The sequence below is a fragment of the Schistocerca americana genome, chromosome 1 (assembly GCF_021461395.2).
Source record: "Schistocerca americana isolate TAMUIC-IGC-003095 chromosome 1, iqSchAmer2.1, whole genome shotgun sequence".
Taxonomy (NCBI): Eukaryota; Metazoa; Arthropoda; class Insecta; order Orthoptera; family Acrididae; genus Schistocerca; species Schistocerca americana.
The window spans coordinates 568,499,649-568,753,124 of record NC_060119.1 but is presented as its reverse complement, the minus strand read 5'-3'; the positions used below and the strand labels follow the sequence as shown (position 1 = coordinate 568,753,124).

The 253,476-nt window shown below is 40.6% G+C and overlaps 1 protein-coding gene across 2 annotated transcripts; it reads right to left on the bottom strand.

The window, feature by feature from the left end:
* Positions 1-34,805: 34,805 nt before the first annotated feature.
* On the bottom strand, positions 34,806-231,331 carry LOC124606560 (tRNA (guanine(10)-N2)-methyltransferase homolog). Of its 2 annotated transcripts, XM_047138554.1 has the most exons (11): positions 231,052-231,331; positions 225,653-225,876; positions 198,752-198,817; positions 187,852-188,097; positions 178,232-178,366; positions 158,282-158,438; positions 122,828-122,934; positions 98,065-98,206; positions 89,475-89,670; positions 57,564-57,690; positions 34,806-35,388 (listed from the first exon to the last, which is right to left on the bottom strand). In XM_047138554.1, the coding sequence occupies exons 2-11, from the start codon at positions 225,674-225,676 to the stop codon at positions 35,227-35,229; spliced, it is 1,362 nt and encodes a 453-aa protein (XP_046994510.1). In that variant the 5' UTR covers positions 225,677-225,876; positions 231,052-231,331; the 3' UTR covers positions 34,806-35,226. The 2 variants fall into 2 exon arrangements, with proteins under 2 accessions (XP_046994510.1, XP_046994503.1); XM_047138547.1 differs by lacking the exon at positions 225,653-225,876 and having other exon boundaries at positions 231,052-231,329.
* Between the last annotated feature and the right edge of the window lie 22,145 nt (positions 231,332-253,476).

Sequence of the window (253,476 nt, the reverse complement as noted above, 5' to 3'; positions counted from 1 at the left end):
CAGCGTTAATGATGCAGGTGATAGGGATCTGATTTGGCTGCACAAGAATAAATTGTTGGTCAGCACAAACAAAGTAGCTCATATGCTCCAGAAATCACCATGTCTACATGGAACCCATAAGTATTGATGGCAAAGAAGTTGACCAAATAATTTCTCGAAAGTTGGATGTACAGCACAATTTAATGGCACTACCACAAGAAAAATTGCTTAAAAAGCCAAGCAGTCACACAATAAAACCTTTCAATTGTATATTATGGACTTGCATATTCAATAATAAATAGCATATGACATCCCTTTCATGGGGGCTACAAACAAAAATTTTTCTACTGCATAACATGCTAAGAAAAAATAATGTAGAGTGTACCAGCCCATCAAGCACCAAACATAGTCTATACACCATGAGATGCATGGGCCTAGCAAGAACCAATGAGACTTGGCCATATTTTATCAGTTGTTCATGATGTGGCAGTCATGAGCCACTTCAGAATAACAAAAGGTCATAGATTAGGAAGAGCAGAATAAAAATAGATGCAGAGTTAAAAAGAAGCATGACAATTATGATTATTATTTAAGAACAGGAAGGTGTACTATATAAAGAAACAAACGCTATCTTTGAAAGTGATTACAAAGACAGTCAAAAAGGGCAATTATTTAAGAAAGAACAGAAAAGATGATTTTAGAGCAAACAATAATAGGAACATGATAGATTTATGCTAATTATTCACAAACTGAAGTTTGCTCAATGGGTATTGGCTAGATGCAGGATGGACAGTGAAATTAACAAATGGATCTGGGAACAAACAGGAGTGGAATATGCAGTTTTCACAAGGAAATGGAGGTAGATGGGACATGTAGTCTATGAATGGATGGTAATAACTTGATGATATTAGAAAATATGCAGAAACAACATTAATGTATGTAGTCCAAGATCATAATCCAAGGAATGGTGTAGAAGAGGCCTTTATAGTGAAATGGATGTTGAGTTGTTGCTTTAATGGGGTTGCCATAGTTATATGGGTTCTGAGAAGTGTTAGTGATGGTTTGTGAACAGATGCCCTTCGTGATGCCACCAGTTCCCTCAGGACTGAATTTGTGTTCATCAATAGGAAACAACATGTGCAAATGGTAGATCAGTTTGTGAATATTTGTGAGGGGTGTGTATGGGTGGGGATGTGGGTGTCACTGGTATTTAACTAGTTGGATGTGAGAAAATCCTAAAAACCACCTCCAATCTGGCTGGCTCACCAGCGCTCATTGTTGTCCTTGAGGCAGATTTGATCTTCGATAGGCTTGCTTGCCTCCTGGGAGCAACGAATTAACGCACTTGGCTATATGGCGGCTCTGTTTGATGCTTTTATAAAAACAGAGTGCAACATTAGTAACCTGTGATCATATTCTCTTTTTCCACAACTGAAAGAGGTGGAAATGACAAAAAATCTGATGACATTTTATGGCAAGGTCGAAGGAGAGTAAATTAAATAAATGTCCAGTAACTATGCGAAGAGTACATTACATGGTATCAATAAGTTATATAAATGAGCCCTATATCTTGAAATCATTGTCACAGAATCAGCTGATTTTTTTTACACTTTTGTATGTGGACCTTTTAATCAGAACTATTATTATTGAAATAGTGTAGTAACAAAGCTTACTGTTTTGTGAGAGTACTGTGAAAAATCCGTAACAAGAACCTGGAAAATGAAACTGTGTGCTGCTGTAATGATAAAATAACGTTCAGATATAGTTAAAAGATTATTTACAATAGTGTATTATGATGTAAATTTGTAACTTAAAGTACTTCACAAATGGAGAGAGGATAAAAAGAAAAAAGTAGGAGGGAAACCGTATTACGATGAATGACACAAAACAGGAAAATGACCGCAATATAATTCAGACATGTGATGCTGTTGTGATCAACCGTTGCATGAAATACAAGAAATGCATTCACAATTGTGAATATGATAAGACCAGCAGCACAATGTATTGGTGACAGTGATGTGTTTCTCACTTTACGCGAGCGATAATCTTAACTGCTTCGACCATAAGAGCACACCTTTATGGCCAACCCAAACTTCCCTAGGTCCCCCGGTGTCTATGTTCTCCACTTTGCAAAATTGCTGTGATTCCTGCACAGGAAGACACGTTTATTGTCGTGGCATGAAATACTATATTGCAGTGCCTGTGTTTTTATAATGTACTCTGCACTGTCCTCTCTCCCTGTACGAATAGCAATTGTGTGAGTACGAGACACAAAACACGGTGACACATAGGAGTTTGTCCTGGAGACATGCTCAGATGGCTGAGGCAGCTAAGATGACCGCTTGTGTAAAGCAGGAAATCCAGGTTTGAGTCTTGGCGTGGCACTAATTTTTGTCACCAATACATTGCGCAGCTGGAGTCTGATCGTATTCACCGTTGCGAATACATTTCTTGTATTAAGTTATAGTTGCAAAATAAGTGTATTATCTAAGGAAGATCAGTTTTTGTTCCAGAGATGAATGAAAGCATGAGGCAGCACTTGACTACAAGATTATCTTAGAAGATATGTTGAAGAAAGATGTATCCATAATTGTAGATTCATAAAAAACTCACCAGTATAATAACAATATTATCAAAAGGAAAGTTGCCACTCACCATATAATGGAGATACTGAGTTGCAGGTAGACACAACAAAAAACTGTATTAGTGACTCTTTTTGTTGGCCTGTCTGCAACTTAGCATCTCCGCTATATGGCGAGTGGCAACTTTCCTTTCCATAATGTTACATTCCATCCTGGATTTTCCATTGTTTGATTTCACCAGTATAATAATGTTGACTAAAGATTCAACCTATATATAACATGCTCTCACATATATCTCACAAAAGGACCATGCAGGTAAAATTATTGGGATTCAGGCTCTCAAGGAGGATAACTAGTACTGGTATTTCCTGCAGACCATTAACAAGTGAACAGGAAAGAGTGATGGGCTCAGTACAGCTGATGACAACAAACATAAAGGAGAGAGAAAATGTAAAATGCAGACTGAGAATAGTGGTAGAAGCCTTTCATATAAAGAGAAACATGTTAATGTCAAATATAAATCTAAGTATTAGGAATACATTTCTGAAAATATTTGAAGTTGAGTCTTATATGGAAGTGAAATGTAACGATAAACAGTAGTATCCACGTGGACTGGACCTGAGAGAACATTCAGTACCGACTGGCTGCCATTTCATCCTCTGCCAGTGGCATCATTCGGATGTGATAGGGAGGGTTGTGGGGTTATTGCAAGCACTCTTGGAGTTGTCAGCTTCCCACACCTTGGAGCAACTACTTCTGACCAACATGCTTACAAGAATAGAATCCGAGCTTTTGATATGTGGTGTTGTTGAAGGTTAAGACACGTAAGTAGGGGGATGGATTGGGATAAAACTTCTAGAGAGAGGTGATGGCTTCAAAAGAGTAGTCAGGTAGGTTGCTGTTACTGTGTAGAGATTGCACAAAATTACTTTTGTAGAATGTTACCTCAAACCAGTATCTGTATTGAAAACTGTGACAATGTTGTAAATGCAAAGTAATACATTGTGTTGAAGTGTTCACATTTCTGTTGAACGAGTGCTCACGATTAATTACTGACCCTCAAATTTCAGCTGTACTGTGGTTATTGAAACATTGGTACTGTAATTGCATGTAAAAATGCCAAACATAAGGGCAGACACATGGCAAATGGCAACTGGATGCTGTAAGAACTCTAAGTAAATAAAAGTAGTACCAAGATCCAAAAGAAATGACAGATCATCATGACTCAACTACTGCCACTAAGTTGATATTCAGTAAACCTGTTACACTGTGAGGATACATTTGAAGGTTGTAAAAATTTGTTTTGCATGGTAGGTGTTGTGCTTCATACTTTGGCTTCCATTTCATACCTTTTCAAAAGGTTTTTTCATTATGCTGTAACTATCAAATGAAAATGAGATCTGAACGTAATGTGAACACAAAATACGGCCACTGAGAATTGCAGCCTTTTCACAATATGTTTTCTATGGCAGACATGTTTGAATGTGCATCAGTGAGCAATTAAATACTACAGTTATTGGCACTGATACGGACATGATGGGGGGGGGGGGGGAAGTCGGGAAAAACATTAACCTGAGAAAACATGCTAGCATATTGTAGCACAAGGTGGAATGACTCGAATGTTAGTTTGCGAGGTTTCTATTTGGTAGTGATGGGGTGTCATGTATGACAAATTACACTACTTAGCATTTATTTAGTTTGGCTTCAATATTAACAAATTAGTATTTGATCTGTATGCGTTTTAATAAATGAGATGGTGATGCGTTAAGGACAGAGTATAAGTGTAGCAGAGGTCAATGGAGAATCATTCTAGTGGTGATATGGTCTGCAGATGGGAAGTCCACTAACATAAGTGACAGACAAAGAACAGCTTGTGATGGCCTGGCAACTGTGAACGAGCATCTTGGAACCAACAATGCTGGTTGATGGTTTGCACATTATTGCTGTAAGCAGCTATGCAAATGTGATTTCGTAGACTTTTCCTGGCGTAGTAACTGCTGATATTCTTCACGGGTTTGCAGCCGGATCATGGCATCGTCCAGACACAATATTTCAGCAGACCAGCTGGCCACCATCTTCAGGTGAGTTAATGCTCGTGCTGGTCTGCCAAAATATTGTGTCTGGACGACAACATGATCCGACTGCAAACCTGTGAAGAATATCAGCAGCTATGCAAATGGTTGGATACTGAAATCTTGAGTAGGCAACAAGGTGTAGGGATGGCCATACACAGCACAGAAAAAGTGCTCGGAGAAGCTTGCCCACATTTGTAAAGTAGGGTAGGCAGCAATCTGTGGTAGTCCAATGTTGGTCAGGCATAAGCATTTTGGACCACAACATTCAGTGCAAATTTTTGAACCCTGGGCTGCATAACAGACGACCCCTATGTGCTCAGATGTTGACCTAACAACACTGTCAGTTATGAGCAAGGGATCATTGAGATTGGACCATGGAAAGCTGTCATCTGGTGACATGAGTCACATTTCTTGTTACACCAGGTCCAGTGATCGTATATAGGTACTAAATCATCCAGGAAAATGGCCACTTGAAACAAGCACTGTACCACAGACATAGGCTGCGGGGGCAGTATTATGTTATGGGACATTCGTATGGGCTTCCATTGGAACTTTGGTAGTAATTGAAGACACCATGGCAGTTGTGGACTAAGTGAACTGTATTGTGGACCACCTGAATTCCTTCATACTTGAGGTGTGCCCTGATGTCATCTTCCAGCAGGATAACTGCCCATCCGAAGGATTGATTTATCTGTGCTACAGTGGTTTGTTGAGCATGATATTGGACTTGAGTTTACGACTTGAGCACCAAATTCGCCTGACCTGAACCAATGGAATAAATCTCGGATGCTATCAGGCACCTTATTCGTGTCCGGCTATAATTTTTGGAAATTTTGTGAGCTGTGCATACACATTTGGTGCAGAGATGGGATGGTGAAGCGCGGCGACTCGAGCGCACAGAGAATTCCTCGTGCCTCTAGTTCTCAAGCAATTCTCGAGAAGCTCACAAGAAACGGCTCGGCGGCGTGTGCGACAACATACGCAGCGCCGCTGTTTTATGAATTGAATGCCGCCGCTAGACAAACACGCTCGCTGCTCGATGTGCTTGTAACTATGTTTCAGGTTTCATTCGAGTAATGTTGTTATTCAAATCAATAGGGACACTCGAAAACAAACATCATGGTGCTGGCAATACTTTACGAGGATGGAGTAACGTTACTACTCGCAACATTTGTCGTAAACATCTCCGTAATGTATCAAAAAATACAACGGGCATGATTAGACATCTTAAACTGCACAATTTATCGAGCAATAAAACAGCGACATCCATGGATACAGAGGCTCATTCTTCCAATAGTGCGAGGCAGACAAAATATCCAGGTACGTATGGTACAAAAGGTGAATTCCGTGCAAAAGTTTGGATAGTGTCCGAAGCGGTCCGCCACGCTAAAAAAACATTGAGTTTTTAATCGAGTTCCGATAACATACAACCTAGCTTTTGCACGATACGATATGTAATTTTATTGGACTAGTTGTCGAGCATAACGTATCCCCTTGCAGGAGCACTGACCTAAATCTTACGTTTCTCTTCATAGAGGGAAGTAAACGGCAACAACATCTAGATGAAGCAGTGGCCATAACAGACGATTTCAATCGTCGAGGACACTGGTTTTCGACATTTTGTTTCACTGTTGGACCCACAGTACTCGATACCAAATAGAAAAAAGTTGTGCCTCATGATTGAGGACGATTACCATAAACAGAAAGAGGCTGTAAACTTGGCCGTGGAAGACTACTTGTGTTTCTTTAACGACCGATATTGTAACTGGTCATTTCTTTTGCACCAATTGGTGCCTGAAAGCTTTAGCTCTCGGGGACATCCCTTTCCCGGAAAAGCATACAGCGCTAAATGTTAGTGAGGTGTTAGATAACGTGATTTCAAAATGTAACTTTGAAAACAAATTTGTAAGCATCACAACTGACAACACCAGTAACATGACGGCAGCCGTGCAACTTATTCACAGTGGCAACATAGATATGCAACATGTGCCTTGGTTAGCACATACACCATCAATTTAGTTGTGATAAGTTCTTTAACAGCAACAGTGACGTCTGCATAATGCGGGAAAAGGCCAGAAAAATTGTTAGCTATTTTAAAACAAGTTGCAATGCTAATGGAAAACTCCATGAGACCCAGGATCTAATGAAAAATTGATTCAGGAAACCGAAACCCGATGGAACAGTAAGTTTTATATGCTACAACGTCTAGTGGAGCAAAAGTGATGCATTGCAGCCTTTTTATCATTTTTGTATTCAGGTGTAGAGAACCTCACAGCTGACGAGTGGCGAATTTTGAGCGAATGTTTGTGTGTACTGGAGCCATTTGAAGTGGCAACAAGTGAAATCTCAACTGAAAATTATATCTCTCTTTCGAAAGCTATTCCAATAATCAGACAGCTAATCCTAACCATATGCAATGGGAAGTGGGCTACCACGACAGCGCAAGAGCTCTACAGCAACATCTGCACAACTCACTAATAGCCGGGCTAGGACTAATAGAAACAAATTACATGCCGTTGCCACAGTTCCCGACCCAAGATTCAAAACGTTACTATTTACGAATTCTATTCATTCAAAACATGCCGTTGCAAGCCTAACTGCAGAGTGCACAAACGTGGTAGAGACCGTACGATCGCCTCATTCGGCTGGTAACGACACTAGCAACGAGTACCATTTCGTACAAAACGCCAGTAGTTCCTTGTGGGCTTCTTTCGATGAAGAGGTTTCCAATAAAAATCTAATGAAAAGCGGTTGTGATAGCATAGACCTGGAGGTACAACGATATTTGGAAGAACCGTATCTACAACGCACGGATAATCCATTACACTACTGGGGAAAAAAATGAAAACAGCTACCCCGGTCTAGCTGTCATGGCAAAAAAGTATCTTGCAATACCTGAGACGTCTCTTCCCAGTGAAAGAATATTTTCGAAAACAGGACTACAAACAAAGAAGCAGGCTAATAGGCCAATTGGTTAATAAAATCATATTTCTAAACAAAAATCGACGGCAGTGCAGCAATGGGATGTAAAAAATGCCTTCTGCCGAACAACTTTTGTTTCCTTTCTTTATTCAGTCAGTAAACGCATGTATGCAGTTTCTGTATATAAAAGGCTATAGCACTTCTTTTTTACGTTTAAGCATGCATGCAAGCATACATGCAGAATGTACAAGGTAATTTATTTAGTTAGAATTAAGCTTCTGTTTCATGCGAACTCTGTGCTTTGTTTTAAACAACAATTCTATGATTTTTGTCTTATGAGACATATACTTCAGTGTGCATTAATAACGGTAGTACAGTTGATATCAATCATAGAATTTCACAGTTTTCCGTGCACGTACGTACGACGAGTGCGACCGCTGCGGCTCAGTGCTTCGTGTACTGAAGGTTTGCGCAATTTCTCAGAGAGCGCAGCACTGTCAACTTCTCGATCGTACCCGAGACATTCTCGAGAAATTGCCTTCGCGTCGCGTGTTTCTCGAGCGATCATAGCCCATCCCTAATTTGGTGCCACATATGTATGGAAATCCATACCATGCCGATCACTGTTGCACTGTAGTAGGTGGACTAACACACTCTTAAGCAGGCAGTCAGAACGTTTTGGCTCATCAAAGTGCATTAACAGTCCCCTGTAGCATGAGGGTCAGCAGGACACCTTTATCACAAGGCTCAGTAACCAGCAGGTACTTAACTTCACTGATGTACTCTAAGCTCAGCCAATCAGCACTGTGTGTAACCTACATTGTTGGTGTCCTTGGAACAGCTATGTTCAGACCTACACATTCTTGTGTTAAATAAATAACATTTGTAACAGTAACTGTATTCTTTCATAAACATAACTACTATAGCCATGAGTGGCCGGATACAAGTGCACATCGAAAGGCAGGAGGGAAATGGTGATGACGCAAGGTGGAAGAACTGCCTGCAGATGGGACTAAAACCCACACTGGAGTCAAGCAATTGGGCTGACCAAACAGCGGACCTGCAACAACAAGAGCATGACAATAGCAACCTACACAACAACAAAGAGCAATGAACCTTCAACACAACATTGTCAACAGGTCAAGTACAAACCACAATCCGAATTGAGACCAAAGAGGAAAACCAATACGTAAATGAAGTCATTAATAAATAGACATTAGTATAGTGGAGATAGTAATGAACACTATCAGACGAAGTACACAACCGAGTGAGTGGTCGAGGTGCAGTGATATTTATGCCGGCTGTGAGGAACACTATTGGCCTACGGACTCATGTGGTGAGACAGTGGTGTACTTATTAGCAGAGTGCAGTGCTGCGGTGAAACTGCTATCTATCAACCATCAAGATCAATTTGCTCTGGCAGTCATTCAACTTCTGCGCTGCCTGATTGGTGGAAACACCCCAGACAGTGCCACGTAAGGTGAAACCCAGGTTCAGCCTCAGTGACTCTAGGCTACGGGGAGGAAGTGTGGTTGGCAGTTTCCATCGGAACATCAGCAGAGATGAGCATGCCAGGGGAGAGGGAGAACCATTGAGTGACAGTGAGCCAGAGGGGAGGGCAGGGCAGGGGTGCCAATTGGATGTCCGCAGTACACGGCTGTGGTTCTGACTATTGTATCACATTGGCACCAGAAGGCAGTGGAAGAGTGGGTTGCGGAGGCTATGCTTGTATCCTAGGCCGAAGCTGGTTGTGGTGACGACACCCGAGCCCCCTTTTGTGTTTGGACTGACAACTTGTCGCCCATGGGTGGACAGTACCATTGCTTGTGTCCAAGCCTCAGCACTCCTGTAGGACTGTGCCCACACCACCATGCTAGGAGTGTAACGTGAGGAGGTTCTGACAGTGACTTGTCAGTAGATGAAGCAAGGTCTGAGGCTCTCGACCATGGAGGAGCTCTGGGAGGCTACGATTGTTAGCCGGTGTGGTGTGATAAGTGCTCAAAAACAGAGTAAGGGCTGCTGTAGTGGTGGAGGATTCAGTAGGCTTTTTAATCTGCTGCTTAAAAATTCAGACTAGACATTCAGCTTCACCATGGAGGACAGGTGGAACAGAGGGCTACAGATGTTGCCATTGATGGCACTGAAGTCTGCGAAGGCAGTGGTGTGAGCCTTTGTGAGAGACCAATGTGTGAGGCAGTCCTTAGATGGCCAAAACTTGGGTTAAGGCAGTAAGAGTGGCCTCAGTTGTGATGGATGCTATGCCTGTGACATAGGGGTACTTACAATAAGCATGCACATAAAACTCAAGAATGTTGCAGTCTCAAGGGAGGTGAGGAATAGGCCAGGGGGCAAAGGACTGAGGAGGTGCCACCTGGTGCTGGGCGCATGCTGCGTAACTATGGCTGATCTTTTCAATGTCAAGATCCCGGGCCAGTACACATGGTGCTGTGCCAGCGTCTTCATATAGGACATGCCCCAATCACCCCAGTCGAACAAGCTCAATACCCAACAATGCAGTTCCACCGGAATAACAACTCGATGTGCATCCATCTCAGAATCCAAAAGGATGACACCATCCACAACAGAGAGGTAGTAAGAAAGCTGTTTCCAAGGGCAGAGCTCTGTCGTCTGCCAACCCTGTCACAGGGTGAAGTCACGGCTCATTGCACCGATGACATGTGTGAGCGTAATGGGAAAATCGTCCAATGTATGTTGACATTCAGCATCAATGTGGAAGCAGAGAACCTCCTGTTGATTAAAATCAGGGTCCAGACCAGTCGGTAGACGGAACAATGCACCAGCGTTAGATTGCTGGGCTGTCAGCTTTTACCAGACAGTGTAATTGTAGGCACTGAGGAACAACACCCAGCATTGGAAGCGTTGCCCTGTTCATTCTGGGAGATTGGAATGCGGCTCGAATAATGTCACTTAAGGCTTGTGATGTGTAATTAGGGAGAACTGTAACCCAAAAAGGTGGACATGAAATCTTGTGACTGCGCATATTATTTCCAAGGCCTCCTTTTCGATCTGGTAATAGTTGCGGTGTGCCAGGGTCAGGGTCTGGGAAGCATATGCTACAGTGTGTTCAGAACCATCCCTATTCCTATTTACCAAGACTGCTCTGATACCAAAGGTGGAAGCATTGGCTGCCACAACCAAAGGGCGGTCAGGAAAGAGTGTGAGGCTGGGTGTGGATGCCAGCACGGTTTTCAATTTGACAAAAGCCTGGTCGCAGGCAGGGGTCCGAGTATAAAGGACCCTTTTTAACCAACTGATTGAGAGGTCATGCAATGTGGGATGCCTGGAGTAAGAATTGAGCGTGTAGTTGAGCGTGCCCAAAAACGCTTGTAATTCAGGTAAGTTAGGTCGGGCAAAGTAAAGAAGTGATGGCAACGTTCCAATTGGTAGGCCAGATTACCCCTTTACAGTACTCCACTCCTGGCTGCAAAAATCTGCATTTCTCCCAATGACAATGCAGGCCCGTCACGCAGTGTCATGAACAAGGTGAGGAGGTTTTTGGAATGCTCCTGGCAGGAGGATCCTGTGACACTAAGTTCATCCAAGTAATTGATGCAAGCCAGAATTTGCTGTATCAACTGTTTCAGAAATCACTGGAATATTGCAGGGCTGAGGAAATGCCAAAAGGGAGTTGCTTGTACTTTTGCAACCCAAACGGCAGGAATATTTCCCCCAGTCAGTTTGATGAGGAGATCTCCTTGCCAGGGAACAGGGTAAGTTTCTACCTGTGACTGGGCACTGATGGTCGCCTTGAGATCCCCACTCAAGTGAAGAGACCCATTTGGCTTCGGATGATAACTAGGGGCATGGCCCATTCACTAGATTTGACAACCCCAACTGCCTGTAGGTGATAGAGTTCCTGCTTCGCAGCAGCCCAGAAGGCCACTGGAATCAGTCTGGTGGGGTAAAAATGAGGCTTGGCATCTGGCCGAAGGGTGATGTGTGCCTGAAAGTCTGAAGCATGCACCAAATCCGGTTGAAAGAGAGAGAAAAACTCTGTGCAGCAGTCATCCAGTTCCTGGAAAAGGACCACAGTGGAAACCATTTTGACTTGATCTGAGATAGAAAATCCAAATGCTGTGAAGGTTCGGAGGACAAAAATGTTGGTAGCCAAAGGATGGTTGACAAAAAGAACATCTAAAGTTGAGTAAAGTATACGTAAGTTGCTGCAAGCGACAACTGCCCACAAAGAGGAATCACCAAATTGCGTGAGGGTGGTGCCAAGTCAGGTGAATCCAGTTGCACACAAGTCACCTGATTGATCAGAGACAGTATCCACCAGAAAACAGTTGTCCTGGTGAAGCGTGAGAAACAGTTCCTAAGTGAAGGGGTCACCCTGGGGGGGGGGGGGGGGGGGGGACGACGACTCTGTCTGCAGTGCGTGTACGATGTCCTGATGGTTGTGGCACTGGATGGGGTCAGGTCATGCACCTGTGACATACTGAAATGAGGTCCCTTTCCTTGCCTCAGTATGTACAGGAACCCCAGTAATCTGGACAGTCTGCTCAGGAGTGAGAGGAATAGCATGATTAGAACGGCCCCCATAGCTGTCATGAATGCCCACTGGAGGCTTCAGAAGCCACTGAGACCACGGACAAAGACGAATCATGATGTTGCTGCAGTATGGCGGTCATCCTACATTTATGATGCTGAGTTGGTGCATGTGAACTGTCACGACTTGTGGGCTTGCTGTGAATTGTTTGTTAGCTGCCTGTGCAATTTCGAACAAATGAGCAATGCCCGAGGTGTCCTCTAATTTAACTGGGTTACACAGCTTCAACACCACCGTGCGAACCTCTGCGTCAGGCAGCAGTTGAAGCACATTATCAACAATCAAGGAGTTGGCATAGGAAGCCTTACAGCCTTGACTGACACAAGTAAAAACACATTTTTGGCTGAGTACTTGTAAGTCAGTGAACCACGATTGGAATGACAGTCCAGGCTGTTTATACTATTGGTGTAGTTCTAGCGTGGAGGCAACCACATGGTACTGCTGGGATCAATAATTAGTCGGCAGAACGATTACGTCCTGAAAGGAGAGAGTGACAGGGTTGGACACAGGTGCCAATTTCCGGAGGAGAAAAAAAAATACTCGGGACAGAAATGCAATGAATGCCCATGACTTGAAATGCCATGAAATGTTGCTTTAGTCAAATGTGTGTTCCAGTCCTCTGTAGTGTCACTGAAAGCAAGAAATGACAGAGGACGGAATGTCGTGTAGAGTACAGAGGGTGCCGGTCCCTGGGGCGCAGTGGCCTCTGCACACTTAGTTTGTCCGCCAAGAGCCGAAGTGCTGTTTGTTACAAGTCCGTTTGTATCTGCTGCTGGTGCATCAGCTGCTGCTGTTACTCAAGAGACTAACCAGTTTTGCATCCATGGTATGAAACAACTTCCTTTTTTCCACATCACCAGTTGCTATGTCCAAAAGTGGCTGGATACTGGTGCACGTCACGAAACAGAAGAGAAATGGTGGTGACACAAAGTGAGAAGACCGCCTGCAGAGAGGACTCAAACCCATGCCGGAGTTGGGCTGATCGAATGGTGGACCTGACACAGCAAGAGCAAGTCAATAGCAACCTATGCAACAACAAAGTACAATGAACCTTCAACCTAATGCTGTCAGCAGGTCAAGTACAAGCCACAATCCAAATAGAAACCAAAGAGGAAAACCAGTATCAAAGTGAAGTCGTCAAAGAGTAGACAGAAGTACAGTGGAGATAGTAATGAATGCTATCAGATGAAGTACACGAATGACTGAGCAGTCAAGGTGCGGCGGTATTTATGCCAGTGTATTCATGTGGCGATATGGTGCTGCACTCACTAGGTGAGTGGAGTGCTGCAGCGACGCTGCCCTAAGGCATATTGTCTGACTTAAAACATGTCTAACAAGTACCAGATATTTGTTAGTTTACTTTAGTCCTAGAAAAACCAACTGCAGAGTGTTCTTACCTTAGCTGCAATATGGTACATTCAACTGTATGTGATGCTATTAATGAAGTTATTTACGGGCTGTGTGGGAAGTGAATACCATTCTTTCACAAATGTTTTGGTAAGAATCTGTGTAGGACTATGAGCAGCAACACATCTCCTAACATCACCTTAAACATATGTAAAGCAGACTGTTTCACCTTTGTTCTGTGTGGCACATGGGTAACTTCTAGGCTGCCCATCAAGCAATTTGTCCTTCGCACCTAGATCATGGAGCATTTTGGGCCCTTATCGATTTGCTGCAGAAATGTGTTCTTTGCAGATCAGAAGCAAACCCCAATGTTAATAGATATGAAAGAAGAGCTACATTGAGTGATTACACTTGGGCAATGGACTCTGCCTTTCTCTTATAAAGAAGGACTTACATAAATATTGCAAGGAAAATTAAATTAATTAGCAGCAAAAATAATCAACTTTTGGAAATAACCTTTCAACCCTCCTGCCAGGAGGAGGAACCATTGGCTCTGAAAGCTAGCAAACTGTAGTACCTTTTATGTGTGTGTTCTCCTGCCACCGCTTGGTGAGTAGATTCTTTATCTACTCAAATTAATTAGCAGGCTATTTTCATTTGCAACAAGTGCTGTGGCTTGAGGTACTTGATGTACAAAATTCTACTCTACTAAAAGATTGGTATTCTAGCATTATGCTTTTTTTGTTGTCATACACGTAGAATAATTTTTAATTAGCACAGAAATGTAACTTGAGTCATCTTTATGTTTGGATGAACTTATTGTTGTGGGAAACTTTGTTGTAAAGAGAATAAAACTCAGAAAGTTCTCAGCTTTACAACCCAACAATGAAAAGTGTTCTTGTTCTGCAACAGATCTAACATCAGATACGTGTTATCTGTTAATAAATGGAAATGACATACTTGATGTTTATATTTTTGTACTTTGGTCTAAATTTTTCTGGTAAACTCTACCTGTTACAATCACATTTCTCCTCACTAGCCAGTAGTGTGGTTGAATAATTTTGATCACCTGTGTAAAAGCTCTTTTTTACTCTGGAACTTGGTGGTCTAAAAATCAGCTTGCCATTCACTGAATTATTTGCAGTTAAAGATCTGGATGTGTTAGATGAGCCTTCTTAGATAAACTTAATCTCTTACACATATTGAGATACGTAAGCATGGAGGATGTTAACTTGTACATTTGCACATAGACTACAAAGAAATAGATAGGTTCTATACTTGCCTACAAATATACTCCACATACAAAATTTAGCCTGACTGATGTGGCAGTAGATTCGGTTTATCACTAAATCAAACCATGTCTCCTGTCAGCATTGATCGATTCTGAGATTAGCAGTACACAACTGAGCACAAAAATACTTAAGATACATAATGAAAACTTACTAGATCAGTACGAACTAAATCAGTTGACTGGGGACAACAGCAACATCTAATGTATCAAAGGAAGAGCAAAGTAATGCTCGTTAATAGTAACTTAAGATAATGCAGTGAAAATGAGGATGTTAGCAAGGAGGAGGAAGAGTGGGGAGGGGAGGGAGAATAATGCAGATGACGGATTCAAGACTTAACGCGTATGATGATGTGGATAGAAGCTATTGCTGTTAGAAAAATGATGTAATTGTAAAACTGACACTTATGTCCCTTGTCTTATGACTGAAGGGCAAATAGTCACTGCCACAGCATGTGAGCAGTGTGACTTAGGTCCTGTTTGGAAGCTCATGGTGATAATGGTGTTTAAAACTTTGTGCAGAGATAGGCTGTACAAATATTTTGAACCTAGACTTTACAAAATGTTTTATTACTACAATGGGATAAGTGTTGTGTTAGCAACACTTGGATTGCAATGAAAAGTGCTAGTGACTATACCTATCATCAGCTCAGAGGTTGTTTGTAACACAAGCATTCTCTAGCAGGCATGATCCAAATGCAGACCAGTTTAACAAAACTCAACGAACGCCATTCTTGTAAAATTTTTTTTCGGTTTTTTGTACTTTAATATGAGCCTCACACAGTGGCTACCAGAATTTATTAAAAAAACTAAATATTTGCCTTTTTAAAAAGCTACATTTTGGAATGTAGCAAATTTTCATAAAAGTCGACATCTTTTCTCAAGATTCCACAACTCAATTTATCATTGTTTAATAGGACATGATTGACACTCAGAAGGTAAAATTTAAAAGCTTTTACACTCGAATGTGTTTATCGGGCAATCAAACGACATCCTATGAAATAAACCAACTGTTTAAGTGACTGTTAGACTATGCACATTGTCCCGCATAATTCTCTTTTATGTTAAGCCACTGTTTCACTGTAAGATTAGTATCTATTTTAGAATGTTCTTGTTGGAACATCATTATTAATGTGTTAAAGATTCAGAATATTCTGAAACAGCCCAGGAAGTGAAAATTGGAAGACAAATCAAGAGTCATCGACATCAAAAGAGTAAGATGTGCATGACTGCACACTCAAATGAAGACCTGAATATAGGTTGTAACCATACAGAAACAACAAAGCAAATAACATGCAAAGCAGGATGTTTATGTTTCAGGAATCTTATTCATTTTAGAGACAGCCTGTATATGAATGTGACAGAAGTTGAGCACTGCAATTTCTTACTTGCCTAAAAGACTACAGGCACGGAAATTGATAAAAGTAAAATCATCTGTGTCAGTCTCATACTATTTGAGAGGAAGAGGCTGAGAGATTCGTGTAGGTGCCTCAACATTCAGAAAAGTGACAGGTAAGTTTGATTTAATTTGTAGCCAAAACAAAACATGTATACAATGAAATTATTTGACTTGACAGATTGCGTTTATTTCATACATATTCTTCCGGAAGTGACTGGAGTGTGTACTGCCTTAGGAGAATTGAGGTGGACAAACTTGCGAGCTGCAGGAAAGGGACAAAGAGAAGATTCAGTTCATTAAGAAAGATATACTTATGTATAAATACAGATCTTCTCATTACAGTAGGAATAAAATTAACTGGTCATATCTTTCACCACAGTTAAATCTTTAAAAAATGCATGATAGGTACAATGCTTCTAGAGTTTAACAAGATTTGTTGGGCTGCTCTCTTCCAAAGTAAAAAAAGTATTCTGCAAATGTTTCAATCTTGGCTTTGGAAGTCCCCATACTGATAGTTGCTTAACGTATGCACACTTTGTTGTAGAGTTAAAGTTGGTTAAAATTTGGAATTAATGAATAATATAAGAACAGATTATAGGTTGCGTAAAATATGGGCAAAAAGGTTTTTTCAATAATTTAAATGAAAATAGAAACATAATGTGACAGTTTGTTTTGCCAGCCAGCAGACACAAGCCTTGCCCAAACTGTCTATTGGAGAAGTAATTTACTCCAGACAAGTCTGGCTGTATAATTATAAGATGTTAAAATATTCACAGAAGAAACCACAAAAAGTATTTAACTACACATGGCTTTTGAATAACTCAGGATGGGGGAAAATGAAATCACGTCTGCTGAGAGATATCATCTGAATTCTTTAGCGCAAGATTTAATGAGAGAAAGTGCAAAAAATCTTACAAGGAACCCCCGAGTGCAGGGTCACAAGTTTAGTCTTTAGTAACATTTGAAAGTGTTGTGTTAACAATTATGGCATGAAAAACATTAGCTGCTAATGACTAACCATGCCCAAAAGGAGGGTGACAGAAAACGTATGTGAGAGGTGCAGAGATCAACCTTCTATGGGATGTGTGTATTATGCTTCACAAAATGGACAATGTCGACATTCAAGAAATGTTCAAAACAAAGCATTAACTAGCGCCATGAACACTGACTGCAGAATGGTGCGCCACAGTGATCACAAAGGTTTGCAACAATCAAGATCGAAGTCGAACCCCTTGGGCGTTACAAACCATGCAGGAAATTCAGCTATGTATCCACTCTTATAGAATGCGTATGGAGTCTTACTAGTGTAACAGGGTAGCAAGAACTAATGAAATGTGATGGCAAGCAACAGTCTGTCATGGAGCTTATCGTCAAAGCAGCTATCCTTTAAAGCATAGCTCCAGATTGTGTGATATGTTTTATAGGAACAAAAATAAAAAGCAAACATCCAAAGGCTACATATGTCCTGTGGTTCCAGGTGGCATGAATTATAATGTCACACATTTTCAGGAGGGATAGTTTGCTCTAAAGAAGTAGGACTTTTATACGCAGACAGAATCAAGCAAAAGCAAGTTATTTTGACCAGCCATTGGCCAAAAGCAGTGCTCATGGTAGTTCTTTCAAGCCCATTTTCTCACTATTGCATGCTGCAACTTAAACGTTCCCTTCTGTCCTTGCAAGATCACGTGCACAAGCAAGAATTTCAGGGACAGAGCACGTCCAACTAATCGCAGTACAATAAATAACTTTCCAGCAAATTTACCATCCACATTAACAGTTGGCATAATTGTATGCAAATGTGTTAAGGCATTGATATTAATTGATCTTGAGACAACTATCTTGGTACCTCCAATTCCCAGGGTTCCTTTCATATGCATTTCCTCTTCAAATCCCAACTGATTGGACTTGATAACAAATTTCTTAGTGAATGATGGGGTAAGTTTGTTTCTCATCTACAAATTTTTGGTCCTACATCAAGCTGACACTTCGTTTGAAATTTCATTATATTAAGTCTTCCAGTTCTCTAGCATTTGAAGTTATGCAACCATCCACTGCTTCCCTTGAAATCCCTGTAATCTATGTTGAGCAAAATTTGATGTGATGATGAGGTCCCATACTTCAAGGAGCGTAGGGGGACGATGCGGGAGACCCGCACCATCAACTAGGCAAGGTCCTAGCGGACGTGGTTTGCCATTGCTTTCCTCCGACTGTAATGGGGATGGATGACGATGAAGACGACACAACACCCAGTCATCTCGAGGCAGGGAAAATCCCAGATCCCGCCGGGAATCGAACCCAGGACCCTGTGCTCAGGAAGCGAGAACACTATCACAATACCATGAGCTGATTGTGCATAACTTAATAAGCCACTATCATGCACAGGCTGTAAATTGTATTGAGCATCTCTGAAATGCACGAACGCCAGTTTTTGCAACAAGTGTGCCTAGTCCTCCCTTGAGTACACGCAGTTTTTGTTATGCACTACATGGTCAAATTGCTGCAACCTACATGGTCATATTGCTGCACACATCATCATCATACCTCCGATGCTTCTGTGGAACCCATGGAGCAGGATCTTCCTGGGTCATTCCACCTCAAATCAACTAACGGTCTGAACCTTGATATTTCAGCTTTGGATGAATTTTTTTTTAGGTAATGTACCCACTAACACAAGTTTAAATTTGAAATTTCCAATTTTTAATTTTTCTGACCTTTGGTTTTTGAGTTTCAAGGGCTTAAAAATAAAAAAACCTCTGTTTTTGATCAATCAATGATTGCTTTAAAATGCTGTAGCTCAAAAACTACACAACCTAGAGAGCTCAAACTTGCACCATTATTTTCCTCTAAAAATTCTGTTGAATTTGATATGTAACTATGCTACCTAAATCTGAAAATTTTAAACTATTCAAAAAAAACATTTTTTGAAATTTCCAAATTACGTACCCTTGGATTTTTTTTTATAAAAATTGTATGTGTTGTCCAGTCTAACTGACTACATGCTTGCAAAATTTCAAGATGGGATCTCAATGGGTTCTTGTATAAAATAATATTTTAAGATAGGCCTATGTAATTCGAACAAGCTTAAATTATTACATTAGCCTTTTTATGCAACATTACTCTCTTATTGTTTGTTAATTCATTAAATATTTTAATGCAAGAATAAAATACACTACTGGCCATTAAAATTGCTACACCACGAAGATGGCGCACTACTGACGCAAAATTTAACCGACAGGAAGAGGATGCTGTGATATGCAAATGATCAGCTTTTCAGAGCATTCACACAAGGTTGGCACTGGTGGCGACACCTACAACGTGCTGACATGAGGAAAGTTTCCAACCGATTTCTCATACACAAACAGCAGTTGACCGGCGTTGCCTCGTGAAACGTTGTTGTGATGCCTCGTGTAAGGAGGAGAAATGCGTACCACCACATTTCCGACTTTGATAGAGGTCAGATTGTAGCTTATAGCAATTGCGGTTCATCGTATCATGACATTGCTGCTTGCATTGGTCGAGATCCAATGACTGTTATCAGAATATGGAATCGGTGGGTTCAGGAGGGTAAGACAGAACGCCGTGCTGGATCCCAATGGCCTCGTATCACTAGCAGTCGAGACGACAGGCATCTTATTCGCATGACTGTAACGGATCATGCAGCCATGTCTCGATCTCTGAGTCAACAGATGGGGACGTTTGCAAGACAACAACCATCTGCACGAACAGTTCGACGACATTTGCAGCAGCATGAGCTATCAGCTCGGAGACCATGACTGCGGTTCCCCTCGATGCTGCATCACAGACAGGAGCACCTGCGATGGGTACTCAACGATGAACCTGGGTGCACAAATGGCAAAACGTCATTTTTACGGATGAATCAGGTTCTGTTTACAGCATCATGATGGTCGCATCCATGTTTGGTGACACCGCAGTGAATGCACATTGGAAGCGTGTATTCGTCATCGCCACACTGGAGAATAACCCGGCGTGATTGTATGGGGTGCCATTGGTTACACGTCTCGGTCACCTCTTGTTCGCATTGACGGCACTTTGAACAGTGGACGTTACATTTCAGATGTGTTACGACCCGTGGCTCTACCCTTCATTCAATCCCTGCGAAACCCTACATTTCAGCAGGATAATGCACGACCACATGTTGCAGGTCCTGTATGGGCCTTTCTGCACACAGAAAATGTTCGACAGCTGCCCTGGCCAGCACATTCTCCAGATGTCTCACCAATTGAAAACGTCTGGTGAATGGTGGCCGAGCAACTGGCTCCTCACAATACGCCAGTCACTACTCTTGATGAACTGTGGTATCGTGTTGAAGCTGCATGGGCAGCTGTACCTGTACATGCCATCCAAGCTCTGTTTGACTCAATGCCCAGGCATATCAAGGCCGTTATTACGACCAGAGGTGGTGGTTCTGGGTACCGATTTCTCAGGATCTGTGCACCCAAATTGCGTGAAAATGTAATCACATGTCAAATCTAGTATAATATATTTGTCCATTTATCATCTGCATTTCTTCTTGGTGTAGCAATTTTAATGTCCAGTAGTGTGTATAAAAAAATAATAACTTAAGAATCTTATGATTTTATATGACATTCACTTTTTATTATAAAAAAACGTGAGATTTTCATATAGGGTCAAGGCTCTAGTTTTGGCCGCTACCCCACTTATGGCCACCTTAATGTAACGGGTGCAATTTTAAGCTCCTTTGGAATACGAGCCAGTCCTATCACAGATTATAATAAGCAATATGAAATGGGCTATCAATTGTCTATAGAAACATTTCTTTTTTTGGTCTTGTTTGAAGTCACCATTTAATGAAAAGATCTGTGTTGCAGAAGTTGAGTTATGTAGTGTTTTTCTTTAAGCAACACACAATCTGTTTTTTGTATTCTACATGTTGTACAAAGCATCAGAAGAAATTTAATTTACTGAGAGGTAAGATTAAGTATTATATTTTCATTTCCTACAAGTTAAACATGATAAAACCTAAAAACATGCCATTAATGTGGCCATAAGTGGGACCTTCACCCTACATTAAAATGTGTATGAAATAATCATAGCAAAAAAACTTATGAGTGCTCTATATTGTACTGTGTTTTAGTGTTAAGTTGTCCAAGTGATCTAGTGTAGAGCAGTGTAGTCTTAGTGTACGCTGTGCCATGTATGTGGTAATGATGTAATCCTTTTAAAGTAGAACAACATAAGAAAGTCCATGTACAATCACTAAGAAATGTAACAGACTGGATGTGCTCTCTAGACTTAGGAATCATTAGTGGCATGAGACTATGTGATGTATGTAGGAAAAAGGTTAGTGACAAACACAAAACAGAAGTAGTTTTACCTTGCAGTAGTGATAATGTAAACGATTCTTTTATTGATCCTCAATCTTCTGTAGACTATTTGAACAAGTCACTGGAACTCATTGGTGAGTCACCACTAAAGAAGAAAAAGTTTGCTGTGCCTACCTATACAAAGAAAAAACTTGATAAAATAAAGTCTAGCTTAGAAAAGAACTTACTACCAGAATCAAGCATTGAATAAGTTATTACTGAACATTCCGAAGATGAATCAGAGATTATTCAACAGTCAAAAGAAAAGTTTGCTCAAACAACAAAAAGAAGTGAAAACATGATGATTTTGTCTATCTTACCTATGAGCTGTCAGAAAATAGAAGAATAATTTGGAGTGACAAACTGCATGGCTCATGCAGTAAAACTGTTAGTAAAAGAAAAAGGAATTTTGTCAAATCCTAATCCTAAACCTGGAATAACTCTACATGAGAATATTGTTGACCGTGTAAAAGACTTCTACAATTCTGACGAAATTAGTAGAATGATGCTGGGGAAAAAAGATTGTGTGACCATAAGAAATAGAGATGGAAAGATCCAGGTTCAAAAGAGGCTAGTGTTGGCAAATTTGCAAGAAATATAACAATTATTTAAGGAAAATATCCCTGCAAAGAAAATTGGGTTTTCCAAGTTTTGCGAATTAAGACCAAGGAACTGTATCCTGGCTGGAAGAAGTGGCACAAATACTGTTTGTGTGTGTGTACCTTACACCAAAACATTAAGCTGATGATGAATGGTGCTAAGATGCAAAATTTTGTTTTGGATGGAGATAAAACTGCTTTGAAAACTTATCATTCTTGCCTAGTCAAGAAGATGTGCAATCCACCATTGCAACAATGTTTTATGGATATTTGTAAAGAATGTCCTGGTGTCTCTAGACTTAAAGATCTATTGAATGCAAAGTTCACTGATGATGTGATTGATGAAGTTACCAACAAAAAGTGGGTAACTGTAGATAGGTGTTTGATGGAAACTGTAGTAAAAAGTACTGATGACTTTATGGACGAGTATTTGGACACTCTAATGAAGGTAAAAACTCATTCATTTATAGCTAGTCAGCAGAAAGAATACTACAGCAAAATCAAGGACAATTTAACTGAAGGCCATGTAGTAGTCAACTGTGATTTTGCAGAAAACTACTCTTTCGTATTACAAGATGAAATACAATCATTCCACTGGACTACCACCCAAGCTACACTGCATCCTTTCATCATATATTATAAATGGGAGGGAAAACTAAAACATCTGCAGTATGTCTTCATATCAGATTGCCTAAAAACATAATAGTCGCTTTCTATGTATTCCAGAAAGAACTGCTAGAAATCATAAAGCAAACTTTGCCTTTTGCCCTTTTTTAATTACTTTTCTGATGGCAGTGCTACACAATATAAAAATAAGAAAAACGTCCTTAATTTGTGTTTGCATAAAACTGATTTTGAAGTTGAGGCAGAGTGGGAGTTCTTTGCAACATCCCATGGCAGTAGTGCATGCGATGGCCTTGGCAGAACTGTTAAGCGGCTAGCTGCTAAAGTCAGCTTACAAAGGCCGTATGACCAACAAATCTTGACACCCAAATCACTTTATGTATTTGCCATGGAAAACATAAAAAACACTGACTTTGAATATTGCAAAACAGAGGACTATTAACTAACCAAAGAATACTTACTTCCTCGGTTTAGTGAATCAAAAGCGATTGTGGGAACACAAAAGTTTGACTCATATAAACCCTGCACAGAGAGTCAAATTACTGTCAAGCCTTATCATTTTAGTATGGATGAGTCTCTTGAATATGTGACAACATTAAACCAAATAACACTGTCACATATGGAAAATATTGCTGTTGGTTTTGTGACAGTAGCATATGTGACTCTTGGTGGCTAGGATGCATTGAAGAAAAATACAATGACATGCACTGAATAAATTTTTTACACCCAAAGGGTCCAGACCAGTCTTTTTACTATCCACAACCAAGAGATATATTAGATGTCCCAGGAAATACTCTTTTACAAACAGCGAATCCAACAACAGCTACAGGAAGAACCTACACTTTAAGTGCTAAAGAAATGAAGTTGTCTTGTCTTGCTTTGGAAAAATATCTTAAAAGATCATAAAAGAAGCACATTTAAATTATGTTACACCTACCCTCACTAAACACTAAGTTGTATAAATACCACGTGTATTAACTTTGTAAATACCAATTAGTATTAGAAATACAGTTCTACCCATGCAAATATCAACAAGTTAATCTTTTTCCCAAGTGAAATTACTTATATGCCAATTTCTAATATAAGGAACTTGTTGTAAATGATTGCAAATAACACTGGAAAACCAAGAAAAAGATCATCTCTGCCATTTACAACTAAGGATGAAGGTGAGTGGCTTTATTCAAAATTTTAACTTGTAGCAATTAAAATGTGTTCACTTCCTTCTGATGCATAGTTAAAAGAATCATGAACATTAAATTAAAACAACACTATATCATTTAATGAATTAACAAACAATAAGAGGGTAATGTTGCATAAAAAGGCTAACATAATAATTTAAGTTTGTTAGAATTACATAGACCTACCTTAGTATTCATAGCCTAGAAATAGTCTGCTTTTCACCTCACTAGTGTGTATTGCGGTAGAAAAACATTATTTTATATGAGAACCCATTGAGATCCCATCTTGAAATTTGGCATGCATGTAGTCAGTTAGACTGGACAACCCATATGTTTATCAAAAAAATCCAAGGGTACGTATTTTGGAAATTTCAAAAAATGTTTTTTTGGAATAGTTTAAAATTTTCAGATTTAGGTAGCATAGTCATGTTACATATCAAATTGAAAGGAATTTTTAGAGAAAACAATGGTGCAAGTTTGAGCTCTCTAGGTTGTATAGTTTCTGAGCTACAGCATTTTAAAGCAATCATCGATTGATCAAAAACAGAGGGTTTTTTGATTTTTAAACCCTTGAAACTCAAAAACCAAAGGCCAGAAAATTTTGAAATTTCAAATTTAAACTAGTGTTAGTGGGTGAAGAAAAAATTCATCCATATCTGAGGGGTCATGGTACTAATCATGTAGTACAATTGGTTGAATTGACATGGAATGACCCTCCTGCTTCTGTGCCTGTAGTAGCAACTCTACAACGGCTGTAACTCGGCAGCTGCCGATTTGACTCCCCTACATCTCTTACTCCTCATGACTGTCCTCCAATGGAGCGTTTGCAGCCTTCAGTCCCACAAAGAGGATTTACAGCTGGTTTTAGCATTGCAGCATCCCCTTGTACTCGCAGCATCCCCTTGTACTCTGCCTTCAGGAAACGGAATTACGCCCTCACAACCACTTTGAGCTTTCACATTACTTACTGATTCGTTTTGACCTTCCTCCTCAGGTTGGCATTCCATCTCATGCTACTCATACAGGATGACATTCTTAGTCAACCCATCTCGCTGACTACCAACCTTCAAGCTGTTACAATTCGCCTTTTTCTTCCCCACCTGAATTTTTCCCTCTGTACCATTTATGTGCCTCTGTCATTCGCTGTCACCAGGGCAGACGTCCTTCACCTTTGCACGCTCAAATGGCAGCTTACTAAGGCTGACTTGCAGCTTTACTCCTTCGAAGAGCAAGATTTCCCCAGTTGTGACAACCAGGTGGACTATCTCACCAACTTTACCCTTACTGCTACAGAACGTTCCATTCCTCACACTTCCTCTTTACCATGTTGTGTCCCAGTTCCTTGGTGGACTGAGGTATGCCACGATGCAATTTGCGCACAGAGATGTGCTCTCAGCATTTTTAACCGCCACCCTATGATGGCAAACTGCGTTCATTATAAACAGATGCTTGCAAAGTGTCGTTGTGTTCTTCAGGATAGCAAATGAGCTAGCTGGATTTCACTCACTAGTTCTTTTAACAGTTCCACCCCTTCCTCTGTCGTGAGGGCCAACCTCCGATGGCTCTCTGGGACCAAGACCCATTCCCCCATTTCCGGCCTCACAGTAGCAGATGATGTTATCATGCACCCTATTACTATTTCGAACACATTGGCCACCATTTTGTGGAAGTTTCGAGCTCTTCCCACTATCACCCTGCCTTCCTCCATTGGAAACGAGTAGAGGAGGCTTGGGCGATACCCTTCTCTTATCCGAATCGTGAGTGCTACAATGCCACCTTTACTATGAGGGAGCTCAATCATGCTCTTAGTTCATCCCTATCCTCCACCCCAGGGCCAGACGGCATCCACATTCAGAGGTTGCAGCACCTTTCTCTTGTGGGTAAGCACTTTCTGCTTAACACATATAACTGCATCTGGGCAGAGGGCACATTTCCCGGATGCTGGCGTGAAGCCACTGTCGTACCCATACCTAAGCCCGGTAAGGACAAAAATCGTCCTTCTAGCTACTGCCCCATCTCTCTTACTGGCTGCGTTTGCAAGGTGATGGAATGTATCATTCATGCCCAGCTGGTATGGTGGCTCGAGTCTCGCAATTTACTGACGAATACACAGTGTGGATTTGGAGCACGTTGTTCTGCGGTTGACCATCTCGTTACTTTGTCCACTCATGTCATGAATGGTTTTTGGGCGGAAGGCCCCAGACTGTGACCGTGTTTTTTGATTTGGAGAAGGCCTACAACACCTGCTGGAGAACTGGAATCCTCCGTACTCTTTACATGTGGTGCTTCTGTGGTCGCCTGCCCTGTTTCATTCAGGCATTTTTACAAGATTGAGTTTTCAAGTTGTGTGTGGGTATTGCCTTGTCGGGCACCTTTATCCAGGAAAACGGTGTGCCTCAGGGTTCTGTCTTGAGTGTCGTCCTCTTTGCTATCACCATTAACCCTGCCATGGTCTGTCTCCCACCGGGCACCTCCAACTCCCTTTTTGTTGACGATTTTGCCATCTATCGCATTTCTCCATGGACCTATCTCACTGAGCGGCGTCTTCAGCAGTGTCTTGATCGTCTTTATTCCTGGAGCATCAACAATGGCTTTCACTTTTCCACTGACAAAACCGTCTGTATGAATTTCTGGCAATGCAAGTGGTTTCTCCCACCATCTTTACATCTTGGGCCTATTGCCCTTCCATTCGCTGAAACTACGAAATTCCTGGGGCTCATGCTCGATAGGAAACTCTCTTGGTCCTCCCATGTATCTTACCTGGCAGCCCACTGTGTTAGAGATGGGTCGAACTCGTTCATTCCCGTGAACTACTTCATTCATTTCACTCTTTGCCATGAAGCGTTCAAATGAAGTAGTTCATTCATGAAGTACGGAATCCTGGCGAAGTTGCCCAGTTCGCCGCTCAGCCACAGCTACACTCACTTCGCCTCGCTCGTACAATAAAGCTTCGTAATACTTCATAATTTTACCAACAGATGACCAGTAGCTCATTCATGAAGTACGGAAGCCTGGCGAAGTTGCCCAGTTCGCCGCTCAGCCGCGGCTACCCTCGCTGCGCCTCGCTCGTACAATAAAGCTTTGTGATACTTCATAATTTTACCAACAGATGGCCAAACTATGCAGTAACGTGCACGTAACGTTTTGCGTCTTACAGCGTCTGACGTGAGTTAACTTAAATAGAGCATGGTCGAAGGGGACAAAGGAAAGATAAACAGAGAAGCATGTCACATATAAAGAAGGAATTATGTTTAATCTTGCTCGACATTTTCTCATGAAGCGCCAAAAAAAGTCTTTATCTGCCAATTGAAACCTTATTTGTTTTATTCAAGGACTGAAAACTAGGGCTACCAACGAAATGCAGTCCAATTTTATGTTCCTTTTAAAATTTAATCCAAAATGGAATGCGTATGTTTACCACTGTCACAAAGTCTATATACCTACGTTTCGTAATTATTCAGAAGTTTTCCTGTATATTTTATTTTTGTTGAGAATAATAACCCTCTAAATTCAAAACGTAAACTGTCACCTATAGTCATTGGTACGATTTCAGGTAAAATCCCTCATTATTTTATTCGGAAAGCAATTTTTGTTTCTGTTCACGCTTATACAATGGCTAGCAACTCACGATCGCCTAAAAGTAGTGAAATTTGGGGTTTCTTCGCCGGTTTAGGTGATGGGAAAGCAAAGTGCAACTGTTGCTCTAAGTGTATTTCACCGCGCGATTCGTCGACAGGCAGTAGAGGGAGGACTGAAGTGAAGGGAGAATGAGTGACGTAGCGCCGATGTAGTGGGAAAGGGAGAGTGGAAGAGACTGAGTGAACTAGACAAAAGTGTGGAGTGTGCTATCTGTGAAGAGTTTGAAGTGCCAGTTCATTGAAATTGAGTGGTTAGTTCACACTTCACTGGAGTGAAGCGTTCATTTGAATGACTCATTCACGAGCTCCCCATCACTACACTGTATGCCATTCCTCAATGTCCTGCGTGTCCTCAATGGTACTTCCTGGAGTGCCGATGGAACCACCCTCCTCCGATTGTACCTGTCGCTTGTCCTTTCGAAACTCGACTATGGGTGCTTTCTTTATGCATCTGCACACCCATCCCTCTCACACCATCTCAACAGTATTCACCATTGTGGCATCCGTTTGGCCACGGGTGCCTTTTACACCAGCCCGGTTGAGTGTCTGTATGCTGAGGCTGCTGAACTACCCCTGTCCTACCGTCGTTACTTTCTCCTCAGCAGGTATGCATGCCCACCCATCCTACGCCCCCTTTTTTGATTATTCCTTTGATCGTCAGTATGGGGCTCGTCCTTCTTCTTTGTTACCTCCTGAAGTCCGCTTTCGGCACTTGCTAAGGCGGCTTAACTTCACACCTTTCCCGATGGGTGTGAACCCTTCGCCACCTTGGCTTTGTGAAGTGGCCCATGTTAATCTTGGCCTTCATTCGCTTCCTAAGGACACTACTCTAGACTCAGTTTGTCGCCTTCAGATTCACGACCTTTGCATGGAGCTTCGCGGTTATACCTTTGTATACACTAATGGCTCGGACTGAATGTGGGGTCGGGTGTGCCTTTGTCATTGGCTCCCGTGTCTCGATATCAGCTTGCGGCATACTTCTCAGTATTTACAGCTGAGCTCTTCGCCCTGTATCAGGCCATAGAGTACATCTAGCGACACAGCTTTTTCAATTGTATCCTCTGCTCAGAGTCGCTCAGTGCTCTTCATAGTCTATGTGCACTCTACACCGCCCATCCCTTAGTGCTGTGCGGGTCCAAGAAAACTGTCAACTGCTCACTCTTGGTGGAGCCAGTGTGATGTTTCTGTGGGTTCCTGGTCATGTCGGTCTGCCAGGAAATGAGGCTGCTGCCAAAGCTGTAGTCCTCATACCTCAGCCCACGAATATCTATATTCCCTCCGGTGATCTCTGTGTTGCTGTCTGTCAGTGGATGGTGTCCCTTTGGCATTGCCATTGGTCCTCTCTTTATGGCAATAAGCTCCGGTTTATGAAGCCTCTCCCAGCGGCTTGGACAACCCCCTGTTGGCCCTCCCGCTGGGAGGAGGTTATTCTAACTCAGCTGCGTATTGGGCACTGCCTTTTTGCCATTGTCATTTGCTAAGTGGCGCTATCCCCACCACTTTGTACACATTGCACACAAATTTTAACTGTCTGCCACTTCCTGATGGAATGTCCATTTTTAACCTTTTACTTTCCCATTTGGGTTTACCATATGAGTTATCGGCTGTTTTAGCAAATGACGCGTGGGCTGTTGACCATGTCTTACTTTTTATCTGCCAACGCAATAAGGCGAAGTCCATTTAATTTTTAGTTTTGGATCTCCGTTTCTGTATGGTGTTTTTTTAGTACTTTTTCCATATGCCTGTTTTTAGTTGTCTACTATTATGTCAATTGGGACTGGTGTGTAGTCGTTTTTTAACTGCTCCCTGTCTTCGTGTTCTATAGCTTTGACCCCCAGTTGTTTCTGCACTCTAAAGCAAAAAAAATCATACCCCTCCTTTACATCGTTCACACAGTCGAGCATATACAACACCACACATTACACTAATATTTCATCTGCCACTTCTTTCTCACTCTGCAAAATTTCTTGGGTACCTTTCTGACAAAACGTCAACTTCAGCAACTGCTGCAGATACAAAGCAATGTTTCCTTTGTTTATCATCGCCATTGCTCTGCTTTATATCAACACCACAAGCCCTTTAACACCATTGTGAGTTACTTGTCAAGGAATCAGTTCAATTTCACTCCGTCTCATGCCGTGTCTACCATTCTGCCCCCTGTTGCCATTAGCAACCAATATACATGGTGTCAAATGCCATAAATACCATTGGCTTTTAGCTACCTTGCACTGAAGGGGTTCCTTGTGAGTCTCTGATTATTTTCTGACTCTTGTGGATCCCAAAACAAAAACTCCACAGCGATGGCAATGCCTATGAGTTACGTTGCCTAGGACTGCAAGTCGTGTATGTGAGTTGCATTTGCATGGGTGTGTATTTGCGTGTTTGTCCTCTAATTTTGACGAAGACCTTATTGGTAAAGCTATATTTGTGACAGTCTTTTCTGTGCCTATCTGCGACTAAGCATCTCCACTATACGGTGAGTGGCAACTTTACTTTTCAAGATATTGTTACAAGAAAAATATAGATGTTCTAACACACAGTTAAATTCTTATTCTGATATTATCTACAAAATCTAATATACTCATGAGCCACTGACTTTAAATGCTTAGGATGTATATTTATAACACATACCTTAATACAATAACGAAGAAACTTGCATGGAAAAAACTAGATATGTTGAGTTTTGTACATAAAAAAACCACTGTAATTTGTCACTTTTTCTTCAATAAAGGAATGAAAGGAAAGGAAAGAAATGAACTTCAGTTATTTCTTCATAAAGCCTTATTTACATCAATCATCAATATTTATTTATTTATTTACTTTGAATCAATGCAATTGAGTACATCTAAAGCATACCCCTCCTGTAAAACTTTGTAAATCGTGTTGAGTTTTGTTAAAATGGTCCACAATTGGAAATGGAATACCCTTCCCTTCCTTTGACTCTGGAACCAGCTCACACAGCTGTTTATTATAATGGGACCCGAAGTTTAATGTGGAATCTGAAAAATGAGGCAGCTTTTTTAACACTACCAACAAAACATTTTACCGTTACGTTGCCATCATTGATTATGGGTGTGGCACTTACTTATCCTGCTCCTTCTCAATGTAGCCAGTTTGTGAGGTGGAGCCAATTTCCTCCACACACACCCAGTGAAAAGACAGAGCAGTTAAGGCCCTTCAGTACAGATTTTCTATGTTTCCCTTATATTTCTTCAGGTGAATGTTTGAAAAGTTTCTTTAATAAGGCCATGACCAGTTTCAATACCAACTAATGCTTGACAAGCCTTACTTCAACTAAACTACCTGTGGCCCATAGGTCGTTTCAAACTCTGAGCAACTTGGTAGAATGCAGCCAGGCTTTTTTTTTTTTTTTTTACTTGGGCTGGACAATGCCACCAGTCACTTATCACTCTAAACTCGTTGCATGCTTTAGCAAAATTGTTTAGTGGGATGGTGAAATGTCGTGTTATGAATATATGATGAAACTTTGTGCCAGACCTGGACTCAAACCTAGTTTCCTGTGAGCTGTTACTTTAACCATTGAGATATCTGACAATGCTTTCCAGCCTGACTCAAACTTTTGTTGTCAGTGATACATCCTCCTATGACTTTTTAAAATACTCCCACTGGGTATGTGAGAATAGCACCACTGAGTAGTAGTTGGGAGGATCATGGCTTACCCTACTAGAAGGAGATATTTATGCACTGATATGTCTGGATCAATGGAGATGAAATTGATAATTCAGCAACATTATATGATATCAGTACAATTATGTATCACAGGGAATTTGGCTTAGATTCTCCACTCAGAAGATGGTACAAACCCCTAACAAAATAACCGTATCACCAACTTCTTATACATGCTGATGTGTAGTACCTGCTGCACGTCAGTTGTAATTAATGTTGCTGAAGGATGCTTTAAGTCCTCAACCATGCTCTTAAGAGCTGGCCTTGGAGTCCATTGTAAAGCTGCTGCCGTGCTCTACAAAACTAGACTTGGGCAGGCCTCAACATGTGTGCTTTCCAAACTGATTTCAGTATGTTTGGTGATGCTGTGATGCATATTCTACAAACAGTGTTCAAGCATGCAGTTGGCAACATTTCGGAATCAGCACAGAATGTATTTAGAGCAAATGTTGCACTACTTATTGTAAGGCCAGTAATACAGTGCCAAAGTATTTTGGCAAATCATTTGTAGAAGCTAGGATCATGCACTAACATTTACAAAAGGTATGATCAAAGTACTCCATCCAAAAAAATTTGCCAAATATCTTTTAAAGTTTAATATTGGTCTAAGCTTCACCTAACAGATATCACTGGTATTTCTGTTGTGTGAAACAACTATTTCGTAAGATGATAGACAATATGTTCACACACAGAAGTAAACATGTCAAAGTGCGCATCATCCTAATCTTTGCATGAAGACACTGAAAGATTATTAACGAAAGTTGTGACGAATTGTCTAGTGATAGATTTTAAAGCTATCATTTTTTGTTTCTAGCATTTGTAGACTTAGAGAAAGCTTTTGACAATGTTGACTGGAATACTCTCTTTCAAATTCTAAAGGTGGCAGGGATAAAATACAGGGAGCGAAAGGCTATTTACAATTTGTACAGAAACCAGATGGCAGTTATAAGAGTCGAGGGACATGAAAGGGAAGCAGTGGTTGGGAAGGGAGTAAGACAGGGTTGTAGCCTCTCCCCGATGTTGTTCAATCTGTATATTGAGCAAGCAGTAAAGGAAACAAAAGAAAAATTCGGAGTAGGTATTAAAATCCATGGAGAAGAAATAAAAACTTTGAGGTTCGCCGATGACATTGTAATTCTGTCAGAGACAGCAAAGGACTTGGAAGAGCAGTTGCATGGAATGGACAGTGTCTTGAAAGGAGGATATAAGATGAACATCAACAAAAGCAAAACGAGGATAATGGAATGTAGTCGAATTAAGTCGGGTGATGCTGAGGGAATTAGATTAGGAAATGAGACACTTAAAGTAGTAAAGGAGTTTTGCTATTTGGGGAGCAAAATAACTGATCATGGTCGAAGTAGAGAGGATATAAAATGTGGACTGGCAATGGCAAGGAAAGCTTTTCTGAAGAAGAGAAATTTGTTAACATCGAGTATAGATTTAAGTGTCAGGAAGACATTTCTGAAAGTAATTGTATGGAGTGTAGCCATGTATGGAAGTGAAACATGGACGATAAATAGTTTGGACAAGAAGAGAATAGAAGCATTCGAAATGTGGTGCTACAGAAGAATGCTGAAGATTAGATGGGTAGATCACATAACTAATGAGGAAGTATTGAACAGGATTGGGGAGAAGAGAAGTTTGTGGCACAACTTGACCAGAAGACGGGATTGGTTGGTAGGACATGTTCTGAGGCATCAAGGGATCACCAATTTAGTATTGGAGGGCAGCATGGAGAGTAAAAATCGTAGAGGGAGACCAAGAGATGAATACACTAAGCAGATTCAGAAGGATGTAGATTGCAGTAGGTACTGGGAGATGAAGAAGCTTGCACAGGATAGAGTAGCATGGAGAGCTGCATCAAACCAGTCTCAGGACTGAAGACCACAACAACAACAACAGCTTTTAAAGCATTGGAGGAGACAGTAATGAGGAGGACTTTAATGACAATGAAACAGAAATTTAAAGTGATTAAGGCAGCTTCAAAGAATTGCTGACTGCTGTCAGTGGTTGTACAAGAATGTGGTATGTTCTTTGTATTGCACATAGAGACACATTTTCACTTACTGGGGCATCAGGTGTAAAAATTCATTTTGCAGATATGCAGAATCAGATTTGATTTGTTTTTTTTTTTAATATAACAATTTCATTGACAACTAATGTGACAAACAAATATGCTAAACAGTTTCTTAAGTTCACATGTGGAGAATTGTATTAACTGTTTGCAATGTTATTCCCACACTGAATAATTTAGAGACCCATTATTGAAACACTGATTATCTGAAAGGTGATGTCAAAAAATAGATTCAATCTTCCGTTTTATTTTTCTCATTTTACTGAAAATAGTTTTTACTTGAAATGCTATAGTATTCCTGCTAAATTGCAAAAATTAAAACCTGTGACGGACACTAACAAGTGAGAATTATCTACCGATCAGTCTCTCTTACTGTAGATGTGCAGCTCTCTATTGAACAGTATACACCAATGGAACAGGCTCATTTTTTGATCAAATCATTCTGTTTTAAGGAGGAAATGGTGGCTAATTATGTTATTTGATAATACACAGGGCAGATATTGCATTTGAGCCAAACTATAGTGGAATATCCGCTTGCATTTAAAGTTGTTTTATTCACTGCTTAAAGAATATTGTGACAAAAGATGTACCAGGTATACTGGTTACTTGATTTTCTTGTCTCTATAATCACTGGTTGAATTGGCACACTTGTGAGTAACAGGAAGAAACTCAGCTGCTTTGAGGGATACATAACTGCAGAAGGGCAAAATTAAAATGTTTTATAGAGCGAAATTGATGGTGATGCAATGGCGAGAACAAAATACATTTACACACTTCACAGCATTTAAAGCGATGAACTACAATAAATTGAGAGGAAGAAAACACTGAAAATGGAACCAGACGTTATCCTCAAATACAATGACAGAACGAGCGGAGCTTAGCTAACTACACATGACAAATTATACACCAACAAGGAAATGTCTCTGAAAATCTTACATAAAGCAATTTTGCCATCTGACAGATATTGCTGCTCCAAATTCATACTTGTTCAGTAAACTCAGTGGAAAATTTGGGAGAACTGATTTTCAAATTTGTGAATTCTTTCTCTCAGCAAAGGAAAGTGGGCCGTCCTTGTCCAGTGTCAGGCACAACATGATTGGTGACATGACACTTTCCTAAACATCAGCATTTAAAATTTAGTAAAAAATCACACCCACTACACACTTTTTAAATTTAGTTACAGTTCGAATAAGCCAGGTATGTAACTAGTAAATACAGTATTTTGTAATGTTCAATTCAATAAATGTTAAGTTGCAAATTCTGAAATATGCAGAATTATCAACTGAGTTACCTCTGTAATTATTTGAATTCGTTTCATAGAGTTTTTTTGACAGTGAACAAACTATTTCATCAGTTCACTGTGGCGAAATTGTAGAAAGTTGCTTTTGTTCTTGTAATCTAATACAAATATTAGGAAATATAATATTTAAATACATGTGATGCGTAAATTGTATCAGCGTAATGTCCAATAAATTGTTTCACTCATTTGTTTCTCTTTCTAAAACAGGAAATGTATTTGGTCCCAATAAAATTTTAAGAGTTGTACATTGTTGGATTGATAAAAGGAGTAGGAACTGTACACAAGATGGAATGTAAATGCTTAAAATTGTGTTTTGGGCAGAAATAAATTCAGGAGCAATTATAATAAATATAGACAACACAAGTAAAGTCTTGACACGCTACAAAACAAACACACACACACACACACACACACACACACACACACACACACACACACACACACACACACCTTTTCTTATCACTACAAGCAAAGATTCAACAGGTACAATGCTGCACATCATTCGCATCAACTTAATAGGAACACCAGTATATTTTTGTGTTCCACATTCAGAGCACTTATCACTTCCATTTGCAGTTCTTGTTTCCTTCCACATACTTCAACATTCCTCTGACACTACTCAGTGGTCTTCTTTCTCGCTTGTTGGTTCATTCCTGCTGACAACTGTTTTCAACTCATTTTTATGTAGCTTGCGATATTTCCTAACTTCTTCACCAAAACGAAAGAATTTTTCACGAAATTCGGCTGTCAGAGCTTCGCAGTCAGGCTGCCCAACTTGGTCCTGCAATATGCAACATAACTGTGATATTTCAGAAGTTTATGAAATTTGTTAAATCATATTAATAGTGCATTGTAAAGTATCATGTGTGCACACTAAAGAGGAGTGTGAAAAATAGAAATGTAATCCTTAATTTCAGATTCTAAGTGTCTACCATAAATTATGAGATATTATAAAGTTTTTTTTTTGTTCTAAAGCTTTTGGACAGTTTTAGGACCATTTCTGTATCTGTACGGTGCTTGGAAAGCTTTGCAGCACATAGCATGCTACAGCTTGTTTCCATACATCCTTAGACTTGTCCACAAATGCACTGTAGCCACGATCCTATGTTCATCTTATACCATAGCAGTTGGACCACTGCTCTTAAGACATATTGCGGTGGAAGATGGAAGAGTGGTGAGCTGTTAAATGCTGCAATTTTTCTTAAATCAGAGAGTTCATCAGTGGTTCACGGAAATGTTTTTAACGTGAAGAGACTGCTGTTTTCATCACTCTGTCATGCCAGCTTTCACAAAGGAGTGGCTTTGAGCTCAAGGAGTCAGGTTGAATTTCTTTTTTGCTCACTGCATACCTGAACAGCAAAACTCATTGTAATAATGTTAATATAGATTAGTAATATTGGATATTTGTGGTCAGGTATTTCCATTATTGGCTGAATAAGGCAGTAAACTAACAGCATTTGCCACTCAATAGTGCAAGTAAAGCTGTTCAGTGACTGTTTCTTGCATTTTCCATACATCTCTTCTATCCCCTCTGTCCCACACCCCTGCCTTATGCCCTTCACATCATTAATTCCACACTCACATCTTCCTCTCGGCTGCCTCTCAATTCCTCTTCCAGTCCACAACTCCCCCTGCTTGCGACAAACAGAGCTCACTGGTGCCACATTCCAATCCTGCATGCTAGCTGCCTCTCCGTACCAGCCATTACCATATGTATGTGAATTTTGTTAGTTCTGAAGGAGTTGTCCAAGAGCTTAACAACATTTTCACTCTCGTAAGTGTGCCTGTTGATCGCTCAGTGCCTTGCTTATATACTGTGTTGTTACCATTAGTCTTTATATTACTTACATTACACAAAACTTTCCTTGTTTGTGTTTCCTTAATATTCACTCATAAACTAATTTTGACAGCAGAAAAATAATAATGTAACTGCCTAGAATTTGAAGTTTCTTCAAATACCAAATTTTCCTATTTACACTCAGCTTTTCAGGGAATGTCTCATTTAAGAAACATCACTGGTATTATTAGACAGTCAGCTGTCTCCTCATGTGGATACATACACTATGTGATCAAAAGTATCCGGACACCCCCAAAAACATACATTTTTCATATAAGGTGTATTTTGCTGCCACCTACTGCCAGACTCCATATCATCGACCTCAGTAGTCATTAGACATTGTGAGAGAGCAGAACGGGGCGCTCCGCGGAACTCATGGACTTCGAATGGGGTCAGGTGATTTGGTGTCACTTGTGTCATATGTCTGTATGCCAGGTTTCCACACTCCAAAACATCCTGTTTCTGATGTAATAGTGAAGTGGAAACGTGAAGGGATACATACAGCACAAAAGCGTACAAGCCGACCTCATATGTTGACTGACACAGACCGCCCACAGTTGAAGAGGGTCGTAATGCAAATAGGCAGACATCTATCCAGACCATCAGACAGAAATTCCAAACTGCATCAGGATCCACTGCAAGTATTATGACAGTTAGGCAGGAGGTGAAAAAACTTGGATTTCGTGGTTAAGCAGCTGCTCATAAGCCACGCACCACGCTGGTAAATGTGAAACGATGACTTGCTTAGTGTAAGGAGCATAAACATTGGACAATTGAACTGTGGAAAAACGTTTTGTGGAATGACGCCCATCATGGTACACAATGTGGCAATCCGATGGCAGGGAGCGGGTACGGCGATGGCCTGGTGAACTTCATCTGCCAACGCGTGTAGTGCCAACAGTAAAATGTGGAGACGGTGGTGTTATGGTGTGGTCGTGTTTTTCATGGAGGGGGCTTGCACACCTTGTTGTTTTGCATGACACTATCACAGCACAGGCCTACACTGATATTTTACGCATCTTCTTGCTTCCCACAATTCAGGGACAGCGACTGGATCTTTCAACACAATCAAGCACCTGTTCATAATGCACGACCTGTGGCGGAGTGGTTACACGACAATAATATCCCTGTAATGGACTGGCCTGTATGAAGTCCTGACCTGAATCCTATAGAACACCTTTGGGATGTTTTGTAATGCCGACTTTGTGCCAGGCCTTACCGACCGACATCAATACCTCTCCTCACTGCAGCACTCCGTGAAGAATGTGCTGCCATTCTCCAACAAACCTTCCAGCAACTGATTGAACATATGCCTGCGAGAGTGGGCCAACACCATATTGAATTCCAGCATTACTGATGGAGGTGTAATGTAATCAACTGTTGAAGATAAACTTTATTTCATGCGAAAATTATGATGCCCACTGTAAAGAGGTAAGGTAACTTCACTATGTTGCCAGAAAATGTGTTTAGTTTATTTAATTATGAATATTTTATTTTATGTTAAATAATGGATTCGTTTGAGATGTTAAATGTTGTATATTTATATGTATTTATTTATATGTATCTTTGGATTTTATTAAGGTCAGTAGACCAAAGAATCTAGAATGCAGGAATGTCTGCAACTTCCGGGCACATGTTGGCTTGCCCGCCACTTCTTTGTCGGTTTTGGAGACAGATGGACGTGTTTATGTGACTAGTACAGTATAATGCATTTATGCATATCAATGTTCATAGTGAAAATGTTGTAGTTACTAAACAAAAAGTACGAATAAATATAATTTTTAGCTGAAAGTATTTCGGATCCGGTAGTGTTTATTTCAAACAAGAAGAAAACCCAGGCCATGCTTGTTGGAGTAATTATTTTGCAGACAAAACTTCGAAAACCCCTAGACATACGAGATCTGCAGTGTGTAATCTTTCAGCAGCTACTAATAAATAAGTCTTGCTGAAATTGTGCTGGAACTACTTGTATTATTCTCATTCAAAGACAAATGGTGAGAGTGTGGTCCTACCACAATATATTGCATAAGATTCCACAATTGCTCAGTTGTGAAGAAACGAGATAGGTAACAACCAGTACAATATGGTGGCATCGTCCAGGATTATTGAAAACGTTGTTGTTGTTGTTGTTGTTGTCTTCAGTCCTGAAACTGGTTTGATGCAGCTCTCCATGCTACTCTATCCTGTGCAAGCTTCTACATCTGCCAGTACTTACTGCAACCTACATCCTTCTGCATCTACTTAGTGTATTCATCTCTTTGTCTGCCTCTACAATTTTTACCCTCCACACTGCCCTCCAATGCTAAATTTGTGATCCCTCGATGCCTCAGAACATGTCCCACCAACCAATCCCTTCTTCTAGTCAAATTGTGCCACAAACTCCTCTTCTCCCCAATTCTGTTCAATACCTCCTCATTAGTTATGTGATCTACCCATCTAATCATTAGCATTCTTCTGTAGCACCACATTTCGAAAGCTTCTATTCTCTTCTTGTCCAAACTATTTATCGTCCACGTTTCACTTCCATACATGGCTACACTCCATACAATTACTTTCAGAAAACGACTTCCTGACACTTAAATCTATACTCGATGTTAACAAATTTCTCTTCTTCAGAAACGCTTTCCTTGCCATTGCCAGCCTACATTTTATATCCTCTCTACTTCGACCATCGTCAGTTATTTTGCTTCCCAAATAGCAAAACTCCTTTACTACTTTAAGTGTCTCATTTCCTAATCTAATTCCCTCAGCATCACCCGACTTAATTTGACCACATTCCATTAACCTCGTTTTGCTTTTGTTGATGTTCATCTTATATCCTCCTCTCAAGATACTGTCCATTCCATTCAACTGCTCTTCCAAGTCCTTTGCTGTCTCTGACAGAATTACAATGTCATTGGCGAACCTCAAAGTTTTTATTTCTTCTCCATGGACTTTAATACCCACTCCACATTTTTCTTTTGTTTCCTTTACTGCTTGCTCAATATACAGATTGAATAACATTGGGGAGAGGCTACAACACTGTCTCACTCCCTTCCCAACCACCGCTTCCCTTCGATGTCCCTCAACTCTTATAACTGCCATCTGGTTCTGTACAAACTGTAAATAGCCTTTCGCTCCCTGTATTTTACCCCTGCCACCTTTAGAATTTGAAAGAGAGTATTCCAGTCAACATTGTCAAAAGCTTTCTCTAAGTCTACAAATGCTAGGAAAGTAGGTTTGCCTTTCCTTAATCTATTTTCTAAGATAAGTCGTAGGGTCAGTATTGCCTCACGTGTTCCAACACTTCTGCAGAATCCAAAGTGATCTTTGCTGAGGTTGGCTTCTACCAGTTTTTCCATTCATCTGTAAAGAATTGGGGTTAGTATTTTGCAGCTGTGACTTATTAAACAGATAGTTCGGTAATTTTCACATCTGTCAACATCTGCTTTCTTTGGGATTGGAATTATTATATTCTTCTTGAAGTCTGAGGGTATTTCACCTGTCTCATACATCTTGCTCACCAGATGGTAGAGTTTTGTCAGGACTGGCTCTCCCAAGGTTGTCAGTAGTTCCAAAGGAATGTTGTCTACTCCCGGGGCCTTGTTTCGACTCAGGTCTCTGTCGAATTCTACACGCAGTATTGTATCTCCCATTTCATCTTCATCTACATCCTCTTCCATTTCCATAATATTGTCCTCAAGTACATCGCCCTTGTATAGACCCTCTATATACTCCTTCCACCTTTCTGCTTTCCCTTCTTTGCTTATAACTGGGTTTCCATCTGAGCTCTTGATATTCATACAAGTGGCTCTCTTTTCTCCAAAGGTCTCTTTAATTTTCCTGTAGGCAGTATCTATCTTACCCCTAGTGAGATAAGCCTCTACATCCTTACATTTGTCCTCTAGCCATCCCTGCTTAGCCATTTTGCACTTCCTGTCGATCTCATTTTTGAGACGTTTGTATTCCCTTTTGCCTGCTTCATTTACTGCATTTTTATATTTTCTCCTTTCATCAATTAAATTCAATATTTCTTCTGTTACCCAAGGATTTCTACTAGCCCTCGTCTTTTTACCTACTTGATCCTCTGCTGCCTTCACTACTTCATCCCTCAAAGCTACCCATTCTTCTTCTACTGTATTTCTTTCCCCCATTGCTGTCAATTGTTCCCTTATGCTCTCCCTGAAACTCTGTACAACCTCTGGTTCTTTCAGTTTATCTAGGTACCATCTCCTTAAATTCCCACCTTTTTGCAGTTTCTTCAGTTTTAATCTACAGTTCATAACCAATAGATTGTGGTCAGAGTCCACATCTGCCCCTGGAAATGTCTTACGATTTAAAACCTGGTTCCTAAATCTCTGTCTTACCATTATATAATCTATCTGATACCTTCTAGTACCGCCAGGATTCTTCCATGTATACAACCTTCTTTTATGATTCTTGAACCAAGTGTTAGCTATGATTAAGTTATGCTCTGTGCAAAATTCTACCAGACGGCTTCCTCTTTCATTTCTCTCCCCCAATCCATATTCACCCTCAATGTTTCCTTCTCTCCCTTTTCCTACTCTCGAATTCCAGTCACCCATGACTATTAAATTTTCATCTCCCTTCACTACCTGAATAATTTCTTTTATCTCATCATACATTTCATCAATTTCTTCGTCATCTGCAGAGCTAGTTGGCATATAAACTTGTACTACTGTAGTAGGCATGGGTTTCGTGTCTATCTTGGCCACAATAACGCGTTCACTATGCTGTTGGTAGTAGCTTACCCGCACTCCTATTTTTTTATTCATTATTAAACCTACTCCTGCATTACCCCTGTTTGATTTTGTATTTATAACCCTGTATTCACCTGACCAAAAGTCTTGTTCCTCCTGCCACCGAACTTCACTAATTCCCACTATATCTAACTTCAACCTATCCATTTCCCCTTTTAAATGTTCTAACCTACCTGCCCGATTAAGGGATCTGACATTCCACACTCCAATCCATAGAACACCAGTTTTCTTTCTCCTGATAACGATGTCCTCCTGAGTAGTCCCCACCCGGAGATCCGAATGGGGGACTATTTTACCTCCGGAATATTTTACCCAAGAGGACACCATCATCATTTAACCATACAGTAAAGCTGCATGCCCTCGGGAGAAATTATGGCTGCAGTTTCCCCTTGCTTTCAGCTGTTCGCAGTACCAGCACAGCAAGGCCGTTTTGGTTAGTGTTGCAAGGCCAGATCAGTCAATCATCCAGACTGTTGCCCCTGCAACTACTGAAAAGGCTGCTGCCCCTCTTCAGGAACCACACGTTTGTCTGGCCTCTCAACAGATACCCCTCCGCTGTAGTTGCACCTACGGTACGACCATCTGTATCGCTGAGGCACGCAAGCCTCCCCACCAACGGCAAGGTCCATGGTTCATGGGGGTACGTTGAAAACGTTACTGAAATACTTTTTCATCCAGGATGTACGAATTCTGTTGTTTTCTTCGCAATCTCGGTGGTGATTTTTTTTTTTTTGAAAACGTTACAGAAATAAATTACCACCGAGATTGCGAAGAAAACAACAGAATTCGTACATCCTGGATGAAAATGTTCAAGGAAGTCGTATGCTGATACCTTCGAGACAAAGGAAGTTGTATGCTGATACAGTAGCTTCAAGACAATGGAATGCAGTAACTGGAGCAAGAATAATGGCACAATAACTCAAGAAAGAAGAAAAAAGTGTAAAGTGTTGTGAAAAAAAAAAAGCAATATTCATATAAGTGTAGTGTTTCAGTGTTGTGAATTCCATCATGAACCAATCAACAAAGAAGACGTTATAAGATAAGAAAATCAGTAAACTGTGAGTAAGATAATTTAGTATCCTTTAGAAAAGATAAATGTATTGTGTTTTGTTTATTCCTGTGTAAAAAGATGACTATTGCAAAAGAGGAAAGTATTGACGGCGGTGTCGCCAACGCTAGTACAGATGTAAATTTATCATACGAAAGTGAATGCAACAGTAATAGTCTGGATCCTGTAGACAAAGTTGAAACTCGTACGGAAAGACAGGATGAAGTTACAGACATGTTATCAACAATAATGAATTATATGGAGCGAAAATTTAAGGCAATTGATGACACTAACAGACAAAATGGGCAGTCGTTAGGAAATATTAAAGACAGACTCGATGTTAATGAGATTAGTTTGGATCAAATGGAGCAAAACAATGCTGCTCAGTTAGACCAGAATCTTAAGCTCATGAGTGATAGATTTGAAAAACAGTTCAAAGAATATGAAAAGAAAAATGATGATCACTTTCAAAAAGTAGAAGCAAAAATTTCCAGTTTGAGTCATAATATGGTTAAGATCATGGGTAAGGTCAATTGTGCCGGGAGAAAAGTTAAAAATGTAGATGCAAAAGTAAAAAATCTGAAAACTGAAGTTAGTACAGGTAGAGAGAAAATCCGTAATGCGTTTAAATTTGTGCATTCAGATATCAAACACGTAGAAGAAACTATCTGATCATATTTCTATTGTAGACAATAAAATTGTTCGAGTAGAAAGCAAACTTGAACAAAAGATAGGAATTACTACTGAAAAAATAGATGTAAATAACCAGATAAGCAAAAATGAAGTCAAGAGTTTAGAAAGTAGTATTAATGACATCACTAAGAAACTTGAAAGTGTTAGTAGCAATATGGTCACCAATAGTTTGCCAAACAATATTGGCACTTTGTGGTGCAACATTCCAGTAAAAAACTTTTCAGATGAGAGCAGTATGCATCCGGTAGATTTCCTGCAGCATTGCAAAGATAACTTTGTCCCAAATATGAATGATAATTTGAAAATTAAATTTGTGAAAAGATTTCTAGAAGGTAAAGCATTGTCATGGACTAATCATTATTGTATGGAGGGAATGGCTTTTGCAGAGTTTGAGGAGAGGTTCTTAAGAAAATTCTGGTCAGAGACAGAACAAGCAAGAATAAAAAGCAAATTCTTGAATGGACCTGTTTATAAACATGAGTTTGGTAGCATGAAGCAATTTTGCAGAAGTCAGTTAAGGAAACTCACTCACCTAAGCAAACCCTTTGATGAACTCACGCTAATTGATGCACTTAAAAGGAGGCTACCGTATGACCTACAGTGGGAGTTAGCTTATGGTCCAGACGACACAATAGATCAGTTTTTGAAATATGTTGACAAACTAGACAGAATTATTGAGGAAACGGGTAAACCACCACACCATAGTCAAAACCATTTTCAAAAGACAGGACATACAAATTGGGGAAACACACAACACGATAAAAAGGAACCATACAATTTTGGAAGCAGTGATTCTCATCAGAGAAATCACCAGTACAGCTTCAAGAGATCACAAGGACACAATTTCCATTACAAAGGTCTGTATGGAAATAGTCATAATCAATTTGGTAACAGACACTTTGGAAATAAACAAAAGGAGTGGAACAGTCGTAATGGTATGGGGAGAACTGAGCAGGAGTTAAAAAACTGAATAAGGGCTCCATTGGCAGTCCGCAAAGTAGGAGCTACTTATACACAAATGGAAAGGGCCAACCCAAACTGTCAAACTAAACAGAAAGATACCAGTGACATAATGAGTAATTATTTTAAAGAGAAGTGTTATCCCATTAATGTAGTATCTGTTACAAATAATATATGTCATACAAATAAACCAGAAACAAAAGGTAAGTTACTTACAGACACTGATTGCTTAGAAAACTGTAAAGAATTAAACTTAGATTCATTCTTAGAGTGGGCTGAGAGGGGCACCTTGCTGGAAAATAGTTGTTCAAATGATCAAAGTGTGTTAGGAATTAGAGAAATTATGGAAGAGTCTTGTGGGCTAGGAATGAAAAGAGCACCTAGTAAAGATGATTTAAATGTGTATCTGCATACTGAAGGTAAGGGTGCAGAGGATCAAGAGGATAATTTTTGTAATGTTGATTGGGAAGAAAAGGAGACTGAGGATAGTAGTGAAGAAAGATGTTTTATTGGTGTAAGTGAGGAGTTGGAAGCTTTAGGGATTCCTAATATAAAAGAGGATAGTAATGAAATTAGTGAGGTACACATGAACACAGTTGACAATTTGAATGATAAGGACGCCAGAATTTTAGTCAATGAGTTATTTGATCTTGATACATGTAAGAAAAACGAGAAGGAATTGACAGCAGGTAATCTTAACAGCATTAGGGGAGTAGAGGATGAAATGTCAGATAGTGAGCAATTTTTGTTTAACTTATGGGTTAACAGTTGTGCCATTAAGGATGATGAAAATTTCAGAAAGGTAACACTTGATATATTTGAAACTTTGTATCCAGACTGGTGGCATAGAATTAAGTATCACATTGCACAAATGTTAAGAGATAAATATAAAGGAGAGACACACAATAGCACAAATGAATGTAGTTGGATTAATGAAATATTCAGGAATAGTAATCAGGCCAAAGAAAATGCAATTAGGGTAATAACAGCATATAACTCTGGTAGTAATGATACAGGTAAGGACACTGGAAAGGGATATGGATTTAGTGAAATTGAAGATGACTTATTACCTGAGAATATTAACAAAAAATTTGACTTTGATGTAAGCAGTCCATTTATTGATGTACAGGTAGGATCATGGAAAGGAAAGTGTTTAGTGGACACAGGAAGTGAAGTATCTGGGATATCAGAATCATTAAGTAAAAAACTGAAAACTAATAAGGATTATGTTGAGTTACCTGTAGTAGGAATTAAAATAAGAGGTGCTACCGGGAAGCACAGTAAATCAATAAGGAGTCAGGCTTTTATTACTTTTGAAATTGAAGGAGTATCATGGTCACATGGGTGTCTCGTCATTCCTGATCTCACAGAGGATTTTATCCTAGGCATGTCTTGGATAACAAAAGTAAGTGCAGCATTTGATAGGGCAGGACAGAAATTAATGATGACTCTACCAAGTGGTGAAGTCATCATTACGAAACTTCTTACATCAAATGTGTTGTGTATGAATAAGACTGTGAAAAGTATTGAATTTACAAAAGAAGGCAAGTACATTGAAAGCCATGTCACAGATTTTGATACAGACAAGATAGAGTTTGAAAAGTTGGTAAATGAAAAAGTAGCCGAAGCTAGAGAACTAACTGAGAACCAAAAACAAGATTTGAAATTATTTTTGTGGGAATATAGTGATGTATTTAGCAATATACCAGGTACAGTAATTGGATACCAATGTACTTTACAGTTGAAGCCACATGAACCTTTCTTTACAAAACCATACAGTATTCCAATCTCTAAAAGGGTAGCAGTGAGAAAGAATTACAAAAGATGGAAGTGTGTGAAATCATTGAGAGGAGTATAAGCCCTTATAACAATCCCTTAGTCATTGTAAATAAACCTAATGGCCAAGTCAGATTAGTACTAGATTCCAGACAGTTGAATAAATGTTTATACAGAGAGACTGACCACCCAGAGAACATTGATGAGTTGTTATACAAATTTAAAAATATCCAAATTATGTCAAGCCTAGACCTAACTTCAGGTTTTCATCAAGTACCTCTTGCAATTAGTTCTAGAAAGTACACTGCTTTCTTATAGAATGGGAGATGTTACCAGTATTGTGTAGTGCCTTTCGGATTAAACTCATCAGTCGCCGAATTTATAAAGGTACTAGACTATGTACTTGGCCAAGAAGTTGTGTCAGAATTAACAATTTATGTAGACGATATATTAGTGTCAAATCAAAGTTGGGAGGATCATTTGAAGTTATTGAAAAAGGTGTGTGAGAAACTCAGAAGAGGTGGTATGACATTAAAACTGGAAAAATGTAAATTTGGTGTGTCAGAACTCAAATTTTTAAGTAATGTCATTACTAAGGAAGGGATAAGTGCAGATCCTGAGAAAATAAAATCTATCGTAAACTTTCCATCTCCTAGAAACCGAAAACAATTAAAATCTTTCTATGGACTCTGTGGATTCTATCGAAAACATATAAATGGACAATGCCTTAATGTGACCTGTTTAAGCAACTTACTTAGAAAAAATGCTACATGGAATTGGTCTGAAGAGTGTCAGAAAGCATTCAAAAAATTAAGAATGAACTTTGTAAGAACAGTCTTTTACACAGACCAGATTTTAGTTTGCCATTTTGTCTTCACACTGACAGTAGTGATTATGGACTAGGAGCAGAACTATTTCAGGAGAAAGTTGTGAATGGAAAAAATCTTCATTGTACCATTGCATTTGCCAGCAGAATGTTACTTAAACATGAGAGAATTTACACAGTCATAGAAAAAGAATTACTCGCAGTACGCTGGGCGTTTACAAAATTTAAAACATACCTGTTAGGACACAAGATAAAAGTGTATTCAGACCACAAAGCTTTAAGTTACTTGCAGGAGTGTAGACTATATCACAGTAGATTAACCAAGTGTGCAATGTTCATGCAACAGTTTGACTATGAAATTGTGTATATTAAGGGTTCAGAAAATGTAGTAGCTGATGCTTTATCCAGATTACCAGTAGGAGGAGATCAGGAAATGTTTGATCAAGAGGAAGAAAAGGAATTTAAAATAAGATACATGAAGGGATTCCAAGATGAAAAGCTCATAAGGACACTTTGCAATAGCATCAGGAGGAGACAAAATAACGATCCGAATTGGAAATTGGTTAAGGACTGTTTAGGCAAAAGAGGGTATGATAAACTTGACAAATACTATATGGTCTTTAAGGGAATACTCTTTAGAAGAACAGATTTGGACTCTGACAATTGGAAGCTGTGTTGGCCAGAGTGTGAGGCGGACAAGTTAATAAAGTACACCCATGAGAGTTATGGTCACTGTGGAATACAGAAATGTGTAAAAAAGTTACAAGAAAATATCTACTTTTACAACATGGTACAGAAGCTGAGGAACAAAATATCAACATGCGACAAATGTCAAAGAGTAAAAGTAAGCAACAGAACATGTCAGGGAGAAATGCAGAACATTATTCCAGATAAGCCATTAGATTTAGTAGCTGTAGACTTTTATGGTCCTTTACCTAAAAGAAAAGGTGGCCATTGTTCTATATTCGTCATGGTTGGTGTATTTTCCAAACTAATTAAACTTTATCCTATTCGAAAAGCTACAAGTAAAAAGATCATTACAAGGATTGAGAGCGATTACTTCAAGAGTGTAGGTAAACCTAAAGCTATACTATCTGACAATGGTTCACAATTTGTTTCAAAAAACTGGAAAGCATTCATGGAAAAAACTAACACAAAACACATCTTGATATCCGTGTACAACCCATCTTCAAACCCAGCAGATGGGTACATGAGAGAAATAGGGAGACTTTGTAGGATGTATTGTAGTCATAAACACCCTAGTTGGTCCGACCATGTAAACAACTTCGAGGATATCACGAACAGCTTGCAGCATAGCTCTACTGGGTTTTCACCATATGAAATTTTGTTTCATCTCAGACCAGCGAATCTTATTTCTGAATTAATAGACTTTCCACAATGTAGCTTAATATCAATGAAAGAACGTGAAAAGATTATCAAGAAAACCATGAAGAAACTAGGTGAAGCTGGGAAAAAAAAAACATGATACGAAAATAAAGGCTACCACATTCAGAGTAAGCGACCATGTCTTAGTGAAATCCCACGAACGATCGAAGTTACTAACAGCAGAACTCAAGAAGTTCTTTGATATTTTCATTGGGCCATTTGAGATTATTGAGAACCCCCACCCAAATGTGTACCGATTAGTATATCCCAAGTCGAGAAAGCTGTTTGGCCTTAGGAATGTTGTTTCTTTGAAGCCGTATATTGAGAAAAGAACAAATTGAGCCTACAAACATGCCTTTATCTGGAAAGAATTTTTTTTACTGGAAGAAAGAAAAAAAAATCAAAATGCTGTGAGATAAAGTCACAGGAACAAATTGCAGTCACCATACTACGCCATGTAATGTATCTCATGCAAAATGATGTTGTATCTGGACTTATTGTCACTTAATTCTATTATAAGATTAGATTTCATGATTCCTATGTGCTTGTTTAAGTAATTGTACAGTATTTAATGAATTGCAAAATATGTAAACTTGATAAATGAGGGATTTTATGTTACTGATGATGCTAGAAGACAAGACATGTCACCTGCCCCCACAGTTTGAGAATAGCAAATCTCATAATTTTTGAAATCTTGTTCATTCACTTAAATAGACTATAATGCTTATAAAAAATTGTTCTATAGTTAATAGACAATATTTTCTTGTATATGCAAGTGTGCTTTTGTTTTACATCATGCTCACCATGATAACTGTTTTTATTCAGCTGTGTTGATAACACAACACAGATACTTTATGTTGGCTTATTTTGCCTCTTAATTTTGATGTCACATAATCTATAAGGCTCATGAGAGAATAGTGTTGTTGAATTGAAATACTTTTGCAACCTCACTGATGATATAGGAGTTAGTGCTATTTTTATTCTAATATGAGGAAATGTTTTAACGTTAGTATTATTTTATAGTAAATTTCTGGGCAACAAATCTATATATGTATTTATGTAATTTATGTTGTGAGACAAAGGAGCAAGTCAATGGTCGATGAAGGAATAAACAGTTTACTACAGTTGTGAAAAAGAAAAGTTGTATACAAGCCAAGACAATGATGCAGTTTCTATATCGGACTGACAAGTGGACCACGGTACACTTGTAAGTCCTGGTGGGCTATTGTAATGTAATTAACTGTTGGAGATAAAGTTTATGTCATGCGAAAAGTGCGATGCCCACAGTAAAGAGTTAAGGTAACTTCATTATGTTGCCAGAAAATGTGTTTAATTTATTTAATTATGAATATTTTCTTTTATGATAAATAATGGATTCGTTTGAGATGTTAAATGTTGTATATTTATATGTATTTATTTATATGTATCTTTGGATTTTATTAAGATCAGTAGACCAAAGAATCTAGAATGCAGGAATGTCTGCAACTTCCGGGCACATGTTGGCTTGCCCGTCACTTCTTTGTCGGTTTTGGAGGGAGATGGACGTGTTTATGTGACTAGTACAGTATAATGCATTTAGCATATCAATGTTCATAGTGAAAATGTTGTAGTTACTAAATAAAAAGTACGAATAAATATAATTTTTAGCTGAAAGTATTTCGGATCCGGTAGTGTTTATTTCAAACAAGAAGAAAACCCAGGCCATGCTTGTTGGAGTAATTATTTTGCAGACAAAACTTTGAAAACCCCTAGACAAACGAGATCTGCAGTGTGTAATCTTTCAGCAGCTACTAATAAATAAGTCTTGCTGAAATTGTGCTGGAACTACTTGTATTATTCTCATTCAAAGACACATGGTGAGAGTGTGGTCCTACCACAATATACCGCAAAAGATTCCACAATTGTTCAGTTGTGAAGAAATGAGATAGGTAACAACCAGTACAGAGGGCACCATGAACTTGTAAGTCATTTGCAGCCTGGTGTCCGGATACTTTTGATCACATAGTGTATCTTTTAATATGGCTGTCAACCTACCTTAGAAACAAATGATTCAAGAAAATACTAGCAACAGTTATGCTAATGAGAAGAGACACACCTGTCTGTATGTGAGTCAACGTTAGTATAACAGTTGCTAGTGTGTTATCGAATCATCTGCTTCTGAAGTTGAACCAACAACCATATGGACGTCTGAGGACAGAGTTATACAAGGTGTTAGCTGAAGGACTGTGCGTGTGTGATTTTGTGTGGGTATTTTTTAAATTAATCCAAAATATTATGGATTTGCTTGTAAGGTACAACCAATGCATCAGACACTGTGGAGCAAGAAATATTGTTGTTGTGTAAGTGCAAGTGTTGTAATATTTGTGAGCATATTTTAATTTAAATCAGCTGATAACAGATTTTAATGGGAGCAGAAGAAAAAATTGTTGATCAAAGTAAAGACAATGTTTTCACTAACATATATTCTTATTTCCATCCATCTAGAAAATGTAATGCTATGTAATATGTATGACTTTGAACATACAAATTTTGAACTTCATGCCTCTCGCCAAGTTCTGGTTTTGCATACTGACTGAGCTGTGGCATTAATTTTGATTAGTTTACAACTTTTTTTTTACTAGTTTTATATAATAATAAGTATTTAAAGCTCATTCACCAGTAAAAGAATTAAGTGCCTTAAAACAATTTTTGCATTGGATGGCTTTTAATTTACCCTGCACATAAAAGTGTGAAACCATAAAAAGTTTAATTAATTGTAATCAACAATTCTACATTTTATACTTTCTTCTTTTCATCATTTCCAAATGATTTCCCCTTATAGAGAATTAGGATGACACTGTAGACAAAAAATGTCTGTTTTGGTCACTTTAATATAGTTTATACCTTCATTTTTGTTTAATTGAGAAGGTGACTGGTCAGCTGAGCTACAATCAGTCAGCCTCTACTATAAGCTGCTGTACAGGTCCAGCGATTGAAACCAAGTTTCGGCAAGCTGAGATACAGCAATGAATCTGCCAAATTCTTGAGTGTGTGGACATGCAAAAGTTTGTTTCGTTGTATTTTATTTTGTATTATGGCTTGTCATTGCTCATAAGTAGTGCTCAGAAGTAAGTCAAGCTGAATAGCCTGCTGCATGCTCCGTTATTTTGAGATTTGTAAGAAATTATTTTTTTGTCAGTGCATCACACAGTTTTAGGAGTTTTGTTAAATAGAAATGAATGACTAAATTGGAAAAAAGTTTTACAAGGCTTCATCAGGTTATGGAAAATAAAAGTGTAAGGCTGAAAAAGACAATGCTGTAAAGACGGGACAGATCTTGCCCTTTGTGCCCCTCACTAAAAAAGCAGTGTCGGGGGAATCAGAATGATGGGGAGAAGACATCGAGGCTTCCTTAATTGATAGTGAACAGGATTATGATCCTCTGAGTCAAAGTACATCATTAGTTACACAGTTCTACTTATAACTGATTAAGGTTGCTGTGGTGTAGATACTTAAGTACAATGCTTTGTGCAAAAATTAGTGCCATTTTTCAAAATTTTGAGTATGTTGATATGCAAGGAAAACATTGTTTGGAAGCAACTGCAGCATCGGCAGCGCAGAGATGGGACCACATTGATCAAAAGAGAGATGTCAGTATGGGTGACATTTGAGTCAAGGAGGAGTGCATGGAAAAAAAAAGTGAAAGTAATAGTATTACAGCAACTGACAGTGACTGACAAAATCATTCAAGGAACTGAACATGTTTTAATGGCTAGACTGACTGGAAATGAAAAGCTTTAAGATTTAGGTAACGGTCTGTGGAGAGAGAAAAAAGCATTTCAGCAGTTTATAGGTGGAAACGTTGTTAGGTGAGGTGAGGGCCTGAGCAAACACCAAAAAGACTGCCACAGGACCGAAATGTAATCAAATATCCCTTCAAATCTGTTTCTTTAGTCTCTGTCTCCCTTCATCCACAGACTCTACTGGACACATTTGTGCTAACCAACCACTGAGTCATCCTCCACCAGTGACATCATTGTTTGTGGTATGGAGGAGTGGTGTGGGGTGAGCACACTGCTCTCCTGGCCACTGTCAATTTTCATGACCTGGTGCTGCCACTACTCACTGACATAGCTCCTCAACTGACATTATTTGGCTGATTGCTCCCCATTCCAGTCCTCACTCCAAGGAACAATTCCTGGAAATACTGGAAACTGAACCCATGTCCTTTGCACGGGAATCAACCATGTTAACCATTCAGATGTTCAGGTGACTCAAATGTGTTTAGCGCATCTTAAAGAATGGGAAAATTTCAAAAAGGGACTGGCTTGTTTGGAGTAAAGAAAAGCAAGTATTGTACTATTTTGTTTGCCGATAGTTTTTGGGATGCACGGACACCTCTAAGTCTGATTTGACTCTAGGCTGCAGCTGGTGATTATCAAGAGGCTGGAAAAAGTTAAAGAAAAAATGAGTATATTAACGCAGTGCTGATTACAAAACTTCATACTTAGAATGGCACAAGTTAGAAAATGGGCTAAATGGTAGTTCTGTTATAGAAAATCTTTTAGACCAAAACATTTTACGAGGAGAGCAGTATTAGACTGAAGTATAGCATTGCATAATCAAACCGATTCTTTTTCTCATGGAGGAGACTAAGCTTTCATGATGATACACTGGTTTTTAGGTTGTACCACTGATAATCCTATGCCATGTGGTACATGAACAATAAGTAGACACAAGTTTTTTAATGTGAATAAAGAGAAAAAATCTCGTGCATATTGTATGACTATATGATATAGTAAAAATGTGCATCATTTCTTATATTTCATGTTATGAGTGTGGGGTGTGGCAGTGGTGAAAGGCACAATGTTTCAGTCAAGATACTGCCATCATCACTGGGCTACAGTGGCATCGAATTGATGGTCATTTTCCAAAGAAGACATCCTGAAGCAACTCTCCAGACCCAGCATTAATAATGATAACAAATGAAAAAAATGTACTTTCAACGGTAAAAAATTAAAGCAGGTCTTCAGTTCACATTCTGCTTTGGCTGTGATTTGTTGGAAGCTATCAATGAATTTTGTTGGTGTTTGAGATGAAGCTATATTATCAGAGTGTAAAGCTCATAAACATTCAAAAAGTGATTTTGAAGACTTTAAATTCTATCTGAATTTAAAGAAAAAGTCCTTTGAGATCGAGTGAAGTTTTTCTAAGATGAAGTGTCATTTAGTGTATGTATCTCAAGAACTGGTACGAGATAATAATACCTCTGAATTACTGAAATTATGCTACTGAGTAAAAGTGTTATTAAAGATAATTTTCCAAGGCTAGACTAACAATACTTCAGCTTTTAAATGAAGAAATGAGAATTTAAATGTGAGAAAGAATTCAAGTGACAGTTGAGAAATAATAAGACACAGATTACCTTTGTGACTAAGTGAAGCTTAAGGAAGCAACAGTACTAATAGATTATGACAGTTTCAATATAAATGGTGAATGTCTTGTAGTGTTTCGAGAATTTCGACGTAAATTCTAGAACCACTTGGCCTTCTACCGTCTCGAACACATGATATTTTAGATGTGAGAGTTGGATGACAGAATCCTACCTACTGCGCGTCGCATGTTTGTGTGTGCAGGTTTGAAGTTTGACGTGAGAAGACTATAGACACGGCGGTCAAACGGCACCAACAATTACTTGTCAGTCGATCCATGGAAGTCGTGGTGAAAGAGCAAGGAAGAACTATGGAACTTCTGGGTTATTCCGTGTCAGTTGTATCAATGACCATTGTTATAAATAACACAAACATTTGAGATCCGGAATTCAGAAAAAAACTCGTATCTTGGACTTGCTGGAGGCAAGACGTATTTTACGATTTGTTTGTAATAGAGGTGTGGTTGTTAAGCTAACTCTTTTCTACAATGTATTTAAATCTGTTTCTAATGTGAGGCGATATGAGTGACTTACAAGAAGTCAAATGTTTATATGCAAAGTGTGAATTTTGTTCTTTATGAAGCTCAAATATACCGATAGTTGTTGAAAAGTATTCACACACTCTTAGCCGTCCAAATCGTTAGAGTGCGGTGACCAGTGTGAAAGGACAGAAGAAAACAGGAATTTTGAGACGAAAACAAGATAAGAAGATATCACATGTTGCCATAGCAGATATCACATGTGACCATAGCAACCGAGCATAGTGAGACAAAAGAATCATTCCAAGAAATTGAATTAAGCTCAAAGTATCAGATGGACAAAATTTGTATATGTAAAAAAGGAGAAGACGTAAGAAAGTCACAACATTGAAAACCAGAGAGAAGATTTCGATGTATTAGACTAAGAAGAGATACACCTAGAAAGATTTGACCAAGAAGATCCAGTGCGGGGAGGATACAGCTCACACACACATCGCGGGGACGCAGATGCGGTAACCAACCTACACCGACCGCCGCCTGCACCAGCTTCTGTTCACTGGTGCTGACCTGCCGCCACATCTGCCTACCTACACAGTGAGAATTCTACACCGGGTGAGCGTGAAATAAAAACTTTATTACTCTAATAAGAAGTGTTACAAAATACTGTGGGCTGAACTTTTACTGTGTAATTGGTATAATTGAAATTAGTATTAAACACTCACAAGAGCTAAAGCCAATAGAAGCATGGATAGTATACAAGAAGAAGGAGAAACTTCAGAACCAGCCATGGCTATGAAAAGTACCAAAGGAGGGCCTGACTGGTCTGAGTTAGTAAGTCTAATTAAAGTGCAGAGTATACAATCAGGCTTGATGAATTCTCAATCAGAAGATCAAAGTCTTAAATTAGACTCAGTAAATACCCAATGATTAATGGAAAATCTCATATAAAGATGTGAAACAAATACTAACAAAGAGATAGAGGGGCTGGCCAGTACTTACCTCAGCTCAGTACAGCCGATAGATACACAAAACAGAACAGAAAATTTACGTTCCTAGCTTTCGGAACTTTGTTCCTTCGTCAGGGAGGAGAGAAGGGAAAGAAAGGGAAGAAGGGAAAGTGGATTCAGTTACTCACAACCCAGGTTATGAAGCAACAGGGAAAGGTAAACAGGGAGGGTAGCAAGGATGCAAGGATGGAGGCATGGTTGTCAGAGGGAAGCCAAAGAGAAGCCAAAGATATTCTACTGTAGGTACTGTGCCAGCTTCAAACCAAAGACGATGCATATAGAAGTAAAGAGGTATATAGTATAAAGATAAACACAACTATGTAGGATGAAAAGATGCGTGAATGGCTAAAGAGGAAAGGGAAAGAGGAGAAGACTGAAGAGTAAGTGGGAGTGAGGTTGGTTAACGTAGGTTCAGTCCAGGGAGATGGCGGGATGAAAGGATGTGTTGGAGTGCAAGTTCCCATCTCCGCAGTTCCGAGGGACTGGTGTTGGGTGGGAGAAGCCAAATGGCACGTACGGTGTAGCAGGTTCCTAGGTCCGTAGAATTATGCTGGAGGGCAAGCTCTGCTAGTGGATATTGGACATCTCCTAGGCGGACAGTTCGTCTGTGTCCGTTCATGCGCTCAGCCAGTTTAGTTGTTGTCATACCGATGTAAAACGCTGTGCAGTGCAGGCATGTCAGCTGATAAATGACATGTGTTGTTTCACATGTGACCCTGCCTTGAATTGTGTATGTTTTACCAGTAGCGGGGCTGGAGCAGGTGATTGTGGGGGGATGCATGGGGCAGGTTTTGCAGTGGGGTCGGTTACAGGGGTAGGAACCTCTGGGTAGAGAAGGTAGTCTGGGAATATTGTAGGGTTTGACAAGGATGTAACAGAGGTTAGGGGGGCGACGAAAGGCAACTCTGGGTGGTGTAGGGAGAATTTTGTCAAGGGATGATCTCATTTCAGGGCTTGACTTGAGAAATTCATATCCCTGGCGGAGTAATTTGTTGATGTATTCGAGGCCAGGATAATATTGGGTGACAAGGTGGATGCTTCTTTGTGGTCTGGGGGTAGGAACATTGTTGTTGGATGGGGAGGAATGTATTGCTCGGGAGATCTGTTTGTGGACAAGGTCTGTAGGATAGTTGCGGGAGAGGAAAGCACTGCGGCACCGGGGACTTGGTTAACACAGCTGGCATGCTGCTCAGACTGGCCCGATTGGCCGATGCCAACTTCCGTTAGCTTCGCGAACTACGTTACGCCAAACTCTACGCTCCGGCTCACCCTCGCCTTCCTAGGCATGGCTATGTGACCCCTTTTGAACATTATTTTGCCAATAAATAGCCTTTGTCTGAAAATTATCCTATTCATTCCATAACGCCCACCGCCTTCCCATACGCATATCCTGTACACACGTCAGCAAACAAATAACATTCTTGTGCAATGCATTGATGGGGTGTTGTAATTCTGTGTGAAGCAGTTGTGGTTTGCAGATTTTCCTTGCTCTATCGGCCAACATTTTCATGATGCCTCTCTTTTGTTGTGAATGGTGGTTCGAATCCCAGTGTAGGTAAAGGTCTATGTGCGTGGGTTTTCGGTAAACCATGTGGCTCAAGCCACCATCTTTGTTCCTGAAAACTAGCACATCAAGAAAATTCATTCTTCTGCCTGCCTCCTCTTCCATGGTGAACTAAATCTTCCGATTGATCCCATTGAGATGTTTGTGAAAACAATCCAGTTCCTGCCTGCCATGCTACCACACAACAAAGCGTATCATCCACATACCAAAACCAAATATTTGGTTTCTTGTTTGCAGTTTCCAGTGCCTGTTCCCAAATTTTTTCCATAAAAAAGTTCGCTATAATCGGGCTTAAGGGGCTCCCATAGCGACACTGTCTGTCTGTTCATAGAACTCATCATTCCATTTATAAATATACTTGTGAGGCAATATTTAAACAGTTCTGCAACATTTGGAGGAAAAATCCGATTCAACACTTCATTGAGTGGAACCATAGCGAATAGCAATACCACATCAAAACTAACTAATATGTCCTCCGGCTGAATCACTATGCCATTTAATTTACTGATAAAGTGTGCTAAATTCTTGATATATGAATCTCATTGGCCCACATATGGTCATAATAATGTTGTCCATAACTTGGCGATCAAATTGAAGAGCGAACCAATAGCACTCACTATAAGCCTTAGAGGAACATGTTCTGAATTGAACAGACTTTTCTGAACGCTCTTTTTGATAGAGGACTTCTTTATCATGAGAAGTTACTGCCATTATTAATACATTTAAAATTACAAAGAAATTAATTTCGGGGGCAAAATTCTCAGTGCTCCTAATAGTTGCATATGCATAACTTTTTAAGCTTTAGTTCCTTCCTGGGGGATGAAGGGAGATAGGTTGAGGGAGATTGGAAAGCAGGGGAAGGTAACTCAGATTCCAGGTTTAGAGAAACCAAACTGTTATGAGGACAATATGAGATAAAGGAGAAAGGATCAAAGAGATTGACTGTTATGGTCAAAGACACTGGAAAGAACTGTGCCAACTTCAGTCCAGGGAAGATTAGGGCAAAGTGAACAATAAAGATGCAGTAAAAGGAAGAGACAAAAAAAGAAGTGTTTCACAACACACATAGCAATTATGTCACAGATGGGTTTCAGATTTGCACAGCTCAGAGTACAATATAAATGTGACACAATTAAACTTTACATGAGTATCAATACTTATCTTTCGAAATATTAATCTATACTTAGAATAAATGTGTAACTGTACTTACTACTTTCTCTGCTACTTTCTTAAATGTTAATAGCCTTCTGCTTGTATACACACTCAGTATTTGTTCAGAATTAGCAATTAACTCAAGTTGAGGATGTGTTGGTAATTTTTCTTCAGAGTATTCACTTCTGAAAAATAAGAACATAGTGTGCTATTGAAACTTCTCACAGAAACAAAGATAAGTTTAGATTATAGAACCAAATTCAAAAGTCTTCACTGACATATATGAACAGAACTCAGATGAAAATAAGCCCTGCTTCCTGAACACAAAAAAATCTCTCTATCTCGTAATATTTTGTAAAAAAGAAATCTAAGGTAGTGAACTGTGAACAAGCAAAGTTCAAAGCTATTCTATCTCCTCTAGATTGGAAATTGTTCTATCTGCCATATTTTGTAACGAACTGCTTGGAAAATTTCCTTTGATTCCTTTCTGGTTGCCACAAAATAGTATGCTGGAGTCGGACATGACAAAGTGCCACCTCAGGTAGTGCTGAATCCAGTTTCCTGATGTTGGCAAACAGTTACAGATTTAATTGGTGTTCCACAGTTTTCTGCAAAATATTTCCATAATTTGGTGACACCCCTGTTTCAGTACAGTTAGTCTACTACATATGTTTACCATAAATTCTCCAGATGGTTTCCCATAATGGTGTTGACCTAGTGGAATGTACGATTAAATTCAGAAACACACACCAAAAGCTCTTCTTACTCTCTTCAAATGTTTATATGGCCTCGCTTTGTAGTAGAATATGATCATGCAGCAGTGCTAAGTGAATATTTCTACCAGTGTTGAGCAGGCACTAAAACATAGTAAGTCTTTTCTATGATTTTCTTGTCTTTTGTTAACATACACTTTGACTTGTTCCATATCCCTGAATGTTCACTTTCTTGATGGGATTGATAGAACATGATGACCAAATGAACTACTTTATGCCTGGAGACATCAAATGATTAAACACTGTAACCAGAAGGGTTTGCAAATAGAGCCACCCTGCATTTGATCCTATCTCCAGTAAAGTCATCCTGGCAGTGGATATAACTTCTTAACATAAGGTAAGCAGGAAGTGCAAAGTATGTTAGTTGCAGTGCAGTAAAAGGGCCATCCTGGCAGTGAGGCTTTTACCTTTCCCAGACCTTTTTCCTGTGTTTCACTCAAGAACCTGTAATGACTAGATAAGAGGTAAAGAAACTTGGTTTTCTCTGGCAGATTTCAACTTCTGTAAGTTGTTACCTCATTTGTCAAACAGAATCATGGTGGTGTCATTATATGACTTTGGGATAGTCTTTTGTTTTCTTAAAGTATGCTCATTTTGAGATCAACTATTTTTACACACTGTTTGGTTTTCTTGTCTGATTTCTTGGATGAATCATCATCTTGCACATCTGCCACCACTGCTAACTGATCACAGGTGACTGAAGATTTTAAAACTGGTTTGTCTTACAGTTGCAGCTATGATGCACACATCACTTGCCCCTGTAAATTTACGTGTGAGATCTTCACATCACAGCAAAACAATTACAGACAATTTGCATTTATAACGAGATATACTTTTCAACAACTTCATTTCATTGATTTATTTCTCCACCTGTTACGAGATGGCACTCCAGTAGTTACAGGCAACTGGAGAACATGGCATTCTTATGTGAAACATCTTGTAGAAGTGTACTTTGAGGCACACGAAGCATACTGCAATGAATTATAGGTACGTAGTGTGATGGATAACACAAATTCCGTTGCCTTCTGAAGCTGCAGCTCAGCATTTGGTGTGTTCCTGTCATGATTTGATAGTCCCCAGTGCCATTCAAATTTTAGAAGCAATGTGGGGAAGCAGTTTCTATAAGAAGTGCCTCATTTCCAGTATTTTTTCCATGCAGATCAGTATTTATGCACACCAAATAATATTTTTAATATTAACACAGACCGATATTTTTTAAACAGGCTTTCTTCACATTCCATAATAGAACATTCTGTCAAACAATTTGTGTTCCATTACTTCTGTTTTGTCATTTTAGACTACTAATTTTCTGATAGACTAATCACATGAGCACATTTGCAGGATTGGCATTTGTAGTACCTAGTGGCCATACAGACCAATGGGGGAGGGGGTGGGGGGGAATATTGGGTGCCATTTCATTCCAAATGTATTTCAGCTCATGTACAACTGAGCAAGCCTGAGAGTACCTGTGCTACTCACAAATCACTGGTACGTTGTAGTGTGGGATGGTAGAATCCTACCTACTGCGTGTCACATGTTTGTGTGTGCAGGTTTAAAATCAGTTGTGGGAAGAAAGTAGATGCGGCGGTCCATAGATGTGTTAGTGAGTGTGTAAGGAAGAACCCTGGAGTTTATATGCAGCTCTGTGCTTATTGTGTCATTGACTATTGTTATTAAAACAAGATCAGTTGAAAAAGTACTCTTGTAGACTCTTGACGCAACCTTGTTAGAGGCAAGAATACTTTGAAAGAGAGTATAGGTAAGCAGAATGAATTAATGCCAGTCATTCAGTCGCAGATTACAGGTGTCTTATGATGGGTAGATAATGTAGCAAACTCTGACATTATAAATGTAATTAGTTTGGAGGAACAATTTGGAGAAATTAGAGATCGAAAGATTACTGAGAGAATAACATCCGAATGTGTATCGCCTATTCCTTCTTCCGAACTCAATGATACCAGGAAGGGTGTAGATGACCTGTTGAGAGAAATTAAGCTTATCCAAGATAAAGTAGAAAAAAGGGTAGCGTCACCTAATGTTGTATTAACTAGTGAAGTGGTGACTGATTTGCAATGGGGAGCTAATTCAGGGTTATCTAGACAATTCCCTAAATTTAAACCAGACAGAGAGGTATATCTGACCCATTTCTTAAAAAGATTTAGCCAAGCTTTACCAAAAAATTTGGAAGATACCAAGAAAATCGAATTTGCTGTGGGGTACCTTCTACGGGAAGCCTCAGAATGAGGAACAGTAAATACTGAAAATTTTTCCTCTTGGGGAGACTTTCAAAAGAAATTTAAAAAGAAGTTAACATCAGATCTATGGGACCCAAAATATTGTAATATTACTTGGGGTACCATGAGGAAATATTTCGATTGGCTATTAACACAAGAGAGGAGAGAAAAAAAAAGTAGGATGAAATACAATGTAAAGGATGAAAAATTGTATATCCCCCACAGACGTTAACATTCTGAGCTAATGGGCGGAGTAATGACTGTCGGATCCCGAGTTGTCTTTGGTGTTTCTTCCAAAATAGTTTTCTGCACCGAATTCTTTTAAAATCTTAAACTATTCTGTCATCTACCCCCGGGGACGTTAACATTCTAAGTTAACGGGCTGAGTAACGACCGTCGGATCCCAAATTGTTTTTGGTGTTTTTTTTTTTTTTCAAATAGTTTCCTGCACTGAATTCCTTTAAGATATAGAACAAGTCTGCAATCTTATTGCTTAGAAAACCAGATATGACTGTAAAATAGAGAACAACTTAAGAGAATCACAGAAGAAAAGTGATATCTAGACGAAATAAACTAAATAGAGTATTATATTTCTGGAAAATATAATAAGATGTGACTAGATGAACAACTGTTATACCGTAGTGAGATATTCTATTTTTTACAGAGTATTTTGAACCTTTTATGAGATGTGATATAGATGGGAGGGTTTTGTATAAAGTTTGAAAGGGGTAGGTATTGTAGCTAAAAGTATGATTTGCAAGAATAGATAAATCATGATTAACACAGAACACACATCATACCTTTCAAACAACCCTCACAAACAAGTGTGCCTGATTTTTCATCATTTGCCATTTCCATAGGGTTGCTAGGATTTCCTTCTGGGACCTCAAAAGGTGAAGGTAGGACAAGTCCATTCTGTAGGAGACGATTTAACACCAAACCACCTTCGGCGTCTCACTCAAGTACCTGAGGGGGTAGGGATCCTATGGAAGCGGGGTGGGAAGGGTTTCCTGTCTTTGGTGCTATCTTCTTTCTCTTCTTCGATCCTAGCATCCATATCTATTTTTTCTTTTATTACTTGTCATTTGAGGACCTGTCTATTTTTTCCCTCTTTTCATATTCACAAACTTCTATCGTTGAAGTCCTTCCTTATTTCCGTGTTTACTAGAAATCTAAATCTTATCTTTAGATAAGAAGGCCGAAAAGACAGACTACACGAATGCACATCAACATATACACAGATATACACTTCTACACAAGCATTAAATTATGTAAGACAAAGCCTGTCACGATGTGAGAGCTGCCAGGTGAGGGGGAAAATGTGTGTACATATAGAAATATGCACCTATATATAGGAAGCTATGATGGTTCTACATCGAATGTACATAAGAAGAGGTGCACATAGACAAAGAACAATGAACTCATGGGCAAGGAGAGACAAAAACATATAAGTTTATGGAACAAAAATACTACATAACGAACAACTATAAAGTAGTAATGAGTAATGGATAAATAAGAAAGAGGCAGGAGCAAAGAGAGAAAACAGTATGAAAGGAATTAGTCATGTTGATCATTAAGAAATGACAGTGTAATAAGTACTCTGATGAACTGAAGGATAGTGGGACGTAAATAGTATATGTAGACATAGTATCTATTGAAAACATAGAAGTCGATAAGTAGAGGAGGACTCTAGGGAGTAAATGATATATTAAAGAATGAATGAAAAGTTTAAGTAGATTTCTATCTTTACTAGAAGATACTTAATTATGATATACATAGAAATGTATACTAGGGTAATGAACCATGAGGCCTACTCAGAAAGGATAAGGGGGCGTACCTAGCATTCACTAAGTACAAAGGGCAGGCATACCTAGGTGGAGATAAAACGATCTGTGGGCTAAAAAATAGGGCTGTTTTGTAAGGGGCGTACCTACCAGAAGGAAAGAGGAAGTGCTCTCACAAGGTCAACCCACAAGCAAGGAATAGGTGCTGATCCTAGGAGAAGGGGACAGTATTGTGACAAAAGTTCAAAAATTTTATAGGGATTATTCTGGGAAGTGTGAATTCTATGAACGACTAGCATTATTATGTTTCGTGGAAGTAAATGAGTGTCAAAAGAACACTTTTATTTCATCCAGAGTTCTTCCAAGCTACAAATAATGAAAATAGTACATGCTAGCATAAAGGCAGTACAAAAGATAAGAATAGAAAATAGATTACCCATATGTCACAAACACCTGAAGTTTACGATTGGAAAAAAAGGGAATAAAGAAGAGAAAAAGAGTCCTCACAATTCCTAAATACTAATAAAGCTGACTAAAACCATGAGTAAATGCTCATGTCTCAACAACAAAGTAAAATAAGAAAAGAGTGGAGAAACAATAAGCGAAAGATTGTTCAAGAGAGGACAGAGAATTGTTATGGAAAGTAAAGATATGTATATAAACATATGTAAGAAATGTATACTGTTAAGATAAGAAATGTTATTATGAGTGATATTATTTGCATAATGATTATGTATAAAATATTGCGTGTTCGATCTGGAGGGGGCGGGATTGTCTCAAACACATGATATTCTGGATATGAGTGTGGGATGGTAGAATCATACCTACTGCGTGTCACATGTTTGTGTGTGCAGGTTTAAAATCAGCTGTGGGAAGAAAGTAGATGCGGCGGTCAGACAGTACTGACAAGTTCTCGTCGGGCAATCCATAAATGTTTTAGTGAGTGTGTAAGGAAGAACCATGGAGTTTATAAGCAGCTCTGTGCTTATTGTGTCATTGACTATTTTTATTAAAACAAGATCAGTTGAAAAAGTACTCTTGTAGACTCTTGACGCAACCTTGTTAGAGGCAAGACTCATTCTATGATTCATGTTAAGAAAGGTCATGGAATCCAAGCCAACTTTCTTTCAACTGTAATTCAATTTGTTTCTAACATCCGACTGTACAAGAGACTTACAGGAAGTTACATATTTATGTGGAAAGTGAGGTTTTTATTGTGTATGGAGGTCAAATACATTGTCAGTTGATGCAAAGTAAAGTTTGTATGGCTATTTATTTCATAAGTAGAAAGAGTCTAAAAATTCCTGTACCTAGTGTTATTCGACGGAGAAGAAGTCAAGAGGGTTTCCAGCAGCTGGCTATTCACTAAAGAAGAGTGGCTGCAAATTCCAAGTAAGTCACCTCGTAAAGAAGTGGAAGGTGATTTGGGGGAATAAGCCAATATAACTCAGATCCACACTCATACTTTAAGTCATCGGAACGTTAGAACATCCCAGTAATAATGAAACAATCCAACTAAGTTTTACTGGCACATTTTACATGCAGCATGAAATATTTATATTATTTTGTGTAGAGAGAAAGGAACTGCTTTCCTAATGGGAAAGATTCATTTTTTATAATTATCTTTAAAGTTGGATTTAACACACCTTGCTGTATTTTCACATGTTGTGTGGCTGGGATAACGGGACCCAATAAAGATTACCTTTTCGAAGTTTTCATTTTCCGTGGCATATTATGATGTAGTTATAATAATGAGTTTATGGCATGTGCTGTTCTAATGAACAACAATTGGACTTTTTAGTTATGCTTTCTTCTATTCTACTGCTGATTAATATTTGCACACAGGTTTTTAAATAACTCATTGTTGAGGTCTTCATTCAAGAGATTGGTTTGATGCAGCTCTTCATGCTATCCTATCCTGTGCAAGCTTCTTCATCTCTGAAGTAACTACTCCAACATACATCCTTTTGAATCTACTTACTGTATTCATCTCTTGGTCTCTCTCAATGATTCTTACCCCCACCACACTTCCCTCCAATTGGTGATGTCTTAGACTATGTTCAATCAATCAATCCCTTCTTCTAGTCAGTTTTTTGTGCAACAAATTTCTTTTCTTCTCAATTCTATTCAGTACCTCCTCATTGGTTATATGATATATGTATCTAATCTTCAGCATTCTTCTGTACAAACACATTTCAAAAGCTTCTATTCTCTTTTTGTCTAAACTTTGTATCATCCCCATTTCACTTTCACACATTGCTACACTCCATACTAATACTTCCAGAAAAGAACATACATCTATATTCAATGTTAACAGATTTCTCTCGTTCAGAAATGATTTCTTGTCGCTGCCAGTCTAAATTTTATATCCTCTCTGCTTTGGCCATCATCAGTCATTTTACAACTCAAATAGCAAAACTCACCTACTACTTAAAGTGTCTTATTTTCTAATCTAATTTCCTCAGCATCACCTGATTTAATGTGACTACATTCTATTTTCCTTGTTTCTCTTTTGTTGATGTTCATCCTATATCCTCCTTTCAAGACTGTCCATTCGATTGAACTACCCTTCCAAGTGCTTTGCTGTCTCTGACTCAAACAGACAATATTTCAAATTTTCTTGAAGTATATTTCAATAAAATGTACAAATTTTGTCATCAATTATTCAGACAGTGCAGCTCATACGAGAATACAAAACAAGTAAAAGAAGATTGAAAATGTTCATTTTAATTAAGATTCCTTTGACCTGTTCAGGGATATTATATCTTAACATTATTGCCGATTGTCAATAAAAATTTGTTTTTATCATCACTCCTTGTACCATAAGTAATTTAAAAATTATTATCTCATTTGTTCCGTACATACTTTACATCACATATGCCTCCGCTGTCTGCTGGAAGTGAAAACCTCAGTACTTGTCGATGACAGCAGACAGTAGTTGGATATATCATTGAACACATGATATTACAAATTTCTGCATATACGATCACGAAGCCATAAAACACTGACACAGGTTTCAAGTTAGTTCTTACATTTGCAAGGTACGATTTGATGTCCTTGAACACCACTGGATTAGGATCATGGTCCGGGAATAAAATTTAGATATAATTCCTTTATTACTTTACTAAAGGTAGGTATGGGAGCGTCAGGAATTTTTTTATACCTTTCACTGGATTAGGATCATGGTCCGGGAATAAAATTTAGATATAATTCCTTTATTACTTGACTAAAGGTAGGTATGGGAGCGTCAGGAATTTTTTTATACCTTTCTTCATTAGCGTCACATGTTTGCCCATAGTGAAACCTAAAACTTAAAATCTAATGAAATACAAAATTTACAAAAACAATCAACAATTACAAAATACTTAAAACTACGCAAAGGTTATTGCTTCTGGTTTTTTTTCCCATACTGGAGGGTATTTCCTATATAAAAATGTCTTTTAGTACTTCTTGCAGTGTATTCTAGCATTTGTAGACTTGGAGAAAGCTTATGGCAATGTTGACTGGAATAAGCTCTTTCAAATTCTAAAGGTGGCAGGGGTAAAAATACAGGGAGCGAAAGGCTATTTACAATTTGTACAGAAACCAGATGGCAGTCATAAGAGTTGAGGGACATGAAAGGGAAGCAGTGGTTGGGAAGGGAGTAAGACAGGGTTGTAGCCTGTCCCCCATTTTATTCAATCCGTATACTGAGCAAGCAGTAAAGGAGTAGGTATTAAAATCCATGGAGAAGAAATAAAAACTTTGAGGTTCGCCGATGACATTATAATTTTGTCAGAGACAGCAAAGGACTTGGAAGAGCAGCTGAACGGAATGGACAGTGTCTTCAAGGGAGGATATAAGATGAACATCAACAAAAGCAAAATGAGGATAATGGAATGTAGTCAAATTAAGTCGGGTGATGCTGAGGGAAGTAGATTAGGAAATGAGACACTTAAAATAGTAAAGGAGTCTTGCTATTTTGGGAGCAAAGTAACTGATGATGGTCGAAGTAGAGAGGATATAAAATGTAGACTGGCAATGGCAAGGAAAGCGTTTCTGAAGAAGAGAAATTTGTTAACATCGAGTATAAATTTAAATGTCAGGATGTCGTTTCTGAAAGTATTTGTATGGAAGTGAGACATGGACGATAAATAGTTTGGACAAGAAGAGAATAGAAGCCTTTGAAATGTGGTGCTACAGAAGAATGCTGAAGATTAGATGGGTAGATCACGTAACTAATGAGGAAGTATTGAATAAGATTGGGGAGAAGAGGAGTTTGTGGCACAACTTGACAAGAAGTAGGGATCGATTGGTAGGACATGTTCTGAGGCATCAAGGGATCACCAATTTTGTATTGGAGGGTAGCGTGGAGGGTAAAAATCATAGAGGGAGACCAAGAAATGAGTACACTAAACAGATTCTGAAGGATGTAGGCTGCAGTATGTATTGGGAGATGAAGAAGTTTGCACAGGATAGAGTAGCATGGAGAGCTGCATCAAACCAGTCTCAGGACTGAAGACCACAACAACAACAACAGTGTTACTTCATAAATTTTCATTAGTTCATGTCAATCAACACTGCACACTCGGTGTTACATTTTTCCACTGTCACTAACAACATTTTCCTATCAGGTTGCATTGTTTTGGACTGACCATAGGAACACACAGTATTGTTGGTATTTCAGTTTGCATGAATAAGTAGACAGCACAAGCACATTAGGCCACACACCTGTGTTTGCCTCAGGCCTTCAAGATGTATCTCCAGGATATTACAATGGTTCACCCATGGCCTTGTGGAGGGACATAGTATAAACAGCCACGATATTAGACCGCTAAGTTTGCCACATAACTGTAATTTACTCTGATGCAGTCCACCTTGCACCAGTTGCTGTTCCTTTGGCACACAGCACATGCTTAACTCACTCATACTTGAAATTCTACTTCAAAGCCTACACTTCGCTGTACAAGTCACCTATCACTTTAATGGAAAAAGATTTACAGATATTCATCGTAGACTTATATCACTTTTTCCTTTCTGCAAATTTCACTTTATTTATTTATTTATTTATTTCTTGTTCCGTAGATCCATTTAGTGAGTCAATCACAAGGATATGGAACGTGTCAAATTGTACAGGTTTCAATTTAAACTTACAATAAATACAAGGGCATTTCAATGGCAAATTGTACATAGTTTAAGTAAGACATACTATAAATACAGTAACAGATACAATGTCAGCTAGATAACATAACTACCATGTGACAGAAAAAGGAGTTTCAAATAAAGGTTAAAGATAAGAGCACAAAGTTAAATCAGATATTAGGCCTACAAGAGTAAATACATGTACAGCCAATCTGTTGTTACAAAAAGTGTGCTAATGCCCAAATGCACAATAAAATCAATTGAACTACTTCTAGACATAATACGTTTAGTGATGGTATACATTTTCTTTCAGGTATTCATCCACAGTATAATAAGATTTCTCTGTCAGGTAATCTTTGAGAACTTGTTTAAATTTTGGCAGTTCTGTATGAACACATTTGATATGTAGTGGTAGAGCATTGAACAGCTTAATGCTGGAGTAGTAAACTCCTTTTTGTACCAGGGTGAGACGTTTCATTTCTAAATGTAGATCGTTTTTGTTTCTGGTGTTATAACCATGGAATTTACTGTTGTCTTGGTAGATGGAATAATTTTTGCACACAAAGGTGAGCAAGGAAAAAATATACTGTGAGGCAGTTGTTAGGATACCTATCTTCCGAAACAAGTGCCTGCAAGAGTGTCTTTGATGGACCCCACACATTATTCTGATTGCTTTTTTTTGGATGGTGAAAACTTTTTTTGCAAGTGGTTGGTTCCCCCAGAATATGATAGCATATGAGATCAATGAGTGGAAGTAGCCAAAGTAGGCAACCTTAATAGTGTCAACTTCAGCCACTGAAGAAATTACCCGTAATGCAAATGTTGCCGAGCTAAGTTTTTTACATAGATGAAGAATGTGAACTGACCAATTACATTTACTGTCTATGTAAGCACCCAGGAATTTTGTGTCTTCAACTTTCTGTATTGGTTGATCTCTACATTTTATGTTAATTTCATCGGGATTACTTTGTGATGTATGGAACCTCATATAATGAGTTTTATCTGCATTGAGCGAGAGACCATTTGAGGAGAACCAATTTAAGATGTCATTAAAAACAGTATTTGTAGTTTTTTCAAGATCATGATCAATCAAATCGTCAATTAGAATTGTGGTATCATCGGCAAACAGGGTAAATTTGCTGTTTGTCTCAGAACAAAGAGGAAGATCATTAATAAAGATGAGGAAAAGCAGTGGGCCCAAAACGGAGCCTTGAGGCACACCACACGTTATCGTGCCCCATTCAGACGAGGCAGGTTCTCCAGAAGAGCCATTTAGCATTACAGTCTGCTTCCGATCCTGTAGCTATGATTGCAGCCACAAGCCAGCAGTACCACCTAAACCATAGTATTCTGCCTTTTTCCAAAGAATTTGGTGGTTTACACAGTCAAAGGCTTTCGTAAGATCACAAAAAATACCCACTGGAGACATTTTTTTGTTAATGGCTTCCAAAACTTGGTTGCTGAAAGAGAATATTGCCTGTTCAGTACAAAGACCGGCACGAAAACCAAACTGATTTTTGCTTAAGATACTGTGGAAGTTGAGATGGTCTACAATCCTCCTGTGCATGAGTTTTTCTAGAATTTTCGAGAAGGTAGTTAATAGGGATATTGGGCGATAGTTTGTAACAATGCTTTTATCCCCTTTTTTAAAGAGAGGAATCACTACAGCCAACTTAAGTCTGTCAGGGACAATCCCATCTTGTAGGGATGCATTGTATATGTTGCATAAGACGGGACTAACAAATTTATAAAAGTGTTTCAGTATTTTACTAGAAATATTGTCCACTCCAGCAGAATTTTTATTTTTTAAGGATCTAATTACTCTTATGACTTCGCTTACAGTAACTGGAGGTAAGGATATCTGTGGGATTCTGTTACTAATAGCTTTCTGTAGGAGGGACAATGATTCTTCCATAGAACCATTACAGCCTGTCTTCTCTGCTGCTCTCAAAAAGTGGTTATTAAATATTTCTGCAACCAACTCAGGTTTCTTTATGATACTGTCCCCTGTATTAATCTCTACCTGAGACATGTTCCCTGTTGTCCTGCCAGTTTCCCTCTTTATTACATTCCATATGGTTTTAATTTTATTTTCTGAGCTTTCAATTTCTGATTTTATGCACATACTTTTAGATTTATTTATAACCTTCTTGAGAATGCTACAGTAAAGTTTGTAGTGTTGTCATTTCTTTGGATCATTACAAGTCCTGAGAGAACTGTATAACATCCTCTTTGTTCTACAAGATGTTATTATCCCTGTAGTGATCCAAGACTTCTTGGCATTGCCTATATGACTATTTCTAACTACTTTTTTGGGAAAGATGGACTCAAATACAGACATGAATTCATTTAAAAATGAATTGTACTTTTTGTTTACATCTGTTTCCCTATAAACTCGGCTCCAGTCTATCTCTTTTAGGCTATCATTGAATTTTTTAAGGCCCTGTTCATTTATTATCCTAAAAGATTTCCAAGAATGCTTGGAACTGTTGCACACACTGATGTAATTGAGCCTAAGCAATTGACCACCATGATCAGAAAGGCCAAGGATTGGATGTACAGTGATCTCATTGCATTTAGACTTATCTATAAATATATTATTTATCAGACTTTTACTGTTAACAGTAATCCTAGTTGGGAAATCTACTATTGCCATCAGATTATAAGACTCCATTAAATGTACTAAATCAGCTTTACTATTGCTCTCATTTAGGGAGCCAACATTAAAGTCACCAGTAATTATCAAGTTCTTGGACTTTGAGTACAGTATGGATAATAAAGAATCTAAGTGCTTAAGAAATACATTCAAATTCCCTGAGGGAGATCTATACAGTGCTAACACTACAGCCGTGAAGTCATTTACAGTAATCTCAACACCACATACTTCAATTTGTTGCTCTATACAATGGCTCTTTAAATCTAATGCATTGTAAGATATATTGTTTTTTACATAAATTACCACTCCACCTTTTTCCATTATGATTCTAGAGTAATGCGCTGCCTGACAGCAACCACTTAGCTGTAACCTTTCAATATCTTTCACATGATGTTCACTAAAACATAATACATCAGCATCTTTTAATCCTTGTGGTTCCTCTAACAGAACAGTAATGTCATTTACTTTATTACCAAGTCCTCCCACATTTTGGTGAAAAATCGTCATTTCTTTGGAATTAGAGACAGATCTAAACTTTTGCCTAAAAAATTATCGGAAGCTACAGACACAGTACGTTCATTACTAACAATTTCCTGAAACATTTGAGTTTGAAACCGAGTCTGACTTGATGGTTGGAGCCATTCAAGTGCGATTGGTTCCAACTTTGGGGTACATTTGTGGACTTCTTCCAATATTTTTGTTTTTAAGAGGGTACCTAATGCTTTTTTTCCTGATCTGTTCAGGTGCATACCGTGTCTTGTAAATAATTCTCGTCCAAAACTGCTTACATCTACAACAAAAGTATTTTTAAAATGCTTACACAACTTTGCTAACTTAGAGTTCGTTTGTGAGATAGCCTCATTTACACAGGACTGTGGAATTAAGTCATGTCTCTTTGGAATGTTCACAACAAATACCTTAGACTGATGAAGCGCCGATATTTTCTTCCTGAGCGACTGTATGGCATCATTCCCTTCGTTGCAGGCAACGTTGTTTGAGCCACCTATTAAGATCACACACTCGTTTTTTACTTTTTCAGGATCACACCCCGCTACAACTTCTTGAAGTTTAGCACCTGGCTTCACAATTCCACAAACATCGGCAGCATTAAAACTGCTTTTCACTATATCAGCCATGCCTCTACCATGACTATCAGCGAAAATGTGAAAACAATTTGTTGATGTTTCACTCACAGCAGACTGGATCACACCACTGCCACTTTCATTGCTGTGGCTTTGGAAGATCAAACCTAACCTTTCTCCGATAGTTTATCGGCACACTCTTCTTACGATTGTTTTCACTTTTAGTGAGACTATTACTAGAACAAAGTACACCAAAATTGTGTACATTCTCGAACCTCGAAACATTTGCTGTACACGAATTTTTAGTGCCGATTGTTTGACGCTTGTTGTGTACTACCTTCCATTCTGATGATTTATCAGCGTCATTTTGCACCAATGTAGCCACGTTCTCACGAAAGTTTTTGTCCTTCTGTCTGTCTTTAAGCAATGGATCCATGTTTCGCTTCGACTTCAGTTCCATATTTTCGGACTTCAGGCTGTCGATTTCTATTCTTAGACTGCTGATTACACATTGGTCTCATTTATCTCTCCCTCAATATTATGATAACAGTCACAAGTTCACCTTCCATATACAATTTTACACAACTCTTTGCAAATAAAGGTACATTAAAGTTCAATTTATTATACTTTCATCACATAGTTCTCTTTGTTATCTATTCCACGCTTTTCATGTGATGTAGTAGTTCACAGTATACCGTATCAAGCAATTTTCTCAAGGGACAGTAAGCTAATTCATGGTTTCTCATTTTGTAGGCAAATGAACATATTGCATGTTATTAATACCACATTGGCTATGAGAAAATCTTAACCAAATATCTATAGTACACACACCTCCAGCAAGATTCAACAGCTTCTAAGGAAGAGTTTACAACTATAAGGGTGGTTTGAAAAGTTCTCGGAATCACCAAGAGACGTCAGCACTAACGCAATGAGTTGTTCACGTGATATTCATTGGACTGTTGCCTGTAGACACATGCCATATCAGTGCTCTTGGAAGAGAGCTGTGGTGGTGATGTGGCTCTGTTGTTGTTCCCATGTAGTGATTTGTGAAGATGGAAAAAAAATCTAGATTTGAGCAATGATTAAGTTGCCAATTTCCAGAATACACTGGGGGACTCTGTTCCTTCATATTCAACTGTTGCCAAGTGGATAAATGAATTTAAATTTGGCCAGGAGAGCTTAGATGATGATCCGCACAGTGGTCAGTCAAGATGTGTCACTAACTGAAAGTGCGTGAAATTGCTCATGCTTGCCAGATGTCATCTGAAAGGGTATATCACATTTTAATGGAAGGATTAGAAATGAAAAAATTATCTGCAAGATTGGTGCCACGACTCTTGATGCTGGATCAAAAACGCATGAGAATGGACATTTCTGAAAAATGTTTGGCCTGTTTTAAGAGAAACGATCAAGATTTTTTGTGACAGTTTGTGACCACAGATGAAACTTGGGTGCACTACTATATGCCAGAGACAAAACAACAGTCAAAGCAGTGGAAACGTGCTGATTCTCTGCCACTAAAGCAAGCAAAGATAATTCCTTGGGTGTGAAAGTTCATGGCATCAGTGTGCTGGGATGTGAAGGGGATTCTGTTTGTAGATTCTCTCTCCACTGGACAAACAATACTATGCTAACCTCCTGAACAAATTGCAACAAAAGATACAAAAGTAAAGGCCAGGTTTAGTGAGGAAGAAAGTCATCTTTGGGCATCAAGACAATGTGCGTCCACACACATGTGCCATCGCCATGGCAAAATTACATGAACTTAGGTATGAATTGTTCACACACCCGCCTTATTCACCTGACATGGCTCCGTCAGACTTCCATCTCTTCCCAAAACTGAAAATTTTTATTGGTGGACGAAGATTCACTTCAAGCGAAGAATTGATAGCCAGAGTTGACAACTGTTTTGCAGGGCTGGAGGAAAGTCATTTTCGAGATGGGATCAAGGCACTGGAACATTGTTGGAGCAAATGCATTAATCTACAAGGAGACTACATTGAAAAATAGAAAAAGTTTCAGTGATGTAGAACCTTTTTTTTATTCTGTTCCGAGAACTTTTCAAACCACCCTCGTATATCTACTTAGAAGATGTCTTTCAGTAGCAGAAATTGAGATAAGAGTCAAAATAATATATGTTCTACAAATAGAAAGAGGCGACCAAACTACAATCAAAACATGTGTCACTGAAACAGACATTAAAATGGATAGTTTAGTGTAACGTAACATTTACCTTCTTAGTACTTGCAATATATACATGTCTACACTGATGACTCCAAATTGGTGACATGTATTCACACTACATTGTTTCAAAACATTATTTCAAATTTGCATAGGTGGTACTGTTTTCATGCATTGTAGTTTAGAATGCATTATTTCCCACTCGTTTGAAACATTTTTCTTATGTCTTACACAGTCCACAAGTACTAACATTAAAGTTATACTGATGAAGTTCACCCTAGTGAGTTCACATATTAACTCTTGTATTGGCAGGATAGCTTGCAGAAGTCATTGATTTTGTCACCAGTAAAAATTACCTTTTGAGAATATTGCTCATTTAATTATATCATGGGTGCATCATAATAGTGCAATGTAGTGTTATGTCTCAAATTTATTACTGATTCCCCCCAATGTTAATCTTTGCATTTGGCTATAGTGTTTTTAGTTATTGGGTTCAAATGGTTCTGAGCACTATGGGACTCAACTGCTGAGGTCATTAGTCCCCTAGAACTTAGAACTAGTTAAACCTAACTAACCTAAGGACATCACAAACATCCATGCCCGAGGCAGGATTCGAACCTGCGACCGTAGCGGTCTTGCGGTTCCAGACTGCAGCGCCTTTAACCACACGGCCACTTCGGCCGGCTTAGTTATTGGGGTTGCTATTTATAGATATTAGGGTACATATCTGTAAGTAGTATGGGTTTAATTATTTCATAAAATAGTGCCGCTTGGATTTTTGTGTATAATAGTTCATATTTCCATTCTTAGTCCATTTTCTTAAAACTTAACTTAAAATTAATATTTACATATGTATAAAGTGTACATGTTCACTTTGCATGCCCCACTACTTCCCTCAGTTTTAGTGTGACTTATCAGTGTTTTCTGTTGGTGGCAGCAGCAGCAGATTAACATCACTATTGTCCACCAATTCAACTACACACACAGCATGTTCTCTATTGCACCAATTAATATCCCAATTACTGTGGAAACCTTGATCCTCTTCTCTGACCTCTGTGTTTTGTATCGGACCAGAATTCATTGCCCTATACTCATTATATGTCTCATTGTTTACTCACCTATTGTCTGGAGCACCTTGCCAGTTGTACCCCACCCTGTTGTCATAACTGGGTAGGTTCTGGTATCCGGTTTTATATCTATGATTCCCTTTATTTTGATAACTGTTATTTCTTCGAAAGCCAGAGTTTCTAGGTCTACTGTCCTGTGGTGACTTGTGATGGTGCCAGCCATGGATGTTGTTGTTGTTATTACTGGGTTGTATGTCCTCATTGCCCTGGAAATTTGACTGCATGCTCATGTTGTCTCCTTGACCTTATCATCCTTCATACATTAAGTCAATGGAGCTCAACACAAATCAAGATTTGTTTCTGGTGTTGTGAGTAATTTTTAGCAGATGTTCAATGGCAACCTAGCTTTCAAACTTTTAGCACATCTACATGACAGACAGGTTTGCTCCAGGATTTCATTTTATTTATATATTCCTCAAAATATTTTTGCTATCACCCTTGTTTACTCTCAATTGGCTGCAGGTCAAACATTTGTCGTCGTAATCTTTCCTGAACTCAGGCAGACCAAAATTTGTCTAGAAAGGCTTGTTCAAAATGATCATATGTTTGACAACTTTCTTCCACACACACTACATACGTTTTGTGAATTGGTCCAGCTATGTCACAGTACATTACGGAATGCTCTTATAAGAAATTACTGGGTGAACCTAGTTTTACTCTGTAGAAAACACCTGAAAATGGCAATACTTTAAGATGATTTCAACTACCAATACTGATGAAAGACAGGGTCCTTTTCCCAGTGTGTGTGGTACTCATATGTTTGGTAATGGGAGGTAATTCACTTGGCTTGTTATTGGCATTGCCAGTTGACTGATTATATGTGCTAAAATCTCTTTCAGTGGCATCGTGAACCTGCAAAGGTGAAAATGTATTTTCTCTTTCTTCTGCTAAGTTCTCCTACATGCTCCCTGCATCAACAGTAGTCATTTCATTCGAACTAACTCTGCCAGTGACCAGTTCAGAATAAATTTGTTGTACGGTAGCTTTAATGTCTGCCTCTACTTCAGTAACAATTTTACTTTCCTTTTTGGAGATAAATTTTTCATCTTTGTCTCTATAAGTTTGATAACACAGCACAAACTTTCTCATGAGTGTGGTGTCACTGTCTAAGGCCCCCACTTCCACGTGGTCATTCAACTTCTTTACATCAGTGCCAACATGTTTTTGGTCCATTTTCGTAAACCCATACTCTTCCAACAGATTATTCACTTCATCGGCGTGTTCACTGCAAACTGACTGTAGTTCTGAAACACCTGTCTGAGTTGCGGATATAGTCTTCGTTAACTTGACACGGGTAATATGCAAATACTTTTCAGTCACCTCTTTTAACCTATCAGTAGCTTTTTCTTGTTCTTTGAGTAGTTGTGAAAATTTCTGATCAAAATCTTTTGACGCATTTGTAAATTTTTCATCAAAATTGTTCAACATATTCGTAAATTTTTTATAAGTTCCTGATCGAAATTATTCACCATACTTATAACAAACTTTTCTAAAATTGTGTCATCTCATTCATGCCACTTGGGTCAGATGAAATAGTATTTCTTCACATTTGTGATGTCCTTCTGCCCATAAGCATATTTTGTTCTCGCAATGTTGGACTGCAAAAAATTCTGGATTCTTTTATAACACCTCTCTCCAAACTGCTTTGACAAAAAATACTTCCTGGTGTTGACTGTGATGCTAATTCATCTATTGTTTGCGTGGAAGTATCTCCTCACAAAATTTGGGTCATGACTACTATTTATGGTAAAATCATTTTTTGTTTGCATACCTTTATTATTTGTTTCCTGGGTGCTTGGAATACGTCCATTCTCTATTTTCTACCATTTCCATTTTACTGCTTATATGAACTATGTTCACTAGTATTAGTGACACTGTGAGCTGCACTTATCTTGGACCTAATAGAAATCTCTTGTACTTAATTCACGTAAAACACGATGGCTACTTCTTTTATGGAAACCAGATGCCGACATTTCAGCTAGAGTATTCGGTCTGGCACAAACTGCACCATTACAGAAAATTAAAATTTGCTGAAAATTTCTACTACATCAACTGTACAGAAAGGACAGCATCTACTGCTGTAGAATCTAGCTATACTGTGTTTGCCTAACTAAAGGCAGATAATTATTGTGCCTTGTCTTACCTTACTCGTCAATTGTGTGTCCATTTGCACATATTCATTCTGGTTACATTTTATAAAAATAATCCTTACACATCTCATCATCCCTTTGTGTGTGTGTGTGTGTGTGTGTGTGTGTTTTTCTTTCTCTGAATAATACAATTCATGACATGTATGCAGAACAGAAAACTACATTAATTATTGTCTGAACAATCAACTATTTTACATACATTTACTCATATAAAATTTTCTGTTACAGGTACAGTCTCTGTGAGGTTGCCAGTGACATATTTATATTATTATGCGTAGACAGAAAGAAATGGCTTTCCTCTCAGGAAAGATTAATATTATAAAGAAATAAAATATATTTTTACATTTGTCTTTAAAGTTGGTTTTAACATCCCTCGTTGTATTTTCACTGGTCTCACAGCTGGGATTATAACTGGCAGTCAATAAAGATTATCTTTTCAAAGTTTTCCTTTCCTCGGAAGATGGCAGGTTTTACCGCTTTTGTAATAATGAATTTATGCCAAGTGCAATCCTAATGTAAGGCAATCGGACTTTTTAGCTGTGCTTTCTTCTTTTCCGTTACTGATTATATTTGCATACTGGTTTTTAAATAATGTTTCAAACTTTCTTGAAGTTTATTTCAATAAAATTTACAAATTTTGTCATGAATTATTCAGACACGCACTACTTAAAGAGCAGCTCAGGCAACACCACAAAACAGAAGAACAATAGTGTTCATTTTAATTAAGACTTCTTTGACCTCTTCAGTGATACTATATCTCAACATTCCTGTACATCTTTATACAACACAATTCCAGATTGTCAGTACAAATTTGTTTTCATAATCAGTCCTTGTACCATTTGTCATTTAAAAATTATCATCTCATTTTTCCAGTATGTATGTTACCTCCCAAGCATCACTACCAGTCCTATTTTTCACCTTGATCACAGCCAGAGAAGCATAGGGCTTGCAAATCAAGCAATAACTGTTGCTGCCAGTCATGAAACTTGTGTTGTGAATGGCTCTTTAAGGTCACTCTAGCTGTGCTGTTGTTAAGTGAACAGCTCCTTGCTTTGAGCTTTTTCAGGCACCAGATAATCATAGTGTTTGCAATGAGCTTTGAAGATAATTTAAAGAGAGAGAACTCGGGGTCACAATTTTAAACAGGCATTTATTTCAGATGTTTCTGAATACTGGAACCAGAGACCAGAGGCATATGTAACACATCAACCACTTCATCTTGAATAATGTTAGATATAATAATTTTGGAAATTATCATCACTGTTTCTGCTAACTAATAATTATCCTCTCTCTCTCTTCTCGGCGATCACAGGCCCTGTAGACCACGTTGTGCATCAACGATCTGCTTCCACTCCCTTCTATCTCTCGTAGTCTGTCTTCACATTAATTATTACACAGTAAAATATCAGGACAAAAATCGCCATGTGGCAAATATAGTACACGGAGTAGATGTAGATAAAAACTCAATCACTATTATGACAGAGTGAGTACCAACTGCTCTTCCGCAGTAACAATGGGCCAAATCTTACCTGTGTAGCTATTAATGGTTCAATAATATATTAAATGAACTAGAAAGTTCATGGGCATATTTGTATTTGTCTGAAAAATTACTCTGGAATATTTCTGAGCTGTTGATACAACTGGTGAAAGTATTCATAGTGTACACTTGACGCATTCAAAAGGTACACACCATATCTCTTACTCTTTCTCCTGACCAGTAACTACATTTTTATTCAGAAACCTAAATCTCTCTTATCCCTGCTTTTGAGTGACCTGTCATTCTCAACCTATTCCCTTATTCTTGGCCTGAAGGAGGATCCTATGGCTCCAAAAGTTTGATCTCCCCGTACCATTATTTTGGTACTTTAATTGGCTTTGCTGGAAATTTTTTGTAAAAGCAACATTTCATTTTGGATATAGGCTGGGACACTCAGATGTTTAGGACGGGTGGTAGGGACAGAGCATCGAGTGACATTATACTGAGTGCACTATCCGAAAATTATCTCAAGCAATTAAACAGAGAACCGACTCGTGGAGATAACATCTTGGACCTACTGATAACAAACAGACCCGAACTTTTCGACACTGTATGTACAGAACAGGGAATCAGTGATCATAAGGCCGTTGCAGCATCCCTGAATATGGAGGTAAATAGGAATATAAAAAAAGAGAGGAAGGTTTATCTGTTTAGCAAGAGTAATAGAAGGCAGATTTCAGACTACCTAACAGATCAAAATGAAAAATTTTGTTCCGACACTGACAATGTTGAGTGTTTATGGAAAAAGTTCAAGGCAATCGTAAAATGCGTTTTAGACAGGTACGTGCCGAGTAAAACTGTGAGGGATGGGAAAAACCCACCGTGGTTCAACAACAAAGTTAGGAAAATACTGCGAAAGCAGAGAGAGCTTCACTGCAAATTCAAACACAGCCAAAACCTCTCAGACAAACAGAAGCTAAACGATGTCAAAGTTAGCATAAGTTGGGCTATGCGTCAAGTGTTCAGTGAATTCGAAAGTAAAATTCTATGTACTGACTCGACAGAAAATCCTAGGAAGTTCTGGTCTTACGTTAAATCAGTAAGTGGATCAAAACAGCAGATCCAGACACTCTGGAACAATAATGGCATCAAAACAGAGGATGACACGCACAAAGCAGAAATACTAAACACCCTTTTTCCAAAGCTGTTTCACAGAGGAAGACCGCACTGTAGTTCCTTCTCTAAATCCTCACACGAACGAAAAAATGGCTGACATCGAAATAAGTGTCCAAGAAATAGAAAAGCAACTGAAATCACTCAACAGAGGAAAGTCCACTGGACCTGACGGGATACCAATTCGATTGTACACAGAGTACGCGAAATAACTTGCCCCCCTTCTAACAGCCATGTACCGCAAGTCTCTAGAGAAACGGAAGGTTCCAAATGATTGGAAAAGAGCACAGGTAGTTCCAGTTTTCAAGAAGGGTCGTCGAGCAGATGCACAAAACTATAGGCCTATATCTCTGACATCGATCTGTTGTAGAATTTTAGAACATGTTTTTTGCTTGCGTATCATGCGATTTCTGGAAACCCAGAATCTACTCTGTATGAATCAACATGGATTCCGGAAACAGCGATCGTGTGAGACCCAACTCGCTTTATTCGTTCATGAAATCCAGAAAATATTAGATACAGGCTCCCAGGTAGATGCGATTTTCCTTGACTTCCGGAATGCCTTCGATATAGTTCCGCACTGTTGCCTGATAAACAAGGTAAGAGCCTATGGAATATCAGACCAGCTGTGTGGCTGGATTGAAGAGTTTTTAGCAAACAGAACACAGCATGTTGTTCTCAATGGAGAGACGTCTACAGACATTAAAGTAACCCCTGGCGTGCCGCAGGGGAGTGTTATGGGACCATTGCTTTTCACAATATGTATAAATGACCTAGTAGATAGCGTCGGAAGTTTCATGCAGATTTTCACGGATGATGCTGTAGTATACAGAGAAGTTGCAGCATTAGAAAATTGCAGCGAAATGCACGAAGATCTGCAGCGGATAGGCACTTGGTGCAGGGAGTGGCAACTGACCCTTAACATAGACAAATGTAATGTATTGCGAATACATAGAAAGAAGGATCCTTTATTGTATGATTATATGATAGCGGAACAAACACTGGTAGCAGTTACTTCTGTAAAATATCTGGGAGTATGTGTACGGAACGATCTGAAGTGGAATGATCATATAAAATTAATTGTTGGTAAGGCAGGTGCCAGGTTGAGATTCATTGGGAGAGTCCTTAGAAAATGTAGTCCATCAACAAAGGAGGTGGCTAACAAAACACTCGTTCGACCTATACTTGAGTATTGCTCATCATTGTGGGATCCGTACCAGGTCGGGTTGACAGAGGAGATAGAGAAGATCCAAAGAAGAGCGGCACGTTTCGTCACAGGGTTATTTGGTAAGCGTGATAGCGTTACAGAGGTGTTTATCAAACTCAAGGGGCAGACTATGCAAGAGAGGCACTCTTCATCACGGTGTAGCTTGCTGTCCAGGTTACGAGAGGGTGCATTTCTGGATGAGGTATCAAATATATTGCTTCCTCCTACTTATACCTCCCAAGGAGATCACGAATGTAAAATTAGAGAGATTCGAGGACACACGGAGGCTTTCCGGCAGTCGTTCTTCCCGCGAACCATACGCGAGTGGAACAGGAAAGGGAGGTAATGACAGTGTCACGTAAAGGGCCCTCTGTCACACACCTTTGGGTGGCTTGCGGAGTATAAATGTAGATGTAGATAAGATCAATTTTCACTCTATTTCCTAATGGTATTTTTTCTCTTCTTCGGTCTGGCCTTTGGCTCTTAACACACTATCTGCCAGTTCTGAAAATGCTGGTTGCAGCAGTTAAAGATTCATAGAGGCACCTGTTTGTGGTGAAAATTTTTGCCCGATTTCGTCATTTTTAAAAAGTTATTTCGGTATATTTTTCGCTAGTTTTCTTTCGATTTCGTCAATAATTTCCCTAAATTTTATTTCCACTTTTCAGCACTGAAAGGTACAGGAAATACATATACGGCACATTTGCAGTGAAAAATCTTTTATTTTACATAAATTGAGAAAGCATAAAAATTATAAATCTTATTAAAACACAAATAACAAATCATGAAAGTTTGGAAAACATTTATCCTGTCCTAGTCTATGTACACAACACACAAGTCAGTCTGAGAAAGAGAAGGATACCATGACTTCCATATTACTGGGAGTCAGAGCCGATCTCCTGTCAGACATTATATTGCAATATCTAGGAAACGATCTCTCACTATCAACATTACTGACTGGGATCCACAAAGCCTTCACTGCAGCTTCCACAAAAAGTCCATACTCTGCTTTCAGCGAAAGATTAATACCAATCACATCAACCTCTTTACCTTCTCTACAAGAACTAACTACTAAATCACTAAACAATGTGTGTGGTACAAGAAATTCTGACGTTGGAAGTTCTTGTAGAATGCAAATTTTCTTTATCAGCTGAGAGATTTCAGCACTGTCTAAATTGACTTTTATAATGTTTCTCGGATTAAACAATTTACCTATAGAAGAAATGACAATTTTTCCTGTATCACACTCCATCAAGTGGTTCAGTTTTGTAAGACTTGCTCTACCTACAGACTGGAAGAGTGATGTTAACTGTACTTGCATATGCTCTGGCAGTTTAAGAAGTTTTTCTGAGGTTGTCCCGGAAAAAAAAAAAAATGCTTCCTCTGGTAACTTTAAGCTCTTTGCAAGGTCACCAAGCTTAGACCGCAGAAGATGAATTAACGGCATCTTGGAGCCCTCTAATGTCAGCAGCAAATTGCAACATCTTGAGCAGTGCTCAACAAGAAAAACAGCTAGGCATTGATTTTTTTTTTTTATTTATTTATTTATTTATTTATTTTTTTTGCTTCAGCGGAAGTCAAAACTTTAAAGTAATTGACAGATACACTCTTATTTTCAACAGTTTCAACAAATTCTACTATATCACAGAGATATTCTCCAAGGTACTCGACACTTTCAAACCACGAGTTCCACCTGATGATGACAGGAATATGGAAAAGTTTAGCTTTTGTGGGTACACCTACATAGTTCTGAGCCAACAACTGAATGTATGCATGCTTTCTCTTTCGGGTATTAAGGAAGATGTGTTTTGTCTGCAAAACACAATGGTTCAAATCACAAAGTTCCACAGCCCACACATTGCCAACCAAATTTAATTCATGAGCCCAGCATTGTGTGTGTGTAATAACGCTTCTGAAACTAAAACCTTAACTGCATTTATACACTTGCCCATATAACGGGCTGAATCTGAAGTTATAGAAACTACATTTCAAGTTTCTGTATTACACTGATAATTGCTTGTGCACATTCTGTAGCATTTTCATTTGCAATAACTTTCACTCCCCCGACAAATAATTTCTGAACTGCACCATCGCCACAACTAAGCACTTTTATCAGAACCACGAACACACACTGCCCTTTTCTGTCTGTCGTTTCATCACAAAGAACTGAAACTCTTTCGTCTTTCACGGCTCCTTTTAATATTTCCCCTTCTTCTTTGATGATTCGAGATCTGTAACCTTCCCGTAGTCTTCCAGCTGAGGGTAAGTCTCCAGCACTTTAAAAATGTCAATGGAACTGCTATTAGAGTACTATGTAACGAATTAAATTACCACATTACCCAATTGTAAGACTTTTTTTAAGAGGGTGCTTGAGGAAAAATTATTTTTAATATAAGCCTATTCTGACCAACAATAATTATTGGCTATCGAGATTACCTAATCTTAGATGCGATTAGCAGACGGTAAATTAATTATTACACAAACCTGGTATGTATTTGTTCATCCATTCTCTCAGCTTCGGATGATCAACTTTTCCATCGGAATGTTAGCCTCAATGAAAGCTCGAGTAGTCGATAAAATGAATTATTCTTTCTCGATTTTCGCTTGTTTTGCCGCCGCAGTGACTTTCGTGAGCGTAGCTTGTCTTTTTATACCAGTAGTTGTTAGTGCCTTCTCCTTGTTCTTCTTACGGGAAGAAATGTTATTAATGTGTTTCAGGCACGTGTCCTTCTGTGCCACTCAACACCCACATTGCAGTATTTGCACATAAGTATCTTCCAACTTTTGTTGAAAACATAAAATCCTTCTGACGAAAATACCTTTTCTCAGTCGAAAACTGTCACTACCATACTAATCACGTGTAGCACGGAAACAAAACAGAAAATACCACACTCAATGCACTGGCGATCCTCAACAATTTCCAACACGCAATACCGAATACACCACCAGAACACTGTAGAATGTCTTTGGAATAGTCAATGTCATTGTTGTTGTGGTCTTCAGTCCTGAGACTGGTCTGATGCAGCTCTCCATGCTACTCTATCCTGTGCAAGCTGCTTCATCTCCCAGTACCTACTGCAGCCTACATCCTTCTGAATCTGCTTAGTGTATTCATCTCTTGGTCTCACTCTACGATTTTTACCCTCCAATACTAAATTGGTGATCCCATCGATGTCTCAGAACATGTCCTACCAACCGATCCCTTCTTCTAGCCACGTTCTGCCACAAACTCCTCTTCTCCCCAATTCTATTCAATACCTCTTCATTAGTTATGTGGTCTACCCATCTAATCTTCAGCATTCTTCTATAGCACCACATTTCAAAAGCTTCTATTCTCTTCTTGTCTAAACTATTTATCGTCCGCATTTCACTTCCATACATGGCTACACTCAATACAAATAGTTTCAGAAACAACTTCCTGACATTTAAATCTATACTCGATGTTAACAAATTTCTCTTCTTCAGAAACGCTTTCCTTGCCATTGCCAGTCTACATTTTATATGCTCTCTACTTCGACCATCATCAGTTATTTTGCTCCCCAAATAGCAAAACTCCTTTACTACTTTAAGTGTCTCATTTCTTAATCTAATTCCCTCAGCATCACCTGACTTAATTCGACTACATTCCATTATCCTCGTTTTGCTTTTGTTGATGTTCATCTTATACCCTCCTTTCAAGACACTGTCCATTCCGTTCAACTGTTCTTCCAAGTCCTTTGCTGTCTCTGACAGAATTACAATGTCATTGGTGAACCTCAAAGTTTTTATTTCTTCTCCATGGATTTTAATACCTACTCCAAACTTTTCTTTTGTTTCCTTTATTGCTTGCTCAATATACAGATTGAATAACATCGGGGATAGGCTACAACCCTGTCTCACTCCCTTCCCAACCACTGCTTCCTTTTCATACCCCTCGACTCTTATAACTGCCATCTGGTTTCTGAACAAATTGTAAATAGCCTTTCGCTCCCTGTATTTTACCCCTGCCACCTTCAGAATTTGAAAGAGAGTATTCCAATCAACATTGTCAAAAGCTTTCTCTAAGTCTACAAGTGCTAGAAACGTAGGTTTGCCTTTCCTTAATCTTTCTTCTAAGATAAGTCGTAGGGTCAGTATTGCCTCACGTGTTCCAACATTTCGACGGAATCCAAACTGATCTTCCCCGAGGTCGGCTTCTATCAGTTTTTCCATTCGTCTGTAAAGAATACGCGTTAGTATTTTGCAGCTGTGACTTATCAAACTGATAGTTCAATAATTTTCACATCTGTCAACACCTGCTTTCTTTGGGAATTGTCGATATATTATATATATCGAAATGGTGTACAATCGATATCCGGATTGTGTTACCAAAACTCCAATCGAATTTCCGCAGTTAAGTTCAAATGATGAGATTTTGCAAAGTTTCGTCAATTATTTCACGACTTGGCTTAAAAGTAAATAGTTTCGTGTTATCAGCAAAATGTGTAAAATATTGTGAAAATTTTGGGATTTCGCGCTTTGCGAAAAACAGGTGTCTCTAAAGATTCATAATCTGTCATTTTTTGGGTTTTAACAACCATCCACAAATTGTTACAGTTCCACACGTGTCACCCAGATTGTATTACTGTATTCAGGTATCTTGATTTGTTTTAAAACACACATGCTATCAGCAAAGAATGGATACTATTGATCCTTTGATCTTAATCCCTAAGATGTCTGATGCAGCTCTCCTTTCCTACCATTTGCCATCTATTGCACAGCAAATAATTGATTGGGCACAACTGAGTAAAATTAATGGCTAATGTAAGAGACTGCAGGGTCATTGCAACTACATCTCAGTAAATTAGCTTACTACACCTATTTTCATTCTCTGCTTTCGTATGGCACCATATTCTGGGGTAACTCATCATTGAGTAAAAGAGTGTTCATTGCACAAAAGCGTGTAATCAGAATAATTGCTGCAGCTAATCCAAGATCATCCTGCGGACACTTATTTAAAGAGCTAGGGATCTTCACTGTAGCCTCACAATTTATATAATCACTTATGTGTCATATTCATGATCTATGGAACAAGTACTAATCTCATCTAATCTGCATAGGTGAGTCAGACCAGAGCTGACTGAACATTATTAAATTGTGGGCTGCTTGCTGCACAGCAGGGACTGCCATTACAACACCAGGCGGTTACAATGTCACAAGGCACAGCTGAATGACCGGAGTTGAAATATCACCAGCTCAGCAGGAAGGTAGAACTATTGCAGTTTGGTGCACCAGTGACTTCACATCCAACCCAAGGACTTGTCGTGGCTTATGTGATCGAAACCAGTGCTACAGCAAAACAAGGATGAGCCAAGACCTTGTAAGTACTCATAATTTTCACTCAAAAGTATCACAGTTTTCCAGACTCCAGTCCTGAGGGGGGACCTACGTTGGTCTATAGGCCTATGTGGCTCAACCGAGCACCCTCTCCAGATTCTGCTACTGCTAGCTGAGGCCCTGCTGCTGGTGGAATTAGTGTTGTCCAATCAGGGTGCCATCTGGGGGTCTACTTCAGCTGCTGTTGGCCTCCTGTCCAGGAGGTCTACAGCTCAAGCTTGGGTTTGTGCAACTGTTCAACCACCATCGCCTGCACAGGAAAGCTCCTTGTTGCTTGCCTCAACCTGTGTGGGCAGGCAGCCACAACTGCTGTTGGAGGGCATTTATACACCCAGGGGTTACGATGTGATTGTATGCACTATGTCCTGGACTGCCGGGCAGCAGTGTACATTATGAGCCGTTGGAATTCATATCCTTGCATGACAGCTGCAGTCAACACCAGTGACTGCCTGAAACTACAAGGTGTCAGGCTGCCTGCTACAAGCTGCATCTCCTCATAGGCTGTACACAGCTTATGACCTAGGGGCTGTAACTTCTCCAAGTATTGTCACAATTGTCGTTGATGAAAAATAAATGACTGTTTTAACAATGATGTTTCTATGACAAAATGTCAGGTGGTTACCAGGCGTCCAGTCACTGCTCTACTGCCACCCTGCCCAGAGTGGTGAAATATCTCATCCTGACATCCACCAATCCCGTTCCATCCCCCACCATAGAGCCCTACCACCATCATCTCTGAAAGTGGTAACAGAAGTTGTACCTGGCATCTGTAGTGGGATAGAGAACCACATCTCTGGCCAATTAGTGCAGTTCATCAGTATGGTTTTAGCGAGTGAGTTTTTATTTTTGTTTTCTTTTGTCCATGGCCATGGTAAACAAACTGTTGTTGTTGTGGTCTTCAGTCCTGAGACTGGTTTGATGCAGCTCTCCATGCTACTCTATCCTGTGCAAGCTCCTTCATCTCCCAGTAGCTACTGCAGCGTACATCCTTCTGAATCTGTTTAGTGTATTAATTCCCACGATATATAACTTTAACCTATCCATTTCCCTTTTTAAATTTTCTAACCTGCCTGCCCGATTAAGGGATCTGACATTCCACGCTCCGATCCATAGAACGCCAGTTTTCTTTCTCTTGATAACGACGTCCTCTTGAGTAGTTCCTGCTCGGAGATCCGAATGGGGGACTATTTTTACCTCCGGAATATTTTACCCAAGAGGATGCCATCATCATTTAATCATACAGTAAAGCTGCATCCCCTTGGGAAAAATTACGGCTGTAGTTTCCCCTTGCTTTCAGCCGTTTGCAGTACCGCAACAGCAAGGCCGTTTTGGTTAGTGTTACAGGGCCAGATCAGTCAATCATCCAGACTGTTGCCAGTTTTCTTTCTCCTGATAACGACGTCCTCTTGAGTATTCCCCGCCCAGAGATCTGAATGGGGGACTATTTTACCTCCGGAATATTTTACCCAAGAGGACGCCATCATCATTTAACCACACAGTAAAGCTGCATGCCCTCGGGAAAAATTACGGCTGCAGTTTCCCCTTGCTTTCAGCCTTTCGCAGTACCAGCACAGCAACACCGTTTTGGCTAGTGTTACAAGGCCAGATCAGTCAATCATCCAGACTGTTGCCTCTGCAACCACTGAAAAGGTTGCTGCCCCTCTTCAGGAACCACATGTTTGTCTGGCCTCTCAACAGATTCCCCCCCCCCCCCCCCACCGCCGTTGTGGTTGCACCTACAGTATGGCTAACTGTATCGCTGAGGCACGCAAGCCCTCCCACCAACGGCAAGGTCCATGGTTCATGGAGGGGGGGGAATTATAACTAAGAATTTATATTTGAAATGAAAAAAGGAATTTTGCTTGCAATATGTAATTGGAAAGAAGAATATGTGCATTATTCATAAAAAAAATGATGATTTTACAATGACGAAATGTAGGTGTAAAGAGAGAGAGAGAGAGAGAGAGAGAGAGAGACCAAGGCAAGGCTTGAACCAGTGATCCTTGGACTGCACCACTGCAATCTATTACAATACCGATTCTGCCATAAATCCAGTGTGCATTGTATCTCAACTGTACCACAAACAGTCCCTCAGGAAACTTCAAAGCTGATTTTTTTTTCTGGAAATTTTTAAGAACACCCTATTTCTTGGCATTTTTTTTAACCATGTTCCACACGTGTGCTTCACTATGGAGCAGTAGCCTCAGCCATTTTCATACAATGCATTGGAAGTGTGACAATCAGAACACAACAGTACAGAAACTTGACTGTACACAATCTTTGAAATAAAAACTACATAGCTACAGCGTGATTAAGAAAAATGTTGGTGGCTGTTAATACATTAGAATATCTTGAAGTTTCATTTAATGTAACTTAGTAATAAGATATCTAACACACAGGTAGGATCTACTTCCAAGAGCATAATACTACCAGTGTACGTATTCTACGGTTATGACCAATTGTCGGATTTGTGTTTGTTTACTTCACATTTATTCTTACAATGAACAGAGTATAGCTGCAGCCCTGCTGTTGGTGCAAAGTCCAATGCTGTGGACTTAGTGCCCTCCAATCAGTGGGACACATGGCACCCAACTTCAGCTACTGTCAGTCTCCAACCCTGGAGATCTACAGCTCAAGCCTAGAGCCATGAAGCCTTTCAACTGCTGTCTCCTGTGCAGGCAAACTCTTTGCTGTCTGCTTTGCTTGTGTGGGTAGCCATAGCCGCTGCTTGAAGCTATCTCGTCAAAATGTGATTCATTGCACCTCTGTATTCTATGTCCCGGGCTGCCGGGCAGTCTCTAATTTGCGTTATGGAGTATCACGTGCTGCTGGTGTCAGAGTCACTGCAGAACTGCTGCCGACATCACCAGTGACTTTGTGATACTGCCAGCTGTTAGACTGCCTGCTGCTGGCTCTGCCTCCTCACAGGTCATACACAGATTATGTACTGGGGTCAATGACTTCTCTGAGTATGATCAGATTGTTGTAATTGATGAACAATAAATTAATGTTTTAGCAATAGTGTTTCTATGAGGAAACATTGGACAACTACCAAGTATCGGCTCACTGCTCCAGTGCCAGACCCCCCCCCCCCCCCCCCCCCCCTGGGGTGATGGAGTTTTCACATCCTGACCTCCAACTACCCCATTCCACCACACCATAAAGGCCTACCACTACAGCCCCTATATGGCTGTCCGCTTCACTTCAGCATGACTGTTTCGACCTACATCATCAACAATCTTCAATATATATGAAATCTAAACCTGCTCTGGCAATTCTTTCTTTCCACCTTCCCTTCAACTTAAAATATTTACCAGTAGCTCATATCTGAACATGTGCCCAATTGTTATGTTACTGAATGCCAATTTTTTATATGGACAAGTAATAGCAGTATTAACACCAAAAGTCTTCTAAAATTCAAATGCCTGATCACCTAGTTTATTAGTGTTATCATTATTACTATTAATAAGTAATAAATTAAAGGCATTTTGAAAAGATACTGAGTGAGAGCAGTTGTTAATGACACATGATAATTAACAACAATAAATAAAAAAAATTATTAATAAGCCCTTGATGCATATACTAATACAACATTATTTCTATTTTGTTTCAATAATAGTAAAGTAGATCTCTAATTATCGCTACACACCTGACTACTGGAATCCAACACACTAATCTGCCTTCTATAACAAGGTGGTTTGCAGCAAAGTTCAGGAGGTCACAGTAAATTTGCTGTAGTCCATACACAACTTTCGATGGGATGTGGCTCTGTAAATGCTCCTCACTAATTTGGTAACTCTTAGTTGAACCTATGCGTTCCGTGGCTTCGCGAATCCCATAAGGAGCTGCAATGGAAAGAACAGATAATGTTCTTAACACCTGCTGATAAGTCAAGTGTATAAAAGACCCTTTTACAAAAAAGTGTACAGGCACACGCCCCCCCCCCCCCCCCCCCCCACACACACACACACACACAGAGAGAGAGAGAGAGAGAGAGAGAGAGAGAGAGAGAGAGAGAGAGAGAGAGAGAGAGAATTTATTACATTCCAAAATCAGCTAGACAGTTAGTTACATGTCCAGTAGATTATATTCACAATACTAATCATGCTTTGAAATATGCCACCTTTTTGTTTAAGTGTTTCTGACATTATTGAAACTGAGTTATGTATAATATGGTCAACTGTGCCTCATCATCTGACAAATCATTTACCATTGTGGAGGCATCTGTTTAACTTCTAGTAAGAAACCATTACCTATCAATGTGCTACAATCTCAAGCTACTGAATCAGGAAATTTTTAACTGATACCAACTTGCTGGTGACCAACAGCGTTTTTGAACAAATTTTTGGTTATGATTCATTAAGATTTAAACAAATCAGTAAGAAAGGAACCTCCACTGTAAAGAAACTTCTAAAGAAATAGAAACTACAGTATAATAGGTGTGAAGAAAGTGTGTGTTGTAGATACAATATGAATGTAATGCAATGCATGAAAAGCCATCAATGGCTATCAGAATACTGTCAAAAGATTTCTCATAAAAAGCACAGAAAATCTGGTCAGGTGTAAAGGGTTTTAGTGGTACCAAAGTTAATGTCCAGACACTTGTGGTCATGACAGGAACTGAAACTGAGTGTAGCAAAGCAAAAGCAGAAATACTAAAATCAGTTTTCAAATGTTCCTTTACAAACAAAACCCCTGGAGTAATAGCCCAATTTAATTCTCATGCCACTGCGAAGATGAGTGATATTGGTATTAGAGTCAGCAGTGTTGACAAATACCTAAAATTGCTGGGATTGAACAAAGCTTCACAGTCTGACAGAATCCCAATGAGATTCTGTACCAAATCTGTGGCAGAGTTAGCTCCATCTTTAGCCCTAACATACTGCACAGACCTCAAACAAAAAACCATGACCGATAGTTGGAAGAAAGCATAAGTCACTCACATGTACAAGAAAGGTAGCTGAAATGATCCACAAGACTACTTTCCAATATCTTTGAGAGTCATTTGTTGCAGAATCTTACAACATATTCTGAACTTAAACCTAACAACATATCCAAACAGAATGATTTCCTCCACTCCATTTGGTATGAATTCCAAAAACATCAATCACTTGAAACCCAATTTGCAGTTTTCTCACTTGACATCCTGAAACCCATGGATCAAGGTAGTCAGGATAGATGCAGTATTTTTGATTTCCAAAAAGCAGTTAGCTCAGTACCGCAACTATACTTGTTATCAAAAATATGATCATATGAAGGTATCAAACAAAATTTGTGACTACATTGAGAATTTCTTGGTAGAGAATATACAGTATGTTACCTCAGATGGAGAGTCATCGATAGGTGTATAAGCAATTACAGGTGTGGAGGAGGAAGAGGAGGAGGAGATTAGTGTTTATCATCCTGTCAACAATGAGATCATCAGAAAAAGTGCACAAGCTCATGTCAGGGAAGAATGGAGATGGAAATCAGCCATGCCCTTTCGGAGGAACCACCCCGGCATTTGCCTAAAACGATTTAGGGAAATCACGGTAAACTTAAACCAGAATGAGTGGACATGTGTTTGAACCAACATCCTGCTGAATGCAAATCCAGTGTGCTAACTGTCATGCCACCTCGCTTAGTAACTACAGCTGTGTCCCTGTGAAGTGTGTTGGGACCTTTGCTGTCCAAATTGTACATTAACAACCTTGCAGGCAATATTAATAACATCCTTGGACTTTCCTGATGACACAGTTATCTATAATTAAGTGCTTCTGAAAAAGCTGCATAATTATTCATTCAGATCTTGATAAGATTTCAAAGTTGTGTTAAGATTGCCACTTGCTTTAAATGTTCAGAAATGTAAAATTTTTATCTTGGCACAACAACAAAAAATGTAGTGTCCTCTGACAACAATATTAGTAAGTCACAATTTGAACCAGTCAACTCATACGAATACCTAGGCATAACAATTACATAGGTTCAGTCATAGGTAAAGAAGGTGGTGGGCTTCATTTTACTGGTAGAATTCTATGGAAATGCCAAAAGTCTACAAACAAAATTGTTTACAATACACTCATGTGACTCATCCTAGAATATTGCTCAACTGTTTGATATCTGCAATAAATAAGATTATCAGAGGATACTGAATGTATAATGTATACAGAAAAGGGCAGCATGAATAGTCAAAGATTTGCCTGAATTCTGAGAGTGTAACGGAAAAGTGTTTGAACCATCGTCCTACTGAATGCCAATCCCGTGTGCTAACCATCGCGCCAACTCACTCGGCAACAACAGGTGTGTCCCAGAGAATAAACTGAACTGGCAGGCAGTTGAAGGAAATGCAAATTGTAATGTGGACAGCAGGAAAACTTGGAATGAACCATGTTTCAATGTTACATGTACATTTGTACTGAACAAATGAAGAGAATTATAATCTTTCAGTGTCGTAAAGGGAGGAAAATTTAATCTCAAGTTTACTAGTTGAAGTAACAATTAAGCCCTCGCTTGAAATTACATTTTTAAGGTTGGCAACTATGACTGGTAGAGGGGGATTCCCTGATCAAAGAAAGCACTGGAGGAACACTGTAGTACATAAACTTACATTGCAGTGTCCAGTGCATGAAAGATGTTGGTAAGAAACTACACAAAGTGCAAGCCGAATCAAAAAAAGTTTTTGTGAAGGTGTTATGAACAGAAGAAGTGTGTTTAATGGGTGTAGTAGGTTTACTGGTGGTAGAAATAATGTCCATGAGAACAGAGGAGTGGAAGACCTTCCATTTTGACTAATGTGTTGGTGAAAAAAACTGAGGAAGCTGTTTGTGAAGATCACCAATTGACAGTGAATGAAATTTCTGCAATGTCTCCAGAACACTCTTATACAAGACACTCCCAGAAATGTTGTGATACTGGAAACTGCATGCAAAATAGGCCCCAAAACAGCTGACAGGGCAGCACAAGAAAAATTGAGTCAGTAGTACCTGTGAGTTTCTTGAGAAATTGGGAGGTGAGGATCTTCTGAGCTCTATTGTGACTGGGGATGAAATGTGGGTGGCTCATTACATGCCTGAGACTAAACAACATTCATCACAGTGGCTCACACCAACTACCCATGTGCTAAAAAATTCAAAACCACAATTTAGGGTAAAAAAATCCCAGCCTCAGAGTTTTTGGACCAAAAAAAGCATCATTTTGGTTAATTTCCTGCCTCAGGGGGATACCATGATATTGTGAAATCCTAAAAAAACTCCAACAGACTGTTTTAAATAAAAGGAGGGGAATGGTGATGAGAGGAGTGTACTTTTTGCATTACAATGCCCATCCTCACACAGCTTTAGTCACCAAGGTATTCTTGGACTCATTTGTTTGGAATATATTGAACCACCCCTATGTTCCCCTGATTTGGTGTCTTCACCTCCCTGAAGGCACACATCATTGGAATTAAATTTTCAGCTGATGAGCAGGTGCAGAAAGAGGTTATGAGGTGGAGGACGGAGCTAACAGGAGAGTTCTTCGTGGAGGGCATAAAGAAGCTTGTGCCACTGTTCACCACATCCACTGAACAGAATGGCAATTATGGGAAGAAAAAACAGTCAACAAGTGTATCAAGAACAGCCTGTAATGGATTTTTTTCTTTTTTTTTTCAAAATAAAGTTTTTCTAAAAAATATACAAATCCAGTACACTTACTTTCTGAACATGCCTCCTACCTTTGGCAAATTGCAACTTGTGATGAAAAATCAGACAAAGTTCAACAGTACACTAGGGGAATATCAGTTGCTGCAGTCTGCTTTTTGGCAACTATGCCAAACTATGGAGTCAGTCCCATGAGTCCTATGGAAAAAAGGGTTGGCTAGATGCAGGTGGGTGAACCCTAAAAACTGTTTTCAGTATGGCCGACACAGGGGACTTGGAAAAGATCAATAAGGCATTAAGGCAAATTCAAGTGGATGCAGAAGACAATTGTGGAACCACAGACCAACACACCACACACCTCACCAATCTTGAAAGGGCTATAGTAAATAACACTAAACACTACTTCTTGACCACCACACTCTTGACCCACATTCAGGCATTTCCAGCTACCACCAGTCATAGCTTGAGCATATTTTTAGAACATTTGGACAACACAGACACCCATATAATGATTGCAAAGCTCCTTTGCACCCTCAACGCACATCAGCGACACACACATATAGAAACAAACTACAGGAAGGACTGTTACACGCTATCTGTGGTCGTCTGACACCAATACTCCTACCTACAGATCAGTATCTAGAAGGGTTACACAATGTTTAAATGGGATTAACAGACGTGGGAGAAGAATTTTTATCACTGTACTATCACACGGTTACCATCACGAGTACCCAAGAGGGTACCCAGCTGAAAATTCAAATACAAATACCATTAACTTGCAGACACTGCAGATTTCAGTGTTGTGCCCTCCATACTTACGTAGTACACTTGGGAGCCATATAAAAGTCTGTGCATCCAAAAGAACACAAAATACTATTAGTGACACCTGGTAGACAGTCCCACACCCTGCTCTCCACACAGGAATTACTGCACTGCCGAAATGGGCCAGTCACCATCTGCCTTACACAACAGGTGCACACCATTCCCAGGTCATGTGAGTTCACCCTGTTCTGATCCCAGAAATCTGTGACGGAGTGTCATAACAAGATGATCATAGATAAAATAGAACTCTCCAAATGACACAACTGCATTAGTTATACTCCGTGGCAAACCCTATGGTCGCCGTTTCTACTCATTATGCGCAAGCATATTACAGTGGCATACACCACACAGAGCTACAAGGACAAGGGCTATAAATCAATGGTACTTGATGTGATATTTCTGGACCAACCTTCCAACTATGCACCATCATCACTGGAACCACCACAGTAAATATCAGCCATACATTAATTTACCTGCATAACCTATCCTTTGAGATTCTAGTGCCTGAAAACCTGACCTACTTGAAAAATGAATCACGTCTAACTCTAGTTGCCTCCCTACATCAGATGATACCTGCGTAAAATGGCCATGTATCAATGGAACACCAGCTAGATTGTGAGGGAAGTACTGTACACAACATCACTGCCAACTTGTAACTATAGTAACGACAACCTCAGGTGCTTGCATAGTCTTAGCCATAATACGTATTGCACACTAGCAGTTCATGTGTTGAATTTCCCAGATTCTGTCCCTAGCATCCTTCACCCTATAGGTACATACCAGTAATATCGGCACCAATGAGGAACAAAGATTGACAAAGGATAGAGCAAACAATGAACCAAAACTCAGTGTGTAGGCCAACTGCTGGTGGAACAGCAGAAGTGTAATTAGTGTAAACGAACAAATGATACTGTGACTGGAGAAAAGGGACACAAATGAAAATATAGTAAATATGTTAATGTTTCTATTTCAGCCAGTTCACCAACAGGAATCAGGTGGGCCGGATTTTTCTAGGAAGAAGGAAGAGCAATGACACCCCTCAGAGCCAGGACCTAGTGCTGTATCCAGAGCTCCAGCAGCCAAGATCAATGACCGGCCAACACTGCAGCCCTCTGCCATGCGACTGTTCCACACTGACCTCCTCCTGGATAATGACACACTCATCATGGACACTGGCCCCATTAGGGACATTGCAATGTGATGCCTTCCGCATAGTCAGATCCAGACAGCTGTATTTAAATCCAACCACGTCAGCCTGTCACTGTCGAACAGCTGGGCTATACTATGATGTCAAGTCTGTGCCAGATGCGGCCGTACCAATAATGCACTCGCCATCACTGTGGCCAGGCCTCAAATGTTTGACCACCACCTGACCACCATGGTGCTTGGGCAGCTCTTCATTCTGCCACTTTCAAAGGTCTATGATGCAGGGATCCAACCATCTCCACAAATGGCGAGGTTCAGGCATCAGTTGCGGCACGCGATCTGTATTACCGCTGACCAGACCGATGCTGGGAGGTCAACATCTGGGAGATGCTATGTTGGTGTACTTTTTGGCCTCAGGATCAACACTAGTAGCATTGAAGACTGAATGAATCTAAATAAACAACAATAAAGAGTTTCTTGTATCCATATGCTGTCTTCTTATGTTGCGCACCCAGCATTTATTGAATATAAAAGGCAGATAGGCAGACCTAAGAAAGGCTGACCTATACTGTGCGAACAGGGGCACCAAGTAGGGGACTGACATGTACCATAGGAGAATGGTAATCAAGAGGGACGTACCTACCGAAACAGAAGAAGAGAGTGCACTCATAGGGTCAACCCATATGTGAGATATAGGTACTGTTCCTAAAGGGGAAGAAAAAGGGACACTTTTATTTTACCCATAGTTCTTCCAAACTACAATAAGTAATAAATAAGCACATACTTAGAAAAGATAGTATGGAAAGTAGGAACAAACAGTAGGTTACTCACTGGTCATGCACATCTGTAATTTACAATTGGAAAAAGAGCAGAAAACAGAAACATTTTGGTCCTTTCGATTTTTAGATACTGAAAGAGCTAACTCCAACACGGATTGAAAGGTTCACGTTTTATAACTGTAGTAAAATGGAAAAAAGGAATGACTAGGCAATAAGAACAAGATTATTAATAGAAAAAGATGTATTGTTGAGAACTGAAGTGTTATCCTATGTGATATTAATGTCATGGTGATTATGTATAAAAATATTGCGTGTTCGAGCTGAGGGGAAGGGATATGTAGTGCTTTGAGAATTTCCGCGTGAATTCTAGAACCACTCTTCCTTCTACCATCTCAAACACACGATATTTTAAATATAAGTGGCAGAGTGAAAGCGTACCTACTGTGCCACCTGCTTCTGTGTGCAGGTTGGAAGTTTGTTATGAGAAGACTGTAAGAGTGGCGGTCCACTGGCGACGACAAGTGTTTGCCGCTTGTGCCACAGATGCTATGTGAAAGAACACAGAGTAATTATATGCTATTCTTTACTGTGTTAGTGAATGTGATTATTGTAAAAGGACAAATGAACAATTGATTATAGACTTTTTAACTTACTTCATGTCTTAGCCCTGAAAGAGGCAAGACGTATGTGATGTCCATAAATTACTTGGTTGTTAGACCAATGTTATTATAAATGCATTTAATAGAGTCTAATGTTTGATGAAAAAGTTGACTTGCAGAAGTTGTTGTCTGTGAAAGTTGAAAATATATTATGATTGAACTGAAAGTATTCTACGAGTACCCAACTATTTCAAGAGTAGAGAAAGTCTAATAAGTTCCTATAACCAGCGATAGTCTTCGGAGAAGCAGATTTTGGGAGATCAACGTAGCTGATTATCCAGAGAAGAGGATTGGCTAGACCCGTCACGTAAGTCAACTGATGAGAGCGAATTGTGAATGGTGAATGCAATCCAGTTTTGCACCATTTCTCCTGCCGTCAAAATGTTAGAATCTCAACTCCTCTCTCTCTCTCTCTCTCTCTCTCTCTCTCTCTCTCTCTATGTGTGTGTGTGTGTGTGTGTGTGTGTGTGTGTGTGTGTGTGTGTGTGTGTGTGTGTGCGCGTGTGTGTGTGTGTTTTAGAACCTCTAGGCCATGACCATGAACAATGCATATGTGCTGAAGGCACGGTAAATCAAAGATACTCTGAACTTATTGACTAGCCACAGAGATTTTACAAAAACACAGTATAGAATTACTGTAAGCAAAGACTGCTACAGGGAGACTGAGGGGTGGGGGTGGGGGGAAGGGGGGGGGGGGCACAGCCACTTGCAGTGCTTCAAAGGTAAGAGACAATGTGGAAGGTTTAATACAGTTTGCAGCACTGCCTTTATATAAATTTAAAAACAGTGACAGATTATAAGAACTTTCATAAATGTTTGCAATAAAAGCAGAAAACACAGAAGAAACACAATGTGGTACGTATACAAGAAAGGTTTGGTCGCAATGGGTGGTAGCTTGTATTCGTAATAATTATAAAGTTTTTTGACAAATGTCTTCTCACAGTAATGGAGATGAACTTTTACATTATAAATGGTGCGCATAATAATGGTATATGTCTTAAACGTACAGATCTGAGGTATAGTGAGACTATGAAGAATGCTACATTTTTGTATTTGAATATAAACACCGCATATAAAAGAATGCCTTGCCTTAAGATACAACTATGTTTATGTAAAGATATATTTGTCACTATTAAAACTGCAAATACTGGAAGAAGGACAGAAACATTAAGTTCAAATTGTGCCCAGCATCTACAACAAAATCATTTTTTACTTACGGTCAGTAACAATTGCATCCACTTTGAAGTCAGGATGCCATACAGGAAGAGAAGAATCAGCAACAATTACATCTATGTACTGGCTGCTTCTTCCATACTGTTTCAGATTGGTGCGTATACTTTCATCTTCATCTCTCTTTTTCTAAAAGATAGAACAATATCACGTAATTATTACAATTAAAAGGTTTATGAGTGAGTAATTAGTTCACACTGCATTTGAATTTTTTTTTTTTTTTGTCATGGAGCCAGAGAGTAAAGAAGATAGGGGGCAGGGTGGCAAAGATTATTATTGTTTAGCAGACAATACATATTCACAATAAAAGTAATTTGTAATTAGAAATGAAAAAAAGTAATCCACCACACAATAAAATCTTTACTGAGAGAAGAGACAAGTCAGAAAAGCTGTTTATCTTTCAATACACGAGGCGTGTTTTTTAAGTAAGTACCATTTTGAAATTAAAAAAAAAAGATGTGCTAAGATATCTCAATAATTTTATTTTTACATGAAATCCTGTACCTTAATCTACTTTTCTACATAATTTCCGTCAATATTGAGGCACTTGTCATAATGATGTACCAGTTTTTGAATACCCTCCTCATAGAAGTCTACCGCCTGACTTGTTAACCACTGCATCACCACTGTTTTGACTTGTCATCATCTTGAAGACGCTGACCGTCCAGGTGCTTCTTCAAGTGCTAGAGTTTCCCATCAAAAAGACATGATGAGATCTTTGGTCTGATTCGCCACATGTGGACGGGCATTGCCTTGCAGCAAAACGATGCCCTTGCTCAACTTCCATGGACTGTTGCTTTGATTCTGGTGTGACGTAGGCCACCAACGTTTCATAGCCCGTAATAATTTGGCTTCAGAAATCATCACCGTCATTGTGGTACCGCTCAAGGAAAGTCAATGCATTGTCTAAACATTTGTTTTTGTGCACACCCGTCAACATTTTCGTACCCAATGTGCGCACAATTTTCGGTAATTCAAGTGCTTGGTCACAATTCCATACAAAACACTATGAGAAACATTAGGAAAGTCATCCCGCAAGGAGGAAATCGTAAAGCGTCTGTTTTCTCTCACCTTATTGTCCACTTCCTGCACCAAACTTTCATTAAAGGCCGAAGGACGCCCACTCCATTCCTCATCATGCACATTTGTGCGGCCATCTTTAAATGCTCTCACCCACTTTCTTACCATTCCATCACTCATAATGTTTTCTCCTTAAACTGCACAGATCTCACGATGAATATCAATCGCTTTTAGGCCTTTAGCACTAAGAAATCTTATAACACCCCGTACTTTAAGGTCGGTGGGACTCATGATTATCGGAGGCATCTTAAACACTCAGTACACAGTGAAACAAGGAAGAATGAGACTGTAATGGCGTCAGTGCATAGATTAAGGTACAGGCTTTCATGCAAAAATAAAATTATTGAGATATCTTAGCATGTCTTTTTTTAATTTCAAAATGGTACTTACTTAAAAAACATGCCTCGTAGAAGAGTATATCGAACAGAATCTTTAAGGCCGTGCAATGGATTTTAATATGACCTGCTATAAAAGTAGAAATAATTTACAAGGAGAATTAAAGTAACACTTTTGCACTAAAATGTCATAGAATTTCATGCATCTAAAACATGGTTAAATTAGTACTGATAATTTGTTCACATAAGGTGGCAGCTGTCTGCGACTGATCTGTGTAAACTTGCATAAGTGCTTTTTTAAAGTAACAGAGAATAATACACCCCCCATGAACCATGGACCTTGTTCTTGTTGTAGGGGAGGCTTGCATGCCTCAGCGATACAGATAGCCCTACCATAGGTGCAACCACAACGGAGGGGTATCTGTTGAGAGGCCAGACAAATGTGTGATTCCCGAAGAGGGCCAGCAGCCTTTTCAGTAGTTGCAGGAGCAACAGTCTGGATGATTGACTGATCTGGCCTTGTAACATTAACCGAAATGGCCTTGTTGTGTTGATACTGTGAACAACTGAAAGCAAGGGGAAACTACAGCCATAAATTTTCCTGAGGGTGTGCAACTTTACTGTATGGTTAAATGATGAGGACATCCTCTTGGGTAAAATATTCCGGAGGTAGAATAGTCCGCCATTTGGTTCTCTGCACGTCGTCATCAGGAGAAAGAAAACTGGCATCCTATGACTGGAGGGTGTGGAATGTCAGATCCCTTAATCGGGAAAATACGTTAGAAAATTTAAAATGGGAAATGGATAGGTTAAAGTTAGATATAGTGGGAATTAGTGAAGTTCGGTGGCACGAGGAACAAGACTTATGGCCAGGTGAATGCAGCGTTATAAATACAAAATCAAATAAGGGTAATGCAGGAGTAGGTTTAACAATGAATAAGAAAATAGGAACACCAATAAGCTACTACGAACAACATAGTGAATGCATTATTGTAGCCAAGATAGACACAAGCCCCACACCCACCACAGTAGTACAAGTTTATATGCTAACTAGCTCTGTAGATGATGAAGAGATTGATGAAAAGAAATTATTCAGATAGTCAAGGGAGCTGAAAATTTAACAATCATGGAGGACTGGAATTCGATAGTAGGAAAAGGAAGAGAAGGAAAAATAATAGGTGAATATGGACTGGGGAAAAGGAACAAAAGAGGAAGCCATATGCCAGAATTTTGCACACAGCACAACTTAATCATAGCTAACACTTGGTTTATGAATCATGAAAGAAAGCTGTATACGTGGAAGAGGCTTGGAGACACTGGAAGGATTCAGATAGATTATACAATAGTAAGACAGAGATTTAGGAACCAAGTTTTAAATTGCACAACATTTCCAGGGGCAGATGTGGACTCTGACCACAATTTATCAGTTGTGAATTGTACATTAAAAGTGAAGTAACTGCAAAAAGGTAGGCATTTAAGGAGATGGGATCTGGATAAACTGAAAGAACCAGAGGTTGTAGAGACTTTCAGAAAGATAATTAGGGAACGATTGACAAGCACAAGGGAAAGGAATATAGTAGAAGACGTATTGGTAGATTTGAGAGATGAAATAGTGACGGTAGCAGAGGATTAAGTGGGTAAGAAGATGAAGCTAGAAATCCTTGGGTAACAAAAGAAATACTGAATTTAATTGATGAAATGAGAAAATATAAAAATGCAGCAAATGAAGCAGGCAAAAAGGAATACAAATGTCTCAAAAATGAGATTCACAGGAAGTACAAAATGGTTAATCAGGGATGACTAGAGGACAAATGCAAGGATGTAGTGGCATATATCACTAGGGGTAAGATAAATACTGCATATAGGAAAATTAAAGAGACCTTTGGAGAAAAGAAAATGAATATCAAGAGCTCAGATGGAAAACCAGTCCTAAGCACAGAAGGGAAAGCAGAAAGGTGAAAGAGTATATAGAGGGTCTATACAAGGGCAATGTACTTGAGAACAATATTATGGAATGGGGGAGGATGTAGATGAAGATGAACTGGGAGATATGATACTGTGTGATGTATTTAACAGAGCACTCTAAGACCTAAGTCGGAACAGGGCCCCAGGACTAGACAACATTCCATTAGAAACATAGATATCCTTGGGAGAGTCATGTTGTTGCTGTGGTCTTCAGTCCTGAGACTGGTTTGATGCAGCTCTCCGTGCTACTCTATCCTGTGCAAGCTTCTTCATCTCCCAGTACCTACTGCAACCTACATCCTTCTGAATCTGCTTAGTGTATTCATCTCTTGGTCTCCCTATACGATTTTTACCCTCCATGCTGCCCTCCAATGCTAAATTGGTGATCCCTTGATGCCTCAGAACATGTCCTACCAACCAATCGTTTCTTCTGGTCAAGTTGTGCCACAAACTTCTCTTCTCCCCAATCCTATTCAATACTTCCTCATTAGTTATGTGATCTACCCATCTAATCTTCAGCATTCTTCTGTAGCACCACATTTCGAAAGCTTCTATTCTCTTCTTGTCCAAACTATTTATCGTCCATGTTTCACTTCCGTACATGGCTACACTCCATACAAATACTTTCAGAAATGACTTCCTGACATTTAAATCTATACTCGATGTTAACAAATTTCTCTCCTTCAGAAACGCTTTCCTTGCCATTGCCAGTCTACATTTTATATCCTCTCTACTTCGACCATCATCAGTTATTTTGCTCCCCAAATAGCAAAACTCCTTTACTACTTTAAGTGTCTCATTTCCTGATCTAATTCCCTCAGCATCACTAGACTTAATTCGACTACATTCCATTATCCCCATTTTCCTTTTGTTGATGTTCATCTTGTATCCTCCTTTCAAGATACTATCCATTCCGTTCAACTGCTCTTCCAAGTCCTTTGCTGTCTCTGACAGAATTACAATGTCATCGGCTGACCTCAAAGTTTTTATTTCTTCTCCATGGATGGGAGAGTCAGCCATGACCAAATTCTACCATCTGGTGAGCAAGATGTATGAGACAGGTGAAACACCCTCAGACTTCAAGAAGAATATAATAATTCCAATCCCAAAGAAAGCAGGTGTTAACAAGTGTGAAAATTAGTGAACTATCAGTTTAATAAGTCACGGCTCCAAAATACTAATGCAAATTCTTTACAGACATATGGAAAAACTGGTAGAAACACCTCAAGGAAGATCAGTTTGGATTCTGTAGAAATATAGGAACACGCGAGGCAATGCTGACCTTACGACTCCTCTTAGAAGATAGATTAAGGAAAGGCAAACCTATGTTGCTAGCATTCATACAACTAGAGAAAACTTTTGACAATGTTGACGGGAATGTTCTCTCTCAAATTCTAAAGATGGCAGGGGTAAACAGAAACAAGATGGCAGTTATAAGAGCCAAGGGCCATGAATGGGAAGCAGTGGTTGAGAAGGGAGGGAGACAAGATTGTAGCCTATCCCCGATGTTATGCAATCTGTATATTGAGCAAGCAGTAAAGGAAACAAAAGAAAAATTTGGAGTAGGAATTAAAATCCATGGATAAGAAACAGAAACTTTGAGGTTTATCATTGACATTGTAATTCTGTCAGGCAAAGCAATGGATGTGGAGGAGCAGTTGAACAGAATGGTCAGTGTCTTGAAAGGAGGATATAAGATGAACATCAACAAAAGCAAAACGAGAATAATGGCATTTAGTCAAGTTAAATCGGGTGACGCTGAGGGAAGTAGATTAGGAAATGGGACACTTAAAGTAGCAGGTGAGTTTTGCTATTTGAGAAGCAAAATAACTGATTATGGTCGAAGTAGATTCACTAGCGCAAGAAAAGTGTTTCTGAAGAAGAGAAATTTGTAAACATTAAGTATAGATTTAAGTGTATGGAAGTCTTTTCTGAAAGTATTTTGTATGGAAATGGAACATGGACAATAAATAGTTTTGACAAGAGAGCAGAAGCTTTTGAAGTGTGGTGCTACAGAAGAACACTGAAAATTAGATGGCTAGATCACGTAACTAATGAAGAGGTACTGAATAGAATTGAGAAGAGGGAATTGTGGTACAACTTGATTAGAAGAAGGGATCGGTCAGTAGGACACATTTTGAAGCATCAAGAGATCACCAAGTTAGTAATGGAGGGAAGCATGGAGGGTAAAAATCGTGGAGGGAGGCTGAGAGGTGAATACACTAAGCAGATTTAGACGGGTGTAGGCTGGCAGTAGTTGCCCAGAGATGAAGAGGCCTGCAAAGGATAGAGTAGCATGGAGAGCTGCATCAAACCAGTCTCCGGACTGAAGACCACAACACCAAGAGAGAATAAGAATAGCCAAGTGGTATAGGACAGGAGCAGTGGATTTTTTCAAAGTAGCAGCTTTTCTCCAAATTTATTTATACAAAGTAATCTAGAAGTAATTCCCTTAATTGTCAGCATGAGTAGATTTACACTAATTTATTGTTTGTGTACTTTACAGTAGCACGTACCCGCAGTTGCTTGTTCTTATCATCCTCCATCATGAGATTTATGGAACACAATGTATGGATGAATGAATGTGAAGTTTTTAATGTATCACCATCAGTTGCTCACAAAGTACTTGACACAACATAAAAGTACTATTTGCTACAGCATTTATAAAGATAACAACTTTGTAATATGATGTCTAACCTACAGTGAGTAAAGGTGAGTCACATTCGATCACAAGTGAATGGAACAGAATGAAAAGCTATGTCACCATCAATAGAGGTGTGTCCACACTAGATGGAATGTCAACAGAACATCACTTTTCTCAAACCAGTACCAAATGGTGAAACAGAGGTTATGAGACACAATCCATGATACAAAAAGTCAGAATATGATATTAGAATTAAGGAATTAGCAATGATATATTTTACTAATGGACAAAGCTAAATTCATGTTCCTTATAAAGGTCATATTCTAAATTTTCCATATTGCTGAGAAGCAAAAGAATAGGACAAGTGTCTTCAAACATTAACGCTACCGATGTTTATTTGCTCAAGAAAATATATACACACAAACAAATCAAACTATATTTAGAAGCCAACACACAGAGCCTTTTTACCTTATCCATGGTGTTTTGTTTTCTTTCCGAATACCAGATAATGTCAAGAATAACTGTATTTTCTCATTCAATAGAGCTGGATTTTTCACTATTAAAGAAAGTATTTTAATGAAAATTGTTTCATTTATTTGATATTCTTATTTATGCATTGGGTAGCCTTTTCCTTTTCGCATATATTGTACATTTTAAGTCATTTTCCACTTTCAGGTACTTGGCCTCTTTTGTAGCAGAATACTCACATGAACAATATTGAAGTTCTTATGGATTCTTCTCAAAGTGTCACAAAAACAAAACAAATAATAATATAAAAATTCAGAAAACACAAAAGCACAAAATGCACTACTACAACATAACTCACTTATGGCGAGAATACGTTAGCTTCTGATGTTTCCTGGTGTCACCCTTGCACCACCAATGTCAACATCAAAACTTTCTTTCCAAGAATCCTTGACACTGACATTTCATTACATCCTGATTTGTTGGAGGTCTTTGTGAATGGAGCCATTTGAAATGGATTTTGGAATGACTTTCCTGATGTACAGTGTAAATCAACCTCAATTCATGCTTGTATACCAACAGCTGCATCTATTCATGATACATACTAAGGCATTTTGCACAGAGCATAACTTAATCATAGCTAACACATGGTTCAAGAATCATAAAAGAAGGTTGTATACCTGGAAGAATCCTGGAGATACTAAAAGGTATCAGATAGATTATATAATGGTAAGACAGAGATTTAGGAACCAGGTTTTAAATTGTAAGACATTTCCAGGGGCAGATGTGGATTCTGACCACAATCTATTGGTTATGAACTGCAGATTGAAACTGAAGAAACTGCAAAAAAGAGGGAATCTAAGGAGATGGGACCTGGATAAACTGAAAGAACCAGAGGTTGTAGAGAGTTTTAGGGAGAGCATAAGGGAACAATTGACAGGAATGGGGGAAAGTAATACAGTAGAAGAAGAATGGGTAGCTCTGAGAGATGAAGTAGTGAAGGCAGCAGACGATCAAGTAGGTAAAAAGGCGAGGGCTAATAGAAATCCTTGGGTAACAGAAGAAATATTGAATTTAATTGATGAAAGGAGAAAATATAAAAATGCAGTAAATGAAGCAGGCAAAAAGGAATACAAACGTCTCAAAAATGAGATTGACAGGAAGTGCAAAATGGCTAAGCAGGGATGGCTAGAGGACAAATGTAAGGATGTAGAGGCTTGTCTCACTAGGGGTAAGATAGATACTGCCTACAGGAAAATTAAAGAGACCTTTGGAGAGAAGAGAACCACTTGTATGAATATCAAGAGCTCAGATGGAAACCCAGTTCTAAGCAAAGAAGGGAAGGCAGAAAGGTGGAAGGAGTATATAGAGGGTTTATACAAGGGCGATGTACTTGAGGACAATATTATGGAAATGGAAGAGGATGTAGATGAAGACTAAATGGGAGATAAGATACTGCGTGAAGAGTTTGACAGAGCACTGAAAGACCTGAGTCGAAACAAGGCCCCGGGAGTAGACAACATTCCATTAGAACTACTGATGGCCTTGGGTGAGCCAGTCGAGACAAAACTCTACCATGTGGTGAGCAAGATGTATGAGACAGGCGAAATACCCTCAGACTTCAAGAAGAATATAATAATTCCAATCCCAAAGAATGCAGGTGTTGACAGATGTGAAAATTACCGAACTATCAGTTTAATAAGTCACAGCTGCAAAATACTAACGCGAATTCTTTACAGACGAATGGAAAAACTGGTAGAAGCGGACTTCGGGGAAGATCAGTTTGGATTCCGTAGAAATATTGGAACACGTGAGGCAATACTAACCTTACGACTTATCTTAGAAGAAAGATTAAGAAAAGGCAAACCTATGTTTCTAGCATTTGTAGACTTAAGAGAAAGCTTTTGACAATGTTAAATGGAATACTCTCTTTCAAATTCTGAAGGTGGCAGGTATAAAATACAGGGAGCGAAAGGCTATTTACAATTTGTACAGAAATCAGATGGCAGTTATAAGATTCGAGAGGCATGAAAGGGAAGCAGTGGTTGGGAAAGGAGTGAGACAGGGTTGTAGCCTCTCCCCGATGTTATTCAATCTGTATATTGAGCAAGCAGTAAAGGAAACAAAAGAAAAATTCGGAATAGGTATTAAAATTCATGGAGAAGAAGTAAAAACTTTGAGGTTCGCCGATGACATTGTAATTCTGTCAGAGACAGCAAAGGACTTGGAAGAGCAGCTGAACGGAATGGACAGTGTCTTGAAAGGAGGATATAAGATGAACATCAACAAAAGCAAAACGAGGATAATGGAATGTAGTCAAATTAAATCGGGTGATGCTGAGGGAATTAGATTAGGAAATGAGACACTTAAAGTAGTAAAGGAGTTTTGCTATTTAGGGAGTAAAATAACTGATGATGGTCGAAGTAGAGAGGATGTAAAATGTAGACTGGCAATGGCAAGGAAATCGTTTCTGAAGAAGAGAAATTTGTTAACATCGAGTATAGATTTAAGTGTCAGGAAGTCATTTCTGAAAGTTTTTGTATGGAGTGTAGCCATGTATGGAAGTGAAACATGGACGGTAACTAGTTTGGACAAGAAGAGAATAGAAGCTTTCGAAATGTGGTGCTACAGAAGAATGCTGAAGATAAGGTGGGTAGATCACGTAACTAATGAGGAGGTATTGAAGAGGATTGGGGAGAAGAGAAGTTTGTGGCACAACTTGACTAGAAGAAGGGATCGGTTGGTAGGACATGTTTTGAGGCATCAAGGGATCACAAATTTAGCATTGGAGGGCAGCATGGAGGGTAAAAATCGTAGAGGGAGACCAAGAGATGAATACACTAAGCAGATTCAGAAGGATGTAGGTTGCAGTAGGTACTGGGAGATGAAGAAGCTTGCACAGGATAGAGTAGCATGGAGAGCTGCATCAAACCAGTCTCAGGACTGAAGACCACAACAACAACAACAACAACAACAACAACTAAGGCTTTTGTTAACATTATTCACTCCATACCTCTGATAAACATGTTCCTTTAAGAGATTCATAAAATACAATATGTGTACTCAAGAGCAATTAAATTAGGCACCTAAGTACGTTGTTGCAGCACTCTGTTTCACCCTCATGATAGCAGTGAAGTGTCATGATACATTCTATAAGAAACCACAAACAATGAGATGTCTTTCTTATCCATAACTGTTCAATCAACAGCCAAGCATGTCAAGATTGGTCAAAGCTGTGTTCAAGGTGTGCACGTCTCAGGGACTGGTGTCCCAAATGTGCTCATAAGGAGTGAAGTGAGATGACTTGAAGATACCTCACACACACTATTGTGTGCTCTCGTGTGTTCTTCAAGTTATTTTGCCATAGTCTGGGATCAATGGGGTGTTATATGGTTTTGCTGAAGGCAACGAGCAACTTCAGGGTGCTCTAGGTGAACAAATGAGTACACCATATCAGGCAGCAGGACCCTACATCATTCATCTCATGTAATCACCCCTCCCAGACAACAATATACCTCCAACACCTACCACGAGCAATGTCGGCAGGTGTGATGCATCGCCGTATGTAGTTTCTGATGTACTTGTGCCCAGCATCAGAATGCCAATGTGTACCACAAAGCATCAGTCCAGTTACCCTTTCTCCAGTCACCAAGTTTCCAGTGGCCCATGTCAATCTCTGTATCCTGAGACATGGGGTGCAGGGCTGTCTGTACCCCACACCAAGGAGTTGATTCTTGACTGTATAGTTGATCAGTAGTTGTCCAGCATTGCAAAGACAAGCGATCTGCTGCACTTTGTCCTATCTATCTCATGTTGTAGCACCTGACAGTTAACAACAATACCAGTCATCAACACAGCATGTTGTTGTCCACGGCAGTAAACAAAAGTACCGGCAGTTTTCCCTCACCTGGGATACAACACAATACATCATTGATACATGGAGAGCCCTGTGCTCATTCAAGCTAAGGTACATAGGTATCCTTTTCGTTTCACATATCCACAGTGAGAAGACCCTCAAGGAAGTAGAATATGCCAGAACTGCATTATACTGTATGTATTTAGAACGGAAGACATATTCTAATGTTCTGCCCATATATCAATAGTGAAATAGTCCTAATGGAAGTGAAATGAGTAAAGAGTCAGAAACATATTTTCATTTAAAAGTTAATGCTAAACTTGTCACAAAAATCTGGTTCTGCTAACAAATGGAATAGAAGCTGGCCACAGATAAATGCTTTAGCTTTCTCTTAAAATGTGTTGTATATTAGTAGCTAAACTGTTATGGCCACTGGCAAGTCACTTAAAATGTATGTTCCTCAGTAACGGACATATTTCTGAATCACCATCAGTGACTTTAAATCTTCATACAATTTTTTTGGCTGTTAGTCCCATAGACAGAGCTGTTCATTTTAGAAAGAGACATATTATTTATAACAAATTTCATTCAGGAGCAGATGTACTGGGAAGCAGCAGTTAACTATCCTCAGCCAACCACGAAATAGTCCAGTGATTAATGACTGATTACATAAATAACCTGATATGTAACTAAATTCATAAGAACCTCTTTAATTAACTTTGTTGATATTTAACCATAAGCACTAGACTGTTTTAATTTAATGTTTTAACTGTCGACATTTCTTCTTCTGGTGTAATGAGGGTCACATACTGTTATAACGTCAAGTTGAACACATATATTTCAGAACGACACAACACATATAAGTCACAGAGTAAGTTGACAAGCAAGACATGTGCACGCGTTAACATTCGAATGAGCACTGAGTCCCAGTCTAGCGGCCGCTGCTCGGCTGGCCGCTTAGGTGGCGCAACTGCTGCATGGCTGGCAGACAGCGCCACACGTAGTGGACGCGCGTAATTGCGCGGCGGCGCTTTGAATGATCGGTGAATTACAACACATACATCTTTACGAAATGGAGTGTCACATATACCAGGCTTTCGTAATCTGGACATGTACCGAACTCACACCAATAGTCAACCAGTGTAAAATGGTTCCACTTATGTAAGTGCCAAATTAGTCCATCTGCCCTGGCAACATCTGCCTCTCCAACATCCAGCTGCTCTCTCTCATCTGGTTTTTTTTTGTGTGTGTGTGTGTGTGTGTGTGTGTGTGTGTGTGTGTGTGTGTTGGTTTGTTAATCAGCGCCCATACAAATGTAAGTAGAAACAAATGTGGTCAAAAAGTCTCAAATGTTATACGACAATTAAGAGTCAATCCCACATGAAAATTGCACTCGCTATCCCCCAATCTCACTCATGGACGCAACCTCAAAGTCTGTAAGATAGGTTGCATATGATCAGATTTGTTAAAACTGTTAATTAATACAGAATTAGACAGGGATATGTGGCTAGCTGAACCCTTAAAAAAAAGGATGTGCCAGCCACCTTGATAACTCATTAAAAGCTTCTCTCCAATATTTTAGGGAACAAGTCAGACATTTCACAGAACCTTCAAAATTGCACCACACTTGCACATCTGTCAGTTAAAATAGAGGGCCAATATGTTGGTAAATTAGCTGCTATCAGCTTGTCCGAATACAAAATGAAGTCAACTAAAATGTGGTACACTGTGATCCATAGAACACAAGCACCAAACACTGGAGAGTCATCTAGCTGGTGCAAGAATTCTTGTGTCATAGGGCTGCATCCTATGCAAAGAGAACAGAAAAGGACCTCATCCCATGTGTGTGGCTGTAAAGACATATGCTATGACCAAATTGTAGGTGCAACTCGCTGTCACTTCCAGTCTTCTTCCCATCTACACATGACTCTGTACCTCAAAAGTGAGGCAAGAGCATACAGGTGAATGGCACACTGAACTATCTGACTATCTCAACATGCTTCCTTGGCTGCCACATCTGCCACTTCATTTCCCTTAATATTCACGTGTGCCCTAGTACCTAGCAGAAAGATACCTCCTTCCCCAGCATTTGTAGATGGAGAAGTTCATCCCACATATTCTGGATTAGTTTATCTCCTGGATACAGGTGTTGTAGAGAGAAACTTAGCAGTCACAATACGTCTCATCTGCTTCAGTATCCTCAAGATCACTTATAAGTCTGCACTGAACACAGCGAATGCTTGAGGTAATTGGATCTTAAGAACATAATTGGGGAAAACAACAGAGCATACAAGGCAATCCCCCCATTTCGACACACCCATGAATACAGGAACATACAAACAAACACCATCTGAACAGACCTTGAAGGCCCAATGTGGCCACCATGTCGCCTTCAGCCCTTAGGCACCACTGGAAGCAAATATGGAGGGGCATGTGGTCAGCACACCGCTCTCCCGGCCATTGTCATTTCTCATGACCAGTGCCGCTATTTATCAGTCAAGTAGCTCCTTAACTGGTCTATCCGGGGCTAAGTGCAACCTGCTTGCCAAGAGCACTCGGCAGATCTGGGCAGTGCCCCATCCAAGTGCTAGCCAAGCCTGGCAGTGCTTAACTTCAATGATCTGACAGGAACCGGTATTACCACTGTGGCAAGGCCGCTGGCTACAGCTGTATACACAGACTGAAAAAAAATCACAACACCAAAAATATTTAATGTAGAACAATGAAATTTCAGGACTACATTTTTCTAGGTAACATATTTGAGTGATTAATATTGCAAGATCGCGGGTAAATGTATGTGTGAGATAAGTCATTGCAAATGTGAAATGCTGGTACATCAATAACAGTTGTAACACCCACAATGTCGAAAGCAAGCATTCAAAGGTGCATGCATTATGTTATACAGGTGCCGGATGTCAGTTTGTTGGATGGACTTTGATGCCTGTTGCACTTGATCGGTCAATACAGGGACAGTTAATGCTGGTTGTGGATGATGCTGGAGTTGTCGTCTGACGATGTCCCTTATGTACTCGACTAGAGTCAGATCTGGTGATCAAGCAGGCCAAGGCAACATGACGACACTCTGTAGAGCAAGGTGGGTATAAGAGCAACATGTGGGCAAGCGTTATCCTGTTTCAAAACACCCCTGTTCATGAATGGCAGCACAACAGATTGAAACACAAGAGCGACATAGACTTTCGCAGTCAGGACGCATGAGATAACCACAACAGCGCTCATGCTGTCAAACAAAATCGTGTCCAGTGTGTCTAGCACGCAGACAGGTGGGCTGCAGGGCCTCAACTGGCTTCCTTCTAGCCAATGCATCATCATCACTGGCACAAAGACCAAATCAGTTTTCATCAGAAAACACAATGGACCTCCACAATGAGCTCACGCTTGACACCACTGAAGCTGTAAATGGCGGTGTTTGGGTTCAGTGGAATGCTCACTACAGGGCACCTGGCTCAAAGCTGTCCTTGAAGTAATCGATTTGAAACAGTTTCTTGAGACACCATGGTCCCAACTGTTGTTCAAATTGATGCTGCAGATGTGACAGAGCCATATGCCAAACACGATGGTCTACCCTCTCGGTAGTGCTACGTGGCTATCCGATCTTGTTGTGGCCGTACATTCTCATGACCACCATTGCAAGCAATCATGAACAGTGGCTACATCCTCGCAAGTCTTTCTGCAGTATTTCAGAAGGAACCTTCAGCTTCTTGTAGCTCTATTACATGACCTTGTTCAAACTTGGTGAGATGTTGATAATGGCGTCTTTGTTACCTTATAGCCATTCTTGACTAACATCAACTCACCATGTTCAATCTTTGTTGTTGTTGTTGTGGTCTTCAGTCCTGAGACTGGTTTGATGCAGCTCTCCATGCTACTCTATCCTGTGCAAGCTTTTTCATCTCCCAGTACCTACTGCAACCTACATCCTTCTGAATCTGCTTAGTGTATTCATCTCTTGGTCTCCCTCTACGATTTTTACCCTCCACGCTGCCCTCCAATACTAAATTGGTGATCCCTTGATGCCTCAGAACATGTCCTACCAACCGATCCCTTCTTCTGGTCAAGTTGTGCCACAAACTTCTCTTCTCCCCAATCCTATTCAATACTTCCTCATTAGTTATGTGATCTACCCATCTAATCTTCAGCATTCTTCTGTAGCACCACATTTCGAAAGCTTCTATTCTCTTCTTGTCCAAACTATTTATCGTCCATGTTTCACTTCCATACATGGCTACACTCCATACGAATACTTTCAGAAATGACTTCCTGACACTTAAATCTATACTGGATGTTAACAAATTTCTCTTCTCCAGTAACGCTTTCCTTGCCAGGCAACTAATGCCCAAGACCATTATGGTGTGTATTTAAAGCAAACTTGATATACATCCTCATAGTGGCACTACTATTGCCACTCTTATGTGACCAGCATGAAATCTGAACAGACATCACTTTTCAGATGTAGACACACTTGCCACCTTTCATTTCTGTCGTACAACTCCTTCTTGGTGTTGCAACATTTTTTCCTGTCAGCGTAGTTGTAGTGCTCATTTAAAATGTTGTAAAATATGGTATTAAAAACAGATACTGTAGTTCAGCCTTTCTTGCAACTCATCTAGAGGGCCTCTGTAGTAAGTGGGCAGTAGTCCGTTCCAGCTCTGGGTTTGACTTTGTACTTCCACCTACACCAAGTTAATCCAGCTCATGCTTCACATGGGTCCTAAACAGCCTTGTTGTTCACATACAGTTTCAGAAAAGATATTTGATAGCTGGATGGGCAACAGTACGGTATATATGGTAAGGAGCCATGTTGGGAGTTGGAAAAGGTAAGAAATATGACAAGGTGATTAAAAGGTGACAGAATGTTTTTAAAAGGTCACTAAGAGGTCACAAATTATTTCAATAAGCAGATATGGCCCAATGAATCGTTTTCATTTTTGATAATCCCCTACCAAAAAGGCTGGTTAAGGCCATAATAAATTTCTCTATTAAGGTCCTGGATGGGGTATTGCCATTTTTTCCCTTCATACAAGTTTTATTGATATACGCAGGTACACAAATAATTTGGTATTGGTAATTCAATATTGATGATCGTAATTCACAAACAAAATATAATCACATTTTTAAAACTTAATGACACTCTACACTTCAATATTGGTGAAAGATATCATAATATTTTAGGATTACTGTGTGTTAGGAATATTAGCACAAAATGAAGTCATCATACTAGATATTTTCTCAAGGTTTTTCTGAATGTTTTCCACCTCTCTTTCCTTCCCTCTCTCTTCTACTTTTACTATTTGTGCTTCCTCACGCATACCTTGGGCAAATTTTATTGCCTTTAAATATGGTAACTAAAGAAAACTTCACAAGCCAAGATCACTAAACTGGCACTTTACTCGGTGACTGGTTTCAACAGAGCTACTGCTGTAACCGGACCTTATGCTTTTTTAATTTTTACAGTGTGTTATTGATCACCGTTACAAATCATTTCACACTGCATATGCACATCCCACTACCATGAAGATCACAAGACATCAGCATGTCACATATAAAAGTAAAATAAAGAACAACAACTGCCTTCAGTCACAATCCTGTTTTTATTTCAATGCACAATACATTTTGAGGCCATGGGGACTCATCTTCAGGTGGTCTGGTGGTCTACATAAATTATTTTTCCAGATTTAGATTAATTCTGGTCCTGGTAAGATTACAATGGCATATTACAAAATGGGCACATTGCGAATATAAGTTTACAAAACTAATACAAATCGAAAAATAACATACTGTTTCCAGTGGTGGATACATGGTTTTTTAAGTACAGTATGAGTAACCATGTTTATTTACAAACAAAGTGAAGAAAAATTCATGCACTTGGACTTCGCAGTGTGATTCTTCACGTCCTGCCAACACAAAAATGTCTCTTACTAAATTTCATCCTGCAAATATTTCTGGCAGTAAATAGAGATTAAAGACTGGCAATCTGGCAACAGCTAATCACATGTATGGTAACTGTCAGGATATTGGAGCAGTGCTGTGCAGTTGTTCAGCGGATAGCATTTTGGGTTAGCATGCAAGAGGTCGAGAGTTCGATCCTGTGTACAGATGCATTTGTTTTTATTTTCCTCTTTCATTCTTCCATATAATATTATAGTATACACTGTTGCTTAAGCAATATGCACCCAACATTTATATCATACAGTGTTTGTAAAGGTGAACATAACAGGGTCAGACAAGCTGGAAACAGACAACTGAAGCAAAAGACCTGTCATAGAACAGAATAACCACAAAAACAATATCAGATTCAAGGTGCTTAAGATGATTGCACAGTTAAATAACTCTACACCTATCAGTCATTCACACCACAAGCAGTATGTCTGCTCAGAAGTAACACATAAGCAATCAGAGACAATAATAATTTCCATATTAATTACTGCATGACATTTACAAAAGAATACATGGTACTCAGAGCAGACGCTCAAAGTGAACCCCCTGCATGTCCAAACATTGCATAACCCACTTGATCATACAGCTCTGTACTCTTCACAACATGGCTGCATCCACAGATACAAGAACAGCATGAACACCTGCTATCAGTTCTTCCCATGTTTGTTGGCAGAGTAGAATGTGCTCCTACAGGTGTCCCCACAGGAAGAAGTCCAAGTGATTTAGGTCAAGTGAATGCCGACGCTATACATATGATCCTCCCCGTCCGAGCCATTTCTCTGAAAATGTTCTGTCTAAATACCATTACACATTAATTCCAAAGTACGGAAGTCCACCATCATGTTGAAAGCATAACCTCTGGCCAGCATGAAGTGGAACATCTTCCAGTGCAACAGACAAGTGGTTTGAGAGGAATGCACGATACCTACGTGCAATCTACTGGTCAGGCAACAAGCACGGTCACAAACTCCTATCTCCCAATATTCCCACCCAGACGTTGATTCCAGAGCAAACTTTATATCCATGGTTGTGGATGACATGCTGGTTAATGTCACACCAATGGTGGACATTGTGAAGACACCTTTAAGAGTGAACACTGCTTTATCCAATCATATTACAGTGTTTACAAAGTCGTTGTTGGCTTCCTGTTATTATTGGAACCATTCACAGAACTGCATCTGCCGATGATGGTCTGCAGGATGCAGGTGTTACATTAAAGAATAATGCCAAGGGTGCAGCTCATGCTCATGCAGCACGTCAACGACTGTGTGTTGTGAGACACGCAGCCGCCTTGCTATGCCACATGTACTTCGTTGAGGTTCTTGGTGTATGATCTCCAGAATAGTTTCCTCAGTAGCTAGATAACAGCGAGTCCTTGAACGACCTCTTTCACACAATGGTGGAAGGAGGGAACCTGTCTCCTGATGGCAAACCTCCGGAGAATGAAAAAAATTTTTGTCTGGATGACATCGACCAGGATATCTAGCAGCATATTCACAAGCAGAAATACCAGCCCAGTTATCAGATGCACCAAGGACCAGAATCATATCAACTTATTCATTGTTTGTATATGCCATACATATGTCACACTGTATTAGAATAACACAAGAAGAAAATACCAATACGTACGAATGTACATGGTGTCTGTCACGGGCACATTACTCTGCTAGCAACTGGTCCCCGTCTGGTGAACAGTGCATACAGTATTAACACAGCATTAGTTGCAGTGGGCTGTTCCACCTAAGTGCATCACCTCTCTTACAGCTTTTGTTCTGCATGATTCATCCCAAAGCTGCTAACTGCAAAATGTTCATTTTTGAATTACACTGTTTTCCTAACAGTAATGGATCTGATGTTCCCACATTTTTGTCAATGATGACGATGATAATAACAATAATAGTAGTAATAGTAGTAGTAGTAGTAGTAGTAGTAGTAGTAAAGCATGGTGATACTTCCTAACGGCATGTGCTTATTATGGCATAATTAGTGTTTCCATGGTGATAATACATCCAAATGGTAACTGAGTTTGGAAATTATTTGCAAAGCATGTTGCTACCCCTGCTGGTGATGTAATGCCCTATCAAAATGTAATGAACTTGAATGTGGCAAGAATAACAGCTGGTACTAATCAACAGGACTGTAGAAGGAGGGCATACAGAAAATACATTTTGAATCTAGTAGATGCAGTGGTACAAAACGATTTGTGTCCACAATGTGCAAAAGGCTTCTTTTAAAGGTGACCAATAAAAACGACTGTACTTCGATTTCTGCGTCCACAGTATGGAAGTGCCAATGTTTTGTAAAAGATTCACTGTCTGACAATTGAGATGCTAGCTAACAAACCATGCATATTACATTTAGCAAATAAAAGCAAATACACCTCGACCCAAAATTGAACCCTCAGCCTCCTGCATGCAAACCCAAAATGCTGTCCACTGTACCAACTGCACAGCACTACAACTACATGCTGACAGAGTTAGTTACCATACATGTGATTATAGTGTTGCCAGATTGCTAATCTTTTACAACCATTTACTGCTGTAAACATGAGCAAAATGAAATTCTGTGAGAGACATTTTTGTATTGCTGTATGTGAAGAATCACATAGCAAAGTCCAAGTGTGCGAATTTTTCTTCACCCTGTGTACACACTTTTTGTTCTACAGCACATGTTGTAAATACAAGTCAAAACAAGTCAAAGTTAAAGATGCTACATTTCTACAAAATACACAGATTTTATTATTTCAGAGGAGACAAAGCCATAAAATTATTAGTTATACATAATAATATTTACAAACAAATATTTGTGAATATATCAAATGTGGATTACGTATCAAATGATTGCACTATAAAATATTTGTTTCATTAGGAAAAAATAAACTTTCAAAATTATTGAAAAAACGGTGGCTGCTAAACTCCATTTGTTCACTCAGCATGTTTTCAGAAGATTTTATTTTGTGTAACATTATTTCTAATCGTTCTAGTAGAGCAAGTTTTTAATTATGGTTTTCTGTGTGGAGTGCAGATAGGTTGTTATAAATGTCACTTAGTCTGTGTATGTCAAGGTACATGTAGTTGCAATTGTGGATTCGTCATTGTGGTTAAGTCTGAAAACATCATTGTGTTCTTTGTATCATGTGTGGAAAGTTCTTCCTGTTTTGCCTATGTAAAATTCAGGGTAGCTATTACATTGTAATTTATATATTCCTCTGTATTCTGTTACTGGGGTGTTTGTGTTTACTGTGTGAGGTAAGCGGTGTCCAAGTTTGTGGTTAGTAGAGAATGATATTTTAATATTGGTGTCTCTAAATAAGTTAGCAATTTTTTAAGATGCTGTGCCCAAACAGGGAATGCTTGTGAAGTGTGTTGTGTCAGTAGTTATTCTTGTAGGGCTTCTGTTACAGATGTTCGCCTGTATTTTGTTGGATAGTTTGTCAACTGACTTTTCTGAATACCCATTATTTGCTGCAATTGCTTTGATCATATCAGTTAGATTTGTTAATGCTTTGGGTTTCAAAGGTAATGTATGTGCCCTGTTCAACGTGGATGTAAGTGTAGCATACTTGTGTGTGTTTGGATGGTGAGATGATTCACGTATCATGATATCAGTGTAGGTTGCTTTCCTGTAAATGTAAAAATTATGTTCTTGTTGTTCATTAACAATTTGCGAGGTCTAAGAAATCTGTGGATTGATTTGTTTCATGTTCAGTTGCGAACTTTATTTTATTCTGGAGTGAACTGAATAATGTAAGAAGCTCATCAAGTTCATCTTTTGTGTCATCAAGTAGGAGTAGAGTGCCATCTACATATTTTCTGTAAAATACCAGTTTTTTCAGCAAGTTTATTTTCCCCTTAGAAAAATTTATTTTCTAAGTGGTTGATTAATATGTCAGCAAGAAAGTTTGACATGTTGTCACTCATAGCTAAGCCTTCTTTCTGTTGGTAGATTTTATCACTGAAAGAGAAGTATTTTTGGGATAGTATTAGTTGAGAACAGTCTTGGTTGCAATTTTAGTTTTTTTATTTATCAACTAAGCGTTTCACCTTATTTAGGCATCTTCAGGCTGATCTTAATGTGGTATTTCTTAGTATGATCCTTTAGACAGTGTAGCTAAAGGGCATCGTCGAGGACATCAGGCCAACATCGCCTTCATTAACCTCAGTAAATACTTTCTAGATGGATGTATGTGACTCCAAGACCTGTATAACGCATTCACGTTCACAGAAGTAGATACTAGAATTGTAGTATGTGCTCCTGTGAACGTTAATGTGTTATGCAGGTCTTGGAGTCAGTCACGTCCATCTAGAAAGTATTTACTGAGGTTAATGAAGGCGACGTTGGCCTGATGTACTCGTCGATGCCCTTTAGCTACACTGTCTAAAGGATCGTCCTAAGAAATACCAAATTAAGATCAGCCTGAAGATGCCAAAATAAGGTGGAATGCATAGTTGATAAATAAGAAAACTAAACTTGCAACCAAGACTGTTTTCAACTCATACTATTAAACGCTGGTTTGCTGATTCATGCCACAGATGGATTGGAAGAATTTATATTTTTGGGATAACTAGTCTGAGCAGTATTTTTGGGATAGTATTAATTTGAGCAGATCGACCAACTCAGAAATCTCCGATATGGTTAGTTACTTGGGTTTGATAAGGTATTTCTATAGTTGCAATTGTCTCTTTGACAGGTACAGCATCAAATGAGGCCCATCTAGCTTCTATGGGGAGTTTTACATATTTGATGAGTGTTGTTAAATCACACGTATTTTTTATTGAGTATGTGGTGTCAAACATGTAAAATTCCCTGAGGATGTTATTTAATGGTTGGGAAAGTTTGTATGCTGCATGTATTCTTGGAATTAACCATTGGTCTAACTGGAGAGTTAGCTTTATTGATCTTTGGTTGTACTCTAAGTTTGGGGGCAGAGGTATTCATTAATGTGCAACATTATACTTGTTTATCAGTGAGCAGGAAGTTACAATGGTTAAGGTTTTCTTCAATTTTTCCTGGAATTTAGTTGTTGAGTCTTGGTTCAATTCAGTAATATTGTTTTCTGAGAAAAAATTAAGAGTTTTACCAATGTAATCATCTTTGTACTACAAAAAAGTGTATATATGTTCATAAACATGTTTGCTCCTAATGTGATTCAAAAACCACGTATCCACCACTGGAAACAGTAAGTTATTTTTCAATTTGTGGTAAACTTATATTCACAATGTGTCCATTTAGTAATATATTATTGTAGTCTTAGCAGTACCAGAATTAACCTAAATCTGGAAAAATAATCACTGTAGACTGTCAAAGTACCTGAAGATAAGCCCCCATGGCTCGAAATGCATCGTGCATTGAAATAAATCGTGACTGTGACTGACGGCAGTTGTTCTTTATTTTATGAAAGTAGTATAGTCACGGAAGAAACACTGACAGAAATCAATAAAATTTATGTACAAAAATAAACTTAACTATATTGTGTCAGTTGCATGTGGTCGTGTCCACTACGGCCAGGTAAGATAGAGGCATTTAAACAATCATTCTGCCCGCACTCCATATGTGAATGAAACAGGAAAAAAGCCTGATAACTGATGCAATGGGATGTACCCTCTGCTATGCCCATTACAATGGTTTGCAGGGTACAGATGTACATGCAGACCAGACAATCTGGGGCTGTCAGCAGTGGACTACTGAGAGCGAACAGAAAAGGCGAACAACGAGGAAACAGTCAAGTGGAGACATCACTACAGATAAACACAACCAGTGACTAATCCAGAGAGTGAAAAACCTGAATGTAGCAAAAGTGGAGATGAAGAACCAACAATGCATTATGACAATGAGACAATAGTGAAGTGAATACACCCCTGAGTCGCAAATTGCTGATGGAGGAACTTATTGTAAGCTCATTTGGAGATTGAATAGTGCATGGGGACAGGACACAGTGTGCAAAGCTAACACTAGCAGTTGTAACAACTCTGCCTTGTTGTCGAGGTCTTGTTCCGTACTCTATCGCAGACTTTAAAGTTGCTGGGCTGGGATACCAGATCCCTTCTCACCCAAAACGGGTGAGTATGGCTGGAAGCATCATGGATGATGATGTTTTCGGAAAGTGAATACATAGTATGGTTCTTGTTCCTGAATCATAGCTCTCATGACAATTAATTCAGCTAGACAGTTACTGGAAGTGGCGATGGACATAGCTGAATGTATCTCTGGAAGATTGCAGGAGCAGAAGACATCTCAAAAGGCAAGTGCCGGTATTTTGCACAAGCAGATAACTAAGCTGTACTGTGACCCTTCATCTAGCTATATTTGCAAATATGTGTCAGTAAGGTCAATCTTTGAAAAACATTCTCTTCTGACAAGGTTTGTGAGGTCGCCTGGATGTGGTAGAGGGTAGATTTCTACTTGTGCTTGTGATTGTTGGTTTAAGGTCGGTGCATAACCTAAAGAAAGGAAGATTAAGTTTTAGTATCCCATCGACACCGAAGTCATTAGAGACACAGCACAAGCTCAGATTGTTACAAGGATAAGGAAATCAGCCATGTCCTTTCAAAGGAATCATACTGGCATTTGCCTGATGTGATTTAAGGAAATCCCAGAAAACCTAAATCTGCATGGCTGGACTTTGAACCGTTGTCCCCCAGTGTATTTGAACTTTCGTCCTCCAGAATGTGAGCCTAGTGGGTTAACAACTGCACCACCTCACTCAGTCCATAACTTGGGGAACAATTGGGTTCAACTGGTTCAATCACCCTAGGCTAGGAGTTGGTCAAGTTTCTGCTTAAATGCTGTCCACAAGTGTAAGGAGACTGGAATGGGCCATATTTGACAGAAATGAGGCACAGCATCTAGTTGCAAGCAGATATGAACCTCGAAATCACACCCCAGGCCTGGTTCAAATACAGCTGCAAATGCAGCACAGATATCATCCATTTTGTGGAAGAGAAGTGTGTCAGTGATTGCCTGTACTTCACCACTGACGGAGAATGAAACACAGAGAAGGCAACCAGACTGAAAAGATTTCCAATGAGTGACTATCAACAACAAATAACATGATCTTATTGTTGACATTATTGTACACTGCAGTGATTGTAAACTGGCATCACTGAGGAACTGATTTCTCACCATATACCAACAACTTGTCTGGGACTGGCACGGTACAATTAGCAGTCGAGACAACATTAATTCATCTGATGCTGATGAATCATGAGGCCTCTGTCTTGGAAGCAGTTTCCAGGTGTTTCACATTCCTGGGACCCAATGTAGCATCTGGATATTACTACTTGCAGTTGGGCCATGAGGCACTTTTTGTCTGGTGCTTGTCCAGTTTTGAAATATTGCATGACTGTCAAAATATCTTCCATGATGGGTTGTCTAATTTGAGGGGCGATGTGTGTACTTCCAGATAGGGAGTGAAATGAACAACATCTCTAATTAAAGCATCTCCATATGAGGCTCTCTCATGCTGGTTTCGTAGAAGTTTAATCACAATGGTGACTTATCCCTGTGAATCAATCATCCAGGAGCAATACAACTAACCAGGCTGTTTGTGGTGTTGATATAATTTCAGTCATATGCAATCACACTGAATCTTTGTGAATAAAAATTCAACAGTAACATGCACACTTCTTTCAATTTGAGGGCACCTGCATTCAATAGAGGAGCCAATTTCTTAAGTAAGAATAATGTCTCCAGAGAAGACCAAGACAGGAAGACTGAATGTTGGAGACTGTTATCAGTGGTGAAGTGTTAAATGTCAGAAATTCAAGTGGGAGGTATTACATATTGCCCCTGGATGACTAATTTACAATGGTTAAATAACCAATGTGATTAAACTTCTATGAACCCAGCATGAGAAAGCCTCATATGGAGATTCTTTAATTAGAGATAAACAGGTTGTTCATTTCACTGCCAATCTGGAAGTACAACATCAGCCCTCAAATTAGACAACCTACCATGGAATATATTTTGACAGTCATGCACTCTTTCGAATTTGGGCAAAAGTGCCTCTTGACCTGACTGCAAGTAGCAAGCATAAGAAATTTTATAAAAGAAACAATAATTACTGACAATGTCTGCTTACCCAAGTAATTTAATGAAATTATAAACAATAGGTACAACACACGAATTTTTCAAGTGCGGCTGATTAATGAAACTGCCTGATGAAAAAAAGGAAAGAAAACCTGAAAATCTAATCTCACAGAAAAAAACATAACAAGCACAAAGTTTTTCCTACAGCAGTGAAGCAAGTGAAAACCTTAATTTCTAATTAGACCAAGTGGTGAGTACAGGCCACATCCGCATGCAGGCTGAATCGATGACGACAGGCTGGGATTTTGTTCAGGAAAGACATATGGCAAATATAGAAGTAGAAAATAATAATATGCAGCATACATCTAAAACATTAAATATTTTTGGTGACATAGGTCTCAGGTATGGCAGTAACAACATACCTTCTTTTGTATTCTTGTGGGTCGGGTCTTTCCATGCAACATTAAATAATCTATATCTGTTCCAAGAACGTAGCCTCCGAACTGTGCAGCAGCAACTAGAAGTGATCCTGAAATGTCATTTTAAAAATTTATTTCATCTGTCAGCCTAAACAAAAATTCTGAAATTTTCCAAAAGTAAGAATTACTTTTGACACTTGTAATAAATGTTTTCAGCTTTAATATCCTTTATTAAAACAATTATTGATACAGAAAAATGGCAAAAATTTAGGATCATTGGTATTCCACTGACCTCACAAGGAGACTAAAAATTTCATAACTAAACTGATACTCAATAAAGTAAATGTGAATTGTTTAGAATATACAGAAAAAAGTAGCTTCAGCTGTTAAAAATATAATCTGTCAGTAATGTATAATAACAATGATGATGATGATGATGATGATGATGATGATGATGATGGTGACAGCATTGGATTTATGGAATACACTTTGTATTCCTAACTCTCCACAAGAAAATGCTGCCTGTTGTGGAATGTGAATTGACATCTAGGCAGTACTGACACAGTCTGGCGATGCAGCTGGTCCTTAATTCCCCTGCGCAAAAGGCAAGTTCTCTCTTGGCGGGTTCTATTCAATGCTATCAGGTACGATGGTCTTCAGTTTCATTCACTGTGCATCTATAATCGTGCCTAGATTGCACAAAGGCTCTACATAATTTCAGGAGACAGGCTCAAACTCATTCCCGCATCATATGCAGCATACGTTTAAGATATTAAATACTTTTAAGGACATAGTTCCTTGGCAAGGTAGCCACATTACCTTCTGATTAAAAATAAGGCTCAGTAATGCCACAAACTCATTCTAAATTGGGAAGATTAAAACTACAATAGAAATAGTTAGTAACTTTTCTGTTAAAAATGTAAAACCAAGTTTTAGCATCCATTCTTCCTGCTTACTGTCATCCATATATAGTGTACTTCAGCTGGAAGGTCGGAGACACACAAAAAAACTAAAAACTTGCCCGTCAATAAAGAGCCATAAATGAGGCAGTTTACTGTGAATACAACAGATACAGCTTTTTAAAAAATCAGATGATGTACATCTGGCTCCAGCAAGGTCTGGTTATCAATGGTAGATTGCTATCTCCTGTAACCACACTGAAAGCAACTAAAGCCTGGATACCTAGAATCGCGACAAAGCAAAAGTTTACTATCCACTCCAAGGTCTTTATCACACAGGTGGTGAGGGCAACACAACAATAGCTAATTGGGTATGTACAGTTTTCAACAGACTTGAGGAGGAAAATTAAAATGGCTTCTTTAGATGAGTTGAGAAATCATGTTCTTTTCCACAATAAGTTAAAGTGTTCTAGGAGAATGTCCTTAGTCTTCCCGGTGAGATGCTGTAATATGATATAATGGATTTAGCTATTGCTTGGGGCCTGTTTATTGTACTCCAGAGAAACCCAAATTCAGCTCTCACACAGATAAGAGGCACCTGCAATTTCTTTCTCAGCGATAACAGTAAAGTCCCAATCACACCTCTCTATAATCACTGAGCAGCAGTTAAAAGCCAGATCCTGGCAGGTAGTAGTGATGATCTGAAGGAAATGCTCTTTCACAGTTTGGGAAACGACTTCCTTGCTGTTCAGAGGACTTTATTCTTAGGTAATTCTTCAGTCTTTCCTCGCAATATTTGATATATTGAATAATTGGGTCAACCAGCAGAAGACCCAATGTCAAATTTATTCTTCATTATGGTACTATTAAGATACTACCCATGACCACCTGAAATCATTAATGGTGTTCCATACATGTGTTGGTTTAGTGGAAGGTATACATTGTTAACTGAGATCAGACATTGATGCAATGATCTAGTTTTTCCCTTTAATTATATAACTAATTTTCTCCAAGCCACCCAAAAGGCTTTAAGGTTCTTGATTGGTAATTTGCACTTGAACCTCAATACCACACACACACACACACACACACACACACACATACACATATATATATAGTTATAGTAAATAAAATAATAGTTTAAATATGTCTGCTTGTGTCTGTATATGTGTCGATGGATATGTGTGTGTGTGCGAGTGTATACCCGTCCTTTTTTCCCCCTAAGGTAAGTCATTCCGCTCCCGGGATTGGAATGACTCCTTACCCTCTCCCTTAAAACCCACATCCTTTCGTCTTTCCCTCTCCTTCCCTCTTTCCTGATGAGGCAACAGTTTGTTGCGAAAGCTTGAATTTTGTGTGTATGTTTGTGTGTCTGTCGACCTGCCAGCACTTTCATTTGGTAAGTCACTACATCTTTGTTTTTTTATATATATATATATATATATATATATATATATATATATATATATATATATATAAGGATGATGTAACTTACCAAATGAAAGCGTTGGTATGCTGATAGACACACAAACACACACACACAAAATTCGAGCTTTCGCAGCCTAAGGTTGCTTCATCAGGAAAGAGGGAAGGAGAGGGAAAGACGAAAGGATGTGGGTTTTAAGGGAGAGTGTAAGGAGTCATTCCAATCCCAGGAGCGGAAAGACTTACCTTAGGGGGAGAAAAGGACAGGTATACACTCGCGCACACACACAAATATCCATCCGCACATATACAGGCACAAGCAGACATATGTTGTGTCTGTATATGTGCGGATGGATATGTGTGTGTGTGTGTGTGTGTGTGTGTGAGTGTATACCTGTCCTTTTCTCCCCCTAAGGTAAGTCTTTCTGCTCCCGGGATTGGAATGACTCCTTACCCTCTCCCTTAAAACCCACATCCTTTCGTCTTTCCCTCTCCTTCCCTCTTTCCTGATGAAGCAACCTTAGGTTCCGGAAGCTCGAATTTTATGTGTGTGTTTGTGTGTCTATCAGCATACCAACGCTTTTGTTTGGTGAGTTACATCATCCTTGTTTTTAGATATATTTTTCCCACGTGGAATGTTTCCCTCTATATATGACTACAGAGCAGCACCATATAGACTTTTTGTTCCAAGGCCCTTAGTGAGGAGATCCTCAAGGATGTACAACATCTCATAAAAATACATATGCATATTTAGAAAAGCAGAGATATGCTAATGTTCTTTCCCCAGATCCAAAGACAGTGGAATCATTAAAAAATACGAAAATAGTAGGAAACTTCTGGCAGAATGTAAATAATTTGGGAATAAAGGAGAACACTCACTGAGCAACAGAAACATTGAGTTGTTGGTACACAAAAAACAGAGGAAAAAAAGTTATTTTTCGGAATAGGTCACACGCACGCACACACACACACACACACACACACACACACACACACACACACACACACACACACACACCTGAGCCCATGCACACTGTGCCACCTGAGCCCATGCACACTGTGCCACCTGCACATGAAATCTCGGGATTGCATTTTAGTAGGTGGACTGAGCAGAGGGGAAGGGAGCGGGGGGTGGGGTGGGGGGAGAAAGAACAGAGAGGTAGGGGGAGAGCTTGGGGATCGTGTGCCACACGTCACTTTGCTAAAGTGGTGAAAAGCTGCACGTCTTTAGCAATGACAAGTGAAGATCACCACCAAGAAAACAGTCTTTAGTTTAAATAGTGGATTCAGACTTGTATATTGTATGGAAATTTTACCTCATTTGTGAATGAAATCCTATGTGGATAGACACAGTGTTTCTGCAAAGTGAGACAACAATAGCAGCTTTATTATGCTTCACTGTACCTGTTGGTTTGGGCAGTTTATTCCACACAATCTCATCCCGGCTCAGAGACGTGCTCTGCACTATGGAGCCAGAAGTGACAGTCTGTATGACCTCACAGGAACAAAAAAGGAAGATGAATTATCATAACAATTCCAAAGATTTCATTCATGTCTGTTATAACATCATGTTTAACACATGTATTTCAGAACGACACAACACATATAAGTCACAGAGTAAGTTGACAAGCAAGACATGTGCACGCGTTAACATTCGAATGAGCACTGAGTCCCAGTCTAGCGGCCGCTGCTCGGCTGGCCGCTTAAGTGGCGCAGCTGCTGCATGGCTGGCAGACAGCGCCGCATGAGAGGACACGCGTAATTGCTCGGCGGCGCTTTGAATGATTGGCAAGGCACAACACTTTTCCCCCCCTTTGAAATTGTTGCACTGGTCTTGATGGAGGTGTCCTGTAGATGGCTAATGTCCATAGGCGTTGTTTGACTCGCCGTAAAGTCTCGAGGAGGAGGCTTCCCGTACGGAAGGAAGTGTCCCCGATGATAACAGGTCGAGATGACAGGAGATGTAGGGGTCGAATCTGCTGGGGCCCCCTGCACCAATCTGCCCGTTGTGGCAAGTCCAGTTGATATGACAGGAGACATGGGCAATGTGTCGGCGTCCGTTGGAGGAGGAGGCGAGTAGATTTGCTCTGACAGAGGATGGTCATCCGGTTCCTGCATGGGCACGTCTCCTGGTGGCGTCCGTTCTCGTGCTGGCATCGCGATGACGATGAGAGGGCTGCGTTGTGAGTATTGAGAGATGCCAAGATCCCGAGCATCAGGTAGGGCCAAAAGTGGTATAGTGGCATTTCGATCAGGTGTTGCTGGCACACGAGGCCGAAGCTGGTCCGAATGACGCACTGCAACACCCGTGTCCGTCTGGATTTCATACAGGCGTCTGCCACGGTGTCTTAAGATGCGGCCCGGGCTCCATTTTGGCCACCTGCCATATCCCCGTACCGAGACGAGGTCGTCGGCAGTGAACCAGCCAAGGGAAGGCACCCGCGACCGTGAGGTGGGAGGCCGCAGAAGATGAAGTAGCGTGCGGGGCTGTCGGCCATGTAAGAGCTCAGCCGGGCTGTGGTCGCCTGTGGGGGTGAAACAGTAAGACGCCAGAAACTGGAGAAGCGCATCATCAGCAGCAGAAGAAGTCAGAAGTTTCCGCATCTGAGCCTTAAATGTGCGGACCAGTCGTTCAGCCTCTTCGTTGGATTGTGAATGGAATGGCGGGGCCGTGACATACATAACGCTGTGCCGAGCACAAAAATCCACAAATTCAGAAGAGGCAAATTGCGGACCATTATCAGTAACAAGAGTATAGGGGAGGCCTTCCAAAGAAAAAATGCAGGCGAGAGCACTGGTGGTTGCCGCGGTGGTAGGCGACATGCAACGGACAATGAAAGGAAAGTTAGAGCAGGCGTCAATTACGAGGAGCCAATAAGTACCTAAAAAGGGTCCCGCAAAGTCAGCATGAATGCGCTCCCAGGGCTTCTCAGGCGAAGGCCACGGTGACAAAGATGACTTCGGGTCAGCGGCCTGTGACGCACAAGGGCCTCAGGCAGCAACCATGTGTGCTATTTCAGAGTCGATGCCAGGCCAGTACACATGACGGAGCGCCAGAGATTTTGTGCGAGACACACCCCAGTGCCCTTGGTGAAGGAGGCGCAAGACCGAAGCACGCAAAGACGCAGGTACCACAACACGCGGCGAAGCATTGTCAGTGGAAAGGACGATAACGCCATCCCTAGCTGTGAGGCAGTAGCGCAAAGTGTAGTAGTTCCGCAACGGATCAGAAGTCTTAGCGCACGGGCGATCTGGCCAACCCTTCTGAATACAGCGTAAAAGCCGGGAGAGGGTAGGGTCAGAACCCGTACCAGCCGCCAGCCTGTCCCCAGTGATGGGGAACCCGTCCACAACCCGCTGCTCGGCAACATCCACGTGGAAACACAAAAGTTCGTCCCTATTGAATGCCTGATCAGGACCCATGGGAAGGCGAGACAGAGCATCAGCATTTGCATGTTGAGCCATTGGCCGGAAATGAATCTCATAATTGAAAAGAGACAAGTAAAGAGCCCAACGCTGGAGGCGGTGTGCAGCCTTGTCGGGAAGTGACATTGATGGATGAAACAAGGAAACAAGTGGTTTGTGATCCGTAACAAGATGAAATTTTGAGCCACAGAGAAAAACACCAAACTTATGAAGAGCATAAATAACGGCCAAAGCTTCTTTTTCAATTTGAGAATACTTTCATTGGGCATCCGTGAGCGTTTTGGAGGCATAAGCAATGGGTTGTTCAGAACCGTCAGAAAAACGGTGCGCAAGGACTGCACCAACCCCGTATTGAGAGCCGTCTGTGGCAAGAACAAGATGTTGGCCAGGTTGATAAGTAGCCAAGCACGGGGCCTGTTTCAGCATAGTCTTCAATTTCTGGAAAGCCGCATCGCATGACACGGACCAGTGAAAAGGCATGTTTTAGCCAACAGACGATGCAACGGCTGAGCCACCGAAGCCGCAGACAGTAAAAACTTGTGATAGTATGCTATTTTCCCCAAGAAGGCCTCCAGTTCCTTAACAGATGTAGGGCGAGGAAGGGCATCGATCCCAGCGACAGTTTGCTGAAGCGGACGAATACCATCCCGAGAGAGTTGCAACCCCAAGTACGTGATAGAGGCCTGAAAAAATTGTGATTTTTGAAGATTACACTTAAGACGGGCAGTCTGTAAGACATGAAAAAGTGTGCAGAGATTTTGAAGATGTTCTTCAGTGGTGGAGCCAGTGACAACAATGTCGTCCATGTAATTGACACACCCAGGGACAGGGAGCAATAATTGTTCCAAGAATCGCTGAAAGAGAGCAGGGGCGCTAGCAACCCCGAATGGCAAGCGTTGGTACTGATAGAGGCCAAAAGGCGTGTTAAGGACCAGAAACTGCCGGGAAGCAGCGTCGAGAGGAAGTTGATAATAAGCTTCTGACAGGTCAATTTTAGAAAAATACTGGCCTCCAGCAAGTTTAGTGAACAGTTTTTCAGGACGGGGCATAGGGTAAGTGTCGATGAGGCTTTGAGCATTTACAGTGGCTTTGAAATCGCCACAGAGACGAATATCACCATTTGGCTTAGCAACGACAGCGACAGGAGAGGACCACTCACTGGAAGTGACAGGGAGCAAGACCCCTGAAGTAGTGAGACGATCCAACTCCTGTTTTACCCGATCACGAAGGGCCACAGGAATGGGCCGAGCCCGAAAAAACTTAGGCCGAGCAGTGGGTTTGAGCGTGATATGAGCTTCAAAGTCATTTGCACGGCCTAACCCAGGAGAAAAAGGGGACGAAAATGTCATCGACAAGGAATCCAGTTGAGCATAAGGAATAGCGTCAGAGACAATATTGACAGAGTCATCTATGGAGAACCCAAAAACGCGAAAGGCATTGAAACCAAAAAGATTCTCCGTGTTGCTCTCGTAGACGACAAATATGGGAACAGTGCGAACGACGGATTTGTAATATACCTCAGCATGAAACTGTCCCAAGAGAGAAATCTTCTGTTTATTGTACGTCCGTAATTGCTGAGTGACAGGTGACAGGAGTGGAGAACTCACCTAAAGATACGTCTGAGAATTAATTATAGTGGCAGCAGAACCGGTATCCACCTGCTTGCGAACATCTCGATCAAGGATTTGGACAGTGAGGAATAAATTCCCTGAAAGAGAAGAAGTGCAATTGACAGACAACACAGAATCAGAATCAGCGTCATGTTCATGAACATCACGTATGCGGTCGGATTTGCAAACGGAAGACACATGACCTTTCTTTTTGCAATTGTGACACACAGCCCAACGTTGGGGACAATCCTCGCGTGAATGTTTCGTAAAACACTGCGGACATGAAGGAAGTTGCCGGGGGTTTTGCTGCGTTTTCTTAGCGGGTTGTTTACGGTTAGGCCGAGGCTGTGCGTGGGAGCGCACTGTGGCCATGTCGGCCGGTGGGGACGCGCCGCACGCGTCGTCAACAGTACACAGAGGTTGTATTTCCCCGACATCACCCCATGCCTCTATTTGCGCACCAGCGGCGGGAGAAATTTCAAAAGACTGCGCAATGGAGAGAACTTCATCTAGAGTTGGATTTGCCAACTGAAGGGCACGTTGCCGAACTTCTTTGTCGGGCGCCGATCAGATAACAGCATCCCGTACCATGGAATCGGCATAGGATTCTTTGTGAATGTCAGTAACAAATTGACACTTTCGACTGAGGCCGTGAAGTTCAGCAACCCAAGCGTGATAGGATTGATGTGGCTGTTTTTGACAACGATTAAAGGCAACACGAGAGGCTACCACACGCGTTTGCTTTTGAAAATAGACAGACAGAAGTGAGCACATTTCAGCAAAGAACAAAGACGCAGGATCATTCAAAGGAGCCAACTGCGACAACAACCGATACATTTGAGGAGAAATCCAGGAAAGGAACAGAGACTTACATGGTTGTTCGTCCGTGACATGAAATGCCAAGAAGTGCTGTCGAAGACGTTTTTCATAATCAGACCAGTCTTCCGCTGTCTCATCGTAAGGAGGAAAAGGAGGTATAGCCAACCACGAGAAATGCCCCGCATTTGACGCCGCGATGAAATCGCGAATCGCCGCTGTTAGAAGCGTTTGCTGTTAAAGGAGATTTTGCAATAGTTGCTGGACAGTAGCCATGGAAACCTGTGGGTCAACGGTGAAAAGGAAAAATCCCATCCTCGTCGCCAATTATTGTAACGTCAAGTTTAACACATATATTTCAGAACAACACAACACATATAAGTCACAGAGTAAGTTGACAAGCAAGACATGTGTACACGTTAGCATTCGAATAAGCACTAAGTCTAGCGGCCGCTGCTCGGCTGGCCGCTTAGGTGGCGCAGCTGCTGCATGGCTGGCAGAGAGCGCCGCACATAGAGGACGCGCGTAATTGCGCGGCGGCGCTTTGAATGATCGGCGAGTCACAACAATGTCACATCATATAGAGTACAGGAATTAGCACAAATTGTGATGAAGTGCTTCCTGGTCAGTGTATGAATTTATCTGAAGAAATGATTTAGATCATTCAGCAGAGCTCTAGAATTGAGAAAGTACTTCAGCTACCAACACAGGAGAAGATCCAGATGTAAAGAAGCATGCAATGACAAAAAAATACACATGGTTATTGCGATCATTGAAGAAAAATAGTTGACAGTCAGAATTAATACTTAACGGCAGTTGTAAAATTTTGTTGTCATATATGAAGGTCAGAATTAATAATTAACAGCAGTCATGAAATTTTGTCCAAGTATGTACATATTTCACATGAAGGCATACAGCATTCCGGCGTCCCCTGTGACAAGACCCAGTATACTTCTGTACTGGAAAAGCAACAAAATTGTCATGAATAAATAAAAATTATGAAGAAAGTAACAATTCTGAAGAAAAATTTCAGTGAAATATATTCTATTGCCCTTAGCAATGGGATCAACAGCCAACATTACGGCAACTCAAAAGTCGTTAGCAGCACTGTACCGAAAATGCAGTAAGGAGAATTGCATGGTGAGTGAGTCATAATTAAATCCACTGACTACAATTACGTCAAAGAAGATTTTAATAAGTGAACAAGTCAGAACATCATAGTTTGCAGCTTCTAAGAGCTACAATTGTTTAATCAGCCAATAACACTACCACACCAGGTGATAGTAGTCACATCTGTGGCTCACCCACTTGCTGCAATAGCAGCTTCAGTTGCGCACCACTGTTCAGAAACACAATTCACCCATTCCCGGGATTCAGCTTCCTGTCAGCATCAAGATGTGGTGAGCTGCACATGAAATGCTGTTGAGTGCTATTAAATCTTGGTTAATTTCTTATTGATTGGGGTTATAGCATGTGTTGTGGGCAATTATAAGTGGATTTTGTTTATCAAAGTTTTTCCTTTTGGGTTATGGGACAAAGATTAATTATTGGTTTATTATCATGACCTTTGTTTGCCTATACTAATGAGAAGCATAGAGAAAAATTAAAAAAAAAATTGATAAGACTGTGAACAGCAATTTGGCAACCAATTAAGAGCAGATTTAAGGGCAAATGTAAAAGTTGATTTGAAGGCTCAAGGCAAGGGCCTTAGTAATAAAGTAGATATGACAAATGTGAAATAAACATGAGCATTAAAACTTAATGTAATGAATTAAATTCAAAGGTAGATGCTCAGGGTCTTAAGGTCGAGTAGACTATTTCTGAAACACAAATAACTAATGTCAAGCTCACAAAACATCATTGATTCATCTCACAAAAACAAGAAATAAAAAATAAGATCTCTAAAATATAAACTACAATATATACTTTAGCAGAGGAGTTGCATTCTGACATAATTAAACAGTATGACTTGGTGAGGAATGAAGTTAATGAGCAGTTCAGGGATGTAAGTAAATACCTGAAAAAGATTAAAGATTTTGCTGAACCAGATTTTTGGAAGAGCAGGTGACAAGACATGAAATCGAATAACATGTTTTAGAATAGACAAAAGATTCTGATATAACAGCAGTTTCAGGCTCTACACTTGCGACTTTCGAAGAAGCTGTCAGTGGCTTAATCGAACAAAAGATACAGGAAAAGATTGAATCATCTGCCCGTCCATCTCTATCCACATCAAAAACAGATAGAAATGAGGGTTCGTTTCAGATGCTCTGGAATGAACTCCTTAAAATGCAGGAAGGATTAATAAAAGAGACTTTACAAAAATTGCACCTAGGAAGCAGAATGAACTTAACTAAACAACTTTCAAAATTCTAACTGGAAGGTGATGTTCAACCTACTTATTTTTAAGGGTGTATTCTAAATCCCTGCTGAAGTATTGGGATGATTCTAAGGAAACTGATTTTGCTCTAAGTTATTTGGAAGGAGATGCTTCCAAGTGGGGAACTGCTCATTCAGAAAAATTACCTTCTAGGATTTTTTTTTCAGGGGAAGGTTAAAAAGAAGTACTGATTGAAAAGTATATAGTAAAAATTAATGCTTGAGTTATTAGATCCTAAACATTAAAAGAATAGATTGCTACTCATCATATAGATTAGATGTTAAGTTGCACACAGGCACAACAAAAAGACTACTAAACGTGATCTTTTGGCCAAAAGACCTTCTTTTAACTTAGAAAACACAACACACATATTCACGTACTCACAACTCACACGCATATGACCATTCCCTCTGGCCACCATGGCCAGAGCAAGCGCACCTGATGGGAAAAGCAATCTGGACGGTGGGGGTAAGGAGGAGGCTGCAGTGGGTAGGGGGAGGGATAGCAGGTTAGGGGTGGGGGAAGGTGTAGCTCTACTTGCAGAGCACGCAGGAATGTGGTGGGGACAAGGTACAGCTGCTAGGTGCAGTCGGGAGGTTTGGGGGAGGGAGGGTAGAGAGAGGGGGAGGGAGGGAGGGAGACAAAGGAGGGAGGGAGAGGGGAGGGAGAGGGGGGGAGAGAAGGGGGGGGAGACTAGTGGGTGCAATTGTGGAATAGAATACTGTGTAGTGCCACAGTGGGAGCAGGGAAGGGGATAGGTTGGTGGAGGACAGTGGCTATCTCATAAGGCCAGGGGGTTATGGGAATGTAGGATGTATTGCTGTACAAGTTCCCATCTGCGCAATCCAGAAAAGCTGGTGTTGGTAGGAAACATACAGATGGCACAAGCTATGAAGCAGTCATTAAAGTGAGGTATAGTGTGCTGGGCAGCATGTTCACCAACTGCATGGCCCAGCCGTCTCTTGATGACAGTTTGTCGGTGGCCACTTATGCGGACAGACAAGTTGTTGGTTGTCACGCCCAAACAGATTGCAGCACAGTGGTCACAGCTTTGTTTGTAGATCACAGGACTGCTTTCACAAGTAGCCCTGCCTTTGACGAGACAGGTGATGCTTGTATATTGGACTGGAACAAGTAGTAGTAACAGGATATAAGGGACAGATCTTGCATCCAGGTCTATTACAGGGATATGTTCAGAGATGAGGTTAGGGATTAGGAGCAGCAATGGAGCAGTGATGGACAAGGATTGCACAGGTTTCCCAAATCTATCAATATGGAAGCTAACCTTACACCAGCAGAAAGAACCACAATCCACCACCTAAACTGATCCTGACTTTATAATCCTACCTGCCAACAAAGGCTACACCACTGTGGTTTTGAACAAAAGGTACTACCTGATGGAAGGTCTCTGCCAGCTGTCAGGTTCATCCACCCACAAACTGTGCCAAAGTGACCCCATTCCATAAGCACAACATGATCTCCAATCTCTCCTCAAATCCTTAGGTCCATCCCAGAACCCCTCTCCTGAATCTATTTCCCTCCTCACTCCTACCACTCCCCACAGTCCTGTCTTCTAGATTCTTTCCGAAGTTCATAAACCCAACCACCCAGCATGCCTCATTGTGGCCAATCAAGGTGCCCCCACTGAGTGAATCTCTGCTCTTATGGGCCAACACCTTTATCCTATTATTCACAACTCAACTTCCTATATCAAAGACACCAACCATTTCCTCCACTGAGTCTCCATAGTTCCTATTCCTTTACTTCATGGCAACCTGCTCATCACTATTCATTCTCCCTCCCTCTACACTAACATTCCTAATGCCCATGGCCTTGCCGCTATTGAACACTACTTTTCCAGGTGCCTGTCTGATTCCAAACCTATAGTCTTCTTCCTGGTCACCATAACAAATTATATCCTCATCCACAATTACTTTACCTTTGAAGGTATCACCTACAAACAAGTCCATGGTGCAAGCAATGGGAACCTGAGTGGCACCATCCTATGCCAACCTATTCATATGCCAGTTCTCACTGAGGCCTCCAAAGACAGAAATTATCCTCCCAACCTCGTATAGAAACAGATTTCCCATTCCTTGCCTCTCCAGTCACCTAGCACCTCCCACATTCTCACCATTTGGGCAAAATGTCCCTCATGACTCAGTACCACCAGGACTGGAGCAACTGAATCATGCTCTCCCCTAGGGTTTTGACTACCTCTTATAGTGCCCTGAAATGGGGAATATCCTACCCACTATTGCTCCCACTCCTCCCACAGTGGTATTCCTTGTTCATCCCAACCCTACCCCTGCTGCTAACCCCTTGCCTCATGGCTCATAACCCTGTTATTACACCTACATGAAAGACCTGACCTATACATCCTCCTACCACCACTTACTCCACTCTGGTCAAAAGCTTTACCTATCCCCTAAAAGGCAGGGCTACCTGTCAAAACAGTCATATGATCTACAAACTAAACTATGATCACTACGCTGTGTTCTACGTGCGCACGATAACCAACAAGTTGTCTGTCTGCAAGAATGGCCAATGACAAACTGTGGCCAAGAGACAACTCCACCATCCAGTTGCTGAACATGCTGACCACCACAACATTCTTCACTTCAGTGACTGCTTCACAATCTGCGTAACCTGGATCTTTCCTACCAACATGAGCTTTTCTGAATTGCACAGGTGAGAAGTCTCCCTGCAGTATATCCTACGTTCCCAAAACCCCCCTGGCCTCATTCTTCCCACCTATCCCCTTCCCTTCTGCCCTGCTACCTACCCCTCCACTGCAGCCGCCTCCTTACCCCTACAACCCAGATTGCATCTCCCATCAGGCATAGCTGCTCTGGCCTCAGTGGCTCAAGAGAATGGTCATATATGTGAGAGTTGTGTGTGTGTGTGTGTGTGTGTGTGTGTGTGTGTGTGTGAGAGAGAGAGAGAGAGAGAGAGAGAGCTAGCTACTCACATGTTTAGCATTCTCCTTGTTGTGCCTGTTTGCTACTCAGCATTATCTCTATATGGTGAGAAACAAATTATCCTTTTCATAGTATTTTCATTACTCCATCCTGGATTTTCCACTGTTTGGTAGATCCTAAATATTGTAATCACAGTTGTGATAACTATAAAAGTTGTATTGAATAACACCGAATTAGATCTAAATACTTGGAAGAATGTATAGAGGCGTCATTTGATTAAGATGTTCGTATATAGGTTACCTTTCAGTTTACGGAAAGAAATATGTTACTGTGGGTGGACAACAATGATGGATTTATTGACATTTATTGAAGGTCTACATAAGCTGAACAAAGAAAGAGGTGATTATAGTCAGGAGGAGAAATTATGGTCTGAGAATAACAATAAAATTATTTATCCACTGGGTTGCTCTCGTAGGAAAGAAAAAAATATTGTGTGGCGAGAAAGGGTAGTAACAACAGGAGAAGTAATCAAGAGTGTAATCAGAAACAGACATTTGCTTCTAATAATGCTACACTAGTATGCCAACAGATCGGGCAGCTTCAGCCTGGCCATCAGAAAATAATGCACATTCCAAAGCAGGAGCTGGCTTAAAGATGTAACAAAAAGGCAGTAGACCTGCTGGTAGAAAAGCTAGTAGAGACACTGACAATTATACTGCTGAAAGATGACATCACCATCAGCAAAGACATGGAGCATGAAGGGATGCAGATGGTTTGCAGCTGACAGCGTATCTTCAATTCCTACCACAGCTCCCATGCAAGTGCAGGAGAATGTCTCCCATAGTATAATACTGTTCCCACCAGCCTGCATGCGTGGTGTGTTGCACGTTTTGAGCCACCATTAACCTCAATGACAGCATTTGTGGAGATGACCAGCGACCTATTGTTGCAAAAACGTGATTCTCCGAAGAGCCGACAGTCAAATTCTGATGGTCCCGTGCCCACTGCAATTGTAATTGATGAAGACATGGATTTCAGATGATGCTGCTGAAGCATTTAATAATATTAACCTAAGTGGAGGCTAAGATTTTAGTTACCTAAGCTTTTCAATTAGCCAAAGATGCATCAGAAAATGGGTTAGGCTGGAAATTGATTTGAGGGGAACTGGATCCATTTTAGAGCTACAGAAAAGGAACTATTGGCCATCATTTTGGGGTTTCAGAAATTACAAATTCTGGTTTGGGGATCACAAACAATAATATACACAGACCACCAAACCCTTGAATTTTTAATAGAAAGTATGCTACTGCATAGTAGATTAATGAGGTGGTTCTTATTCTTTACAAGTGTTCAGATTACAAATAAAGTACATCAAATGGCCACTAAGTATTGCCCTTAGGTAAAACAGAAAGCCCTGGAATAACAGTTAACTTAACTGCTATTTAAACCAATAATGAAGTGTGACTTCTAGCTAGAAAAATCAAAAGAGGACTGGTATGTGATGGATATTTCAGTGATATTGTTAGATCACTGAGTCAAGGAATGTTGTTGGAGGAGGAGGAGGAGGAGAGTAAGTGGTTCTTACATAAGGGTACTTTGTTTTGGAGGCTAATCAAAGATTCAAAGCACTGGAGGCTATGTATTTCTGCAATAGCAGCAAAAGACCCAATTTGATTTTTATATAGATGATATGGTCATCCTGGTATTCGAAAATGTATTAAGCATCTGGAAAACTATTAATTTAAGAACTTAAGTAGAGAAGTATGAAGAATTTTAAGGACATGCACACAGTGCCAAAATGCTAAAGAAGACAATAGGCAAGTAACTTACAAAATGTATGTTTCACACGATTTCACAGCAGTTTATGTGGTGGTGGTGGTTGTTGGGATGTTTAAGGGGGACTAGACAGCTAAGGTCATCAGTCCCCCATTCCAAAAACAGGCGAGACATAAATTCGCGGAGCAGGTAAAACCCCAAGGGGAAGGAGACTCCCCCCCAGGCACTAAAAGAACACAAATTAGGCAACGAACACGACAGACAAGAAGAGTACAGATAAACACCAGACAGAAAGAAACAGAAGAAAAGAAGATGGCCGAAGACTGGTTGATGTGGGTGGACCGTCCGACGCCTGCAGAAGTGCATAACTCGAGTCTTGGCTGTAGAGAACTGAAAACCATGAGTCAGAGTCCATGATGCTGCCTTGCGAACGGCTACTTGCAGCCTGCGTTCGACGACTCCTGTAGTCGTGGAGCTAAATGAGATTCAGAAGTCGTCAGCATACAAAGAAGGAGACAACGACGACCCCACAGTTGCAGCCAGACCATTAATGGCCACTAGAAATAAGGAGACGCTCAACACCGAGCCCTGCGGGACCCCATTTTCCTGTGTATAAGAGGAACTAGAGGTGGCACCGACTTGCACCCGGAAAGAGCAGCGCAATAGAAAGGTTTGAAGAAAAGCCGGGAGCCGACCACGAAGACCCCACTCATGCAACATAGCAAGGATGTGATGCCTCCAAGTGGTGTCATACGCCTTCCGCAGATCAAAAAATACAGCAACGAGATGCTGACGTCGGGCAAAGGCCGTGCGGATAGCAGATTCCAGCCGCACCAAATTGTCTGCTGCAGACCGGCCCCGATGGAAGCCACCCTGGGATGGAGCGAGGAGACCGCGCGACTCAAGGACCCAACACAAACGCCGCCCCACCATACGTTCGAGCAATTTGCACAGAACGTTGGTGAGGGTAATGGGACGATAGCTGTCCACCGCCAGTGGGTCCGCACTGGGCTTCAAGATGGGGACAATAACACCCTCTCACCACTGCGACGGGAACACGCCCTCGCTCCAAATGCGGTTAAAGATGGTGAGGATGTGTCTCTGGCAGTCCCTGGAGAGATGCTTCAGCATCTGCGCGTGGATGCAGTCCGGTCCTGGTGCTGTATCTGGGCAATCGGCGAGGGCAGCGAGGAATTCCCTCTCGCTGAAAGGAGCATTGTATTTTTCAGAACGACGCGTGTGGAATGATAACGGTGTCTGCTCGGCTCGCTTCTTTAGAGAGTGAAAGGCGGGGGGGTAAGTGGCAGTCGCAGAGCTCTTAGCAAAGTGCGCGGCAAGGTGTTCAGCAATGGCGGCAGTGTCCGTGCAGACAGCGCCAAGGCACGGAGCCTCTTAAAGGCGGTGAGGGTCTCTAGAGATGGGTGCCGCCTATGTCGCTGGAGAGCCCGCCTACGGTCGTGAATAGCCTCAGCAATCTCCGGCGACCACCAGGGTACAGCCTTCCTCCGAGGGAGTCCAGAAGAGCGGGGAATGGCAGCCTCGGCCGCTGAAATGATTGACGTGGTTAAGACACGGACCACCTCGTCAATGTCACCCTGCGGGGGAGACTCAATGGTTGCAGCAGAAGTAAAAGCCGGCCAGTCAGCCCTGTTGAGAGCCCAGCGGGGCAGGCGCCCAGAAGAATGACACTGGGGCAGTGACAAATAGATGGGAAAATGGTCACTACCACACAGGTCAGGATGCACTCTCCAGTGGAGGGATGGGACAAGTCCGGGGCTGCAAAGAGAGAGAACGATGGCCGAGAACGAGCCATGGGCCACACTGAAATGCATGGGAGCACCGGTATTCAAGAGGCTAAGGTCGAGCTGAGCCAACACATGCTCCACGGCCCGACCGCGGTCATCGTAGACAGTCCCACCCCATAGAGGGTTGTGGGCATTGAAATTGCCCAGAAGCAGCAATGGTGGTGGGAGCTGAGACAGCAGCGCAGCCAAGACATGTCGGGAGAGCTCCCCATCAGGAGGAATGTAAACAGAGCAAACAGTAATAGCCGGCGAGAGCTCAACCCTGGCAGCGACTGCCTCTAAAGGCGTCAGAAGGGGTAATGGCGAGCTACAGACAGAGTGGTGAACAAAGAGGCAAACCCCACCTGACGCTCGTTGACAGGCAGCACGGTTCTTATAGTATCCTCGATAACCGCGAAGGGCGGGGGTCCGCATTGCTGGAAACCAAGTTTCCTGCAGAGCAATGCAGAGAACAGGGGAAACACTCAGAAGCATCCGGAGCTCAGGCAGGTGGCGGAAATAACCGCCGCAGTTCCACTGGAGAATGGAAGCAGGAAGGGACTGGGAGGGCGTGAATGCGATTAAGAGGCAGACGGCGCCTCAGAGCCAACTGCCGCCACGGGGGGAGAGTCAGCTGTGTCCATAGGAAAGGCCCCCGAGGGTTCCGTGAGGGCGAGATCCGCGGCAGAGGCGAGGATCTCCACCTCATCCCCGGAGCCAGGACTATGTACAGCAGGCGGTACTGAAACCGCCGGAACATCCTTCTTCTTGGACACATTCCGTTCCTTCTTCTCACGTCAGCCCTTAGGGTGAGAGGGCTGGGAGAGCTTCTCTGAAGGAGCGTCGGAGGCTGACGACGACGCAGAAGCCCTACGACCAGCAGGTGGCGGAACCTTCAGCCACTGGCTGACATCCGGCTGGGTAGGAGAAGAAATGGAGGAAGGGAGAGCCCCGAGGGACCCCTTCCGCGAGAGAGGAACCGGCAGAGGCAACGCCGGCGGAGAAGGAGAGGGAGGGATCGAGCCCCCTGGTTTTGGAGGAGATGTCACTCCCGAAGTAAGCGTGGGGGGAGCGACAGAAGAGGGTTTGCCCCCAACTGCTAAGGGGGCAACAGAGGAAGGCTTGCCCCAGACACGAGGGGGGCAGACAGAGATGCACGGCCCCGAGGGCCCACTGAAGGCAGCACAGATGAGGCGACAACCGTCGCTCGCGTGGGCGACAATAACGTGGCTGCAGCATAAGATGTTCGAATGGAAGCAGGATACAACCTTTCATATTTCAGTTTTGCCTCTCGATAAGTAAGCCGGTCCAGGGTCTTAAATTCCATTATCTTCCGCTCCTTATGAAGAACGGGGCAATCCGGCAAGCATGGAGAGTGGTGCTCCCCACAGTTGACACATACAGGCGGAGGCGCACATGGAGAATCGGGATGAGAGGGGCGTCCGCAATCTCGACATGTAGCGCTGGATGGGCAACGGGAGGACATATGCCCAAACTTCCAGCACTGGAAACACCGCATCGGGGGAGGGACGTATGGCTTGACATCACAACGGTAAACCATTACCTTGACCTTCTCGGGCAAGACATCACCCTCGAAGGCCAAGATAAAGGCACCGGTGGCCACCCTGTTAGTCTTGGGTCCTCTATGTACACGACGGACAAAATGTACACCACGTCGTTCCAAGTCGGCTCTCAGCTCGTCATCGGATTGTGACAAGAGGTCACGATGGTAAATAATCCCCTGGACCATATTTAAGCTACTGTGGGGAGTGGCGGTAACAGGGATGTCACCCAGCTAATCACACAAGAGCAACGCTCGTGACTGGGCTGGGGAGGACGTCTTGAGGAGGATGGACCCATTCCTCATTTTAGACAACCCCGCCACTTCCCCAAACTTATCCTCCAGGTGTTCCACAAAAAACAGAGGCTTCGTCGTAAGAAAGGAGTCACCATCAGTCCTGCTGCAGACAAGGTATTGCGGTACGTAAGGCTTCCGCTTGGCACTAGATCGGCGTCCCTCCCATGGCGCAGCCAATGAGGGGAACGACTGAGGGTCATATTGCGCAGCATCAAACTCAACTCTGCCTCGCTTAGAGACGCTGGTGGCCGTGCGACCACCAGCTTGGTGTGATTTGTTGGGCTTCATTGCGCCACATCCACCCAGATGCCACCTACTCCGAACGAGGGCTCTCCCCAAGGGCGCCACCCAGCCAAAGCAACGGGTACCTGGCCGATATCCCATTGCCCGGAGTCCCCGTGCCCCAGACAAGATGGGCACATACTCCTTGGCATGCATGGGGAGGAAACAGCTCTGGCATCTGTAGTGCAATCCCTGCGTGGTCAGGGGGCTACCACCAAGAGGGTACATGACGACCCCACCACAACGGTCTGGCTACCAGCTGGATTTTAGGTGTTGAAAGGGTCCACAGTTGTCGTGGGCACTAAGAAGAGGAATGCGCACAAGACGAGAAGGAGACAACCCAGAAGATGTTGGGTGTAATCCCCCCCCACACGACAATAGGTAACATGCAAGATGGTGGTGCATGATGGACCAATAGAAAAACACCACGTAAGGTGTCCTTCCCCAAATGGCACGCACTAACAATGGAAATTTGGAAAAAAGGAGGTCAAACCCAAGAGGGGACCATCACAGAAGGCCGAAACGTTTGAGACTCCTTTTAGTCGCCTCTTACGACAGGCAGGAATACCGCGGGCCTATTCTTACCCCCGAACCCACAGGGGGAGCAGTTTATGTATTTGGTACTTTGTGCAAGTGAAGAAGCAGAGTTTCATATATATATTTGTGGCAGTAGAATGTTTGTCAAAGTGCAAAATTATATCTTAACTGCCCAAAAACAAATGTTTGTTTGCCTGTTCAGAATGTATGATCTCAAAATGTAATGGCCTGATTTATGCTTGGTTTTTTGCAAAATGACTGGCACTGTCTGGAGAAGATTTGTAGCTATACAGCTTTTTCAGCAACAATGTGCAGGTTTTCCATTAAAACTGACTATGAAAAACCAATGCTGCAAGTCTCGACATTTCGTCTTCTATATGGTGCAATTTCTGTAAGCTCTCAGATGTCGGTCGTCCCATGTAACAGTCTGCTTAACAAAAGTGAGTAGCATACACAATAACTTCTATAGATAAGCAAAATAATTAGTTCATCAAATTGTGTTGAAACTTCGTACAGTAGTAGTTGTTTTCGCCATGAAAATAATCAAGCCTCCTAAATGCGTATCAATTGGTAGATCTGCCAGCCAGGCACAAAGAGAAAGTGATTACATGCTTCTCTATAAAGTGAGGAGTATCAAGCAAGCAAAGAATCACATAATTTACAAGTCACTCAATCAAGTGTATTAGAATTGGAAGATCAATGCACAGCAAGACATTTATCTGATCGTTTATAACCTGCTCGATCAAGTGCTTTGGATTCAGAAAGGCAATGTGCAGTAAGAAAATTTAGCTGCTATTTATGAGCTACTCAATCATGGTGCAATGGAATCAGCATGGCAACTAACAGAGTGAACGCAGAACATTTCCGTGTTACTCGATCTCAATGAACAGTGTATGCTGACTTAACTCTTGCTGCATTCCAATACTGGGTCAGTTACAACTACAATCTGCATCCAAGTCTAGACACCAGCCACATGGATAAGTCATGTGCATGCGCTGTGAAAATGGGAAAGTTAAACTCCCAAATCTGTGTACACCACATGAACCTCTGTTGTCATTGCTTTGAGGTGACTGCTGATTCCAAGCACCTTCTACAATACATTCACAAATACAATTTGGCATTTCAAATGACATTGTTTGGGGCCAACAAATTATTAGACAACTTCTTCCATTTCCCAGTGCTGAACATAAATTTCTACAAATCTACTTTGTGGCCGAGAATTATGTGGAAGTTGATCAGTGACACAGTGTGATTCCAGGCCCCACACATTATATATTATCTTCTTTGAAATCTTTTTGCACTGACACAATACCCTGATAAAATTGTTCAAATCAGCAATTGAAGAGTACCAGCTGACCATTATCCAATGCACACCAGAGCCAACAAAACTGCAGTTACAAGGCATGGTAGACACTACAACACACCTACCATCAGTGAAGTAGTGATTGTTATAATGGGCAAGAGTGTCATAAGCATGATATAATCCTACAAGGAAGTAATAACACGCTGAAATGCATCAATGTCATGATGTGCTGCAGCATCCCACAATTTTTGGGAGGGGGAGGGCGGATATCATGTCAATATTATGTACACTAGTCCAAATACAAATAACTGCACTCACTTTTACCTGCACACATTTCATGTATAAAACAAAAACAAACTATCCCTTATAATTTTGCACATCTAATTTCCATTTTTCTAACCACTTCTTTCCTCTTAATTATTTTTCAGGTGATGAACGTAATAAAAAAGTATTAGCAATGAATTATTATTCATACCACATAAAGATACATCAAAACAGAACAAATCATATTTTACAATGCTGTCAACTGTTTCATCAATACGCAGTAGATATGTATGCGAAAATTGAGTGTGATCATCTCCTCTTCATTTGATTAAATCAAAAATCACTTAGTTCAGAGGAGTACATTCATTTATGATGTGTGATTGCGAATGATGGAAATGTCAGTGACATTGGAAAAATGAAGCTATTTCGATTGACATTCACTCTCAATCAGCAACACGTGAATAAATACAGACAGGATGCCATCACACATGATGGTTCATGGGGCATTCTGACTTAAAACATTCACATGCAATCCAGCGAGGAACGAGATAAAGAAGGTCTATTGCCTGGTCAAGCTCTATCTGACTGAGACGATTTGACTGCATGTTTTCAAACGAAAATTCTCTGCATTGAGGGCTTTAATGGTGAAGCATCACATTTATGGTGCAATTAAATGCTGGATGTACTCTGTGGAGTGGCAAAAGAAAGGTCTCCTTCATACACACATTCTCATATGGCTGAAAATGAAAATATATTCAGTTCAAATTGATGATGTAATTTCTGCAGAAACACCATATCTTGAAGATGATCAACTGCTATTCAATATTGTCACCAAACATATGGTGCAAGGACCATGAGCTGCTATGAACCAACGATCACCATGCATTTTTGCAGATAAAAAATGCTTGAAAAAGCATCCAAGAAAACTGATTCATCATACTTGCAATGGTGATAATGACCATCCTCAATACCGATGCCATGAACCACATAATGGAGGTCACACAGCTAGAATTAGCATGAAAAATGCCAATACTGAAATCAACATCAGATTGACTGTAACATCTTTGACTTACCGAACGAAAGCGCTGGCAGGTCGATAGACACACATACAAACACAAACATACACACAAAATTCAAGCTTTCGCAACAAACTGTTGCCTCATCAGGAAAGAGGAAAGGAGAGGGAAAGACGAAAGGATGTGAGTTTTAAGGGAGAGGGTAAGGAGTCATTCCAATCCCGGGAGCGGAAAGACTTACCTTAGGGGGAAAAAAGGACGGGTATACACTCGCACACACACACATATCCATCCACACATATACAGACACAAGCAGACATATTTAAAGACAAAGAGTTTGGGCAGAGATGTCAGTCGAGGTGGAAGTGCAGAGGCAAAGATGATGTTGAATGACAGGTGAGGTATGAGTGGCGGCAACTTGAAATTAGCGGAGATTGAGGCCTGGTGGGTAACGGGAAGAGAGGATATATTGAAGAGCAAGTTCCCATCTCCGGAGTTCGGATAGGTTGGTGTTGGTGGGAAGTATCCAGATAACCCGGACGGTGTAACACTGTGCCAAGATGTGCTGGCCGTGCACCAAGGCATGCTTAGCCACAGGGTGATCCTCATTACCAACAAACACTGTCTGCCTGTGTCCATTCATGCGAATGGACAGTTTGCTGCTGGTCATTCCCACATAGAATGCATCATAGTGTAGGCAGGTCAGTTGGTAAATCACGTGGGTGCTTTCACATGTGGCTCTGCCTTTGATCGTGTACACCTTCCGGGTTACAGGACTGGAGTAGGTGGTGGTGGGAGGGTGCATGGGACAGGTTTTACACCGGGGGCGGTTACAAGGATAGGAGCCAGAGGGTAGGGAAGGTGGTTTGGGGATTTCATAGGGATGAACTAACAGGTTACGAAGGTTAGGTGGATGGCGGAAAGACACTCTTGGTGGAGTGGGGAGGATTTCATGAAGGATGGATCTCATTTCAGGGCAGGATTTGAGGAAGTCATATCCCTGCAGGAGAGCCACATTCAGACTCTGGCCCAGTCCCGGAAAGTATCCTGTCACAAGTGGGGCACTTTTGTGGTTCTTCTGTGGGGGATTCTGGGTTTGAGGGGATGAGGAAGTGGCTCTGGTTATTTGCTTCTGTACCAGGTCGGGAGGGTAGTTGCGGGATGCGAAAGCTGTTGCCAGGTTGTTGGTGTAATGGTTCAGGGATTCCGGACTGGAGCAGATTCGTTTGCCACGAAGACCTAGGCTGTAGGGAAGGGACCGTTTGATGTGGAATGGGTGGCAGCTGTCATAATGGAGGTACTGTTGCTTGTTGGTGGGTTTGATGTGGACGGACGTGTGAAGCTGGCCATTGGACAGGTGGCGGTCAACGTCAAGGAAAGTGGCATGGGATTTGGAGTAGGACCAGGTGAATCTGATGGAACCAAAGGAGTTGAGGTTGGAGAGGAAATTCTGGAGTTCTTCTTCACTGTGAGTCCAGATCATGAAGATGTCATCAATAAATCTGTACCAAACTTTGGGTTGGCAGGCCTGTGTAACCAAGAAGGCTTCCTCTAAGCGACCCATGAATAGGTTGGCGTACGAGGGGGCCATATTGGTACCCATGGCTGTTCCCTTTAATTGTTGGTATGTCTGGCCTTCAAAAGTGAAGAAGTTGTGGGTCAGGATGAAGCTGGCTAATGTGATGAGGAAAGAGGTTTTAGGTAGGGTGGCAGGTGATCGGCGTGAAAGGAAATGCTCCATCGCAGCGAGGCCCTGGACGTGCGGAATATTTGTGTATAAGGAAGTGGCATCAATGGTTACAAGGATGGTTTCCGGGGGTAACAGATTGGGTAAGGATTCCAGGCATTCGAGAAAGTGGTTGGTGTCTTTGATGAAGGATGAGAGACTGCATGTAATGGGTTGAAGGTGTTGATCTACGTAGGCAGAGATACGTTCTGTGGGGGCTTGGTAACCAGCTACAATGGGGCAGCCGGGATGATTGGGTTTGTGGATTTAAGGAAGTAGGTAGAAGGTAGTGGTGCTTGGTGTCGGTGGAGTCAGGAGATTGATGGAGTCAGGTGAAAGGTTTTGCAGGGGGCCTAAGGTTCTGAGGATTCCTTGAAGCTCCGCCTGGACATCGGGAATGGGGTTACCTTGGCAAACTTTGTATGTGGTGTTGTCTGAAAGCTGAAGCAGTCCCTCAGCCACATACTCCCGACAATTAAGTACCACGGTCGTGGAACCCTTGTCCGCCGGAAGAAAGACGATGGATCGGTCAGCCTTCAGATCACGGGTAGCCTGGGCTTCAGCAGTGGTGATGTTGGGAGTAGGATTAAGGTTTTTTTAAGAAGGATTGAGATGCAAGGCTGGAAGTCAGAAATTCCTGGAAGGTTTGGAGAGGGCGATTTTGAGGAAGATGAGGTGGGTCCCGCTGCGACAGAGGACGGAACTGTTCCAAGCAGGGTTCAATTTGGATGGTGTCTTGGGGAGTTGGATCATTAGGAGTAGGATTAGGATCATTTTTCTTTGTGGCAAAGTGATATTTCCAGCAGGGAGTACGAGTGTAGGACAGTAAATCTTTGACGAGGGCTGTTTGGTTGAATCTGGGAGTGGGGATGAAGGTGAGGCCTTTGGATAGGACAGAGGTTTCGGATTGGGAGAGAGGTTTGGAGGAAAGGTTAACTACTGAATTAGGGTGTTGTGGTTCCAGATTGTGTTCATTGGAATTTTGAGGTTTTGGAGGGAGTGGAGCTGGAAGTGGGAGATTGAGTAGATGGGAGAGACTGGGTTTGTGTGCAATGAGAGGAGGTTGAGGTTTGCTGGAAAGGTTGTGAAGGGTGAGTGAGCTGCCTTTCCGGAGGTGGGAAACCAGGAGATTGGATAGTTTTTTGAGGTGGAGGGTGGCATGCTGTTCTAATTTACGGTTGGCCTGTAGGAGGATGCTCTGAACAGCCGGTGTGGATGTGGGAGAGGAAAGATTATTAAGGATAGGAGTTGACGGGTGTGTTCATTGGCTGAGTTGATGTGTAGGTGAAGGATTAGGTGGGTGAGGGCAATGGATTGTTCAGTTTGGAACTGGTATAGGGACTGATGGAAAGAAGGGTTGCAGCCAGAGATGGGAACTTTAAGATATATATATATATATAGGGATTGGAATGACTCCTTACCCTCTCCCTTAAAACCCACATCCTTTGGTCTTTCCCTCTCCTTCCTTCTTTCCTGGTGAGGCAACAGTTTGTTGCGAAAGCTTGAATTTTGTGTGTATGTTTGTGTTTGTTTGTGTGTCTGTCAACCTGCCAGCATTTTCATTTGGTAAGTCACATCATCTTTGTTTATATATATATATATATATATATATATATATATATATATATATAATACAAAAAATAAAAAGATAAAAAAAATTTAGTGCTATAAAAAGATAAAAACAATTTAGTGCTTGTAAATGGACAATATTGCAATACGCACACAGATGATGTTACACACTTTGAAACATGTTGATATAGCAGCAGCAACAAGGCAGTGAGATGCATTTTCAATTCTCAAATTCACAGGCAGCACACCGATGTTGTTCATCTTAGTGTTCACCTTAAAAATGGACAAAGAGTATATTTCACAGAGGAGAATGCATAAAATGTTTTTGCTGCACTAGCAAACGCAAGTGTGGCACCATTTTTTGTGCTGTGCCGTAATGTTTTTGCCAAAACATGAAGTACATGGAGGTACCAAAGGACTACACATGGAATACTATTTCAAAAAATTTTAAGGATGTGAATAAGGCACATGGGTAAAGGCTATCAAAATCTATATTCCTCTGATGTATTGAGCCATATTCACACAGTACACCCAATAATGCCACATGCTACTATTTGAGAATGCTGCTGATTAATATGACAGGTCCAACTTCATTTGCCAATTTCAGAATGATTAATGGTGTAGAATGCCAGACATGCAGAGAAGCTTTACTTGAAAGTGATAAACACTGAGAAACCACATTGATGGACGCCTCCTTCAGTTGCCACCCACACAAAATACGAACATTATTTGCCATTATTTTGACCACATGTTCACCATCCAAACCAAATGATATGTGGGAAAAATTCAGTGCGGGCTTGAGCAAAGATATTTCATACCAAATTCATACCATTACGAAAGGTAACAACATTCTATTTTTGGACAGCATTTTCAGTGAATCTCTCACAGAAATCTAAGACATATGCTTAATCATCAACAATAAAGCACTCTTTCAGCTTGGCATGGTTGCACCATAGTGTTCTGTGCATAACCACTGTGATCAAGATTTATTGACAGAACAACAATTAAACGCTGATGCCTTGTGTGGATTTGTCATAGCACATGAACAATTCTTCCTTGTAGATCAAAAGTTAGCCTACAAAACAATTAAAAATGTGGTGGTCAATGGTAGTGGCAACCTATTTTTCATTTTGTCCAGTAGCACAGGAAAAATGTTTCTATTCAGTTTGGTGTAAGCTAACATTTACTCTCAAAATAGAATTCCTTTGGCTCTTACATCATCAGGTATTGCAGCTACATTATTCAATGCTGGCCATAGAGTACATTCAGTGCTCAAATTACCTTTCAATATACATTTTGCAAAGACTCAAATATGTTATATTTCAAAAGGTTCTGGCACGGCAAAATTATAGCTAATTTCAAAACTAACTGACTGGAATGAATGCACCATGGCACATAAGAAGTTGCTTGAAGCGCTTAATTGATCTCTTCAAAATTTATGAGGAAATGCACAACTGTTTGGTGAAGCTGACATATTAGCATTTGACTTCATACAGACTACACCAGTTGTACTAAAATCAACTCTGGCTGATGGAACTCAATGCAAGCTTCAAAGCATCTTCGGAGACGTGCATAAACTTACATTAAAGATTAATATTTGCATACGTCTACAGCAGAGTGTGCCAGCCACATCGTCAAAACAGCTACTGCACATTGGGAATGGAAAAGTTCCACTTGACGTCATCACAAAATATACTTCATTCCCATTAAACTTTTATGTCATTGTTTCATCGATTGAACGATTCATTGAGATAGTTTTTCCATAAATTCACAAATTACAAAAATCATCAATGGCTTTTTGAACATGCTATTTTGTCAGAAAAAAAACACTGTCATCAATTCAACCAACTATGCCACCTATGAACAAACTGCAGATGATTCTGTCTCCTAAAAATTGATGAACACAGCATTTCTGCAAGGCAGGATGATAAGAGCTGCTTTATCATGCTTCATGGCACCTGCTGATTGGCATGGTTTACTCCAACAGTCTCTTCTCATTTCAGAAATATGCTGCACACCATGGAGCAAGGAGTACCGTGACAATCAATATAACATCACTAGAATAAGAAAGGAAGATGAACTGTCATTAAGATTTGAGAGATCTGTTATTCATATCATGTCATACAGAGTACATGTATTAGCATGAATTGTTACACCAAGCGAAGTCCCACAGTGGTTAGCACACTGTACTCACATTCGAGAGGATGACATTTCAAACCCAAGTCCAGCCATCCTGATTTAGATTTCCCATGATTTCCCAAAATCACTTCAGGCAAACACCGAGCTGGTTCCTTTGAAAGGGCACTGCTGACTTCCTTCCCTAATCCTATGGGACCGATGACCTGGCTGTTTGGTCCCCTCCCTGACAAACCAACCAACCAACCAACCACGAACTGTTACAAAGTGTTTCCTGGATGTAATGTGGGAAGGAGGGGTGGCAAGTGCAAGGGCTAGGTATGTGATGTGCAGATACCAGAGCCAGGAGGATCCAGCATGTGATGAAGGTGATGACATGACATGGGAAGGAGAAACTGTTGGGTGGAAGTTGTGGGGACTGTGGTTAATGGAGACTGAGGCCAGGACAGTTATGAGACAAAATGATGTGTTGCAAGCATAACTCTCATCTGCATAGTCCAGAAAAGTTGGTGCTGGATAGAAGGATCCAGATAGCCTCGTTTGTGAATCAGCCATTGAAATCAAGCATGTTGTTGCCAGCAGGATGTTGTGCCACTGGGTGGTCAACTTTTCTCTTGGCCACAATTTGGCAGTAGCCATTCATTAAGATGAACAGCTGGTTCATTGTCATACTGATATAAAAAAAAACTGTACAGTGATTGCAGCAAAATTCACATATGACACAGTTGCTTTCACAAGTAGCCCTGCCTCCGATGGGGTAAGGTAAGCCTGTAACAGGAATGGAGTAGGAAGTGTTGAATCGGTAGATTGGGCAAGACCTGTATCTGGGCTTTTGACAGGAATACAATCTCTATGGCAAGGTATTGGGAATGACAAAGGCATATGGACCAGAATGTTGTGCAGGTTGTGTGGGTGATGGAATACTGCTTTAGGAGGAGTGGGAAGGAACAGTTTCCCCTTCTTCTGTCCTGTCAGCCCCACCCAAGCCCCGTCCCCATGTCACCTCTATCATGCACTGCATCCCATTGGTTCCAGCACCTGTGCAACACATGCCTAGCCTGTGAACCTGTCACCCCCCACCCCCTTCTGTATTTCTAGGCAGCAAAACTGCTGCTTCTCTCTCAGTCTCTCACTGAACATCCAAAACCCCTCTCCCCCCCCCCCCCCCCCCCCCCACCCCCACACTGTACAAAACCCGTAGTCCCTCTGCTGAAATACAGTGCTGGTATTATGTGCCCAGCCAACACAATGTAGGGGCACAGGCGCGTGTATGGGTGCATGTGTTTTGTGTGTGTATTTGTACTGTGGTTTATCAAGTAATTTTATGAAATACATACTAAACTCAATGCCCCGCTTTGCGCATTATGCAACCTTTTTGCCATCATTAAGCTCCTTCTCCAAAATCAAATACACCAGTAAATCCTTCAAGGTCCCTAACAACTTGATCATCTCCGGTAACAGAATGATAAAAGTGTTTAGCAGTGCTAGGTATCAAGTAAAACACAGATTTGAGATCTTCAAGCTACATCTAGTATGGCATTCCCTCGAGGCTATAGTGGTTCAAAGAGTCCATTAAAGTTTGAGTTAGATGGTCTTCTGCTTTGTTTCTTATGTAGGCCGACAGCGATATAGGAATCATCATTATGGTCTGCTTTTATGTACAACTTGAATGGCTCTTCCTTTTCCAACGTTATTTCATGTATTTGTGTCCAATTAATTTTGTTTTCTTTGGTATGAACTTTAAGGTTCACAATGTGGTTCTCCATCTTAGAACATTCAATAAAATTGCTCGTCTCCATTACATTTATAGCAAGACAATTTATTTTCCCACAAGGTTTCATATAATTTAGATAGTCACTAGGCGGTACATGTGGCACTGATCCATAACTCGTTCAATATCACTGAAACTGGCATCATCAGCTGCTGCTGAAGCACTGGTTCTTGTTTTACTGCCCCTGTTAACACATTGATAAACAGGAATACTGCACTGGATTAATTTGGGTCCACTTGACTGAATGGGAACATAAAATTCCACTTCAAAAATAATTTTGTTTGCAACAGGAAAATGAGACACTTAAAGTAGTAAAGGAGTTTTGCTATTTGGGGAGCAAAATAACTGATGATGGTCGAAGTAGAGAGGATATAAAATGTAGACTGGCAATGGCAAGGAAAGCGTTTCTGAAGAACAGAAATTTGTTAACATCGAGTATAGATTTAAGTGTCAGGAAGTCGTTTCTGAAAGTATTTGTATGGAGTGTAGCCATGTATGGAAGTGAAACATGGACGATAAATAGTTTGGACAAGAAGAGAATAGAAGCTTTCGAAATGTGGTGCTACAGAAGAATGCTAAAGATTAGATGGGTAGATCACATAACTAATGAGGAAGTATTGAATAGGATTGGGGATAAGATAAGGATCGGTTGGTAGGACATGTTCTGAGGCATCAAGGGATCACCAATTTAGTATTGGAGGGCAGCGTGGAGGGTAAAAATCGTAGAGGGAGACCAAGAGGTGAATACATTAAGCAGATTCAGAAGGATGTAGGTTGCAGTTTGTACTGGGAGATGAAGAAGCTTGCACAGGATAGAGTAGCATGGAGAGCTGCATCAAACCAGTCTCAGGACTGAAAACCACAACAACAACAGGAAACAAACTGACACTGTTTGTTGACAATGGTCAGCACATGAAAGGTGTGATGAGCAGTTTTTACTTCTGCTGACTCCAGCCACACATTGCAACAACAGTGTCATCGAAAATCTGCCAAAACAACTGCACCTGACAAGTCTTATGAGACACATCTGGTGTAATAACTTGTAGAAGCTTCAAAGAGTCTTTCTGACATTCCATCCAGATCAAATCAGTAAGGTTCGATGGTCCAGCCCAGTTTTACTGTACACATACATTTTTATGTTTAGGGTCTGAAGTTGGCAACTGAGAGCCTGAGACACAATTGCTGGTTTTTCCAATTCCCCTGTGTTTAAGATGTATTTTTAGCTTATGACTGTAAGATCAAATGCAGTTATGGTGGTTTGTTCTAGCTTCCACAGAGAAGTCTATGTTGAAGAATTGCTTGTATCTACTGCCTTATTAATCACATCTTCAAGATATATTATAAATACCGGTGGGTTCATAGCCTTATGTGCATTGCCTGCTTTTGCATGTGGGATGTGTTTTGTCACTTTGGTTTCCTCAGTTTTCTGTCGATCACTAGCAATTTTAAACTGCAAGATTTCGACAGCTATTTATGCAGAATAATGGCAATGAATGTGGTGTTTTAGGTTTATATCAGCTTTGCCACATCTGCCACAATTACCTGGGCCTTGCAATTTATGCTGGTGTAACCACAATTTTTGCATTTAATAAACTTTATTGCATCCAGCACATAGGTATCACACTTTGAGATTGATAAAACCAGACTTGATGTATTATGATAACAATGGTGTGTTGAAGTTAGGTGTTTTTTCCTGCTCACTGTTTACTGTCTTTGTTATGAGTTGTTAATTTTTTTTCCTCTAATAATGCTATCTTTTCTCAGTTCGTCTTTCTTAAGAGATCCCATTAGGTTCCTGCATAATATTACACTCCCGCTGAAATTTGGGACAATGCAGATCTCTGTACTAACTTGGCAACTTCACATCTTGTAATTATGTGGCTTGTAAAGGTGTAGCTATTTTTACACAATGTGTTCTGTTTCTGATATGTTTATAGCATTAATGAGTAGCTGCAATACACTGCAAAGCTTTTTGAAAAATGGAAGGTGACACACTTTCATGTTTCAATAAAGGCAAATGTTCTGTGACACAATAAATGCTCTGTTAAAGTTTGTAGATTTCTTTAGTGTGTCATTTTGGGAGGGCTATCACTCACAGAGCTTTCAGATGTTTTGGTGTTATTGCTCCCAGGCAGCACATCCACCAATTTGGAGTGTTGTTAGTTTGTGAAATAATAACCACTGAGATCCCAATTACAACTAGGAAAATAAGTCACAACTCAGGCAGAGGTTCAGTCATCTGAGCAAACACGTTACACATGGAATGCAGTAAGTGACCTACAAGTTTCCTGCTAATGACTGTTTCCTCTTAACCATTTGTTGCCCTTAACTTGGGTATTTGAGCCTTATTATGGCATACAATGTTCCACTGCCAGGCTGTGCAGAGGCCATTGAAGCATGCCTTGAGTTCATGGCTCCAGATGACTAGTTCTGGTCACCACTCCTCCAGTTCATGACTCCCAGTCACACCAAACTCATACTCAGAAAAAAGCACAGTTCTCTTGCAGTACTCCTTATTTAGCACCACCCAGGAAACCCACATAACTTATGGAATGCTATGGACACATGGTGCACTTCTCTCATCTCCCCGATCAGTCATCTAAATTTTCAGTTTAGCTATATAGAGACTGTAAGAAACTTCCACGATAATTAAGACTTCTCAGATCCTAAATATTTCCTGGAAGTATTGCAATTTTTTCATCTGTTTCATTTTTATTCCTAACAATACAAAGTCCAGGGTGGACTAATGACAATATGGAAAGGACAGATTGTTGCTCACCACATAGATGAGGCGATGAGTTGGAGACAGGCACAATGAGACAGACCGTTAAAATATTTAAGCTTTCAGACAAAGTCCTTCCATACAAGAAAACACACACACACACACACACACACACACACACACACACACACACACACAGTCACCATATCTGGGTGCTGAGGGCTGACGGCTGGCTGTGACTGTGACTGATGTGGACAGCAATCTGCTGGGATGGGTGGTGGGAGTAAGGAGGTAGCATGAGGTGGGGATGGGGAGGGATACAGGTTAGGACGGGGGATGATGCTATTGGCGCCTGTTGGAGCATGCAGTGATGTTGTGGGGACAAAATAGGACTACTAAGTGCAGTGTTGAGAGGTTATGCTGGGAGATGGGGAAGGAGGAGGGGGAGGAGGAGGAGGAAGGCAGAGGAGTAGGGGGAGGGGGAAGGGAGAGTAGAGAAGCAGAAAAGGAGAAATGACTTGTAGGTGCACTGATGGGATAGAAGGCGAGTGTAGTAATAGAGTGGGAGCAGGAAATGGGGTAGGTAGGTGAAGACAGGGACTAGAGAAGGTTTAGGACCGGGGGGGAGGGAGTGGGGGGTTACAGGAACGTAGGATATGTTGTAGGGAGAGTTCCCACCTGTGCAGTTCAGAAAAGCCAGAGTGAGTACTACCTTACCCAATGCCCTACTGAGTCCAAACCTACTACCTCCTTCCTGGTTGCTATGAACACCTATATCCTCACACACAATTACTTCTCGTTCAAAGACGTCACCTACAAATAAGTCTGGGCTACAGCAAAGGTCTCCCACATGACACCATCCTATGCCAGCCTACTCAAGAGTCATCTCGAGGAATCATTCCTAACCAAACAGAATTTGAGGGGCAAAAGAAACAGTATATGCTCCATGACAATGAACCAGCTTATTCTGTATACTAGCTCAGACACATAAGTGACTTCTTTGGGTTATCAGTCATCACTGGGAAAAACTTGCTGCATTAAAGAGTCAGAAAGTAAAGATCAAGTGGAAAGATCAGGAAGTGTCACAGATTTGAGTTGATAATTAAGAGTGCGCATCTATGCCTCATATACAGTACAAGAGATGTTATTCTCTACAAACCTTTTTCTCTTGGCATTTTTTGGAATTTTATCTAGTCTAAATTTCTTTGTCTTCACACCATAAAGGTTATACCAGAGGCTTTGCTTTAAAATGCTGCACAGCCACAAAAATAACATGTATACAAATGGGAGACTGCTTCTTAGTTGAAAAGCAATTAAATCTATTCAATAATGAAGAGGTAAATAGAACTGATACAATAGTAATTACATTCTGCTTTATGTTTGCAACCGAAATGGCCCTTCTAGTATCTTCCATTTTTAGAAGGTTGCTGCAGCAATGAGAAGTAAAACACAACAGAAAAAAGGTGTTGGTCATTCCAATTTTTGAGAAAAGTTGCTGGACATATGTACAAGGGGTATTAAATAAATAATGCAACACTTTTTCCCTCAGTCAATTTCAGTTGAAAAATGCGGAATTTGTTGCAGGATATCGTGGAACATTCCTTCTCTGGCCCCTAAAATTTCATGAAGTTCTGATAGGTAACAGCACTACATGTAGCCTTCAAAATGGCATCTGTAGCAGAGGTGCATTCCAAGCAGAGAGTTATCACCGAGTTATTTTTTTGGCGGAAAATCCAGAGCATTGCAGATATTCTCAGGCACTCGTAGAATGTCTACGGAGACCTTACAGTGAACAAATGCAGAGCGAGTCAGTCACTGGGTGAGGTGTCTGTCATCACTGCAACAAGGTCGCGCAAAAATGTCCGATCTCCCGCTTGCCGGCAGGTCGCACACTGTCGTGACTCCTGCAGTGTTTGAACATACAGACCCTGTCATTTGAGGTGATTGACAGTTCACAATTAAACACGTCATTGCACACCTGCACAGCTCTGTCAGCAGTGCTGAAACACTCATCCACCAGTTGGGGTCTTAGAGGTGTGCGCCCACTGGGTTCCTCGCCACCTAAAAGAAGACCGTAAAGAGCAATGAAGGATCATCTTTGCAGAATTGCTTGCACGGTATGAAGTTGATTATGACAAATTTTTGCTGAACGTCATCACAGATGATGAAACACGGGTTCATCACTTCGAACCGGAAACAAAACAGCACCTCTCCTCCAAAGAAAATGTTCAAAGCCACACCCTCAGCCAGTGAAGTTGTGGTGACCGTCGTCTGGGATCCTGAAGGATTCTGAAGGATTTATTCTGTTTGGTGTCCTCCCCCATGTGGCAACAATCAACTCTGAAGTGTGTTGTACTACTCTCAGGAAACTGAAGAAATGACTTTGACACCGCAAGGCCGTACACGAGTCTGCACACCCAAGAGGAGCTCATAAAACTTCACTGATCTGTTCTTCCTCATCCAACCTACAACCCGAATCTCGCACCTTCTGATTTCGATGTGTCTGGCCCAATGAAGGATGCTCTCTGCGGGAAGCAGTATATGATTGACAGGGAGGTTACCGATACAGCAAGACATTGGCTCCAATGTCAACTAGTGGAATGGTACATAGCACGCATATAGGCCCTCCTAGTAAGGTGAAGTAAGGCCACCCCAACGAAAAGAGATTATGTTGAAAAATAGTGTTTTGTAGATAAAAGAGTGGAGAATAATGTGATGCATTGGAATGCTGAATAAAACCAACATGCTTTCAGAAAAAAATATTGCATTATTCATTGAACCCCGCACACAAAAGTGCAGACTTACTATGCTCACATTGGTATGCCCTAAAATTATAGAACACATCCAATGTTCATATAACATTAATTCTGTAAGACGGAACGACTATTCTGCAGAAAATGGTATGGAACACTACACACAATTATGTAATACTCAGCTAACCCTCCTTGCTCACAATATCAAGAATGTTACAGGTAGTGGCACTCTAACTTCATGAAAGATACAAAACAATCTCTACTGGCCTACAGTCGCTGATATACTATTTAGCACAGTTCTGAAATGTTACACATAAAAGCAAATTTCTCAAATCAGAAGTTACACAGTCGATTCCAAAACTGTGTTCCTTGCATTGTTTGCACCACTGTACTTCTTTTTCACTGTCCTCAATGTTACTAATAATACATTATTACACTTTCAAACAACATACTTCAAATATAAGATTGCACTATTAACCTCACCTGATCCCACAAAAGGGTCAAGCACCAGATCTGCTTCTTGCACACGAGCTTGATTTGCCATAAGTAAAGATAATTGAGGATCCATGCTAGTGTTACCAATAAACTTTCTAGTTTTAAGAGAAAGCTTAGTAATGAGATCTCTCTGGCCATCAGCAATCTGAAATAATCAAAAGAAGAATAGGCATACAGTCCAAAAGATTATAAACTTTTATATGCTATGACAGATCTATATACACACAAACTCTTTTGTAAAATTTGAGAAACCACTAGACAAAGAACCAAGCATAATTATTAACAATAACAAACCCACACCATCAAAAAATCAAAGAAGCCAGGAGACTCGATGAGAAAAAGATATAGTCAATATTAAAGACCCCCACCCAGTCAGTGAACCATGGTTCATACTGCACAAATAAGTGGGATTTTCCATTGCTTGATATCTGAGAATAAAAATTATTTTCACAGAGAAAATGGAGAACCAGTACAGCTATACATCAGTCATCTGCCAATATTAGAGGCAAAGAATCCAGGAGAACCAGAAGGACGGGGTAGTCCACCAAGATGTGAGCAACTGTGTGTGAAGCTCCACAACAACAATGGGGGTGGTCCATTACATAAAATAAAACCATGGATTAATCTGGTGTGACAGATGTGGAGGTGAAACAGGACAGTGGATTTCTTTCAGGAGAAATGAAGGTGTACTATTAACCCCACCAGATTTCGTCCCATCTCGGAGTGAGAAGAGGTCTTGTTTGCACTTGCAAATCCATGCCTGAAACAATCAAAGCGAATGTTGGACAAGCAACTGCTTCTGTAGCCAAATGGTCAGCCTGTTCATTCCCTTGAATACCCGCATGACTTAGGATCTAGAGAAAGACTACAGAGCAGGCAGTACGAGTAAAGGAAGAGAGAGATTACAAATAGCAAATATCACAGCATAACAACAATATGATCATTCAATAGCCTTAAAATTGTGCATTGAGTCATTAGAAATTACACACGATCAAGGGAGGTCTGTTTAAAAAAGACATAAGGCTCAGTTAATGGCTATCAGCTCTGCTGTAAAAATACTACAAGTTTCTAGCAACAAACTTTGTTCCTCACATATGGCAGATGTGAAAGCAAATCCTGTCCTGTCCATGGTTTTAGAGCTGCCAGCGTGAATGACAGTATCTGTTCTAGGTAATTTCACGAGATGTCTTGTCACACTTGCCACTTGCTGAACCTTGACTTTTGCACTATATTGTTGGATGATAAAGTCTCCTCTCATAACAACATTATGAAGGCAGAACTTATGTACTAGTGAGCTGAGGTTTTCTCTAAAGCTTTTTTGGATCTGGGATGAGTTTTGTTAATGATAGAAAGATTCAATTACAAGTTTATGCCCACACTTGATAGCAAGTCTTGCCCAAATAATCTTGCATGCATCTTCAATTTCTATCACAGAGAATATGAGTTTCTAGTCCACTGCAATAAATACACCACCTCCATTTCCCATCAGCATATCCTTTAAATAATACTTAAGAGTTGTACAACAAATCTTGCTGCTGCCAGTTTTGGGTTTTAGCCAGCTTACTGTACCCCGTATTATATGAGCTCCACTGCTTTTTAGGACTGCTTCAACCTCAGCAACTTTATTGCAAATGCTTTGGCAAACGATCACTAGCATATTAACATTCCCATCTGCAGGGGCCATTTGAGTCTTGCACTAACACTTTGGGGTCTCTTACACCTATCATTATCTGGATCAGATGGAGAGTCACCTACGTTAGAAAGCCTTGTGTATGCTCAAAGCAGCCAGCCACATGGGTAGCCAACTATGACGTGCAGTGCAACCCTATCCCATTGAGGGGAACCTTATATTTCTCAACCCTGTGGCATAACTGCAAGAAACAGCTTGTCATAAAAACTCCGACTCTTCCACTCAGCTCTAAAACAGAGGGTCCTGATCAGTTATGGGGACAGGTCTGTGGATTTCAAACTTCATTGGAACTCCATGAGCAAGGATGGTCTTAGAAACAGAAAAAAACGATAATCCAACTTATCAAATTCCCCCCTCCCCCAATGGGCATCGACATCCTGACACCCATCCTCGGTTGGGATTACCAGTTGGAACTCGCCTTGCGGCCATCTGCCATGACCTCTGCCTAACCTTCACAGAATGAGTGTTCCATGTTTTACTGCACTCTTTGCCTTGGTCAACAACCAGACGATGAATTAGGACCAATCTATTTCAAGATCCTAAAGTTTTATCTGCTTCCACATCCTTTCACCATCTGTTCCCTTCAGTTCTTCAGAAGTATCGGGGTGCTACTGCCATTCACACTGATGGCTCTAAAACTATGGACAGGACAGGATATGTTTTCACATCTTCCAGGGGTCGGGAACAACATTTGTTGCTGGAGACATGTAGTATTTTTATAGCAGAGCTGATAGCCATTAAATGAGCCTTGTGTTTTACTGAACAGACCTCTCTCAATTGTGTTTTGATTTCTAATGACTCAATGAACAGTCTGATTGATGTTACTTTTGTCACCCTGTAATGTCTGCTACTCATAACCATCTCTCTGACTATAGCCGTACTGCCTGCTCAGTAGCCTTTCTTTGGGATCCAAGTGATGCGAATAGTCCAGGGATTGAATTGGCTGACCACTTTGCTAGAGAAGCTATTGCTTGTCCAACATTCACTTTGACTATCTCAGGGCAGAATGGCAGCTGTGAATAAGACCTCTCCCCATTCGGTGATGGAACAACATAAACTCTACCATAGTTTCATTTTATGTAATGAACCACCCCCATGTTGTTGCAGCAGAGCTTTACACACAGTAGCTCACATCCCGGTGGACCACTCCCTGCTTCTGGCTCTCCATGCTAAGCATTGTCTTCCATATTCTTTACTTCTCATCTTGGCAGATGACTCACGGAAAGTTGGAATGGTTTTCCATTTCCTCTGTGAAAGTTGTCTGCAAGTTGTCGTAACGATTCAAGTAGGAACTATTTAATGGAAAACATAGAGTATTGTAGAATCAAAAGGTACAGACACACAGTGGATGTAAGAGTGTAGTTTGCTGGTGGTCAATCAGTTTGCATGTATGTACATGTCTGGGCATTACACCGAAACTCATAGGTCTGTGAAAAAGTTCAAGAGGATTGAAAGAAAGCCAACATTTATGGATGGCATCTGAGTGTAATTAACTGTATGAAAGAGATAGATAGATACTGGTTACATCATTTCCACTTTACTAAAAACAATGTGACTGTTTCTGCTATTTCTATGATCACATATTTATACAAGTTTGAACCACAAACACACGTGTATTCAAATTAGAAAATATAGTTTAACTGTTTAAAAGGGACCTTTCAACTGACCAAATCATTATTCCTTACCTCTCACTGAGATGGTAAAATTTGACTGTCTTTGTTGTTGTTGTTGTTGTTGTTGTTGTCATTGTTGTTGTCTAATTCATTTTACAACTTTTAAAGAAGTACAGACCAGCATTATTTATTTAACCATTTAACTGATTTAAACTGTTTAAATTACATGTTTAATATTTAATCTTTATGTAACCAAAAGTAACTTTGAATGCTTGGCCCAAACTATTGTTGAACTCACGATTTCATGTGACTTATGTATGAGACAGTTATGGAAGCGATAGACTACTAGTCATCATAAAGATGACACACTGAATTGCAGAGAGGCACAATGAAAAGACTGTTACACATTAAACTTTCGGCCAAGGCTTTCATCGCAAAAGAGAAACACACACACATTCACACAAGCAAGCACACCCACCTCTCTCTCTCTCTCTCTCTCTCTCTCTCTCTCTCTCTCACACACACAAACACACACACACACACACACACACACACACACACACACATATATGCGCGTGTGCACGCGTCGCACCCACACACTGGTTGCTCACGCCAGACTAACACTGAAAAGCGTCAAACAGGAACAATCTGCAGTGGAGTGGGGAAGGGGGAGGGAGGATAGCAGGGTAGCAGGATGCAGACGGAGGAAGAGAAAACAGTGCTGTCTGACAGAGCATGTAGGAACTAGAAGTGGCAGACAAGGCTACACAGTGCAACATTGGGAGAATGTGGGGGAGGGAGGGAAGGGAAAAGGGAGCAGAAAGGAGAGGAGCAGAAAAGGGGAAAAGATTGGTGGGTGCATTGGCAGAGAACAGTGCATAATGGGAGTGGGGCATGACTTGGGAGTTGGTGGACAGGCAGAGCAAGCAGAAACTTTTGTACGGAGGCTGTAGGGACAGAAGGTTGCTATTGGTTGAAGCTGGTTTGATTTTAGGAGCAGAGAATGTGTTGTAAGGATAACTCCCATCTGCACAGTTCAGAAGTAGCCACTAAAATTATGCATTTTATGTTCAGCTGCATGTTGTGCAAAAGGGTGGTCCAGTCTGATCTTGGCTATAATTTGGTGGTGGCCATTCATCCACCTGGATAGATGGTTGGTAATCATACCAATACAAAAAGCTGAGCAATGAATGCAGCAGAGCTGTTTTGTTTTGTTTTAGGGTGCAAAAACGACGACGGTCATGTGTGCCCATGACAGAACCTTAGAACGCTAAAACAAAAAAAGGAGCTAAAAGTGACTACACATTAAGACCAATCGACAGAAGGCAAGGCAGTTAAAAACAAGGACTTCCTCTGGGAGGAAGGTCCATAAAATATGCCATATAGACAACACAGGTCATGGACTAAAGATTAAATCTCCTTAGCCATATTGCTACGGTGGATAAAAAGTAAAATGCAATTGAAAGCCCACACCCCGTTCACTAAAATGGCTGGTAACACAGATAGCAAACATAAATTAGAACGTAAGTGGTTAAAAAAAAAAGAGCATTTGGTGAGAAAATGGCAAACTGTCAAAGGCTGTTGACAATAAGCACAAAGAGGTGGGGGATCACCACTTAACAAATGGCAATGGCTAAAATGACAGTGCACAATATGCAACCAAGCTAAAATGATCTCCTCAAGGAGAGAGGGCCAAGAGAAGATTGCAAAGCAACTGGGAGAGGGTTAATTCCCTGAGCTTGTTCCGATGAAGGGGAGAGGAGTAGTGATGTCAAAGGATTACCATCTGCTGACAGACGGCAACACAGACATCATCAGAAGGTATCGAAAAACTAACAGGCTGAGGTAGGAGGGCTGCAGCCTTGGCAGTAGCTTCAGCAGCCTCGTTTTCCATCGGACCGACGTGACCAGGGACCCACATAAACATCACAGTGGCTCCATCAAGAGTGAACAAGTGGAAGCTTTCTTAGACCCGTTGCACTAAGGGATGGACTATATACAGTACGCAGAGGCTTTGAAGGGCACTGAGAGAGGCGAAGCAAATGACACAATTGAAAAGCCTGTGTTGCCGGATGTACTGCGTGGCCTGATACAGGATGAAGAGCTCCACTGTAAGTACTAAGCAGAGTTTCAGAAGGCGATACCAAAAATGCCTAGTGCCAATAACAAGGGCACACCTGACATCATGGTGAGTCCGGGAACCATCAGTGTACACAAAGGTAGTATCGCTAAGTTCTGTGCGAAGGTCAAGAAACTTACAGTGATAGATTGAACCTGGAGTAGTGTCATTAGGACACGAATGAAGTACAACGTGAACACTGGCCACTGCACGAGGCCAAGATGGTGAAGTGTTCACACCCATCAGGAAAATGGCAGGTAGGAAGTTAAGCTGCAGGAGCAGTGTGGTGTCACCGCCAGACACCACACTTGCTAGGTGGTAGCTTAAATCGGCCGCGGTCCATTTAGTACATGTCGGACCCGCGTGTCGCCACTGTGTGATCGCAGACCGAGCGCCACCACAAGGTAGGTCTCGAGATACGGGATAGCACTCGCCCCAGTTGTACGACGACTTTGCTAGCGACTACACTGACGAAGCCTTTCTCTCATTTGCCGAGAGACAGTTAGAATAGCCTTCAGCTAAGTCCATGACTACTACCTAGCAAGGCGCCATTAACCGTATCTGAAGATAGTCTTATTTGTATTATCAAGAGCGATGTACCACAAGGATCGAATAAAGTTAAGTATTCGAGGAGCTGCATACTTTTCTTATTAGAATTCACTACTTATCCTGTTCCAGAATTCACGCCCGTCTGCGTTAGATTTCGGCTGCCTCTATTTACAAGGTGTTGGCACATTTACCAACACATCAAGCAGTAGCCAAAAGTGAGCTCCAGGAAGTAACAGAGAAGAGGGACATGCCCCATCGAAGGAGGAGGCATAATATGTGAGGTATGGCACGGCAGACAAACAGCAAGAGTATCCACTGAGGAGAACATCCTGGCAGTACGGTAGCAGCAGTTCAGCAGCTTCTGCATACATACTCTCAAACGGGCTAGTGTAAAAGGTGCCATTCGCCAAAAGGATGCCACAATGATGAATTATATTTAGACAGCGAAACAGCGTAAGATGGACAGACATGCAGATGCATAAGCGTAAGATGGACAGACATGCAGATGCATAAATGAAACACCCATAGTCTAGTTTAGAATGGACAAGGGATCTGTACAAATGGAGGAGGATGGTCCAATCCACTCTCCAGGAAGTACTGCTGAGAACACGTAGGACATTGAGGGATCATGAAGAGCAGGTGCCCAGATGAGACACGTGGGAGGACCAAAAAAGTTTCCTATGAGCATGAGCCCCAGGAATTTCGTAGTTTCAGTGAATGGAAGAGCAACAGGCCCAAGATGTAAAGATGGTAGAAGAAACCCATTGCACCACCAGAAATTCATACAAACAGTTTTGTCAGAGGAAAAGCGAAAGCCATTGTCATTGCTTCACAAGTAAAGACGTTGAGACATCACTTAAGATGCTGCTCAAGGAGACAAGCCCGTGGAGAACTGCAATAGATCACAAAACTGTCAAAGAAAAGGGAACTGGAGATGCCTGGCGGAAGACAGGCCATAATAAGGTTCACGGCAACAGCAAAGAGGATGAAGCTCAGGACGGAACCCTGAGGCACACCGTACCTTGAAAACTTGGTCTTTTAAAATTCCTGAAGGAAACAGGGCAGGTTGACTCGGAGGGTACCAGTCCTCCAGCAGGCTTTCTCCAGATCAGAAAAAACAGTCACAGCCTGGTATTTTCACATAAAACCATTCACGACATGTGCTGACAAAAGACGAGGTGGTCAACTGCAGAATGGGGCATCTGAAATCAACATAGAGCAGTGGTTAGCAAATTGTGAGACTCAAGCCATCCTACCAGCTGGACATGAACCATACGTTCCACCACCTTGTGAACAAAACTGGTGAGAGAAATGAGGCAGTAGCTAAAAGGAAGGTGTTCATCCTTACCTGGCTTAGGTACAGGTATGACAGCAGCTTCACGCCAGCATCTGGGAAATGTACCATCTGCCCAGCTGCTATTGTATGTATGAAGGAGAAAGTGCTTGCACGCAAGAGAAAGATGCTGCAACATCTGAATGCGAACATCCTCCGCCCATGGGGAGAAGATAGGGAGGAAGTCAGAATGTGATCTAGCTCGCACATAGTAAAGGCGGCATTATAGCACTCATGATTCTGAGAGGAGAAGGGTGTCACCCGAGCCTCCTCCACTCGTTTCCTGTGGAAAAAGGCACAGTGATAGTGGGCAGAGCTCTAAATCTCTGCAAAATAGCAGCCCAAGGAGTTGGAGACAGCAATAGAGTCCACTGTGACGTCATCTGCTTTTATCAGGCCGGAAATTGGGGAATGGACCTCGGTCCCAGACAGCCTTCGGAGGATGGCTCGCATAACGGAAGAGGGAGTGAAACTGTTAAAAGAATGAGTAAATTATTTCCAGCTAGCTTTTTTGCTATCCCGAAGAATGTGACAACATTGTGCACGCAACTGTGTATAACAAATGCAGTTCACCATCACAGGATGATGGTTAAAAATAAGGAGAGCAATTCTTAGCGTGAAAAATTGCATTGCAGCTCCTCAGTCCACCAAGGGCCTGGGACACAGCGTGGTAAAGTTGAAGTGTGAGGAATGGAATGTTCTGTGGCAGTAAGGATAACGTTTGTAAGGTATTCTACCTGGTCACGACAACTGAGAAAACGTTGTTTGTCGAAGGTTGCCAATCTTAGAAAGCTGCCAATTTGGTTTGTACACATTTGTGGTAGGTGTCAGTAAATGGACAGCACAAGGGAAAAGGTCGCTTGAGTATATGTCAGAGAGAATGGACAACTCACTACGTCGGGCAAGCCAGGCAGTGCAGAACGAGAGGTCCAAATGGGAACAGGTGTGTGTGGATTCTGAAAGGAATGTTGGTGAAACCAGTGTTAAGACAGATGAGGTTGAATTGATTGAGGTCATCCAAGAAAGCACCTGTCAGACATGTTCTGGGAGAGCCTCAAAGGTGATGGAGTGTATTAGCCACCGAGCAGCAAAAAGGGGTGAGGGAGTTGCCCAATAAGCTGGAGGAAGTCCACCCTAGTGACACAGAATGACAGAGGGATATAGATGGTACAAAGAGAAAAAGGTGGAGCGAGGAAGGAAAATGCGGACTGCAACAGCTTGCAGCCACACGTTCAGTGAGATGGTTTGACGATGAATGTCACCCCAGATGAACAGTATGACTCCCCCATGAGATGGAATGCCGTCCTTGGGAGAAAGGTCAAAACTGCCCGGAAAGAAATGTGGGAGGTCAAAGCAGTTGCAAGGATGCAATTTTGTTTCCTGGAGACAGAAAACAAGTGGACACTGCAATTCCAAGAGCAACCATATTCCTCCTTGTTGGCTCTAACACCATGAATGTTCCATTGGAGGAGAGCCATGACGGGGAAAGAGGAGGAGGGAAAATATGAAAGGTTGTCACCTCGACACTTGCCGAATACCAGTCGTCAAAGACTCACTACTACAGGGCACTAAGGCTGGAGGATCCTGCTCCACGTGATCTACAGAGGAAGTCAGTATTCGCACTGGGTCAGCAAGCGAATTCCAGGGCAGAGAAATGGTTGGCAGCGAGCACCGGCAAAAAGGAGGTTGGCCAGGTGAGGCTGTCAAGGGGTGACACTATTGAAGAGGATCTCTGAGTTGGTGAAGGAGAAGACTGTTTGCCTTTGTTTGGTTTCTTGGAGCCTTTGCAGTTGCCAGATGAAGACTTAGGTGTTTGGTCGCAGGAGGGACATAAATAGTCTTTGCCAGAGCATTCCTTCTGTCCTTTTCGGCCTGCCGGGTGGGTAGCAACTGATTTCGCTGCTGGGGCAAAAATTTGGTGGCTTGGTGCACAGCTGGAGGAGAAGGAGACGGGTATGCTACCATGACACTAGGCAACTTTACAACTGCAGTGCTGAATTTGAGGTCACAAGTTTGTGTGACTATGACCTTCGTGGAGCAAGACATAGCGAGAACGGTACTGCAAGTGCCAGACGATAAAATGCACGGCTTTTGACTAGCCAACAACTTGCGAGCAACAGGGTAAAGCACTTTTTCCTTCACTCAAATCTCCTGGACGGCTCGCTCAACAAGATGCACAGGACATTCTCAGGAGGCGACTCCATGGTCACCACAGCAACTGATACAGCGGGGCAAAGTAGGTGGGCAATCATCCTCACGAGCATCCCTACCACAAGTAACACATTTTGCTGGGTTTTGACACGTCATCCAAGTGTGGTTGTAACACATTGACACTGGTAGCAACACGTCAGGTTTGGAATGTACAGTCTGACCATGATGCGTCAACACCTTTCTGAATAGTAAATGGAATAACTGTAGCAAATGACTGACCTTCTTCAGTACATGAAGAATTGAGGTGCAGCTGGGAGAGTCTTGAAATCTTTAGCCTCATTCCATTTGCATTTAGCAGACATTTTCTGAGTTGCTGATTGGCTCAATGCAAGAAAATCACCCCAGGATTGCCAACATGTCCAATGGCATGCTCCTACCAGTTGGGGGCCCACTCACAGGGGGACTAGCCCACCTTAGGTGATTGTTCACAACTCGAGTCACATCTGCCAAACTCCTGACAGAAAGACCAATTGGCAATTTTGGAAGGTAACAGCTCAGGCAATCATCCCCCCCTGGGCCTGGCCTGTACCAGGGGATGTGTGCGAACCCTACCTGTCAACCCAGCGCTGGGAATTACTTGTTACCCAGTCACCTTCTACACATTAGATGCATGGACTGGATTTCACGAGCACACACGGAGGAAGAAGAGACAAAAAGGAGCCCCAAATGTCACAGCAGAGGGGGGATGGGAGATGCAGAATAAAGAAAGCAAGAAGGAAAGCAGTGGATGGAGTATTAAAGTGACTACGTAGCCAGCAATCTGACTAAAAATGTGAGCTTTGACAATTCCATGGTAAAATAAAAAAAATTTGGCTACCAATGTTGTATTCTTCACTGTATCATTCAAATAATGGCCTTTGTGGTCAATTGCATTAAAGATGAAGTTTCCACCAAAAATGCGGTTATTAAACAGTGACAGAAGTCTTCTCAGAATTCATTGTGCAATGGAAGCAACTGACATTCATTGCCACATTTCCTTGTTCAAACAATAATTCACAGTAGAGCTGGCATAAAATATGGCATTAGGTGACCAGAAGGGCACTCCTTTGTTGGTTGTCTGGTTTTTTGGAGTTAAAGGGACCAAATTGCGAGTTCTTCAGTTCCTTCAACCTACACTTATTGAACCAGGAATAATCCTCAGAGGAAGGATTCAAAAGGAAAATCCAGGGAAGCCCAATTGTAAGCAATGTACAATTAGACAGAAGTAAAAGAAAGGAGAAGCAGGAGATGAGTGAGAGGAAGTAAGGTGGGTGTGTCACTTTGCCCAGAATTCAGTTGGGGTCCATGGGATATGGTATGCAATGGTAGATACACCCTCTCCGTCTGATCAGCACTGCCCCACCCACCATTACCCCATCAAAACAAGAAGCACTGATGAGAAGACAAGATTTTAGGAAGTACAAAACATTAAAAACAGCAAATATAAAAGACTAAAGAGAATAAAAAGGTGTGAAGGGTAGGAGACAGGCCAGACCATTGAGCAAGGGCCACCAAGGGTCCCTTGGGCCAGAGCCAGTGAGGGGTGCACTTCCAAGCACTCAGGCAGTCAAAAGGCCAAAGTGCTCCACCTCACAGAAAAGAGTATAAATCTTCTTTGTGGATGAAACATAAAACCAGGTCAGGGGCTTTGGCAGTGTCCACTAGCACAGGAGATTGTGTGTCAGTATGTTCAAGATATCACTTCAAAGCAGACAAATTTGGACAATCTAGTACAACGTGGGCCACAGTCAGGCAGGCACCAAATCAGCAGTAAGGTGGGTCCTCACATTGGAGAATGTGGTCACAGGTTGGCCAAGTGTGGCCAATGGATAGGCAATAAAGGATGGTGGAGTCCCTTTGAGAAGTGTGAAGGGAAGACTGCCACATGTTCGTGATCTCCTTTATTGCCCTCAGTTTGTTTAGAGAGTCCAGGGCGGACCATTCTGAGTTCCGAGTCTTCAACAACTGATGGCGTAGAGTCCACTGAAGGACCTGTTCTGGGACCCCCATTCCCAAAACTGGCATTCTGGTAGCCAACACTGTTAATTGGTCAGCATGTTAATTCCCTGACATCCCAGTATGTCCAAGGGTGCAAACAAAGATGACTGGCTGTTCAGCTTGATCGCGGTCAGAAAGAGATCGTGAATAATCGGGATGAGGGTAGCATGAGTCTATAGACTTAAGGCTGCTCAGAGAGTTGTTGCAGATTAGAAGCATATTACTAGCGCAAGAAGGGTTCGTTTGATGGCCACCAGTTCAGCAGTGAACACAATATATCCACCATTTGGCAGGGAATATAATTCACTAAGCCTTGCACATGTGCATGCAAAACTGGTTTGTCCACTGACCATCAGTGTATACCACTTCTGAACACGGAAATGCATCAAGGGCAGCAAGAAACAGGCAGCAAAAAACCATGTGGTCAACTGAATCTTTTGATCCGAAGGACAAATGAAAACAGATCAGAGGTTGCAGTATGTACCATGGGGGTGACACGATTGCTCCCTGGCAAGAGGTGACAGTGGGGGAAGTTAGAGTTCAGGGCAGAGACACTGTAGTTGAGCTACAACTGTGACCCCAGTTCTCAGTCTACATTGTGGGATGTAGATCTCCCTACTAGGAAAAAGGACTCAGTAGTCCAGATGCTTAGGGGAGCTGTGAACGAATATAGATAACTGAATAGCTGTTGTTGGAGTCTGACGGGTAGCAGAGGGAACCCAGTGTCCACATGTAGGCTGTTCACAGGGCTAGTTCGAAAGGCTGCAGTAGCAAGTTGGAGTTGACAGTAGTGTATCAGGTCCAGTGACCGCAATGCTGAGGGCGATGCTGAACTATACATCAGACTCCGATAATCAAACCGGGATAGGATCAGTGCTTTGTAAGCTCACAGCAGAGAAAAGCTGTCTGCACTCTAGCTGGTGTTACTAACACAGCAAAGTGTATTCAAACGTAGCCAGCACCTTTGCTTAAGTTGGCAAAGATGGGGAAGCCATGTCAACTGGGCATCAGAGACCAGTGCCAAAAAGTGATAAGTTTCCACCACATTGAGTAACTGGCCATGGAGGTAAAGTTCTGGTCATGGATGAGCAGTATGATGTTGACATGAGGTAAATCTTTGCGACCAAAAATCTGAATGCCATTGGTGAGGACGCCTTTCAAATGGCGCCCTGCAGTCGGTGTTCACAAATACCCATACTCGTGGGGCAACAGTAAAAGCAAAACTCGTCAGCATACAAGGAGAGAGAGATTCAAGATCCACAGCTGCTGCAAGACCACTGATGGGCAACAGAAAGAAAGAGATACTCAATACACAGCCTTGCAGGACCTCACTCTCTTGGATATGGGGGGTACTGTCAGAAGAAGCAACTTGAATCCAGCAGTATTATGCATGAGAGGTTCTGAACCACCATCCTGGGATGGAGCCACATGGCCCCAAGACTCAAGGAGTCAACACAGACACCAGCTCACCACACATTCAAGCAACTACAGAGGACACTGGTGAGACTAACTGGTCAATAGCTGTCCACCTCTAGGGGCTGCTTACCCAGTTTCAATACTGGAATGATGATGCTTTCTCACCACTGAGATGAGAACTCACCACTGCTCCAGGTATGGTTGAAGATGGTAAGGGGATGATATTGACAATCCACCGATTTGGCCCAAAATCTCTGCCTCTGTATATGTCTGCTTGTGTCTGTATATGTGTTGATGGATATGTGTGTGTGTGTGTGTGTGTGTGTGTGTGTGTGTGTGTGTGTGTGCGCGCGCAAGTGTATACCCGTCCTTTTTTCCCCCTAAGGTAAGTCTTTCCGCTCCCGGGATTGGAATGACTCCTTACCCTCTCCCTTAAAACCCAAATCCTTTCGTCTTTCCCTCTCCTTCCCTCTTTCCTGATGAGGCAACAGTTTGTTGCGAAAGTTTGAATTTTGTGTGTATGTTTGTGTGTCTATCGACGTGCCAGCGCTTTCGTTTGGTAAGTTACATCATCTGTGTTTTTAGATATATTTTTCCCATGTGGAATGTTTCCCTCTATTAATTCATATCAAAATATGTAAAAATATGCACAAACAACATTTTCTACATACTTGTACACATCTGTATGTATTTTTATTTCCACCTCCCCCACAGACTTCAGACACTGCAAGATAGCCTTGTCTGCCCTCTCTCATCCCTGCCTGCTCTGACATGCAGCACCATTTCCTCAGCTCCCACCTGTACCTTGCTATCCTTCCCCCTTCCCTTCTCCACTATGGATTGTTGCTCCCATTTGACACATTTCAGTTTCAGTCTGGCCTGAGCAGCCTGAGACAGCAGTCATGTGTGTGTGTATGGGGGCGGTGGTGGTGGTGGTGGTGGTGGTGGGGGGGGGGGGGGGGGGGGGGTAAGAGGAGGTGTGGTTGCTTGCGTGAATGCATGTGTGTTTCTCTTTTGCTTTGGCCAAAAGCTAAAAGTGTAACAGTCTTTTCATTGTGCCTGTCTGCAACCCAACGAACCATTTTTCCAGCGAGTAGCAATCTATCCTTTCAATAACTGTTGATATTCCAACCTGGACTTTCCACTGTTTGTGTATGAAACAGGTATTATGCTGATATGCAGTTTTTGTTCAGCATTGCCTTTCAGTGAGATCCAGTGCTGTTAAATCCAGTGTTGCTAAATAGAGATTTTATTTTTTCCACATAAATTATTAGTGGTGCATAATAATTAATTAGAAATAAAAGAAGAAAGGGCATAAAATAAAAAGTGAGGAAATATCCCTTCACAATAAGTTTACTTAGGAATTCCATGCTTTCAGCGACACAAACTGATTAGTGACCAAAGTTATGTTTAGCAGCTGTCATATTCTACCAAAAAGATAGAAGTTATGTTCAGCAGCTGTGTCATATTCTACCAACAAGATAGATAAATTTTATAGTGTGCTTTCACCCAAACTCAATTGTAACCACTTTATCATCATCTTTACCTTACTTACAGAAACTGTGTTTGCAGGGTGCTGCAGTCACTGCCATTGTAATAAATACCTGAAAGCTGTTTCAATCTTTGAATAAGCATCTCATAACTCATGTTTTCAACAGACCTTCAAAATATCCAAATGGAAACCCATGTCAATGCTCTTTTGATTTCTTTTACCTGTAATTTGGAAGCAGGTACTTCACTAACTAGCTGCAAAGTGTCAATATCTACTATTATTTGGCTCAAAATAATTTGCACATCAGAGCCAGAGCTTACATTTAAGGTGTTTCCTGGAATGAAATTAAACATCAGGTCAAACATTCTCGCTGCAGTTCTCAATCAGCAGAAATAAGCAAATATCGGATGTCTTCGATCAAATAGTGTGTTTCCTTCAGCATCCACTGGCTGACTTTTGAGATCCTATGATACCTAGTGAAATAGCCACAAGAACTCCATTGTTGAACATGAAGTGGCTGTGTATGCGGGCAGTTGCATGATGCAAATACAGTATTGTCACATAAACTGTGTTAATGACATATGTCTGTTCAGCAATAGTTGTTTTTATAGGATGCTGCTTCAATGAAATAACACAGTGAAAATGATACTGTGGAAATGGCACTGTGACAACAGCACGCATTTACACTTGAAGGCTGAAAGAAAGGCTTCTTCTTGTAGGCAAGAGATAGGAACACGAGCTGAAGGATAGCTTACATACCTCTCCCAGTTAAATCTTAAACTGTCTTTGCTTGTTATTTCATTTTTTGACCAGCTTTTGTACCCCATTATTTGCCTGCACCTTTGTCAGTGGCCCATGTCTTCATCCCCTCGGTACAGCTCTAGCCTTCTCCTTCATCTTCGTCTGCCTGCAGGCCAAATTGATCACTTGAAGACAGCTGTGTACTATGTGGCTCAACACAACCCCCCTTAGCAGCTGCCTTCAAAGTGGCAGCATACAGTTCTATCAGATTTCCCTTAGAGTAACAATAAGCTATAACTTGTAGGTATTGATAATAGTTGGTGTTGTTGACAACAGGAGTCTAGGGTGAGGCACATCATTAATGATTTGTCTCATGATTGTGGATGAATGGTCAAATGATTCAGCAGGCAATTTTCTACGCTGGTAACCCTATGGAATGACAATGTGCCCACTGTCTAAGCTTGAATGATCCTTCGAAGTAATGCACGTTACACAATATAAGATACCTTAGAAGATTCAGAGTGGTGGTTAATAATGAAAAGGGGATAACCACATCATCTTTCCACATTACAATTCTGTCATGCTTTTGCAAGAAAACCATGTATCAAGATCTAGTGTAATAACAATGACTTGTCACTCTCTTGAATTCAACATTTCACTCATCATAGGGGGTGTCCAGTCAATTTTTTCAAGTAGACTGAGGGAAGGACATGAAGATGGATGTGGGGAATAGTAGCACATTTAGTGGTTTGGAATCAGTTTTCTGAAAGGACTGGAGTTAATGTAAGGGGTATAGCAGCAAGTTCATTGTCTCAGAGTCATAAGTGGTGGTCCTTGATGTGGGCAGTGAGCAGCTGTTAAGCAGTGAGGCAGTGCAGCTGTTAAGATAATGACATATTCGTGAGGATGGAACTTGCACTGTCCAACTATCCTAATGTAGGTTCTCCAAAATCACTTCTGGATGCTAGGATGGTTCCTTCATCAAGACTTCAGCTGACCACCTGTCCTACACTCATAAAGCATACTTTTATATTTCTATGTGTATGTATATTTTTTAGCCAGTTGTTTTCATTGTATTATGATGACAAGGAGAATGAATGCAAGGAGAATGAAAGAATAAACTAAAAACCTGTAAAGAGTCTGATGTAAGAAAACAGATTGAAAAAGTTTTAGCCATTTCCATGACCTGAATTATCTTTCCCAATACTCTTTCAACCACAGAAAATTGTTATGTACAGCAGCATGTCAAACGGAGACAAAAATAAAAATACATCCTCAGAGCACTTCAGCAGAGTGCACCATGCTCCAAATCATGAGTAGAACTCTGCCATTTCTGTCCAACTGATTAGTCTTGTCAACATGCCATCAAGGTCATTATGACATCATTCAAACATGCACTGTTATTGAGAGACTCAAAACATTCAAGGTATGCCTCATAGTGGTCACTCGTTTTCAAAAACATGCAACTGAGTTGGGAAAAGGAACTAAGCTGTTGCAGAAAGTGGAGTAGTTGTTCACCATGAGTCCAGACCACAAAGATATCATCTACAAATCCATACCAAGCTCAAGGGGGCTTAGCTTCTAAGTGTTCAGGAATGTCTCTTCAATGCTGCCTATGAAATAATTGTCATAGGACATGATCATTTTGGTTCTCACACACATATGAACATTCCGGTTGTAGGTCTGGCCATCGAAGTAATTATGGATAAGGATAAAAGTGACTAGTGCGACAATACATGGGCATTTTGGAAGATTTTCTGGAGGGTGTTGGGGGAAGCAGTGTTCTAGGGCTGAGCAGATATAGGTAAGTTAAGTGTCGGTGTAGAGCAAGATCCCATCAGTTGTGTCAAGAATGGTTTCAGGTGGGACAGGTAGGAATGGGTTTGAAGTATTCCAAAAAGTGATTAGCATCTTATGTGTTGATTGGGGAGCTCTATGTGATGGGTTGGAAGTGCTGGTCTACCAGCAATGAAACGTTTTTGGTGTGGTCTTTACAATATGTTTCAATGGGATGGTCAAGATATTTGTTTTTGTGTATTTTGGAAGTGAGTAGAAGGTAGAGGTGCATAGGCAGGAGGGGTAAGGAGTTCTGAGTTTTCCTGAACTGCAAAAAAGGAACATTCTCTCCAGCATATCCTTGTATTCTGTTAACTTTCTGGCTTAACCTCTATTAACCCTTTACTGTTACAGACAAGCTCTCTGCATTCTGTGCCACTGCTGTACTGCTTGCCTAATGCTGCTACCTCTGTTGAGAGACAAGTGTCATATTTCATAAACAGTTCAAGATGTCAAAATAAAATTTTTGCAAATAGTAGCACGGAAAGACGCACATATGTTGAAACTTTTTTATTCTCCAAGATATGGAAGTTTAATAAGTCACAGCATGCAAAATACTAACGCAAATTCTTTACAGACGAATGGAAAAACTAGTAGAAGCCGACCTCGGGGAAGATCAGTTTGGATTCCGCAGAAATGTTGGAACACGTGAGGCAATACTGAGCCTACGACTTATCTTAGAAGCTAGATTAAGGAAGGGCAAATCTACGTTTCTAGCATTTGTAGACTTAGAGAAAGCTTTTGACAATGTTGACTGGAACACTTTCTTTCAAATTCTGAAGGTGGCAGGGGCAAAATACAGGGAGCGAAAGGCTATTTACAATTTGTACAGAAACCAGATGGCAGTTATAAGAGTCGAGGGACATGAAAGGGAAGCAGTGGTTGGGAAGGGAGTGAGACAGGGTTGTAGTCTCTCCCCGATGTTATTCAATCTGTATATTGAGAAAGCAGTGAAGGAAACAAAAGAAAAATTTGGAGTAGGTATTAAAATCCATGGAGAAGAAATAAAAACTTTGAGGTTCGCTGATGACATTGTAATTCTGTCAGAGACAGCAAAGGACTTGGAAGAGCAGTTGAACGGAATGGATAGTGTCTTGAAAGGAGGATATAAGATGAACATCAACAAAAGCAAAACGAGGTTAATGGAATGTAGTCAAATTAAGTCGGGTGATGCTAAGGGAATTAGATTAGGAAATCAGACACTTAAAGTAGTAAAGGAGTTTTGCTATTTGGGGAGCAAAATAACTGATGATGGTCGAAGTAGAGAGGATATAAAATGTAGACTGGCAATGGCAAGGAAAGCGTTTCTGAAGAAGAGAAATTTGTTAACATCGAGTATAGATTTAAGTGTCAGGAAGTCATTTTTGAAAGTATTTGTATGGAGTGTAGCCATGTATGGAACTGAAACATGAACGATAAATAGTTTGGACAAGAAGAGACTAGAAGCTTTTGAAATGTGGTGCTACAGAAGAATGCTGAAGATTAGATGGGTAGATTACATAACTAATGAGGAAGTGTTGAATAGGATTGGGGAGAAGAGAAGTTTGTGGCACAACTTGACTAGAAGAAGGGATCGGTTGGTAGGACATGTTCTGAGGCATCAAGGGATCACCAATTTAGTATTGGAGGGCAGCGTGGAGGGTAAAAATCGTAGAGGAAGACCAAGAGATGAATACACTAAGCAGATTCAGAAGGATGTAGGTTGCGGTAGGTACTGGGAGATGAAGAAGCTTCCACGGGATACAGTAGCATGGAGAGCTGCATCAAACCAGTCTCAGGACTGAAGACCACAACAACAACAACAACATATGGAAGTAACTCATCTGCAGCAGTGAGATGGTTGGTGGAATGGGATGTGTAAGAATGACAACAGTGCTTAATGAAAACTCAGAAGCCGTTTTTAAACACATCCTCAGCAGCTGGTGAGCAGAGGAGCATGACGAGTTAACTTGTCCACTGCAGTCAAATGGTTAACAACCATGTTGCCTTTTCCGAAATGTAGATTTTCGTTATTTACTTAATCACTATTTTATTTCAATTTTTAATCCCACCTCTCTTCCTTGAATCCACCTTTGCTTCTCATTTTGTCCCTTCTATGATTCCTTAACCTTGATCTCCTACTCCCTTTGAGGCCTTCTCCATCATCTTCGCCTTCTCTCTTCCTCACAAAAACTGGGTCTCGTCAACCATTTCCAGTATTCCTCAAAGAATACCTCTTTCTCCTTATGAATGGAACATACAAGAACCAACAGCTAGGAAGAGCATTTTCTGCTTTTAAATTTATTGGCCATACTAGAACTGTCACCTCTTAAAGATAAGTACTAACTTGCCAGTCTGTCTCTAGTATTCTGCAACTGAACTTGCTGTTTGATGCAGTGCCTATTAATACACAGATGTGTTTCTAAAACTTACATTTTGACCATAATACACTCATTTACAGTGAGTTTTTGATACATATGGTATCATAAGAGTAGTAGCTGGTATCATTTAAGCCATTTGCAAAATATGGATAGAAATGTCTTCCGCAATGTTCCATAGAATTGCCTTACAAGAGCTAAAATTTGATGAGATTGTATAGTTTACAAAAGCAAAAGATCCAGTTTTAATACATACATAAAAAAACAGTGTCAAAAATGAACAAGAAACTCTGAAAAAGAACATCATATGACATAGGCTGGCACTCATCCAAAAGTAAAGCATAAATGCACACATGGTGATTTCAAATATATATGAGTGTTTAGATTAGATTAGATTTACTTTTATTCCAATTGATCTGTAGTGAGGAGGCCCTCCACGATGTAAAACATGTATGAGGCAACAAACTATAATTCTAGAGTCATACCGCAACAGCATCACAGTGTGTTACCCACAATTGTTATGTCACTGGCAGGGGAAAAAACAGAGAGAAAAAAGAGCAAGAAACATAATTTTGATGCATAACCTGAAGTAAACAAAACTCACCCAGCGTCCAAAGAAAAGGTCATATGGCTTTTCAGGAATTCTGTTAGAATCCTGTCCATAGTATTCAATATACTGCAACACAACATCAGGATTCTTCAATCTGACAGGACCCTTTAATGGTAAGTAACTGAATGACTGAAACAAAATGAAATAAATGACCAATATATGAATATCTTTTTGTAAATCACAATTTCAAATTTTATCATGGAAGAACATGACTGGGCAGTTTGAGGCAAGTGGACTATGGAAACAGAAACTGCCTTTCCGGTTATGAAATCAATTAAATATTTGCACAGAGCCTCTTAGCCCACAATTTCTCAAAACAAATATGCATATAAACGCTATTACAGGCTGTCAAGTACATGCATTTCTTTAGAACACCAAATGTAAATTTTATGAAAGACAAAATAATAGAAAGATCAAAATTGTTTTCTAATAAAATTTTCCCAAGTAATTCCAAAATATAGTATGGAGCAGCAAAATTGTTTGCCTCACTCCCTTGCCATAAATCTTAGAATAAAGTAAAATGTTGGATTAATGAATGGATGGGGAGCAGCGGGAGGAATCCCCTTCATCAATTTCCAGGTCAATTTAAAACCACTCACATATCCATGGCAACATTAAATTTAGGGCGGTACTGGTAGAGAGGGTGTAGGGAGGTGGGACAAAGAGGGGTATGGAGGTATTGGGGGACACGAGAAAAGGAGACAGTTGTCTCTCACCAGCAGAAGCAAACTGTAGATGGGAGGGAAGGTTGGTGGGTGAGAGAGAAGGTTGGAGGGAGGATTAGTTGCTGAGAACTGGAGTACAATCCAGAGCAAGATGGGAATGGATGGAAAATGAAAGATAAGAGAAGGTGAGCACAGTAGAGTGGGACGAAGTTAACACGGTGGAAAGGGAATAGACCAGGATGTAAACTGGCAAAGGTTTTATGCTAGAGCCTTCAGAAATGAAATATGTGCAACAGAGACAGTTCCCATCTACTAGGTTGAAAACAACTGGAGCAGCAAAGGGAATGGATCCAAATAACATAAGCAATGAAGCAGCTGTTAAAGTCTCCTGTTGTGTGGTGTACAGCATGTTCAGCAATCAAGTGATCAAGTTTATGATTATCCACAATTTATCAGTGACTCTTCAGTAAACAGTAGGTTACTTGCCATACTCCATACTCCATACTCCACAAAATAATAGAAGATGAAGACTGCTTATAGATATATCTATTTAACTGGCTTCACACATGGTTCTTCCTTTGACCAGATAAGAAATGCCTGTAACAGGAGTGGAACAGGAAATGATAGGTAAGTGCATGGGACGGGTCTGGGGTTATCATCATCTGCAGGAGGAAGGATATGGTTAAGTTTTCTAAGGCTTGGGTGATAAGGAAAGTAATTGTCAATTGTTGGTTTCCAGTGGTGATAAGTTTTTTGTATCTTCAGAAGAAAGGAAGGACAGAAGGAAGATCAGAATTTAAAATCCTGTCAGTTATATTGTCATTAGAGACAAATTGGAGCAGTATGCAGAAGGAAATCAGCCATGTCCTTTTAAAATAAAACTTTGGAAAACCACAGAAACATAAATCTAGATTGTCAGACGATAATCCAAACTATTGTCCTCCCAAATGAAAGTCACGAGTCATGAGAAGAAAATGATATGGGAAACAAATTTCTTAACTTGGAACCACACTGTTTGTCTGCAAAAGCTCTGATAACATTATCAGCATATTTGGATAACTACTGCTTCTGACAGTAAATGTGGTGGAAAGGCTGCAGTGGACAGATGACAGCAGTCAAAAAGGCAGTAACCTTGGAGGTTGGTATATTTGATATATACAGAAGTTTTCATGGACCCACCAGAGAAGTCAAGTTCAATAATTAAATAATAAGTACTAGTAACTAGCAAACAAGAATTAGCAGGGACTCGACGAGGCAAGGCTAACAGAGGTTAACTACAGTAGAATGGAGCAGTGAGAAGATATGCTGCAGAACAGGTGTCCCTCTCCGAGTTAAGGGAAACTGTTGATAGGAGGGAGGCTACAAATGACCTGTGTGGTAATAGTTGGCAATCATGTCTTTTTGAGTTATGCTGTTCAGTGCGCTCAGCAACAGAGAGAAATGGACATCTTCAAGCTGGAACACCCATCTTCCCCCTCCCCCATGTGTTGAGCTAGTTTAGTGGGGGGAGGGGGGGGGGGTTAGAATGAGAATGGTAGTAGGCATAATAACCTTGGGTTTTGGATGGTGACCTGGGAATGAGGTGCAGTTTAACAACAAAGTTGCAGAAGTTAGGAGTGTAATGGGAAGTGACAGTGGAAATACTGAGAAGAGAGGATCTCATTTCACAGCTTGGCTTGAGAAAGTCATTAGCAAGTAGAGACGATCTCATTTCTGGGAAATATCACACTCTAGCCAAACATTTACACACTGTATATTCTTTCTGTTTCATAATGAACTACTAAATAACATCAAAAGCTAACTCCAAGATGAAATCTACAGATAGCTTATTTACCCTCCAACGTCATATTTCCCAATAGTTTGCCACAACAAATCGTAGTTAAAGAGGCATTCTGGAAAGATATTTAATGCAGTGTATGTTAGCTTCACTACAAGCTTAATGTTCTTGGTATTTTCATTCCTAAATTTCAGTTGTTTAATGTCTTGTGTGCTCAAATTGCAGTATTTATGAGTTCACTTGACAAAACAGCGATGTTGCCATGACATCAGGGATCTTGTGCTGTGATTGGCTGGCATGAGTGACCCCATGGTAGTTTACATACCATATTATCCTTGTGTATTATTAAAATATGCATTTTAAGTGAAATAGCACACACAACCACTCAGCTGCATTTTATCTACATCTACATTTATACTCCGCAAGCCACCCAACGGTGTGTGGCGGAGGGCACTTTACGTGCCACTGTCATTACCTCCCTTTCCTGTTCCAGTCGCGTATGGTTCGCGGGAAGAACGACTGTCTGAAAGCCTCCGTGCGCGCTCTAATCTCTCTAATTTTACATTCGTGATCTCCTCAGGAGGTATAAGTAGGGGGAAGCAATATATTCAATACCTCATCCAGAAACGCACCCTCTCGAAACCTGGCGAGCAAGCTACACCGTGATGCAGAGCGCCTCTCTTGCAGAGTCTGCCACTTGAGTTTGTTAAACAACCCTGTGACGAAACGCGCCGCTCTTCTTTGGATCTTCTCTATCTCCTCCGTCAACCCGATCTGGTACGGATCCCACACTGATGAGTAATACTCAAGTATAGGTCGAACGAGTGTTTTGTAAGCCACCTCCTTTGTTGATGGACTACATTTTCTAAGCACTCTCCCAATGAATCTCAACCTGGTACCCGCCTTACCAACAATTAATTTTATATGATCATTCCACTTCAAATGATTCCGCACACATACTCCCAGATATTTTACAGAAGTAACTGCTACCAGTGTTTGTTCCGCTATCATATAATCATACAATAAAGGATCCTTCTTTCTATGTATTTGCAATACATTACATTTGTCAATGTTAAGTGTCAGTTGCCACTCCCTGCACCAAGTGCCTATCCGCTGCAGATCTTCCTGCATTTCGCTACAATTTTCTAATGCTGCAACTTCTCTGGATACTACAGCATCATCCGCGAAATGCCGCATGGGACTTCCGACACTATCTACTAGGTCATTTATATATATTGTGAAAAGCAATTGTCCCATAACACTCCCCTGTGGCACGCCAGAGGTTACTTTAACGTCTGTAGACGTCTCTCCATAGATAACAACATGCTGTGTTCTGTTTGCTAAAAACTCTTCGATCCAGCCACACAGCTGGTCTGATATTCCGTAGGCTCTTACTTTGTTTATCAGGCGACAGTGCGGAACCGTATCGAATGCCTTCCGGAAGTCAAGGAAAATAGCATCTACCTGGGAGCCTGTATCTAATATTTTCTGGGTCTCATGAACAAATAAAGCGAGTTGGGTCTCACACAATCGCTGTTTCCGGAATCCATGTCAATTCCTACAGAGTATATTCTGGGTTTCCAAAAACGACATGATACTCGAGCAAAAAACATGTTCTAAAATTCTACAACAGATCGACGTCAGAGATATAGGTCTATAGTTTTGCGCATCTGCTCGACGACCCTTCTTGAAGACTGGGACTACCGGTGCTCTTTTCCAATCATTTGGAACCTTCCGTTCCTCTAGAGACTTGCGGTACACGGCTGTTAGAAGGGGGGCAAGTTCTTTCGCGTACTCTGTGTAGAATCGAATTGGTATCCCGTCAGGTCCAGTGGACTTTCCTCTGTGGAGTGATTCCAGTTGCTTTTCTATTCCTTGGACACTTATTTCGATGTCAGCCATTTTTTCGTTTGTGCGAGGATTTAGAGAAGGAACTGCAGTGCAGTCTTCCTCTGTGAAACAGCTTTGGAAAAAGGTGTTTAGTATTTCAGCTTTACGCGTGTCATCCTCTGTTTCAATGCCATCATCATCCCGGAGTGTCTGGATATGCTGTTTCGAGCCACTTACTGATTTAACGTAAGACCAGAACTTCCTAGGATTTTCTGTCAAGTCGGTACAGAGAATTTTACTTTCGAATTCACTGAACGCTTCACGCATAGCCCTCCTTACGCTAACTTTGACACCGTTTAGCTTCTGTTTGTCTGAGAGGTTTTGGCTGCGTTTAAACTTAAGAGTGAAGCTCTCTTTGCTTTCGCAGCAGCTTCCTAACTTTGTTGTTGTACCACAGTGGGTTTTCCCCCGTCCCTCACAGTTTTACTCGGCACGTACCTGTCTAAAACGCATTTTACAATTGCCTTGAACTTTTTCCATAAACACTCAACATTGTCAGTGTTGGAACAGAAATTTTCGTTTTGATCTGTTAGGTAGTCTGAAATCTGCCTTCTATTACTCTTGCTAAACAGATAAACCTTCCTCCATTTTTTTATATTCCTACTAACTTCCATATTCAGGGATGCTGCAACGGCCTTATGATCACTGATTCCCTGTTCTGTACATACAGTGTCGAAAAGTTCGGGTCTGTTTGTTATCAGTAGGTCCAAGATGTTATCTCCACGAGTCGGTTCTCTGTTTAATTGCGCAAGGTAATTTTCGGATAGTGCACTCTATATAATGTCACTCGATGCTCTGTCCCTACCACCCGTCCTAAACATCTGAGTGTTCCAGTCAGATGTTATATGCTGCTCTATTAAAACTGTTTGTACATCATTGCCCGTTTTTTGTTTTTGATTCATGTTTACATCAGGTCTGGGTGCACCAACTTCCTCCACTTCCATCCTGACCTCATGTTCCAAAATTTTACCTGATAAATTGCACAATGAATTCATATCGTGTTGTTTTCAAACTCGTGGTATGCTGCCGTTAATTGCAAAAAAGAAAAACTTACTGAACTCACGCATAACACAGTCAGAAAAAGGAAGTTGCTAGTAATCAAACAATGGAAAATCCAGGATGGAATAGAACAATGTTGTGAAAAAGAAAGTTCCTACTCACCATATAGTGGAGATGCTGACTCGCAGATAGGCACAACAAAAAGATTGGCACACATGTAGCTTTCAACCAGTAAGGCATTCGTCAGAATTAGATGGCCAACACACACAAACACACTCACGCAAACGCAGCTCACACACACGTCTGCAGTCTCACACAGCTGTGGCCACACTGTGAGCACCAGCACTGGTGCAAGATGGGAGTGGCGACTGGGTGGGGATAGGGAGGAGGCTGGGATGGGGAGGAGGAGGGATAGTAGGGCAGGTGTGGCCGACAATGACATTCTGTTGGGGAGTGCGGAGGAATGAAGTGGAAAGAGAGGATGGCAGCTATGTGCAGTTGGGAGGTTAGATAGAGAAAGCAGAGAGGTGGGGGGGGGGGGGAGGATAGTGGAAAAGGAAAGAAGTAAAAAGACTGGGTGCAATGGAGGAATTAGGGCTGTATAGTGCTAGAATGGAAACAGAGAAGGGGCTGGATGGGAGAGGACAATGACTAACGAAGGTTGAAGCTACGAGGGTTACAGGTACATAGGATATATTACAGGGAAAAGTCCCACCTGAGCATTTCAGAAAAACTGGTGTCGGAGGGAAGGATCCATGTGGCACAGGCTGTGAAGCAGTCATTGAAATGAAGAATGTCATTGTTTGGCAGTGTGCACAGCAACATGGTGGTCCACTTGTCTCTAGGCCACAGTTTGTCGGTGGCCATTCATGCAGACAGAAGTTTGTAGGTTGTCATGCCCACATAGAATGCAGCACAGTGGTTGCAGCTTAGCTTGTAGTTCACATGACTGGTTTCACAGATAGCCCTGCCTTTGATGGGATGGGTGATGTTTGTGACTAGACTGGAGTAGGTGGTGGGAGAATGTATAGGACAGGTCTTGCACCTAGGTGTATTACAGGTTTATGAGCCATGAGGTAAGGTGTTGAGAGCAGGGGTTGTGTAGGGATGGATGAGAATATTGTGTAGGTTTGGTGGACGGCAGAACACCATAGTGGGTGGTGGTGGGTAGGATAGTGGGCAGGACATTTCTCATTTCAGAGCACGATGAGAAGTAGTCGAAACCCTGGTGGAGAATGTAATTCAGTTGCTCCAGTCCTGGGTGGCACTGAGTTACAAGGTGAATGCACCTCTGTGGCCGGATGGCGGGACTTTGTGAGGTGGTGGAAGATCGGAAAGATAAGGCACGGGAGATTTGTTTTTGTACAAGGTTGGGATGATAATCACGGTTTCTGAAGACCCTCAGTATATTTCGAGAGGGACCACTTATCACTGCAGGTGCAGTGACCACAGGTGGATAGGCTGTATAGAAAGGACTTCTTGGTATGGAAAGGTTTCAGCTGCCAAAGTGGAGGTATTGTTGGTAGTTAGTAGGTTTGATATGGACGGAGGTACTGATGTAGCCGTCTTTGAGGTGGAGATCAACATCTAGGAAGGTGCTTGTTGGTTTGAGTAGGGCCAGGTGAACCAAATGGAGGAAAGTTGTTGAGGTTCTGGAGGAATATGGATAGGGTGTCCTCACCCTCGATCCAAATCGCAAAGATGTCATCAATGAATCTGAACCAGGTGAGGGGTTTAGGATTCTGGGTGTTTAGGAAGGATTCCTCTAGATGTTCCATCAATAGGTTGGCATAGGATGATGCCATACAGGTGCCCAAAGCCGTACTGTGGATTTGTTTGTAGGTAATGCCTCCAAAGGATAAGTAATTGTGGGTCAGGATATAATTGGTCATGGTGACTAGGAAGGAGGTAGTTGGTTTGGAAGCTGTCAGGCGTTGGGAAAGGTAGTGTTCAATAGCAGTAAGACCTTGGGCATTAGGAATGTTAGTGTAAAGGGAGGTGGCATCAATAGTGACAAGCAGGGCACTGTGTGGTAAAGGGGCAGGAACTGTGGAGAGTTGGTGGAAGAAATGGTTGGTATCTTTTATGTAGGAGGCTAGGTGCTGGGTAAATAGTTGAAGGTATTGTTCTTATTACCCAGAACATACCCTCCTATATAAAAGATACCAACCATTTCCTCCACCAACTCTCCACAGTTCCTGTCCCTTTACCACACAGTGCCCTGCTCGTCACTATTGATGCCACCTCCCTTTACACTAACATCCCTAATGGACACGACCTTACTGCTATTGAACACTACCTTTTCCAATGCCTGATAGATCCCAAGCCAACTACCTCCTTCCTAGTCACCATGACCAACTATACCTTCACCCACAATTACTTCTCCTTTGAAGGTATTACCTACACAAATCCACAGTATGGCTAGGGGCACGTGCATGGTGCCATCCTATGACACCCTATTCATGGACCATATAGAGAAATCCTTCATAATCACCCAGAATCCTAAATCCCTCACGTGGTTCAGATTCACTGATTACATCTTTGTGATTTAGATCGAGGGTGAGGACACCCTATCCATATTCCTCCAGAACCTTAACAACTTCTCCTCTATTTGCTTCACCTGGTCCTACTCAACCCAACAAGCCACCTTCCTACATGTTGACCTCCACCTCAAAGATGGCTACATCAGTACGTCCGCCCATATCAAACCTACTAACCACCAACAATACCTCCACTTTGATAGCTGCCTCCCATTCCATACTAAGAAGTCCCTTCCATACAACCTACCCACACATGGTCGCCATATCTGCAGTGATGAGTGGTCCCTCTCGAAATATACTGGGGGTCTCACTGAAGCCTTCACAAACCACGATTATCCTCCCAACCTTGTACAAAAACAAATCTCGCATCCCTTACCTTTCCAATCTCCCACCACCTCACAAAGTACCACTGTCAGGCCACAGAGGAGCATTCCCTTTGTAACTCAGTACCACCCAGGACTGGAGCAACTGAATTACTTTCTCCACCAGGGTTTTGGCTACCTCTCGTCATGCCCTGAAATGAGAAATTTCATGCCCACTATCCTTCCCAGCCTTCCCACAATGGTATTCTGCCATCCACCGAACCTACACAATATACTCATCCATCCCTATACAACCCCTGCTCTCAACCCCTTACCTTATGACTCATACCCCTGTAATAGATCCAGATGCCAGACCCGTTCCATACATCCTCCCACTACCACCTACTCAATCTAGTTACAAACATCACCTATCCCATCAAAGACAGGGCTACCTATGAAACCAGTCATGTGAACTACAAGCTAGGCTGCAACCACTGTGGTGCATTCTATGTGGGAATGACAACCTGTCTGTATGAATGGCCGCCGACAAACTGTGGCCTAGAGACAAGTGGACCACCATGTTGCTGTGCACTTTGCCAAACAATGACTTACGTTCCATACACTAGTGCACTATAGCTGGACATTTACAAACTTATTCCAACAGTTCATGGCAGAAAGAAAAACACTGTCTACGACACTATCAAAACAATAATACTAAATGTCAATTAATGACACATCAAAGCATAATAGCGATACACTGAGACAGCAATTCAATAATGAAGTTCCACCAACTCTGCTCACACCGTTTTGATGTAAGTAGTGGAATGTGAAAATTGTGTGCATATTGGTAGGATACGCTTAGGATGAAACACCAGAGCCTTTGGGATGCCCGTAAGAGCTGAATTTAAAGGAATCTGTGTCCCCAAACTGCTGCTACATAGAGCTAAGTGGTATTTCAAGGTCCTGCCTTAAGACTAGCTACTACCTGTTCGAAAAACATTACTTGGAATCACACATCAACAATTCCAAAAATGCAGACCTACATTATTCAAATCGACGCAGGAAATTCTGTAATACATTACTGAGAAATTTATTTTAATATACATTTTGGGGCAGCTTCGCCTCAGAGCCTTTAATTATGAGCTGCACCTGGGTTTTGTTCACAGCCAGATTTTGAAGAAATTGCCTGTTATTAACTGCAACACATCTGGGATGCAGCAAATCATCTACAAATTTATACATGCGTCATGAAAACAATTTAAAAAAGTGCAATAAAATATTTAGTTCATTCGAGAATTTTAATCAATTTTCTTCATGAATGAAAGAAATAAATTGAAATGATTGTGAAGTATAGCCATTTTTTGTCTTCTAAATTTACTGCTTTCTAGCTGAGATACCAAGGACTTCATTTTCTACATTTTGAAATAGATTCGAAACATGCCTCAATTTTAGAGACTTTTTCTTCCTGAGTTTGACTATTGCAGAAGGTTTCCACTTTGATCTTGAATGAGAGGTTATCTTGGAGAAATGGTTTCATCCTTTCATGTGGATATGACTTCAGATTCCTGTGCAACTCTTCATCTGTTTTAGCACGTGCCCACAATTCCAAACACCATCTGAGAGCCACAGATCTCGAAGCTATTTGAAGAGCTGCCTCTTCATCATGCAAATCAATTATGCAGTATGGCTGCAACATAGATACACATAACATCAAAAAATGAGGGGTTCAGAATAGGATCAGAACGTACAAAGGTTGACAGACAATAATACAAACTAACCTGAAATATATTAATAAAGGATTAAGTGCAATCTACACATTATAAGACAATGAAAGTTTATTGTGTCAAACATTGATATGGAGATATCTTCATGGTAAGAACTCATCTTATAATGATGATACAGTCAACAAACATAAAGGATACTTTCAATCTCTGGAAAAACATGGAAGATAATTTTAGCTATGATGAGTGGCTTGATGCACTTGTGAACTACTACTTATTCTGTACTAGTCTCATCATGTCTACATACCAATTACATAAAATTACCTCACGATCTGTGATAATCATTATAGCATTTGCTGCCACTGTAATTTTTTGCCACAACTGCTTCTCCCAGTATCATAGTATCAAGCTGTGGATGCCTTATCAGATGTGAAACAAACAGTAACTATTTTTGACAATTTTGAACACCACTTTTCTTCCTTTTTTGTAATTACATTTTCTTAACAGTGTACTTCATATTCCCCCACTTTCTACCTCCTGTCCTACCAATACCCACATTTCACTTCCATATTACACTCTGTGCTCTGCCTCATGCACAATGTTTCTTCCTCTACTCTAGGGCAATAGTTTGTTCAAGTAAGCCTGTCTCACATTAGCCAAATGTGTTTTCGTGGTAAAGTGCATGCCTGGAAACCGAAAAATTGTGGGATTGAATCTCAGTGAAATGACAGAAATTTTCAGTTTGCCTTTAATCTGATTTTCACTTCTCAACTATGTGAGGAATTGCCATGAAATATGATTTGGATTTCACATTAAGCTGTAGGTCCCCTTTGCCTGGTTGGATAACTAGAGTAGATTAGGGGCATGAAAATTAATAAAGTGGCATCAAACTGAAAGACTTGCACCTGGCCACTGAACCACATGAAATTATTATTATTTGCTTCAAACATTATTATGTGCTTTGGCTTTCCAGAATTCTTTTGCATGTTTCACACTGTCTCCTCCAATCTTGCTATGTCTTCAATTATTTGTTGGATATTATATAGAAAACCAAGTAATAACTTACCTTATCAGCATATTTTATTTTAAGTGTCCTTCCATGATATTAAATCTCAAATGCTTTGATTCTCTTCTTGTCTGGTTTTCACCCACTTGTGATTGACTTCTTTATAGTGCTGTGCTCCAGACATACATTCCCAGAAATTTCTCTTTGGTAGTAATACTTTTCTTTTTACGAGGTATGTCATCTTTACCCGTGTTAGTCAACTTCTTATATACTTCTCAGTTTATCCATCATGTGTTAGTTTATTTCTGAGTTAGTAGCATCCCTTCATTATACCTACTACATAGCCCTCAATTTTGATATTAAGTTTATCGCTACTCTCATTTTTGTTATCCCTGGTTAATTTCATTTTCTTTGTCTTGGTTAATTTCATTTTCTTTGTCTTTTTCAAAATCCATATTCTATGCTCATCTATCATTGACAGCCTTCTAATCTGAATTTAATCTCAGCCTCAAACCTTTCTTTTATCTACATCACTGCTTCTTTGATGCAAATGTTGAACAATACATCCTTTTTAAGATGAGTACTTAAATTCTGATCTTCCATTCTTCTTATTGTTCTCTATTATTTCTTGTCCATATTACATATTATCCATCTTTAACTACCGCACATATCCATTTTTCTGAGAATTTCAAACATCCTATACTATTTTACATTGCTAAACACTTGCCTAGGTCGACAAATCCCATGTATGTTGTGATGTAACATATCACTCAGATACAATGAGGTGTAGCTCTGTGTCTACCTAGCAGACAAAGGATAGTTGCAATACTTAAACCCTATAGTGAAGTAGTGGTTAAAATGAGAAAGCTGTTTGTGGGTTTTTGTTATCTGTTTTGCAAGTGAGGCGCATACAAATGGACGCTTTGCATCTTCAAGATGGGACAGATATTGCAGTACTATCACAAGTTGTGGTACCTGTGTGGGCTTTGTGTACCCTCTGTGAGTGGAAACCCCAATTGTAGTAACATGGCCCACCACAAACTAAAAGCATGTAACAATGTGGCATGACATCATGGCAAGATATTAGAAATCAATTAACATGATTTGATTCATTCCAATGTTAGTCTCCTATGTATGAACTTGATATGAATACAAGAAATGTTCCCTATGGTGTAGTGTCTGAGATACAATAAGTATTGCACATTGTGATAGAATATACAAATATACCTACAGAGGAAATGTTTTGTATTCATTTGTAGAAAACTGAAAATTTATTGAAGTGTATTCGATTTCATCGTATGGACAACTGCATCGGAAATAAGGTTCATCTGTGCTGCAATGGTGTGGTCTGAAGAGAAATTTATTTTTAGGTGGAGACATTCAGAGCAAAGAGAAGACAACAAATTTGCATCTGAAAACACAAATATTTAAAGGAGAACTCTGTGAAGTATCTTCATTTTTCTCAAGCCTTGCCTGTGTTATCAAGTGCATCATCATCTAAATGATTCTCAATTTTCCACTCTTCTGTACAACAATCTCATCAACAACTTTGATCTATGAGCTGGTAAGATGATCAATGGTAGTTCTCACATTTATCTGCCTTTGCTATCTTTGGGATTATGTAAATTTAATTCTTCTGAATGTCTGATGTATGTTACCAATCTCAATGATACTACACACTAGTTTGAATAGTCATTGAATTGTAGCTTCTCCCAATGATTTGAGAAACTTCGAAGAAATGCTATCTATCCTTGATGCAATGTTTGTTCACAAGTCTTCCAAAGCTCTGTAAAACAAGTCTTCCAAAGCTCTGTAAAACTCTGACCTGAATATTTGATCCCTTATGTCTTTCAAATCAATGCTGTTCTCCATTTAATAGTGGAATTCCTTTTGCACTCCTAATGTTGACACCTTGGCTTTTAATGTCACTGAAAGTTATTTTGACTTTCCTATATCTTCTGATGACTATTTGCTTTTCAATTTTTTCACATTTTTCCTGTAGCTATTTGCTTTCGTTCCTAAGTCAATTATACTGCTGCACACTTTTGTTTTCCTGAACAATTTTATATTTCCTTCTTTTGTCAATCAACTGAAGTATGTCTCCTGTTTGCAAAGGTTTCTTTGCAGTTATCTTCCTTGTGCCTGTATTTGTCAGTCCAACCTCTGTGATGGCCCTTTTTTAGGTATTTTAACTCCTACTCTTTTGAACTGCTTGCTTTAGTATTCATTACCACCATTATCTATGGACTCAGAACACTTCAAATGCACATCATCATCTGCTCCTGGGTATATCTTACAATCCAGTATCTGATTTTGTAACCAGGTGGTGTTTTCCTGTGTCTCAATGTCTTTTCAAAGTATATTGTATTTCCTCCTCTTGTGATTCTTGAATAATATTTTTCCTATCACTGGCTGAAATTTATTGCTGAACTCTAGGAGAGACAAATTCTTTAGGAGTCTCTACCCCCTCCTCATTGTTACTACCAAACGCATATTCTCCCCTAACTTTATCTTCTGTTCCTTCCCCTTCTGTAACATTCAATATTTCAATCCCCCATGAGAATCAGATTTTCATCTCTCTTTAGTGAGTTACATATTCAGTTCCCTGTACCTCTTCATCTTCACCTTGTGACAGCTGTGCACACCTAAAGTATGAGGGCATGCTGAAAAGTAACGGCGCCAAAAAAATTTAGTGTGAAAACTTTTAAATCTTTTTAAAGATGAATGTTATTAACATTCTACATCTTTATTCTTCACGTCTACAAAATGCAGCCATCTGTTAACAATAATTGCCTCTGTTGTGGTTCTAGAAAATAAAATTTTTGGATCTTATAGCTTTTTAACAAGTTTAGATGTGCAGTCTGATGTTTTCAAACTGTGTTTGTATCTGGCAGTGTGTATGAAAATCTAGCAGCATACTACAGATCACCATTATCATCTTTGATTTTTAAAAATCTCTTATGTTTTGTACTTAGCTGTTTTCATGTGGTCTTCAGTATCACTCTTTCCTTTATGTTCAACAGAAAATACTCCAATAAATAATGTGCAAAAATGTGTTCACTGCTTCTGTCATTACACAATTTCAAAAATTTGTATTCCTGCTGCAGATTCAAGTTAAACATATGCTTTGTTTTGCCCATGGCTAAACAGTGAAACAAAAAACCAATAGGTATAAAATGATCAAAAATATGTCAAATAGTTACTTCACACACGAAAACAATATAAACACATTTCCCCTGTTGTGTTCGAAACTGACTAATAGTAAGTGAAAAGTGGCAGAACTGGTAGCCATGCACCTCCCCGTCGCCTCATCATTTGCTCTGAGGTCAGTTGACAGAGGCAAGGCCATAAGAGAATGTTTGAAAACGGTGTCAGTCACAATGGTCTAAGATTTAAAATAAAATCCTTGCCAGTCATAAAATTCTCAAACCCCAGACATTCTTGCAACCCCAGACATCACTAACAAACCAGGACTGTCCAGGCTAATCCTGGACTTATGACAAACCCAACTGGACACAACCTACAAAAATGGTTTAAGTGGTAGGTAAGTATGGAAATTATTCACAAAACCTAATGAGATACCAATCAACTGTTCATATTTTTCACAAAATTATCACAAGCCATTAAACTGAATAGTGAATTATACAAGGTTTACTTTGTCATTAATTTAAAAATCAAACAAGAAAAATACATCCAGTCTACATATGTCAGTTGTTTCAGTGCCCAAGTTACATTCTTGTACATACACCTACATCTACATTTATACTCAGCAAGCCACCCAACGATGTGTGGCGGAGGGCACTTTACGTGCCACTGTCATTACCTCCCTTTTCTGTTCCAGTCGCGTACGGTTCGCGGGAAGAACGACTGTCTGAAAGCCTCCGTGCGCACTCGAATCTCTCTAATTTTACATTCGTGATCTCCTCGGGAGGTATAAGTAGGGGGAAGCAATATATTCGATGCCTCATCCAGAAACGCACCCTCTCGAAACCTGGCGAGCAAGCTACACCGCGATGCAGAGTGCCTCTCTTGCAGAGTCTGCCACTTGAGTTTGCTAAAGATCTCCGTAACGCTATCATGGTTACCAAATAACCCTGTGACGAAATGCGCCACTCTTCTTTGGATCTTCTCTATCTCCTCCGTCAACCCGATCTGGTACGGATCCCACACTGATGAGTAATACTCAAGTATAGGTCGAACGAGTGTTTTGTAAGCCCCCTCCTTTGTTGATGGACTACATTTTCTAAGGACTCTCCCAATGAATCTCAACCTGGTACCCGCCTTACCAACAAATAATTTTATGTGATCATTCCACTTCAAATCGTTCCGCACGCATACTCCCAGATATTTTACAGAAGTAACTGTAAGTAATTGTTCCGCTATCATATAATCATACAATAAAGGATCCTTCTTTCTATGTATTCACAATACATTACATTTATCTATGTTACGGGTCAGTTGCAACTCCCTGCACCAAGTGCCTATCCGCTGCAGATCTTCCTGCATTTCACTACAATTTTCTAATGCTGCAACTTCTCTGTATACTACAGCATCATCCGCGAAATGCCGCATGGGACTTCCGACACTATCTACTAGGTCATTTATATACATTGTGAAAAGTAATGGTCCCATAACACTCCCCTGTGGCACGCCAGAGGTTACTTTAATGTCTGCAGATAACAACATGCTGTGTTCTGTTTGCTATAAACACTTCAATCCAGCCACACAGCTGGTCTGATATTCCATAGGCTCTTACTTTGTTTATCAGGCGACAGTGCGGAACTGTATCGAATGCCTTCTGGAAGTCAAGGAAAATAGCATCTACCTGGGAGCCTGTATCTAATATTTTCTGGGTCTCATGAACAAATAAAGCGAGTTGGGTCTCACACAATCGCTGTTTCCGGAATCCATGTTGATTCCTACAGAGTACATTCTGGGTTTCCAAAAACGACATGATACATGAGTAAAAAACATGTTCTAAAATTCTACAACAGATCGACGTCAGAGATATAGGTCTATAGTTTTGCGCATCTGCTCGACAACCCTTCTTGAAGACTGGGACTACCTGAGCTCTTTTCCAATCATTTGGAACCTTCCGTCCCTCTAGAGACTTGCGGTACATGGCTGTTGGAAGGGGGGCAAGTTCTTTTGCGTACTCTGTGTAGAATCGAATTGTATCCCGTCAGGTCCAGTGGACTTTCCTCTGTTGAGTGATTCCGTTTGCCTTTCTATTCCTTGGACGCTTATTTCGATGTCAGCCATTTTTTTGTTTGTGCTAAGATTTAGAGAAGGAACTGCCATGCGGTCTTCCTCTGTGAAACAGCTTTGGAAAAAGGTGTTTAGTATTTCAGCTTTACGCGTGTCATCCTCTGTTTCAATGCCATCGTCATCCCAGAGTGTCTAGATATGCTGTTTCGAGCCACTTACTGATTTAACGTAAGACCAGAACTTCCTAGGATTTTCTGTCAAGTTGGTACATAGAATTTTACTTTCGAATTCACTGAATGCTTCACGCATAGCCCTCCGTACACTAACTTTGACATCGTTTAGCTTCTGTTTATCTGAGAGGTTTTGGCTGTGTTTAAACTTGAAGTGAAGCTCTCTTTGATTTCGCAGTAGTTTCCTAACTTTGTTGTTGAATCACGGTGGGTTTTTCCCGTCTCTCACAGTTTTACTCAGCAAGTACCTGTCTAAAACGCATTTTACAATTGCCTTGAACTTTTTCCATAAACACTTAACATTGTCAGTGTCGGAACAGAAATTTTCATTTTGATCTGTTCGGTAGTCTGAAATCTGCCTTCTATTACTCTTGCTAAACAGATAAACCTTCCTCCCTTTTTTTATATTCCTATTAACTTCCATATTCATGGATAATGCAACGGCCTTATGATCACTGATTCCCTGTTCTGCACTTACAGAGTCGAAAAGTTCGGGTCTATTTGTTATCGGTAGGTCCAAGATGTTATCTCCACGAGTCAGTTCTCTGTTTAATTGCTTGAGATAATCTTCGGATAGTGCACTCAGTATAATGTCACTCGATGCTCTGTCCCTACCACCCGTCCTAAACATCCGAGTGTCCCAGTCTATATCTGGTAAATTGAAATCTCCACCTAAGACTATAACATGCTGAGAAAATTTATGTGAAATGTATTCCAAATTTTCTCTCAGTTGTTCTGCCACTAATGCTGCTGAGTCAGGAGGTCGGTAAAAGGAGCCAACTATTAACCTAGCTCGGTTGTTGAGTGTAACCTCCACCCATAATAATTCACAGGAACTATCCACTTCTACTTCACTACAGGATAAACTACTACTAACAGCGACAAACATGCCACCACCGGTTGCATGCAATCCATCCTTTCTAAACACCGTCTGTTCTTTTGTAAAAATTTTGGCAGAATTTATCTCTGGCTTCAGCCAGCTTTCTGTACCTACTACGATTTCAGCTTCGGTGCTTTCTATCAGCGCTTGAAGTCCCGGTACTTTACCAATGCAGCTCCGACAGTTTACAATCACAGTACCGATTGCTGCTTGGTCTCCGCACGTCCTGACTTTGCCCCGCACCCTTTGAGGCTGTTGCCCTTTCTGTACTTGCCCGAGGCCATCTAACCTAGGTTGTGGTATTATCTGTCTCTGTAGAGAGATTGCTTATTGACAATAGATGACCGCACGCTGCAACTGCTGGAACAGAAGGCGAAACAAGGAGGATGGTGGGGAGGAGGAGAACCAGTGCTCTGGTAATTGTTACAAGTAAAAAAAAGGCATAGCAATCCCTGTGTCAACCAGGAACACTGACTGATGCTAGTTGATGGCTTAAGTTATCGTCAGGTTGTTTGGAATTCTACTGACTGCTGACACTGGCCTGACGGAGTGTTGCGCTGTGGTGGTGTTGTCTGTTGGGAGAAAGAAAGACACACAGTCTTGTTGCAGTAGTGGCACTTTGTGTCACAGAGCAGATACTGACAATGTTCGAGAATTTCCGTGTACATTCTAGAACCACTTGGTCTTCCTCCATATCGAACCCACGATATTTTAAATAGGAGTGTGAGAGAGAGTAATCCGACCTACTGCGCATTGCATGTCTGTGTGTGCAGGTCTAAAAGCAGTCACGAGCAAAATGTGGAAGCGGCGGCCGAATGGTGGCCGACAAGTACCTGCTGTACGATCCATATAGTTTCAGTGTATGTGTAGAAAAGAGCCTGTGCTATTCTTTGCTGGTTTAGTGACTGTGATGATTGTTAAGAACAAATGAAAAAATGGGATTAGACTTTCAAGCAATTCATGTGTTGGACTTGCTAGAAGCAAGACATGTTCATATTTTCTGGTGGTTATTAAACCAATCCTGTTGTACATGTATCCTAATAGAGTCTAATGTTTGACGACTTGGTTGACATGCACGAGTTTGAATATTTATATGAGAAGTGGTGAATTTGTTTTTTGTGGAAGTTGAAACATACCATGACTGAACTAAAAGTATTCTTCGAGTACCAAATTATTTCAAGAGTAGAGAGAGTATCTGATAAATTCCCTTAACCAGCATTATTCTTTGGAGATGAAGTTTTTGGAGATCGACGTGGCCAGCTATCCAGAGAAGAAGATCGGCTGTGCATACCAAGTAAGTCAACCTGTGGGAGAGAGGTGGGAAGTTTGCAAACCAGCTTCACATCGCTTCTTGTCGTCTAAAGCGTTGGAGCCACCATGCCAGGTGATAATTATATGATTACGTTTTTAATTAGATAATATGCATATGCAATGACCCATGAAACATGTGACAGATTTTTTTTTTTTTTTTTTTCCACTGTAATATTTAACACAGGCCTTGGTGATAAAATGGGTGTTTGCAAGCAAAAGTGCTTTGTAAGCAAATCACATATTTCTGTAAAAGGTAAAACTGTTCAAGTCAGCTAATGGACACAATTTTTGCTCTTCTTATTAAAGGCTGGTACTGGAAGACAATAAATCAGGGCCTGGCCACTTAAGGTCTATGACACCATTTGCCTTTCGATGAGATGGAAACAGTACCACAAATAAACCACATTTTATCTGCTTCGTTACAATTCACAAATGAGAGATGGCTGCAGTGATGCTGCTGCCACAACCCATTGTTGTTGTGAGAGCAGATGTAGAAACTACTTTCACTGTTGTTGCTGTTGCACATGCTGTTTCTGAAACGGATTATCATGTACTGCTCATGGTGTTTTTGTTGGTCACTTAACTGCAGCTAGAAGATCTACTGCTATTACTCCGCCTGCTGTACCAGCTGTTTCCATAGATCAAAAAACTCTTGATCCATGGCAGCAAAATAGCCACTGTAATTTGGATATCATCCAAGACACCATTTTACTAAGCGAAACAATAGTGATACACTAAATTTGTAGTCACTGTCCACAACAGCAGGGCTGCAAACTAACACAGACTCAGAGACAAATGAATTCATGTTGTGGAAATCGGAGAACATGGGTGAAGCCAAAGTCGCCATATGTTAAAATCATTTAAACAAGAAAGCAGCACCAATTATAACAACAGAATTGAAGGTTTAGTAAACAGGCGATCCACTGGCACAATACAAATAGCTTCATGTGGTAGACTGCAGCAATCCTTGCCAGTGCGAGCTGCTAATGGACAACCCATGTTACTCACTTAGAGCACTCCTAGCAAGTCAGCCTAGTGGTAATGTTAATGGACAGCAATAATACCTCTGACATACCATTTGAGTTGACAAGCACTCCCAGCACATGTACAAAATACATTTATTAAATTTTATTGTAGATTAAGAGTAAAATGATAACTGAATTAAGTAAATGATCAACACATAATCTCACACATTCTACACCATCACAGGAAGTTGTTGCAAATATGATCCAAGGAACACACAAACAACTGAATTGACCATTTTAATACACTGTATTCTAGCAGTTCTTTTCATACTTGTGACATAACCATATTAACAGGTAATACAAGTTGAACAGTTACAGAGTAGAAATTACAAAACATGACAAGTCGTGCATTGCATCACAAAGGAAGCGATGAAGTACTAACTACCCAATTTTATCCTCCCAGTTATGTATCAATAGCAATACTAACTGGAGGTGGTGGGGGTGGCAGGTGGAGCCACTTTATGTCAATCTTTTGTAAATATTGTAATCTAGTCACATACTTTGTATTTTTAAATTTTGAAACAAATATTTATTGTTTTTAATGAATTCTTCTATCAGATTCTATAATTGTTTCAATGTTTTTCAACTAAACTTAATCCAAAAATTTGGGTCTAGCTAATGTGGTCATAAAGCCACCTCTCCTCACCACCCACCCCCAGTAGTAAGTAGATGCGACTTTTCTCAACAAATGTGTTGTTCAACATTTTCAGATACTGGATCCTACTTACACATCAGCATCTCTTTAAAATGTATGTTGTAAATAAAAGTCAACAACAATTAGTGCAACTGATGGTTTTTTTGTTTCTTTTTTATGTGGCAGTCGTAACATAACCTCCCTTTCCCCTCCCACTATTAATATTGGTTATTGAAAATGGTTTGGTACTGTTAGGGATAATATCAATTAATATTTCACCATTTATAATGAAAAATCACAGTGGCCTTGAGCAATGTGATACTTACATGGTAAGTATGTTTCTCAACCCAATTGAGCTGTATGCTGAACAGTGAAGAGATGGATTCAATTTCCTTAAAAAAGAAAAAAGATAGATTGTAATTCATGTCATTCTTTGGCACATATCAAGCAAGGCATAAGACAGAAATCATGCTTCCAATGGAAAGCAACTTACAAGTTAAAATTCCTTGCAACTCACCTACACATACACACATACATACATACAGCCAGCCAGCCAGCCAGCCATCCATCCATCCATCCATCCATCCCTCCCTCCCACACACACACACACACACACACACACACACACACACACACACACATCCATCTCACCCTCCCTCCCTCCCCCCTCCCCACACACACACACAGGGGGGTGGGGGGGGGCAACAAGTGACAATAATCAAAACAAATGATAAAATGGAACTGGAAGGGGGGGAGGGGGAGAGGAGGGAGGGGGGGGGGGGAGAGAGAGAGAGAGAGAGAGAGAGAGAGAGAGAGAGAGAGAGAGAGAGACAGAGAGGTATGGCATGACTTCAGGTCACAGAGAGGTATGGCATGACTTCAGGTCACAGAGAGGTATGGCATGACTTCAGGTCACAGCTGATAATGATTCAGGTAACTCTGACAGCGCAAAAGTATGTTTTAGACAGTCTGCATCGTCATGTGTTACCTCTTTTTACACACACACTGCATGTGTCTCCATAACCTGTTTGTGTGTGATGTAGAGGTACTCCCACAGCCAGCAATATCCTCAGATACAGCCCCAAAATAATGTGTGGAACTAGCTCAGATGTCAGCTCCCTACCCCAGCCAGTATCCAGGCTGCCACACACCAGTTACAACAGTTATGGGCCAGCTTGCCTCAGGAGAGGACTTGAAGACTTTACGCAACCCTTCCCCCGAATCAGTGCATACATCCGGCCAGAGAGGGTGCAATGCCATACTGATAAGTGGACTCAAAGTGCCAACTGGTTTGTAAATTTAACTCAATTTTGTATCATTTCATTTCCACCTCCCCTTCTGGGGGCTTCAATTCTTTTGTCAGATTTAGGAAACAATATGAGTAGCCCTCTTACATTTTTTGTTGATAATGCTGTCTTTTAGCACCTAGTAAAGTCATCAGAAGAACAAAACAAATTCAGAAATGATATCAATTTCAAATCTACACAGTGCAGAAGATGGCAATCAACTCTAAATAATAAAAGTGTGAAGTCCTCCATATGAGTACCAAAAAAGATACTGTTAAATTTTGTTTATAAAGGTTATCAATTCAGAAAAAGAATTAAGAAAAATCAGAGCTCAATCGTCAAGATTTAGGTGTTCATTTTTTATTTGTTTGCACGCTATCTGAGTGTTGAACAGTTGAGAAATAGCCTAAAAATAATTCTACAAACCCTACGCCAAACACTTATTACTAACAAGGGAACCTCCCCATCGCACCCCCCTCAGATTGAGTCATAAGTTGGCACAGTGGATAGGCCTTGAAAAACTTAACACAGATCAATCGAGAAAACAGGAAGAAGTTGTATGGAACTATGAAACAAATAAGCAAAATATACAAACTGAGTAGTCCATGTGCAAGATAGGCAACATCAAGGCTAATGTGAGCTCAGGAACGCCGTGGTCCCGTGGTTAGCATGAGCAGCTGCAGAACGAGAGGTCTTTTCACTCAAGGGAAGACTTGAACCAAGGACCTCTCGTTCCGCAGCTGCTCAAGCTAACCACGAGACCACGGCGCTCCTGAGCTCACATTATCCTTGATGTTGCCTATCTTGCGCATGGACTACTCAGTTTGTATATTTTGCTTATATTTTTCATAGTTCCACACAACTTCTTCCTGTTTTCTCGAGTGATCTGTGTTCAGTTTTTCAAGGCCTATCCACTGTGCCAACTTATAACTAAATCTGAGGGGGGTGCAATGGGGAGGTTTCCTTGTAAGCATTATTTCCTGGAGCACTGAACCTAAAGTAAATTGTTTATTCAGCAGAAGCATGCATAAGAATACTTTGTAAAGAAGGTAACTGTAAATATTGCACAAGCATTTTTAAGGATCTTGGAATTCTTACACTCGCTTCCCAATATATTTCCTCCTTGATTGTTTTTGTTCCTGATGATAAAAACTAGTTCAGCTGAAGGAAGCCTAACACAACTGAACAACACAAGATGTAAAAATTATTTTCATGTACACTTTACCTGCTTGTCTTGGGTTTAGAGATGAGTTGTGTACTCTGAAGCAGAGGTAATCAACAATCACTCATCTTACATAAAGAATGAAATTGGGAATTCTCATCTGTTTAAAAATACTTTGTTAGCCACCTTTTTACAGGTGATATTTGCCGCAGGTAACGTTTGAAGTGATTGCTGTCTCAAAAACATACAGCAATTTCCGATCATAACCTTTTAACAGCAGCTCAGTACGGTTTTCGTATAAGCTTCTCAACAGAGAAAGCAAAATATTATATTACGCACTCTATTCTGGTAGATCTAAATGAGAAAAGTTATCCTTTTGGCATATTCTATCATCTTACCAAAACTCTCATGTGTCGTAAAATTGTGCTTGGCAAACTAATATGTTTTGGTGTTGGAGGCATTAAAACTGCACCTTAACAATAGGCAACAGAGTTAACTTAACAAATTATATCTTATAAACAAAACTGGATTTGAGAGAGAAATCATGAAGTATGGTGTCTCCCCATCTTTGTTCTTGACCTACAGAATGATTCAATTTGAACTTGTGAGAGCTATTCAAGAACTGTGATATTTATTGATGACACAAGTATACTGATCTAGGGCATAGACTCATCCACACCAGACATAGTCCGAAGAATAATACAACGGCCATACATGTAATTCAAAGCAAACAGCTTAGCCTTTTAGCTTACATGGACTCATATCATCCAATTCCAAACCAGTTAAAAAGAAAGGTATCAGAACAGGATGAGACTCCATGTGCGAAGTTCTTAAGCACCCAGATATTGATCAACGGACAGAAATACTAGCATACTTTCACTCAATACTGTCAAGTGGCACAATCTTCTGGTACAGTGCAACTGGGCACAAAATAATATTTGTTTTACAGAGTCATGATGTAAGACTATTATGTAAAGTCGATAACCAAACATATTGTATAAGCCTCTTCTGGGACTTTTACACTATTTGCCAATATATTTATTCGCCAATTCTATTTGTAGTCAGTAATAGAGTAAATTTAGGATGAATTTTGAAATTCACACTCCTAAACAATAGTATAACTAAAAATAATTTCGCTGCAGACTATGCGTCAATGTCTTTGGTTTAGGATGAAGTTTTATATTCTGTGTCATCAATAAACATCACAGTTCTTGAATAGCCCTCACAAGTTCATACTGAATCATTCTGTAGGTCAAGAACAAAGATGGGGAGACACCGTACTTCATGATTTCTCTCTCAAATCTAGTTTTGTTTATAAGATATAATTTGTTAAGTTAACTCTGTTGTCTACTGTTAAGGTGCAGTTTTAATGCCTCCAACACCAAAACATATTAGTTTGCCAAGCACAATTTTACGACACATGAGAGTTTTGGTAAGATGATAGAATATGCCAAAAGGATAACTTTTCTCATTTAGATCTACCAGAATTGAGTGCATAATATAATATTTTGCTTTCTCTGTTGAGAAGCTTATACGAAAACCGAACTGAGCTGCTGTTAAAAGGTTATGATCGGAAATTTCAATAATCAGCTGTCATCTAACTTCTCGAAAAATTTTGAGGCCACAGGAAGGAGAGAGACTGTTCTGTAATTAGAGATCATTTGTTTCTTTCCAATTTTATAAATGGATATTACTACTGCATGTTTCATCTGTCAGTAAATACTCTTGGACTCACTGTGAGATTACAAAGATAATCTAGAGGGGCGCTATCAACTTAGAACAGGATTTTAGTATTGTCACAGCCAGAAGAGTAACTGATTTTCTTTGACCCACTGATGTTTCTGATCTCTTTAAAAGTCAAAATGGTAAAAGTGATATATGCTAGTGGAGCACACAATGCGTATCTAAGGGAATATAATGGATCAAACAATGGAAAACCCAGGAGAGAAAAACAACAATATTATGAAAAGTCCCCCGCAGCACTCAGTGGGCCACAGTACAGTTGCGATAGAGAGCCCGAAACTGGTCGTGATAATAAAAGAAATTTAAAACTAAAGCGGTATTTTCAATCACTGGTATGAAAAGGATAGATCGCTACTCACTATATACAGGAAATGTTGAGCTGCAGACACGTACAACAATAAGATTGCTGTACATTTAAGTTTTTGGCCAAAAGGCCTTCTTCTAAAGTAGAAAACATGAGCATGCACGCGAGCACGCACATGGGCACAAGCACGCACACGCACGCACGTGCACACACACACACACAAACACACACACACACACACACACACACACACACACACACACACACACACACACATGGTCACTGTCTCTGGGTCGCTGCTATATGCAGTCCACCCTCAGCCAGAGAAAGTGGCCATGAACGTGTGAGTTGTGCTTGTGTGAATATGTGTGTATTTTCTACTTCAGAAGAAAACCTTTAGCCCAAAACCTTAAACATATAGCATTTTTTTTTTAATTTTTTTTATTTTTTTCCTATCTGCGACTCAGTGTCTCCTCTATGTGGTAAGTGGCAATGTATCCTCTTCATACTACTGTCAATATAGTGGATCTTATTTTGAACAGCAAATTTTTTCCTTGGTTTTTTTCTCTCCCTGTATTTCAGCTGTGGTTAGGAATAGTTCATTGAATTTAGTGACCAATGATTTTGACTTTTACATAATCTGCCTCACTGCTACTGTCAACTGGGTGTTGAGAAACATTTGCCTACTGTGTTTATTCTTTCATTCCTATTAATATCCCAAGTTGCCTTTGCTCTGTTCTTGAAACTTTGAAATACTTATTTGGATTTTTGACAAAATGCTGAATTTACAGTACTGCATCTTTAAATCTTGATTACAGCAAGTCCTCTGCATTAAATAAAGCTCTTTCTTCCTGGTGCTAGATGCTTTGATCCCAATCGTGAGCCATCCTTTCTCTCAGCTTCACTGTAACCTTTCCCTCACTCAATGTAACACAAAACTGATTTCATATTGATCTGATGGAATTACATTTTCCTCACAATATGTGAGTCTCAACTTTATCTCCAATTATGAGAGAGGCTGACGAAATGACTTACAATTTGTGGTCTTATGGCTAGCATATCTATCTAGTAAGCAGGAGATCCGGGTCCAAGTCCCTGCTGAGGCACAAATTTTAATTCATTTCTTCAGCTTCTATAATTAGCAATTATTTCATATTATAAGGAAATACTTAAATTTCTCATCTTATGTGTGCTCTTGGTAAACTACTTGCCAAAGTCTGTTCTGCACATTCTCTCAACATAATGCTACTGACAAGGGAACCTCCCCATTGCACCCCCCTCAGATTTAGTTATAAGTTGGCACAGGGATAGGCCTTGAAAAACTGAACACAGATCAATCGAGAAAACAGGAAGAAGTTGTGTGGAACTATGAAAAAAATAAGCAAAATATACAAACTGAGTAGTCCATGCGCAACGTAGGCAACATCGAGGAGAATATGAGCTTACGAGCGCCGTGGTCCCGTGGTTAGCGTGAACAGCTCCGGAACGAGAGGTCCTTGGTTCAAGTCTTCTCTCGAGTGAAAAGTTTAATTTTTTGTTTTCAGACAATTATCAAAGTTCAGGCACTCACACATAATCAACTTCGCTCTCCAAAATTCCAGGACATGTTCAGATTTGCTTGGACATATGCAGGATTTGACGGTCTACACACGGAAACATTTGAAAACGTAAAAAACACATGTTTTGACAGAGCACAGGGAAAACTGTGCAATTGTGAAACTGTTGCATTCATTTGTTGCAGTTTATGTGACAAACTCTTATGTTTCCATCACTTTTTGGGAGTGATTATCACACCCACAAGAAAACCTAAATCACGCAAGGTAGAAGGATCTTTTTACCCATTCGCCAGGTGTGCAAGTTAGGTGGGTCGACAACATATTCCTGTCATGTGACGGACATGCCGTCACCAGTGTCGTATAGAATATATCAGATGTGTTTTCCTGTGTTGGAATCGGTTGATCTATGATCTTGCGATCAAATGTTTTCGGTTCCTATTGGAGAGGCACGTCCTTTTGTCTACTAATCGCACGGTTTTGCGGTGCGGTCACAAAACACAGACACTAAACTTATTACAGTGAACAGAGACGTCAATGAATGAACGGACAAATCGTAACTTTGCGAAAATAAAGAAAGTAAAATTTTCACTTGAGGGAAGACTCGAACCAAGGACCTTTCGTTCCGCAGCTGCTCACTCTAACTACGGGACCACGGCACTCCTCAGCTCACATTGTCCTTGATGTTGCCTATCTTGCACATGGACTACTCAGTTTGTATATTTTGCTTATTTTTTCATAGTTTCACACAACTTCTTCCTGTTTTCTCGATTGATCTGTGTTCAGTTTTTCAAGGCCTATCCACTGTGTCAATTTATAACTAAATCTGAGGGGGGTGCGATGGGGAGGTTCCCTTGTGAGCTAACATTTATAATTATGTGAAATGACTTTTCCATTCTTAGCTAATTCTGACTGATGGTGACCCTTTATTTTTACTATTTTTTCATCAAGGTCAGATCAACTATTTAGTACAGGGCCCATGTGTGTTTCATTTAAGACAGCTGGACTTTGAAATAAATTATCAATTGCTGTTACAGTATGTCTTTATAATCTTAGTGGGAATGTTACTGTGAGAAATAAACCATTATGGGCATAACTACACCAAGTGCTCTCTATCAGTACTATCTAAGATGCAAACAACACAGAAATTTCTGCATGCAGTACCTTTCCAGTTATTTCTACTAAGTCTCTATTAAATTTAAAATATTTTCTGTTGGAGGTCTGTATACATACATTACTGATGACATGCACAGTTACAAGTCTATTACTGAAGAATGGTACTCAAAGAGTTGTTCAATGGACTACTCATTTCTAAGTATGGCATGGACTTTAGTCCACTTTTTGTTCATAGGCCCACATCCCATATCCCTACAACAGGTGTCCCACTCTTCAGGGGTCACAGGAAAAGTATTATAAAAGTCTTAATAAAAGAGGATATGAAACCAAATTTGTAAATTTGTATACCTTTATGGTTCAGAGACAAAGGTACATTACAAGACATGCTAGAAATGACCTCCTCCACCTTTATATACAGTTCAACACAGAACTGCATGTTCATGAATGTTGCTTGACTGCCTGGATTTCACAGCAGGTGTTCTCATGTAGCTCATCAATGGTGCATGGTTTGATGATTTATTCTTGTACACATTACCTTCATGGTGACCCCATGGAAAAAAACCAGGGGTCGGGTGGGGTGTCGCCACGAAGTAAGGAGACCTTGAAGGCCATAATCCTTTTGAAACCACTCTTGTCAGGGAAAAAGGAGCCCACTGCACCCATACTCACTTTAGACATGTGGCACTTTGCTCCATCTTACTGGTACCAGTCAACTGTCCATTACTTGTCACCAAACTGGTTTACAAATTCACTAAACAATACATGGAACACTTGACTGGTGACAGTGGAGTAAAAAAAAAAAAAAAAAAAAGAAAATAGTCCTGTGATATGCTGCTGTGATAATGCACAGAACATGCTCCCACCTTCTGTGCATGAAACGCTTCCTCAATGACTACATGCTGGTTTTACTACTCCAGGAACATGTGTTTCGTGACTTCACACAATATGGAAAGTGAAACTACACTTCATTACTCTACCACGTACACAGCAATATTCCTAGCCTTTCAGGGATAAATTGCTGAAGCCACAGGCAGTATGTTGGGCATTTATTGCAGTCAGTCTGTGTCAGTTCATGAAAACTGTAAACTTGTAGGGATACAGGAGAGAATTCTTTTTCTGAGCAGCTATATGATACGTGCTACATGACAGTCCACATTCCTGCGATAAAGAGGGAAGAGACTTTACCCAGGACCACTAATGAGTGGGACACTCCACATTATGCATTCACATAAGGTAGACTGTGCATATGTCCAATTTTTGTTATTTTCAAATGATGTTCAGTTATGCATAACACATACACTATGTGATCATAAGTATCCGGACACCCCCAAAACATACATTTTTCATATCAGGAGCATTTTGCTGCCACCTACTGCTTGGTACTCCATATCAGTGACCTCAGTAGTCATTAAACATTGTGAGAGTGCAGAATGGGGTGCTCTGCGGAACTCATGGACTCTGAACGTGATAAGGTGATTGGGGGTAACTTTTGTCATACGTCTGTATGTGAGATTTCCACACTCCTAAAGGTCCCTAGGTCCACTGTTTCTGATGCGACAGTGAAGTGGAAACGTGAAGGGACAGGTACAGCACAAAAATGTACAGGCTGACCTCGTCTGTTGACTGACAGAGACCACCAACAGTTGAAGAGGGTCACTATGTGTAATAGGCACACATCTATCCAGACCATCACACAGGAATTCCAAACTGCATCAGAATCCACTGCAATTACTATGACAGTTAGGCAGGGGGTAAGCAAACTTGGATTTCATGGTTGAGCAGCTGCTCATAAGCCATACATCATGCCAGTAAAAGGCAAATGACGCCTCACTTGGTGTAACGAGCATAAACATTGGACAACCGAATAGTGGAAAAACGTTGTGTGGAGTGACGAATCACAGTACACAATGTGGTGATCCGATTGCTCGGTCTGGGTATGACAAATGCCCGGTGAATGTCACCTGCCAGTATGGGTAGTGCCAACAGTAAAATTCGGAGGCGGTGGTGTTATAGTGCGATCATGTTTTTCAAGTAGGGGGCTTGCACCCTTTGTTGTTTTGCGTGGCACTATCACAGCACAGGCCTACATTAATGTTTTAAGCACCTTCTAAATTCCCACTGTTGAAGAGCAATTCGGGGATGTCGATTGCATCTTTTAACACGACTGAGCATCTGTTCATAATGCGTGGCCTGTGACGTAGTGGTTACACAATAATAACATCCCTGTAATGGGCTGGCCTGCACAAGGTCTTCATCTGAATCCTATAGAACACCTTTGGGATGCTTTGGAACGCTGACTTCATGCCAGGCCTTACCGACCAATGTCGATACCTCTCCTCAGTGCAGCACACTGTGAAGAATGGGCTGCCATTCCCCAAGAAACCTTCCAGCATCTGATTGAACATATGCCTGCGAGAGTGGAAGCTGTCATCAAGGCTAAGGGTGGGCCAACACCATAATGAATTCCAGCATTAGCGATGAAGGGCGCCACAAACTTGTAAGTCAATTTTAGCCAGGTGTCCGGATACTGTTGATCACATAGTGTATGTACAAACACCTTCAGATTTATCAATTTACAATAGCAATCTAAGAAGCTGAGTTCCTTATTCAACAAGCTTTTTAAGTTTCGATGTGACATTGCTGATTTATTATGATTTTTACCCTTTGCACTGTCCAAGCTGCTTGTTTCCACTAATTTATTTCCTTATTTAACAAGCTTCTTCAGTTTTGTTGTGACACTGCCAACGTATTATGATTTTTGTCCTTTACACTGTCCAAGCTGCCATTTTTTTCCACTAATGTATGCCACTGTATTCAGCAACTCTGTCTTTCAAAAATATTTACATTTGAAGGGCTCAGTGAAATACTGTAAAACTCGTTGAATGGAAACATAGTCTTCTGGTTACACTGAATGCTTCTGAAAATTAGATATCTACATAACCTCTCGCCACAAACATTCAGACGTAGGACAGCACTTTATGACGACGATGGTATTTGGTTTGTAGGATTCTCCAGTACACAGTTCTCAGCACCCAGATAAATTCCCAATCTTTAAACAGTCTAGTCTCGCCACTTTCACAAATGACAATGAAATTATGAGGACAACAAAAACACCCAGTCCACAAGCGGAGAAAATTCCCGAACCGGCCGGGAATTGAACCCGAGACATGGTGACCCACAGGCAGCAACGTTAGTCACTAGACCATATGCTGTGGGCACAGTACATTATGCTTGATGGCAAATGTTCTATAGAAACAGAAGTAACATCGAACGTACCCCAAGGGAGCATACTACGACCTCTAATGTTCTAAATATATATGCACGATATATCAGACAGGATAAGCAAAAAGACTTGGATAAAATAAATGGCAGCTCTCTCTAAACATGAATAAATGTACAATAAAGCATATATCAAAGAGAAAGAACTCAATACTATCCAAGAGCAAGATTAGTGGTGAACATGTTGAGCATGTTACATAGCATAAGTATTTAGAACTAATACTAAAAAGAGAGATAAAATGAAATGATCATGTAAGGCCAGTTTTCGGGAAGGCAACTGAAAAACTGTTTTCAACAAAATACTTGATTTGGGGCATTTCTTACAGGCCCAAGAGAGACATAATTTTCTCATTTGAATGAAGAGTATGCTCAGTGATATACTTGGGTTAATCCTATCCACCTGGTATTCAGTATCCAAGGAGTTCTGTACTAATGTGGACATTACCCTTCCCATGAATATTTGTTAGCAAAAGGATGTTCTTTGTCTTATAAAGAATGTAAAAACACCACCCACATTCAAAGCGAAATTAAGATAATGCATGGACTCTGCTTGCTAGTTACAGTGTATAGGATTACAAAGAACTCAGTCAACAGACTTACATAATTTACTTTTAAATAAGAAAGTGAGGCAAAAGCACTTTTTTTTTTTAATTTTCAATTTAATCTGAATTATTATTTCTATTGTTTCTATTGTTATGGAAATGGAAGAGGATGTAGATGAAGATGAAATGGGAGATATGATACTGCGTGAAGAGTTTGACAGAGCACTGAAAGACCTGAGTCGAAACAAGGCCCCCGGAGTAGACAATATTCCATTGGAACTACTGACGGCCGTGGGAGAGCCAGTCCTGACAAAACTCTATCATCTGGTGAGCAAGATGTATGAAACAGGCAAAATACCCTCAGATTTCAAGAAGAATATAATAATTCCAATCCCAAAGAAAGCAGGTGTTGACAGATGTGAAAATTACCGAACTATCAGCTTAATAAGTCACAGCTGCAAAATACTAACACGAATTCTTTACAGACGAATGGAAAAACTAGTAGAAGCCAACCTCGGGGAAGATCAGTTTGGATTCCGTAGAAACACTGGAACACGTGAGGCAATACTGACCTTACGACTTATCTTAGAAGAAAGATTAAGGAAAGGCAAACCTACGTTTCTAGCATTTGTAGACTTAGAGAAAGCTTTTGACAATGTTGACTGGAATACTCTCTTTCAAATTCTAAAGGTGGCAGGGGTAAAATACAGGGAGCGAAAGGCTATTTACAATTTGTACAGAAACCAGATGGCAGTTATAAGAGTCGAGGGACATGAAAGGGAAGCAGTGGTTGGGAAGGGAGTAAGACAGGGTTGTAGCCTCTCCCCGATGTTGTTCAATCTGTATATTGAGCAAGCAGTAAAGGAAACAAAAGAAAAATTCGGAGTAGGTATTAAAATTCATGGAGAAGAAATAAAAACTTTGAGGTTCGCCGATGACATTGTAATTCTGTCGGAGACAGCAAAGGACTTGGAAGAGCAGTTGAATGGAATGGACAGTGTCTTGAAAGGAGGATATAAGATGAACATCAACAAAAGCAAAACAAGGATAATGGAATGTAGTCGAATTAAGTCGGGTGATGCTGAGGGAATTAGATTAGGAAATGAGGCACTTAAAGTAGTAAAGGAGTTTTGCTATTTGGGGAGCAAAATAACTGATGATGGTCGAAGTAGAGAGGATATAAAATGTAGGCTGGCAATGGCAAGGAAAGCGTTTCTGAAGAAAAGAAATTTGTTAACATCGAGTATAGATTTAAGTGTCAGGAAGTCATTTCTGAAAGTATTCGTATGGAGTGTAGCCATGTATGGAAGTGAAACATGGACGATAAATAGTTTGGACAAGAAGAGAATAGAAGCTTTCGAAATGTGGTGCTACAGAAGAATGCTGAAGATTAGATGGGTAGATCACATAACTAATGAGGAAGTATTGAATAGGATTGGGGAGAAGAGAAGTTTGTGGCACAACTTGACCAGAAGAAGGGATCGGTTGGTAGGGCATGTTCTGAGGCATCAAGGGATCACCAATTTAGTATTGGAGGGCAGCGTGGAGGGTAAAAATCGTAGAGGGAGACCAAGAGATGAATACACTAAGCAGATTCAGAAGGATGTAGGTTGCAGTAGGTACTGGGAGATGAAAAAGCTTGCACAGGATAGAGTAGCATGGAGAGCTGCATCAAACCAGTCTCAGGACTGAAGACCACAACAACAACAACAACATTGTTTCTGTATATTTTTTCCTGTTACAAGTATATAACTAAATGCTAGGCTCAATAAATATGAGGTGTCCCATCATAAGTAGGGGATGTTTTATGCATAGGGTTGCAGTGGTGATCTAACAGTTAGAACACTAGCCTTCAGCCCTGGAGGTGGTGGGTTTGGTTCTGGGTATGAGCAGGGATGTTTCCTCATTCTGGTCCCTCCAGAATGGCCCCAAGTTTGTTCGGCCTACTATCAAATGAGTACTGTAGATCTTTCCCACGAGTAAAAAGTGGCCGCAGCAATAGGCCTGCCACAATCTCTTTCGTAGTGCTGTGGTGAAGAAAGGTTGCTCTCTCCATGCAGTCAGCCCAACAGTCCAGTCGAGGGCTTGTGCCACAGACTACATGTGAATAACTATGGTTGTAAACGTAACTGGAAAATTTTTGAAAGCATATATTTTTCTTGTCACACAAGGTGAATTTTCTACATGTGCATAAATGTTGTCTGCAGGAAGTACAAACAATTTACAGATGAAAATACCTCTACCACTTTCTTGTTTAACCAAGAGTTTGGTGAATAATTAACACTAATATCTTTTGCTAATGGAAATAATCTTCAGTAAATGTTTGTGGTCAGGATAGGCTGTCACACGCAGGTGTCGGAAGAGGGGAAAAGTAAAGATTATATACAAGGAAAAATATACCATATCTACTTGGCTTCATTTGCCAAATAGTGCTGCCTGCATCAAACATGCTTCATTTTGTTAAAATAGCTCCATGAAATAATTACAATCTGATCATTGTAATTTAATTTAGTGTTAAGTGCTTCCCATTTGTTAAACTACATAAAAGCAAAAAACTTATACATAACATTTAATTAATATTGTGTTGCTACTTAAGAGGAACATAGACACATTAAAAGCTGAAATATACAGCAGTGATGTTGCACAGAGACATCTATTTTTCAGTTCCTTATGAACCGAGTTTCGGCTTTCTAAGCCGTCCGCATCCAACTTAGGACTAAACAGATAGTCACACATCAGCAGTATTTTATAGCTGTATAAAGATTGTTTTTCCACACATGTGCTAAAGCTTATGACTATTATCTGTCTGACTATGAAATCTTCCACATTGGAGTCCTTGGATAAAAAGTTCTCGGTAAACCTGCATCATATCTGGATAACATGACTACCTCCATCATCGCCAGGTGCTAACTATCTAACCTACATCCATGTTCAGCAAAATAGTGTGAACTGAATATCAGAGGGTGCTTCCTATTGTACCCATTATTAGGGCTTCTTCCCATTCACGTACAGACCACATGGAATCACTGCTTAAATACATCTGTGGATGCTGTAATTAATCTAATCTTGTCTTCTCAATCCCTATGGGAGTGGTACAAAGGGGGTTGTACTACATTCCTAGACACATCATTTGACACTGGTTCTTGAAACTTTGTAGATGGACTTTCACAGGAAAGCTTGCATCCCTCTTCAAATCTCCACCAGTTCAGTTTCTTCAGCATCTCAGTAACACTCTCCCATGCGTCAAACAAACCTGCAACCATGTGTGCTGGTCTTCATTGTATACATTCAATATAGCCTGCTAATCCTATCTGGTGTGAGTCCTGCACACTTCAGCAATACTCTAGGATGAGTCACAGGTGATAAGCAAGCAATTTCCTTTGTAGACTGAGTGGGCTTCCTTATAGTATTATACTAATAAATAAAAGTCTTACACCTGCGTTACCTACAATGGAGCCTATGTGATCAATCCATTTCACATCCCTACAAGGTGTTACATCTAGGTATCTGTATGAATTTGCTGATTCAAACTGTGACTCGTTGATACTGTAGTCATAGAACACTACATTTTTTTCATTTCATGTAGAGCGCAATTTTACATTTTTGAAAATTTAAAGCCAGTTAACAATCTCTGCACCACTTTGAGATCCTATCAAGATATGACTGAATATTTGTGTAGCTTGTTTTTAGGCGTGCTTTCATTATAGATAACTACATTATCAGCATAATGCCTGATGTTGTTATCAATATTGTCTGCACAGTCATTAAAGCCAACAATCTTGCCACAGTGGTAACAACAATTCCCATCAGACCATCAAAATTAAGCGTTGTCAGGTGGGGCTAGCACTTGGATGCGTGCCATCCGGTCTGCTGAGCGCTGTTGGCAAGTGGGATGCGCTCAGACCTTGTGAGGCAAACTGAGGAGCTGCTTGATCGAGAAGTAGCAGCTCCGATCTCGTAAACTGACAAATGGCCGCGAAAGCGGTGTGGTGACCACATGCCCCTCCACATCTGCATCTAATGACACCTGTGGCTGAGGATGACATGGCAGCTGGTTGGTACCATTGGGCCTTCAAGGCCTGTTCGGGTGGAGTTTAGTTCGGCATGATCATTAATGTCCAACATAAAGAGCAAGAGTCTCAACACACTTCTCTGAGGTACACCTGATGTTACTTTTAAACCTGCCAAAGACTCTCCGTCCAAGATAACATGCTGTGTCCTCTCTATCAAGAACCCTCCATCCAGTCACAAATTTCACTTCATACCCCATATGATCATACTTTTGATAAGCGTAGATATGGTACTGAGTCAAATGTTTTTAAGAAATCAAGATACACTGCCTCTAAATGATAGTCTTGAACCATGGGTTTCAGGATGTTTTGTGAGAAAATGAGAGTTGGGTTTCACATACGTTCTAAGATTCTACAATAAATGGATGTGAAGGATACTGGATGGTAGTTTTATGGATCACTTCTGCTATCCTTCTTGTAGACAAGTGTGATCTGTCTTTCTTCCAAGTACTGGGCATGGTTTTTTGTTTGAGGAATTTATGGTAGATTATAGCTAAAAGAGGGGCCAACTCAGTTGCAAATCTGTTACATAAACTGATTTGGATTCCATGGGCCCTGAGGCCTTGTACCATCTTAGTGATTTCAGCTGTTTCTCAACACCTTTGACACTAATAACTATCTTCACAGAGGTGCAAGAATTAAATTGGAGCATTAATAATTGGTTTTTCTTTGTAAGAACATTTGAAAACAGAATTAAGCATTTCTGCTTTTGCTTTGCCACCCCTTAATCTGAGTCACCCAGTCCATGAGTGTATGAACACTAATTCCGGTACCAGTAACAGCCTTTACAGGCCACCAAAATTACTTTATATTTTGTGTGAGATCCTTCAATAATCTGCTACAGTAGTCACTGAAGGCTTGAAAATTGTCCTCCTGGCAGCCAAACACATTCCATTCAGATTCTCTCTATCTCAAGCCCTTTGGTTTGTTTTACACATATTATGCAATAGTCCCTGTTCCTTTAGACTTTGTACCATTGAGGGTTCTTTGCATTATAACCTGTTCTATTGGGCACATATCTATCAAATGAATGGTCAATTATTTTGTAAACCTCAGCCACAATTCTTCTACACATGCCTCTCCAGAGCTAACTGTTTTGAGTTACTTATTGAGATAAGACTCTACTGCCTCTTTATCTAGTTTGCTGGAAATACTCAAAAGTATAAGAATAAACAGGTATGGTATATAGGCAAAAATACAGATGTTGGTGAATGAAATGAACAGAAAAAGGATAGGGAGGGAGGGGGAGGGGGAAGGGGATGGGAAGGGAGAGGGAAGGAGGGAGAGGGAGGGGGAAGGGGCGGGAGGGAGAGGGAAGTGGGGGAGGAGAGAAAGAGAAAAAGAGAGAGGGGGGTGGGCTATTACACAATTTACATAATGTCTATTATCTTACAGCATGAATAATACAAATTGGCTGCTGCCACTTTAGCAGGGGTGAATAATCGAACTGTGTTTAGTCATTAAGGATTCTGTAACTAGTGCTCAATGATAGCTAAAATTTGAAGTAATGTTAGTTATCTGCCTTTACTTGCTCTATGGAGTACATCCCATTTAATATCGTACAAATGAGATTCGTTCAGAGCTTATTCCGCAAAGTTGGAATCTTTCTTTTACAGTCTCCTACTCCTTACATGTTCTCTGTTAAGTCCATCTTTATACAGATGGCTGCAGGATCCTGGCTGTTCGGTATAACAAGTGGAATCAAATCATCTTCAGCCATCTAAATTTCCAGTTGTTATCTTAATTGAGCAACCAGTTTCAGCACTACATTACGTCAGTCATATTTAGGCCCCCTGACCGATGTGAAGGAAGAATCTCACCTCTGGTCCAGTCAAAATTGGGGTCAGCATTCAATGACTGGTATCCATAGATTTTTGACACAGTGATCCCTTTGATCATCATTTATTGACAAGCGATTTTTTTAGGGGGGGAGGGGAGGGGGCAGATCCCACCCTAATCACAAAATGTCATACCCAATGGCCCGGGTTCGATTCCTGGCTTGGTCGAAGATTTTCTCTGCTCAGGGACTGGGTGCTGTGTTGTCCTTATCATCATCATTTCATCCTCATCGACATGCAACTTGGTGTCAACTCGAAAGAGTAGGTTCGTACACATACCTTAGGAAATCCACATGACTTTTCTGTTCTGAGTGATTTTAGCTGATATTTTTATTAAGCAATCACCTCTACCATTCCAGCCGAGCATTTGCACAATGACTGGAAGGAGGAACTGCATTTAGATTTTTTGTAGCAAAACAATTTTAGGGGTCTAGGTTTAATATCTTCACCTTTAGTCTGTCTTCTTCTGTTTGCCACTGTCATGCTAATACAAACAATCATTGTCCCTGTACTGAAATCACTACACAATGCTGTGCAATGTGTTCACATACTTCTGCATTAAAAGTAATTCACTGTCTCGTGGAGCACTCTGGAGCACGGCAGTCCCTGTCTTTCAGTACATGAGGTCTGCCCCCCCTTTTTCCCCCACTTCACAGTCATATCACCAAAACTCAATTCGGGCAGCTTTAGAAGCATTGAAATGTCCCTTATGGATTGGTTACTTAGGTGACATTCAATGATTAATCCACATATGAAGTCAATGAACTCTCCTGGCCAATGCATTTTGCTGCTAATACTTCTCTACTGACAACATAGTACTCCCTACCAACTTTTAGACTGGTAAGTCTGCCTCTCGGGACATCTATTGGTCAATTCTGCATTGCATATGGGTGTCCAGATACTTCTGACCAGATAATGTAGATAACAGGCAGGGCACTATGGAATGGGGGACTGCATGTTTCAGAGTTACAGGATGCTGAGAACTGGCAGGTATGACTGTGCCTGTACAAGTTATTTTCCTCCAAATCTTAAACAAATGTTTCTACTCTATAATTTCAATGGTAAGGTTTATGAAGTTTAGGAGGAGGAGGAGATTAGTGTTTAATGTCCCGTCGACAACGAGGTCATTAGAGACGGAGCGCAAGCTCGGGTGAGGGAAGGATGGAGAAGGAAATCTGCCATGCCCTTTCAAAGGAATCATCCCGGCATTTGCCTGAAGTGATTTAGGGAAATCACGGAAAACCTAAATCAGGATGGCCGGAGACGGGATTGAACCGTCGTCCTCCCGAATGCAAGTCCAGTGTGCCACCACTGCGCCACCTCGCTCGGTGAAGTTTAGTGAATATTCTCCCAACTAGAATGCAAACTTAATTTTACTGTGGTAAATTTTACTGCCACCAGGAGGGTGTGGGGCAGGGTGGTGGAGAAGGGGGTGGGGAGAGGGGAGGGGGCAGGGGAGCGAAGAGAGGAGCAGGAAAGGGGGGCAAAACAAACACTGGAAACTCCAGGTCAGAATATCAACAATGTAAGAAAAAAGAAAGATTGCTGCTCGCCATAGAAATGACATGTTGAGCTACAGACAAGAACAACAAGAAGACTGTTACACATTTAGTTTATGACCAAAGCCTTCTTTAGAAAAGGAAATTATTCTAGTTTCAACTAACTGTGTACAGTCAGTCAGATAGGTTATTGATAAAGTACCCTCAGAGTCCCTTATTACCTGAAAACTTTATGTAAAGTTTTAAACAAACATGTTTGTATAAGAAGACTATGAGTCCTAAAGTACAACAATCTACTAGGTTTATGGACAGTAAACTGTGCTTGTGGATAGGCACCACTAGACAATTAAAAATTTCCAACTTTTAATAGGTAGATTGCTACTCACCATAAGGATGACACGTTGAGTTGCAGACAGGCAGAACGAAAAGTTTCTTACACATTTAGTTTACAGCCAAAGCCTTCTTCAGAAAAAGGAAACACACAAGGAATGGAAAAGGAGAGGAGCAGGGAAGGGGAAACAGGGTCATGTGCATTGGTGAGCCATTGAAATCAAGCACGTTATGTTCAGCTCACTGTTCTGCCACACAGTAGTCTACTTTTCTCTTGATGGTGGCCATTCATCAAGGCGTACCACTGTTTAGTAGTCATACCAACATAAAAACCTTTGCCACGATTGCAGCGCAGCTGGTATATGACATGGCTGCTTCCATAGGTGGTCTGGCTTCTGATGCAGTAGAAGTAGCCTGTGACTTGACCTCTCTATCCTTCCCCAGGTTCCCTTCTAAAAACACCAGTCTTTCAGTAAAAGAAAGTGCAGCCATACACAACCTCAAAACAAATCCTCACCTAATCATCCTACCTGCAGACAAAAGGTCCATCACTGTCATTGCGCATCACAGTGACTACCTGGCGGAAGGCCTCTGCCAATTATCTGACTCCTCCACCTATAAACTCTGTAAACTCTGCAAGAGTGATCCAATCCCAGAAGTCCAACACAACCTCCAATCCCTACTTAACACTAGAAGTACCGAACTTCGCCGTACCCATAGTAGTGCCATGTGGGTCATTTTTTACTCACAGTAGAAAACCTCCGTTTTATTCATATTAAGGTGGTGTTTTGAGTGTCTTCATGTTGAAAATATGAACAGTACACTGTCAAACATAAATTTTCACAAGTATACTTTTTTTATTTTAAATTTTACAGAAGAAATTCCACAATCTTTCATCAACTGTCATTAAAACAAGTAAGTAAAACAATGTTACAATTTTTTCTTTATAAAAAGATTGAAACAGAATCAAAACATATTGTTTACGTGAGTATTAATAGTATTTTTACTTTTATAGAAAAATAAGGTAAGTACAAAATATTTGCGAAAGATTCTAAAATGCAGCAGGTGATTAAAATGCCCTGCATGTTTTCTTGCTTATCAAGGAACTAAAACATAAGAATGGATAGCTTCAGCCTATAAGTATAAATATTTAGAAATATTACAGAACAAGGACTTGACAGAATTGCCTAACCTGGAACTCAGACTTTTGACAAGAGTTTTTGGTCGACAGCTTTTGCACACATATTTGCACTTGAAGCATACACCTGATGTTTTCTTTCCCTTTGTTGTTTTGCTGTTTCCTGAAAACCTGAATTTGACATGACCTTCTACTTCCATATTGGCCAGCACCGGTATCGAGTGCCTAAAAGGGGAGACTGATTTCTCTCTGCAGTTTGTAAGAGGCAGCAAGCTCATCTGCGACTCTGAGGATAAAGTTCTGAATTTGATAAGGCCTTTCCCATATTGGCCAGCGCCGGTATCGAGTGCCTGCAAGGGGAGACTGGCTCCTGTCTGCAGTTTGTAGAGGGCAGCAAGCTCATCTGCTATGCTGAGGATAAAGTCCCGATATGAAATCTTCTTAGATGTAAGTAACTTAAAAATTGTGTGAGCATTGATCACGGCAAGGTCAAGAATATTGCAAAATACACGCACAGGCCATCGGTGGGTGCCAGCTTGGACACTGTAGTGTCTAGCCATTTGGTCAACTATATTGACGCCATCATTAGTTTCATAATAAAACTTCACCATTTCTGGAAGTTTCTTCTCACTATTCTCATTCATCTGACATCTGGCATGCATTTTTTTTTCTTTTTCCCTTGGTATGCTGTGAGAAGATTGTCACCGGACTTATAAGAGTGTTGCATACAATGTGTCGTCTCCACTTCACATTCCAGGAAGGGCCTCCTTGAGTGACCTCCGAAGACCAACTAAACTTGTTCCTTTTTGTTTCAGCTCATCTGCCTGTTTCATGGAGGTGAAGAAGTTGTCAGTCGTTATGTCCCGTAAGGGCGACGCACCTGACATCTGCTATTGTGTAAGAGAACTGTTAGCAGTGCCCCAGACAGCAACGTAGAAGGGGATGGGGGGATTTCCCACAGTATAATATGTTATTCTTAGCTTCCCAGTCTCACTCCATAGGTCTGCATGTTGCCAGTACATAGTAAACAGAAAGCCATGCTGCATAAAGTATCATCCAACCTCCGAATATTTTATATTTCATGTTCTTTTTGGTCCAAAGTATCATAATATACTCTAACATCTCGTGAACAATGTCGAGGCATGCCCAGAAACTATTTAGTGTCTGAAAACTGGTGTTAAAATGTGTATGGGTCAAAAATAACTCACATGGTACTACTGGTATAACAGGTAAATTTTTCATACTCCTACGTGAGCTAGGGGGATGAAATTTTGGTGAGTTGTACAACCTCATAAATGGTGAAAAGTCACAGGAGCGTTTGGTTATGCGATGATTATGGAGGGCACTACGGCCCTCGAAAAAAGATCATGGGTCAAAAATGACCAATATGGTCTTTGGCCCTTTCTGAAACCTGTAGCTTGAATCCATTTCTCTCCTCACCTCTGTGACACACCGCACACCCACTCTGAAACATGCTCTCCAAAATCCACAAACCCAACAGTCCTGGACACCCTATTTTAGTTCGTTATTGTGCCCCCACTGAAACAATTTCAGCCCTCACTGACCAACAACTCCGACCACTTGCCTGTAATCTAGCCTCCTATGTAAAATATACCACTTCCTTTACCAAATCTCCACTGTTCCCACCCTTCTATCTCCTGGACCCCTACTCATCACTGTTGATGCCATCACCCTACACACCAACATCCCTCATGCCCATCGTATTACCACCATTGATCACTACCTTTCCCAATGTCCTTCAACTCCAGACCCACAACTCATACACCTTACAAACTTTATCCTATCTCACAACTAATTCTCCTTTGAAGGGACAGTGTACAAAGAAATCCACAGCACTGCCATAGACCTGCATGACACCCTTCTATGCTAACCTGTTCATGAGCCATCTACAGGAGACCTGCCTAGCCTCCCAAAATGCCAAATCCTTTGTCTGGTTCAGGTTCACTGATGATCATGATCTGCAAATAGGGCCAAGACACCCTACCCTCATTCCTTCAAAACCTCTATACTTTCTCTCCCACACGCTTCTTCTGGTCTTCTTTGACCCAGCATCCTACCTTTTGGACACTGACCTTCTCCTCTCTGATGGCTCCATTCACTCCTCTGTCCACATTAAACCCACCAACCACTAACAGTACCTGCATTTCAACAGCTGTCATTCTTTCCGCACCAAGAAGTCCCTCCAATACAGCCTGGCCACCTGGGGAAAAGTGAAAAGAAATCCCTTGACCATTATGCTGAGGGTCTCACCAAGACCCTCAAAGGCAGATGCTATCCCCAGTGCAAACCGATCACCTGTGCTGTTTCTCCACACAGCCCCTATCCCCCACCACCCCCAACGACCCACTACAATGGAGTGCCCCCTTTGTTACCCAATACCACCCTGGACTGGTATGCCTGAAACACATTCTTCATCGGGGATTTGATTATCATTACGAGCTGAAATGAGGAACTTCCTACCAAGGATCCTTCCCACCCCTCCTAAAATGGCGTTCCATCAGCCACCAAATTTCCACAACATCCTAGTCCATCCTTATACCACTCCCAAGCCCAAACCCGTGCCATTGGGATCAAATCCCTGAGGAAGAGCCAGGTACAAGACCTGCCCAATCCACCCACCCAGAACATCCTATTCCAGTCCTATCACAAGCTTATCCTACCTCTTCAGCGGCCGGACCATCTGTAAAAGCAACCATGTGATGTACCAGCTCTGCTGCAGTCACTGCACAGCTTTTTATATTGGTGTAACTACCAACCAGCTGTCTACCAGGATAAATAGCCACCACCAAACTGTGACCAAGAGCAAAGTAGGTCACCCTGTGGTGCAACATGGAGCTGAACAGAACATGCTTGATTTCAATGGCTGCTTCACAACCCAGGCCATCTGGATCCTCCTCTCCACCACCAGTTTTTCTGAACTGCACATGTGGGTATTATCCTTAAAGCCAATTTTCAACTTCCAAAATTATCTTGGCTTTAATCTACTGTCCCCACATCCTCAACCCAAAAGTTTCCACAACTTCTCTCCTGTCAGCTCCTCCCTAATCATCCCCTTAGCCTCTTTGTGTGCCGCCCTCTGCCAATGCAAACACCCGTGTTTCCCTTTCCCTGCTCCTCTCCTTTTCTGCTCCGTCCCCTCCCTCCCCACCTCACGTCCTTCTAATGCTGCACCTGGTGGCAGCCAGCCCCATTTGGCATGACAGATGCATGCTTTGTGTGTGTGTGTGTGTGTGTGTGTGTGTGTGTGTGTGTGTGTGTATTTCCTTTTATGACTTTGGCCAAAATCTAAATGTGAAAAAAAGTTTTCATTGTGCCTGTCTACAACCCAACGTGTCATCCTTATGGTGAGTAGCAATCTACCTATCAAAAATTGGAAATGTTTAATTGTCTAGTGGTGCCTATCCACAAGCACAGTTTATTGTCCATAAACCTAGTAGAGACTCATAGTCTCCTTATACAAACATGTTTGTTTAAAACTATACAAACTGTTTTCAGGTAATAAGAGACTCAAAGGGTACTTTATCGATAACCCATCTGACTAACTGTACAGAGTTTGTTGAAACTTGAATAATCCTTCTTTAAGTATGTCTAAGATGTTGTTTGTGTCCAATGGAAATGTTCTGTTAAAATTTCCATAGCCTCACCAACAGGAATATTGAAAATAGGCTGCTGATGTCAAACAAGATTAGCTTGCACTAGGTGGAATAGGTACAGCTCTTAATTCTTCCACTAATGCAAGCAAATTAGATATTCTAAATTTTGGTTTAACTCTGGCTATTGTCAAACAAGGTGCTGAAACTGAAAACACTACAAGCCTTATTAGAATATCTTTGAAAACCCATACTATTTGGGTGCTATAGGATTCATGTTTGTGAGGTATTTGGAGTTACTATCAGTAAATATGGACTGGCTGACTGTAATAAAGTTCTTCACTTCCAAATAATATTTCTCTGTAGGATTGTGGGGTACCTCAGGAAATTCTGTAGAATTGAGGCGTGTAAACAGTTTTTCAATATATTCTGACCAATCAAGTAACACTAAAACTGTTTCCCCTGTCAGCTTTTTTGGCAATCACATCTTGAAAACAGTTATTTCTTTGTTGTGGTCAACACTCTTTGCTGCCTACAAGTGCAGAATTCCCTCAGTTACCTAACAGTCACAATGACATATTCTATGAAAGTCAAGAACCTTATTAAAACCTGCCAGTCCATACTAACAAACAGTAATTCTAAGCTATATGCAGTCAGAAAAAAATGCAACTCTCTCAAGGACTATGTTCCGTGGACCAGGGAATAATATGTACAGACTGACGGGTTGTAGTGGTAGTGAATGATTTGTCAGTGTCATCAATGATCAGTTGGTGCCCAAGAGGCTTGTTTTCTGCCCCATTTTTTCTCTGCAGATAGTAATTGTGCTGAGTTTAGCAGTGAACACTAATTGCAATATTCACTGCCAATGAGTGTGTACTCCTGTTGAACAATACAATCATCTGAATAGGGTTGCATTGTAGGCCTGCAGAGAGCACGATGGGTGGATCAATGTACCACTGCAGATATTGGGCACAATACACCGGGGGTATGTCGCTGGTTTCAGCAGTGGTTTATGGAACATTCTCACATCTGTAGACCAGGTGCTGGATGTGAATTGTTCAAGCAGCGATGGCCAACCAAATACTGTCCAGGGTAAAAATATTGCCCAGGGAAGAAATCGGGGCACATGTTACACCTACTGTGTAACAAAGGACTATTTGTGAACCTTTTGGTTGCAGCAGGACTGAGATCACATGTGCCTCTGTCCAGGCAGACACCAACACAAAATACCACCAAGCACAGCTACTCTCGTGTTGTGAAAGAGTTGACTGGAGGGTGGAATGGCACTCTGTTTTCTTCAAGGATGGCAGCAGGTTCTGTCTGTATGTGAGTGATGGACGTAAATGTGGACAGTGTATACCTGGTGAGCTGTCTATTCTGGAGAGCATGTGCCAATGAGACACATGCCCCAAACCAGCCTCATGGTTTAGGAAGTGTATTATGTGTTCATGTTAAATATTTTTCCTGACAAAAGACATAGTGCAAAAATTTGAAAATTCCACCACTACTACATCTAGTCTACATCACTACTCTGCACTTCATACTGAAGTGCCTGGCAAAGAGTTCATCAAACCACTTTCACACTTTTTCTCTACCCTTCCACTTTCTAATAGTTCCCAGTAAAAATGAATACTTAAATCTCTCCATTCAAGCTATGATTTCTCGTATTTTATTACAGTGATCATTTTGATCTATGTAAGTGGGCATCAACAAAACATTTTTGCATGCAGAGGAGAAAATTGGAGATTGAAATTCCATAAAAAATCTCACCACACCAAAAAAGCCTTTGTTTTAATGAGAGTCACCCCAACTTACATATCATATCTGTAACTCTTTCCGTATTTCACAATAGTACAAAATGAGCTGCCCTACTTCGAACTTTTTCCAAGTCCTCCGTCAATCCTGCGCGGTAAAGATCCCATACTGCACAGCAACACTCCAGCAAAGGACAAACAATCATAGCGTAGGCAGCCTCTTCAGTGGTTTTGTTGCACCTTTAAAGTGTTTCTACCAATAAAACACAGTCTTTGATTTGCCTTCCCCACAAAATTAGCTATGTGATTGTTCCAATTTAAGACATATGTAAATGTTACCCCTAGGTACTCAGTTGAATTGACACCTTTGGATTTGTGTGATTTTTTGTGCAACCAAAATTCCTTTTAGAACTCAAGTGGATGATCTCATACTTTTCATTATTTAGAGTCAACTGCCACTTTTCGCACCTGGCAGATATCTTGTCTAAATAATTTTGCAGTTGGTTTTTACCTTTTGTTGACTTAGATGGTAAATGACAGAATCATCAGCAAACAATCTAAGAAGGCTGTTCAATGTGTCTCCTAAAACATCTGAATAGTTTAGGAACAGAAGAGGGCATAAACAATTCGCTGGGGGTTGCCAGCTATCACCTTGGTTTTACTCATTGACTTTCTGTCAAATACTATGAACTGTGACTTTTCTGACAGGAAATCGTGAATCCAGTCACATAACTGAGATGATACTCCATAGGAATACTGAAGGTAACTTCTGCAACTCTGTCAACATGCCTTCATTGTCGTTAATATTAACATTTATTTGGGTCATTCGTATCTAATTGCAAACTGCTGATATAAGAGTGCCCTGAGAAAAATGAGCAGCTACAAGCAGCATCCTTCATCACATAAAACAACTAAAACTCCTGGAAGCAACTGCTGGCAAGTAAAGATTATCAGACATCACCTTAGTTTTATTTTCTGTTGCTGAAGGGTACCTGCATTAGGGATACCTGGCAAATCAAGGTGCTGCTCTTCATGATAGAGTGTGATATGAAGATTAGTGGCTAACATGCTGTCAGCAATGAGATTATCACAGATGAAGCAGAAGCTTGGCATAAGGAATTCTGGGGAAGGAAATCACCTGTGCTCTTCTGAAGAAACCACCCCAACATTTGCCTTAAATGATGCAGGGAAATCATGGAAAACCTAAATTGCCAGAAACAGACTTGAATCTTCATCCTCCCAAATGCAAGTTCAGTGTACTAACTACTGCGTCACCTCCCTTGTTGTTAAAGTGTGTACAAACTCTTAAGTTTTTAACTAGAAGAAACATCACTTGTAAAATAAGTTCACTGACCATAGCCATTAATAAAGTATTCTTAGGGGTACAATGACACAATAACACTTAGTTTATCAGAAAACATGGGCATTATCTTTTTCTCCATTATCAACCCACAATTTATTGTGGCACTGAGTAGGGTAGTTGCCACTATGCAATCTGTCGTGTTACAGAATTTCAATGCTTCCACATTTCATTGAAGAATGATGTAAAAAGGACACTTACACGTATAACAATATCACCTGACAAACTGCAAGCCTTGTGGTTTTCAGTCTGCATTCACTACACCTTCAACGAAGAGACATTCTTCGTTTCCAAGCATTCATGCAGGACAGTAAGCATAGATCCCACATAAGCATCAACTTTGACCGTATAGTTTTCACACCCAGTCAGAGGAACAAAAACTGCTTGTTCAATAACAATGTCGATATGATTAGTGCTCGCTGCTTTTGCTCATGGCCATACAACAATCAGCCTTCTCTGAACTCTTGTGCCAGTGACTATGCATTTGTCACATCCACAACACCACTACAACTGCAAGTTTTATTGCAGATGTTCACGGCGCTGGATACATACCGTACACCACATAAGCAGAAAAACAGATAATAGATAATATGAAAGTTCTGGCAGAATGTAAATAATTTAGGAGTAGGTCACACAACTCACCTGATAGCAGAAGCGCTGAGTCATTGACAGGCTCGCTCAAACCTACACATCCCCTGTCCCGTGCTAGTCCACGAGCCCAAAGGCAATCTCAGTACTGTGTGTCAATCCCGCACAACGTAGGGGTAGAATTTTGCCATGTTAAGTATTGGAAAGTCCTCCAGCAGTGAAAGGGACACTTTCCAGACTTGTGTGGACTCAAATAGATTCTATTTTTAAGATGACCACTGTAACTAAGCGTAATTAGAAAGTACAAGAATTTGCAACACCTACCTCACTTCTCTTGTGGCAGTATAACACCATATTGTGAGCACCAGGTGTCACTGAATACAACACATGTGAGTAGAAATAGAAGATGAATACTGTATGAATGAAACTGGTTACACTGTGAAAGGTTCTGCAGTTGTGACAGGTTCCATGTTAACCGAGGAAAAACTATGACCACAATACACTGGGTTCTCTTGTCCACTTTTATTACCAATACGAGTGACTTCATTGAGGAGCCCTCAGGGTTTTGCACAGATCAGTGCAACTCTGATCACCGAATTTTGATACACTAAAGCCATTGAAATTAAAACCAATGTACTGTAGGCCACAGGCTAAGCTACAGATCTGTCTTTCACCATAACTTAAATTCCAAAAAATAATATATACCCACATAAAATATTGTTTGTATTCTATTCTCTTCCTGCTTGTGTATGTATAACATCAATACCACATCATTGGGTCACAGGACGAAGCTGACATACAGAACCAGTAGGTTCAGTTGATCCAAATTCTTACTTTCCTCAATCAAAAGGACAAATAGAAAGATATGTGTTAACATAATAAACTAGATGTCATTTGAAAGTGTGTATTATCACAGAATATTGATCCTTGTGGGCTACCTAAACTAAAGTGTTTGATTACCTTTATCCAGTCAGTCACTCACAATAACCCACCAGGCTATTGTTAAGACACTTAGAAGCTTGGCACTCTCTTAACTTTGCAAACTTCACAGGCTGCCAAAGACACTTGGAAAGACACCCATTATAGCGACTGCATACTTTTCTTGGTATGGTATCCACAAAAGACTGGCAAAAGTAGCTAGAATGTCAACCACCACATACTTTCTTGGCATGGCATCCACAAAAGGTTGACAAAAGGACCTGGAAAGTCGATCATCAGACTTCATAAGTTCTTGGCATGCTACCCACCACACCAAATGAATTGCCTGATAGTCTACATCTATATTCTGGAAACCACTGTGAAGTGCTTGGCAGAGGGTGTGTCCCATTGTACCAGTTATTGGGGTTCTGCTGTTCCATTCACATATGGTGCGAGGAAAGAATGACTGACCAAATGGCTCTGAGTGTGCTATAATTATTCTGATCTTTACTCATGAACCCCATGTGAGCAATACATAAGGGGTTGCAGTATATTCCTAGAGTCATCATTTAAAGCCGGTTCTTGAAATTTTATTGGTAGACTTTCTTGGAATAGTTTAAATCTATCTTTGATAGTCTGCCAGTTAAGTTTCTTCTGCATCTCTATGATTCTCTCCAACGGGTCAAACAAGCCTGTGACTATTCATGCTGCCCCTCTCTGTATATGTCCAATATCACCTGTTAGTCCCATCTGATATGCGTCCCACACAGTTGAGCAATATTCTAGGGTGGGTCACATGAGTGATTTGTAAGCAATCCCCTTTGTAGACCAACTGCACTTCCCCAGTAGTCTACCAATAAACAGAAGTCTACTACCTGCTTTACCCATGACTGAACCAATGTGATCACTGCATTTCATATTCCTACAATGTGTTACATCCAGGTATTTGTATGAGTTGGCATATTCCGATTGCGACTCAGTGGTATTACAGTCGTAGGATACTATCTTTTTTTGTCTTGTGAAGTGCACAATTTCATATTTACAAACATTTAAAGCAAGCTGCCAATTTTTGTACCACTTTGAAATCCTATCACGATCTGACTGAATATTTATGCAGCTTCTTTCAGACAGTGCTTCATTACAGATAACTGCATCATCTGCAAAAAGTCTGAAGTTACTACGAATACTGTCTGCAAGGTCATAAAATACACAAAATGAACAGCAAGTGTCCTAACACAGCTCTCTGGGACACAGCAGAAGTTACTTCTAATTCTGTCAATGACTTTCCATCCAAGATAACATGCTATATCCTCCCTATCCAAAATCCTCAGTCCAGTCACAAATTCCACTTCATACACCATACAATTGCACTTTTGAAAAGCTTAGGTGAGGTACTCAGTCAAACGCTTTTCAGAAATCAAGAAATACTGCATCTACATGACTGCCTTGATCCGAAACTTTCAGTGTGTCATGTGAGAAGAGTGAGAGTCGAGTTTCATATGATAGATATTTTCAGAATCCATGCTAATTGTCATGGAGGAGGTCATTCTGTTCATGTCTGAATTCAGAATATGTTCTAGGAGTCTACAACAAGTTGATGTCAAGAATATTGGACAGTAATTTAATGGATAACTTCTGCTACCCTTCTTGTAGACGACTGTGACCTGTGACTACTGGGCACGGTTTTTTGTTCCAGGAATCTATGATAATCAGAAGAGGGGCTCACTTAGCCATAAATTCAGTGTAGATGCTGACAAGTATTCCACTGGGCCCTGGAGCTTTGTTCAATTTTACGGATTTAAGCTGTCTCTCGACACCAGTGACATTGATGCTTATTTCACTCATCTTTTCAGTGGTACAATGATTAAATGGGAGCAATTATCCCCAGTTTTCCTTTGCAAAGGAACATTTGAAAACAGATGAGAAGTTCAGCTTTTGCTACGCTTTCCTCAATTTCAGTTCCCGTCTCATTTGCTAGGGACTTGACACTAACTTTGGTGCCACTAAAAGCCGTTACACATGACCAGAATTTCTTCGGGTTTTGTGAAAGATCACTTGCACTATTCTGCTATGGTAGTCATGGAAGTCTTCACACAATGCTCTCTTAACAGACATGTTTCATTCAGCATTTTTCTCTCTATAGTCGTATGCTTTGTTTCACACCCTTTATGCAGTGGTCTCTGTTTCTTTAGAAGTTTCTTTACAGTAAAAATATATCATGGAGGGTCCCTCCCATAATAAACTATTCTGCTGGGTATGTATCTATCCAGTGCAGGTCAACTAGACTTTTAAACCTGAGTCATAGTTCCTTTACATGCTCCTAACCTATGATGAAAATTTCAAGTTTCTCTTTCAGATATGATGCTATTGATTTTTTGTCTCATTTACTGAACATATATATTTTTCTGCTTGATTTAGTTGTCCTTTATACTTTGGTTATCTTTACTGTGACAACCATGTCACTGATACCAGTATTGATGTAGGTATCCTCAAAGAGGTCAGGTCTCTTAGTTGCCATTACATACAATAAATTTCCCTCATGAGTGGGGTTATAAACTACCTGTTCTACATATTTTCAGAGAAGGCATTTAGTAATGTTTCACAGGATGTCTTATCCTTGCCAACACTAACAAAACTGTAATTTTCCCCAATTTACTGTTGGATGACTAAAGTTCTCAACTCTATGGGACAAGCCCAGAAAGTCGCAGCCTAGCTTGTCACAGAATCTTCGAAGTCTATGGTTCAGTCCCTCCACTCGACTCGAAGCCAAGGAGCCATAATCAACTTTTGGGACAGTGCTACTGTTCTACTCAACACTGTCTGACAGTTACTAGAATGTACCAACTATGACCTCTCAGCCAGGATAATGGGCATAATTTGTTCCAAAATGCAACACACTCTGCAGTTGGCTGCATCCCGTTCCCTCAATGGCTGTCCGAATAGCCTCTTCAACGTACTGAATGAGGCTCCTAGACATACACACTTGAGTCCAACTGGTGTCCTTTCCTAGCCCTTGCTGCCATTTCCCTCAGGAGGAAAATCATTCACCATACATCTGATATGCTGATGATTAATAGAGCCCTACCCTTGCATTTGCCTTCTCGACACTGGACAAAACAGGTTTCTCCAAAAAAGGTGAAGTGTGCCCACTGGCTCAGTTTCAGTTAACACTGGGTCAGTTTCAACAAAAGATAGCACTTCAAACTACTGTAGTATGTAAAATATTTTGTAAACATAATTTTTGTCATCTTATTATGTCTGGCATTTGCAAAAGCCATCACTGTGTTGGGTCCATGCAAAAAAAAAGTAGATAAATAAAATTTATTTTGTATATATCTTGGCTCAGTCTAGATCCCTGAAGGTTCTCCTCCTTGATAGGCTCTACAGGAGATGAAGAATGAATAAATGCAGTGTAGCCTTACTTTTTTTTATGATCACCTAAGGCATAGTGGATAGACACACAGCACAGAGGTTTACTAGAAATGCAAACTCATTCGCAAGACAAATACATATTTGCAAACAACTATTCTGTAGTGGAATGGAATGAACAACACATCAAAGTTTCATACTGTTCCACCTACAAGTGGTGCAAGGAAAGAATGGTTTCTGGCAATGAACCCATGCATCTTAACAGTATTTCATTTCACTGTGAGTTACAACAAGGATTTTGCAAAAGATCTGAGTTCTGTAAACAAACTGCAGTTTCCCAGCATCCTAACAACAAAATGATGGTTGCCTAAAGTAAAGGTGTAAGCCAGAGTTACTCTTGCAGATGGCACTTTCATTCTTTACATAGCAACATACTCTCCACAGAGTAATTTCCATGCTCCAACGCAATGTTGTTCTTAATACACAATTACTGCCTGGCGTTATACTTTGATGCAGGAATATCAAAAGAGAAAGAGGTACTTCTTTTGAGAAGCAAATTTTAGGCTCACCTTGCGAGGAGGCACTAGTGGATATAGAACTGCGTTCTGAGCTTCAGATGGATTTTTCTCTATTTGTAGAGAAATTTGCTGTCGCTCTTTGTGTCAGACAGATGACCATAGTAATAAGCCATAAATATTAGTTCACTAAACAGTTGGTCATTCAATATGTAGTGCTTTCAATAAGCTTTCGTTTGGGATCAATTTTTCTTCATTTGTTGGATTTCAATAGTACAGCTTTTGGGTTTACATGTAAATCGGCAATGTCATGTCACTTAACAAAAATTTTAGATCAATATTAGGAATAAAAAACCTGTTTCGTTACAGTGTTTCTTCCCGGAGTACAAACTTCACAAATTTCTACTGTACAACTTTCATGTCGTATAGTCAATCTAAGTTCAGGGTTTTACACGTGCTCAGTTTACTTAAACAATGGCAATAAAGCAAGTGAGAAACAACAGAAAATAAACACCAATGTTCCTGGTACTGATATGCAAACACTCTTTAGATTTTGGCATTTAGACCTACACAAGAAATTTCTTCGTTGCGCTATGACAACAACGACACATCTATAGTTGTACTTTCTCACTGCTGCTACAAAACACCTACCGGTATTCTAAATTCAATATGTTCATTGGCAAACCACAGCAAATAACGCTTCAGCATTACTACTTGCAGATATAAACACTACACATCCGCTGATTCAAACATAAACACTCGCTCAATTGACGCCAAAGGTTTTCATTAATGACCACAACCCACGGACATACATTTATGCCTGCGCCACAAGCCGTGACCACTTGACCAGTAGTATCTCGCAAGAGACTGGCTGTGCGTTCCTGTAGATCAGTGATCTCTATACTATATCACTGCTGTAGATCGATTCACACAGAACTTTTTTAGTGTTCTGTGCCGAAGCTACGGTCCCAGCCAGAGCCCAGCACGGGCACAGGCCGTCAGTGAAACTGAGCGGAAGCAGACACAGGGTTATTTGGTTATTTGGTAACCGTGATAGCGTTACGGAGATGTTTAATAAACTCAAGTGGCAGACTCTGCAAGAGAGGCGCTCTGCATCGCGGTGTAGCTTGCTCGCCAGGTTTCGAGAGGGTGCGTTTCTGGATGAGGTATCGAATATATTGCTTCCCCCTACTTATACCTTCCGAGGAGATCACGAATGTAAAATTAGAGAGATTAGAGCGCGCACGGAGGCTTTCAGACAGTCGTTCTTCCCGCGAACCATACGCGACTGGAACAGGAAAGGGAGGTAATGACAGTGGCACGTAAAGTGCCCTCCGCCACACACCGTTGGGTGGCTTGCGGAGTATCAATGTAGATGTAGATGTAGAACATGATGTGTAGGGACCAGTTCACGCACTACGTTTACATTCGACACATCTTCCGGAAGGCGAAAACCGAATTTCGGAAATCGTTTTTCGCTGTTGTTTTTGCATGTTAGCCAAGTTAAATATGGCGTCACGAAAACAGCTGATCCAATTTCTGATTCAGTCAACACAATCGTTATTTCTCTTCACTTAAATATACAGGCAGATAGCTTCATACTCAGACTAACATTTCTGCTTCTCCTTCTCTGCACAATAACTCCATAGTAACCGAATATTCTCAAAACAAGACTTAACTTGACAATCCAAGCACGTTTCAAAAACCTGTTGCGTTTACGTGGGAGCGAAAACTAGATATCTGTACAGCGTGAGGCAGTCCAGGCCAATCACTGCAGTAATGCATCACATCAATACAAGGTGGTTCTTGCAGGCCCAGACACTGTTTGACACGAACAGGCCACGGATTTGTTGTCTCAAAAGCAAGGGTGGTGATACAGTAAATCTGTGTCAGCTGCACCTGAGTTGCCCAGTCACCTATAATGAGGGGGTACATCACATACGAATTTCATGCTGATCAAATCTGGATTTAAGGCAAACACAAGAGAAACATACTAGCTCACTGTCTACGCCAATCTGGTTTATATAGAGAATTTTTCAGAGAATAGAACTAGACTATGATTTCTGCACTTAATATTTAGATAGTGAAGTGTTCTTCATAGGTGCCATTGTTACATTCCATCCTGGCTTTTCCATTATTTGGTTCATGTATGTTAGTGATTTAGAAAGTGTTTAAGGATCTTGTATTAGTGAATTTTGTCAGTGATTTAGGTGATCAGTTAGGGTTTAGGGGTATCCCATAATATGAAGGTAAAGATTAAGGGAAACTGTCATGTTCTGGAAAAAAACAGATCATACTATAAAATCAACGGTAACAAGAAGCCAACAGTCAGAGGAGTGCTGGGGAATCCAGTTCAGAACAAGCAGTAGATACAAGCCAGGGAGAGGGCGACGATCCTCTGACAGATCTATTAAAGCAGATGAAACTCTCAATGTCAACAGTAACAAATTTAGCCACCCAGCAGGCGGATATATCGACTACAGTAATAAATTTAGCTACCGAATAGTCGAATACAGTATTTGACTACTGTAACAAGTTTATTCACTGAGCAGGTAAATATGTTGGCCACAGTAAACAATATAGGTAGGGAGCAATCCAACATTTCGGGCTCAGTGGTGAATTTATCAACTAATGTGGATAATTTTGTCACTAAACAAATAGAGTTGTCCACCAAAGTGAAGAATTTGTCGGGGAAGCTGGATAAACTGCCCACTAAGGGAAGGCTTTCCAAGGTATTAGATGAAGTTACTACTCTGTCCAACGAACAAACAGAAATGAAAGAGGAGATAACGATTCTATAAGAAGCTCAAGAGCAGTTTCCAATGGAGATGACCAGGATGAAACAGAAATTAGAAACCGCACAGGAAAGAGAACAGGCGATGGAGACAGAAGTGCAGAATCTTTCCATAATGGTACAGGAGGTAGCTTCAGGATGCAAAGTGCTTAAGGAACAAAAGGTCCAAGCACAAAATCAGCAATTCACCAAACAGTTAGACGATTGGGTGTCAGATAAGGAGCTACGTGTTTTGCTGTGTGTTGCTAAAGGTGTTAAAGAAGTCATGAAGAACAGAGTAGATGAAGGCTTACCACCACCTAGTAAAATGAATCAAGGAAGTCCAAGATCAAACAGTGATAGAACTTGATAAATGGAAAAAGGAATTCACACAAAATGCAGAAGCATATACTCAAGATTTAGAGGAAATGTGAGGAGCAATTAGAGAAGGTAGGAATGAGAACAACATAGACTGGAGGCCATGAGCCCCGAGTCATGAGTCTTTATGTGACTATGCAAGTGCAGAGCAACACTCTTGTAGGAGCCCAAATGAACATACTTATGGAATTGTGTCACCATCTGTTGATTATGCAAAATCAATTATGGAGGCAATTTCAAACATTTTTTCGAGATAAAAGATCACTCTACCCAAGTGTATTTACATGGAGACTTAAGAGTGTGTTATCATGAGCATGGTCAGAAAGACAATGGATTGATTATGTAGCAGGATATATCCATGGAGACGGTAGTTCATGGGTAACAGACATGATAGATAGGTGCTGAACACATGAAGAATTTGAGAAGGCGCGCCATTCAAGAGATACTGAAAATGAAGGTTTTCAACCCCAAATCATTCTCAAATAGAAATGGAAATCTAAGAAGATATTTTGAGAAATACTTAAACAAAGCAAGATGTTGGGATAAACTGATGATCACCAAAGTATTCTAAGGATCCTGAAGGCCAAGCTACAGATGGAATTAAGGGAGAAATTAGCTCATATGTCTGAGGAAAATTTAGAACATTTTTGTCAGCTTTGAATTCACTCGATTTGTTGCAAGAAGACTAGAGACGGAGGGTTAACTAAATAAATGTTACACACAGGAGAATATGCGAGTCTATTATAATGACAGTAATGGTAAAAACAATGGTCTGGAGATATATAACGGTAAAGGACAGTGATAACAGCTATCTTAATGAACAGAACAACTGCTGTCGTCCCTAGAATGACAACAACAGTTTCAGACCAAACAGGGACAGTCAGGGACAATACAATAGGAGATATAATCTAGTATATAACGTTAACAACAATCAGACACAGGGTAACCAAAATTTACCAGAGCCAAGACCAGAACATAACCAAAAATGAAGAGAACAAACACTCATAATAGCAGAGGTGATGGATGATACGATCCAAACAGACATATAAATTTAAGCCGAATACTATTGGGGTGTGCCCAAGCGGTTTGGTCAATGAAGAGGTTATGAGGGGGCAAACAACAACATGTAAATTGTTTTAGGTGCAACAGTTGTATACGTATAAAGAAAGAATTAACTGAGGACGTGAATCCATGTGAGGACGTTTCTCATACAGTACCAGTCTCAGCTGTATGGACAGAAATCTTAGATACCCATATTAAGGTAATACTCAATACTGGAGCTTAAGAAAACGCAATATCGAATAATTTGTTTAAGAGAGTGTCCCAGAAGACAGAGCTGCCAACATTTCCAGTACACAACTGAAGAATCATTGGAGTCATGGGTACCCGATTGCAAACCGTCCACATACAGATGACATTATAAATGAAGTGGGAGCAGCAGGGATTTTGTGCCTATTCCTGGTGATTCACAAAATACTTGAAGACTATATCATCAGATTGAATACAGTGAGGGAGAAGGACTTGAAAATAAACTCCTCAAAAGATAAATTCAGTTTTTACGATAATGGAAAATTAGCCCAAGTTGATCGTACCAAGTAGGAAAGAGGGTCTTCAGTTAGCGCTGTATGTCTGGTGTGAATGCAGTCATTGTGATACCGCTCCTCCCCCCCCCCCCCCCCTGTCTGCGGCGAACGAAAATGCAGCCATAATTTTCAAATAGATATAATTTAGATTGGTTTGAACACAGTCTATATAATGCCATTCCTCCCCCCCAGTGACGTCGTTCCATGAACCATTGTCATCAGCATGTTTCTGCACATTCGTCAAAGTTAGGCAGAGAAGTAGATGATGTGCACTTAACCCATGCCATAACAAATGGCGACAGACTGCCACACCTGATAGTGTACTATGTGTTACACTGTTCCATTGTTCCACCAGAACCGAGGAGGATGAAGATATGTCCTGCAATGCCATTCATATGAAATGTCGATCTTCTCAGGGGGTGGTCTGGGTAGTGCGACCTGACCTATCTCGTTTTTCTCTATGATCTTCCTGGAACCATTCTGCACAAGGACATTGCACTGCTGAAACACTTCATCCCACACGAACAGAAATTTTCATAATGGATGCATCACATTCTCTCATGCCAATAATGTGCTCTCTTTCAGACTCACTGATGGTTCATGCATATGTCTACGAGGGATCCTGCATGTCTGCTCAAGTCTCACTGATCCGTTACCTTCGGTTCATAGCGACAACGAGAGCTGCAGACACATTTTACCAGTTGTTGGTGTTGTACTGCAATGTCTATGTTGACCTTGAACCCATAGGTCGACATGATTCAAACGCTGATCATTTTTTCAAAACACTTTAGTGTACAAGTTCTCCAAATATGAACGTCCTGTCTCTAGTCGTTCAAGGTGTTCTGTTTTTTCTGAACATAAATGTAGTAGATTCTTGTAGCTTCTTCCTTCTGCAAGGAATCTTTAAGTCACTGTCAGTTGGTCATGTGGAGAAATTGCTCTCCTCTTTCCTCCTGGACTCTATCAACCATTCAGCTTGCTCTAAAAAAGTGTGGAAAGTGCACTGAAAATATTCAGTAAACAGCAATGCTGAAACAGGAGTGTATCCAAACAACACCCAGAGACGTCACTCAGATGATGCCAGAGCACTTTGCAAAGACTACTGCAACTGGTAGCCAGGATTCGGCATTTCGACACTACAGTGAAAGTGTAGAGAGGGATAAGTTGGACTCCAAATCCACCAATTCAGAGCCTTACAATTACCCTTTCTCCATTTGCGAGCTGGAATTGGCACTGTCTGGGACATGATAGTGCAACCAGTCACGACCAAATCCGGTACTGGATGCTCCAACATTTGCTGACATCAAAGGCAATCCTCCTGAACTGTTGCCATTTGATATGGCAGACACCTCACTTTCCCAATTCTTGGAGAGAGGAAGTTTTAATACCTCTCCTCAAACCAGGAAAGGACCATACATACCCTAATACTTTTCCAGAGTGTCGCTTTAACTAATTGTGTCGGAATGACCCTGGAGCGATTGGTTAACCATCATCTGCTCTGGTTGTTAAGGACCAGGCAATTGCTTGCCCGGTCTCAGTGCAGATTCAGGAGATTTAGAGCCACTGTCAACAACCTGACCCTGCAAGAGGCGACTATTCAGCAAGCTTTTCTACGTAAACATCACTGTCTCAGTGTACTCTTTGATATCAGTAATGTGTACGACAGTACTTGGAGACAAAGTATTCTAGAGCAATTTCATTAGAGAGGCTTTCGCGACCACCTCCCCCTCTTCATATGGTCTTTCTCGTGTAAGCGGTTTTTTAGGTCCTGAAGTGTTGACACACTGCTGGATTGTTTTGAGCAGGAGAATGGTGTCACTTAGGGCAGTGTTTTAAGTGTTACACCCTTTGCCATAGCCATACATAGTATCATGACTACAGTAAGGAGTCCTGTACAATGCTCCTTATTTCTGGATTATTTTGCTGTTTTCTGTTCCTCCTCCAGTTCTCAAACAGCTACTAGTCGGTTGCAGCTTATAATGCAAAGAATAGAGGAGTGGTATGCAAAGACATGTTTTCAGTTTTCTGCAGATAAGTGTGTGTGTGTGTGTGTGTGCGTGTGTGTGTTTTCATTTTAATCGTTCTCTTCGTATTTTTAATTTATCTGATTTGTGTGTGTGTGTGTGTGTGTGTGTGTGTGTGTGTGTGTATGTGTGTGTTCATTTTAATCGTTCTCTTCGTATTTTTAATTTATCTGACTGCATATGAGAGACACCATTCTACATTTTAAAGACTCAGTGAGGTTCCTGGGCCTCATTTTTTACTCCAAATTGTCGTGGTTGCCATACCTGAGACACCTGTAAGCCAGAACTCAGAAGGTACTGAATATCATAAAATGCCTTAGGCATAGGTGTTGGAGAGGAGACAGGTTGTGTTTACCGCCTTTTCATAGAACTTTCTATGTTACAAGCTAGACTAGGGGTGCACAGTATACAAATCAGCAAGGCATTCTTGTCAGAACATAATTGTCGCTGTTAACCATGGAGAGATAAGGCTGGTGATGGGGGCTTATAGGACCACTTGGCAAGGTGTGACAGATGGGAACTGGATTTATTTTGATTCGTCTCACTCCCAGTTGTCTGTGAATCTGACCATGGTTGTAGCCCCTGCTCCGTCTTGCTGGCCTAGAGTGCTGGATGGCAACTGGCGACGTCTCCCACAGGTTGGTTTGTGGCCGTTGGCACAGCCTTCCTCTTTTCTGCTGCCAGTGGTCAATATCGGTTGATGACTGGGGTGATCATGGCTACTTCTGTGGCCTCAATTATTCGTCGAACTGAAAAGTTCTCAGGTATAAAACCACAATTACCTCACTGAGTGAGTGCAATTAAGTATTCAAGAATCACAGAATAGTTTTCCAATATTATGAATATACATCGACAGTCGGGGTTGGAAGGAAGTATTTGCTGATGTCGTTGAAGGCTATTCCCAGAATAGCATTCATGTCGAGTTAAGTTGCCAACTACTGAAGAGAACTCAGAATATTTTTGTGTACATCATTTCACGTTTATGTAATTATATATATATATATATATATATATATATATATATATATATATATATATAACTTTCTATCTTGAATTTAGTTGAAAGATCAGGTATTTGTTGTCTGGCCAGTAAGGGATCTTTCTGGATTTCCGAATAAAGTATACAAAAAAATATGCAGTAGCTTCCATTTACTAACAACTTCTCACACATTGATGGAGCAGCTACAACAGGTGTACCATTATTATTATTTAAAGAAAGGAATGTGCAACAGTAAAAGCAGCAGAGGCTATATATTGGTGGCACCCCATATGTGGAATGTAAGTTAAAAATTGTGTACAATGTAATACACGATCTGATAAAGTTGTCAACAGAAGGACGCCACAGTAAGTTCGATTCAAATGCAATATTTCTACACAATAGTATTTAGTGAAATGTAGCTGTAGGGTAGATGGTGACTTGAATTGTGAGGAGGCACATAAACAGAAGAAACTGTGAAATGCTGTCTGCTTTGTGAAATAGCTGTTTTTTAAAGTCTCTCCAAGAAACTATGACAACATAGACATCATGGAGACTGATTTGACTAAAAATTCTGAAAGGTGTTACTGTCTAGCTTGCTCTTGTATTTATGTCTTAGAATGACTCATTCATTACAACAACAGAGGGTGTAATACAGAAAACGCCATTGCTAAATTGTTGTATACAATTTGTGCAGCCACTTTTGCAGTACTTGGACGTATATAAATCATGTTTCTGTGATCTGGTGATTATTAATTGTTATAGTCTTAGGTGGAGATTTCAATTTACCAGATATAGACTGGGACACTCAGATGTTTAGGACGGGTGGTAGGGACAGAGCGTCGAGTGACATTATACTGAGTGCACATCCGAAAATTACCTCGAGCAACTAAACAGAGAACCGACTCGTGGAGATAACATCTTGGACCTACTGATAACAAACAAACCCGAACTTTTCGACTCTGTATGTACAGAACAGGGAATCAGTGATCATAAGGCCGTTGCAGCATCCCTGAATATGGAAGTTAATAGGAATATAAAAAAAGGGAGGAAGGTTTATCTGTTTAGCAAGAGTAATAGAAGGCAGATTTCAGACTACCTAACAGATCAAAACGAAAATTTCTGTTCCGACACTGACAATGTTGAGTGTTTATGGAAAAAGTTCAAGGCAATCGTAAAATGCGTTTTAGACAGGTACGTGCCGAGTAAAACTGTGAGGGACGGGAAAAACCCACCGTGGTACAACAACAAAGTTAGGAAACTGCTGCGAAAGCAAAGAGAGCTCCACACCAAGTTTAAACGCAGCCAAAACCTCTCAGACAAACAGAAGCTAAACGATGTCAAAGTTAGCGTAAGGAGGGCTATGCGTGAAGCGTTCAGTGAATTTGAAAGTAAAATTCATGAGACCCAGAAAATATTAGATACAGGCTCCCAGGTAGATGCTATTTTCCTTGACTTCCGGAAGGCATTCGATACAGTTCCGCACTGTCGCCTGATAAACAAAGTAAGAGCCTATGGAATATCAGACCAGCTGTGTGACTGGATTGAAGAGTTTATAGCAAACAGAACACAGCATGTTGTTATCTGCAGACATTAAAATAACCTCTGGCGGGCCACAGGGGAGTGTTATGGGACCATTACTTTTCACAATGTATATAAATGACCTAGTAGATAGTGTCGGAAGTCCCATGCGGCTTTTCGCGGATGATGCTGTAGTATACAGAGAAGTTGCAGCATTAGAAAATTGTAGCGAAATGCAGGAAGATCTGCAGCGGATAGGCACTTGGTGCAGGGAGTGGCAACTGACCCTTAACATAGACAAATGTAATGTATTGCGAATACATAGAAAGAAGGATACTTTATTGTATGATTATATGACAGTGGAACAAACACTGGTAGCAGTTACTTCTGTAAAATATCTGGGAGTATGCATGCGTAACGATTTGAAGTGGAATGATCACATAAAATTATTTGTTGGTAAGGCGGGTACCAGGTTGAGATTCATTGGGAGAGTGCTTAGAAAATGTAGTCCATCAACAAAGGAGGTGGCTTACAAAACACTCGTTCGACCTATACTTGAGTATTGCTCATCAGTGTGGGATCCGTACCAGATCGCTTTGACAGAGGAGATAGAGAAGATCCAAAGAAGAGCGGCGCGTTTCGTCACAGGGTTATTTGGTAACCGTGATAGCGCTACGGACATGTTTAATAAACTCAAGTGGCAGACTCTGCAAGAGAGGCGCTCTGCATCGCGGTGTAGCTTGCTCGCCAGGTTTCGAGAGGGTGCGTTTCTGGATGAGGTATCGAATATATTGCTTCCCCCTACTTATACCTCCCGAGGAGATCACGAATGCAAAATTAGAGAGATTAGAGCGCGCATGGAGGCTTTCAGACAGTCGTTCTTCCCGCGAACCATACGCGACTGGAACCGGAAAGGGAGGTAATGACAGTGGCACGTAAAGTGCCCTCCGCCACACACCGTTGGGTGGCTTGCGGAGTATAAATGTAGATGTAGATGTAGATGTAGATGAGTGTATATATTAAGAATAAGAGGCCAACATTTACAATAAGCATCCATTGTCTTTTTTATAATCTTCGGTTCGAAATGTACCTACGGCACATGCAAACTGAAGGCTGCTGCTGTATCTCACCATAATTAGTTGAGAAACTGTTTCATACATAATGTTGGGTAGTGCAATCATGTCTAGCACTTGTATGTTATCAGGGAGAGGAAGAGGAAGTAAACAGAGGCCTGGCACCTCCATCGTGTTCTTTCTTCTTTTCTTGTCATTTCAGCTTGTAACTGTCAGTTTTGTTTTCAGAATAAAAATACCTGTTCTCAAATGTGAAAGCATTAGCAGAGTTGCAGATGGTGCTTCTTCAAAAGTAGCTTGACAAGAACCAGAGAAGGAAGAATAATTGTATTGGTTAAAAAAGGATCATAAAGCTCAAAATTAGGATCATAAAATAAAAATTAATGCAAATGATTTTAGATTAAAAATATATTAATCCATATATGTTTGTTTACTTTATTTTCTTTCATTGTAATTACATCAGAAAACTGAAATAGGTAAAAAACCTGTCTCTCATGCATGTTGTCCTGTGTCATACATATCCATTTAATAATCATGCTGGCTGTCCCCCTTGCAATACCAATAAAGTCTTCAATGGATAGAAAGAAATCACCACAGGCAAAATATCAGAATGTCTATAGTAGCTGGTTCATTGGTAGAACAATCATTTCTGGAAGAAAGAAAAGAATGAGACAATTCAACAAAAATTTAAAAAAATAACTTGTAGCCATTCCTTCCACTGTTATGATTATGTAGATCCAATAACTAAAGATTCCTGTTTACTATATGAAAAGTACCTTAGTTCTTGTAACACAGGGATAATTACATTATGATAAATATGTGTGTGGTTATGTGCATAATACTAATAACTGAGAAATACAACAGCTATCTGCTATAGCTTTCTTTTTTAAAAAAAACTACTTTCCTATTAATTTTAGTTTGTTAAACTTAGCTTCACTAAACATAAATAATTTACATGTTTATGCAAATAATGCTAGATGGTGGACTATTTTATTGCTCTGAAGCATTCACTACAAGATGGAAAGTTATTGTCCCAATGGGATATAAGACTGAACAATATTTTCTGCTATAGATTTGAGTGAGTGAACTAGGAAAATCAGTGTGCTACCAAACTGTTTTTATATTAAACAATCACAATAAACCATCGATTTCAGCTACAGTTTGACATAAAGGTGAGCACTAAAAATAACTAATATTCAAGGAAATTTAAAAAAATGTCATTCCAGGCACTCCTTCCACATTATGCAACTATGCAGATAACTAGATTCCTGTTCTGTTCTTATAGCATACAAATACAACCAATAGTTTATGGTAAATATCGGTTGACTTATGTGGATAATACTAATAACAGAGAAACAACAGCTACATTCTATAGCTGGGGAAGCATCACTTTAGAAAAAATTCTTACTTTCCTCTTAATCTCACTGTGTTAACTTAGCCTGGATAAGAACAAATAGTTCACTGGCTTCAGTAAATAATGGTAGGTGAGAGACAATCTTCTTGCTCTGAAGCGTTAATGGGCCTGGAATCCTAATATATTCAATAAAAGGTGGAAAGTTGTTTTGACACTGCTGTGGTGTTTACAAAAAGGGGTATTTCCAATAGAAAAAAGAGTGGAACATTATTTTCAACTATTGATGAAACTGGGATACTACTGTTTCGTCAAACCGTTTTGTATAATGAAAAATCGATATTTCGTCAAAAACAGGAAAAGCTATTAATGCAAATTGTACACATAATTGCTGTGGTTTCTCAATTTGGTTAAGTCTGTTATGCCACTGTCTGCTAAATAAAACGAAATTGTCCATTTCACTACTTCAGCAATTGTAAAACTCACCAGATAAAAAAGACTATTTTTGGATGAATCGTCATTTTAAGATGTCTGATTTACGTAAATAACACCACAGAATTCAGGAGTTCCTGAAATCAAATGCATATTACTAGTAATACACAGTATTATTTAATAAAACAGTGAAATTGTCTCACCTGTTCATCATATGCTCCAGTTTCTGACGTACGAGATTGACAAGATGAAGTACGGCTTCCTTTGATAAGCAAAATCTGCATATAAATTTGGAATCGGCGTCGTCACTCTTTCCTTTCCCTTCTCATTCTCTTGAACAGTTCAGCCAAAATCTCGTAATTCCTTACTGCATCTGTTGCTATCCCTGCCATCTTGAAAAGTTATTCCCCAGTTAAGCTCACTAACTTGCCAGAAATACCCAGTAAAGTTATCTCGAGTTTATTCTCCTGTTAGGCGTTATTGTGGGTTCGTACAACGCGTTTCTGTGCTGTTCAGAGAATAGAGCTTAACTGGCTGCAAACTGGAGATTGTACAACTGACCCTAAGCCACCTACAAATTGAGTTTTAAGGAGTAAACATAAACAATGTACTAGTAAGAGGTGAAGTGGACTACAGGATGGATACTTGTGGATGAAGAGGGATACACAGACGAGGCAAAGCCTACTTGTCCATGGAACTAAATGTTAAAAAAGCATTTTATGCAAACTTGGGAATAACAAGAAAATCTTGCTTCCTGGAGGAATACAATCGATCGTCAAACAGCTGTAAATAATGCAGGGCAGAATTCAGACTTTGAAATTCATCCAGATGATAATGAGTTGCCGGTGTAATTTAGACAGGACACAACACGACATGTAAGCTAGTGACGCTTAAACTACATTCAAACTTTTTGTTTAATATCGCAGACTTTCTAATTACAGTCAAATGTAGTTATTAAAGGTTTCCTTTTCTCCTCTGTACCAGTATTAAGTTATCTTTTTACTTTTATATTAAAGTGTCTTTTAGTTTCATGATAATATCTGCAGATCCATCTCTAATGTAGCAAAACTGTATAGATCCTGGGAACAGAAACAAAACTCAGTGAACCAAATTATTTTAGGTTGTAAGTAATAAAAGAAAAGCCGAAAATTCCAGGAATTGTCAGAAATATACATCACGACGATACGTTCAAACAGAGATATCTATAGATATTATCGTGAAAGTCAAAGCATATCTTTGAAAGGGGCGCGGCCATAGTACTTCTCACGAAGTTTTTTTTTTTTTTTTTTTTTTGTTTGTTGTTTGGTTTTTTGATTTCGGTTAGACACCATTCAGTGATTGCTGCATGATAATAATGTCTTCGTTCACTCAATATCCGCTTCTTTAAGTTAACTTGGTTTTTCCTTTACTTTATAGTTTAATATTAAACTTTATGTCTTTATCTGTCCATTGCGTATAAATCTGATCATCTACTCATACGTTTCAATGTTGGATTCAGTTAGCAAGAACTTGACTGACATTGGTTGTGGGATTTTATTTTTGATGACAAATGCTAAAAACTTGTTCCTCGCCTTACTATATATCCTGCATTGAAATAATATATGGTTTGTGTCTCCCCATGTAATGTACTCACAATCAGAGGCTGGTGTTTGGTTTATATGTTGTCGATGTAAATCCTCTGGAAATGTCCCATGATTAAACCTTATTCTATTTAATGTTGATGTTGATTGTCTCAAACGAAGGTCGTTTTGGAATTCGTAATTATATTTGCTCATATTCGCCTGCTTTGTATCACGAGCTCTGCATCCACTCTTCCTGCCAAGACTGGAATGCCCTCTTCCAAATAAGTTCCATATTCCGCATGGGGAAGCTTTATGTCTAGTGGTGTCCCGCTGCTCATAGGCCCCTTTGCCAACTGATCTGCTTTTTCATTGCCTAGGATTCTGCAATGGGCTTTCACTCACATAAAGGCAGTTTGTTTACGCATTTGGGCCGCAACACCTAACATTTAAGTTTGAAAATTGTCAGGGTAAAACATCTATCAGAACTGAGTACGGAAGGCCAATAAAACAGTCAAAAAATGAGAAATTTAGGAGATTCCTCAAAGAAATTAATTGGATAGTTGTTTACAGCATCCAAGACACAAATGGAAAATACAAAACCTTCGTTGATGAAGTTAGCACCTTACTTGAAAATTATTTTCCTGTGAAGGTAATTCAAATTAAGCAGAAGCTTAATAAGAAACCATGGATCACACAAGGGATAAAGATATCATGTGACACAAAAAGGAAACTCTATCTGATATGTAGGTACACATTTGATTCTAGCATTATAGCTCATTACAAAAATTACTGCAAAATATTGAAGAAGGATATCCAAAAATCTAAACACCCACATTACGAGAAGAAGATAAATACATCCAGCAATAAAATAAAAACAATATGGGATATAGTTAAGCCAGAGACAGGTAAGACCAGAAATAAGGAGGAACAAATAGCTCTAAAAATAAATAAAACCTGGTAACAACCGCATGTTGTGTTGCAAACCATTTAAACAAGTATTTTGTCTCTGTTACTGATAGCATGGGGTTGTCAGGTTCAGTAAATAATGCAATGCAATATCTGAGACTATTGCACACAAGCAATCTCAGTAAAATGGAGTTGACACTTACTTCACCCAAAGAAATAGAAACCATCATAAAGTCCTTGACATCAAAGCATTCTAGTGGTTATGATAAGGGATCAACAAAGTTAATAAAAAAGTGTTCATGTGAGCTTAGTCATATGTTAAGCTATTTGTGTAATCAATCACTTGCCACAGGATCATTCCCGGACTGGCTTAAATATTCTGCAGGTATACCTATCCACAAGAAAGGGGACAAAGAAATGCCATCAAATTACCGACCGATCTCACTTTTACCAGCTTTTTCAAAGGTTATGTTCAAGTGTCTACTTAAACACCTTAGTGAAAATAACATACTGTCAACGTCACAGTTTGGGTTTCTTAAGGGTTCTGATATTGAGAAAGCTATTTACACTTAGAGCGAAAATGTCCTCAATTCATTGGACAACAAATTAGAGGCAACAGGCATATTCCGTGACCTGTCAAAGGCGTTTGACTGTGTGAATTACTGCATTCTTTTAAGTAAATTAAAATATTATGGCGTCACTGGTAGTGCTGCAAAGTTGTTTCAGTCATATCTTTCTAATAGTAAACAAAGGGTGTCATTACGTAACACTTTAGCAGTAGACAATCACAGATAATCTGACTGGGAAGAAATTACATGTGGTGTTCCCCAAGGTTCCATACTAGGTCCACTACTGTTTCTTGTATATATATATATATATATATATATATATATATATATTAATGACCTGTCATCTGTTACATTACCAGATGCCAAGTTTATCTTATTTGCAGATGATACAAACATCGCAATAAATAGTAAATCAAATATAAATTTAGAAAGAGCAGCAAATCAAATTTTTACTGACATTAATAAGTGCTTCATAGCCAAGTCACTGTCATAAAACGTTGAAAAGACCCACTATATGCAGTTTAGAACTTCCAAGATATTTCCTTCTGGCGTGTGTATAAAATATGATGACATAGAAACAGGAGAAGTTGAGAGTGTAAAATTCTTGGGATTACAACTTGATAATAAATTCAGTTAATAACGAACTTCTAATGCTCCTAAACAAGTCTGTGTTTGCAATGCGAATGATGTCAGACAAAGGAGATATAAATATTAAAATAACTCGGATATTTTGCTTATTTTCAATCCATTATGTCATATGGTATCATATTTTGGGCTAACTCCACAAACAGAGTACAGAAGCGTATACTAAGAGTAATGAGTAGCATAAAGCCAAGAAAATCATGTCGAAACCTATTGAAAGAATGAGGCATATTAAACACAGCTTCTCAGTATATTTATTCCTTAATGAAGTTTGTTGTAAATAATACATCTCTTTTTCCAACTAACTGCTTAATACACAGTATCAATACTAGGAATAAGAACGATATACGTCAAGATTTAAAATCAGTTACTCTTTCCCAGAAAGGAGTCCAGTATTCAGCAACGCACATTTTCAATAAGTTACCAGCAGCCATTAAGAGTTTAGTTTCAGACAAGGCACAATTTAAACATAATTTAAAAGAATTTTTGGTGGTCAACTCCTTCTATTCCATCCCTCAGCAAGTGCAGTAGACCATTTTAATGAAAATTTATTATACTTTAATTTTTGACAATACTTGGTTGTAACAGCCAAGTAACTACCTACTGTGTGACTGATGGATGCATGGAAAGCAGATGTAAGTCTTAAATCTGTAAATAGTGGAAGTTTAATTTTAAATCTTGTACATAATCTGACTGTTCTTAACTGAGGATCACTGAAATGAATAATTTACTTTAATTTTTGACAATACTGGGTTGTAATAGCCAAGAAACTAGCAAGGATTTATTGAAAGCAGATGTAAGTATTAAACCTGTAAATATTAGAAGTTTAAATTTTACGGTATATTGACTGAGAATCATTAAAATTAATGAAACTCAAGTTTTTCTAATTACATTTTTGTAATGTGTTTATCTGACATGTTCCACACCCAGTACGATTCCCTCTTTTATGGGTCTATGGAATGAATAATTAATCTAATCTAATCTGAAACATTCAAAATGCCAATAACGAACTTGGAGTAGGTACTCATTGGTGGTTTTTGAGATTTTTATATTTGACATCGCTTGAAGCACACTTTTCGAGTCTGATAATATTAGATAGCGTGTGTACTTGTCATTTGTACATCATTGTATCTCCTTTAACAGTGTGACTGTTTCGGCCAGATAAGTACAAGAGTGATTTGAAAAGTTCTCGGAACCACCACGAGAGGTCAGCGCTAGTGCAGCGAGTTCTTCACATCATTGTACTGTTGCCTGTAAACGTCAGTGCTCTTGGAAGAGAGCTGTGGCGGTGACATGGCTCTGTTGTTCCCACACAGTGATTTGCGAAGATGGAAAAAATCGAGATTCCAGCAGTTATTAAGTACTTCGTAAAGAAAGGTATGAAACCAAAGGACATTCATGCCGATTTCCAGAATAAACTGGGGGACTCTGCTCCTTCATATTCAACTGTTGCCAAGTGGACAAATGAATTTAAATTTGGTCTGGAGTGCTTAGATTATGATCTGTAAGTGGTCGAATAAGATACGTCACTGCTCCAGAAATCATTGCAAAAGTGCACAAAATGGTCATGGAGGATCGCCGATTAAAAGTGCGTGAAATAGATCACGTTTGCCAGATGTCATCTGAAAGGGTATATCACATTTTAACTGAAGAATTAGAAATGAAAAAAATGTCTGCAAGGTGTCTGCTGCAACTCTTCACGCTTGATCAAAAACGCATGAGAATGGACATACAGGAACAATGTTTGACCTGGTTTATGAGAAACGAACAAGATTTTTTGCGCCAGTTTGAGACCACAGATGAATCTTGAGTGTACTACTTTACCCCAGAGACAAAACAACAGCCAAAGCAGTGGAAAGATGCTGATTCTCCACCACCAAAGAAAGCAAAGACAATTCCTTCGGCGGGATAGGTCACGGTATCAGTGTTCTGGGATGTGAAGGGGATTCTGTTTGTAGATTATCTCTCCAATGGACAAACAATGCTATGCTAACCTCGTGGACGAACTGCAACAAAAGATATGTGAATAAAGGCCAGGTTTAACAGGGACGAAAGTTATCGTCCATCAAGACAATGTGTGCCTGCACACATGTGCCGTCGCCATGGCAAAATGACATGACTAAAGTATGAACTGTTGCCACACCCGCCTTCTTCACTTGATGTCACCTCTGTCAAACTGCCATCTCTTCCCGAAACCGAAAATTTTTCTTGATGGACGAAGATTCACTTCAGACGAAGAATTGATAGCCAGAGTTGACAACTATTTTGCAGGCCTGGGGGAAACTCATTTTCGAGATGGGATCAAGGCACTGGAACATCGTTGGACCAAGTGCATTGGCCCTTTCGGTCATGGTGTCCTCATAGAAGGACATACTAAATAAGTGCTTAGTATATTAAAATGCGTTAAATTTTAGCATTTGTAATTGTTGTCCTCATATTGTCACAAGCAGAGAGTTTCTTTGAAACAGTGTCGGCAACTCCTGTCAATCTGTGGTACCACAAAACAAAACTGAATGTATACAGTCACACGGTCACTTCCCAGTAATCTTTGTACCTCCCATCAGCCGGTTAATATCTTCTGAGTTTAGATTTAAAAAATTATTTGTGCGTAGAAAGGTACATTCTTGAAGGTAAAAACTAAATGTGCCTTTCAGAACGGAAGGCAAGTGACATATTTAATACTGTATACATATCTCCAAATGAGGACATTATGATTGAAAGGCTGTAATAGCAAAGAAATTTAGGACATTATTTCGCTATCTTTTTAGTCATCTTATGGTGAATTCACAATGCTCTGTGTCCAAGATAGGCGAAGGATACTTACAGAAGAAGTTATAGAGCTCCTTCATTCATGATCCTGGCGATAATTTTGAACAAGAGGACGATGGTGGAGGTAGTGTTAGACATTTATATCATATGGTATACTGTGAACCATGGACCTCGCCATTGGTGGGGAGGCTTGCGTGCCTCAGAGATACAGATGGCCATACCGTAGGTGCAACCACAACGGAGGGGTATCTGTTGAGAGGCCAGACAAACGTCTGGTTCCTGAAGCTGGGCAGTAGCCTTTTCAGTAGTTGCAGGGGCAACAGTCTGGATGATTGACTGATCTGGCCTTGTAACACTAACTAAAACGGCCTTGCTGTGCTAGTATTGCGGACAGCTGAAACCAAGGGGAAACTACAGCCGTAATTTTTCCCGAGGGCATGCAGCTTTACTGCATGGTTAAATGATGATGGCGTCCTCTTGGGTAAAATATTCCGGAGGTAAAATAGTCACCCATTTGGATCTCCAGGTGGGGACTACTCAAGAGGACGTCGTTATCAGGAAAAAGAAAACTGGCGTTCTGTGGATTGGAGCATGGAATGTCAGATCCCTTAATCGGGCAGGTACGTTAGAAAACTTAAAAAGGGAATTATTGAAGTTCGGTGGCAGGAGGAACAAGACTTTTGGTCAGGTGAATACATGGTTATAAATAAAAAACAAATTAGGGGTAATGCAGGAGTAGGTTTAATAATGGATAAAAAATAGGAGTGCGGGTAAGCTACTACAAACAGCATAGTGAACGCCTTATTTTGGGCAAGATAGACACAAAGACCACACCTACTACAATAGTACAAGTCTATATGCCAACTAGCTCTGCAGATGATGAAGAAATTGATGAAATGTATGACGAGATAAAAGAAATTATTCAGGTAGTGAAGGGAGACGAAAATTTAATAGTCGTAGGTGACTGGAATTAGAGAGTAGGAAAAGGGAGAGAAGGAAACATAGTAGGTGAATATGGATTGGGGGAAAGGAATGAAAGAGGAAGCCGTCTGGTAGAATTTTGCACAGAGCATAACTTAATCATAGCTAACACTTGGTTCAAGAATCATAAAAGAAAGTTGTACACATGGAAGAATCCTGGAAATACTAGAAGGTATCAGATAGATTATATAATGGTAGGACAGATTTTTAGGAACCAGGTATTAAATTGTAACACTTTTCCAAGGACAGATGTGGACTCTGACCACAATCTATTGGTTATGAGCTGTAGATTAAAACTGAAGAAATTGCAAAAAGGTGGGAATTTAAGGAGATGGGACCTGGATAAACTGACTAAACCAGAGGTTGCACAGAGTTTTAGGGACAGCATAAGGGAACAATTGATAGGAATGGGGGAAAGAAATACAGTAGAAGACGAATGGGTAGCTCTGAGGGATGAAGTAGTGAAGGCAGCAGAGGATCAAGTAGGTAAAAAGACGAGGGCTAGTAGAAATCCCTGGGTAACAGAAGAAATATTGAATTTAATTGATGAAAGGAGAAAATATAAAAATGCAGTAAATGAAGCAGGCAAAAAGGAATACAAACGTCTCAAAAATGAGATCGACAGGAAGTGCAAAATGTCTAAGCAGGCATGGCTAGAGGACCAAAGGAAGGATGTAGAGGCTTATCTCACTAGGGGTAAGATAGATACTGCCTACAGGAAAATTAAAGAGACCTTTGGAGAAAAGAGAACCACTTATATAAATATCAAGAGCTCAGATGGAAACCCAGTTCTAAGCAAAGAAGGGAAAGCAGAAGGGTGGAAGGAGTATATAGAGGGTCTATACATGAGCGACGTACTTGAGGAAAATATTCTGGAAATGGAAGAGAATGTAAATGAAGACGAAATGGGAAATTCAATACTGCGTGAAGAGTTTGACAGAGCACTGAAAGACCTGAGTCGAAACAAGGCCCCGGGAGTAGACAACATTCCATTAGAACTACTGATGGCCTTGGGAGAGCCAGACCTAACAAAACTCTAGCATCTGGTGAGCAACATGTATGAGACAGGCGAAATACCCTCAGACTTCAAGAAGAATATAACAATTCCAATCCCAAAGAAAGCAGGTGTTGTCAGATGTGAAAATTACCGAACAATCAGTTTAATAAGTCACAGCTGCATAATACTAACACGAATTCTTTACGGACGAATAGAACTAGTAGAAGCCAACCTTGGGGACGATCAGTTTGGATTCTGTAGAAATATTGGAACACATGAGGCAATACTGACCTTACGACTTATCTTAGAAGAAAGATTAAGGAAAGGCAAACTTACGTTTCTAGCATTTGTAGACTTAGAGAAAGCTTTTGACAATGTTGACTGGAATACTCTCTTTCAAATTGTAAAGGTGGCAGGGGTAAAATACAGGGAGCGAAAGGCTATTTACAATTTGTACAGAAAGCAGATGGTAGTTATAAGAGTTGAGGGGCATGAAAGTGAAGCAGTGGTTGGGAAGAGAGTGAGACAGTGTTGTAGCCTCTCCCCGATGTTATTCAATCTGTATATTGAGCAAGCAGTAAAGGAAACAATAGAAAAATTCGGAGTAGGTATTAAAATCCATGGAGAAGAATTAAAAACTTTGAGGTTCGCCGATGACATTGTAATTCTGTCAGAGACAGCAAAGGACTTGGAAGAGCAGTTGAACGGAATGGACAGTGTCTTGAAAGGGGGATATAAGATGAACATCAACAAAAGCAAAACGAGGATAACGGAATGTAGTCGAATTAAGTCGGACTGGATGGCCGAGCGGTGACCTCTCCAGTTGTCAGGATGCTAGGAAATGGCTGTGGAAGCGTCAGAAACGCCAAAGAAACATTATTAATTCATAACACCTTTATTCCTGTCGAGTACAATGTGGCTCGATGATATCAACGACCTTCGCCGAGTCGTCGCTGAGTCGTAGCGATGACACCAGCTCTGGGCTGCACAGTCTTGCTAGCGCGGCGCCGCGTGCTGTGACGTAGTGGAGGAATGTCCTTACTTCGTTCTTCGGCCGCGCGTGGCTGGTAGCGCCTGGCTGGCCGGCCGGCTCGGCTGTGGACAGGAAGCCGCTGCGCATGGAGGCTCCGGGTTGGAGTCCCGGCGCTGTCGGCACGAGAGGCGTTCTCCTGGTGCGGAGTGTACTCTATCCCACCCCGTCTTCTTCCCTGCTCCTCCTGGTGGCTCGTCAGCGGTGGACGGGCGGAATGGGCTGCAGTCCCCCAGGGTCGTTGGTGGACAGGCGGAACGGGCTGCAGTCCGCCAGCGTCGTCGGCTCACTCTGTTGTGACGGCTGATGCACAGGGCCTATTCCCCGCACGATCTCGACGATGGCTCACTGATGTGGTCAGCATTGGCGGTGAGCGAATTTGCCGCCGAAGTCTGCTAATTCTGGGTTGATGATTGACAGCGGCAGCAGAGAGGACCAGAGCTGATACTGTACCCTCACGTTTGCTGATGGATGGGCCACCCTTACTGCAACATCTCCTTAATAAAGATTAACATGTCGATCACCGAGCTGCCGGCTGGAGTGGCCATGCGGTTCTAGGTGCTTCAGTCTGGAACCGTGTGCCACTACAGTCGCAGGTTGAAATCCTGCCTCGGGCATGGATGTGTGTGATGTCCTTAGGTTAGTTAGGTTTAAGTAGTTCTACGTTCTTGGGGACTGATGACCACAGATGTTTAGTCCCATAGTGCTCAGAGCCATTTGAACTATTTGATCACCGAGCAGAGTGCTACACAACGACCCAGTACACATCTAACTGCAAGTCTGACTGGGAGTGCCTTGTTGCTATCAAAGCTGGTGTATTTAAAGGTAGCACGAGAGACATCCTGACGTCATGCTCGTTTGTAATGAACGCATTCGTTCCACTTACACTGCTGATTCATCTGTCGTACTCGCCCCTTGGGTATTCTTGTGACAGAGTTACGTGTTGTTACGGCAGACTTACGCGAAGTTGTGAAATGCAGTTCAGCTGACGCTATACCTCTGTCCTGCACTCCACGAAAGTCTCTGTCTAACGTAAACCCGCGTGCTAAGCAATTCACTCTCGCCTGTTGTATGTAACCAGGCCATTGCCCCTGCGTGATGACAGATTCCGATATATGTACAATCCTCTTACCTCTTGGCTAAGTTACTGCTTCTGGCTCTCGGCATAGGCAACGAAACTTTGACAATATTCCATGTTTCCAACTCTGTACTATTCCGCGACACTACACATCCCCCCCCCCCTTTAAGAAAATTAGTTCCGAATTTTATAATTCTGGACTTAATGGGTGCGTACGCCATACTTCCTTATACTCTACAGGTATCTTAGAACTATTCCTTCAACACTGTCAAACTTTTCTTATCCGCTAATAATCTATTTACACTTAATACAGATTCCAATCTTATCACTGGTTATCCATTTATATTACGTTCCACTATTCCCAATCCATCCCATAGGTATTTGATGTACGGTTGTTATTTCAAAACGAGACATCTTTTTCTGTCCGCAGC

Bases quoted from the DNA above. Each gene is read 5' to 3' on its own strand.
- LOC124606560 (XM_047138547.1), bottom strand. From the start codon at position 231,108: ATGCTGAAGCGTTATTTGCTGTGGTTTGCCAATGAACATATTGAATTT. The intron at 198,818-231,051 runs GTAGGTGTTTTG...TTCTTTTTTAAG, and splicing joins ATATTGAATTTAGAATACCG to GAAATTGAATCCATCTCTTC. The intron at 57,691-89,474 runs GTGTGTAGCGAT...CTTATTTTTCAG, and splicing joins TGTTGGATTCCAGTAGTCAG to AAGTGAATACTCTGAAGAAA.